The sequence below is a fragment of the Haliotis cracherodii genome, unplaced genomic scaffold, assembly GCF_022045235.1.
Source record: "Haliotis cracherodii isolate W230 unplaced genomic scaffold, xgHalCrac1.p SCAF_17, whole genome shotgun sequence".
NCBI classification, from domain to species: Eukaryota; Metazoa; Mollusca; class Gastropoda; order Lepetellida; family Haliotidae; genus Haliotis; species Haliotis cracherodii.
In genome coordinates, this window is record NW_027266272.1 from 16,739,517 (window position 1) to 17,027,874 (window position 288,358).

Sequence of the window (288,358 nt, forward strand, 5' to 3'; positions counted from 1 at the left end):
ATCTATTGATTGTCTGGTCCATACTCGCCTATTTACAACCCGCCGTCATATAGCTGAAGTATTGCTTAGTGCGGCGTTAATCAACAAACAAACCACTTAAGACTATATTCGTTTGGACGCCCTGATAATACTGACATTGTGGATCCTTGCCTTATCTTGTAATCAATTATTTGATTCAGAAATAACGGGGAGAACATATTTGCCTAAGGGTTTAAAAAAAGCAAATTATTCTCTTGACATGCAGAGGTTCTTAATAAAATTTATTTTTCAAAAAACATTCGGCTCCTCGTATACTACTCAGAAGACGTTAAGGATCACATGATTCATTTATATTACTGTAGTTAATCTGTCAAGCCATATGGGGTATGTACATGCATTCATTATGAATATATTTGTATTGTGGTGTCTCGTGGGTCATATTTGGCCGGACAATGTACATTGATGAATGATTTGTATTATCTTATATCTACCCATCGACAACAGTCTAAAACTATGTCTTTTGAAATTAACATTTGGTATTCTTACTAGAAGATATTCCTTAACATTTAAAACTTGCACGTAGGTATTAATCAAATGGTTCAACCATACTGGTGTTAACATACACATAAATAGGTGTTTTGATGGTTATTTTTCCTATTATTTTGTACTAAAAATAGTCAGCCATTTGGTAACTTACGATCTTAATAAGCACATATAACGTTAAAATATGGTGTCCAACAAAATTGACAGTTCCTTGGCTGCTGGAATAAGAAAGGATGATGTTACAATGTTTTACTTGGATACTTTTATACATGTTTTAATGTACATACGATGTCTCATAAGCCTGTAAAGGCTGGGTGCAATAATGTTGATAATTGTTTATATTGTATATGTTATTTGCACGTGACATCTTAATAAAAAAAAAAATTTTCTCTCTCTCTCTCTCTCTCTCTCTCTCTCTCTCTCTCTCTCTCTCTCTCTCTCTCTCTCTCTCTCTCTCTCTCTCTCTCTCTCTCTCTCTCTCTCTCTTATACGTATGTACATTGTGTGACAATTTAATAAACATGAATGGTCCCTACCTAAACGTATATTGTGGCCCTGAAATCGCCATTCACAAAACAGTTTTAACACACACCCACAGTTATCAGGAATAAAACTACCTTGTGTGGTAGACGCTATGTGTCACTGGCTATACATTCATACAAAAGACCCGTGAAGATTCCGGGGTAGACTAGGTCTTCAGCAACCCATGCTTGCCGTAAAAGGTGACTATGCTTGTCGTAAAAGGCGACTAACGGATCGGGTGGTCAGGCTCGCTGACCTGGTTGGTGCATGTGATCGATCCCAATTGCTTGGATCGATGCACATGATGTCAATCACTGGATTGTCTGGTCCAGAATCGATTATTTACAGACCGCCGTCATTTAGCTGGAATTTTGCTGAGTGCGGCGTAAACAACAAACCAACCAACCAATTCATACAAAATCCTAAAGATGAATATACAAAAGGAGAGTATACACTTCAAATTGGGTTTGCACAAAACATTACAAACGTCATGAAAACGTTACAAAGCTGAGAACAGTCGCCGAAAACATAAGATCCAAAACACAACATTGATATCCGTTTCAAATATAACCATTTTTTGTCAGCGGATAATCAGTATCCAGTCAGCTTGTTCCTTAATCCTCATCCTTTATGTACATCTGGCTTCATTGTCTATGTGCATCTGGCTTGATTATCTGTTTGTTATTCCTACTGTACATCTGGCTTTGATGATTGTGTATGGAGACTAGCTAGTATTTCAATACCCACACAAAAACATTTTGTCATTTAAACCATGAGCCGAAATATTTGTTTAAGAAAAACACTTAGTAACTATGTATTTTTGTGGCAGACATTTTTTTCAACAGTCTGAAGCATAATTATTTTCTTCTAGCATTTTCTGAGACAATTTCTTTTTTTTACGGCCACCATCAAACATGGGTGTATACTTTCTAAGCCGGTAGTTTATTAAGTGGCATTGTTAAATAACAAACATTTCTACAACTTAACTCCAACTAATCTGGTAAATGTGTTACATATGTTTAAAGATTGATTCGTTTACTTAAGGTATAAAATGGCTATTATGTTTCCCCACCTCCACTGTTGTGTTTGCAAGTCAACAAATGGTTTGTTAATTAACCGCAGTAACGGTGCTACTTAAAGAGAAATCCTATTGTTTCAGGAACTACCGTGCACAATGTGCAGAGCGTGTTTTCACACGCACTTCAGCACTTTGTTTCACTTCATTCAAAACTGCGAAAATTAAGCCTCTCTCTCTGTTAATAGCCATGGGCGTCCCGGCTTGTCGGTATCGGGGCTGGGACTTTGTTTTTACCATTACGTCACTGTTCTGATCGCAGTCAATCATCTGGCCCTTACACAATCAGTCAGACTCACTGCAGGCCACATTCAGCGACCATATGCGAATGATGATGTAACCGGCGAACGATATTTATCACTATCGCGATTTGATATGGATGGCACGTGAGAAATGATCTTTGTTTACGTAATAAATGATTTTTTATTGATGTTAAGAATGATGATTGATGATCAGCAATGGTGAAACCTTTATTTTCTCGGTTGAGCTATTTTAGTTCGACTTACAAAACGGAACAAAGATTATAATAACTGTTGCTACAACAATACAATCATGACGTATATGATAGGAAATATAATGCTAGGAATGATGTTAATAATAATTAATGAAGATAGCGGCGACTGCGACGACGACGACGACGACGATGATGATGATGATGATGATGATATTTATTTCCACATAGGTGCAATGTAAGACCATTGATTAACAGGTGACAAGCCTGTATCTAAATAAATTGTATACCCCCATGCTTGATTGTGGCTAAAAATGAAACAAACAAGAACGGTTATTGGATGATGAGGTCTTTGACACGGATGTCCTAGTTGTGTTTTGCACCATATTAAGTTTGCAGCGTTTCGATTCGGCGACTGTTTTCAGCCCAGTAATCTTTTCATAGCGTCTGTACTGTTTTGTCAAATCCAATTTCCAAGTACGTTGTAGATACTTTCTATTTTCCCGGCAGGTTATGACTTTCCATTGAGATTGAACAACATGTTGAAACAGACATGTTTGATTTATAGCATCACAAACACAACACAGTATGTACTGGGAGAGTACATACTCTCAACAAAGGAGAGTACACACAACGGTGGCAACAGGTGTATGCATATCCATTTACGTGTGGTCTAATAAGTATGTTATAAAACTATCAGATTGTGTTGCAGATAAACCGCGAGGAATATTTATTATTATCTTTTTATACCAAAAAGGAGTAATTAATAGTTCGTGGCGCCTGGCTCCATTCTAAGGACGTTTCTAGCATGTGTTAGGGGCGGTCGGGTAGCCTAGTGGTTAAAGCGTTGGCTCGTCATGCCGAAGACCCGGGTTCGATTCCCCACATGGGTGCAATATGTGAAGCCCTTTTCTTGTGTCCCCCGTCGTGATATTGCTGGAATATAGCTAAAAGCGGCGTAAAACAATACTCACTCTACCATATGTATAGGTCAAACAAGTCGGTCCCAGAGTGGGAGTGGCTACTCCTTCCTCGACAGAAGAAAGCCGGTTTAGTACTTTATATCACAGGTGTGATGAATACCTTGACGGGCTGTATTAATCTATTGACATTGTGTACCTCATTTTTCCCCGCGGACCATCACGTGCACGACAGGAATTGCGCCTAATGAAGTTTTCAAGACAATTATATTGGTAATGGTAATAACATGATGACAATAGAGTCACGGCAATGATAACGACATTAATATTGACGATGATGGTGAAGGTGTTAAAAATGATGATTGTGATTTGTTGATGACGATGAAAGTAATTCTATTCTCTCCCATCAAATTTCGTGATCGCCTTTTTTTAAAGCAAATATCACCTCTGTATGTCTATGTACCCATACAATATTGCTATATTTTTGGCATCATATGATGATGATGATGATGATGAATGATGATGAATGCTGAGTGCGGCGTCAAACAACAAACAAACAAATCTTAATTCCCAAGTCATTTATCATCATTATCATTTATTTGGTGTTATTTGGTGATTAACACTAACGACGCTTGTGGCAATTAAATAAACATAAGAATAATTATAAATTTATTTTCAACACAATACCACAACACAGTGTGATCAGACATTCCGTCTTTACACATGACTGTGACGTATGTTGACAAAATTAATGTTAGTGTAAACATAAGCCTACCAAAACAGTAAAATCTGCTGACAAATCGCAAATATCAATGGGGTTCATTAAAATCTGGATTTCACAAAGGTAGCGTAATACCAGTGGAATTACCCGTTAAGTGTGTTATCCGCCCAGTGATTACGTACCGGCAATGTGATGAGACACCAGCCTGGTCTGTGATTGGCCATGAGGTGACCCCCAATGGCGAAACGTGCTTAGTGTCTGGGTCACAACTGTTCCGGGTTTTACTTCGGTACCGGCCCGGTATAGGAGACAGCCAAGCCAGCTGTTACGGGCGAGGGTGGTACGAGAAAATGTCTGTTCAGCAAAACCTCGCATTTAATGAATCAAAAGGTAAGTTAACTTCAAGTTTTGATGAATTTTTTCGGTTTGAATCTGTTATATCTTTAACAACCTTCAGTATTTCATTTACTGTCCGTGATATCATTTGCTTGTTGACAATATTGTTCGTGCCGAGTCGCTAGTGTAGACTTGCTCAGGCCTCTCTACAATATTTTGTCTGTCAGACGGGACTGCATTCGAGCGGTTTAAAAAGGGCCATGATCTAATGACAGGGCCCTTTTGGAGACATTTCGTCATTTACTGTGTACAATTATATTCGTTTTCATGTGCATTGACAACTGCAGTAGACTGGATTTTTTTAAGTCAATATTGAATTTTGTCATTTGTCTTCTAGTTTCCCAAGTCAACTTGCAAATGAAATAGAAATCAAAGTAATTCTATCCTTTCCCATCTAATTTTGTGATCTGCTTTTTTTAGCCGATGTTATCTCTGAATGTTATGAAACAATATGAAATACACATACACATACAATATGAAATACACATACAATGTTGCAATATGTTTACACAATATTTCAGTCTGTGAGACATAATGTTCCATTATTGAACTTGTAGTGTGTCTGAGCTTTCAGTATTCTTCCAGTTCTATGTTATGGGTTGTAAACTCAGCCAGTGTTTAAATTTCAAACTCAAGAAATAAAACAATTTCCTTTTATACACACATTCATATCATTCTGTTTTTTAAATTCATATAAAAAAATCATAATCTTGATAAAATGACCAAAACTTTTAATTGACAACCCTTATTTAATGTACACATGTGAAATTCAGCTACCCTCATAAATTCTCCATCATCATCATCATCATCATCATCATCATCATCATCATCGTCGTCATCATCATCATCACCCACACCCTGCACATAGGTGCATGGTGCACCTGGCGTACACCTGCAGTGCGTCTTGTTCATTTCCTGGCTCAACACACAAGCAATTATCTTGTGTAACTGACTGGGCAATAAAATTTCAAAGGGAACATCAAACTGTCCAATAATTGTTAAATTACCCAATAATTAGAATACAATAAATTGAACGTGAGCCCCATTAATGATCCGCTAATGGTTGTCAGAGTTGGGTGGGATGTTTAGTAGGTCTAGGATGATACACCAACTGTGCGGTCCGATACGTATCACGATACGTGTATGTGCTCTTATCTGTGGTGCGTAAGCCATCTTATTCATTGGCAGGATGGCCAAATACTTGGCACACTGACAATTTACAGTTGGCAGTGTCAAGTATGGTGCAATGTATGAAAATATTTACTTTTTCACTACTATTTTACTACTAATTAGTGTTTGGTGTAACAGCCATTAAAGTAAACATTTAAGGTATGAATCGATATTTTTTACTTTGCGTGCGACTATGTATCGGGAAGTAAAATATCGCGATCCATTGATGCATCGGTGTATCGTCTCACCACTAATGTTTAGAATCATTAACTCATTATGTCTGTAGACTGCTATGTAGAAGGGCCGACATCCTCCCAAACATAAACAACATTTACTGATAATGTTTATATTTACAAGGTAACATTGTTACCCTCCCTAGCACTTAAGGGGCTAAAAGAAGGACCAGTTGGCATGGAGTCAGTATACTGTGTCTGAGTACGATATCCTTCTACAACCAGCGACCCATGTGCCTGAGTTCAATAATCTTGAATGCTAAATGAATTCCCATGTAACCTCGCCTTGAGTTCACAATGTATTGATAAGTACATACACAGCACATCATCATCATCATCATCATCATCATCATCATCATCATCATCATCAGCGCAAGATTACTGTGCCTAATGACAGAAGATGTATTTTGTAGGACTGGGACGGGTAACTTGGGTACTCGGGACGGGTGGGTCCTGAGTAGGACTCTGGTACCCACAGGACTACCCAGACCCGTGGTTATTCATGTGATATATTGTTTAATGACAAAAATTATCTAAAGCTCCATGGTTACACTACAAGTCACTAATGTTTCCATTCCCTTCTGACAATGCACCCATTCATTCTGACTTTTATATGTTTGAATAAAGATAAAACTTCATGCAGTAAACTTCAGGGTATGCATGACCGGTTTGTTTAAACATGTGTATCTAAATGCATTTTGCCAGGGCTACGGTTAAACATTTCCAAAACGGACAGTTTGTACCTATCTCTAAACATCTACGGCACGTACCCGGGTAGGGTCAGGTAATAGGGTGGTGGGTACCCGGGCAGTAAATTTGGACTGGTCCCAGCCCTAGTATTTTGTAGTGGCCAGACAGACAGACAGACAGACAGATATTCTAATTATGTCTCACTGAGTGTGCAGCATTATTTACAACAATAATCAAGGTACATATATAATAGTGCACACACCATTCCTTATGGAATTATGAGAGACTAAAACAATTTTAAAGACATTTATCATGTTTATACAAGGTGGAGAAGATGAAATATAACATGTAATACTTAGGATTTATACACAAGGTTTCGACGACAAGTAAGTATGAAATAAGCGTTTAGGGAAACGTGTTTGACAATATTATCGGTGGAGAATATAAAGTATAATAATCCTTACATCATTCAGATAATCACAATCTTCTTTAACATCTCAAACTATATTTTCAAGAGAATCTCGTAGATCATCATACAAAAGGCATTTCAAAACACGTGTGTTTCATTTTCTACGTCATTACAATAGAGGACATATTCGCTGTTCCAACGGCAGGTTTCATAACGCCCAGTCTCCAGTCTTATGGGGGCAACTCCGCATCTGAATTTAGCTGACGCACTGGGATGAGACTTGGGTAAGGCTCTGGTTAAATGAGATCCTGTGCCCCGTTCCACAAAGCGATCTTAGCACTAAAGTGATCGTAAGTCCCATACTCTAACATAGGTTTACGATCATCGTAGCGCTAAGATCGCTTTGAGGAACGGGCCCTGCTCAATAAGGCTGGGACGGGTAACTCGGGTTCCCGGGTTGCGTGGGTACTGAGTAGGACCCGGGTACTCACAGAACAACCCGGACTCATGGTTAGTCAAGTGATATATTGTTTAATGACAAAAACTATCTAGAACTCTATGGCTACACTACAAGTCACAAATGTTCGCTTTTCTTTCTGACTATGCACCCATTCCTTCTGGCATTTCAAATCTTTGAATAAAGATAAAACTTGAGTCAACTTCAGTGTATGCATGACCAGATTATTTAATACATGTATGTTAATACTTTTTGCCAGTGCTATGGTAAAAAAATACCCAATCGGACATTTTGTACCTATCTCTTGAGACCGACAGTGGGTACCAGGGTAGGGGTGGGTAATAGGGGGTGGGTACCCAGGTAGTAAATTCGGACTCGTCCCAGCCCTCCTGCAAGATATCCATTTTTAAAAATGTTATGTTTAAACTAACTTCACCAGCATATTTCAATAGTATAATTATTTTGTGTTTCTTGTCATGGTTATACAAACATTTTTTTATTTGTTTCTACTTTAGTTTCTTAACACATGCATTTGATGCCAAAATAGATAAAATAGATAAAATATAAATCCCGGCTTTGCAAAATTGCACAGATAAGTATCCTTCCACAACTGCATTGCACTGACATATCGAATCAACCCTTAATGTAGACTGCAGAGCAGAACTTGAAATCTGAATATATTGATCTGCTTGCATCTTCTTGGTATTAAAAAATGTCCTGTGAAGCAAGTTCACAGTGACCCTTTGATGCTAGTGATGTGAGTTAAATATTTGTCTTGTGAAATGCGTGTCAAGAGTCGTTCTCGTTTATTGGAGAGTGAGTCAACACGGTCAAGTAGAACACGCATTGATGAAAATAACTCTTCAGGAAAGATATTATGAAATGTCATAATAGAACATTGCAGATTATACCTTTGCTGTGTTTGAATATGGCTGTTGCCACAGAGATGACAACACACATGAACGTGACAACACACATGAACGTGGCAACACACTTGAACATGACAACACACATGAACATGACAACACACAAGAACATGACAACACGCACGAACATGACAACACACAAGAACATGACAACACACATGAACATGGCAACACACAAGAACATTACAACACGCACGAAAATGACAACACACATGATCATGACAACACGCACGAACATGACAACACACATGAACATGACAATACACATGAACATGACAACACACTTGAACATGACAACACACATGATCATGACAACACACTTGAACATGACAACACACATGATCATGACAACACACATGATCATGACAATACACATGAACATGACAACACACATGAACATGACAACACACATGAACATGACAATACACATGAACATGACAACACACAAGAACATGACAACACACATGAACACGACAACACACATGAACATGACAATACACATGAACATGACAACACACATGAACGTGACAACACACTTGAACATGACAACACACATAAACATGACAACACACATGAACATGGCAACACACAAGAACATGACAACACGCACGAACATGACAACACACATGATCATGACAACACACACGAACATGACAATACACATAAACCTGACAACACACATAAACCTGACAACACACATGAACATGACAACACACAGCATGTTTATGACAGCAATGGGTCCGTAGACAGAAGCTTTTTATGTTTTGATTCACACTGCTAAGGTACAATATGTAAAAAAGAGTAGAAACAAGCTGTTGTGTCTGAATACTGACTTCAACTCAATACCCTCCTGGCTCAATCTTACATCAACTCAATACCTTCCTGGCTCAATCTTACATTAACAAATACCTTCCTGGCTTTATCTTAATTTATGTAAATACTAGTATATCAAATTACAAATAACTAATCTTCACAGCTTTGTACAGATAGCAAGAGCTTTGCTGAAAACAGGATACAAAATATTCTTATTATTGAAGGCAATTACAAAATCAGCCTACCTCTGAATTAAGAAAATAAAAACTCTTTAAAAACCCAATTTTAAACCAAAGAACTATTTGTTTCCCAATGTGTCTGCCATGGGCATGATGGGCACTTTGTTCATAATCCCAGATAAATCCTGTTGTGTGTGGCATACAAACATCCCAATTACATACAGCAATATCCATATACAGGATAAACAGGTAGCGCCTCTTTGTGTGGAGTTATGAGAGACTATAAGGGTATAAATGTACTCACAATGAATATTTTTATTGTGTTACGGTGTAGTGTTTAGCCAAGCAAGACTTAAAGCCTGTTTAGAACGTGAACAATGAGGCCAACGGATAACAACCTCTTTATTGGGGACCACTTTATCCGTGGCCCTGTGGTAGAGTGTTGGCCCAGACAGCGGAAGGTCAGGGGTTCAATCCCCGGCCGCGTCATACCAAAAGATGTTGGAAGATGGTACTTGTTGTTACTCTGTCTGGCACTCGGCATTAAGGGGCTAAAACAAGGACTGATTGGCTTGGAGTCAGTATACTGTGCCTGAGTGGGGTATTCATGTTAAACTGCAGCATGGTATCTCAGTGGGCTAGCACTGTAAATTGGCATTAGTCTGGACTAGTACAAGCAGCCACACACACATGCATGCATGTTGCTACATAAGTGAATAATCGTGGACGCAACATTAAACCCCATTTCACCTCACCTCACCATTTCACCTCACTGTCTCACCTCACCTCACCATTTCACCTCACCTCATCATTTTAACTCACCTCTCCTCACCTGACACTTTCACCTCACCTCACCATTTCACCTCACCACACCATTTCACCCCACCTCACCTCACACTTTCACCTCACCTCACCATTTCAACTCACTGTTTCACCTCACCTCACACTTTCGCCTCACCTTAGTTTCACACATCTCACCTCACCATTTCACCACACCTCACCATTTCACCTCACCTCACCTCACCATTTCACCTCACTGTTTCACCACACCTCACCATTTCACCTCACCGTCTCACCACACCTCACTGTTTCACCACACCTCACCGTTTCACCACACCTCACCATTTCACCTCACCTCATCGTTTCACCTCACCTCACCATTTCACCTCTGGTGACTGTTGGAAAATCCAAAATGGCTGTTACTGACGGTATACGGTCTCATGTTAAGTCATTAACAACCATCTTGGAGATTTTTATTGATGGGATCATATGGGGTGAGTAGTTCTGCTCTCTGATTGATCAATCTCACTTTGAGGCATAATAAATGCTGATATGTTTACACACGATAGGATTAATGTAGAAAACTAACAAAAAGAAGGAAGCCAATGTGATCATCAGGCGAAAGGCCAATTAAGTACAGTGATAGTAGACTAATCTTTCCTTGTGAAAACATATCAGACCCGTGAATATCCTGGGTAGAATAGGTCTTCACCAACACATGCTTGCCGTAACAGGCGACTATGCTTATCGTAAGCGGCGACTAACGGGATCGGGTGGTCCGGCTCGCTGACTTGGTTGATGCATGTCATCAATCCCTATTGCGTGGATCGATGCTCATGATGTCCATCACTGGATCTAAAGATCTAAAGACATCTCATTGCCGGTAATGTCAGAACAACCTTTCATCTGACCAATCAGAGCATCACTTATCAGATCAAGAAAGTGACAGTTGAAATGTGATTTTTGATCATGACAACCTCAAAAAAACACACACAGGGCGAATGGTAGTTATGGGCTTTATGTCTGTATTCATACAATCTAGACCATCTATTAGCCATTCCAGAATGTTCTTTCGTTCAGATTTTAATTGAATATATGTCAAAATATGTTTCGAAGCGTAGTCGTCAGTTTGAAACTCGTGCTGCAAAGCTTGTTTAAGCTGCCTTCTGATTGGCTATTGTCGACTTCTTGTTTGTCATTTCTTTGGTTGGTCAAAGTTCGCTAAGGTCTGTCTGACATGACCTGTATGTCTTCAGATCTTTGTTGAGCGGTAGCGAGAACTAAGGCCTGATTTTAATGAGATTGCAAGCAATACAATGTTCTGATGTCAAAGATACTTCAGTGGCCCATCCTTAGTCTGTCACCCAGACCCTGAAACAAATATATCCAATACAGCCAATGCAAGTCTATAATGTTTGGCAAGTCTAGATTACTACAGTATCAGGAATGAAGAAAGTTATGGGCTCCTTTTTATTATATTTTATAACTCTAATTAATTTTTTTTTTTCTGGACAAAATGTTCATTCAGAGACTAGATGTCAGTCTAGCCCATCCTATATGCCCAGTCATTGTGATTCATGTCTGCTGCTGGCAACTGTCCCATAGGTTTGATGTAATCTGAGCTGATTTTGAAATGTTCACAACTCACAGCACAAAACCAGGATTGTAAACAGGGGTGTGAAGTACACATGATACTCGTCTAGATCTGCCAGTGCAACATGTGATAGGGATGAGACCAATCTCATCCAATCGCAAGAGGTGACCATGCTTGTCGTAAGAGGCGACTAATTGGATCGGGTGGTCAGGCTCGCTGACTTGGTTGATGCACGTCATCGATCTCAATTGTTTGGATCATTGCTCATGATGTTAATCACTGGATTGTCTGGTCCAGACTCGATTATTAAAAGACCCCATCATATAGCTGGAATATTGCTGAGTGCGGTGTTAAACAACAAAAGACGAAGAAGAGACGAATCTAATAAAAGGGTAAAAATCTCAAAACCGACAAATTTTCTGATCATCAACAAGCCGAAATATGTGTCCTCACTATAATTTTTCTCTTTTTATTAGAGTATATCATACTTGAGAAGTACTTTGTAGATCACTGCAGTGCATTGATGTGTTTAATTTATTAGAAAATAATTCGCAAATTAGCCTTATCAGCTGGGACATGTGAACTCTGTTTCGGATCACAAAATGGAAAGTGATTTTAATAGTGCTAGGCTACTAGCTGTGATGTATAAAATCCTATTCAACAATTACCTTTTAGTGGGACTACAATTAAATGTTAATACAAATGGAAACTGGGTAAATAAAATGTAAGATTAGATAATTGTAAGTGTTCTTTACATATTTCAGAAGTTTCCCCAAATAGCTAAGTCAAATACATGAAAGGTGGTGTCCAAAATATGGTATTTTTCATTTTTTGTCTCAACAAATATTATCATTAATCCTAATCTAAAATTAAAACTCATAAAAACGACAAAGTTATTGGACAGAAGTCATCATCAATCAAAACATCCTGACGTAACAGAGTTCAGTTTGTTTTAACGGAGTTGTAACTTATATATTTTGTTATTGCTATGTAGGTAAAATAACAACCTTTTCATCCCTTTTGTGATGAAATGTGAAAATACATGAACTGTATTGTGTTACTTGTTAGGACTTTGGTGCTCCTGGTTTATAAGCCAATTACTGCAGTAATGGCATACAAAAGTAGGCCTACTTATGTTCAACCCTATGTATAGACATTGAAATAAATAAGCACTAAACTGCTGATATTGCCATTTAGATCGCTATTTCGTAGTTACAAAACTCATAATAGTAATGATTAAATTCCAGATCAATCATAACATCAACACCTTCATAAAATATGTTGTTTATACATGCATAATGCTTTCTACAGCCAAATCATACGATCAATGTCGAAAACAACAGTTCTGACTTCAATCAATCTCATTAAAATCAGACCTCAGTTCTCGCTACCGCTAAACAAAGATCTGAGGACATCCCATTAGAAGTAGTGATTAGGGCTGGGATGAGTCCAAAATTACTACTCGGGTATTACTATCCCCCTATTACTCCGACCCTACCCGGGTACCCACTGTAGGTCTCAGGAGATACAAAATTTCTGATTGGGAACATTTTTAGCATAACCCTGGCAAAATGTATTTAGATACTGGTCATTCATACAATGAATTTGAATTAAGTTATGTCTTTATTCAACCATATGAAAAATCAGAAGGAATGGCTGCACAGTCAGAAAGAAATACGAACATTAGTGACTTGTAGTGTAACCATAGAGTTCTAGATAATTTGTGTCATTAAACAATGTATCACGGGACAAACCACGGATCTGGGTAGTCCTGTGGGTAGCCGGGTCCTACTCAGTACCCACCCGATCCGGGTACCTAAGTTACCCATCCAAGCCCCAGTAGTGATACACATAAGGAAGAGAATTTATTAATTCTTTGACAGGCATTACTTGATAGAGAATTGATGGATGTCAACTTACTGATGCTAATAACCCCGGCCTCCCATCTGTCCATTGCCTATAACCATCAGTGCTAATTTAACTCCTAGCTTCTGGTTGTCCAACGTTATCAACTATCAGCGCTAATTTACTGTTAAGTGGTTGCTTCCATTTGTACCTTGCTATTTCCATGCTGTTACCTATCAGTGCCAATTACCCCCGTGCCCCCATTTCCCATCGTCCATTGTCTGTTACCATCAGTGCTAATTACCCACCCTCCTGTTTGCCCAATGTCCATTGCCTAATACAAATCAGTGATAATTTAAGTCCTGGCTTCTAGTTGTCCAACGTTATCAACTCAGCGCTAATTTACTGTTAAGTGTTGGCTTCCATTTGTCCATTGCTCATCACCTATCAGCGCCAATTATCTGTTGGCTTCTTCCCTTGTTAAGTTTCCACCTTTGTTATCTGATTACTTTGGTTGTTCTGACATGTACATATATATGTTCTCTGCTTCATGCATTAATTCACCTGATGAAGGGGTAAGTACATACAAGGTTGTGTTCCTCATGATAAAGAAGTTGACATCCATAAATTCTTCCTTTACTGACAACGTCCAAATGTTGATAAAGATGGCATTTGTGTTGCTGTAGATATTGTATACACATTGTTGTTTGTAGAGGGCATCCACATGAAAGGGGAATACGAAAGGAATATTTGTGTTCTTTGAGGGTTCTCATTTGTACAAATCAGAATTTCCAAATGTTTTTAAAAAAAAATAAAAAAAATATTTGTTGTTGGATTAAAAAAATACATTAATGATATTTATAGAATACATTTAGATTGACATGAATCAGTCTTGTGAACGTTTAAATACATGACCTTCTTTCCATGTTGGCAAGGAAAATTAGTAATAAATTGGTTGATCTTATGACTGCTATAAATAGTTTATATTCTAAATTAACAGTGATTTACCTAATTACCATGTTTAATTAGCCACAAAAGGGACAAAAAGTATCTTGACTTCCAAATAGTATTTGTCCATATGATGTGTATATAATCCTTGGACACTACAAGCATCTTCAAAGAGCAGTAAGCCTTCTCTAAAATATGTAAACACAAATTCATGTGCTAAATTTCAGTTAACATGCTGCACATGACACTAAAAACAAATAACTTTGATGTTTTTCCCCCAACGCAAAAACACTACCATGAGCACATAACACTGGAAATACCATGTCAACAAATCCATACTGAAGTACTTATATTAATCATGTAATTACACTGTCTGGTTATAAAAAGTGTTCATTGTATATCTGGACTCATGTTTGTAACTTATTTCATTAATTTTAATAAAAATTCCTTTTAATATTGTTTTACCTAATTTCGTAGAAATCATGTGTGAAACGATCGTAAGATCACACAAGTCACCGTTATTAACAGCAACCACGGTCAGATTACCGCTATTGATGCCTTGAAACGTCGTTTGTTTACCGGAATTCACTGAAGGGGTACGGTGTAATTTTTTTCTGAGTATTATATTTGAAGAAAAAAATTCCAAAATACTAAATCCGTTAGAGGGGGGTGCACATTATACATGGGTGCGCACTATCTAAAAAAAAATACAGTACTATTTTAACCGATGTCAAAAGTACAAGATGTGGCGGAGACAATGCTGTCCCAGGTGCCAGAAAACAGAGATAACAGTGACATTTATTAAAGACTGTGAGAAATCAGTGTGTGATTATAACACACATAAAATAATAAAACAAGTCTAATTGTCAATGATCTGTGATGATAGGAACACATTGGACAACAAGCTGGAGGTGTTGACCTGCGGCTCCATCATCAATGGTTGATGGAGGAGATACTGCTAGCCTCTGTTGGTTGTTGATGACACCAAGTGCTCATTTAACACAGGTGGTCACTGTGGTGGCCAGTTATCATTGTTGCACTTTGTGTTGATCACAATACAGTCTGTGACAGCTGCCATGGTAGTGGGACTCTCACCAGGTCCATCAGTGGCAGTGAGGCACCTGATGTTTTACTGTACAATACTGAATCAGTTGGTGAGCATCTCAAGGACTGGACTGTTCTGAGATATCAACATTCTACTGAAACATGGGTAGGTTGTTTCAGTATTCCTTGAGTGCGTTGGGTTTAGCGCTGCTTTAAACAGTATTCCAATTATATCGCGGTATGTCAGCTTAATGTGGGAGGAAAGCCCCAAGTGATGCAGGTCTCAGACGTTTACCACTTCGGTGAAACCCACGGGTATGGTGCTGACAAACCTAGAGACATAATCAGGGCGAACCGGGATTCGAACCCACAATCATAGGTTTCTGGCGTGCCCAAGGGACGCAACTTTGCACAGCGAATCGCGGCGCTTTAGACGACTGGGCCACCCGTGATCCTGACACATGAAAGAACATGCTATAAGCGACCTATAGAATAATGACAGACATTAGCATAACTGTACGTTAACTGAGGACGAAATCTACATGACATATTGTCTAAAATATAGACCTTGGGCACGCAACTCTGTTCAGCGAACCGCAGCGTCTTAGACAACTGGGCCACCCGTGACGCCCACCCCACCCCACCCCAGCACCCCAGTATCCCTTGAACAAAGGGAAGGATATACTTGTTTCAAGTGCAATGTTTAAAAGTGCCCTGGGAATTTAAGTATGCCATCAAGAACAATATCAATCTGCCGTCTGTGAATGTCTTCACCATGTGCTGGATAATAGAACAGCTGTCCCCTTTTCCCTGAGATTCACATACTCATTTCAGGTTCTGTTTCCCAAGGATTATTTTGTGAATCAATATTCATAATGTTCATTAAGTATGTTCATATGTTTCTTCCCATGAGGGGCAGTGGGGTAGCCTAGTGGTGAAAGCGTTTGCCAGTCACACCGAAGGCCTGGGTTTGAATTCCTATGTGTACAATCTGTGAAGCCAATTTCTGGTGTCCCATGCTGTGTTATTGCTGGAATATTGCAACAAGTGGTGTTAAACCATACCCACTCACTCACTCACTATTGCAGATATCCAGACAATGATGTGATGTTACCGTATTCGACGGAATAAGCACACTGCTCTGATAAGCGCCCATGGCGATATTTGCTAATATATTGGCTACTGAACAATTCCAATCAGCACCCCTTCCAATTGATCAATGTACACAAGACTTATTTATTTGTGTATAATACGCACTCATATGTTTATGCACCCTTAATCATGGGCGATTAAATTCTGGAAAAATATATCTGTCTTATATAAACATTTCAGGCTGTCAGCATAAACCACGAAATTTACAATCTTTCAACACTGTTTTTATTTCACCAAAATATTATTCTAAGAGCCCCCTATTTCTAATTTTGAGAGCACCCTGGGCGCTTATCATGTCGAATACTGTAATGGTTTCTCAAATTTTAACTTGAGTATTGCCAAATTTATTTATTAAGTTTGTATTTCTGATGTTCACTCACTCATTTTTCCATTTTGTTTCCAGTTTGTTCGTGCCAAAGCATAATTTAGCGCTGTACGATGATGTCACAAATGTCAACACAAAAATATTTTATGAAAACTAATTGTTTATGTGTAGGTGGTGGGTGCACCGGTAGAGCAGGACATGCTTACCCTGTTCGTGAACATGTTTCATCACTGATTTTCAGTGATGCATTCATATAATTTTCATGACTATTTTGCGTTTTATGCCCAGTGTAATCTGTTTCGGCAGATAGTCGAGACTACTGTAAATCTTGAAATTAACGCGAGCGTGAATTAAATGCGAAAAATGCGAGTGGTCTTTGCTCGCATTATTAAACATCGCATTTATATCAACAATAATACATTTTGGATAGCAGAAATACCAACTTAGACATACAAACAACTATGTATTCCACATCAATGTTTATAGAGCAGCACTTGTAACAAGTATATAAACAATTAAATCCTGTGAATTGTCACTGCTGGGGCCAAGACAAGCGTTCTACTCACTTATGTCATCACTGACCACACCTACAAGTCGATACAGACGCCACCCACCCAACACAGTGTCTTTGTTCTTTGCGACTGCATCAAAGGCCGACACGAGCCAGCACGCACGTATTGTTTTAGCTGAAGTACTCTACTCAGCGCTTAGAAACGGTGCTATTTGGTGTGTGATTGGATTAATGTAAGGTTGGATTCAGGTGAGGATTCTCCTGTAAACCTGACAGAGGACATTTTGTTTAGATATAAATCCACTGATGCTTGAGAGGAGGAACGAAATACGCTACAGTCGGAAAGCGCACGTTAAATCTTCTGTATCAGTCAGTCAGAGGAGGGGGTGTCGCATTCATATTGAGTCGCATTTTTGGCCCTCCCCTATCCCATCCCCTGTGAAAGGATGCATATCCTTACCTTAATCCAGCCTTACTTTAATCCAATCAAACAACAAATAGCTCCACTTTTTAACACTGAGTAGAGCACTTCCGTAAAAAAACAATAAACAGTGTTTTCCTAAAAACAACACACAGTTTATGTTTACTCTGTTGACTGGTATTAAGGAAGTTCAATAAAATAAGATAATTGAAACAACAACAGTTTACTGATTGGTATGCGGAGAAGGTGTCAACAAGCTTCACACAAGTGGGTAGAACTCTTGACCCCAGCAGTGATAACTCATGATTGTGTGATTCCTATCTTTAAATGACGTTGTGATATACCAGTGCTGCTCGATAACCGTGTTGATAGACATTGATGTTATGTTGATAGACATCGGGAGACATAAATGCGTTAATTAATGCGAGCAGAGACCACTCGCGTTAATTTCAAGATTTACAGTATTTTCTGGAGTTGACATTAGTTTTTAACTATACTATTCTGTAAAATACATGATTTGCTGAATAAAAAATTATGTCAAATAACATTCATCTTTTCATCTGATTACAGAACAATTCACCTGCTCCAAGATGCACAAGCGTGTACGGAAGTTCTTCTCTAAGATCGACAACAGCGGCCAGATGGATCCCCTCATCCGGCGAGCTGTGAAGCTCCAGCATCTCCATATCCCTGGACCGTCGCGGTTCCACCTCCGCTCCGCCCGCGACATCCACCGCGTCAAGCTCCTCGAGCACTACGACGCAGACTCCTACTTCAGCTCGCAACTCATCAAACGACTCCGATTGATGCCAAGCAGGTTGCCAAGCAATGCTTTCCTGAAGTTGATGGAAATCTTGGTGGCAATATTTGATGTTTATCTTAAGACAAAAGGTAAAGAATATCTGTCTTTTGTTTGAATTTATTTGTATATATTTCTTTTAGGAGCAATGCCTTGTTATCTAATTAGGCCCCAATTCGCTGATTCATGATGAGATTAATGTACCCGGCAAAATGAGTTATTTTGATCCATTTCGTCAACACACATACACACAATACCAGGCGATCAGGTAGCCTAGTGGTTAAAGCGTTCGCTCATCACGCCGAAAACTCAGGTTCCCTTAGGACACAACATATTTTTTCTTCGTCATTCTTTACTTTTGTGCATATTGGATGCACATTACTGTGTCGTGTAAAACCCTGTATGCTTAATGCTGATGTCTTATGTTAATTATTCTTTAAGCCCATGAAGATTCGGGGTAGAATAGGTCTTCAACAACCCATGCTTGTGTAAAAGGCAACTATGCTTGTCGTAAGAGGTGACTAACGGGATCGGGTGGTCAGTCTTGCTGACTTGGTTGGTGCATGTCATCGTATCCCAATTACGTGGGTCGATGCTTATGTTGTCAATCACTGGATTGTCTGGTCCAGACTCGATTATTTACAAACCGTCAGAAGAAAGCTGTAATATTGCTGAGTGTGGCGTTAAACATTTTTTAGAATTTGACAGATGACAAAGTAGACACAGTTTATTGATCACTGCTTCTTGTATATGATATGTTATTATAGTAGATTCTTAAATGTCAATTTGAGTTCAGAGTTGCCAAATCATTTCTCAACTTTGTATTTCTGACTTTTCAGAAGCCAAACATGGGAAGGCATTTACCAAGAGCAGTACTGACAGACTGAAGACAATTAAGATGGATGCCCTGAGGTGTGATGACAATAACAGAGCCATTGAATCTTACACCAGCTGCAGCCGAACCCAACCTTTGGAGAAGGATGGAAGTCTCTGTTCTAATCACATCTTGAAGAAAACCAGCTCCTTTGGTTTGCTTAAGTTCAAATCCAGTTCTGAAAATATTGAGTGTTGTCAGCCCAGCCTTAAGAATATTAAAAACAAGCGTGTTCAAGTTGTGTCCAAGGCAGATAAATCTCATAATAATCCGAAATCAAGGAAAGACAACTATGTACTGACAAAACAAGAAGGCAAAGATGATGAGGCTGTAATTCGAGAAAACCCAGATGGAGAAACTGTAGATATTATTAAAAGTAAAGAACATTCAAGAGGACGTAAAAGGCATTTACCTTCAACCAACGGAGACCACTCTCATAGAAGCAAGAGAGCCAACACTGAGAGTTCCCGAGACAAAAGTGATTGTGCAAGAGCACGCGCTTGGAGAAAAAAGAAGTGATTGTCATAATTGGGATCATATGATCCTGTATGATTTGTGATATGTTCATAAACAAAGAGGACGTGCATTTATGTGTGTGGCAGCAATAGGAGGTTACAGAAATGATTTCATGAAAATCAGATCTAAGTTCTCGCTGCCGCAAAACAAAGATCTGAGGACATCCCATTACGGGTCACATCACAACGACCTTTCATCAGACCAATCAAAGCGTTGCTTACCAGATCATGAAAGTGACAGTCGGAATGTGTTTTCTAATCATGCAACCTCGAAAATGTTAACATGGGGTATTTCGAACGACAGTTACACCACGTACGACTGATTCCATCAAAATTATCGTCTATCTCTCGCTTCCGTGGGATATACATTTGAATGGAGGACGCATTGCACAGTACGTGGAAAGCACTGCCATACAGTCGCAACCATTTTTAGACATTCCGGAATGTTCTTTTGTTCAGTTTTCAAAATTTTAATTGAGAACTGTGGCAACATATTTTTCAAGCGCAGTCTGAAATGGAAGTTGCCAGGTTGAAACGAATGCCTTAAAGCTCAAAAAAGCTGCTTTCTAATTGGGTGATGTCGACTTCTTGTAAATCGTTTCTATGGTCGGTCAAAGTTCGCGAAAGGTCGTTCTGACGTGACCCGTAATGAGAGGTCCTCAGATCTTTGTTTAGCGGCAGCAAGAACTTAGATCTGTTTTTAATGAGATTGGCAATTTGGTGCCATGTTTACATGTGATATATGTGATATGATACCTCTTTAAGGAAGACTGATCATATGTGATCTTACCTGCATTTCGGAATAAAAGGTGTTTGTGAATGAGTGAGTATGGTTTCACACCGTTTATAGCAATATGCCAGCAATATCACGGCGGGGCACACCGGAAATGGGCTTCACACAATGTACCCTGCAGGAATCGAACCCGGGTCTTCGGTGTGACGAGCAAACACTTAACCACAAGGCCACCCGACCGCCCCAAAAAGGTGTTTGTAATGCCATGTGACAATTATTGCCTTTGTGATGTCTACATATCAGATGTTCTCACAAGTTGTTATTTATTATAAATGTAGGAATCCCCAAGCCATCTTTCCACAAACGTGGAATAAGATTGATATTATGATATTACACTTTGTTCCTTTCCAGTCTTATGAAAAAAATGTTTGATTTTAATGTTACATTATATCATCCTATATTCTATTTAAACCACAGATTATGATTTGGACAAAAATATTAATACCAAGTATCCGTAATATTAAAAGAGTATAAGTACTTATAATTAAGTATATAATTATCAGTATTTCACAAGCATTGCATGGAGTATAATTATGTGTTATTGTTAATGGATGGATCATGTTTGTTCAGCCACAGAGGCAGGTTTTAACCAGTGTTATAACCTGTGTTATATGGGGGCATGACACTTGCCGTGACAACTACTGATGGAATTACAGCAAAAACGGTGAAAACAAATCTGCACTGTGTCATTGCTGTGTCATTGGGATGATTATGAAATTCCTGGATGAACGACTCATTAGTGTGATTGTATTGTTGAATGATATCTCTGAGCAGATATATTTAGCAGTGATACCGCGTATGTGTTTCTGAAGTAACAGGGTTTTCACTGTGTACAACTGCAAGAACACAATTTGACATTTGAAATTTATTTATTTTTATATCTACTGTGTAGGATTTTCAGTCTCACTCTTCAAGTGTTTAAAACTAAAAGCAACACCATGGAAACAATAAATAAACCTTTTTGAGAAATGATGGGCCAATTTTTTTTTCTCAGGTTTGAACATGTTTGGTCTTAAAATCAGTGTGGGGTTTTGAAAAACATTTTTATAAGTCAACTCTAAAATTGAATTACCAGTAATGAATGAAAAACAAACAAGTTATAACATAGCAAGAAATTTAGTGTGGCCGATGTTTGGACTTGTCTGACTTGACATTTTCATATTTATCCTCTCACAAATATTTACAGTGAAATTTGTGGAGAATCGGGGTTTAGGCTGCCACTCCTAAAATAATTTCAGGAGCTGTCCGGTTGTAAATACTTCTTGCAAACATTGCTTTATATTGTGGACAAGACCCATAGACAAAACCTAATTGTGAAACACTCTGACATTTAACATTTTAATTTAATTCTTTTTATAAACTCAAACAGCCTATGTAAATGATGTATCGCTTTATGAAGTCTTGCTGTGATACAGTTAAACCCTGTTAATCAGGACACCCTGGTTAGAACAAGTACCACTGTAAATTGTATGCGGATTTTGCTACCATAATAATTCGAATGATATATACAGGAAATTATCTTTGTATTCTGTATATTGTCATAGCTGTTTGATATTTATCTATTGAGATTTAAAGCTAACTGAACTTATTTATTTGTTAATTTCCATTTACATTCTCTATATTTTATTAAAACAGGCACACTGACAAATGGCTGCAACTGTGTTAATTACGTTGATTCAGAGTTTCTGAATTTATAGGTACCGTATTCGACGTAATAAGCACCCAGGGCGCTCTCAAAATTAGAAATAGGGGGCTCTTATAAGAATAGAATTTTGGTGAGAAAAAACAGAGTTGAAAAATCGTAAATCTTTTGGTTAATGCTGACAGCATGGGGTGCTAATTGAGATTGTTCACTAGCCAATATATCAGCAAATATTGCAGTGGGTGCTTATTAGAGCAGGGCGCTTATTACGTCAAATACAGTAACAATGGCAACCTATATTCAGTGAGACTGAGCTAAAGATAAACATCTGAATATATGTATCAAAGGTTGTGAGATCAGTGACATCATGCTTCCGTTATCGTGATGAAAGTCTCTTGATAAAGACAGAAATAAGTGACCTACACGGGTTACTCAGTGTACAGCCCCAGCACTACCTACAGATCTAGGTCAGCACCATGCCTGTGCTGGTGGGCTGTACTGACGGGTAGATGTAATCACCCTGTGTGACTGAACCTTTACCTTCTTCCACTTCACATACTGTAAGCCGACCCACCGTGATATACCGTATTCGACGTAATAGGTGCCCTGCTCTAATAAGCGCCCACAGCGACATTTGCTAATATATTGGCTTGTGAACAATCCCGATTAGCACCCCTTCCAATTTATCAATGTACAAGACTTATTTGTTCACATATAATACACACTCGTGTGTTATATGCACCCTTAGTTATGGGCAATTAAATCCTTGAAAAATATATCTGTCTTATATAAACATTTCAGGCTGTCACCCAGAATTTATCTTTTAACTCTGTTTTTTTCACCAAAATGATATTCTAATAAGAGCCCCCTATTTCTAATTTTGAGAGCGCCCTGGGCGCTTATTAAGTCAAATACGGTAACTGAAATACTGTTCAACCTGGTGTAAACCCAGATCTTAAATGTGGTCACATAACAAATGGGAGTTCCCTTACTACACTTTGAAGATGGTGTTCGAGATATCACTGTTTTGTTATATATTCTAATCCAGGACAATTATTGGATTATTTTTCATTTACAAATTGATCTTTTATTTCAATGTTCTAATCTTTTGTTGTGCATTGCACTGATTGTTTCAAGGTTTCCACAAGTTTAGCACCATGCTATATTATTTTTGCAACTTTTTGTATGTATTTATTAATTATTCTCTACCCTAATACGGTGTATTATATACTTTTTGTAAAAATAATACTTCTTGAAAACAGTTCAAGGGCCACAAAAGTTTAGCTACTCCTACGGATGTTTTTTACACAGTAGGAAGACAAGCATTTGTATTTTCCTTTGGTGTAAAAACATTTGTTAACCTTTTGGCAAAAGTAGAACTTTAAACTGAAAAAATGGCAATAATAAGGTAATGATTTGTCGTGACAGTAATATTGTTCAAATGTTAGGACAATGATTTATTAAATGTGAGGTATATTATTTGCAGGAAAATTATTTAATTACTATCTAAATTCTCCCAGGGCAAGTTGGTTGGTTTGTTGTTTAGTGCCGCACTCAGCAATATTCCAGCTATATGACGGTGGTCTGTAAATAATCGAGTCATGATATCTCCAGTGATTAATATCATGAGCATCGATCCATGCAATTGTGATCGATGACATGCTTCAACCAAGTCAGCAAGTCTGATCACCAGATCCCGCAAAGAGTGCTACTTGCAAGTGATGTTATGTATACTGTGTATATAACTAATAGCCAAGTGCTGATATAAGATGCCTTTTTGAATACAATATCAAAATCAGATATTTTCTCCGATACAATATCTCTTGGTAAAGATGTTTGAATAACATATACCAGCATTTAACCCCATATAGTTGTGTTATTCAATGTAAGCATATTAGTGCTATGTTAGTGATTGTAAGCAGCTTAAGGTTGAAAAAAGTATTTTATCAAGATCATGTGGACCAATCAGATTTTATCATTCTGACATGGAGGTATGATAATACCATTTGATCCTTTTTTTTGTGCCATTTTACTCCAAAACATCAAAACAAAACACCCCCCACCCCACCCCCAAAGCCACTAATCCACCGCCACACCACCACACCACCACCACCATCCCACCCCATTCAGCAATGAGACCTTAGAGAGTATTGTATCTCCCACACATTAACACTAACATAGACCTATAATGGTTTTAGCTCTAAGACCACTTTGTGCACATGGACCCTGGTATTATTTCTGGATATCTACAAACTTTTTAAGCTCCCTTCTTGAGAACTGCATTTATGTGTCAACACATCTTTCTCTATGTGGCAGTTTACAAGACAAATGTAGAAATTGGGCTTAGTCATCAAGTCTGTAAAGCCAGAAATCCAGAAAAAAAAATACTTTTAAGGACCACCGATGTTCATGTATCCTCAGATCTGTTTTCATTTTTCAAAAATTGGTCACAACTAGTCATGAGGTTACTATGCCAACCAGAGTTATTGGTAGGTATATATAACCTGGTTATTATACATGCTCTTATACAAAGATTCACTGAAACTACAGTGGGAAAGCACAAATACTTAATAACCATGTTTGTTTTGGGTTGTTTTTTCTCAAATGTCTCTCAAATTTCCATTCAGCACAGATTGAGTTGTGCACACAGAACTACCCCACCTGACTACCCTATGTTTATAATGGACTGTACTTTTGGTCTATATTTGTTGCTATATCTCCACAGGTCATGTTGACTTCGTTTGAATATTGGAGAAAAATAAAATATATATTTTGCAGATTTCTGTTTGTTTTCAAACTTTGTTTCACATCACCTCAAAAGAGGCAATGTGGTGACAGTTGAGCAGAAGGCTACACTTTCCTTTTACGTACGCTTCAATTATTCGTTATTTCACAGCTGTAGGAAGAGGATTAAAATGAAAAGAGACCATACGAATTCCCATTCGTTACCACACCACTCGGAGTCCTGTTCGTGGATCGGGTGGTCAAACTCGTCGGGGAACTGGTTGATGGCGTGTCATCGTACCCCAACTGGATTGTCTGGTCCAGATATTACTTACAGACCGCCGTCATATAACTGGAATATTGCTGAGTGCGGAGTAAAACAACAAACAAGCAAACAAATTCCTTTATTTTGATTTTGCCAAGCCGAGCAGAGATTCCGATTCATATGCATGAAGAAACAGTTAAGCCAGAATGAGAATGCCAAAATTTTGCCAAAAAACCCATTTCTTAAATGATTGATATCGTGAGCATCGATCCACGCAATTGGGAGGCAACTCTCCAAACGCCTAAAGAACGCAACTCTGCAAATCGAATTGTGGAGCATTTAGGGGCTCTCACACTTTGCCGAGTTGCGTCCCGAGGATGGACCCGAGCTGACTCGGGGGTACTCGTATGAAGCTCGTAGCGAGGTCGTACTAAACTCGGGGTAACTCGGGATACCTCGTACTGATCTACCAGAGTTTGGGAACTGCTCAAAACAGTCGGACCGCCAGCCAACCCCTAACAAACTCGTAACTCACTCGTAACACACTCGCCCTACTCGTACTGCCCTCGTGGTGACCTCGAGGTGCTCGTACAGAACTCGTATGAGGATCGTCTGCAAAATTTATTGCCAAGTTGACCGAGTCTAATACGAGCTATATAATTCCCGCCGAATTATTTAGCAGCTCGTACCAAACTCGTACAGCTCGTATCGAGATCGTTGTGCTCGTATGCAACTCTTAATAGACTCCTAGTAGACTCCTATTGGACACCTATTGGACTCCTATGCGCACTCGTATATATGTAGTCTCTTCCCGAGTCCTAACCCGGTTAAACTGAGTTAGGCTCGGGAGAGCTCGGCAACCACCTCGGCAAAGTGTGAGAGCTGCTTCAGACGAATGGGCCCTGTATTGTATTATTAATGTGGATGGCCACTTAACGTATGCTTCTGTCAAGTTCCAGGAAGTTCAGTTTCCTGTTTTCTCTATGTTGTGTGGCCTTCAGGGGAAATATATGTGGGATTAAATAGTCGGTGTATTGGTATGCAAACGAGGCTGGCAAGTTCATTTTACATGAGGACCGATGGATGAAATGCGCAGAAAAACATTTGCGCATGCCACGGTTTGTTCATTGTCTAATATTTTGTTTTTGTTTGTCTGTTGTTTAACGCCGCACTCAGCAATATTTCAGCTATATGACGACGATCTGTAAGTTATCGAGTCTGGACCAGACAATCCAGTGAATGACATCATAAGTATCGATCCACGCAATTGGTATACGATGACATGCATCAACCAAGTCAGCGAGCCTGACCACCCGATCCCGTTAGTCGCCTCTTACAACAAGTATAGTCGCCTTTTACGGCAAGCATAGGTAGGTGAAGACCTATTCTACCCCGGATCTTGACGGGTCCCTCTTCATTGTGATATGGCCTGATACTGACTTTTACTGGTAACTTCCGTCGGTAAAATTGACGGGCACTAACTATTAATTTAACTATTTAATGCAATAATATTAACAGTTTAATATGTAATATTTCTACATTAAAGAATTATTGTTTACTTTATGATCTGGATACATTCGTCTTGTGGCATGTTTGATACTGACACTCCTAAAATTCCCTTTTTTTTATTCCAAATCGGACTGTGGAATATTGCGATTTCTTACAAGGATACACCCAATAGGATAAGCATGTTTCAACTGTTCGTCTAGGTTCGTGTGCGCGTGCGTGCGTGCGTAAGTATTTGTGTGTCCTATGTTTTCTTCAGACGGTGTGCGATGTGTTGGGGTAGCCAAGTTTTTACAGCGTTCACTCGTCACGCCGAAGTCGGGGGTTCGATTCCCGTGATGAATACAAAGTGTGAAGTTCATTTCTGGTGTCCCCCGCCGTGATATTGCTGGATAATTGCTAAAAGCGGCGTAAAACCATATTCACTCACTCTTAGCGGTGTGCGCATGCATATTCTGTTGTAGAAATTAACATTAACACAAGTTAGGTTTTGATTTGATTTTATTGACAATGTCATCATTAAATGAAACAGATTGGTCCCCAACTATCTATCAATACCAAGATTCTTGTCAACATGACATTTTAAACAAGTACTCACGGATCTTTCATACAAGGCACAAGACATGACGAACTCAAACACAACAGTTCAATTGAGATAAAAACATCGGAGCACCCGTCAGCAACACTAATAATCAGAGATAAGATACGTTTCTTGTGTAATATGTGTTTTGTTTGTTTGTTGTTTTACACCGCACTCAGCAATATTACAGCTATATGACGGCGGTCTGTAATTATTCGAGTCTGGACCAGACAATCCAGGGATTGACATCATGAGCATCGATCCACGCGATTGGGATCGATGACATGCATCAACCAAGTCAGCGAGACTGACCACCCGATCCCGTTAGTCGCCACTTCCGACAAGCATAGTCGCCTGTTACGACGAGCATGGGTTGCTGAGGACCTGTTCTATCCCGGATCACGGGTGTATCTAGTGTAAAACGCAGTGATATAAGCACCTTGAACAATGTTTCTTAGACTGATGGAATGAATACATTTATACCACTTCCATCCTATGTGAGTGCGTTAATGATGTTTAATGCCACACTCAATATTCCATGACAATATAATCGAACCTGCACCAGGCAAACCAATGATTGATAGCATGAACAACGAATAATGTCAAGGGGGTTAATAGTCATTACACAGTCAGCTAAGCCATCCACATACACGGCCAACCGATCCTTATCTCAGACTCTGGCGACAAGTATGAACGAGTTTCGGGGACCTATCCTGAATCATCAAGAGGAACAGCCTTTCAGTCGACATCGAACTAACGAGAATACACTGTATGTTACGTCTACAGATGTAGAGTTAGTGAGTTACAAGGTCGCATGGTTAATGTCAGCCATCTTGAGAGCATCATATATTATCGGTACCGTATTTCCTCTATTAGACGCCAGGACTTCTATTTATTTCGGACAAGCCTTTGACCCGGCGTCAATTAGAGGCCCGGCTTCTATTAATACCCCCATACCCCCATACCCAGGGATCATTAATTGTATCAATTGATCGACCCGGCGTCTATTAGAGGACCGGCTTCTATTTTTTCCACTTAACAATATGTATCTACTTCCTTAGCCTGGTGGTTAAAGCGTTCACCTGTCACGCCAGACACCTGGGTTCGATCCCCAACAATGCTAAGAGTGTAAAGTTCAGTCTTCTTGTCCCTCTCGGTGATAATAATAAAATATTGCTAAAAACTGCTTAAAAACATACTCACTCTGTGACATACTTGGCTTTGAAACATGCTCTTTGTACGTTCAAGAATACTTGCCCAAATTATGCATGGGCCTTTTAATTTGATCAAATCACACGTATGCATGCACACATACACACACTATACACAAATTCCAAAGAATGCCCTTTGTATGTTCAGGAGTACTTGCCCAAATAATTGTTGGATCTTATAATTCGATCAAATCACAAATTCTGAATACGAGCTAAATAAAAAAGAATTGTAGAAAAGTGTTCAATAGGTAAACATTACAAAATATTCTCTGGCGTAATAAATTCAGTTTTATTCGATAACCTGTAGGAATTCCTGTTCTCGTGTAGTTGCATGTGCATCTGTTAGCTATTGTTTCTCTTTCCTTCAGTTCGCACTAAACAGTGTATCTGAACTTCATGTCACAACCAGCCATTTTCTCTTTGTATGTTCTGTCAAATAGCTCGTTCTGGGCCACGGTGAAATGATTCTTCCAGTCGCCAACTTCCCCTGAAACACGGAAAAGAGTTTCTCAAGGCTTCCAGAACGTTCTTTCTTCAACTCTATTCTAGCAATATACCAGCTATAATGACGACTCGGGTCTTTGAATGGCATTTACAAGTGATACACATAGCAGAGAAAATGTATGGATGTCAACTTCAGAGTATATGCTTACCCGATGAAAGAGTAAGCATATACCCCGAAACGTTGTGTTCCTCGTAATAAAGAGTGAGTGAGTGAGTTGGGTTTAACGCCGCTTTTAACAGTATTCCAGTTATATCAAGGCGTGTCAGCTTAATGTGGGAGGAAAGCCCGAAGTGATGCAGGTCTCAGACGTTTACTACTTCGGGTATGGTGCTGACAAACCTAGAAACATAATCGGGGCGAACCGGAATTCGAACCCACAATCATAGGTTTCTGGCGTGCCCAAGGGACGCAACTCTGCACAGCGAATCGCGGCGCCTCGGACGACTGGGCCACCCGTGCCCCCTGATGCTCTTTGAAATCCTGGAAGACAGAGTTGCTCAGTTGCTTGACATTGAGAATTTGTGATTGGAAAGTTGGACTTACTAAATAATGTCTATGGTGAGGTCGGGATTTTGTGTAACCTCTGATGAAGGTCAAGGTTTTTGGGAAGTTAGCATTTTTAAACATAAGCATATTCGTAATAAAGAAGTTGGCATTCATAAATCATCTCTCCTACATGACGGCTGCCTGGACATATGGCCACAAACATGTTTCATGGACCCGACACACCCAATGTTTAACATGTGTCACATTTATTTTTTTTACAGATGGAAACAGTCGTCAGGAAATGTAATATTCCGAAAAACAAATCGAATGTTTTCGTATAGTATCGGTGCTGTAGATATCATGACCTATACAAACTAGAGGAACGTTGCAGTCAGTCCTAAACAAGCAATCTGTAATGCGCATTGTAAAACAAATGGATAAATCGAAGAACCCTACCTACCGACCCATAATTGTTGGGGCCAGTTTACCCGAAACACAAGTCTGTCCACCCCAACCAATGATTCCTGTTTTGAGCAAGGCATCCTCCCATTCGTCACCACTCGCCCCTTTCCGTAACCTGCAAGAAGACTCGTCCCCCTATCGATGAATGTTATGTGCGAAAATACGACAAACCATTCAGAATGCGCGTATGATTTCAAGTTCTTCGTCAAAGAATCCCTCAGAAATAATTTTTGATTTTACATGTCTTGCATCTATAAATATACCCAAGACACAGTTAAATGTGTTCAATCATACTGTATAATTCCGCATGTCCAGCTCAGCTTTAAATTGCATCTGAAATATGTATGATATATGGGGAAATAAACGTGAATGATTACGCAACGAGTTGACAATTCTTTCAACTATGCCCGTTTGCGCTTAGGCGGAACCCAGTCGCAAAAATGGCCACGAGATGGGCACGGGACGGTATTCGGCTTGTCGCGGGATAACACGAGTTGGTCACGAATGCGCATCCACCGTTCCTTATGTTTTAGATAGTTCCTGGGAAAATTCTATCAATGATGAAAATCATCAACATTTGGACGTCTGTTTCACTGTGCAAATTTTAATTTCATATTGATAAGGGAATTAGGAAATATCTTCTAAGCACATTAGACTATAACATATACCTTCATTTTAGCGATAACTAAAATCATGGTTTATATACATGAAAAATGACATGATAGTTTCCTGATTATTCTGAACTAAAACATGAAACATGGTATGGAATATACCACGTACAACGTGCAGGGTGGGAGAATGACACAACGGAAAATGCATGTCAACAATAATATACGATAATTGCGTTCACATCCATTATCCATGACAGGCTGGAAATGTCATCTTCCCGAGGCAAGAGCGTCCACTAGCTTATATCAAAGCCTAGTTTGTACCCTTGCCATTTTAAGCCCGATCGTGGTGGGTTTTCCTTTGTTGAACTAGACGTGTTTGTAAGAGCTCGTTCACTTTCATTTCGTCAAGTCCGCAAATCATTACATACCAGGTGAGGTGAGGTGAAATTGGGTTTAACGTCGCGTCCAAGATTATAGCACTTATATAGCGACGTGCATGCACGTGTGTGTGGCTGCTTGTACTAGTCCGGACTGATGCCGATTTATAGTGCTAGACCACTGAGATACCATGCCGCAGTTTAACATGAATGCCCCACTCAGACACAGTATACTGACTCCGAGCCAGGGTAACAACAAGTACCGTCTTTTAACGTATTTTGGTATGACGCAGCCGGGGATCGAACCCCGGACCTTCCGCTCTCCAGGCGGACGCTCTATCACAAGACCACGGAGGCGGTCCCGTAACATACCAGGGGTGGTGGGGGGTAGCCTAGTGGTTAAAGCGAGGACCCAGGTTCGATTCCCCGCATAGGTACAATGGATGAAACCCATTTCTGGTGTGATATTGCTGGGATATTGCTAAAAGCGGCGTAAAACCATACTTACTCGTTACATAGCCCTTTCATAGCCCTTGACCTCAAGGCAACTTTCCGAGATGCAAAACTAACTGGCAATGAATGACCTTCGACTGATATGCCATGGTCATTTGAAGTGGTAGGATTTGATTTGATTTGGATACCTTCAGAGAGTGTAACTACAAACTCCCACAGAATCCCCAAAGAGACCCTTGTAAAATTTCCATTCAATAGTAATCTCTGATGTAAAAAATATTTAATATTTGAATATTTAAAAATTCAAATGCTGATGCGGATGTGGTGGAATTCCCAAAACGCTCAAAGGAGTCCCGTTTAAGGGGGCCTCTAAAACGATAATTAAATTTTTTAGATGTCCTAGTGCCACTGAACCAACCTTTTCTGTACATAACCGATGCACCGTCAGTTGCTTGTATGATAGTGCCTTTCGCTGCCTTCATTTTCTTGAAACTCGTCAATTCTTTTACTTTCAGGTAGTACTCCTCTGATTTCTCACAATTCAGAAACTTAGCTAACTTTCTAATACCAGGAAGGGGGTCCTGAAAAAGATGAAATGTTGCCTGACATAGGATCAATAATTATAATATGTACGTACTTCCTAACGTGTTGGGTATAGTCGATGATCTCCCACAGACGCAGTCTCTATTACAGAATACTTAATCAATTCTATCCCATTCCCACCCCATTCTCGACTCTAGCCTTCCATTCCCACCCCATTCTCGGCTCTAGCGTCCTATTCCCACCCCATCTCGGCTCTAGCGTCCTATTCCCACCCCATCTCGGCTCTAGCGTCCTATTCCCACCCCATCTCGGCTCTAGCGTCCTATTCCCACCCCATCTCGGCTCTAGCGTCCTATTCCCACCCCATTCTCGACTCTAGCGTCCTATTCCCACCCCATCTCGGCTCTAGCGTCCTATTCCCATCCCATTCACGGCTCTAGCGTCCTATTCCCACCCCATCTCGGCTCTAGCGTCCTATTCCCACCCCATTCTCGACTCTAGCGTCCTATTCCCACCCCATCTCGGCTCTAGCGTCCTATTCCCATCCCATTCACGGCTCTAGCGTCCTATTCCCACCCCATCTCGGCTCTAGCGTCCTATTCCCACCTCATTCTCGGCTCTAGCGTCCTATTCTCACCCCATTCTCGGCTCTAGCGTCCTATTCCCCATTCTCGGCTCTAGCGTCCATTCCCACCCCATTCACGGCTCTAGCGTCCTATTCCCCATTCTCGGCTCTAGCGTCCTATTCCCACCCCATTCACGGCTCTAGCGTCTATTCCCACCCCATTCTCGGCTCTAGCGTCCTATTCCCCATTCTCGGCTCTAGCGTCCTATTCCCACCCCATTCTCGGCTCTAGCGTCCTATTCCTCATTCTCGGCTCTAGCTTTCCATTCCCACCCCATCTCGGCTCTAGCGTCCTATTCCCCATTCTCGGCTCTAGCGTCCTATTCCCACCTCATTCTCGGCCCTAGCGTCCCATCCCCAGCCCATTCTCGGCCCTAGCGTCCCATTCCCACCCCATCTCGGCTCTAGCGTCCTATTCCCACCTCATTCTCGGCCCTAGCGTCCCATCCCCAGCCCATTCTCGGCCCTAGCGTCCTATTCCCACCCCATTCTCGGCTCTAGCGTCCTATTCCTCATTCTCGGCTCTAGCCTTCCATTCCCACCCCATTTCGGCTCTAGCGTCCTATTCCCCATTCTCGGCTCTAGCGTCCTATTCCCACCTCATTCTCGGCCCTAGCGTCCCATCCCCAGCCCATTCTCGGCCCTAGCGTCCCATTCCCACCCCATCTCGGCTCTAGCGTCCTATTCCCACCTCATTCTCGGCCCTAGCGTCCCATCCCCAGCCCATTCTCGGCCCTAGCGTCCTATTCCCACCCCATTCTCGGCTCTAGCGTCCTATTCCTCATTCTCGGCTCTAGCCTTCCATTCCCACCCCATTTCGGCTCTAGCGTCCTATTCCCACCTCATTCTCGGCTCTAGCGTCCTATTCCCAGCCCATTCTCGGCTCTAGAGTCCTATCCCCCCCCATTCACGGCTCTAGCGTCCTATTCCCACCCCATCTCGGCTATAGCTTCCTATTCCCCATTCTCGGCTCTAGAGTCCTATTCCCAGCCCATTCTCGGCTCTAGCGTCCTATTCCCCCCCCCATTCTCGACTCTAGCGTCCCATCCCCAGCCCATTCTCGGCCCTAGCGTCCCATTCTCAGCTTTAGCGTCCCATTTTCACCCCTTTACATCTCGAACAGCAAATACTAACACCCTTCTCGGCTCTAACGTCCCATTCTCACCCCTTTCAGCTCGAACATTCTACAGAATGTGCAGTTTAATGTTACCTCTTTCAGATCTTCATACACCAAGGTCAAGGTCGGCAACTCGGGATGCGTTGTGCCAACAGCAGCCCAGTCTTTGAGGTAGGTGAAGAACGACCCGAAGTCAACTGAATAGCAGAGACTGTATTATCAGGGATTTATTCTCTATTATCCAGTGTATTATAGCTCCATTATGTTATTATAAATACACCTGGTCCCATATCTCCATTCTGTTATAATAAATAACCCGAACTCATTCGTTTTTAATGCGAATCGAATGACAGGACGCTTACAAATAGCCGTTCACAAGCTTCGCCAGAGTGCAAAGTACAGAATATCGCGGAGATTTGTGTACCCCTTTGAACATAATGACGATCTAAACATCAAGGAAGATATGGCAAATATTCATCGGGTCACAAGACTTGGGCCAGATTACAGTATGCCAGACACCTTCCGCTAGTTTGGTAAGGGATGTGCCCGAGCTCATTCCATAGTAACGAAGTTTTTCAAACACCATTTTCAAATGTGGCTCCGACGGATGTCACTGATGAGGTTGGCGCACGCCACGATCGAGTTTTAATCATATCAAACCATACAAATGCAAGCGGTGTCAATGTCTGCTTATTTTGAGCTTTATCGCACTATTTTTCGCGTGCGGCTTTTAAGTAGCATCAAACAAACATGGCAGATAGGGGTCTGGTGTAATGCATGTATGCTCACAGTTACATTTTCTGTTGGTATGACTGGCCGTTTAGCCACTCTGTTGTAGATGAGTGAGTGAGTGAGTGAGTGAGTGAGTGAGTGAGTGAGTTGGGTTTATCGCCGCTTTTAACAGTATTCCAGTTATATCACGGCGTGTCAGCTTGATGTGGGTGGAAAGCCCGAAATGATACAGGTCTCAGACGTTTTCCACTTTGGTGAAACCCATGAGCACGGGTATGGTGCTGACAAACCTAGAAACATAATCGGGGCGAACCGGGATTCGAACCCACAATCATAGGTTTCTGGCGCTGTTGTAGATGGTCATGCCAAAAGATCAAAACTTAAAATTGCATGAAAGAAGGCTACGAGAATAGCTGATAATGTTCACAATATTTGTACCTAACTTTCAAATTTGCCATTTCCAGTGGGCCAAAAAGTGCCCTTATCGTATCTCGTCGTTTGCTTATTGCGACATAAAACAGTTCATCCATTCACTCAAATAGCTCTCACCTTTCCCATCCATAAGTAAAGGGAAATAATTTTCCCATTTCCCATTATATTCATAAAATGGAAGTTTCTTGTGGTGGTGGTAGAAAGACACTGCCATGTCCTTGGGATTTCGAATAATGTATATTATTTTGCACTTCTTCTCAAACACACCACGTGGTAGCTGCTCAACAAGGCAATGTGTATTTAAAATTCGCGGGGACGGGAACTTTTCGATGACGTCATTTCCGATGAACTCTAACATCAATTCATCCTTCTCTATAACAGCCTCTATGTCGCTCGACAGAAGAAGACGGGCCATTTCCCACACCCAGTGAGTGCCTGAAATTTTACCATCAAGATAATATGCTACTAAAAAAATGTTGGAATAACTATTGAATATGATATGTTGTTGTGAGTGAGTGAGTTGGGTTTAACGCCGCTTTTAACAGTATTTCAGTTATATCACGGCGTGTCAGCTTAATGTCGAAGGAAAGCCCGAAGTGATGCAGGTCTCAGACGTTTACCACTTCGGTGAAACCCACGAGCAAGGGTATGGTGCTGACAAACCCTAGAAACATAATCGGGGCGAACCGGGATTCGAACCCACAATCATAGGTTTCTGGCATGTCCAAGGGACGCAACTCTGCACAGTTGACTGGGCTATCCGTGCCCCTTATATAGTGTACAATGGGTACAACGTGTGAAGCCCGTTTCCCCCGCCGTAATATTGCTGGAATATTGCTAAAAGTGGCGTAAAACCACACTCACTCGCTCAATCACTTCTTCGAGACAGTCACATCATAATATTATGAACCATAAAGTCAAATTCAAGGACAGAAATCCCCCAGGTTTTACACACGCACACGCACACGCACACGCACACGCACACGCACGCACTCGCGCGCACACCCACATTCACTGTTCACTGGTCTTACTGGATATCCTGAAAAAAGGACTTCCCAAAAATGTGTCCGGCTCCTCCTATCAGTAGAAACTTGTCTTGAAGGAGTGAACAAATATTTTCCCACTAAACGACATCTTAGAGCTTATTCTTCATTGCTCACCGCATTTAGGATACGCGCAGACGAAGACGTCATCGTCTCTGATGGGGAGGTCGCGGATGCCCCTGATGACGTCAACGGAGGAGGGAGGATACAAATGGCCGTCAACCTCCAGGAGCTTGAGCTCATCTCCGCCAGCATCCGGGACTTTTACTACAGACATCCTCAACTGTCACAAGAGGAGGTTATTAATGCACGGTAGTGTAGTTTGTCAGACGTCAAACGACGCCTCATGAAACACAACGGCATATATAAAGCAAAAGAGAGGAGGTTATTAATGCACGGTAGTGTAGTTTGTCAGGCGTCAGGCGACGCCTCATGAAACAATACAATACAATATGGTTATTAAAATCTCACCATTTGTACAGCAGGGGTTTAAATAAAGCATTTTAAATATCTAAAAACTTAAACGTACAAATGCCACCCAAGGGGGTTACGAGAGACTATATCTTACACAAATATAAGTGCTTTATAAAATAATGTAAAATGAGATAAAGTTATACATAATATTATAATCATAGTCATAACAGCATATATAAGGCAAAAGAGAGGAGGTGATTTATGTACAGTAGTGTAGTTTGTCAGATGTCAAGCGACGTCTCATGCAACACTTCAACATATAAGGTTTGATGAAGAAATGTTTGAGAGTTTATGAGTTGTGACCTACAAATGAACCCCTAACCATAAGTGTGCAGTACGGTGGATGCTATTACATATTTATCTGGTATGAGGATGCTAATATTTCAATGCTGAAATAAATTTTTCGCAATCTCATTATAATCAGTGCTTCGCTCTTGCTACCGCAAAACAAAGATCCGATGACACCCCATTATAAGGTCACACGTCACAACGACCTTTCGCAAATTTGACCGATAAATCAAATGACTAACATGAAGCAGCTGTTTCGTGGTATACGGCGCAAGATTCAAACTGGCAACTTCGCTTTGAAAAGCATTTTGACAAATTCTCCATTCAAAATTTGTCGACTGACCAAAAGAACATTCTTGAAAGTGTAATAATAAATGTCCTAGATTGTATGGTTGTGCTTCCCGCGGGTAATGCAAGTCTCTTCCTTTTAAATGTCTATCCCACTGAAGCAAGAGCTAAACGATAATTTTGACAGATTCAGTCGTAAAGCCCGTAACTGAATACACTGTGTTAAATATTTCGAGGATGGGTGATAAGAAAACACGACTGTCTATTTCCTGATCTGGTAATCGACCTCTGACTGGTCGGTCGTTCTGACGTGACCCGTAATGGGATGACTCGTGAAGATTCCGGGGTAGAATAGGTCTTCAGCAACCCATGCTTGCTGTAAAAGGTGACTATGCTTGTCGTAAAAGGTGACTAACGGGGTCGGGTGGTCAGTCTCGCTGACTTGGTTGAAGCATGTCATGGTTCCCAACTGCGTGGATCGATGCTCATGATATCAATCACTGGATTGTCTGGTCCAGACTCGATTATTTACAGACCGCCGTCATATAGTTGGAATATTGCTGAGTGCGGCGTTAAACAACAAACAAACCAACCAACCGTAATGGGATGTCCTCACGTCCCCAGAGCTTTTGCGGCAGCGAGAACTAATGATGAAAGTCCAATTGGCCAAGTCACAGAGAAGTTGAGCATTGTTGTGTCGAATTCCAAGGACCTGAGCATGAATTCGACTTATCCGAGTGTTCGATACATCCGCTTGTTTGTGTTGTTTAACGCTGTACTCAGCTTTATGCCGGCAATATGACGGCGACATGTACATAATCGAGTCTGGACCAGACAAACCAGTGATTTATATTGAAAACAAAGACCCAGGCTGTCGGGATTCTGTGACACGCCATCAACAATCCCGACGACTCGATCCATTAAACTGCCATGGTCGATTTGGGCAAATTCGAAAACAGCCATTCACAACTCCAAATGTAGGATATTGTACAGTACAGTAGAAATAGTTCAGGTTAAATTTATAAGTTAACTATTAATAAACGGATAAAATTATTCCAATATCTTCAGTTCCGACAAATCAGGGCATTTGTGTATTTGTATTTGTCACTTGGTATTACAAAATAAGTTCGAGTCCCCAAATTCCACACTATCGATTCGACGTAAAACAGATCAAATAAGACCCGCGAAGATCCGGGGTAGAATAGGTCTTCAGCAACCCATGCTTGCCGTAACAGGCGACTATGCTTGTCGTAGAAGGCGACTAACGGGATCGGGCGATCAGGCTCGTTGAAATGGTTGACTTAAGTCATCGATCCCAATTGCATGGATCGATGCTCATAATGTCAATCACTGGATTGTCTGGTCCAGACTCGATTATTTACAGACCGCCGTCATAGAGCTGAAATATTGCTGTGTGCGGCGTTAAACAACAAACAGATCAAATAATGACACCAGTTGAAGGAAATCTCCTGCACCGGACAATAAGTTCGTAACTACCGAGATTTCGTAACATCGGACTTCGACACAACGATGTTGACCGTATATAAATTTACAGTTGATCCCCAGTAATGTAAAATATATCTGTGATAGACAATGCTGTTTTCTGGGTACAATTAAATATTTTTTTATATAAAGCTCGTGCTTGATAACATATATCTATAAGTGACAAGAAATCCTCTTTTTTTTGCTATTAAATAAGTTGACAAATGCATACAGGCTGACATACATAATGGTGTAATATTATCACTTACTAAACGTTTAACAGTCACACTGTACTTACGACCCATGAAGAGTCCGGGGTAGAATAGGTCTTCAGCAACCCATGCTTGCCGTAAAAGGTGACTATGCTTGTCGTAAAAGGCGACTAACGGGATCGGGTGGTCAGGCTCGCTGACTTGGTTGATGCATGTCATCGATCCCAATTGCGTGGATCGATGCTCATGATGTTAATCACTGGATTGTCTGGTCCAGTCTCGATTATTTACAGACCGCCGTCATATAGCTGGAATATTGCTGAGTGCGGCGTAAAACAACCAACCAACCAACGACACAGTACTTACAGTCACTTACAGTAAACCAAAGTAGAATATATTCACCACTTGACGTCTAATGAGTGTACGTTGACAGATATGATTTATGATATTGGCAATTGATTATAATAATTTCAAAAAAAAAAATGTTTAAAGAAAAAAAGAAATATTTAAAATTAAACGAAAATAGCAATACAGACTAACTATTCAATATATCCCCGAAATATTCGAATCAGTTAACGCTGTTCCCAAACAAGAGTTAAATATATGATAAGACGCGTGTCACAATGTCTAAAGTCTGAAGGGTAAATATATTATTGATACACGTTTAGGTACTCGACACTCAACAAGGTCAGGTCAACAGGAGGTTATTCCGCCGTGGCATACAAGAGCTGTGTGTGTGTGTATGTGTGTGTGTGTGGGGGGGGGGGGGGGGGGGGGGGGGGAGGAGGTATGGTAGCAGCTGACGGAAGAACGCACAGACCCAACATCACCACGTATTAGATTTCTAACTGGGTCACTGTCCCACGGGCCAATATGCAGTTGAGAAAGATCTATACATAGAACGTACGCATTCAGGAACACGCATGCTCGCGTCGGCGGAGCAAGGGGTAAATGTTTGTGTTATATATGCCGCGTGTATACATTTCACGACCCCTTGACTGACTGTTCAAAAGTTTTGATCGCGCCCATAAGGTCAATTCGACGCCCTCACATCAAAGACATCTGTTTAATGGTCTCTAATGTTTTGTCGGGTGTGGAACATCATCGGTGACATGATGTCACGTGTATATATATATAATTGCCACTTACCTGAGATCAATGTATGTGATAACACCACAGTCAATGTGGCAATAGCACCTATGTTACAACTTCGCTTGTGGGGGCGTACCGGTGTTCGCTCGTTTTGTTCCCTGTGAAAAACAATAACCGTAGTTCGTCGTTTTATGCCACACTTATCAACATTCCATTCCAGCTGTATGACGGTGGCCTGTAAATAATCATTTTGAACCAGACAATCAAGTGATTGATATCATGAGCATCGATCTAAACAAATGGGATACAATGACATGCATCAACCAAGTCAGAGCATGATCCGTTTTTCGCCTCTTACGTCAAGCAAAGTCGCCTGTTACGGCAAGTATGGGATGCTGAAGACCTACTCTAACTCGGATCATCACGAGTCCCACTGATAGTGAATATGAGTGAATTGACAAACCTCTAAAACGATAAGTTGCTGATGGCTAATTTGAATATAATGTTGATCTCACTCGGATCATATATGTTGAATCTTCTTTTGGGATGTAAACGCGTGTATCAGACAGACCATAATACATAACTACACATAACAATCAGAAAGAAAAGAGATTATCCATATGGATGGATCCGATATTTGCATTATGGCCATGTTCAGTTAAGAATTGTTTTTCACTTTGTGTGAGTTTATTGGAGCATGAACCTTCATAGAGTGAGGGCCAAACTCTATGAACGTCGGTGTGGAAGTCAATTAGAAAATTGGCGATCTGTTTACGATGCTGATCTTATAAAGATAGCTGTGATCGTTAATATTAAGGTCTTACGTATATTTATGTGAAGGAAGTTCATGATCAACACGTAAACATTGAATGAGTGAGTGAGTAATGTTTTACGCCACTTTTAGCAATATTCCAGCAATATCACGGCGGGGGACACCAGAAATGGGCTTCACACATTGTACCCATGACGGGAATCGAACCCGGGTCTTCGGCGTGACAAGCGAACGCTTTAACCACTAGGCTACCCGACCGCCCCTAAACATTGAATGGCCAAGCCCGAAGTGATCGACAGGGCACGATCGCATCATATCATAGCTGTGCCGCGATTTCTTGTCTCCCAGGTGTCCTACATGCTCCCCCGATTTGACAAAAAATGCTGCTTTTTTCCTATAAAAAGACTAAGAGTCACGTGTGATTGATCAAATTACCTGATCATGCATGTGAATGAATTACCCTAACCGTTTCACATTTTGTCAAAAAAAGGAGATTTCAAAAGTGTGGCCAGACATCTAAACGTGAGTTGACGCCATATTGTAAACAAACTGTGTGTCAAGGTCGCTTTCAAATTTGGAACCCCTTTTTCTGTCGATGGCACACGCGATACAAACATAATACAATTACTGAAAACGTTAACATGACTTCTTAATGAAGACAGAAGTACTTTTTAGTATTTGAGTCAACTGCTTATGGGTACGATATGCTGTAAAGTTCGGTTTTCATTGAAACTGTGATGAAACTGGCGCTGTGATTGGCTTGCTGGAATAGTATTTTGCATGTGTCTAATTTAAATGGAACATGCTGTGATGGTACAAGATAACTGATAACCATGTATCTACAATATGTATGTAGATATTATCAAAAACACATGGTAAATCTTCTCAGAAAGTGGAATATATATGTAGGAAGTGGAATATATTATCATAACACGTCTTATGAGTGAGTTGGGTTTAACGCCGCTTTTAACATTATTCCAGTTATATCACGGCGTGTCAGCTTAATGTTGGGGGAAAGCCCCAAGTGATGCAGGTCTCAGACGTTTACCGCTTCGGTGAAACCCACGAGCACGGATATGGTGCTGACAAACCTAGAAACATAATCGGGGCGAACTAGGATTCGAACCCACAATCATAGGGCCCAAGGAACGCAACTCTGTAACACTGTCGATACAATGTATACGTGTTTGAAACTGCGACGTCACCAACGTGGTCACCCTGAGCGATATGCAAAGTCAGTTGACGGCCAGGCACCATGAAGGTTAAATGTTGTTGTTTGTTATTTGTTGTTTAACGCCGCACTCCAGCTATATGAAGGCGGTCTGGACCAGACAATCCAGTGATTGACATCATGAGCATCGATCCACGCAATCGGGATCGATGGCATGCATCAACCAAGTCAGCGAGCCTGACAACCCAATCCTGTTAGTCGCCTTTTACGACAAGCATAGTCGCCTTTTACGGCAAGCATGGGTTGCTGAAGACCTATTCATCCCCGGATCTTCACGGGTAGAAAGTTAGATATATATGATAAAATTAGCAACATTAGCAACCATTATTGAATTGACAGTTATCTAACACAAGTTTTTATTGTGTTAAACATTAGTAACATATCATTTGGGATAATACTTTCTTAGTAGAGTACAGATTCTCGTACTTTTTGGGGGTGAGTCCCGTCCGGGATTCGAACCCACACTTGCCAGAGTGAGGCACCTAATCGCCAGCACACAAAGTCAGCGATCTAACCCACTCAGCCACCGAGGCTTCCACAAACTGGTAGTCTAGATCACGTACTTTGAGTACCCCTCTGAGAAGTGTAAATTGGCACGGCTCCCATGGCCGAAAGCTATGAATACACATTCTTTTCTTGCTGCTAGTCTTCAGGTGTTTGAAGACTGAAAGTCATCCTCAGGGGCACTGATCTACAGCAATTCCCCCAGACTGATTGTTGCCTTTGTTATTGTTTTTTCCCTGAGTACCCGGATGATATAGCAGACATCAGTGCGAGTTCGGGACCTGTGCAGCGCCATTCGTAAGCGCATTTGTCGCTTTTATTGATAGTGTTGGGGCGTATGGTTCCTTTGATCAACTAACTGAAACACGGTTTAGTCTTCAAAATAATAAGGAACTCTATGTATCTTTGCATCGGTTATGGTGACGAAGTTTTGATAAGCCACTTGCTTGGTATTGTGCGATTTCCGTTTACACTGTTTTGACTTGCAACACAAAGTAAAGATTTCACCTGAGCATTGCTTATCTTATCATGTGTATATATTTTATAGTCAAATGTGTAACATTTTCACTCTATTATTAAACGTCTTAATATTCAGTTATGTTCCAAATTGACTGAAAAATCGGTTCATTTATGTTATTATGATAACGAATTCCAAACATGATTATGCTTTAATTTCATCACCCAGTGACTGAAAATGATAGGATTAAAAGAAAACGAAATTCAAAGTACATTTCTATAGTTTTGGCTTCTAATCCTAGCACAATTAGTCTATTGTGATGTTTTAAGCCCTTTTGAACCTCTTAATATTTGTAAGTGAATCTGATAAATAAATAGACAGATGTTTCAGTCAGTTTGTAAATTACGGAAATATTAAGACATTGTTTTAAATTGCATGAGTGAATCACATTTTACACATTAAATGTAACATATACACGCCTACAAACGAAAAGGCTTGTGAAAACAACGTCTGTCTCGCACCGAAGAACTTCCCAACGAAAACGTGGAGGAACATGAAAGATTCTATTCAATGCAACAGCAAATGAATGAAAACAATATGCAAATATCAAGATTACAACTTACCAAAGTTATATGTATAAATTTAGGCAGCTACCTTGTTCGAGGAATGTATCCGTGATTATCCACATACAGGAACAAAATATCATACGTCTGCAGCTGTACAAATAAACATTCGATGTCACGTGTCTCTGTAACAATCACATATTTTAAAAATATAGCGTTTCGGAATTTATAACCCGTGTTCGCTTCAAAGGTCAGCTGAGAAAGCCCGCGTGACAACTATTTTCATAATGTCCACGGTTCTTTAAAAAACCCATAGAGTTAGATAACATTGAACAATCAATCAACGTATTATCGGCTAATCCTTAGAACAAAGTATGTTGTTTTCACATCGGCACTTCACGCCCAGATATTGGTGTATTCCGTCTGCATTAGTAAACCTACACATGTAAACACTTACCTGCCACGTGCATATTACATAACATACATTTCACCCCAATTCAAACCTGGATTCAGATTAAATAATTACCCCAGACACAAGAAATGCCACCTTTGTTCAGGTAATCTGAGTGGTTCTACCACTAATTAAACCTGCAATAAATTCAACCTTCAAGTGACTGACAACCAATACACAGATGTAGGGTTATACCAGGAAACATGGATGACAACAAGAGACAGAAATCGTATTATCCACGCAACCCGAAATTCAAAAATGCTTTCACTTTTTTTTATTTTTAAACTATAACCATCAGGATTATTTCCAAATAACGACATCCGATGAGCTTCCTATGGAAGCCTTTTAGGGCCATGTGGTTTGTTTTTTAAAAATTCGATACTATGAATCGAATCGATGAATCGCTCATGTAGCCACCCATTCTTGCCTGAAATTTCAAGATAATAAGTTGAAAGAATTTCAACTTCTGTTTAAGTTGAAATTCTTTCAACTTATTATATTGAAATTTCAACTTACTATCTTGAAATTTCATGATAGTATCGAAAAAAATTTTAAAAACACATGGCCCTAAAAAGGCTTCCGTAGCTTCCACCGTTTTTTTTTGTCTGTTTTTTTTAAGCTGAAGAAATGAATTAACATGCGCCTTTGGTCGAAATCTTCGTAGATCACGGGTAACCAATCAGTGATCAAAAATGCGTAAAAACAGATATTGCCTCAAAGTTTATTTAGCTGTCCTTAGAGACGGTAGCCCAGTCTTATAATATTATCAGTCAGTAATCCTAGTCTGTGCTCATTATTTTTCACCAAGCCAAGAATTTATTTTGGAAACTTTGAATTCGTTGCTATTGTGGGGTAAATCAGACCAAATATACTATTTGACCGCACACTCTCCCCAATCGTTGAATGAACTCTTCCGTAACACTACTTACTAACTTTACTGTTTCCTATGGATTAGTCTATTCGCTGAAAAGAGGGGCAATGGGTCAATTATTTCATCAAATGTATAACGTGGGTCTCTCATGTAGAAAACGTGATGTATCAAGAAACATACGTGACAAAAGGTGTGTCGTTTAAATATTTCTTAATAAATTAAGATCACGAGTGTCTGAATTCACTATCATGTAAATTTTCTGACCCTCATGATTTCAATTGATCAAGAAATATCTAAGCAACGACACAAGGGCATGTGGTCTTGGCATGATCGAGAAAGGTCCCGAGGAAAGACGATTGCAAGTATCTGTTGAAACTGCCGTAAAATCGTATCGCGTACGGCTTTACACGACACGGCGATGGAAGGTCTGGTAGCGCTTCTGACAGTTAGCAGCTTGTCATACAAAATCAAATCTCCTTGCTTACATTCCGCCCCTTTAACACGGACAGTTGAATAGACTCGGGTCTATAGCCACTTACATTCATAACTTTAGGCTTTCTTCTCCTTCTGGTTCTTGAGAGAATGATTTGGAAAGGCGTTGGTGCGTGTGTGTGGTCAGAGGGTACTAGGCGAGTATCATGCAAACTTGTGTCAGACACTAGGGGTGGGGTGGGGTGGGGTGGGGTGGGGTGGGGGGTTAGGGAGGGTAATTATTTTCGGTACATGAGTCCATCAAATATAGCACGTGACCCGTGAAGATCCAGGATAGAATAGGTTTTCAGCCACCCATTCTTGCCTAAGAGGCAACTATGCCTGTCTGTCGTAAGAGGCGACTAACGGAATCGGATGGTCAGACTGGCTGACTTGGTTGATGCATGTCATCAATCCCAATTTTGTGGATCGATGCTCATGATTTCAATCACTCGATTGTCTGGCCCATACTCGATTATTTACAGAACGCCGTCACATAGCTGGAGTATTGCTGAGTGCGGCGTTAAACAACAAACAAATAAACACATGTTTCAGCATCATTGGTCCAGTGGTTTCAGAGGAGATGTTTACAGACCATGCCAACAACGATGGACAAACATTCCATGTGAAGTTCCAGCGTCATTGGTCCAGTTGTGTCAGACTTGAAGATGTTAACAGACGAGGACAATGGACAAAACAGGCCATCACATAGGTCGGGTGAGCTGAAAACTAATTAAAAAGAAATGAGAACTGACTACGTCTAATTTTCCTGTTATCTCAAACCCTACAGTTACATTTGACAGATTGTCTGTATTTCTTTGTCTTGTTACAGGGAGAGAATACATTTAATTCTCCAATACAATATGCAGACAATTAATTACAATCTGCACATGAGTAGGAAGTCAGTACATGAACCAGATAGCAACCATTTGTCTATATTTCATGGACACCATTCTAAGAAGGGTTTTCTTCACAAGGAAGAAAACAGGGTTTAGGGGACAAGTTCTTCAAACTGAACTGAACTGAACTGAACTGAACTCTGAACTGAACTCTGAACTGAACTGAACTGAACTGAACACCTAGACAGCTATGAGTGGCATCAGAGATTCAAAATTATTTCAACAACACAATACATATCATTACAAAAACATCTTTGCAGAGAATGCATGCATATTTATACATATTCACTAGGGTAGCAATATGTGTGCAATCCAATGATGGAATTTTGAATGATTACTTGATAGGCTTAAACCAAGACATGATGATTTTACAGAATTTGGACAATTTTCTCAATGTTCCTAATGAATTATTGAAAAGTAAATTCATTTTATACATATTGGGTTGATAGTTCAATATATATCATATATTAGATATATATATCATAAATATATTGAATTTTGAAATGTGTCATACCAGGGAGGGGTAAATCTAAGTTGAAAGAACTTGTATAGGCTAAAAAATAATAGTCTTGGTTCACCAGCACCTTCCACATCATCAGAAAGTCTGCCGCACGTTTTATTTTTATTTCCATTTTAATTTTTTTTTTTAAATTCTTATACTTAAAAACATTACGATCCAATATAGCACACAGTTACTTCTCCTTAAGTGCCCACTGCTTTACTGCGCATGTTGTGTTATGGCCAGTTTGTCTGCTTGTTTATGTAGGGAGGCCCTTTCCCAAGTTGATGGTACACAACTGTTTTTTGGGTTACATACTAGTTTGAACAAGAAAAAAAAAACATTAAAAAAACACCAGCCAACTGCACTAAAAAAAGTCATTGCCTGAGAACAGCAAATAGCACTGAGTAAAGCAGTTCCTTACTGACTATAAAAAGTGTTTTTTGTTTTCCCAAAAACAACACACAGTGTATATGTTTACTCTGTTGACTGGCATAAAGGATGTTCAAAGGCAATAAAATAATTGAACTAACAACAGTTAACTTATTGTAGTGGTCAATGATGCCTAGTTTGACACGAGTGGGAAGAACTCTTGACCTCAACTGTGATAACTCACCGGATGCCTATTGTGTAATTTTTGACCTTCAGATGTCATTGTTATGTTGTTGTTACAGCTGCTAATCAAAAAACCGTGTTTATGTTTATAATCAAGTTGGTATTTCAGCTCTCCAAAGTGTGCAGATTGTTTATAGTCATTTTGAGGCATAAATGCGAGGTTTTTTAATGTGAACGAAGACCACTCATATTTTCGCATTTAATTCACGCTCACATTAATTTCAAGATTTACAGTACATATAGTGTTGAAATGCTTTTTAATAGCTTCATTATCTGTAATATGATATGCATTGTCCTGTAACAGTAAACTGACATCAACTGAAATGTAATTAACAATATTTATATTTGTTGGTAAACAGGTTTCATGAGGTCATTCCATGAAGAATATTGAGCAATGGAGGTAAGCCCTAAAAAATAGTAATAACTTCATATTCATCATAATACCCTAGTCCTACAAACATGTCATTATCCATTCTCTTACCATCTTGGTTTAAACATATTTATTTTCACAAAAGTGAGAATATGGATTGATAAACAAGCGAAGCGCTTATGTTAATATTACACATAGCTCTTACACTCTTACACTCTCACCATCTTCCTGAGGCAAGGTCATTAACTGACTTTAAAAGTCCAGTTTCCACCCTTGCCGAACTAGGCTGGAATTTCTGGGCTCGAATAGCGGCACCACTGGCTATTACTGGTTATTCCCTTCTATGCCTCTCCTATTGACCAGTCAGATTCCACCTCTCATATCACTTGCATTTGCTTCAAACAAAATGGCGGCGCTGAGTCAAGACGATCTGATGGATAATCAAGATATTTTATTGTGATAAAACTGGTCTTACATAGCGAAGTGCATCCAATCAGATGAGCACCTTGATTAAAAACATGAAAAGATTTGGAAAATATCTGTTGACACGGAGTTGGCAGTGCAAATGCTTGGCAAATCCTCAATCGTCTGAAATCTGCACAACAGTTTATGAACCAGTTTTTTATTTTGATTGGACTGTGTATAGACTTGTTAGTCCAGCCAAAATATAACTCCATAATACCAGCCTTGTTCGGCAAGGGTGGAAACTGGACTTTTATAGTCAGTTAATTCCCTTGCCTAGGGAGGATGTACTCTCTCACAGTGATATGAATAAGTTATTTCTGCTCGTCAGGTTCAAAGACAAGGTAATCATGAGTAATTTAGCCATATTGAAATTCTGCTGTCTGCATAGGTATACAGACAGAATGTCACAAAGCTTGAAATAGCATGAAAGTGTGCAGGTCATTCTTATCTGTGCTCCTTGTCAGTAAATATGTATAGCTATCCTCGTATTCATTCGTAGTTTTCTCATTAATCACATCGACATATGTAAAACATCTCACTCACTTATAAAAAAACGACTTTATCTTACAATCCAGCCACCATCAGAATTTATACAAAGTCGGTGATGTCACACCCATCCTTAAAGTGCTAGTAATCACAATAAACATGGCCATGTTGGAAAACATATAATCCAACGATACTTTAAGGAAATTGTGTGGTCAGAAGTTGCTTTTTTCATTAAATGTTCATCAGTATTGGTCTTTCTACACTTGACTTTTTGGACCGCCTCTGTGGTCTAGTGGTAGAGCTGAAGGTCCAGGGTTCGATCCCCGGCTGCGTCATACCAAAAGACGTAAAAAGATGGTACTTGTTGTTTCCTTGCCTGGCGCTCGACATTAAGGGGCTAAAACAAGGACTGGTTGGCTCGGAATCAGTATACTGTGTCTGAGTGGGATATTAATGTTAAACTACGGCATAGTATCTCAGTGGCTAGCACTATAAATCGGCATCAGTCCGGACTAGTATACAAGCAGCCACACTCACACACATGACCATGCACCACACTATATAAGTGCAATAATCTTGGACGCCTCATCTCACCCTGACTTTTTGTGACCACACCTTGGGTCAGTGCGACACAGTTGCACATGTTCTTATTAGAAGCTGTATCATATTAAAATATGTAAAGACAAAGTAATAAACATGTGCTCACATAAATACGAACACTAGACCCTGCACAGATTTCTAGGAGTGTTTGTTTATCTTGAAATGAATCTTCTAGCTCCAAACTAGTATTTTTAATGCAACTCCTGTGTGGGAAGACCTGTGATTTATTACAGAATAAATGTTGCAGAGCTCCAGATAAGCTTTTGATGTGTGTATTTTACCCATGCATTTTATAATCATTGGGTATCAGTAATTCTATCTGGGTATTCAAATTTCTGTTACCCACTAGTTTCTACACATGTGGGTATTTAAGTTAGATATTTAAAAACACTATTCATCTAGTCCCTGCAAACTGTTGTCGTGTAGGCCGAGAGCTTTATAGGACTCAAAAATACCGAGATACTGCCACAAGAAAGTGTGATGGCAAATGATCATGATGTAACTGTCATCGTGGAGTTTGGCAAGGTTGACGGAATGTCCGTTTATAATTTCAAAATAAGTTTGATTTGCTAATCGAATACGCAGGGTTACTTCACAATATTTTGGTGATACGCACTAGTTTTATTTTTGTACCGTATCTGTAATGTTCGTTGCGTATTTGATATGCTTGAATTTTATTTCACTGCATATTTCTGCATTTCTGATGCGTATTTTACGCAGATACGCAGCTTATCTGGAGCTCTGTGTTGAATCTGTGTGTGGAAAGATGGAAACATATCAACTGGTAGGCATGTCCAAAAGGGAGAGACTGTTACCCCAAACCTGAAGTCAACATGGTTTCCATGGCGATAATAACAGAGTGAGTGAGTTTGGTTTTACGCCGCCCCTAGCAATATTCCAGCAATATCATGGCAGGGGACACTGGAAAATGGGCTTCACATATTGTACCCATGTGGGGAATCGAACCCAGTTCTTCGGTGTGAAGAGCCAACGCTTTAACCACTAGGCTACCCCACCACCCCCATAATCACTGAATACAAACTGTATTGGATGACAATGTGCAGTTTGGCAGTTATTGCAGGTCTTTTTTACATTAATTATTTTATGAATATCTGCTGTTATTTTGCCAATTGGACCCCTGGAAATTGAACAGTTTTCAAACACAAGAACCAAATCTAACCACTGGTTATTTTATTATTGAAGACAGAATACCTGGTGGAATATTAATAGCTTTACTATTTCAAATGATTGCAAAAGAGAGCTTAAGTCACTCTAGCTTAATGACTCAACAATGAAATGGCTTGTATCCCAAATATTAGTGACGATAAGTAAGGAGTAAGTAATACATATGATGACGACTAGGGTCCTTAGCCATTCTTTAAACTTCATAATTACAAGTGGGGTCTTAGCAGTTGGTTTCATCAACCATGTGGTTCGAAACGTCATGACTACAAAATCTCCAATATGCATTCAGAAAAGCTTACATACAATATTAATAAAAACAACAAAACCCTTTCCATATTCATAAGCAATCTCGAGCGTCGATTGTACGATTTCGACCATATCATGATCATGTGTTTATGAATCAGCATCAAATAGTGATGATACGTGTTCACGAAAAGGTTAGCGTATCCTACCCCGCTGTTATAATGTCACAAACACATGCAAAGGCAAGTCAATTGTTCACCTGAAAAAACACGGGAACGTATGGTACAAGTCAAAATAGGAAATTGCATCAGACATCATTCTTGTCACTAATGTGCCAAATTTGGAAATGTCCTCAAGATGTCTTTTTGAAGCTTTGCCTTGTTTACTGAGTCCTTGAATGTTGTAACCTTGATGAAACAACTTCTGAGCAAGAGTTGTATGACACTCTCTGAGTGAGTGAGTGAGTTTGGATTAAGGCCGCTTTTAACAGTATTTCAGTTATATCGCGGCATGTCAGCTTAATGAGGGAGGAAAACCCAAAGTAATGCAGGTCTCAAACGTTTACCGCTTCGGTGAAACCCACGAGCATGGATATGGCGCTGACAAACCTAGAAACATAATCGGGGCAAACCGGGATTCGAACCCACAAAAATAGGTTTCTGGCGTGCCAAATGGACGCAACTCTGCACAGCCAATCACGGCGCCTTAGACGACTGGGCCACCCGTGCCCCCTGATGCTCTTTGAAATCCTGGAAGACAGAGTTGCTCAGTTGCTTGACATTGAGAATTTGTGATTGGAAAGTTGGACTTACTAAATAATGTCTATGGTGAGGTCTAGATTTTGTGTAACCTCTGATGAAGGTCAAGGTTTTGGGAAGTTTGTATTTTAAACATGATGGAGGTACATCAGCACATTTGGTTGTCGTCCTGAGAACTATTTTTAAAAAGAAGATGTCAGTCAATGAATGAAAATTTGTCAACATGTCATGGTTGTATCAAATATGAAGGTTTGTTTGTTTGTTTGTTTGTCGCCCTCAGCAATATTCCAGCTATATGATGGCGGTCTGTAAATAATCAAGTCTGGACCAGACAATCCAGTTACTGACATCGTGAGCATTGTTCTACGCAATTGGGATACAAAGACATGCATCAGCCAAGTCAGCGAGCCTGGCCACCCGATCCCATTAGTCACCTCTTACGACAAGCATAGTTGCCTTTTACGGCAAGTATGGGTTGCTGAAGACCTATTCTACCCTGGATGTTCACGGGTGGGTCATCTTAGAGTGTAAACTTGTAAACAGTTTAATTTAGTATTGGCAGTATGATATGGAGACTTCATATTTGCAACACCATGCAACACTGCAGTTACAAATGTTCTCACCTGTGATTAGTGAAAAATAAAGGTCAAGACTGGTAACTCATTTTGCTTCCAAAATCCTTGAAACCATGCAGACAATTAAGTTTTTAGGTTTGTCAGCACCATACCTGTGCTCGTGGGTTTCACTAAAGTGGTAAACGTCTAAGACCTGCATCACTTCGGGCTTTCCTCCCACATTAAGCTGACATGCCGTGATATAACTGAATACTGTTCGTTCGTTCACTCACTCACTCACTCACTCACTCACGATAACAATGAATAAGTGATTGCAAATGACTCCACAGCATTTGATTGGCTTCTATGTGTCCATCAATCAAAATAAATTAGGCTACGCCCACTAACGAACTGCTTGTTCCTGATTGCCTGGTAATAGATTGGGTGGGGCTTGTGTATTGTACAACCACTTTGACTTTTTTAACACCGCAAAAAAATATTGAAGTCAATTTTTATTTAGATCTTTTTGTAAGACATAGTGCTTAACCAATATAATTTGGCTTTTGTTCGCGAGAAAAAAACATTTTTCCGGACATACCATGTCATGAGGTTGGTCCTCACACATAGAAAGACTTCATTTGTTAACAGTAAGATTGACACTGTATGAGGAGGATGTTATTGACGCTTGACATTTCTATATTTTAGATGGGCAGGGCATTTTAAGGTGGCTATGACGTGGGATTTCCTGTCGAAAAGTCATTATTGTTCACAAAGTGAATTAAAGTGATGACATTAGACTAGAGGCACATATCAGATTCCGGTTATTAAAGTAATTGGATGTTTTATTTCAAAATTGCACTTCGGTGTCATTAGACATGTGTTTTTCCATTCTAGAAGTGGGGAGTATGGTTTTATTCCGCTTTTAGAAATATTCCAGCAATATCACAACGGGGACACCAGTAATGGGCTTCACACATTGTACATTGTCGGGAATCAAACTCAGGTCTTCAGCGTGACAAGCGAACGCTTTAACCACTAGGCTACCCAACTGCGTCCCAGTCCAATAGTAATGACATTAGAATGAAAGTGGATACTACATTCCTATTGAGGTAGCTAGAGGTTGGTCTGTTTTAATAGTTGCACTACATAAGACCAGAGATCCAACAGTTGATGGTCTGTTTTAATAGTTGCACTACATAAGACCAGAGATCCAACAGTTGATGGTCTGTTTTAATAGTTGCACTACATAAGACCAGAGATCCAACAGTTGATGGTCTGTTTTAATAGTTGCACTACATAAGACCAGAGATCCATCAGTGGATGGTCTGTTTTGATAGTTGCACTACATAAGACCAGAGATCCAACAGTTGATGGTCTGTTTTAATAGTTGCACTACATAAGACCAGAGATCCATCAGTGGATGGTCTGTTTTGATAGTTGCACTACATAAGACCAGAGATCCATCAGTGGATGGTCTGTTTTAATAGTTGCACTGCATTAGACCAGAGATGCACACAACAGACTGTGGATGGTCTGTTTTGATAGTTGTAATGCATTAGACCAGAGATGCACACAACAGACATTGAATGGTCTGTTTGAATAGTTGTACTGCATTAGACCAGGGATGCACACAACAGGCATTGGATGGTCTGTTTAAATAGTGGTAATGCATTAGACCAGAGATACACACAACAGGCATTGGATGGTCTGTTTTAATAGTTGTACTGCATTAGACCAGAGATGCACACAACAGGCATTGGTTGGTCTGTTTTAATAGTGGTACTGCATTAGACCAGAGATGCACACAGCAGACCGTTGATGGTCTGTTTTAATAGTAGTACTGCATTAGACCAGAGATGCACACAACAGGCACTGGATGGTCTGTTTTAATAGTAATACTGCATTAGACCAGAGATACACACAACAGGCATTGGATGGTCTGTTTTAATAGTGGTACTGCATTAGACCAGAGATACACAGAACAGGCATTGGTTGGTCTGTTTTAATAGTGGTACTGCATTAGACCAGAGATGCACACAACAGGCATTGGTTGATCTGTGTTAATAGTGGTACTGCATTAGACCAGAGATGCACACAACAGACTGTGGATGGTCTGTTTTAATAGTAGTACTGCATTAGACCAGAGATGCACACAACAGGCACTGGATGGTCTGTTTTAATAGTAATACTGCATTAGACCAGAGATACACACAACAGGCATTGGATGGTCTGTTTAAATAGTGGTACTGCATTAGACCAGAGATACACACAACAGACAGTGGATGGTCTGTTTTAATAGTTGTACTGCATTAGACCAGAGATGCACACAACAGGCATTGGATGGTCTGTTTTAATAGTGGTACTGCATTAGACCAGAGATGCACACAACAGGCATTGGATGGTCTGTTTTAATAGTTGTACTGCATTAGACCAGAGATGCACACACCAGACATTGGAGGGTCTGTTTTAATAGCTGTACTGCATTAAACCAGAGATGCACACAACAGACATTGAATGGTCTGTTTTAATAGTTGTACTACAATAGGCCAGAGATCCATCAGTGGATGGTCTGTTTTAATAGTTGCACTGCAGAAGACCAGAGATGCACACAACAGACATTGGATGGTCTGTTTAAATAGTTGTACTGCATTGGACCAGTTTGTTTAGTGATCCATAAACACATGCTTATGATATAGTCTGAATTGTACAATCGACTCAGCTTTATGCAGAGATTTCTATGGAAAGGGTTTTGTCACTTTATTTAATAGTGACCCATGAAGATTCGGGTTAGAATAGGTCTTCAGCAACCCATAATTGCCATAAAAGGTGACTATGCTTGTTGCAAGGGATCGGGTGGTCAGGCTCATTGACTTGGTAATGGTATCCCAATTGCGTGGAGCGATGCTCATGATGTCAATCACTGGATTGTCTTGTCTAGATTGATTATGTACAGACTGCTGCCATGTAGCTGGAATATTGCTGAGTGTTGCGTTAAACAACAAACAAACAAACAAACCAAATAATTTAATAGTTGTACTGCATTAGACCAGAGATGCACACAACAGACAGTGGATGGTCTGTTTTAATAGTTGTACTCCAGTTGAGATGCACACAACTCTATTATCTAGTTGGCTAGAGACATCACTCTTTTCGGTTTCCAGTGGTATTTCATTAAACAAGTGTTTTGTTGAATGTTAGTGACATGCTATGTGATCAGCTGAACATCTTGTGTAATGCTTTGAATGTCAAGGAGAGATGACATGCAGAGGTATGCGAAGGTGTAACAGCAGGCCTGTAGGAAGGTATTTCACAGTCGGCTTGCTAATCCTGGGCCAATACATAAATTAATCGGTTGGGGGGCTGTTTTTCATCGGCACATGTTATTTCATTTCGAATGTCTGTCCTAAACCATCACAGGGATTTCTTTAGATTGTAAATTGAAATGCATGGTCAGACAATAAACTTACATCAGAGCCTTCTTTTTGTGAATTTTTGTAAATATGCAATCATGCCAAGAATAGTTAGGATGAAAAACTGACAAAAAAATCTCATCTTTGATACGAAGACGGCCTTCTTACTCCAGCAACATTTACGTCTCTGCTAATACACCAGCATCATTTACGTCTCTGCTAATACACCAGCATCATTTATGTCTCTTCTAATACAACAGCAACATTTACGTCTCTGCTAATACACCAGCAACATTTACGTCTCTGCTAATACACCAGCAACATTTACGTCTCTGCTGATACACCAGCAACATTTACGTATTTGCTAATACCCCAGCAACATTTACATCTCTGCTAATACACCAGCAACATTTACATCTCTGCTAATACATCAGCAACATTTACATCTCTGCTAATACACCAGCAACATTTACGTCTCTGCTAATACACCAGCAACATTTACATCTCTGCTAATACACCAGCAACATTACGTCTCTGCTAATACATCAGCAACATTTACATCTCTGCTAATACACCAGCAACATTTACGTCTCTGCTAATACACCAGCAACATTTACGTCTTTGCTAATACACCAGCAACAGTTATGTGTCTGTTTACACCAGCAACATTAACATCTCTGCTAATACACCAGCATCAGTTATGTGTCTGTTTACACCAGCATCAGTTATGTGTCTGTTTACATCAGCAACATTTATGTGTCTGTTTACACCAGCATCAGTAATGTGTCTGTTTACACCAGCATCAGTTATGTGTCTGTTTACACCAGCAACATTTATGTGTCTGTTTACACCAGCATCAGTTATGTGTCTGTTTACACCAGCATCAGTTATGTGTCTGTTTACCCCAGCATCAGTTATGTGTCTGTTTACACCAGCATCAGTTATGTGTCTGTCTACACCAGCATCAGTTAAATCAGCTGCAGAGTAATGAGGTTGTATGTTTGACCTCTCCCCGTGTTGCTGTAGATATCGTGGTGATTTAATGGAAGTGAGCCAGACAGGCACGGCTGCTTCATTTAACATGAGTATTAGGTCATGGATGCAAGGTATAGAATGTGGCATGTACAGCTAACATCCTCTTGAATAGGGGCAAGGTATGCATGTCTGTTTACGGTCCTGGTTAGAAAGGGTGTGACTCACATCCAAGATTGTGTCAGTCTCTTTACAGACAGTTGATGTAATGCAGTGCACCTGGTCCACTTCACAAACTTGACGTACTAACTTAACACACAACTGATTCAAAACTTATATCAGAGCTCCAGATAAGCTGCGTATCTGCGTGAAATACGCATCAGAAATGCAGAAATATGCAGTAAAATATAATCCAAGCGTATCAAATACGCAATGAGCAACACAGATACGCTACAAAAATGAAACTTGTGCGTATCATCAACATATTGTGAAGTAACCCTGCGTATTCGATTAGCAAATCAGCAACTTATTTTGAAATTATAAACGGGCATTCTGTCAACCTTGCCAAACTCCACGATGACAGTCACATCATGATCATTTGTCATCACACTTTCTTGGTATTTTTGAGTCCTATAAAGCTCTCGAACTCACACGACACCAGTTTGCAGGGACTAGATGCAGAGTGGTTTTTTTTAATATTTAACTTAAATACCCACATGTGTAAAAACTAGTGGGTAACAGAAATTTGAATACGCAGATAGAATTACTAATACCCAATGATTTTAAAATGCATGGGTAAAATAGCCACAACACCAAAAGCTTATCTGGAGCTCTGTATATAATGTACGTGAAGTGGTATTATCTACTTCTGTTATAAAAGGTCCCACTTGACTTACGCAATGCTTGATGTAGATTCAAGACTTATATAATGTCAGTGTAGTGGTATTGTCTACTTCTGTTATAAAAGGTTCCACTTGACTTACGCAATGCTTGATGTAGATAAAGATGTTCAGGACCCTGTTCCACAAAGCGATCTTATCTCTAAGATGATTGGAGCTCCCCTTTGTTAACGGGTAACGCATTAGGGGTGGGGTGTCTGTAAATAATTGAGTCTGGACCAGATATTCCAGCGATTGACATCACAAGCATCAATCCATGCCATTGGGATACGATGACATGCATCAAACCAAGTCAGCGAGCCTGACCACCCGATCCCATTAGTCACCTCTTTCGACAAGCTTAGTTGCCTTTTATGACAAGCATGGGTTGCTGAAGATCTATTCTACCCAGGATCTTCATGGGTGGTATTCACTTATACATATACACATACACATATACAGATGTAATACAAGATTAGATACATTGCAAGAACATTATTAAGATACATATTCTGTTAAAATGAGTAATATGAATATTATTATTGATTTAATAAACATATTTAATTATTAACGTCTACATACATCTTCAAACAATGAAAAGGGGAGAGGGGTAGCCTAGTGGTTAAAGCGTTCACACATCACGCTAAAGACCCAGGTTCAATTCCCCACATGGATACAATATGTGAAGCCAATTTCTGGTGTCCCTTTGACAGTCGTGATATTGCTGGAATATTGCTAAAAGCTGTGTAAAACCGTATTCACTCAAACATTGTATGATGCATATTCTAAAAAAGTGATTGGTGCTCCTGCTCTTGATACAAATAATGTATGCACATGGCAACACTGACACCTATCACTTATGAATAATTACTTATCAACATATTAATCATTGCGTGGATTGATGCTGTTGATATTATTCACTGGGTTATCTGGTGCAGACTCGATCATTTACAGACTGCCGTCATATAGCTGGAGTGCTGTGTTAAACAACAAACCAACCAACCAACATATACCAACAGTTCCCACAAGATCATCCACTAACTGAACAGGATTCACCCTGAGACGAGTTGGCCAGCACATGTCCCCTATGATCAGACAGATTATAACCAAAAATGCAGTGAGCTGTAGCCCTCAATCCCATTAAACACCAGGTTGAGGGCACTGTGAGGTTAAAGGTTAAATGAGGTGAATGTCAGGGCTGGGTTTGATCTAGACCCTAGTTACATGACATTTAATTATGGTTGTGGGGACAAAGATCACGTACAGACAATGGAATGAGGATAAGCCAGTGTGGAAGTGGGATAGCCAGGGCATTTGGCACGTAACACTGTTTTCAACATTGACGTGACTGCAGCGCCTTTGCTGGTTCTGATCAGTTGTGAACATAAGATACAACAACTTTTGTTTTTGTTTGTTAAACGAGGCACTCAGCAATATTCCATCTATTTAACTGTGGAGTGTAAATAATCGAGTCTGGACCCGACAATCCAGTGGTTGACACAATGAGCAGTAGTCTGTGACTTAAGAGGACATGTGCATGTGAACTCATCTCAGGGTGAGTGAGTGAGTGAGTAGGGTTTTACGACACTTTTAGCAATATTCCAGCAATATCACGGCGGGGGGACACCAGACATGGGCTTCACACATTGTACCCATGTTGGGAAACGACAGCCGTCATATAGCTTGAATTTTGCTGAGTACGCGTTAAACAGCAAACAAACAACAGACAGACTATAACCAACAAAGCATGGAGCTCTCAATCCCATATGACACCCAGGGTGAGGTCACTGCAAGGTTAACCAAATGCGTCCAGCAATACACAATTGAAAGACTGTCTCTCTCTGTTCAGCAGATTCAGTGATATCAATAACTCGAAACATGTCTATTTATTGCAGGGTCACTTGTTGGGACAGATAGCCAAACTAGAAACTTTGCATTAATGCCACAATGATCTTTCTAAAGTTTCTTCAAATAATCTCAGTCCATAATTTAGTGGAGTTTGGTTTGCAACTGAAAACATTGATTTTGGATATTGGTACTCTGAGTTTGTAGATGTAAAATTACGTGTCACTGTCACAATTAGTGTTTAAAGCTGAAATTTTGGTGGGATATTTCCATTGGGTGAATGCAAATATTCCTTAAATTGAATTAGTCTGCATGTCCTTATATGTCTCCATTCATTCACCTGATGGAAAAGACCCATAGGTCTTCAGCAACCTATGCTTGCTGTAAAAGGCGACTATGCTTCTCGTAAGAGGAGACTAACGGGATCGGGTGGTCAGGCTCGCTGACTTGGTTGACACCTGTCATTGTATCACAATTCTGTGGATCGATTTTTCATGATGTCAATCAATGGATTGTCTGGTCCAAACTCGATTATTTACAGACACCATCATATAGCTGGAATATTTGCTAAGAAAAAATATTTACACAACAAACAAACAAATCACCTGATGAAAGGTCAAGAAGTAGCCCTGTATAATAATGTTGTTATCCATAAACCTCCTTGTCCTGATTATGTCTAAATGTCCATGAAGACATTTTGCTCATATACTTATTGGGGTGGTGGGGTAGGCTGGTGGTTAAAGTGTTCACTTGTCACGCTAGAGGCCCGGGTTTGATTCCCCACATGGGTAAAATGTGTGAAGCCTATTTCTGGTGCCCCCCATCATGATATTGAGGGATTGTTGCTAAAAGCGACTAAATACCATACTCACTCCCTCACTCCTATACTTATTTACTACTTAAAACAAGTTAAAGTACACCCACAGTTGGAAGGCCATGTGGCAGTGCCAACCAGCCATGACAGATTATCTGTATTAGACGGTCTATAACAAAGGCAAATATTGGATGTTCCTTATCTGTTTTTAGTAGTATAGGTTGTTTTTTATCGCCATGATGGAAATGACAGATTGACAATGGTATTATAACTTTTTATAGTAGTATATGTTGTTTTTTATCACCTTCATGAAAATGACAGATTGACTACAGTCATATAACTTTTTTTAGTAGTATATATTGTTTTTTATCACCTACATGAAAATGACAGATTGACAATGGTATTACAGCGTATACCTTTTTTAGTAGTATATGTTGTTTTTTATCACCTTCATGAAAATGACAGATTGACAATGGTATTATAACCTTTTTTAGTAATATATTTTGTTTTTTATCACCTTCATGAAAATGACAGATTGACAATGGTATTATAACTTTTTTTAGTAGTATATGTTGTTTTTTATCACCTTCATGAAAATGACAGATTGACAATGGTATTACAGTGTATACCTTTTTTAGTAGTATATGTTGTTTTTTATCACCTTCATGAAAATGACAGATTGACAATGGTATTATAACTTTTTTCAGTAGTATATGTTGTTTTTTATCACCTTCATGAAAATGATAGATTGACAATGGTATTATACCTTTTTTAGTAGTATGTGCTGGTTTTTATCACCTTCATTAAAATGATAGATTGACTACAGTCACATAACTTGTTTTTAGTAGTATATGTTGTTTTTTATCACCATCATGAAATTGACAGATTTACTATTCATATAACTTCTTTTGATTAGTATATGTTGATTTTTATCACCATCATGATATTGACAGATTAACTATAGCCATATAACTTCTTTTGAGTAGTATATGTTTTATCATCACCATGAAATGAAAACTAAACTCCACTGAGGTCGTCTTGTTCTTTACAAATGTGAAGAGGCATCTTCATTGTCTGGGCTGTGTGGTATGTACAGTTGCCGTGAACTAGATAGAAACAAGGTCAGTGTGAATACCCCTTGAAATGTTTTTAACTTGAAATATTGGACGAGTTCATGTAAATACAGTGTGTGTGCGGCCAAGCTTGTTCCCTGCTGCGGTCCTTTCATTGAGCTGTGGGTAATGTAAGCCAGTGTCTGCATAGCGTCCCTAGTAATCATTCAGTCGGAGTGTACCCAAAGCAGTCTGATCGCTCCTCATTCCACGATTGCTTGTGATCACACTAGTTAGACCTGTTTGCTTTGCAGTTGGAGAAGTGTCCTTCCTTGACACAGTCTTCACTATAACTCTGATACAAGGGGAACCAGAGCGTTTTAATTAATTTCCACAAGGTAAGTTTTTCCTGCATGTGTTGTGTAATGTTTTGATAGTAATTCTGCATGGTATTACTTTCCTGATTTGTTTGGGAAGGTGTCTGACATTCCACAAGGTTTTCACTTGCCCTGTGATGTCAGTGAAAATGTGTCTAATTTAATTATTGTTTTCATTTCATAACCAAAGCTAACTGACCCTGGCTAGTCACCTTTTAACAGGTGGGGTGAAAAGGGGTTTAACCACGTGGGGTAAAAAGGGTGTAACCAGATTGGGTGAAAAGGGGTTTAGCCACGTGGGGTTAAAAGGGGTGTAACCAGATTGGGTGAAAAGAGGTTTAGCCACGTGGGGTAAAAAGGGGTGTAACCAGGTGGGGTGAAAAGGGGTGTAACCATGTGGGGTAAAAAGGGGTGTAACCACATGGGGTAAAAAGGGGTGTAACTACGTGGGGTATAAAGGGATCTAACCAGGTGGGGTGAAAAGGGGTGTAACCACGTGGGGTAAAAAGGGGTGTAACCAGATGGTGTGAAAAGGGGTGTAACCAGATTGGGGGAAAGGGTGTTTAACCACGTGGAGTAAAAAGGGGTGTAACCATGTGGGGTAAAAAGGGGTGTAACCACGTGGGGTAAAAAGGGGTGTAACCATGTGGGGTAAAAAGGGGTGTAACCAGATGGTGTGAAAAGGGGTGTAACCAGATTGGGGGAAAGGGTGTTTAACCACGTGGGGTAAAAAGGGGTGTAACCACGTGGGGTAAAAAGGGGTGTAACCACGTGGGGTAAAAAGGGGTGTAACCATGTGGGGTAAAAAGGGGTGTAACCAGATGGTGTGAAAAGGGGTGTAACCAGATTGGGGGAAAGGGTGTTTAACCACGTGGGGTAAAAAGGGGTGTAACCACGTGGGGTAAAAAGGGGTGTAACCACGTGGGGTAAAAAGGGGTGTAACCACGTGGGGTAAAAAGGGGTTTAACCACGTGGGGCAAAAAGGGGTGTAACCAGGTGGGGTGAAAAGGGGTGTAACCAGATTGGGTGAAAAGGTGTTTAACCACGTGGGGTAAAAAGGGGTGTAACCACGTGGGGTAAAAAGGGGTGTTACCGTGTGGGGTAAAAAGGGGTTTAACCACGTGGGGTGAAAAGGGGTGTAACCAGGTGGGGTGAAAAGGGGTGTAACCAGGTGGGGTGAAAAGGGGTGTAACCAGGTGGGGTGAAAAGGGGTTTAACATTGGGCTCAAGATTAATGGAGTGCATGCGTGTCTATTTGCCTGCTTGTACTACTCCGGTCTTACGCCCGTTTTATTAGGCTCGCCCACTGAAATACCATGTCCCACGTAAACATGGACATCCCACTGAGACACGTTATTCTGACTTTCAGCCGAAACAGTCCCTGCTTTGTCCTCTAATGCCGAGCAACAGGCAGGCTAACAGCAAGACCTATCTCTTAATGTCTTGGTATGACATGGCCAGGGGTTCAGTCCATTGACCATGTAGACATTCTATCCACTACGCCACGGAGGCAGTCTCCTAAAAAACAGTACCTGTCAGTTCTATTGTTTATGCTTGTCCACATGGACACAGATGTTGCATATCATTGACTACTTGTCAAATGCAGGGTATTGTTATTTATGTTTTAATATCAATAACCAGTGACAAAGCCGTAGTATCATGTGACCGCTTTTGCTCAACATTGACACAGTTTACTCTTTTTGTATAATGACTAGAATTCAGAAAGTTTGGGTTTTGTGTGTTTATTTGTTTAACGCTGCACTCAGCAATATTCCAACTATATGATCGAGTCTATAGATAATTGAGTCTGGACCAGACTATCCAGTGATTGATATAATGAGCATCGATCCACACAATTGGGATCGATGACATGCATCAGCCTAGTCAGCGGGCCTGACCACCCGATCCTGTTAGTCGCCCCTTACGACAAACACAGTCGTCTTTAACGGCAAGCATGGGTTGCTGAAGACCTATTCTACACCAGATCTTCATGGGTCTTCTGAAAGTATTTTCCAGTAGAGTATTTCACATCCTCGTAAAGCAAGCATCATTAGTGATATAAAAGTCTCTTTATGTAAGGCATATGTCATCTTCTCGAGGCAAGAGAGTTAACTGACTTTAAAAGTCCAGTTTCCACCCTTGCCGAACTTGGCTGGAATTCCTGGCCTCCTGGTAGCGCCACCAGTGGCTATTACGAGTTATGTCCTTTCTATGCCTCTGCTATTGACCAATCAGATTTAACCTCTCGTATCACTTACATTTGCTTCAAACAAAACGGTGGCCCCCAGTCAAGACGATCTGATAGATAATCAAGATCTATATTGTGATAAAACGAGTCTTACATCGCGAAGTGCATCAAATCACGTGAGCACCTTGATTAAAAACATGACAAGATTTAGAAAATATCTGTTGACAACGAGTTAGCGGTGCACGTGCTTTGCAAATCCTGCAGTCGACCGAAATCTGCATGACACTTTACAAACCGGATTTCAATTTCGGTGCACAATTTTTATTGGACTATGCAGAGACTTGTTAGTCCAGTCAAAATGTAACTCCATAATACCAGCTTAGTTCCGCAAGGGTGGAAACTGGACTTTTATAGTCAGTTAACTCACTTGCCTCAGGAAGTTGGTCATATGTTTTCTGACTGCTGAAACTGTCTTGCTTCCAAAATCTGATGTGGTCATGTGACTTTTTATTAACGTCTAGATCTATAATTAGTAGTGTGCTGTCAACAAGTCACCTCAGAGTGTCTGCGCGAACTGTCAGAGTTGTAACTGAAACAGAACAATATCAGCGATTTTGTATTGATCAGTCCCAGTTGGAAAAGGTTAGCAAAGCTTTTGGCATCCATAAAGAATATTGTTTTCTGCATGATGTCAATAAGCTGCGATGACATTTGTGCCATTCGCAGTCAGAAAACAAAGAAATTATCCAAGTGAAACAAGATATTATTTTGACTGCACAGTCTTCAGGACAACCAAAGACGTGACCCTTAGTGTCGCAACTCTAGTGTGACAACTGCAAGACAAGGGAAGACGTGTCCCTTAGCGTGACAACTCCAAGACAAGCAAAGACATGTTCCTTAGCGTGTCAACTCCAAGACAAGTGAAGACGTGTCCCTGAGTGTGTCAACTCCAAGACAAGCAAAGACGTGTCCTTTTGTGTGTCAACTCCAAGACAAGCAAAGACATGTCCCTTAGTGTGACAACTCCAAGACAAGCAAAGACATGTCCCTTAGTGTGACAACTCCAAGACAAGCAAAGACGTGTCCCTTAGCGTGTCAACTCCAAGACAAGTGAAGACGTGTCCCTTAGTGTGACAACTCCAAGACAAGGAAAGACATGTCCCATAGTGTGACAACTCCAAGACAAGCAAAGACATGTCCCATAGTGTGACAACTCCAAGACAAGCAAAGACGTGTCCCTTAGTGTGACAACTCCAAGACAAGGAAAGACATGTCCCATAGTGTGACAACTCCCAAGACAAGCAAAGACGTGTCCCTTAGTGTGACAACTCCAAGACAAGCAAAGACATGTCCCATAGTGTGACAACACCAAGACAAGCAATGATATGATGCTTAGTGTGAAAAAACGAAGACAAGGGAAGATGTGACAACTCCAAGACAAGCAAAGATGTGTCCCTTAGCGTGTCAACTCCAAGACAAGTGAAGACGTGTCCCTTAGTGTGTCAACTCCAAGACAAGCAAAGACGTGTCCCTTAGTGTGACAACTCCAAGACAAGCAAAGACGTGTCCCTTAGTGTGACAACTCCAAGACAAGCAAAGACATGTCCCTTAGTGTGACAACTCCAAGACAAGGAAAGACATGTCCCTTAGTGTGACAACTCCAAGACAAGCAATGATATGATGCTTAGTGTGAAAAAACGAAGACAAGGGAAGATGTGACAACTCCAAGACAAGCAAAGATGTGTCCCTTAGCGTGTCAACTCCAAGACAAGTGAAGACGTGTCCCTTAGTGTGTCAACTCCAAGACAAGCAAAGACGTGTCCCTTAGTGTGACAACTCCAAGACAAGCAAAGACGTGTCCCTTAGTGTGACAACTCCAAGACAAGCAAAGACATGTCCCTTAGTGTGTCAACTCCAAGACAAGCAAAGACATGTCCCTTAGTGTGACAACTCCAAGACAAGGGAAGATGTGTCCCCTAGTGTGTCAACTCCAAGACAAGCAAAGACATGTCCCTTAGTGTGACAACACCAAGACAAGGGAAAATGTGACAGCTTCAGGACAAGCAAAGACGTATCCCAAAGGGTGACAACAACAAGACAAGCGAAAACGTGTCCTTTAGTGTGACAACTTCAAAACAAGTTAAGACATGTTAAGACAAAATTCATATCAAGGCACGTTTACCCTTTTCATGAATACCTGGTGTCATCACTGATTTTCAGTGATCTATTCATATAATTTTCACTGCTATTTTGCCTGTTAAGCCCAATGGAATCTGTTTCAGCAGATAATCCAGACTGGTTATGCACTGTAAACATCTTCCATTCAGAATCAACCTGGCCAATGATACTGAAACATCACAAGCTTGTTCCCACTAATGGTGACACCCCATTTAGTGCATGAGGATGAAATGCAAATTTCAATAAGGAATCATATTTTGTCTAAGCCATTAGGGGCCATCCATTTGATATTCTGGGGGGTGCCTGGGATTTTGTACCGAGATTAGATATTTGTTCCGGTACAGCAACAAAAACTTATATATATTTTTTATTTAACACTATGAGCCTGTTTTTGTTTTAAGAAAAACACCTTGCAATAACGACATTTTGGTTGCAGGCCACTTTATATTTTTTCAAAAGTCTAAAGCACATAGTTTTTTTTCAAGAATTTTGGGAACAGCATATTTTTTTCCCTGTGAGTGTTCTCTAACTTCTTTTGAGTAGCTTATTATGGAAACATGTTTTGTTTTGTTCATTTACTATGTTTAATCGAATGTGTTATGTAAACTCATTTATCTTTGAAATTGTCCAATTTAAAGAAAGCTTTCACTGTGTCCAAACTTTCTTTTCTTGAGAGGGACAGTGTTACGTGACTGTAGATGTAAATAAAAGCAACAAAAATCATTTCCATATTCAAAAGAAATCTCTGTTAAAAGCAGTGTCATTGTACAATCCCAACTATATAATAAGCATGTGTTTATAAATCACTATCAAATAGTAATGACACCAGATGTTCGCGAAAAGGTGAGTGTATCCTGACCGACTGGTGGCATCCATCACAAACACATGCAAAGGCAAGTCAATTGTTCACCTGCCAAATGCACAGAAACATAAGGTACAAGTCAAATAGGGAATTGCCACATTTTTGACCCGATGCATCCAATATGGATATGTTTTCCACGTCTACCATAAAGTGTTTTGAAACCTTTGCTGAGGCCTTGAATGTTGTAGTGCTGGTCAAACAACTTAACAGCAAGAGTTGTTTGATGCTCTTTGAAATCTTCAAGGGTGGAGACTCCAAACAGTGGAGTTGCTTGACAAGACAAGGTTAACTAAGAAATAAACCGCAAGTAGGAGTTCTTTATCATACATAAAACCAGCCCCGAGTGGTTTATTATCCCTGCAGTGTTTTATTGTACGAGTCATTTATTTCTTATATGAGATATCAACATTATGAACTGCCCCATTAAAGATGATAAAATGTACTGCGCATGAAGATCCAGGGAAGAATAGGTCTTCAGCAACCCATGCTTGCCGTAAAAGGCGAGTATGCTTGTAGTAAAAGGCGACTAACGTGATCGGGTGGTCAGGCTGGCTGAGTTGGTTGATGCGTGTCATCGTATCCCAATTTCATAGACCGATGCTCATGATGTCAATCACTGGATTGTCTGGTCCAGACTCGACTATTTACATACCGCTGTCATATAGCTGGAATATTGCTGAGTGTGGCATTAAACAACAAACCAACCAACCAACCAAAAGATAAAATGTACAAGCGGTAAAAATATTCACCCGCATTTTAATTATGATGAAACCCTCAATAGAATCAGACCTTGGCAATGTCGGACAAGTCCATTTTATGCATAGGTGGGTATTTCCCACATATTCTCACAATCCTCACGTAGATAACCTGTACACTTTCTCCCAATACCTATTGTCATATCTCTCCTGCTTTTGGATACAGTTGTTCGGCCATCATGTTTATCTGCATTACCAAGCTACATCTTTGGGGTACAACTCACAAGACACTCCCCTCTAACAAATAACATTGTCCAATATACGACCTCGAATCTTCAGAAATGACGTCATGAGAGAACAATGTTATATCGTGAAATAAACCACACTTCGTTCTTTATTGTTCTTTGCGATTTTTCGCATAGTGATCTTATATTAGATACATGAGTGAGTGAATATTGCTTAACGCAGCATCAGCAATTTTGCAGCTATTCGCGGCGATATATTAGATACATAGGGAAGTAGATAAACGATGACCAGATCAAAGGTCACATTATAGTTAGTTTCTGGTACTAAGGCATAGATTGCTCGTTTTTACCATAAATGAGTTCTTCTCTATCACTATTTTTTATCTATACGTCCAGGATGCCTAGGCACACGACTCGCTATACATGGAGCCCTGGGAGGACCGTACGAAGCACCAGGGAGACGCTAGAACGGCAAAATCAGCCTGGCTATTTCTCCAGATCTTTTTCACGTATTCGTGATTACGACTACAATGATGTTGTTCGACGCCTGACAAACATGTTTGAATATGGTCATCCTCAACCCCATGACAAACCTGCACCTGAAACCAGTGAGTATACTAGCAGTGAATGGGTACCCGGTAGGATGAGATGGTAATGTGACTGTTAACCTTCTAGTGCCGCACAGGCAGCTTGGTTGTATGCTTCCCAGGGAGATAATAACGAAAATCGGGTGAATAATGTTTTCTTTGACAGGGGTAATAACAATGTAGCGCCTTGAGCCTTCATTTGTGTGGGATTGGCAGATTATAAATAGACGCACGATTTTCCTCTGACTTATGCTCTATGTAAGTTTTACTTCTGGTGGACCGTAATGATAATCTATTGTTTGTTATTCCCTCAAATGTTTATGTTGACTGTGCATGTCAATGAACAATAGAGGTGTAACGATACAGAGGGGTCGTGATACGATTCGATCCCGATACTATGGGTGCGATACAGTTTTTATCCTGATACAGTACATTTATTTCAAAAGTTGATATATATTTTTTTTTTGCTTGTGAATCACAACCATGAATCATTTGTCTCCCGCCATGATTTTGCTTTAATATTGCTAAAAGCCTCATAAAACTCTCTCACTCCATATGAAGATGAAACCATATAATCCTCAAGTGAGTGAGTGAGTGAGTATGGTTTTCCGCAGATGTTAGTAATATTCCAGCAATATCACGGCGGGGAACACCTGAAATGGGCTTTACACATGTACCCATGTCGGGAATCGAACAATCTTCTTCGCTTCATCTTCACTTCTTCATCTTCTCTTCATATTCTCTTCATATTCTCTTCTTTATCTTCTCTTCTTCAACATCTTCTTCATCATCTTCTCTTCTTCATCTTCTTCATCTTCTCTTCTCCTTTTTATACAGATTATTACTATTATAGAGATTACAATTTTTATCATTATTAAAATATACTAAAACATTTTTGGTTATGAAATTATTAATTTTTATGTAATACTACCAGTATGTTATTATATTATTTTTATATTTTCTGGGTAAATTTGATAGTGATTCATAAACACAGGCTTATGATACAGTCACAATCATACAGTAGACTCCGGTTTTAACAGAGATTTCTTATGATTTTAGTTAGGTTTTGAAACATACATAATCTATTTGTGACGGAAGACGGTACGTTAACATCCCTGCATATATCAAATATATCAGATGTTCCACGCAATTAAGTTATCACTAGCGCCCTGATTTCAGATACAAGTAAAAACCACAACACCAGATTGTGGAGCACATCTGTTACTCATAATATTCATATTCAAAACACTGCATCTGCAACCAACATTTCCCAAAATTATTTCCAGTGTGTTCTGCTGCAAAACATCTTAAACTATAATGATTGAGTAGAAATCCCTGTTAGGAAATCTCATGGCCCTCAAAATTATTCAAGAATATCTTCTACAAAATCTGGTTCGTTCTGACATTGAGATGTCATACCATCATTATGTGGACTTCTTCACCATTAGAGAGACCGTGAAGATCCGGGGAAGAATAGGTCTTCTGCAACCCATAAAACCCAGTAAAAGGTGACTATGTTAGTCGTAAGAAGCTACCAAGGGGATCAGTTGATCAGGCTTGCTGACTTGGTTGATGCATGTCATCGTATACCAATTGCGTATATTATTACTCATGATGGGAATCACAGGATTGTCAAGACTTGATTATTTACAGACTGCCTGACAAACCTACCCTTAGAATATTGGTGATGCCTTCTCATACCGCCTGAAAGTCGACTAGAATTAGATATTTTCTACCTTTCTTGTCCATGTATTAAAATCTTGAACAGTTTAATATCTTTCATCCATATTTGTCCCATTATATCAAAAGAGGTAATCACGTTAATAAAATCCAAATCAAGCAGTTTGGATTTCAGAATGGGGATATTCCAGAATATTAACTGTAATATAATGAGTGAGTTAGGTTTTACGCCTCTTTTAGCAATATTCCAGCAATATCATGGCGGGGGACACCAGAAATGGGCTTCACACATTGTACCCATGTCAAGAATCGAACCCGGGTCTTCAGCGTGATGAGTGAACGCTTTAACCACTGGGCTACCCGATCGCCCCTATAATAAAATGACATAGTGGTTAATGACGAGTCCATCAGGACCTGGGCACACTGATCCTTATTAATATTGGATCCTCAGACTTAAGTCCTGAAGGCCTCTTCTCTGGGTGTCACTAATCTTCCCAAGGCAAGGCCATATATAGCTGGAATATTGCTGAGTGCGGCGTTAAACAACAATCCAAACCCAAGTCAAGGGAATTAACTGACTTTTAAAGTACATTTTCCACCCTTGTCGAACTAGGCTGGAATTAGACTAATGTGTCTATGCATAGTCCAAGGTAGACACAATTTTATGGATATGCATAGTACAATCAAAATCGCGTAGCGAATTCAATGTCCGGTTTGGAAACTGCCGTGCACATGTTGGTCGATTGCAGGTTTTGCCATACATGTGTACCATCAACTTAGCATCAACAGATACTTTCCAAATCTTTTCATGTTTTTGATCAAGGTGCTCATGTGATTGGATGCACTTCGTGAAGTAAGTATTTTATTACAAATGGATCTTCATCATCGATCAAATCGCCTTCACTGGGCGCTACCATTTTGTAGGAAGCAAATCCAAGTGATATCAGAGGTGGCATCTGATTGGTCAATAAGAAGAATGTAGAAGGGACATAACTCATAATAGCCACTGGTGGCGCTAAGATTGAGCCCAGAAATTCCAGCGTAGTTCGTCAAGGGTGGAAACTGGACTTTTTCTGTCAGTTAACTCCCCTGCCTCGGGAAGATGGTGTCAGCCTGTTCTGTATCTCTATTACCTCCTTCCTCTATCCATCATGTCTGCTCCCTGTATCCCCGTCTGACCCGTCTGAACTGTCACTGTTGTCTATATCATGTAAGGATAGTTGCGGTACCAAGCTCTCAAGGTCACTCTCATTGCAGCTGGGGGCCCGGGTGGCCCAGTCATCTCGCTGTGCAGAGTTGCATCCCTTGGCAAGCTAGAAACCTGTGATCATAGTTTCAAATCCTGGTTAACCTAGATCATGTTTAAAGTTTGTCAGCACCAAACCCGTGCTACAGTCCTTGTAGCTACCTATCTGTCTCTTCAACTCTGTAAGTCTCTAAATCAAGCCTCAGCCTGTTCTTGTATCTTCAGTGACCACCTCCGTGGTCTAGTGGTAGAGCGTCCGCCTGGAGAGCGGAAGGTCCGGGGTTCGATCCCCTGCCACGTCATACCAAAAGACGTTAAAAGATGGTACTTGTTGTTACCCTGTCTGGCGCTCGGCATTAAGGGGCTAAAACAAGGACTGGTTGGTTCGGAGTCAGAAAACTGTGTCTGAGTGGGATATTCATGTTAAACTGCGGCATGGTATCTCAGTGAGCTAGCACTATAAATCGGCATCAGTCCAGACTAGTACAAGCAGCCACACAAACACACACACATACATGCACGTCGCTATGTAACTGCAATAATCTTGGACACGACGTTAAACCCAATTTCACCTCACCTCTTGTATCCCCATCTTCAGTTCACAGAAATAAAAGCGACAAAATTCATCCCATCATTTTTCAGTTCAACATTTTTAGTAAAATGCTACCAAGTTAGTGATATATCTCAGGGTCAAAATGACACCAACAGACACCTAGGCTTGATAGAACACATAGACCTCATGCTAGGTAGACAGTAACTCAATCGTGACAGAATTTATATGTCTTTATATTTTTGCGCTGACTCCTCTGTTGAATTGTTGCTGACGATGCTGTCATCTGATAGGTGTGGCATGAGTTCTTTGTCTGGGTGCAGTGAGAACACAAAGGGTAACTCCTTGTTTCCTGTGTATTGTTCAGATTTCATCATGTAAACATCAGGTTATCACGTGTGTGTACTTTGGGATGGTAAACATTCTGCTTGAGGATTTATAATAATTTTATTTCGTGAATGTTGGCAAGATATAAATACTCAGTGTTTATTACAAATACTGGCTATTTACCCTCCCAAAACACCCAAGCCTGACAACTTGTTTATGATATAATGTCATTCTTAAATTCTATCATCGAAAAAATTTCTCTCACAAACAGAACCTAAACAACGCAATTCAGCCTGGAATGTGCACATTAATAAAAAAATATTCTCTTGACAGCCCACTTTAAAGCTGTGCATTGTTATGAGAAATACACAACATTATATAAATGGTTTAAACCCTATTTCTGCTCCCGTTGCTGTGTGTTAATGTGTTTCAGTCATAAATAAGGCAGTGTTGTTTACATGAAAGGAACGCAGTACTAATATAAACCTTGTTTTGCTCGTGGGGAAATATGAAAATGTAAACCTAGGATGACCCATTTCACACATAATTGACTGTGTTCAGTGTTCCAGGAAAACAGTATGAATATCACACATGTTAGTCAAGGTGTGTGGAAAATCAATGCCTGACTTACCCAACTCGTTAAATGAGATTGCTCGATAAACAATAAAATTAGCTTCAGTTATATGGGACGCCTTACAATATGTAGTGAATTTTAATATGATATTTATAACAAGTACTAAATACACCCTAACCCAAAAACTTCGAAAAAGTGTAAATATCGCCATCATGACGATGGCAGTGTTTTTTTCACTTATCTGATTTTGATTGTGCTTCAAGACATGCTCTCTGTGATTGGTTGATATACCATGTGGTCATATTATACAAAGTCATGTACCGTCACACTGGTTGTTAAAAACATGTGGTTTTTGTTTGATTTCGGTTTAGCAATGGATTAATTCTGTATTTGTGGTGTAAAGGCACAGATATAAAATAACTAATTCAAAACATATATCTGATGGCGAAAAAGATCGATTTTGTGATGAAACACTTTTTTTTATGAATAATCAGAACCAGTTGAATTTGTCTCCACAAAAAAAATGAGATTTTACTGTTTATTTGTCCAGGAATAAGTTCACAATTCCTGCATTTCCACACCTCTGTTTGTTTATTTGTTAATCATTTACTTTTGTTGCCATGTGCCTGTACAAAGCAACGATTCAGTAGTGTCAAACTCTTGAAACTGTAGTTTCTGTAACCAAATGCTGACACAACAAAATAATAGCTTTGAGGAGTTCATTATATTCAGGATATACTCCCACAGCTGTGAGGTGCTCATTACATTCAGTATATACTCCCACAGCTGTGAGGTGCTCATTATATTCAGGATATACTCCCACAGCTGTGAGGTGCTCATTACATTCAGTATATACTCCCACAGCTGTGAGGAGCTCATTACATTCAGTATGTACTCCCACAGCTGTGAGGTGCTCATTACATTCAGTATATACTCCCACAGCTGCGAGGAGCTCATTACATTCAGTATATACTCCAACAGCTGTGAGGAGCTCATTACATTCAGTATATACTCCCACAGCTGTGAGGAACTCATCACATTCAGTATATACTCCCACAGCTGTGAGGAGCTCATTACATTCAGTATATACTCCCACAGCTGTGAGGAACTCATCACATTCAGTATATACTCCCACAGCTGCGAGGAGCTCATTACATTCAGGATATACTCCCACAGCTGTGAGGTGCACATTACATTCAGTATATACTCCCTCAGCTGCGAGGAGCTCATTACATTCAGTATATACTCCCTCAGCTGTGAGGTGCACATTACATTCAGTATATACTCCCACAGCTGTGAGGAGCTCATTACATTCAGTATATACTCCCACAGCTGTGAGGAACTCATCACATTCAGTATATACTCCCACAGCTGTGAGGAGCTCATTACATTCAGGATATACTCCCACAGCTGTGAGGAACTCATCACATTCAGTATATACTCCCACAGCTGTGAGGAGCTCATTACATTCAGTATATACTCCCACAGCTGTGAGGAGCTCATTACATTCAGTATGTACTCCCACAGCTGTGAGGAGCTCATCACATTCAGTATATACTCCCACAGCTGTGAGGAGCTCATTACATTCAGTATGTACTCCCACAGCTGTGAGGAGCTCATCACATTCAGTATATACACCCACAGCTGTGAGGAGCTCATTACATTCAGTATGTACTCCCACAACTGTGAGGAGCTCATTACATTCAGTATATACTCCCTCAGCTGTGATGAGCTCATTACATTCAGTATATACTCCTGCAGCTGTGAGGAGCTCATTACATTCAGTATGTACTCCCACAGCTGTGAGGAGCTCATTACATTCAGTATGTACTCCCACAGCTGTGAGGAGCTCATCACATTCAGTATATACTCCCACAGCTGTGAGGAGCTCATTACATTCAGTATGTACTCCCACAGCTGTGAGGAGCTCATCACATTCAGTATATACACCCACAGCTGTGAGGAGCTCATTACATTCAGTATATACTCCCACAGCTGTTAGGAGCTCATTACATTCAGTATATACTCCAACAGCTGTGAGGAGCTCATTACATTCAGTATATACTCCCACAGCTGTGAGCTGGATCTTATTACATGCAGTATATACCAATGTTCATTAAACATCATTTTGAGTTTGTTTTTATTAGTTTGAGATAAATGTGCAAACAAGCAAAAGACAAATTGATACAAATACAACAAAAATCTGTGAGGATTATTACTGGTTGAACAATCTATTTCATAAGATAAAACATTTCAATTTTGATAGATTCTCATGTCAGTCATTGGATTGTCTTGCCCAGACTCTTTTAATTACAGTCCGCCGTCATATAGCTGGAATACTTGCTAAGAGCAGCGTTAAACAACAAACAAACAAATCACCTGATGAAAGGTCAAGAAGTAGCCCTGAAACGTTATGTATGTATAATAATGTTGTTATCCATAAACCTCCTTGTCCTGATTATGTCTAAATGTCCATGAAGACATTTTCCTCATATACTTATTGGGGCAGTGGGGTAGACTGGTGGTTAAAGTGTTCACTTGTCATGCTAGAGGCCCGGGCTCGATCCGATTCCCCACATGGGTAAAATGTGTGAAGCCCATTTCTGGTGTCCCCCGTCGTGATATTGCTGGAATATTGCTTAAAAAAGGCGTTAAACCATATTCACTCACTCAGCAAGATCATGTCAGCGAGACACTCTACAGTCCACTGTTTGGGCAGCATTGCCCTACAGTCTTAGAAAGTCAGGATCTGTTTCATCACCTCCAACCTACACACAATATTTACGTCAGTCTTTCAATATTGTCATCACCAATAAAGACATAGACTTATACAACAACGTGGAGTAAGATAACAGTGAGTGAGTGAGTGAGTTTGGTTTTACGCCACTTTTAGCAGTATTCCAGCAATATCATGGCGGGGGACACCAGAAATGGGCTTCACACATTGTACCCATGTCGGGAATCGAACCTGGGTCTTCGGCGTGACGAGCAAACGCTTTAACCACTAAGCTACCCAACCGCCCCGAGTAAGGTAACAATTAGTTTAAATGAAATGAAAACTTTACAGTAAAATACTGTCATAACCAACTCAAAAGGAACACTGATTTTCCTTTGTTATACACGTAGTTTGTTACACGCATTTCTATTGTCAGGCATCTTGGATCAAGTCATGTGACTCGATAAATAACAAAAGTGTGCACTGCATCATGGATACTTTGTTTTTTCATCTCATACATCCATAAGTATATAAATCTACATTCTACAGCCCCAGAACATTTTGTAATTATTGTTATAATTATTGTTTTAGACAAATATTTTCTCTTTGAAGAAGAAACTGGAAATGCTTTTTAATTTTTTTTCTACATTTTTGTCAAGACATCATGTCCAGCAAATATATATATTCATTTTGTTAAAACCTGAATAAAAAATGAATTCTGTAAATTCCAGGTCTCCACAGGATATTTGTTTAAGTGCAGGAGTTTATAGTGCACCCGTGATGTTCCCATGTACCTAGGCAGATGTATGTTAAACAATTACTGGAATGTCGGAAGTTCGGATGAGATAAGGTCATGCTAAAGGATTGAGTGTAGGCTGTTGGTGGCTTAATGTCACTCAGTGGGAGACAGACACAGAGGGGATAGATGAAACAGCTTGTTCTAAATTTGGTGTGCAAATAACAACCTGATTTGAATGGTGAGAGGATGGTGTGATGTGTTGGGAGAGGCAAGTTGTGGTGCTAGGACGAGGCAAAGGGATGGAGACGGAATACACCAAGTTGCAGGTATCTATCGTCTTATCCTGAGGATACAAAACCCGAGGAACTAATGTGTGTGTGTGTTCTATATATAGGATTCATAGATTCAGAAACAGGGTTGGTGTGTGCGAAGCATTGCCGGATGTAGATAAATGCTGCATGTGCACATTTCACCTGTCAACGTGAAGCTCAGAGCAAACGGTGGTGGTTATCAAAATTGACCTTCTGTGTCACAGGGACAACTCGTGACCTTTAGACGTTGTCACTGACCAAAATCAGGAAAAATACCAAAATCCATGTGAAAAAAGAGCCAAAATTAAAACACAGAGAAAAGATGTTTCTTTGTGTAAATTTAATTCCGGTTCAGTTGACATGTCTCTGTGAGAACCTAGGAGGTTGTAATGGAATTCTTCAACAAGAAATGCAGCATTGAATGTATAGAAGTTATATATTGGTCCTGATCTAACCTGGTGACTACAAGTGACTATAATGGGGTGTACAAAGAGTCAGCCTGCTCATACGGAAGTGTCACCGCATGGCCGCACTGCTGTGGATCGCACGTCCTACGCTAGCAGCCATGTGGGTGTACGCAAAAATCTCGATAGAGATAGAACCCTGGTATCTGTGGAAGGCTGGAAAATCACAGGTAAGCAGCAACCAGCATCTTTAACCATCACTAGCATCAGGTTTCAATAATTTTTTACACTCTAAGAATATATACAACTTTGTGGATAACATCTTCTGGTTTCAAGTCATTTGGAAGTGATACACATACAGAAGAAAATTTATGGATGTCAACTTTATTGTGAGGAACACAACGTTTCGGAGTATATACTTACTCCTTCATCAGGTGAATGAATGCGGTGAGGCATATATAAGTACCTGTAAGACCAACAAAAGTAATCAGATAACAAAGGTGAAAGGCATGCAAACAGATAACTAGCTCTGATAGTCGATTAGCAATCCACAAATGGAAGCCACAATCTCATTAAAATCATATCCTAGTTGTCGCTACTGCTAAACAAAGATCCGAGGACATCCCATTATGGGTCATGTCAGACCGACCTTGCGCGTTCGTTGATCAACCAATTGAATGACTGACGAGAAGTCGACATTAGCCAATCAGAAGGCAGCTTACTCGTGCTTTACGGCACTAATTTCAAATTGGCGAAACGCGTCGAAACATATTTTGACAAATTCTCGATTAAAGATTTAAAACCTGAACAAATGAACATTCTGAAATGGCTAATAGATGGTCTAGATTGTATGAATTTAGTCGTTAACCCCGTAACTATCGTTAGGAATAACGCGTGTAAAAAGTTTTCGGGTTTGCATGATAAGAAATAACATAGATAATTAGCACAGACACTGATGTCATGATTTTCTTCGAAGATTAGTGAGTGAGTTGGGTTTAACGCCGCTTTTAACATAATTCCAGTTATATCACAGCGGGTCAGATTCATGTGGGAGGAAAGCCCGAAGTGATGCTGGTCTCAGTAGTTTACCACTTCAGTGAAACCCACAAGCACGGGTATGGTGCTGACAAACCTAGAAACATAATCGGGACAAACTGGGATTTGAACCCACAATCATAGGTTTCTGGCTTGCCAAAGGGACGCAACTCTGCACTGTGAATCGCAGCGCCTTAGACGACTGGGCCACCCTACTGCGAAGATTAATTAACAAAGATAGCTGCATGTGTGATGATACTCATGTCAACACAAGCCATTCTGCCGATAAGAACTATTATTTATTACCGGATAAAATTTGGCAGTCAGATGACAGCGAGCAGTTATATTTAGCAGTGAACTTTGTCAATATTGCTTTAAGTTCTACATCTGCATGTTTTTTTCTTTCGGTTCATGCTGCAGGCGCTGCTAAATATAGCCTAACTATAGTCACCTGACTGCCAATGCTTACCCGGATTTTAGCCACGTGATCAAAACCCAATGATAATGCTTATCGCTATCAAAATGCACATTTCTTTAAAAGAGCACTCTGCAAAGTTTGTCTTTTCTGTAAGTAATATTTCCTATCTGCGGAATGGCTTATTTTCACTTGATAAGTATCAGCACACATGCAGCTCTCTTCTTTAATTAATCGGAGCAAAATATTTCGTGATTTGGTTTCAAGTTGGAAGGACTTCAGATTCTTACAGTTATCAAGCTGGAGTAACGGTGTAAGTCTCTACATCAAAACGTCACTATATGCTCTGAACCAAAAGTTGTTATCCATAAAGTTGTACGTTTTTCTTATTTACTCACCCACTTCTAGAATGCCAATCAAACAGTTTTCACACTCTGTTCCTCCTACCCTTGAGCCAAGTCTGTTGTGAACAAAAAGTCCATGGATGTATAATAATTCTATCCTTATAATCGGCAAGTCTAGATAAGCCAACAGTTCAAGGGATAGTGGTCTTTTATAGGGACAGCTTGCTCATTTTATATGTACAGTCTCGGAATTATGATTTAAACTTATAATCATTTCCTTAGAGAGTATATGTCCTCACCCTTTTACTAACAGGGAGGTCAATGGCTCGTTCCCCTGGTCACCTCTGTGGTGTAGTGGATAGAGTGTGTGTCTGGAGCGCAGAAGGTCGGGGGTTTGATCCCCTGGTCACTACTGTGGTGTAGTGGATAGAGTGTCTGTCTGGAGAGTGGAAGGTCGATGGTTCGATCCCCTGGTCACCACTGTGGTGTAGTGGATAGAGTGTCTGTCTGGAGAGCGGAAGGTTGGGGGTTCAATCCCCTGGTCACCACTGTGGTGTAGTGGACAGAGTGTCTGTCTGGAGAGGCGAGGGTTGGGGGTTCGATCCCCTGGTCACCTCTGTGGTGTAGTGGATAGAGTGTCTGTCTGGAGAGTGGAAGGTCGATGGTTCGATCCCCTGGTCACCTCTGTGGTGTAGTGGATAGAGTGTCTGTCTAGAGAGCGGAAGGTCGATGGTTCGATCCCCTGGTCACCACTGTGGTGTAGTGGATAGAGTGTCTGTCTGGAGAGCGGAAGGTTGGGGGTTCAATCCCCTGGTCACCTCTGTGGCATAGTGGATAGAGTGTCTGTCTGGAGAGAGGAAGGTTGGGGGTTCAATCCCCTGGTCACCTCTGTGGTGTAGTGGATAGAGTGTCTGTCTGGAGAGTGGAAGGTCGATGGTTCTATCTCCTGGTCACCTCTGTGGTGTAGTGGATAGAGTGTCTGTCTGGAGAGTGGAAGGTCGATGGTTCGATCCCCTGGCCACCTTTGTGATGTAGTGGATAGAGTGTCTGTCTGGAGAGTGGAAGGTCGATGGTTCTATCTCCTGGTCACCTCTGTGGTGTAGTGGATAGAGTGTCTGTCTGGAGAGCGGAAGGTTGGGGGTTCAATCCCCTGGTCACCTCTGTGGCATAGTGGATAGAGTGTCTGTCTGGAGAGCGGAAGGTTGGGGGTTCAATCCCCTGGTCACCTCTGTGGTGTAGTGGATAGAGTGTCTGTCTGGAGAGTGGAAGGTCGATGGTTCTATCTCCTGGTCACCTCTGTGGTGTAGTGGATAGAGTGTCTGTCTGGAGAGTGGAAGGTCGATGGTTCGATCCCCTGGCCACCTTTGTGATGTAGTGGATAGAGTGTCTGTCTGGAGAGTGGAAGGTCGATGGTTCTATCTCCTGGTCACCTCTGTGGTGTAGTGGATAGAGTGTCTGTCTGGAGAGCGGAAGGTCGATGATTCGATCCCCTGGTCACCACTGTGGCATAGTGGATAGAGCGTCTGTCTGGAGCGTGGAAGGTTGGGGGTTCGATCCCCGTCTGCATCATACCAGAAGACGTTAAATGATGGTACTTATAATACTTGTAGCGCTCATCATTAAGGGGATAAAACATTGTCTTAAAACCGTTCAGCCTAGGAATATTGTGTCTGAATGAGGTATCCATGTTGAACCATAAAACTGACATAGTCCTTACTCGTAAACACAAGTGTAACACGCATGTTTAAGAGTGAATATTATCCTACCCTATTTTTTATCACGGGGATGAAATTCTCTAGTATCAGGATGATTCTCCCGAGTGAATTTGAACCCATACCAGTGTGTTTAATCCTATCAACATATATTTACCCCCACATTTCCCCCCTAATTTCTCAACCCACACCCCAACTAAATAATACAAGTATCAACATAGATAACACTAGAATATTTTAACCTATTGCTAGTTTTATTTATCCTAGGATCGGATACACAAGTGAATTTTTACATTTGAACAATCAATTCAAATTCATAGGATAATATACACTGATTCAAGTTAGTGTTAATTATCCCAGGATACATTTTCCTATTTCCACTTAGGTAGGTTTCACTGGGATGAATTACCCTAAATTTTTGGACATAACCTATCCCAGATTTCCCACACTAAGGTAGGATACTATACTCCAGAGTAAAACTTCCCCCGGGATAGTATTTAGGTACAATTACAGCTGCAATGTGTTGTGTTTACAGAACCTGACCCCAAGGAGGAGGTGCTCGGAGTGGAGAGCATTAACTTCAACATTGCAGAGAATACTGGTGCTCATCACACCTCTGAGTATGACATCACTGACCCAGAGGAGACTGAGGAGCCCAAGCTGGTCGTCAGACGTGGACAACCGTTCGACATCTCAATCACCTTCAACAAACCATACGACAAGGCCAATGATGAACTGAAGCTAGTCTTCCAAGCAGGTAAGTTTGTCTTCTAAACAGACCATATGACAAGATCAATTGTGATTATGTCTTTAAAAGTCCAGTACAAGATATGTATGTAGATACAAAAGGAAACAACACTCCAATTCTCAGTGGTCTAGTTGGTTCCTTTTCAATTAGTCCACATAATCACCAGATGTTGATTAGTGTCATCAACCCAACAAACTGGCCCCAGTGAGGGGGCAGTTGGAGGGGTGTCTTCCCATTATGCCTACTGTCCAATTCAGCGTACGGTAAAATGATACGGTCTGATGCTCAGAAACTGATGCATGAGTGAACGTGACTGACACCTGTTTCACCTGTGATAGGAGATTGACTGGTCCATACTGAGACAACAAAACTGCAGGAGGATCTCGTTGAGGGGGATCCCCCTAGAATCCTCGCATTTGATTGCATGATGCCGACCTTAACCTTTCACCTTGCAAAATCATCTGATGCCGACCTTAACCTTTCACCTTGCAAAATCATCTGTGTGTTAATGTGTTTGTACAATTTTGAGTTTAGCATACAGCAAATTTGTGTACATATTATAATTGCACAAAAACATTTAGGTCTTTGAATGGTATTTGGAAGTGATACACATATGGAAAAGAATATATGGATGTCTGCTTCTTTATAATGAGGAACACAATTTTTCGGAGTTCCTCATGACAAAGAAGTTGACATCCATGAATACTCTTCTTTAATAAAATTTAGTTTCTATACTCACAACAGCAACGGCCCTTATTTTTCAGGGAAATAGCATGCAATACATCAAATACTACTCCCTTCTTGTCGTCCAGGTGTTATGCTAAAACCATACACCTGTGTATTTGTCGTCATTCACTTGATGCTCAGTTAATGACAATTACAGGTATAATTAGTGGTGGAACCACTCACATGACACTACAAAGACCATGCAAAATGACTCAATAACGTTCACCCCTGTCAAGGATATATAGCAGTTTCTGGTTCGCATATGGCATTTCTTGTGTCGGGGGTAAATATTTAACTTTTAAGGTTGGTTCTAAATCCAGGTCTGATGTTGTGAATGCATTACATGTTATGTAAAATGGATGTGGCAACGCAACAAGAGAGGAGTGGTCAGTTGAGTTGCTGAAAATAGTGATCAAAGGATTAACTGATAATACATCAGTTGATTAGACATCTGGTGCGTTAATCAACAAAAATACACAGTTTGGCTGCAGCCCTTTTTTATATGCTGTTAGGATATACGGCTTCTCACTCTTCAGTCCTCTGATTGGAGTAGCATCGTGCAGCGCAGGGAAAATAGCGCTGAACATAAGTCAAACCAATGGCCGATAAGATGGGATTAATGTATGAAGCTAACAATATAATGACAAAGCCTGTGGGATAATGTACTAAGATAACTATATTGGCTTTGTCATTATATTCTAATCTTTGTACATACATCCCACCCTGGGGCGGTCGGATAGCCTAGTGGTTAAAGCGTTCGCTCGTCATGCTGAAAACCTAGGTTCAATTCCCAACATGGGTACATGGGCACCATTTCTGGTGTCCCTGACGTAATATTGCTGGAATATTGCAAAAAGCGGCATAAAACCATACTCACTCACTGAAATGTCATGACAAAGAATAAAGAAAGTTGCTCTCAATGATAAGTGTCCTGTATTCCTCTTGTGTTCAGGGGCAGTCGGGTAGCCTAGAGGTTAAAGCGTTTGCTCGCCACGCCGAAGACCTGGTTTGATTCCCGCCATGAGTACAATGTGTGAAGCCCATTTCTGGTGTCCCCCTGCCGTGATATTGCTGGAATATTGCTAAAAGCGGCAGTCGGGTAGCCTACAGGTTAAAGCGTTCGCTCGTCACGCCGAAGACTTGGTATGATTCCCGACATGGGTACAATGTGTGAAGCCCATTTCTGGTGTCCCCCTGCCGTGATATTGCTGGAATATTGCTAAAAGCGGCGTAAAACTGTACTCACTCATTCACCCAGCCACCCACCCACCCACTCACTCACTCACTCACTCACTCACTCACTCATCCACGCACCCACCCACCCACTCACTCACTCACTCACTCACTCACTCACTCACTCACTCACTCACTCACTCTTGTGTTTAGGGGAAAAGCCGGCACCCAGCAAGGGGACACACGTGGAGCTGATCCTCTCAGACAAGGATGAACCCAAGCAGTGGGGAGCGAAGATCAAGAGGCAGAGTGACAAGGTTCTCACGGTGACCGTGTTCACCCCACCCACCTGCTATGTGGCCAAGTGGAACTTCAAGCTGGATGTGTTGAAGAAGAAGGATGACAAGAAACTCATTTTTCGCTATAATCACAAAGACCAAATCTACATCCTCTTCAACCCATGGTGCCCAGGTGAGGTGTTGTTTGTGAGGTGTTGTTGTTTGTAAGGTATAGTGGTTTGTAAGGTGTTGTTGTTTGTGAGGTGTTGTGAGGTGTTGTTGTTTGTAAGGTATAGTGGTTTGTAAGGTGTTGTTGTTTGTAAGGTGTTGTTTGTGAGGTGTTGTTGTTTGTAAGGTGTTGTTGTTTGTGAGGTGTTGTTTGTGAGGTGTTGTTGTTTGTAAGGTGTTGTTGTTTGTGAGGTGTTGTTTGTGAGGTGTTGTTGTTTGTAAGGTGTTGTTGTTTGTGAGGTGTTGTTTGTGAGGTGTTGTTGTTTGTAAGGTGTTGTTTGTAAGGTGTTGTTTGTGAGGTGTTGTTGTTTGTAAGGTGTTGTTGTTTGTGAGGTGTTGTTTGTAAGGTGTTGTTGTTTGTAAGGTGTTGTTGTTTGTAAGGTGTTGTTTGTGAGGTGTTTGTGAGGTGTTGTTGTTTGTGAGGTGTTGTTGTTTGTAAGGTGTTGTTTGTAAGGTGTTGTTGTTTGTGAGGTGTTGTTGTTTGTGAGGTGTTGTTTGTGAGGTGTTGTTGTTTGTAAGGTGTTGTTGTTTGTAAGGTGTTGTTTGTGAGGTGTTTGTGAGGTGTTGTTGTTTGTAAGGTGTTGTTGTTTGTAAGGTGTTGTTTCTGTGGTGTTGTTGTTTGTAAGGTGTTGTTTGTAAGGTGTTGTTTGTAAGGTGTTGTTGTTTGTAAGGTGTTGTTGTTTGTAAGGTGTTGTTTGTAAGATGTTGTTGTTTGTGAGGTGTTGTTGTTTGTAAAGTGTTGTTGTTTGTAAGGTGTTGTTTGTACGATGTTTGTAAGCTGTTATTGCTTGTATGATGTTGTTGTTTGTAAGGTGTTTGTACAATGTTTGTAAGTTGTTGTTGTTTGTAAGATATTGTTTTAACACCCTTGTGTCATAGTAAACACAATATATGGATAAAACTTCTTTAATATACAATTATAGCGATATTTCAGTAAAGATTCTTATACCACTCTCAAAGCAAGCATGTTGAAAAGGCTTGTCCAAAATGTTCATTTTTATCATTTTATTTTCCCATTTTTACACCAAAATGTATTCAGTAACAAATATAGATGCATATTATATTGTTAAATGGTTAGAAAAGGATTAAGATTTTCCTCTTAAGTCTTGTCTGTATTTCGATCCGGGATGTACCCAGGTATGCTGCCCAAAAGAAGATAAAGAACACCTGATTTTCCATATGACAAAAGTTAATCTGTCATATTGGGCGTTCTTTAACTTCTTTTGAGTGGTATATTTCTACCAAGACCATGTACTTCAGTCCAGACATTTGGGATGAGTGAGTGAGAAGTATGATGTCACATTTCAAGCATGTGAGGGGCGGTCGGGTAGCCTAGTGGTTAAAGCGCCGAAGACCCGAGTCAGATTCCCGACATGGGTACAATGTGTGAACCCCATTTCTGATGTCCCCCGCTGTGATATTGCTGGAATATTGCTAAAAGTGCCGTAAAACCATACTCACTCACTCACTCACTCAAGCATGTGAGAGACAAGATCTGGAAGGCTGTTAACTGGGTGTGTTCTTTTCCAGATGACATGGTGTATTTGGAAGGGGCCCAGGAGAAGGAAGAGTATGTGCTCAATGAAACTGGAAGGATATATTGTGGCACCTCTAAGAATGTCACCAACAAGCCCTGGATCTTTGGTCAGGTAAGCAGTTCGTAGATTCCTCAGTTGACAAATGTCTTTTATTCCCTACCAAAACAATCAGTCTTCATGTTCTGAGGGTTGGGGGGGGGGGAGGGCGGTCAGGTAGCCTAGTGGTTAAAGTGTTCGCTCGTCACGCCGAAGACCCGGGTTCGATTACCGACATGGGTACATTGTGTGAAGCCCATTTCTGGTGTCCCCCGCCATGATATTGCTGGAATATTGCTAAAAGCGTCGTAAAACCGTACTCCCTCACTCACGGAGGGTGGGTATGGGTGGCCAGTTGTCTGAGGTGCCGCAATTCGCTGTGCAGAGCTGCATCCCTTGGGCACACCAGAAACCTATGATTGTTGCTTCAAATCCTGGTTTGTACTAATTAATTATGTTTCTAGGTTGGTTAGCACCATACCCGTGCTCGTGGGTTTCACCGAAGTGGTAAACATTTGTGACCTGCTTCACTTCAAGCTTTCCTCCCACATTAAGCTGAACCGCCTTGATATACCTGGAATACTGTTAAAAGAGGCACCCAACTCAATCACTCACTCATTTACTTAGCAGAACTCAAAACAGACTCTTTCCTATAAAGGGAAGGTACAAAACTATGACCAGTATGAAGCACTGAGCCAGTGTTATTACTAACTGACTTTTACATCATCAAAGTGAGCTTAAGGCATGGGTCTTTGTTTGGGCCCGGATGTGTAACTCGGGTACTCGGGTCGGGTAGGTACACGGGTACCCTCAAGATTATCAGGACCCATGACTATATTGTTTAAAAGCAAAAATTATCTAGAACTCCATGGCTACACTATAAGTGACAAATGTTCACATTTCTTTCTGACTATGCACACATTCCTTCTGACATTATATGTTTGCATAAAGATAAAACTTCAGTCAACTTCGGTCAACTCTAGTGTAGGCACGACCAGATCATTTTATTACATTTGGCCAGGGCTACGGTCAAACTATTCCCAATCAGACATTTTGTACCCATCTCTTGAGACCTACAGCACGTACCTTGGTAGGGTTGAGTAATAGGGGGGTGGGTACCCGGGTAGTAAATTTGGACTCGTCCCAGCCCTAGTCTTTATCCATCGTCCATCTATCAATCTGTTCATTTATGTGCCTTGTGAAACTGATTTCAAAAATTCCTCCTCTCAAAAATATTCAACATATCAGAAGCATATTTATTCTGCTTGTCTCTCTCCACAACAGTTGGGTGGCTGTGGAAGACCTTAAACACATGAAGCAATCATTTACAGAGGGGTACTTAATAACTTATAATATAAAATTTCAAAACTTGCTCAACCAGCAAATACTGTTGAATGGTTAAGGCATCACCATCATCATGAAGATGGCCCAATTTGAAGCTTCAGTCATATGATATAAGTCCATTGCAGATTTCCATGCATCTTAGTTATGCTGATACACATATAAACAAAGAAGTTATCAAACATGTAGCAAAAATACCCTTTCCATATTCATATAAAATCTCAGCTTGGACGCGACGTTCAACCCCATTTCACCTCACCTCACCTCTGCTAAAAGCTGAGTTGGTTCTGACTATACCCTTTCCATATTCATATAACATCTCTGCTAAAAGCATGGACGGGACATTAAACCCCATTTCACCTCACCTCACCTCTGCTAAAAGCTGAGTTGATTCTGACTGCATGTATATCACGAGCATGTGTTTATGAATCACGATCAAATAGTAATGATACCAGGTGTTCGTGAAAAGGTGAGCATATCCGGCTCCACCGGTGGCTCCCATTACAAACACATGCAAAGGCAAGTCAATTGTTCACCTGGGGCGGTCGGGAAGCCTAGTGGTTAAAGCGTTCGCTCGTCACGCCGAAGACCCGGGTTCGATTCCCGAAATGGGTACAATGTGTGAAGCCCATTTCTGGTTTCCCCCGCCGTGATATTGCTGGAATATCGCTAAAAGCGGCGTAAAACCACACTCACTCACTCACTCACTCACTCACTCACTCACTCACAATTGTTCACCTGAAAATACACAGGGACCAATGGTACAAGTCAAAATAGGGAATTGCATCTGGATCTGATGTTGGAAATTTTGTGTAGTTCCTTGAGTGGTTACAAATCTGTTCACGATTTCTGTTTTCACTGAATGTCTGACTGTCTGTTTCAGTTCCAAGGAAACGTCCTTGACTGCTGCATGTACATCCTGGACGAGACGAGGATGAGTTGGGCTGTACGGGGGAATCCCATCCCAGTTGTGAGGAAGATCACTGCTGCTGTAAACGCGCCTGATGATTACGGTATTTTGGTGGGCAACTGGTCTGGCGACTATTCCGATGGGACATCGCCTCTTGCGTGGACAGGCAGTGTCAAGATATTGGAACAGTACTACGATACAAAGAATCCAGTCCAATATGGACAGTGCTGGGTGTTCTCCGGTGTCACGACAACAGGTTGGTTCCATTTTTTTCTGATTTTTTTCAGATTGTTGCATGTCCATTCTCAAATAGAAACAATATATTTATCCGAAAATGTGTACGTAAAAATGTCAATATACCTCAGATACGCAACTACTAGTATCACAAGTTGCGAAAACTAACTTTGTATGTTGGTTGGTTGGTTTGTTGTTTTACGCCGCACTCAGCAATATTCCAGCTATATGACGGCGGTCTGTAAATAATCGAGTCTTGACCAGACAATCCAGTGATTAATATCATGAGTGTCAATCCACACAATTGGGATCGATGACATGCATCAACCAGGTCAGCGAGCCTGACCACCCGATCCCATTAGTCGCCTTTTACGACAAGCATAGTCACCTTTTACAGCAAGCATGGGTTGCTGAAGACCTATTCTACCCCAGATCTTCACTTTGTATGTGACGTAGCGAGTCTGTCTGTGTGTCCCCCTCGCAGAGTCGACAAGCACACATGGCTATGTAATGTCATGTTAAGTGGTGTACAATGTATATTAAATGCTAAAGAAGTCAGGAGTTCAGAGTTAAACAATGGTACTTGTTGTTACCCTGCCTGGCACTCGGCATTTAGGGGCTAAAACAAGGACTTGTCGGCTTGGAGTCAGAATACTGTATCTGAGTGGGGTATTCATGTTAAACTGCGGCATGGTATCTCCATGAGCTAGCACTTTAAATCAGCATCGGTCCAGACTAGTACAAGCAGCCACACACACACACATACACATGCATTCATGTCGCTATATAAGCGCAATAATCTTGGACGCAACGTTAAGCCCCATTATCACCATCACCTTTATAGCCTGGGGAAATGTTTTTGACGCATTGACCAGTCATGTCAAAGGTCAAGGTCACCCTCAAGATCACAGCCAGAAAGTTTGCCAACTCAAGAAGCATTTAATGTTCTTCATTGAAACGTGGTAGATGTCATCCTTTGTGCAGGGACATAACCTGCAGACAATGTTTGAATAGCAATGCCGACAACAACTTTTGTAAAGTGGCTGTTGACAATATATCCAGGTGAGCTACGGTGCTGTTACTATATTTACGTTTAGTCTGTCAAGTCCCTATCCAGGTGAGCTACAGTGCTGTCACGCTATATGTTTTTGTTATTGTTTAGTTCAGATTTGTGTGGGATGCTCATGGGTAGCTTTCAGTGTCCGTCATTGACACCCTTCTGGTCTCAATTTAACAATTCAAGATCTGTTGACTGAATGTTTTTGAAAATATAAAACACTTTGACTTCAACAGTATCTCAATAAATGCAAAAAATATGGAAGTCAATTTTGAAGTGAATCCAATTTTTGAACTTGTAAGTCTTTTCTTCCTATTAGGCTTAAAAAAATAAAAGAAATGGTTCTCAGGCAATTGTTTTTTTTTAAATATTGTGCGGGTGGGCGGTGATCTTTTTGGTTTTGGTTGTTCAAATGAATATGTAACCAAATAAACAGTTGTGTAACCAAATAAACAGTTGTGAAACCAAATAAACAATTGTGTACAATCAATCTGGGAAAAGGCCTCTCTACATAAATGTATTCCTTGATGAATAAATACTGGAATACAGTGTTTGACTACCACTGGACTTGGAATATTTAAGGATTTGTTTGTTTTTTAAAATGGAAATAAAAATGAATGTGTGGTAAACTTCATGATGATTTTGGCGGTGCCTGAGAACCAAGACTATTATTATATCCCCAACCTTTGAGGTCGGGGGTATATCGTTATACCAAGGTTCCGTCCGTCCGTCTGTCCGTCCGTCCGAAAACTTTGTCCGCGTGATTTCACTTAAACTATTCAGTGGATTCATCTCAAACTTAGTACATATAATCTGTGTCATATGGAGGGGTGCAGTCAAAAGAAAAAAATAGTTTTTATTGATTTTCCATTTTTTTATGAATTTTTCAAACCCAAACCCTATCCATTATTTAATTTGAAACTACTGACACACTAGGCGGGACGGGGGTATTAGTGAGCCACGCTCACTTTTGCCCTTGTTTTTTTTAGCCTTACTGTCATATTTTTGCAACAGTTCCAAGCAATCTTTGTTTTCTATTGATATATCAGTTAATGCTGGTAATATTAGTATCAAGTGTGTAAAACAGTGAATCCAATATGTTACAGTGTGCCGCGCTCTGGGTATTCCTGCTCGGAGTGTCACCAACTTCGCATCTGCCCATGACACGGATGGCTCGATAACAATCGACATCCACTTTGACGAAAGTGGGGATGCAGCTGAAGATATGAATGCTGACTCAGTTTGGTAAGTTTCCTACATCTGCCATAGTTTGTTTGTTTGTTTGTTTGTTTGTTATTAAAGCCACACTCAGCGATATTCCAGCTATATGACAGCGGTCTAAATAAGCTAGTCTGGACAAGATGATCCTGTGATTCACATCACGATTAACGATCTATACAGTTGGGATACGATGACATGTTTCAACTTAGTCGGTGAGCCTGACCACCCGATCCTATTAGCCGCCTCTTACAGAAAGTATGAGTTGCTGAAGACCTATTCTAACATGGATCTTCACAGGCCGTTTAGTAATAACTAGGATTGCTTGCATGGAGATAATCAGTGGGGATGAATCTGAAGAATATCGAGGCCTGAGAAACCTCTGTTTGTCAAAAACAGGTCACAAATTAAACGGGGTGGTCTGTCACACAGACTTTGTTTGTTTGTTTGTCTAACGCCGCACTCAGCAATATTTCAGCTTTATGACTGTGGTCTGTAAATAATTGAGTCTCGACCAGACAATCCAGTGATTGACATCATGAGCATCGATCTATGAAAGTGGGATGCAATGACGTGCATGAACCAAGTCAGTGAGTCTGACCACCAGATGCTTTAGTAGCCTGTTATGGTAAGCACGGGTTGCTGAAGACCTATTCTACTACGGATCTTTAGGGGTGCTGTTGTTTTATGGGTAAATCATGTACACAGTGTAATCTGTTGCCTGCGTGTATTTCCATGATCATGACATGATACTCTCATTATGTAACATTGTATCACTTATGTGCTCAAGAGTTTTGTAAAGAAGTAACTTTACCTTGTGTCTGTGTAATGTTTCATAATTTGACCTCAAGTGACCTTGACCTTATACAGAGTCACACAAAAGTTGAACTGATCGAGATCCCAACTTAGAGATCATGTATAAGTTACCATGTACACAGTTTATTTGACACCTAGTTCATACTGAGTGACCTTGACCTCCAGTGTTGTCCAATCATATGTCAGAGACATTCCCAAAGGTTATGTAGGATGAAGGGGACACGGATGGCCCAGCTGCGATTCGCTGTGCAGTGTTGCGTCGTTTGGGCACGCCAGAAACCTATGATTGTGGGTTCGAATCCCAGTTCGCCCCGATTATGTTAGTAGGTTTGTCAGTACCATACCCGTGCTCGTGTGTTTCACCGAACTGGTAAACGTCTGAGACCTGCATCGCTTCGGGCTTTCCTCCCACATTAAGCTGACACTCCGTGATATACCTGGAATACAATGAAAAAGCGGCGTTAAACCCAACTCACTCACACTATGGAGGATGTATATAAGGTATGAAGTCTCTGACATCTGTCATGAATGTTTGGTCGAAGAAATGAGTTGTGCCGGCAGCCCCTCTCCCCTACCCTCTCCCCTCCCCTACCAAGCCTATGATTGGTTTGAATTGATGGTCAAGGTCAAGGTCAAGGTCAATATACTGGGACCATAACTTTCTTGAGGCGGTCATTGTAAGGCACATGTACACATATGTAAGAGAATATATGGATGTCAACTTCTTTATTATGAGGAACACAACGTTTTGGAGTATATGCTTACTCCTCCATCAGGTGATTGTGTTCCTCATGATAAAGAAGTTGACATCCATATATTCTCTTCCTTTCTTGAGTTGGCTTCACACAAACTTAAGTTTGTCAATATACAATGTATGTTTATGAATATAAGTTTGTGTGTGTGAAAGCTGCCAAAAACATTTGACAAAGTGTTAGCAGGAAATAGAATCGCTCTCAATTCTCACCAATAATTTGGCCAACATGTTAGTGTTTCCAAACTCAATTTTGACTCGAGTGAGTGAGTGAGTATGGTTTTAGGCCGCTTTTAGCAATATTCCAGCAATATCACGGCGGGGGACACCAGAAATGGGCTTCACACATTGTACCCATGTCAGGAATCGAACCCGGGTCTTTGGCGTGACGAGCGAACGCTTTAACCACTAGGCTACCCGACTGCCCCAATTTTGACACGAGAAGCGTTTTGAAACAAATGTTGGTCAAGCACAACCCATCAGATGCTGAGTAGATATCACCTGATTTTGACTTACATCTGCTGTAACATGGCATTGGCACTGACAGAAGTGAAGAGGGACTATGCAGCAACACAATTTGTCGTATTGTAAAGAACAAGTTGGAAAACCCTTTTGGAGATTGCCAACCTGTGCTTGTAAATTTCTATTGCTGGTGTGAAGCCAGATTTGTTAATGGGACTTTCCGCTGTAGAGCTGTGCTTCATTAGACATGTGTTTTCCCAAACTACAAGTTGAACCGGATGTGTGTGTAACTTTCTTATCAAGGTAGCCAGAGGCTCTGGCCTTTTTGTTTGGAGTGGAGCTTCATCAGACATGTGTTTTCAATTCATCAATCACTTTAGACAAGAAGTGCCTTTTGCTTCAGTGTAGCTAGACGTCTGGGATGTTCTGGTGTATGGTTGTACTGTGTGGTAAATGTACTTTCCCAAACTAAAACTGATGTAATTAGACTTGAAATGGGGTTTCATAATACTTTCATAATAAGGTATTGAGTGGAATTCGACCTTCTGGTTTAAGGTTGTGTTTCTCAGATAACACTTCCTAAGGCTAGTAAAACATTTGGGCTCCTCACTATTATTAGATTATTCTCTAATCGTGTACTCTAAACTTGAACTCTAATCCTGTACTCTAATCCTGTACTCCAAACTTGTACTCTAATCCTGTTTTTTAATCCTGTACTCTAAACTTGTACTCTAATCCTGTACACTATTCTTGTACTCTAATCTTGTACTCTAATCTTGTACTCTAATCCTGTACTCTAATATTGTAGTCTAATCTTGTTCTCTAATCCTGTACTCTAAACTTGAACTATAATCTTGTATCTTGTACTCTAATCTTGATCCATAATCTTGTACTCTAATCTTGTACTCTAATCTTGTACCCTAACCCTGTACTCTAAACTTGTACTCTAATCGTGTATCTTGTACTCTAATCTTGTACTCTAATCTTGTACTCTAATCTTGTTCTCTAACCCTGTACTCTAAACTTGTACTCTAATCGTGTATCTTGTACTCTAATCTTGTACTCTAATCTTGTTCTCTAACCCTGTACTCTAAACTTGAACTATAATCCTGTATCTTGTACTCTAATCTTTATCCATAATCTTGTACTCTAATCTTGTACCCTAACCCTGTACTCTAAACTTGTACTCTAATCGTGTATCTTGTACTCTAATCTTGTACTCTAATCTTGTACTCTAATCTTGTACTCTAGTATGGTCTGAGGTTGTGGTAGAATGTATTCACCAAGCTGAAGGTAATGGAAATACAGGATGTAATGATCCTATGGAGTCTTCTGGAAATGCCACACCAAGCCGGATGTAGCTTCACATGTTATTACCTGCTGGATATAACCAGTGTTTCACAGCTAATAAATACATTTTCTGCATAACATCTTGTAGTTTTTGTGATCCATTCGGATAATTTTTATCACTGTTTTGCCGTTTACACCCCATGGAATCAGTTTTGGCAGTTTATTCTGTGGTATTGATGTTTTTAATTCTACAGGGAGATCCATGCTGAGGTTTGCACCTTGGTTCTTCTTGTTATAGGAACAAAATTGGATGTTCTCTTTTCCAGCTGATAGCTATGTTTACTTGACCCTCAATGTCTTTCAGCTTGGCTGATCAGTGCATGCCTCATCACTGCTAAACAACATATTGTTGTGTGTGAAAAAATGCCCTTAAGCTTCGTGTCTTCCCCATTCATGTGATGTTCTCTACCATTCTCCCAGCAAACCAGGAGCAGGGGTAGCCTAGTGGTGAAAGCGTTTGCTCGTCGCACTGAAAACTGGGTTTGATTCCCCACATTGGTGCAATGTGGTAATGTGCAATGTGGTAAGCAAGATATTGCAGGAATATTGCTAAAACCTCACTCACTCACTCACTCACTCACTCACTCACTCACTCACTCACTCACTCACTCACTCACTCACTCACTCACTCACTCACTCACTCACTCACTCCAGGAAACAGAAATAAGCCCAGAGAATTGGTGTGCTTTGGACAACTGGCGTTTCTCATGTAGGGAGAAAATTAACTAATTAACAGTGTTTCAGTTTTATCTAGTGACAATTTGATTTTTTCCCTCCAACACCATAGGAATTTCCATGTGTGGAATGAGGCCTGGATGGCACGGCCTGATCTGCCAACTGGATACGGTGGCTGGCAGGCAGTCGATGCAACACCACAAGAGACAAGTGATGGTTAGTAAACATACACTACTCACAAGAAGTTACTGTTTACCTTATTTCACATTTCCAAAGTACTTCTCTCATTTGTGCGAAGACAGGGGCGGTCGCTAGCCTAGTTGTTAAAGCGTTCGCTCGTCATGCCGAAGATTTGGGTTCAATTCCCGACATGGGTACAATGTGTGAAGCCCATGTCTGGTGTCCCCAGCCGTGATATTGCTGGAATATTGCTAAAAGCGACGTTAAACCATACTCAGTCACTCACTGACTCTTGGGTGTTTGTGTGTTGTAAGGTCTCCGACATTTACTCTTCTACACAAAAGGTTTATATTTGATGTGACAGGCAGACTTGGGCTGTGGTTTAACCAGGGCAACAGAAGATTTATTCAATGATTGTCCTTCCAGGAATCTATTGCTGTGGTCCTGCCCCTGTGCTTGCCATTAAACGGGGAGAGGTCAACCTTCCATATGATGGTCAATTCATCTTTGCTGAAGTGAATGCTGACAAGGTGTATTGGTCCATCAATAAAGATGGTACTTTTGAGAATGTCTACGTTGAAAAAAAAGGGTAAGGATTTCTTCGTTTGATCGCTGAAAGAATCAGCCAGTATTGAAGAGGTCAAAGGTCACAGGACCAGTCTGGAAGTGGCTAGACAATAACTGGGGGCTTTACATCAGGGGATCTTACATCAGGGGACTTTACATCCCTTACATCAGGGGACTTTACATCAGGGTACTTTACATCAAGGGACCTTACATCAGGGGACTTTACATCCCTTACATCAGGGGCCTTTGCATCAGGGGACTTTACATCAGGGGACTTTACATCAGGGGCCTTTACATCAGGGGGCTTTACATCACGGGGCTTTACATCAGGGGACCTTACATCAGGGGACTTTACATCCCTTACATCAGGGGACTTTACATCAGTGTACTTTACATCAAGGGACCTTACATCAGGGGACTTTACATCCCTTACATCAGGGGCCTTTGCATCAGGGGACTTTACATCAGGGGACTTTACATCAGGGGCCTTTGCATCAGGGGACTTTACATCAGGGGACTTTACATCAGGGTACTTTACATCAAGGGACTTTACATCAGGGGGCTTTACATTGGGGGAATTTACATCAGGGCACCTTACATCAGGGTGCTTTACATCGGGGGACTTTACATAGTGGTGAAAAAAACAACTACATGTATACTCAATCACTTGTTCTGTGTCAAATCAGCTTGGGTACAGTGTTGCAAGATTCCTGTTCTATATTTGGCTGACTCGGTGTTTCAGTATTGGAGAAAACATGCTCACGAGGTTTTGGTAGACAGAGCAGGCCCTGGGGAGAGGGAAAAACCAAGGGGGCGAAGCCCCCGCGGTTTTTCCCGACCTCCAGGGCCTGCTCTGTCTACCAAAACCGAGGGAAAGTGTTTTTCCATGCTTATAAACCGAAAAAAAGAAACTTAAAACAACATTTATCAACATTTTTATGTTTCGAACATACTTTCCATGAACCTTAGGAAACGCTCGTAAAATATCTGTTGCTGGCGTACGGATCTTGAAAAAGACATTCTAAAAACCAGTGAGGCTTATCAACACCTCTGTAGCCTCGTGGTACACTCACTGGGCTACAGATATGAAAAATACCCCCAGAAATATTCAAAACCCAATTACTTTCAATAAACTTGCGTACAGAAATGCTTGCATTAAATGAAAAACTCAAATGTATGAAATCAGCTCGCGTAAATACCCAATGAGACTTTTTCAGCATGCGTCGAAAAGGCGTTAATTTCCGAAACACAATCACGAGCTGATTTACTTTCAGAGTCAAGCCTATATATTTAGAACAGTTATATACATCTAAAACATTATTTCATTTTAAAAAAAATCTTAAATGTTCACTAATTTTCGGAAAATCCCAATAGAGTGGTGAATAGATGAGAGAAAAAATATTGGTTACCCAATGAAAAATGTCTTAAACCAATTAAAATAGAAACCCTAGAGTAAAAACTCGATTGCTCAAAAAGTTATCTGGAGCTCTGTGTCATATGATTGTGATGTCATGGTATAGCATGATGTCACAATGGAATAACTGGACTACTGATCAAAGTGGCATTGAACTGAACTCACTCACTCACTCACTCATTCACTATTTCTAGTGTTGGCAAGAATATCAGCACAAAGAGTATGTTGGACAGCCAGAGAGAGGTCGTCACTAATGCTTACAAATTTTTGGAAGGTATGTAATTTGATGTGTAATAAACTGAAAGGATATAGAAATGGACTCCATCCGTCTGTCTGTGCGTGCGTGTATGCGTGCGTGCATGTATGCGTGCGTGTGTGTGCATGTGTGTGCGTGTGTGTGCGTGTGTGCGTCCCAAAATCGTTTCCGGAGCATAACTCAGAAACTGTTAAATATTTCTCTACGAAACTTTCCATGTCTATCAGACTCATGCTGAACTGGTGCCTTTTGCTACTTAGGAATTTTAGAAAATTTTATTTTTTACGTTTCCATGGCAACAAGCTGGACTTAGGTTCTGTTGGTAGAGTTCGTTTCCGGAGCATAACTCAAAACCCATGCAATACTTTCTAACAATACTTTGCATGTTAACCAGACACATACTGAACTGGTGCCTTTTGCGATTTAGGAATTTTAGAATTTTTTATTTTTTTTATGTTTCCATGGCAACAAGTTCGACTTAGGTTCTATAAGGGTGGTGTTCGTTTCCGGAGTGTACCTCAAACAACGTTATATACTTTCTTACAAAACTTTGCATGTCTACCAGGCACATACTGATTTGGTGCCTTTTGATATAAAGCACTTTTAGAAAGTTTTATTTTTTACGTTTCCATGGCAACAAGTTGGACTTAGAAAACAATAAGGGTAGGGTTCAATTCCGGACGAAATTTTCCACATCTATCAGACACATGCTGAATTGTTGCCTTTTGATATTTATGAATTTTAGAAATTTGTATTTACTAGGCATTATTTCCAGTAATATTTCCTTGCCAAACATTGCATGTCTATATATAAAGCACATACTGAACTGGTGCCATTTGATATTAAAGAGTTTTAGAAATGTTTATTTTACAATTTCCATTGCAGCTATTTTGACATGGGCTAAGACAAATGTTGGTTGAGTTACCTGGTTTGGGACCATAATGTGTTAAAATGGGCGGGGGATATAGATGACCTTGTCGACTACCGTATATTACAGCGTATAAGCCGAATTTTGAGGACCAGAAAAAAGATTCTGTAGCTTCCCACATTATGAAAGTTTGTTAAATCTTTATTAGAAATAATAATGACTTTTTCAATATAATTACAACATTTTTCATCTTATATTTTTTAATATCTGCGAGTACCAGCACATGTCTTGCAGTCCGACTTCGCAGTGTTTTTTGTCTTTCAATTCCTGATTCGGCTTATCTGCGGGTCATATCATTTTCTTTCGTATTTCAATGGTCAAGTTAACACCTCGGCTTATCTACGGGGTCGGCTTATCCGCGGTCATATACAGTATACGCTTGTTCTTTGTACAGGCAGTGATGAGGAGAGGGTGGCAGTGTTGAAAGCCAACCAGGTCGGGTCCTGCCGCCAGGACATCTATGCAAAAGGAACTGAGGTAAAGTCATTTAAACTTACTTATGCAAAATGTCTGTCATTGTGGTGAGGTGAAGGGGGGTTTAATGGTGTTTAGTGGGTGGGTGCGTGCGTGCATGCGTGCGTGCGTGTGTGTGTGCGTGTGTGCCTGCGTGGCTGCGTGCCTGCCTGCCTGTGTGCCTGCCTGCGTGCCTGTGTGCGTGCGTGTGTGCCTGCCTGCCTGTGTGCCTGCCTGCCTGTGTGCCTGCCTGCCTGTCTGTGTGCGTGCGTGTGTGCCTGCGTGGCTGCGTGCCTGCCTGCCTGTGTGCCTGCCTGCGTGCATGCCTGCGTGCATGCCTGCGTGCCTGTCTGCGTGCGTGCGTGCCCACTAAGATACTATGTCAAGTTCAGCATGGATACCCCGCTCAAACACACAGTATCCTGACTCCGAGCTGACCAATCCTTGTTTTAGCCCCTTAATGAGGAGTGTCGGGCAGGGTAACAAGTACCATGTTTTAACATATGATGTGGCTGGCGATCAAACCATCGACTCAAAGGAAGGAGTCTTCTATTATAAGCAGCCCCTTTAATTGGGTTGCTTTAAAGATTGGTCTGAATTTTATTGCTGTCACAGATTCTCAGAGAAATGATGTCATTTATTTTTTCTTTATCATGTTTTTAGCACTGAGAAATACTTTTGAGACATTGATAATGCATGTCAAGGGTCAAGGGTCAAGGTCATCCTCAAAGTCATAGACTGTGGAAGGTTTATTTTGAGAAGGATTTACTCGGGGCAATTAAATTTGGTACATGTCTTCATTAAGGCAGCACCCAGATCTGAAAAGGTCTTTAGTGACCTTCATATAAGGTCAAGGTCACAGTCAAGGTCATTGGTACAGTATGTTTGTCATTTTCATTAAAACACCTTTTTCTGCAGATATTTATGGAAGTCATGTTGTTATTTTTTTTATGACATGTGGATCCCAATGGGTACTTATTATGCACCTTCCTTACAAGAACGACCGCCTCTGTGGTCCAGTGGTAGAGCAGAAGGTCCGGGGTTCGATCCCCGGCCGCGTCATACTAAACAGCGTTAAAAGATGGTACTTGTTGTTACCCTGTCTGGCGGTTGGCATTAAAGGGCTAAAACAAGGACTGGTCGGCTCGGAGTCAGTATACTGTGTCTGAGTGGGGTACTCATGTCTAACTGCGGCATGGTATTTCAGTGTGCTAGCACTATCAATCAGCATCAGTCCAGACCAGTACAAGACACACACACACACACAAACACACACACACACACACACACACACACACACACACACACACACACACACACACACACACACACACACACACACACACGTGTCACTATATAAGTGCAATTGTCTTAATAACACTGTCACTACAAATGTGGCTATATAAGTGCAATTATCTTAATAACACTGTCACTTCACCTCACCTTACTAAAGCAGTTTTGCTATTAATTTGACATGAGAAAATGCAAACAATATGTGCTTTGCTTTTGTATGTGTGTTTTTCTTTGCCTGAGAGACAAACACAAGTATCAAAGGATGCAGTATTAAGCTTACATTTCCACTGAAACTATAAAGTGGTGTTGGCATTAGGAAGGAAAGAAAAAGGAATATGTATATTTTCCCAGAATCATTGTCAAAACAGCAAAGTATTTTATTCTTTTTGCAGGTGGGGTTTGAAACTAATCTGGCTCATAAATGTGTTTGTTATTTGGCATGTTGACTTGCCCATTGTATAAACAGGACTTATCTCCAGTCGCAGTTCCCCAGATAACAATAGTATCACTTTCTCAGTCAACAACCTGAAGGTCATAAATGCACATATTTACTTTGAACGCTTTATCGTATATCCTCATTATTGCAAAGTTTTATTTCTCTACATTCCTAAACACAGTTGATGTGGTTTAATGTCAAAGAATGTTGGGGTGTAGTTAAATAATTGTAAGGATTTTTTTGGACAAGACACTAATATGTGTACATCAGCAAATATGATGTTTGTTCATTGTTGCAATCAGCCAAGTCATCCAGGTGGTTTGAGTGTTTTTGATAACATTTCATGCATCTATTAGCCTTGCTCCAAGGCTGTACTGAAAGAAAAGTCCATGGATGTGTAGTAATTCTATTCTCCTAATAGGCAAGTCTAGAAGGACTCCAGTCTCTTATAGGGACAACTAATTCTTATTAGTTACATAATCAAGTAATTATGATTTAAACTAATAATTATTGCCTTGGAAACATGTGCAAGTCTAGGCATCTATCAGGGATAGAGGCTACACCCAAAACACTCTGTACCCTGGGCCACTGTATTTGTTCTGTAAGTAACACCTGTTGCAGTTAGACTTTTGGCATATAGAGAAGATTAAGCTGATAAATATTCCAGCTCTCCCTAATCATTGAATGAACTCTCACATTGTGAACATAATACTATCTTTTCTTTTATCAATGGATTAGGCTATTCACTAAAAAGGGAGTAAGGAACCCATTACGGCGTCGAGGCAAGATAGACCAGAGCCTGTGTAAAGACGACTGTTTGATTAACAAATGTCAATCTGACCTGAAAGTATGTGTGTTTGAGCCAATCAGAGGCGCTGTATTTCTAATGTGACCTTGACCGAGGTTACTTCCTCAGACATTCAATGCATGGTAAGGGCAGACATATAGATGTATGCAAGGTTTTAGGTCACTGGACGATTACTTCTATATATTAATGTTTTTATAATTTCCACAACAACTTAATTTCCAAAGCTTCTCAGTAAAATGCTTCGATTCAGCCATTTTGACATCTAGCAGACGACTCAAACCAAATTACTTCCCTTTACCAAAACATTTGGATAAACATCGGTTTGTTTTAGCTTAACGATACTTATCTGAGATAAGCATGTTATATAGCATGTGTTCCGATTGATTTCTCATCGGGCAACATGAGCAGGCTACACAAAAATAATTGCGGGCTCTTTAACCAATCAGAAGCTAGTATTTTAATGTCAGGTGAGATTAAGCTATACATACCGCATTGTAGAGAGGGAGGGAAAAAAAATATCATTTTTACCAATGGCTCTCAGTTGCTAGGCTCAACAATCGCTACATGTATCATTATAAATATCATATTCCAGACATGTTAAGGTGAGCTATTCCAGAAATGTTAAGGTGAGCTATGGAGTCTTATGGCACAATTTATGTTGGATTTAATGCCCAAATTAATTCTCATCTTATTGAAACTGAATCCCTGAAGATCCTGGGGTAGAATAGGTCTTTAGCAACCCATGCTTGCCTTAAAAGGTAACGATGCTTGTCGTAAAAGGCAACTAACGGTATCGGGTGGTCAGACTAGCTGACTTGGTTGATGCATGTCATCCAATTGCATGGACCGATGCTGATGATATTAATCACTGGATTGTCTGGTCCAGACTCGATTATTTACAGACCGCCATCATATTTATAACTGTAATATTGCTGAGTGCGGCGTTAAACAAGCAAAACAACAAGCCAACCAACCAACTTATTGAAACTTTCTTTTTTTATCACAGGATGTGCAATTTGAATTTGATCATAGTGAGGATGCCTTTGTTGGCCAAGGATTTGATGTCATCCTTAGAATCAAGAACAACAGCAAGTCGGAAAGAACTCTTAAGATATTTATGGCAGCACGGACAATGTACTACACCGGTGTGTCTGCACATCGCATCAAGTCACAGAAATTTGATGAAGTCCTCAAACCTGAGAGCTGTAAGTATGCTTTTTCTAAAATGTTTGTTGTTTTGTTTTAATCTTTGTAATATGTCAGTGGTGTCTTTAGACATCATCTATTCTGAAAGTGAAATAATGTCACAAGGAAAGATTAAAAATGTCGATGTTCAATTGTTTGATACATTTATATTTTTAGTTACGACAAAGGGCTACTGTTTTTGCATCAAATTTAATTGTTGCGATTATGGAATTTGTTCAGCCCCCCGGCCCAATAGCATCATAAAATCTAGATACTGTAAATCTTGAAATTAGCATGAATTAAATGCGAAAAATGAGTGTGGTCCTTGTTCGCATTAATGAATCTTTGCATTTATGTCTCCAAAATGACTATCAACAATAGGACGGCCTCACTGCACATTTTGGATAGCGGAAATGCCAACTTGAATATAAAAACAGACACGGTTTATTGAGCAGCAGTTGTAACAAGTTACGATTAGGTGCCTGACTCTGGCTGTGTGGGTTCGAATCTCTCCCTCCCCTCTCAAACCCACGAGCATGGGTATGCTGCTGACAAACCTAGAAACATAATCGGGGTGAACCTGGATTCGAACCCACAGGCAACTCTGCACAGCGAATCACAGCTCCTCAGACGACTGGGCCACCTGTGCCCCCCACTTTACTAAGAAAGTGTTATCCCAAATATAACACTTGTAAAATATATTTGACCGCTTTCTAAATGGCATTGTGTGTTCATTGTTATCCAGTGCTGAGCATTGAAAGGTTGTTTCTTCTACATCGGGATTCAGCATTGTCGATTGTGTTTCTGCCATCTTATTTTTTTCTTGAAGTTCCGATCTCAAATTTAGGATCTCCTCACTTTCATGAACTGCCATGTTGTCAACGCTTGTGTTGAGTTGAGGAAATCTGTCTTTCACTGTTTTGATATCTGCCTTCACTATTGTTTTCATCAAATCGTCATTACTGCACTTAGATTGTGGTTCCGTTATATCCACATTTTTCTGAGAGATTTGCTGATGAGTGATAGGTTCTGTTCTTCAAGAATGTGCTGATGCACACACAGGACCATGTAACAATAAAAATAAAAAAAGTCGCCAAAAAATTATAGACAAGGCCATGGTCCTGTGGCTGATGGTATTCCTTAAGGCTGGGCATATACTAGGGCTGCGACGAATCCACTGCGATTAGTATCATGAATATAGAGTAACGAATACGAATATTAATTCACAAATAAAAAAAAAAATCAGCTGTTGATGTATTACTTGTTATATTCAGTGAAACAATAACACAAATTATTTGACATGGTTTGTTAAATATCAACATATCATACATTTATATACTGCACTTATCCAGGTACTAGTATCTGCTCAAATGCAACAATGAACGGTGACCACGTTACTGTCAAATTAAATGTTATAAGAGTGTTGTCTTTCAAGAAATCTGTGGATATAATATGTTTTTATGGATATTTTTAGATACAAGGTATGTAAATGAACATGACTGCAAATTCATGAATATTCGATTCTATTGGTCACGAATAACGAATTCAATTCATGAATGGATATGGTTCGATTCACTGAATACGCGAGTGAATCGTAACCGCCCTAGCATGTACCACTGCCACAACTTCACAGTGAGGGTGGGGTGGGGTGGTGGGATAGCCTCATGGTTAAAGCGTTCGCTCATCACACTGAGGACACAGGTTTGATTCGCCACATGGGTACAATGTGTGAAGCCCACTTCTGGTGCCCCTCGACACGATTATTGCTGGAATCTTGCCAAAAACAATAAAACCATACTCACTCACTCCAAGTAATGCCTATCAAACAATTTGTATTGAGACCAGGGGCATGGTGGCCCAGTTGTCTAAGGCACCATGATTTGCTGTGCAGAGTTGCGTCCCTTGGGCACGCCAGAAACCTATGATTGTGGGTTCGAATCCCGGTTCGCTCCGATTATGTTTCTAGGTTTGTCAGCACCATACCCGTGCTCGTGGGTTTCACCGAAGTGCTTAACCTCTGAAACCTGCATCACTTCAGGTTTTCCTCCCACACTAAACTGACACGCCGTGATATAACTGGAATACTGTTAACAGCAGTCGCTCGTATTGTGACCAATTGCAGGTACTGAGATGAAGATGACCGTGCAAGTTGAGGACTACCAAGACAAGCTGAAGGACATGTGCATGCTCCAGCTGACTTGTATGGCCCGTGTGCTGGAGACGGGGCAGGCCTTTACCAACATGTGTGACTTCAGACTCCGTAAACCCCACCTGGAAATCAAGGTAGTCTGTCCTTTGCATGCTATACTCAATGTGTTTGTTTCTCTGTTTTTGTTTGTTTCTCTGTTTGTCGCTGCACTCAGAAATATTTCAGCTGTATGATGGAAGTAGGTGAATAATCAAGTCTGGACCAGACAATCCAGTGATTGACATCATGAGCATCCATCTACACATTTGGGATATGATGACATACATCAACCAAGTCAGCGACCCTGGCCCCCAATCCTGTCAGTCGCCTCTCACGACAAGCATAGTCGCCTTTTACGGCAAGCATGGGTTGCTGAAGACCCATTCTACCTCGGATCTTCACGGGTGACACACAATGTGATGATGATCTAATGATATAAGTTATGGGTCACTGTGCCCTACTTTCAGTGAGTAGCATATGCTATTTTTCTGTCATTATATTTATTCCCAGCAAGGGACATCATATCTGGTTTGTATTCTGGATTGTCCTTTGGAATGTTAAGTAGGTCAATAAAACTTTGTACATGGCATCTACAGGCCAGGGCCCAGGTCTGAAAAAAATGTGAGTGACCTATGTATAAGGTCAAGGTTACAGTGAAGGTCATTCAAAACATATGGTTGCCATTTTCATTAAGATGCCTTTTTTCACAGATACCTACCTCATGCATGGATTGGTTATGTCATTTGAATACATCTATGACAAATGGTTGAGTGCAATGTCAGTGTACCGACATGCATGGATCATCTTGTCCAGACTTGATTATTAACTGTCTGCCATCGTATGGCACTGATATTGCCTAGAGCCACATTAAACAACAAACAAATATTACTTGTGTTAATGAACTTCACAGCGTCCCCTTAACTTTGTGCTTTACGATTGCCCAGACAGGTAATTATTTGTGGTATATAGTCTGTAGTTTGTTGTTGTTGTTGCACAAAATGTGAATGTTTGATACTTAAAATATTAAAGTCAACAACAGATGTCTAAAGTTATTACTTATCCAATTGGAGTGTATGCAATACTATATGTGCCCAGGGGTGGGTGGGTGGGGGGTGGGGGGGGTGGGGGGGGGGGGGGGCTACACAGTGGCATTATTTTTTATTTTGTCTTCTGGTTTTATACCCGACCTTAGGGGTTTCACCAAAGTGGTAAACATCTGAGACCCTGCATCACTTCGGACTTTCCTACAACATCAAGCTGACACTCCATGATATAACTGGAATACTGTTATCAGGCATTAAACCGGCTCAGTCACTCACTCATTCAATTATATTTGTTCCATCAGGTTTTTAAATTAACAACTTGGTTCTTTGTAGGCCCCTAAACAGGGGAAGGTAGGGACGAAGATGGCTGTGGAGATTTCCTTCACCAACCCTTTGGCGCAGACACTGACAGGATGTGCGATCCAGATAGATGGCCCTGGCCTCCAGAAACCTCTCAAAATCAAACAAGAGTAAGTTGTTCATAGAAAAACTTTGTTCAGGATACGTTTGCTTCACAAATACTTACAACACTAGGCACCTTCCTCTCTTCAATGTTGGATTGAGCACGGACGTATATACATCTTTGGATTGAGGGAGATGGACATGTTTTGCTTTGTCTTACTCCTCTAAAAGGTTTCTGCCTCTGTGGCCTAATGTTGGTAAGACTGCCTCCTCGGTCTAATGGATAGAGCATTTGCCTTGAGTGCAGAGGGTTCGCTCACCAGGCGCATCATTCCAAATAGCATTGAAAGATGGTACTTGTTGTTACCCTGTGTGCGGCTCAGCACACACACACATAAACACATGCACACAGACACCAACACATGCACACGGACACTCACCACCAACACACGCACTTTGACGCACACACACACACCAACACATGCAGACACAGAGAGACACACACACAGACACACACACATGCACAGAAAGAGAGACACACACAGACAGCACACACACACCAACACATACACACAGAGAGAGATACACACACACGCACACACAGTCACACACACATGTATGTCCCTATATAAGTGCAATAATCTTGAATGCGATGTTCAACCCCACCTCACCTTGTGTTGGTCAGGTTCACAGCTGCAGGTGGAAACAGCTGGGTTAGAGCATAATACTCAGGTGACCTCACCTTGTGTTGGTCAGGTTCACAGCTGCAGCTGGGAACAGCTGGGTTAGAGCATAATGCTCAGGTGACCTCACCTTGTGTTGGTCAGGTTCATAGCTGCAGCTGGGAACAGCTGGGTTAGAGCATAATGCTCAGGTGACCTCACCTTGTGTTGGTCAGGTTCACAGCTGGGTTAGAGCATAATGCTCAGGTGACCTCACCTTGTGTTGGTCAGGTTCACAGCTGGGTTAGAGCATAATGCTCAGGTGACAAGCACATAGAACAACAGCGTCTACGCCGGTTGAGAGGAAGGCGTCAAGGCACAAACACTCCTCTTCTCTCAGTGATTCCATCACCTCTTTTTCCACAAGTGTTCCACTTCGGGGTTGTCTCCCCTGTCAGAATCTAGGAAACTACAGTCAATGTTAATATTTAATATCTTTTTCTTTCAGTACCGTTGGTCCGAAGCAGACATTTATGACGTCAGTGGATCTGACTCCAAGGAAGAAAGGAAAACGAGAGATTGCCATTGTCTTCAGCTCAAAACAGTTGGAAGATGTGAATGGATGTCATGTGATAGACGTCAAAGCAAAGTAATAACTATATGCCTTCGGCGTATGCCTTCGTGTGTGCCTTCGGTATATGCCTTCGGTGTTTGCCATACAGCTGCACAGGCATAATGCATGGATCAGTTCTTGTCAGTGTTGCATCTTTATGTTAGTATTATGTTCCAAGGGGTTTTGAGGAGTGATTCACAACATGTCATTATAATGCCAGTCATATGCATAACAGGGCCTTGTTCCAGTAAACAATCTTAATGCACAAATATTCTCTACTGCCTTATTAACAATATTGTTGTCAACGAGGTTTGTTTGTTTGTTGTTTAACGCCGCACTCAGCAATATTCCAGCTATATGACGGCAGTCTGTAAATAATCGAATCTGGACCGGACAGTCCAGTGATTGACATCATGAGCATCGATCCACAAAATTGGGGTACGATAACATGTATCAACCAAGTCAGCGAGTCTGACCACCCGATCCTGTTAGTCGCCTCTTACGACATGCATAGTCGCCTTTTAGGCAAGCATGGGTTGCTGAAGACCTATTCTAACCCGGATCTTCAGGGGTCTGTCAACAACGTATTTTCACTTTGTCAAAAGACAGCATTCATCTTTTCTTGTCATATATTTGTCAATATAATCTCTTTATGTTGTTAAAAGATATCAATTCTTGTCATGTGTATGCCAATAAAGTGTTTTCACCTTTTCAAAGGTAAATTGACCAATTATTCTCAATTTTTTGTTGATAAACTGTTGACACCTTATCATTTTCTTATTTTCTTATATATATATTGGTCAATTTGAATATCAAATTTCAGAAATATTTTATACATCTTGATCGCATCACCTTTTGGGTGAAGGTCAAGGTCACTAGGGGTCAGTCACATTGTTGGGCAGGATACGCCAACCTTTTTGCGAACACCTTGTATCGTCACTATTTGATAGTGATTCATAAACACATGCTCATGATGTGGTCGGAATCGTACAAAAGACTCTGGTTTTGTCATCGTCACCATTTGATAGTGATTCATAAACACTTGCTCATGAAGTGGTCGGAATCGTACAAAAGACTCTGGATTTGTCACTTTTATTATTGTGAATCATGGCACACATTTCAGGATTTTATTACAAAGGACAACAGCATATATTGAGTGCCCCCATTAGCGTCAAGTGCTTCCTGCAGCCTCCTGTAGTGTCTGGGGTTCAGAATGACACTGTAGTACTTAGAAATCCGACTAATCCCATGCGTGTTCTGATTGGTGTTAGCATGATTCAAATGTGTCACCACAGAGACGGGCTGTTGACTTGTCATGCACCAGTGTGGGAGATTTCTGACCACATAACGTACACAAGACCAGGGGGTATTAAAAATGAATACGAGCAATATACACCGGTAGACCAATGAAATAAACTACCCTCCTTAATATCCATTGTTTTCCATTATAGTTTGGAACAATATTAACTGTTCCTTACATGGTTACCCTTTTTGCAAACACTGGTTTTGGGTGGTTTTCACCGTTATATTGGCTTTTTGGCCCAGTGGAGTCGTTTTGGCAGATAATGGAGACTGGTTATTGTCTTGCATTGATGTTTTATGTTTACATTGTTTATGCTGAAGATATAACAAGTGCTGATAAGCTCCTTACCAAAGACTATTTATTCTGAACTGCCGTCAATATGCTTCCAGTTGATAACAATACCACCAACCTCTGTTTTACAAAAATGATATTTGCAATTTCTTGAGGTAATTTTACAAATTTTGGCTCTTAGACCTGTATGCTATCACTGATCTTTACCTATTGAAATATAAAATAAACCATGAAAAATTTGTGTCACTGACCTTGAGATGTCCTTGCCTGGAGTTGTAATGTGGTTGAATCATGACCAAATCGGCAAACAAGTCCTACTGGTTTAAAACAAATGCTTATAATCAAATACATTCATTTTATTTTTAATATATACATGTGATAAATGTTACATTGATGCATAATTAATTAAGTTTGACTGCATTTAGAAAACTACAGCTGAATCAAAAGTACTGGTAACAATGTCCAATTTGACATATTCTAGATCTGATGTTCAGGTCAAATTTTAACATAGTGACATTTTTGGGTTTAATAAATATTTGAATTCTTTGACGGTATTCAGATTGATGAATTCCTCTTGGTTTTTGCAAAGTTTGACCGTTTTCAAAAAAGGAGTTTAGGTAAGAGTTTGTAGTGCATCGAATTGTTTGTAGTTCATCTTGATTTCTTAGACTATATACTTGCTTGTATTAATAAAAACATAGATGGTTAACCATTTCATAGAAGAGGACAAATTTAGACTTTTCTCTTTCTTTACCTGATGATTTAAAAATTTTCATTGTTTGTTTCTTTTGTTATTAACAAATATGTGTATTTCATGAATATGTCATAATATATATGTGCTGTTTATCATTGCAGTATAGAACAATAAATAATCTCTCTGAATTTATGTGTTTTTCCTTTCTGTAACTGTAACGGGGAATGCTGTCCTACTATGTAAACTACTCAAAAGAAACTAAAGATTACCAAACTTCTCCCCATGATTTTTTTCAAATAACTGTATACTGTAAATATTGAAATTACCGCTAACGTGAATTAAATTCGAAAAATGCGAGGGGTCTTTTTTCGCATTTATGAAACTTCACATTTATGTCTCCAAAATGACTCTCAACAATAAGACGGCCTCACTGCACACTTTGGATAGCAGAAATACCAACTTGAAGATAAAAACAAACAGCAGCAGTTGTAACAAGTGTTACAAAAAAAAAACAATAGACATCCAGTGAGTTATCACTGTTTGGGTCAAGAGTTCTACCCACTGATGTCAAACAAGTCATCATTGACCACTCCAGCAGTCCAGACAGACGCAGACCACACAACACTTCGAAAAGGCCGATACGACCCAAAGCGCACCGATAGGCTTCACCACACTCCTGAGATCTACAGCCGTTGTCTTGTCATCTGCCTTCAAGTTTGTTGACACCTTCCCCGCATTTCAATCTTTGAACTTCCTAAATTTCAGTCAAAAGAATAAGCATATAAACTGTGTGTTGTTTTTAGGAAAACACTGTTTATTGTTTTCACGGAAGTGATCTACTGAGCGCCAATAAGCTGTGCTATTGGTTGTGTGATTGGATTCAGGTAAGGGTCTGTATCAGTCCACTGGGTTGTGGTTGGGGAAGTCGCATTGATATTGAGTCACATTTTTGGCTAGGGGTCAGCAGTCGTATCGATTTGGAGACATTAATTTCAAGATTTACAGTATATATATATATGTGACTTTATTATGCCTCAAAGTGAGATTGATCAATCAGAGAGCAGGACTACTAACAATGTCCAGCAGTGTTCAACTTTTCAACAACTGTATCCTTTACTAACCAGTATACTTTGGTTATAATCCAACTGGGCGGTCAGGTAACCCAGTGGTTAAAGTGTTCGCTCGTCACGCCGAAGATCCGGGTTCGATTCCTGACAGGGGTACAAAGTGTGAAGCCCATTTCTTGTGTCCCCCGCCGTGATATTGCTGGAATATTGCTAATAGCAGCGTAAAACAATACTCACTCACTAATAATCCAACTGGTTGTAATGCCATGTCTTTGAACCGATTTATGCATTATGCAATTACTTTTTAAAAACCTGGTTATAATGCCAACGCCCAATTCCCTGTCTAATGCCAATTTTGGAGGGTTGCACTGAAACTGCTCTGTGAAATGGGTGTGGTTTCTCCTGGGGGTATTGTCAAAGATATCACATTACATGTACCTGTGGATAGATTTTTCAGTATTGCATGGCTTTCGATCTAGTCAAATTGCACATGTGTCAGATGTTGTTTATTTATGTTGCCAAGACAGTAAAGCTGATATTTCATATGGCAGCCATATTAAAAACAACTATGATATTTATTCATCCTTCAAATTTCAAAATGCTATGAAATCTCATATTTGTGTGTTTGTAGTTGGTCTGCTTTCATGTATGTAGCTCACCAGACAGAAAGCCAAATGAGCTAACTGACAGTCATTCAATTACCGTATTCGACGTAATAAGCACCCAGGGTGCTCTCAAAATTAGAAATAGGGGGCTCTTATTAGAATATTATTTTGGTGAAAAAAAACGGAGCTGAAAGATAAATTTCATGGTTTATGCTGACAGCCTGAAATGTTTATGTACGACAGATATATTTTTCAAGAATTTAATTGCCAATAATTAAGGGTGCATATAACACACCAGTACGTATTATACACGAATAAATGAGTATTGTGTACATTGATCAATCCTAAGGGGTACTGATTGGGATTGTTCACTTGCCAATATATTAGCAAATATCGCCGTGGGCGCTTATAAGAGCGGGGTGCTTATACCGTCAAATACGGTAAGCTATATTTCGGCCTTTAGTACACATCGTTGTGGATAGTGGATGGACATACTGATTTCTACTTATTTAAGTCACTCCGCTTATCATTTCTAAAATTAATTGCATGGAATATATACGCAATCAAAGGCTTCAATACATTGATATTTGTAGAAGACATTAATTCCTTAAATTTAGATATATTTGGAAATTGGTACATTGATGGGTGTAGATATACAATTGTAAATTCTGATGGACAAATGAGAGCAAAATGATACGAGCTGTAGCTGTAGCTCATAGCTGTATTAGCTGTAGATAACACATTTTACATGACCTAATTTCCTTTGGGATTTTGGAATATCTTCCCATTTCAATAAATAATTCATTTGGTGAGCATCTGAATCTAGAAAATGCAATTCTATATTTGTACAAGAGTGGTTTCAAAAGATTCTGTAGTTATAAAATGTGCTTTAAACAAACTAAAGTACTGACATCTTGACGATAAAGCTAACAAACAATACCACTGTTGTATGTACATATCTATCTATGAGCCTTTGTGTACACAATTTCACAAAATGTTCAAAACAATCTACATTTTGACTTTGCCAAACATAGCCAAAGCCTAAATCATTAATGAGCTTTTGAACTGAAGAAACCCAGATTTGCTTTCTAATTTTGTCATACAATACCATCGTGTCATAACTTTCTGAAAGTCAAGTTAGCCTATGTCATGGCTTGCTTGTCCGTTGTCCGTTATCAGAAACCGCTGGACCAATGAAGCTGAAACTTCACATACTTGTACCCACCAATGATGATGCCGGAATATGTTTTAGAGGTTTAGATGCCATTTTCACACCTGAATTTGTTCGAATGTGGCAGCCATGTTGGAAAAGCTATTTATGGCTCTTTCTGTCATTTTTGTTTAAAAATGTAAAGAAATTTGGTAAGATGCTGGTGACAGTACTGGGGCTACATTTTTATGTGATATTTAAAATTTTGACCTTGTTTTCACAATGCTCTTACGTTCACTCCAAATATATATATGGCTCTGAGGGAGCTGAACATCACATGTAAGATTCGGGGTAGAATAGGTCTTCAGCAACCCATTCTTGCCAAAAAAGGCGACTGTGCTTGTCGTAAGAGGCGACTAACAGGATCGGGTGGTCAGATTCGCTGAATTGGTTGATACCTCTCATCGTATCCCAATTGGTTGGTTGGTTTGTTGATTTACGCCGCTTTTAACAGTATTCCCGTCACACCACGGCGTATCAGCTTAATGTGGGCGGAAAGCCTGAAGTGATGCAGGTCTTAGACCTTTAACCACTTCGGTGAAACGCACGTGCACGGGTATGGTGCTGACAAACCTAGAAACATTATCGGGGCGAACCAGGATTCCAACACACAACCATGGGTTTCTGGCGTGCCAAAGGGACGCAACACTTCATGGAGGATCTCGGTGCCTTAGGCGACTGGGCCACCTATGCCCCCCTATGTTCTCAGTGTGTTGTGGGTTCAGAGTACATGTTCTGCTCCCACAAGCCAGGTCTGTACAAGGACAACATGACCCTCACCACACTGACAAGGCCTCTCCTAGTCCATCAAGGTCAGGTGGAGCTTAACATCAAGTTCAGGATTATTTCACTTATACAGTGACTCTTTGTCTGTGTGTGTGTGTGCGTGCATGCTTGGCTGGGCTTGTACTAGTGTGGACTTTCATGCTAGCCCACTGAGACACACCATGCTGTAGCGGGTGGTGGGTTAGCCTATTGATTAAAGCATTTGCTGGTCATGCCGAAGGCCCGGGTTCAATTCCCCACATGGGTACAATGTGTGAAGCCCATTTCTGGTGTCCCCAAGATGATATTGCTGGAATATTTCTAAAAGCAGCATAACACAATAGTCAATCACAAATCATGCTGCAGTTTAATATCAATACCCCACTCAGACACATTATACTGACATCAAGTCAGCCAATATGGATTTTTTTATCCCCATAATGCTAATCGCCAGGCAGAGTAAGTGAGTGAGTGAGTATGGTTTTACGCCGCTTTTAGCAATATTTCAGCAATATCACGGCGGGGGACACCAGAAATGGGCTTCACACATTGTACCCATGTCGGGAATCGAACCCGGGTCTTTGGCGTGTCGAGCTAACGCTTTAACCACAAGGCTACCCGACCGCACCCCAGGCAGAGTAAGAACAACTTCTTAACTTCTTTTGGTATGATGTGGCCATCGAATCGAACTACCCACCTTCTGCTCTCTGGGCAGGTCATGAACACATTCACCAGGATATCAATGTGTGAATATTTCAATGAGAAAGGAAAAAGCAACATATTTATTTTGAGAATTTATTAAATAATGACTGTACAATTGTAGAAGTATAATATATAACAATAAATGTAAGTCAATAGATATGGACAAAGTTCAAGGACACTGTCTCGGCACTGGGTATATGTAAAGCATGGTATAGAAACAGTTGGTCGTCACATGTCATGTGTACCACCTAGTACCACATGTACCACCTTGTATCACCAAGTACACGACACTACGGCACATTCTGCTGCTATGATCACACTGGTTAATGTTTTTCTGGGAGTGATATATGTTATACGACCATATGTTAAATAAGCCCTGATATCTACATACTCCAGTATAATGATATGATGTGAATATAGTCACCATGCAGACTGACATGCAACTTGTGAACACATCACAAGAAAACTACTCGACCATCAATTAAAAGGTACGCCATTTGTTCAAAACCCAAAAGAATCAGCCCTCAAAATTAATAATTCATATGGTGTGATTTCAGAAAAGACGTCAGGTGAACTCAAAAAATATATTCTTTTGTTCGAAACAAAATAGTTTCTTTTATCAAAATCAGTTAAATTCATCATGGTTAAAGAGAAAACGTCTCAAAATGTTTATTTTATGTAATTTTTTGTTTGGGTGATTTTTAAATCGAGTTTATAAAATACACCTCATTGTTACCTTACATTACATGGCAAATCACTTCACACAATACATTGTTCCCTACCACCTTGGCTCTCCCAGGCCCCTCTAGTGGACATGACGTTCAACTGGGATCAAACAGCAGGATGATCCCCTTCTTGTGACAGCAACGCATGGCAGAAAACTGCACCACTCTAATAATTGATGACAGTGTTTACTCAGAGAAAGAATTCCTGAGGAATATCCCTGCATTAATATTGTGCTTCCTGAACCCAAATACCACCTCCATTATACGTAAAACAGATGAGGATTTCTTTTGACTTTTCATGTAAGTTTGGAAGTCAAAGCATAATGATAGAAAAAAATATTAATTTAAACCACACCTGATAAACATCAATATTTTTCAAATTTTTACATGCATCTTTATCATTTGGTGGTCTGTTTTGCTATGTGAGAGAGTTGTGTTTAACACTGCTTTGAACAGAATTTCAATTATACCACAGCTTGTCAACAAAACGTGGGAGATTGTTTTCACAATGCTCTTACGTTCACTCCAAATATATATATGGCTCTGAGGGAGCTGAACATCACATGTAAGACCCGGGGTAGAATAGGTCTTCAGCAACCCATTCTTGCCCCAAAAGGCGACTTACAGGAACGGGTGGTCAGATTCGCTGACTTGGTTGATGCCTCTCATCGTATCCCAATTGGTTGGTTGGTTTGTTGTTTAACGCCGCTTTTAACAGTATTCCCGTCACACCACGGCGTATCAGCTTAATGTGGGCGGAAAGCCCGAAGTGATGCAGATCTCAGACCTTTTACCACTTTGGTGAAACGCACGTGCACGGATATGGTGCTGACAAACCTAGAAACATTATCGGGGCGAACCTGGATTCGAACCCACAACCATAGGTTTCTGGTGTGCCCAAGGGACGCAACTCTTCACAGAGGATCTCGGTGCCTTAGGCGACTGGGCCACCTATGCCCCCCTATGTTCTCAGTGTGTTGTGGGTTCAGAGTACATGTTCTGTTCCCACAAGCCAGGTCTGTACAAGGACAACATGACCCTCACCACACTGACAAGGCGTCTCCCAGTCCATCAAGGTCAGGTGGAGCTTAACATCAAGTTCAGGATTATTTCACTTATACAGTGACTCTTTGTCTGTGTGTGTGCGTGCATGCTTGGCTGGGCTTGTACTAGTGTGGACTTTCATGCTAGCCCACTGAGACACACCATGCTGTAGCGGGTTAGCCTATTGATTAAAGCATTTGCTGGTCATGCCGAAGGCCCGGGTTCAATTCCCCACATGGGTACAATGTGTGAAGCCCATTTCTGGTGTCCCCAAGATGATATTGCTGGAATATTTCTAAAAGCAGCATAACACAATAGTCAATCACAAATCATGCTGCAGTTTAATATCAATACCCCACTCAGACACATTATACTGACATCAAGTCAGCCAGTATGGATTTTTTTATCCCCATAATGCTAATCGCCAGGCAGAGTAAGTGAGTGAGTGAGTATGGTTTTACGCCGCTTTTAGCAATATTTCAGCAATATCACGGCGGGGGACACCAGAAATGGGCTTCACACATTGTACCCATGTCGGGAATCGAACCCGGGTCTTTGGCGTGTCGAGCTAACGCTTTAACCACAAGGCTACCCGACCGCACCCCAGGCAGAGTAAGAACAACTTCTTAACTTCTTTTGGTATGATGTGGCCATCGAATCGAACTACCCACCTTCTGCTCTCTGGGCAGGTCATGAACACATTCACCAGGATATCAATGTGTGAATATTTCAATGAGAAAGGAAAAAGCAACATATTTATTTTGAGAATTTATTAAATAATGACTGTACAATTGTAGAAGTATAATATATAACAATAAATGTAAGTCAATAGATATGGACAAAGTTCAAGGACACTGTCTCGGCACTGGGTATATGTAAAGCATGGTATAGAAACAGTTGGTCGTCACATGTCATGTGTACCACCTAGTACCACATGTACCACCTTGTATCACCAAGTACACGACACTACGGCACATTCTGCTGCTATGATCACACTGGTTAATGTTTTTCTGGGAGTGATATATGTTATACGACCATATGTTAAATAAGCCCTGATATCTACATACTCCAGTATAATGATATGATGTGAATATAGTCACCATGCAGACTGACATGCAACTTGTGAACACATCACAAGAAAACTACTCAACCATCAATTAAAAGGTACGCCATTTGTTCAAAACCCAAAAGAATCAGCCCTCAAAATTAATAATTCATATGGTGTGATTTCAGAAAAGACATGTCAGGTGAACTCAAAAAATATATTCTTTTGTTCGAAACAAAATAGTTTCTTTTATCAAAATCAGTTAAATTCATCATGGTTAAAGAGAAAACGTCTCAAAATGTTTATTTTATGTAATTTTTTGTTTGGGTGATTTTTAAATCGAGTTTATAAAATACACCTCATTGTTACCTTACATTACATGGCAAATCACTTCACACAATACATTGTTCCCTACCACCTTGGCTCTCCCACGCCCCTCTAGTGGACATGACGTTCAACTGGGATCAAACAGCAGGATGATCCCGTTCTTGTGACAGCAACGCATGGCAGAAAACGGCACCACTCTAATAATTGATGACAGTGTTTACTCAGAGAAAGAATTCCTGAGGAATATCCCTGCATTAATATTGTGCTTCCTGAACCCAAATACCACCTCCATTATACGTAAAACAGATGAGGATTTCTTTTGACTTTTCATGTAAGTTTGGAAGTCAAAGCATAAGGATAGAAAAAATATTAATTTATACCACACCTGATAAACATCAATATTTTTCAAATTTTTACATGCATCTTTATCATTTGGTGGTCTGTTTTGCTATGTGAGAGAGTTGTGTTTAACGCTGCTTTGAACAGAATTTCAATTATACCACAGCTTGTCAACAAAACGTGGGAGATGTAATACTACTTTGAAGAGAATTTCAGTCATATCACAGCTTGAAGTGACAATGGATACCCACAAGCATAGTGCTGACAGACCAAGAATCATAAGTAGGGACAATTTGAAATTTAATTCATAATCACTGGATCCTTAGACAACTAAGGGAGACAACTCTGCACAGTGAATTTTGGTGCCTAAGACGAGTTCTCCACCCATGCTTTTTGTAATCAGAATGAGAATGTGACACAATATTAAGGTGATTACATGATATGATCAATACAGACCTAGAAATATAAGTAAACTGGTACAATATATAAAAGACATATCTGGTAACATGATATGAATAGACTTGTGTAACAGCTGATAAGTGTGCTGTCAAAAGCTCCAGCACACAAGCATAAGTTGGTTAGACATGTATAACACTGAGTGTTGATCAGCAGATGTCAGGGGAACAAATTCAACACGTGATAGAAGGCACATCTGTAAATTAGGACAACATGACACGGATGAGTGTAGAACCAGTGACAAGGCTAGCAATCACAGACCAGCCGACATCAGAAGTACAGGTTAAATACACATATAGTACACTAGCATTGGGGATCAGGGTGCCGTTGTACAAAGCGATCTTAGCGCTAAGGTGATTGTATACCCAGGTTTACAGCAAGTATCTCTCCTAATGTGGTGGCACGTGCTGTGTACTTCACACAGGTCATTAATCAGACGAAGTTAAGCAACACTGGTGGCGGAGAGTAGGTGGATGGGTGTCGTGTTCAGCAGCTCCACTTCTGAGTTTCTTGGGCTTTAGTCCCGCCTCACACCAAGTGGTTGAAATATATCTCTGTTCACCACCAGAGAATGAATTACAGAAGGATGAAACGGAAATGTAAACCTTCTAGCCCCTCATACAGCACTAGGGGTTGTATACTCCCCAGGGAGTGGAGAATGAATTTAAGTGCACATTGCTCCAAAGACTAGGGTATATTAATGACATAGCTCCATGAGCATTTACTTGATAAAAGCGATCTGGCACATTCATAAATGGAATTATTATCATAATAATTATCATTATTGGATAAATACATATATACACTGGCATAGGGTAACAGGTGTGCAGCATGTCCTCTGATGGTACTGTGTGAGGTACAAAGGGTGTGGCATTATGTAGTGCACTCATACTGGCTGGCTAGTGACTATTTTAACATATTCTATATTGATATAGCTTGGCAGTTGAATATTCTTACATATTCTTTCTAAATATCGCCTGGCTGGTACATATTCTAACAGAATCGATCTTGATACTGGTTTTCTCTTGAACATTTCGCATCTCTCGTAATTGGATATGGTTGTCTGGTGAATATTCTGACTGTTCTTAAACTTGGCAAAGACTGACTTCAATTAATTATTTGTATTAATTGAGAGGAGAAAACTTTCTAAAGATTTGATGCTATAAGCATTCTACCATTCATATCATCAAACTCCATCAGATCTTAGACAAACTTACACATCAAGTTTTACTTCCGCCAAAATATATTTTTTTACATGTTCGCCTTTATGTGCTTTACACAATATTAGTTTGGTTTTTTTTACCAAAGGGAATGATTTTTTTATTCGCATCGAAATGTCATCATATTTTCTGCATTTGACACATACGAAAACTTGTTTGTTTCTGACATTTGTTTGAATAAACAGAATCAACCTTTCAAGTATTATCATTTTACAAAATAATCTAGCGATGGTGATTAGAACACATAATTGTGAATGTGATATGTAATTTAACATTTTGCTTCTAAATTTATGCATAAAAGGTTGGTATTGCTGTATAAAGATACGTATCGTATCTTGTCCTCAAAATTGAGATATGTATCGTATCATGAGGTACCTGTATCGTGACACCCCTAATTGTTTAGCCAAATAAATTACTGAGTCATACTATTATCAAATCAACAAATACAATGTCAAAGTCAGGTACAAATGCACATCTCTAGTGAAGAGCCACAACGCTCACATCGACAGGTATCTTACATAGCAATTAACGTTTCACAAATATTGACCGACATCTTTGGAATATAAATCAATTTAACACAAATCATACACTTCTCATGGTTCTATCAGATCTTATTACACAATCCATATTGTTGAAATCTTACAAGTATGTACACTAGTCACACACATGAGCACATGGTACAGACACTTTGTACAATGACAGACATGACATCTACATGTATTACTATAGCAAGTAGAAGAAGTGCTGGCTAGGTTAAAAGTGTGTTGGAGATGGGGAGCGGTTGGGTAGCCTAGTGGTTAAAGCGCTCGATCATCACGCCGAAGACCCGGGTTCGATTCCCGACATGGGTACAATATGTGAAGCCCATTTCTGGTGCCCCCACCATGATATTGCTGGAATATGGCTAAAAGCGGCGTAAAACCTCACTCACTCACTCACTATTGTAGATGGGTTCATGCAGCTACCTATACTTGAACATAACACAGCAATGAATGTAGGATTCTAAACTATCACGGCAAGTGCCTTTGGCAGGCAAATGGGAAAAAAATTGTCATTTGGTTCAAAATTGGGGATTTTATTCCTCTTCTTAAGTTCAGATGTTTTGAAATGTGGCATTGAAGGCAATAATGTAACTTCAAGCTCTTCCTTTGTATTGCACCCTAAACACAACAGCCTATAAATAATTACCATATTTATTTGTGTATAATATGCACCCCTAATTATGGGCAATTAAATCCTGAAAAGAAATATCTGTTGTGTATAATATGCACAGACTTTTCTTTAGTATCATTTCATTTCTTTAGTATCATGATCTGTCATAGGAAATAGCCTATCAACAAATCCTGAATTTATGCAAGTTAATCCTGTTGTTACGCTATCTGGTAATCAAAACGTGTTCACGGTATATCTGACCTTATGTTTGTCATCTATTTTATTAATTTTATACAAAATTTCATTCAAACATGTTCACCTAAATTTTGGCGAAATTGTGTCCCTCCGATACTTACAACTTATGCTTAACAACTTCGTGACAGGGCCAAATCACATTATTCACAGCAACAATGACAATATTTTCTTGTTTCATTTTTTACGAGGCTACACATCAAGATAAACATATGTCATGGTTAACTTTCAATAAGATAATAAGACATCACGAAAACCTATTTGCGTAGTTTTCCATTGTTTACATCACATGCTGTCAAAGAAGCCAAACGGAGGGCTAGAGTTATGGTCACTTTGATGTATGATATATTTTCTCGTGCACCTCACAGTCGCACAGTTTAAGTAGCATATCTATATAATGGAAAGCAATATGTAAGTCCGGATGAGGGAAATCATGAAACCATCACATCACGGTGTCACTCAGCAAAGATCGATACCACCTGCTCCATCTTCATCAGCTGTGACAACAAACACAGCTCACTGGGGGCCATTTCTACCACATAATCCACACACAGATTAAAAACCCTCTACTTTATTTGGAAACTGACTTTACATAATCCTAATACATAATCCAACACACAAACACAGCAGCACTTCAGTCAAGTCCATCCTCCACAGCACAATCAAACCTAAAGTTGTAACCCCTGCTACCTGATTGCTAGGGTATCACCTACTTCTAAACCTCATCAATTCTAAATACCGTTTTCGACGTAATAAGCGCTCAGGGCACTCTCAAAATTAGAATATTAAAGGATCAATTCATGGTTTATCCTGACAGCCTGAAATGTTTATATACGACATATATATGTTCCCAGAATTTAATTGTCCATAATTAAGGATGCATATAACACACGAGTGTGTATTATACGCGAATAAATAAGTCTTGTGTACATTGATCAATCGGAGGGGATGCTAATTGGGATTGTTCACTAGCCAATATATTAGCAAATATCGCCCTTGGGCGCTTGTTAGAGCAGGGCGCTTATTACGTCAAATACGGTATTTCTACAACTAGCGGTCATAACTTCTGGTTTTAGGTCAAACAATGTTAAACCATCAGCATAATTTTAACTGGGAAACATTCTGTTTTCTGTCTACCAGGCTGCTACATAAATGGTTATGATATTGAATGTGGCTATCAAGTGGCTACCATAACTATACCGATAAGTTGACATTTCGTAAGCATCGTAAGCACATCCTCGTAAGCATGCAGAGCTTTGCAACAACTAAAACTTCAGGGTCTCATTCCTCAAAGTGATCTTAGCGCTATGATGTTGGTAAGCCTATGTTAAAATACAGGACTAATGATCACCTTAGCGCTAAGATCGCTTCAAAGCACGGGGCCCAGGGGTCCATTTCACAAAGCGATCATAGTGGTAATGTGATCATAACTGTCGTAGCACAACAATGGCTTTGAAGAAAGGAGTCTAGGCTTATTCAGGACTATAAGTTACCCAATATTTACATAAACTAAATCACACCAAATTTGATTCTTGCACAACAACTGACTTGGCAATTATTTTGGACACAATGGTACGCAAGCTGATACAATTTGACCATAAATCAAGTGCATTTTTTAAATATGAACAACTCAGCATGTCACTGCATGGTGCAATAAAAAAGATTTCGTTTCACTTTTATTTTCAACTACTTCCTCAAATTGACATACAGGTACAAATAATCTTGTAAAATATCAAAGATTATGGGAACTGATTTGACCGGTCAGTTGACTCCTCCTTGACATTTCAAGACAACCGTTCATTGAAAACATAGTCTTGAACATACAAAATGGAGTAAGGCATTACTGAATATCAAAGAAGACTTCTTCTAAGGCATTATCCAGGTTCCAAAATGGGGTAAGGCTTTTCTGAACATCAAAGAAGACTTCTTCTTAGGCGTTATCCACGTTTCAAAATGGGAAAAGACATTATCCAACGTCAGCCTCCAGTTTGTGACCTGAGTAAGGCACTATTGAACGCCAGAGAGAACTTCTTGTAAGACGTTATTCAGGTTTCCAAATGCGGCAAGGCATTACTGATTGTCAGAGAAGACTTCCTCTAAGGCGCTAAACAGGGTAAGGCATTAATAAACATCAAAGAACACTTCTAAGGCTGTAAGGTCAACAATTAATAATTTCCATCACGAATGTACAAACTTCTTGAAGGACTCGGATGACACTGATGAACTGAGTTGGCCGATGATATTTTATGCTCAGGTCCCAGCATGCAGTAGTGATATGACAAACATGTTCTCTCCTGCTTTGCTGACATAAAATTAGTATGGAAAATGCACCCGGTGACTTTATGTACAATATGAATAAAATAACAAATATATTCCACTGTAAAAATAATGTTGATACATTGTCAGTGTTATCAGGATACGTTGATATATCACAATATGTCAGTCATGGTATGATGTCCCTTGCAGTACGCAAACATGGATATCTATACTGCAAACATGGATATCTATACCGCAAACATGGATATCTATACCGCAAACATGGATATCTATACCGCAAAAATGGATATCAATATTGCAAACATGGATATCGATACCACAAACATGGATATTGATACTGCAAACATGGATATCAATACCGCAAACATGGATATCGATACTGCAAACATGGATATCGATACCGCAAACATGCACATAGATACCACAAGCATGGATATCGATACCACAAATATCTGAAATCAATCATCATCATCATTTATCATGACATGATTAAATGTCAACATGAAATATTATACTGACAAATTGAGTGAATAGTGATATTTTGAATCATTCTTCTCCACCACAAGATGAATCACCGAAGACATCCATGTGTAAATCTATTACTCTCTATATCGGCAAATATGAAAGAAATGAAAATAAAAGTTGATACATATCATTCGGTCAAGTACAGTAGAGGACAAAAATAACTGGGTATATATTTTTAGTTGTCGCTTTTATAGATAAGTTTTTGGTGAGTTGGGTTTCACACCATTTTCAACAATACTTCAGCATCATCACAGTGATAACACCAGAATCGTACCACAGGGGAATAAAACCCAAGCCTTCGGTGTGACGAGCAAACACTTTAACCACTGGGCTACCCAACCACCTTTTAGTTTAAACAAGTTTTTAACACACAAATTGCACTAGTGATAAACTGGCATGAATATGCGCATTATGATCTTTAAACAAAAATTTGATACAGTTTAAAGATATGATCTGAAACAATCAAATCTTGAATTCCAACACTTCTAATGATACTTCAACACTTGAGCAAATGGTTACATAATTAGACATGCTTAACCCATTTGTCAGTGTGTAAATTCACAGTTACTTGAGTCCAATAGTGGAGATTTTTGTCTTGTCTTGTCTGAGAGCTGTAGTCACGCTCTGCTGTCAGTGCGAGTGTCAACTAGATGTTACTAATCTGTGCCACGGCTTCGCTACGTTGACGGCCACATCAGTGCCAGATCCTGTCCTTCCTTCTTGAACACAGGCCCACCATTCACTGCTGTAGATCGGATAAAAATATTTCGTTGTTTGTTCCCAAGCATGCAGGACACATTCTTGGCTACAGTGACCTTCAGCTCTTTTTTGTATGTTCTGAAAATTTAAAAAAAAATTCAGCAGGGGTTAGAGGATAAATGAAATGAAATTAAAATTTAGTACATCTCCACATTGAGTTCAAACACAATAAGCGTTGGTCCAAATTCTTGGTTTTCTGTACCAGTAAACACAAAAATAACACATGCTGGCATTCATCTACGATCTTACACGAAGTGCCTGTGCTGACAAATTTAGAACAAAACATTTTGTTTCACTCGAAAATTAAAATATTTGAAAACTTAACAAAGTCTTAAGTATTCTGACATTTGCATTGACTGCATTACATTATTTATTTATTTGTTTGTTTGTTTGTTATTTAGTGCTGCACTCATCAATAGCCAGTTATATGACGGTGGCTTTTAAATGATCAAGTCTGGTCTATGCAAACCACTGACTTTACAACTACTGTTAAAGTATGTTGTTAACAAATCATGAATACTTATCAGGAAAATTGGGATTTGAAAACCATGATCATGACCTACCTGCGCCAGAAGGAGGCAAGAGCCCCGACCATCTCCCCGACTCTCTCCTCATTGACCTTGCTCTGTAGACAGAGGACCAGATCATTGCCGCTGTTCAGGTGGACCACAATCAGCTGGTCACGCTCCGGAGACACCGCCAGACCCGTCACCTGGGCATAGATACAGCAAGTTGTTAAATGAAGTCTTAAAACAATTTTTAAAAATTTGATAAAGATATCAGATGATGTCAATTCAACAAAGCGCCTTTGACGCATAAATGAAGATAAGTACATCGGCACATTTAGATATCTTGTTCAAGTGGACATACTTTCCTCCACCTTTTACAATTCCAATTCCTGAATGTTTCCATGGAATAACTGTTTCGTTTTTCTTTGTTTGTTTGTTGTTTAACGCCGCACTCAGCAATATTCCAGCTATATGACAGCGGTCTGTAAATAATTGAGCCTGGACCAGACAATCCAGTGATTGACAGCATGAGCATCGATCCACGCATTTGGGATCGATGACATGTATCAACCAAGTCAGCAAGCCTGACCACCTGATCCCGTTAGTCGCCTCTTACGACAAGCATAGTCGCCTTTTAAGGCAAGTATGGGTTGCTGAAGACCTATTCTACCCCGGAACCTTCACGGGTCCCATGGAATAACTGAAATTACACCTGTCACTTGTGTGGGAACAATACAAACATTTCAACTCTCTAATAAACATATTTTCATACGCGAATCAAAAACCTTCTTGAAATGGACTTATGAATTGTGTAATTAAAAAACATATATATTGATTAATGTTACATATGATTATCAATTTATTCTCTTTTATGCATAATTTTGTTCTTCACTGAAATTCTAGGCGAAATGAGCCATAAATTTGAAGAACAATTTCAGCTTTCAGTCTGGTACACGTAAACCATGGGTGAGAGGGTGTAGATTGTGATGAGGTGTGTGTGGTGCAGGTTTTAGATGTTTACCACTTTGGTGAAACCCATCAGCATGGGTATGGTGCTGACAAACCTAGGAACACAATCTAGGCGAACCAGGATTCGAACCCACAATCATAGGTTTCTGGCATGCCCAACTCTGCACAGTGAATTGCAGCACCTCAGACAACTGACACCTCTGTTTGACGCAGATGATACTCACATCTGAAATAGGTGTCCCCTTCCTCATCGCTTTGAACTTTTTCTTGGGGTCAAGCTTGTAGATGTATTTGTCTGTGATGACCACACCCCTGTCAGCAGTTTTGTTGAATTTGTTGGCCTGAATAAATAAGTCTTATGTTACCTTGTGGCAAAGAGGAACTGGACAAAGAAATCTTTAAAACATTGATTTTAACATTTCTGGTTGTCGTCATAGTCGGCCTCAACATCAACACAGTCGGAAGAAGATGATACTTGTTGTTGTTGTTGTTGTTGTTGTTGTTGTTGTAATTATAGATGTTGTAATCATTATCATTATTAATATATGAAATCCCATAACACTTCTTGTCTCTTTTATGCCAGACAATCAGGTCATTGATTTCATGTGCAACAATCCATCTATCACAGCAACACGTATCTATCATGGCAACACGTATCTATATATCACGACAACACGTATCTATCACACCAACACGTATCTATCATGGCAACACGTATCTATCATGGCAACACGTATCTATCACAGCAACACGTATCTATCATGGCAACACGTATCTATCACACCAACACGTATCTATCATGGCAACACGTATCTATCACAGCAACACGTATCTATCACAGCAACACGTATCTATCATGGCAACACATATCTATCATGGCAACATGTATCTATCATGGCAACAGGTATCTATCATGGCAACACATATCTATCATGGCAACACGTATCTAGCATGGCAACACGTATCTATCACAGCAACACGTATCTATCACACCAACACGTATCTATCACACCAACACGTATCTATCATGGCAACACGTATCTCTCACGGCAACACGTATCTATCATGGCAACATGTATCTATCATTGCAACATGTATCTATCATGGCAACATGTATCTTTCATGTCAACACATATCTATCGCACCAACACGTATCTATCACACCAACACGTATCTATCATGGCAACACATATCTATCACAGCAACACATATCTATCACAGCAACACGTATCTATCACAGCAACACGTATCTATCATGGCAACACATATCTATCACAGCAACACGTATCTATCATGGCAACACATATCTATCACAGCAACACGTATCTATCATAGCAACACATATCTATCACTGCAACTCATATCTATCATGGTGACACATATCTATCATGGCAACACATATCTATCAGGGCAACAGTGTTTCATCCCTCCTGCACTGCCATTCCCTCCACTCTTACCTTCTTGACAAAGGATGAGAAGAGGACGCAGCTGTAGTGGTCCTGACTCTTGAGGACACTCATCTGGGACACAAAGTCATGGGTGGAGCTGTTGTCTCTGGTCTGACACAGAAACAAGTCATTGGTATCCGGGAACCACAACAACCAACAGAGTACACGATATGGTGTTATCCAGACCCATACATAAACAAAACTATACTCTACCTGCTCAGAGGCCGATATTCAGTCCATGTCTGCCCATACATAAACCAAAATACTCTACCTGCTCAGAGGCCTGCTCAGTCAGACTATGATCCAACTGTTAGCAACAATACTCAAATTGTAATCAATTTGTTTTTCCAAATCATGTTATTGCTTTGTCAAGTTGATTTTCATTTCCCTGTACGACCAATAACAAGAATAAGCAAGAGGATTCAAAGCTTAGGTTTACATTATTAAATTTATTGCAATCTTGAAGTACCTCTGAATGAAGAAACAAACAAACGTTGTCAAAATCCCAATTTTAAACAAAGTATTGTTTTTTTCCAAGTTAGGCTGCCAAGGGCACATAGTTTGTAATCTTAGATATATTCCTGTATTGGAATTGCAGATGGAACTGTCTCCCCTTGATCCTCACCGAAGACAGGTAGTTGCTCTCCCACTTTCGCTTCAGGCCATAATCTATCCTCTGGCCCTTGAGAGCATCGGACGCTGCACATTTGAGGCGGAGAGCTGGCCGATCCTCCTTGGGTATGTTGCGTAGTATCATGTTTGCTCTCCATCTGAGGTAAGAAAACCAAGTTGGTTGGTGTGTTGTTTAGCAATATTCCAGAGGTATGACGGCTGTCTGTAAATAATCGAGTCTGGATCAGACAATCCAGTGATTGACTTCATGAACATCGATCCATGCAATTGGGATATGATGACAAATGTCAGTGATCAATATGATTAAGGAATTCAACATGGATGGTTTGTTTGTTTGTGTTTTAACGCTGCACTCAGCAATATTCTAACTAGATGATTTCGGTCTGTAAAAATCGAGTCTGGACCAGACAATATAGTGATTGATATCATGAGCATTGATCTACATAATTGGGATCGATGACATACATCAACCAAGCCAGCAAGCCAGACCACCCGATCCCGTTAGTCACCTTTTATGACAAGCAGTCACCTTTTACGGCAAGCATGGACTACTGAAGAGCTATTCTACCCCGGATCTTCATGGATCAAGAACACCAGGAGTGAGTGTTACACCAGGGGTTATGATTGTCTCAGCTCTAAGATTGCCACATGGAACAGGGTCAGGTCTTCAACCACCAGACTTCTCCACGTGTGGACTGTCCTTGTGTGACTGTCGGTGGACTATCCCTGTAGAGGACCGTCCGTGTGGAGGACCGTTCGTGTGGAAGACTGTCTGTGTGGAGGACTGTCCGTGTGGACCGTCCGTGTGGACCGTCCGTGTGGAGGACTGTCCGTGTGGACCGTCCGTGTGGAGGACTGTCCGTGTGGACCGTCTGTGTGGACCGTCTGTGTGGACCGTCCGTGTGGAGGACTGACTGTGTGGAGGACTGTCCGTGAGGACCGTCTGTGTGGAGGACTGTCCGTGTGGAGGACTATCCGTGTGGAGGACTATCCATGTGGAGGACTGTCTGAGTGGAGGACTGTCTGTGTGAAGGACTGTCCGTGTGGAGGACTGTCCCTGTAGAGGACTGACTGTGTGGACTGTCCATGTGGAGGACTGTCCCTGTAGAGGACTGACTGAGGATCTTCACGGGTCAAGAACACCAGGAGTGAGTGTTACACCAGGGGTTATGATTGTCTCAGCTCTAAGATTGCCACATGGAACAGGGTCAGGTCTTCAACCACCAGACCTCTCCACGTGTGGACTGTCCTTGTGTGACTGTCGGTGGACTGTCCCTGTAGAGGACCGTCCGTGTGGACCGTCCGTGTGGAGGACTGTCCGTGTGGACCGTCCGTGTGGAGGACTGACTGTGTGGAGGACTGTCCGTGAGGACCGTCTGTGTGGAGGACTGTCCGTGTGGAGGACTATCTGTGTGGAGGACTGTCCGTGTGGAGGACTGTCCGTGTGGAGGACTGACTGTGTGGAGGACTGTCCGTGTGAAGGACTGTCCGTGTGGACTATCCGTGTGGAGGACTGTCCCTGTAGAGGACTGACTGTGTGGACTGTCCGTGTTGAGGACTGTCCCTGTAGAGGACTGACTGTGTGGACTGTCCATGTGGAGGACTGACTGTGTGGACTGTCCCTGTAGAGGACTGACTGTGTGGACTGTCCGTGTGGAGGACCGTCTGTGTGGAGGACCGTCTGTGTGGAGGACCGTCCGTGTGGAGGACTGTCTGTGTGGAGGACTGTCCGTGTGGACCGTCCGTGTGGAGGACTGTCCGTGTGGACCGTCCGTGTGGAGGACTGTCCGTGTGGACCGTCCGTGTGGAGGACTGTCCGTGTGAACCGTCCGTGTGGAGGACTGTCCGTGTGGACCGTCCGTGTGGAGGACTGTCCGTGTGGACCGTCCGTGTGGAGGACTGTCCGTGTGGACCGTCCGTGTGGAGGACTGTCCATGTGAACCGTCCGTGTGGAGGACTGACTGTGTGGAGGACTGTCCGTGAGGACCGTCTGTGTGGAGGACTGTCCGTGTGGAGGACTATCCGTGTGGAGGACTATCCGTGTGGAGGACTATCCATGTGGAGGACTGTCCGTGTGGAGGACCCTCCGTGTGGACTGTCCGTGTGAAGGACTGTCCGTGTGGAGGACTGTCCCTGTAGAGGACTGACTGTGTGGACTGTCCATGTGGAGGACTGTCCCTGTAGAGGACTGACTGAGGATCTTCACGGGTCAAGAACACCAGGAGTGAGTGTTACACCAGGGGTTATGATTGTCTCAGCTCTAAGATTGCCACATGGAACAGGGTCAGGTCTTCAACCACCAGACCTTTCCACGTCTGGACTGTCCTTGTGTGACTGTCGGTGGACTGTCCCTGTAGAGGACCGTCCGTGTGGACCGTCCATGTGGAGGACTGTCCGTGTGGACCGTCCTTGTGGAGGACTGACTGTGTGGAGGACTGTCCGTGAGGACCGTCTGTGTGGAGGACTGTCCATGTGGAGGACTATCCGTGTGGAAGACTATCCGTGTGGAGGACTATCTGTGTGGAGGACTATCCGTGTGGAGGACTGTCCGTGTGGAGGACTGTCCGTGTGGAGGACTGTCCGTGTGGACCATCCGTGTGGACTGTCCGTGTGGAGGACTGACTGTGTGGAGGACTGTCTGTGTGAAGGACTGTCCGTGTGGACTGTCCGTGTGGAGGACTGTCCCTGTAGAGGACTGACTGTGTGGACTGTCCGTGTGGAGGACCGTCCGTGTGGGGGACTGACAATGGACTGACCTGTTGTGTATTCTCTGCAGCATGCTGACCAGTCCCTCCAGGACAGACGGAGGTCGCGGCCACTGGATATTCTTGCCATAGTCCTTCTTGTTCCTCACATTCCTGAAACAAACACATACCTGCTAATTCTAAGAGTGTCCAGGTCAAGAATACTTCTAGACCTTATATCAAAGCCATAAAACATTTCCATATTTATGCAAATCAACACTGGAAAATGAATGTGTATAACTTAAGTATTGTCAAGTTGACAACAGGAATGACATAATTATCATATCATATTTTTGGTGTTTTTTTTCAAATCTGAAGGCCTTTTAAAGCTTTTTGATATACTCATATTCCTTCAACTTCCTCCTCTTGTGTCTTTCTAGTATAATTTAAATCGCACCGAACGAAACTTTTTCTTGAATCGGTATAACACGGACAGCTGTCTAAAACAAACTAAAATTTCAGTTACAAATGACCAAAAATTTCAACAGGCTACAAAATGACAATCCTTGACCATCAAGCCTTAACAACATCTATTTTGAACTAATCTTCTCAGCAGCCTGTTTGTAGAATCCCGAGAGGGATGGCCTCATAAGTAGTGTTCCCTCCTGCGCTTAATCCGGCCTTCTACCATGTCTACAGGTTTACCTGAAGCGCTCGACAAGACTCATGATGTACGATCTCATCTTGTATTTCCTGTAGCGTCCCATGATCAGGTAGATGGCTCTTATCTTCTTCACCCGGGATCGAGCCAATCCTCCCCGCCAATGCTGAAACAACGACACAGTGTTGCTGATCAGTGTTCAAGAATCCATCCTTCACTAAGAGACGGCCTCTGTGGTCTAGTGGTAGAGCGTCTGCCCGGAGAGCAGAAGGTCCGGGGTGAGGTCCCCACAGCGTCATACCAAAAGATGTTAAAAGATGGTACTTGTTGTTACCATGTCTGGCGCTCGGCATTCAGGGGCTCGGAGTCAGTATACTGTGTCTGAGTGGGATCTTCATGTTAAACTACTGCATGGTATCTCTGTGGGCTAGCACTATAAAAGCATGCATGCACGAACACACAAATGCTATCACTCTATCAAGCTATCCATTACAACTCTATATAAGTGCAATAATCTTGCACGCGACGAAAAAACCCATTTCACCTAACCTCCTTTATTAAGATCAGGGCCCCCTTGCACAAAGCGATCTTAGCACTAAGACTATCGTAAGCCTATGTTAAAGTATGGGAGTTACGATCATCTTAGCGCTAAGATCACTTTGTGCAAGTGGGCCCAGGTGATCAAAGTTCCCTCAGTGTTTACTTCCCATGAAGATCTACGGAGGTGTTGTCAGATCTTAAAACAGTGAGTGTGAGTGAGTATGCTTTTACGCCGCCTTTAGCAATATTCCAGCAATATGACGGCGGGGGACACCAGAAATGGGCTTCACACATTGTACCCATGTCGGGAATCTAACCCGGGTCTTCGGCATGACGAGCGAACGCTTTAACCACCAGGATACCCGACCGCCCCAGATCTCAACACAGGAGGTATCATATTGGAGTAGAAGATTGACTTAATGACATGGTGTGCAAATCCTTACCGTTTGCAGGAAGAGCACTATTGTTGGTATCTTGGAGTCACGGGTTTCTTCCAGTGAGAACAGGGTCTGAGGGGATCGGATGAACAGTTTGGAGCGTCCGTATTTGACATCACTGTCAAAGTTCAGCTCCTGTATAATACTCTTGACGCCATCAAAATCAGATCCCCGGAACTTGGGCCATGTCTTCGACGTGATACACTTGTACCTGAAACACAACAGATGCTTGATGACTGAACTTTGTTTGCTCTAGTCGCAAATTGATACGATACAGATAAATCTATGTTTTACAGTTGTCACATGTAGATTTGATACCTGCAAAGTTTCCAAATTGGAAACCTAACTGCAGAATTTTTGAAAACATAGCTCGTTCACATCATTCTACTGCACTAATAACAAGAAGAATTTGAACTCATCGTAACAGACCCATGAAGATCTGGGTTATATAATTAGCACTGGTATTCAGCAGACTATGTTGTCGCAAGAGGCGACTAACGGGATCGGAAGGTCAGGCTTGCTGACTTGGTTGACACATGTCAACGTATCCAAATCACGTGGATCGTGTTCATGATGTCAGTCACTGGATTGTCTGGTCCACACTTGATTATTTACATACCGCCGTCATATAGCTGGAATATTGCTGAGTGCAGCTTTTAACATCAGAAAACAAACGATTATTTGTAACAGTGTAAGATGTGGCGCTTACAGTAGAGTATTCTGGGATTCGTACCCACAATCATATGTTTATGGCATACCTAAGAGACGCTACTCCCCTACTTTCACCGTGTCAATCTCACCTCTGTAGGAACCTGGTGTAGCCCATCCTGTAGGCAAACCCTGCCCTCCTCACTCGGACGTTCTCCATCAGGCCCAGGTACATCACCTGGTGCTTCACCCTCGTGTCGTCGAACACCACCGGCGACTTGATCTCATTCGGCTTGACACAACGCACATAGTGGGGCTCCTGAAGTGAAGGTCACGCAGCTTGTTTAGTGAACTGCTTACTGTACTTATTCCACTTCATACAAGGAGGGAAGGTAAAATGGGGTTTAACGTCACGTCCAAGATTATTGCACTTATATAGTAACGTGCATGTATGTCTGTGTGTTTGTGTGGCTGCTTGTACTAGTCTTGACTGATGCCGATTTAGTGCTAGCTCACTGAGATACCATGCTGCAGTTTAACATGAACATGATGAATACCCCACTCAGACACAGTATACTGACTCCGAGCTGACCAGTCCTTGTTTTAGCCCCTTAAAGCCGAGTGCCAGACAGGGTAACAACAAGTACCATCTTTTAACGTCTTTTGGTATGACGCTGTCGGGGATCGAACTCCGGACCTTCCACTCTCCGGGCGGGCGCTCTACCACAAGACCACAGAGGTAGTCCTTCATACAAGGAATAAAGTGTTCAAAGTCATCTGCGCTAGACTAAACGGCCACATATTTATCATTTTGAAAGAGATATTTCACTTGCTATGTACAAGGTTCATAGCTAGAAAAACATTACCCTTAAGCAGGAATACTGAATATATACTGTTCAAAATCATATACTGTTCAAAAGAAATTAAGCAAATATATTAGCAAATATCGCCATGGGCGCTTATTAGAGCGAAGCGCTTATAACGTCGAATACGGTATTATTTTTTTTTGCAATGACTTGCACAGGAGAACCTGAGCACCTTGACACAGCTATACCTGCTCTGAAGGACAATGTTGTACAAGTTGATTTACGTAACATATAAATACAAAATTCTTGGTTCAACTTGAACAAAAACTTGACTGCCACCATCATGCCTCCCCAAAACATTCTTGTACACAGTATACTTGGTGAGAAGCCACGTTTGGTTTCATACCGATTCTAGCAATATTCTTTAAAGCTTTAAGCACCTGGCTACCCACTGCCCCCTTGAAGCCTGTTTCTGATGTTGTTGGATTTTGATTAATTGTTTGGGTTAATTTTATATTTAGTGGGCTTCATTTAAGTTGTAAAGTGAAGTAACTGTTTTCTGTTGTTAGTATCACTATGTGCAAGAGACTGTTCTGTGCACAATCGGTAGTTATTCAATTAAATACAAAACTTCAGTAACCGAAGGGAGGACATTATTAATGTGACCATTTATCTATTTGAGTCTTAATATCAGTATATTCTGATATTTCTGCATTGTATTGAAGTCAATCAAGCCACCAGCACTACTTCAGTATTTGCCCTATCTGTTAGAACATGTGATGATGAACTAGAATAAACTGGATGAAGCTTAAGAGTAATTTGGCATCCTCAATCCTCGAACCCCACAGAATTGACTGAATGACAGTATCTCCCGTAGGGCTAGCACAGGTAACTCAGGTACTTGGGATGGGCGGGTCCTGAGTAGGATCTGGGTACCCACAGGACTACCCAGGCCTGTGGTTAGTCACATGATATATTGTTAAAAGACAATAACAATAAAATTCCATGGTTACACTTCAAGTTGCAAAAGTTTAAATTTCTTTCTGACTATGCACACATTCCTTCTGACTTTTATACATTTAAGTGAAGTCAACTTCAGTGTTTGCATGATCAGAACATTTAATACCATATTTAAGTACTTTTTGCTCCTGTAAAACAATTCCCAATTGAACATTTTGTAACTAACTTGAGACCTACAGCGGGTACCCGGGTAGGGTCAGGTAATAGGGGGGTCGGACACCCGGGTAGGGTCAGGTAATAGGGGGGTCAGGTACCCGGGTGGGGTCAGGTAATAGGGGGGTGGGTACCCGGGTGGGGTCAGGTAATAGGGGGGTCGGGTAATAGAGGGGGTCGGGTACCTGGGTAGTAAATTTGGACTCATCCCAGCCCTAATCTCCCGTTACCTTGGAGGCCAGGTTCTGCACCAGAGAGATGATGGAGCTCTTGAAGCTGGTGCCAGCTGTGATGGGGCGCTTGGTGGTCTGGAGTGAGATGACGGAAATAGTCTAGTAACCTTTATCTCAAAATATACAGTGGACATTTTGAACATGCTTGTTCTCTCCTGAGCGCTAGAAAAAAATTCAATTCATGCAAAGGGATAGCAATTATTCCCCAGAACAATGAACCAATTATTATATTGTGTAATATACACAGTGATATATGGTAATCAATGGTAATCAGCGGGAATTCATTACGTCAATTATCTTAAAATACTGATTTTGATTTAAATTTGCTATCAGGTTACATGAGATCAATATCGGTGAACAAGTAATGAAATTGCCCCAGACTAAACACATTTAAAAGGCTGTCAGAGTAAAAGTCCCTCAACTCTAAACACAACAAACCTCAGTCACGGACAGCTTCCCTTCTGGCCACATACACTTGAGCAGCTCGTTGTCACTGTAACAATCACATGACACTGTCACTGTAACAATCACGGCATGACACTGTCACTGTAACAATCACGACATGACACTGTCACTGTAACAATGACGACATGACACTGTCACTGTAACAATGACGACATGACACTGTCACTGTAACAATGACGACATGACACTGTCACTGTAACAATCACATGACACTGTCACTGTAACAATCACGACATGACACTGTCACTGTAACAATGACGACATGACACTGTCACTGTAACAATGACAACATGACACTGTCACTGTAACAATCACGACATGACACTGTCACTGTAACAATCACGACATGACACTGTCACTGTAACAATCACGACATGACACTCTCACTGTAACAATCACATGACACTGTCACTGTAACAATCACGACATGACACTGTCACTGTAACAATCACGACATGACATTGTCACTGTAACAATCACGACATGACATAGTCACTGTAACAATCATGACATGACACTGTCACTGTAACAATCACAACATGACACTGTCACTGTAACAATCACGACATGACACTGTCACTGTAACAATCATGACATGACACTGTCACTGTAACAATCACGACATGACACTTTCACTTTAACAATCATGACATGACACTGTCACTGTAACAATCACAACATGATACTGTCACTGTAACAATCATGATATGACACTGTGGCTGTAACAATCACAACATGACACTGTGGCTGTAACAATCACAACATGACACTGTCACTGTAACAATCACAACATGACACTGTCACTGTAACAATCACAACATGACACTGTCACTGTAACAATCATGACATGACACTGTCACTGTAACAATCACGACATGACACTGTCACTGTAACAATCATGACATGACACTGTCACTGTAACAATCACGACATGACACTTTCACTGTAACAATCATGACATGACACTGTCACTGTAACAATCACGACATGACACTGTCACTGTAACAATCATGACATGACACTGTCACTGTAACAATCACGACATGACACTTTCACTGTAACAATCATGACATGACACTTTCACTGTAACAATCATGACATGACACTGTCACTGTAACAATCACAACATGACATTGTCACTGTAACAATCACAACATGACACTGTGGCTGTAACAATCACAACATGACACTGTCGCTGTAACAATCACAACATGACACTGTCACTGTAACAATCACAACATGACACTGTCACTGTAACAATCACAACATGACACTGTCACTGTAACAAACACAACATGACACTGTCACTGTAACAATCACAACATGACACTGTCACTGTTACAATCAGGTACATGTCATTGTAACTGTAACATTTACAACATGACACTGTGAATGTAACAATCAAGTACATGACATTGTCACTGTAACAAATAGAACATGACATTGTCACTGTAACAATCACAATATGACATTGTCACTGAAACAATAAAACATGACATTGTCACTGTAACAATAAAACATGACATTGTTCCTGTAACAATAAAACATGACATTGTTACTGTAACAATAAAAACATGACATTGTCACTGTAACAGTCATGACATTGTTTATGTAACAATCAGGTACATGACATCATTGTCACCGTAACAATAAAACATGACATTGTCACTGTAACAATAAAACATGACATTGTTACTGTAACAGTCATGACATTGTTTACGTAACAATCAGGTACATGACATCATTGTCACTGTAACAATAAAACATGACATTGTCACTGTAACAGTCATGACATTGTTTACGTAACAATCAGGTACATGACATCATCGTCACTGTTTATTTACATGGCTAAAATTGAACTTTACAATTACAATCTGCTATTAATTCCACATCAATTTACCATATTTAACAATATTTACATCCTGAGAGAAAACCGAAAATAAATGTCATTTAATTTGTAGATAAAAGTTCATGAAAGCTCCCCACAAAACTGAGCCATTAATAAGAATCCCACCTGTTGAACAGAAGTCGCTTGCAGTCCTGGAAGAGAGTGTCCCGGTTCTTGTCGATGAAGCCCTCCACGGAGTAGGTCACATCGCCAGCGTAATGCTTGATACGGAAGTCCTTGTCATGGTCCAGGGTCTTGTCAGACGGCACAAGCTGAACATATATGTGTAGTGAATGAGTGAGGGGTTAAATGTCAATTTTAGAAATATTCCAGCAATATCACGGCAGTGGAAACCAGACATGGGCTTCACACATTCTACCCACATGGGGAATCGAATGTAAACAGTATTCCCGTCATACTAGAGTGTCTGATGGGAGGAAGGCATGTTTTGGAAGTTTACCACTGGTGACTATGGGCTTGATTCTAACTCACAATCGGGATTCTGGCATGCCTAAGGGAGGCAACTCTGCACATCAAATTAGAGTGCATAGAGAGTAGTTGTAGTATCCAGCAATGTACATTTCATACATGATCTGTACATGAATCTTGTAATTCTTACATGTTTCTTAACCCATTCCTGGCATTCTTCATATTTTTCAATCCGATTAGCCACGAAAGTTTGCATTATTGGCAAATTTTGGAGTGATTTTGGATATTCGTGGTCGTAGTGAAAGGGGGGCACAACCAGTGAATCATCTCTGTCTAACCAGGGAATTGTCTCTGTCTAACCAGGGAATTGTCTCTGTCTAACCAGGGAATTGTCTCTGTCTAACCAGGGAATTGTCTCTGTCTAACCAGTAAATCATCTCTGTCTAACCAGGGAATTGTCCCTGTCTAACCAGTAAATCATCTCTGTCTAACCAGTAAATCATCTCTGTCTAACCAGGGAATTGTCTCTGTCTAACCAGTATATCATCTCTGTCTAACCAGGGAATTGTCTCTGTCTAACCAGTAAATCATCTCTGTCTAACCAGGGAATTGTCTCTGTCTAACCAGTAAATCATCTCTGTCTAACCAGTAAATCATCTCTGTCTAACCAGTAAATCATCTCTGTCTAACCAGGGAATTGTCTCTGTCTAAGCAGTGAATTGTCTCTGTCTAACCAGTGAATCATCTCTGTCTAACCAGTAAATCATCTCTGTCTAACCAGGGAATTGTCTCTGTCTAACCAGTAAATCATCTCTGTCTAAGCAGTGAATCATCTCTGTCTAAGCAGTGAATCATCTCTGTCTAAGCAGTGAATCATCTCCGTCTAAGCAGTGAATCATATCTCTCCAGTCAGTGAAGGCCGATGACTTACCGATCTGCAGGTGAACCTGTCATGGTGGTTCAGCTTCTGGGACATGGCCTGCAGGAACATCTGCAACACAGGGGTGGAGGGAATAAAGTGCTTGCTACTGACATGTGCATGGTGGATGAGTTGAAAATCTAGCCTGAAACGTCTTCAAGTGGGAACTGAAATATTATTCCATTCCTAACCCCTCTATGGGTATTTTGATTTTGAACTTTGGTAATATTTGTTACATAAAAACTACCTGTGACCATTTTTCGGAATGTTCTAAGATTGCGGACCTTTGTACGCTATGTTGTTACACAATGCAAGTGAGCACCGTATTCATAGAGTTGTTGCCGTCATGGTAGAATGGAGATAAACCTACTGTGTTTTGAAATTTGACGTAGTTCCATCTCGCTCAGCTCCAAATCAAAAAACCCTCTACAGTGGGACCACAAGAAATTTCAAAACACAGAAGGTTTATCTCCTAATTAAATCACTGGTTCCTTAACGGATATGTGTACATGTGTTTTACTTCAAATGGAACATCTCAAAAAGTATGTCATATACCTCAAATGTATTGATGGTTGATGGAAGAGCGCAATGTATTCAAATCCCCTGATAATTACATGTACTTCATCATACATTTAGGAGATAAACATACTGTGTTTCCAATGTAGGGCTTGGTTACCTGAAGATGTGACCGCGCTAAATTGAATTTGGAACCGAACACGCAGCTTGAGGTTTCAAATGTTAAATTTGGCGGGGTTAAATCTACAGGTAACCTAGCTCTACATTGAAAACAGAGTTTGTTTATCTCCATTCTGCTATGACTAAATAAAACGCAAACTCTTTGGCAGTGTTTGGTGTTAGCAAATATAATGAGTGATTCAGAGTGAAGCAGCAAGGGTTGAGTCCAGTGTTTTCAGTTGGTTATCGATCTGAATTACGGAATCACAGGACAAAATATGTGTATACTCCAGCAGTTTGTTTACATGGTAATACTTCACTTGAACATATGACAGGCATTGAAAGCATATAAGCACGGCAACTTGGTAAGCTAACATGAGGTGGGCATCCCTAAAGAAAACAAAGCAAGTTTTGCAAGGTTTTCGCTCTACATCACACGTCACCATTATGACGTCATATCACTCACTGTGACGCAAAAGATATGACGTCACAGTCCTATATAGAAAAGCGCCAAAATTCCAAGCTCTCTGTTGTCTCCAAAACGTAAATACATTCCCTTTGTAGATTTCTATCGTGTTTTCTGCACGAAATGTATTGCCACACATCCTTTGAATATTGTAGTAACCACATCTGTGCATTTTGTAACCTGTAATTGTAGATATAATTATTTAAATATGCCTACCAACAATGACTGAAAAAAGTACTATTCTATGAATATCACCTTCCGCGGTGATGCGCCCGTCAAACCAGCTGTTTCAATCAGAGGGGGTTTATTGTGATTTAATAGCCTCTGATTGACCAATCAGTATTGAGTAAATTCCAAATTCATGGTAGAATGTACATTTCAAGGAACTGAACATGTTCCAGATCCATGATACCATAAAATACTGTGTCTCACTCAGTCCCACCCTGGACACTCAGAGTGAGTGAGTGAGTTGGGGTTAACGCCGCTTTTAACAGTATTCCAGTTATTACACTGTGTGTCAGCTTAATGTGGGAGGAAAGCCCAAGTGATGCAGGTCTCAGACATTTACCACTTCGGTGAAACCCACCAGCACTGGTATGGTGCTGACAAACCTAGAAACATAATCGGGGTGAACCGGGATTTGCACCCACAATCATAGGTTTCTGGCGTGCAAGGGACACAACTCTGCACAGTGAATCGCGGCGCCGTAGACGACTGGGCCACCCATGCCCCCCTGGACAATCAGAATACTCCTATCAACTACTGAAGGTCTCTACAGGGAATGTGTCGGCGGTACCATACTTACTTTGTCCGTGACCTTGCCCACGCTGAGACAGGCCTCGTCCAGGATGGCCAGGACCCCCTTGTGGGGCTGCTCCACCAGGTCACAGATCACCTTGTTGTTGAAGTAGTCCACCTGTAAGGATGCATACACAATTTCACTCACAATATTCAAGCCCTTTGCAAGGCACCCTCCACACAGCGTTAGCCTGGTTGCAGAGTTCTCTATACTGTTGCTGCCACCAGTCACAGCTCCCCCACTGAGCTAGGCAGCCACAACTATGAATGGTGAGTGAGTGAGTTGGGGTTAACGCCACTTTTAACAGTATTCCAGTTATATCACGGCGTGTCAACTTAATGTGGGAGGAAAGCCCAAAGTGTTGCAGGTCTTAGACGTTTTCCACTTCGGTGAAACCCACGAGCACGGGTATGGTGCTGACAAACATAATCGGGCAAAATGGGATTCGAACTCACAATCATAGGTTTCTGGCGTGCCGAAGGAACGCAACTCTGGCACAGCGAATTGCGGCGCCTTAGACAACTGGGCCACCCGTGCCACCCAACTATGCATGGAGTTAAACTTTGACTGGCCGTCATGTTTACAAACAAGTGATGACTATCGTTAATCTGAATACTCTTTCCTCAGCTCAGTTATTTGTTTGTCAATACTAACTTCAATTTCATTTCAGCTATCATATACTTAGTATAGTGAGAATGTAAGGCAACAGTTGGGTGCGTTGCCGTTAATCTGCATTCTCAAACCATCCTGATTAAACAAACCAACTGGGAAATATAGTAAATCAGTCGCAAACGTTTTCCCAATTGACCAGAATGGCATTCCCTACCCTAGACCTACACTAAAATATATATGAGACTATATTTGAGGTTAGAAAGAAAATGTTCAAGATTCTTGCAATGGGCCAGACAATGCAGTGATTGACATCATGAACATTGATCTATGCAATCATGGCAATGGGATACAATGACATGCATCAACCAAGTCAACGAGCCTGACCACCAGATCCTGTTAGTCGCCTCTTACGACAAGCATAGTCCTCTTTGCAGCAAGCATGGGTTGCTGAAGACCTATTCTACCCCGGGTCTTTATGGGTCTTACCACTTTGGTGAACCCCACAGGAATGGATCTGACAAATCAAGCAACATGACCAGAGTGGATCTGGGATTATAACACTTGATCATAGGTTCCTGGACTGCCTAAGGGACACAACAATTACGGCGACTACCGGGTGACTTCTGGGCCACCGGTCTCCCTAGTGAATAGAGAGATACGGATGGCGATGTCACGAGAAAAGTATTGTAGTGATAGGGTCAAGAGCATCTATCTATAGAACGGAGATAGAATGCACTGGGTAGTTGGGGATGTGAACACTGTGGGAATAACTGACACACATTTCCGTCACAAAATAAATTGATCAAATCCGCCAGAGCAGGGGAGACAACTCACATGCTGCCACTCGATGCCCTCCCGCATGTACTCTTCCTGTTCCTGCTTCAGCACCAACTCTATGAACAGCTGCTGGAGTTTCTCGTTGCAGTAGTTGATGCAGAACTGCTCAAAGCTGAACCACAAACAATATCATTTCACATCACACAATCATTTCACATCACATCACACAATCATTACGTAACTTTTTCAACTTTATAAGAAGTCATCATAGAGGCATTTGCTAAAATACTAAATATCCTTTCCTTTTGCATCTTTTGAAACAATGTTGAGTTTTTTTCAATTCCATAATAGTATGATATATGATTTGTTTATTTGTTGTTTAACACTGCACTCAGCAATATTACAGCTATATCACAGCAGTCTGTAAATAATCAAGTTTGGACCAAACAATCCAGTGATTGACATCATGAACATCAATCCACACAATTGGGATGCGATAATATGTATCAACCAAGTCAGCGAGTCTGACCACTCTATCCCGTTTGTCGCCTTTTACTACAAGCATAGTCGCCTTTTACAGCAACCATGGGTTGCTGAAGACCTATTCTACCCCGGATCTTCACGGGTCTCTGACATATGAACACTATTTGAGATAAAATGGATTTGACTACAGTGGCTACTGAAGCTGATATATTTTCATTTCTTTCCTCCAGTTGAATGTACTAATTAATTTTACAGAATGCTAAGTACGAGCAATTACATAACTATTTTTAACCATAGCCAGATACTGCCTCTGTGGTCATGTGGATAAAGCATCTGCCTGGAGAGCAGAACAGTCGTGGTACGATCCTCGGGCACATCATACCAAAAGATGGTACTTGTTGTTACCCTGCCTGCCGCTCAGCATTACAGGGCTTAAACAAGGACTGGTTGGCATGGAGTCAGTATACTGCATATCCATGTTGCATTTTTCACTCTCAGCCTCAATAATGACTTCATCTTTGATGGATACCATTTAAATTGGACATATACCTAATTTCAAATATACAATTTGATACTATGATATAACCCAAACAAAAGATTTACTTATTTATTAGATATACCTGTTGTTGTCAAAGATCTCAAAGCCGTAGATGTCGAGGACACCGATGACGGTACCCTTGCTGGTGTATCGGACGCCACTGGCCTTTGGGTCGATTGCCTCATTGATGCGGCCCACTATCCAGCTGAACATGCGGTCATAGATTGCCTGCAGACATGACACATACAGTTAGTCACGTGGTTGTTTCTTTGTTGTTTAACACCACACTCAGCAATATTCCAGCTACATGATGGCGGTCTGTAAATAATAGAGTCAGGACCAGACAATCCAGTGATTGATGTCATTAGGATCGATCCACACTATTGGAATATGATGACACATGTATTTAGAATCCTGACCACCCGATTTTGTTAGTCTCCTCTTACGACAAGCATAGTCACCCTTTACGGCAAGCATGGGTTGCTGAAGGCTTATTCCATTCCGGATCTTCACGGGTCACATGTCACCCATTGTCCCTCTCACATCAAGGGGGCGGTCAGGAAGCCTATTGGTTAAAGCGTTTGCTCGTCACGCTGAAGACCCGGGTTCGATTGCGACATGGGTACAATATGTGACCCCCATTTCTGGTGTCCCCCGCCGTGATATTGCTGGAATATTGCTAAAAGCAAGGTAAAACCATACCCACTCACTCACTCTCACATCAAGTGCAAACCTATTAATATGTGTCTGAATTTCATTTTCTTTCTTTCTTTTTTTCTTGTAAATATTCTTCCATTTGGCGCCACATTTATTTTTTTGTGGAATCAGAATCACTATATATATAAATTGTTACCAATTATCTTTGATCACCAGGCTTTGATGGATAAAACAATAAACCTGTTGCAGCCATTTAAATCTAACAAAAAATAATTGTTCTTATGGGCTGCATTAACATGTTAATCTATTTTCTCTAACTTCTTAATCTCTGGTTATACTCCATCTTCCACCTCGTATTTCCCTCTCCTAAGCTCCCTTCTGCTTCCATCACCAATATTAAATCATTTTCAATCTAAAACCGAGCTTACGTATGCTTTTCCTACCACACTTTCCACTTTCAACACCAGTAAAATTCTTTCACTTTCACTTCCATTGTTATCCAAGTCATGTTTTTTTTCAGCCCATGTCAATCTCATTAAAATCAGATCTTAGTCTTCACTACCGCTAAATAAAGATCTGAGGACATCCCATTACGGGTCATGTCAGAACAACCTTTCGCGAATTTTCACCGACCAATGAAATGACTGACAAGAAATTGACATTGGCCAATCAGAAAGCAGTTTTAGCGAGCTTTACGACACTAGTATCAAACTGGCGACTACGCTTCGAAACATAATTTTGACGTATTCACGATTAAAAAATTTAAACTGATAAGAACATTCTGGAATGGCTTATAGATGGCCTAGATTGTATGGATATAATCATAAAACCCGTAACTGTCGTTTGGAATATCCCCTTTTAAATATATCGTGGTTGCATGATTAGAAAACACATTCCGACTGTCACTTTCATGATTTGATAAGTGACGCTCTGATTGGTTGGATGAAAGGTCGTTCTGACGTGTCCCGTAATGGGATGTCCTAAGATCTTTGTTTAGCGATCTGATTTGAATGAGATTGAGCCCATGTTCATAGGCATAAAAAGACTTTACAGTTAGTTTATGGTGCATTACATCACAACGTTCCCAACCTTAGCAAAGGCATCCCTGGCGAAGTAGGCGTCCTTCTTGGTGAGTCCCTTTTCCACAACGTTGCCTCCAGCAGCGATGGTACGCGAGCACAGCGCCTTCTCCAGTTGGTCCGGCCGCACCCCCAGCAGCCCGGCGATGATGTTGCTGACTGACTGGTTCCCTACACACGCGATGTCTTCCTCCTCTGCCACACCAAACTCCACATTGCCCTGTCAAACAGTGCACAGCAATGACACAATTTGTACAGTCAACTCTTTTGCTAACTTCTAGACACAGACTGAAAATGCCACTAGGTGAAGAAAACGTGCATATTTAAATGCACCAAATCCACATCCAAAAGCATACTGAAAGCTCTACATAAAACCCCAGTCAATGGATCAGGGCACACTAGATTTTCATTCTCAGCTCCATGGGGAGTATACAACCCAACTGCCTGTGAGGCGCTAGAAGGTTAGCAGCCAAATTACCATCTCTTTCTACCGGGTACCCAGTCACTGCTGGGTGAGCAGCGGCATGTTTCGTAAAAAGTCTCTTGCCTAAGGAGGCACCACATGTGCTTCAGGATGGGGCAAGGTCAAAGCCAAAGAAACTCTCAGGAGTCAAAGTGCCGTACTCTCCACGGCTATTGTTGCTTAACTTCACCTGATTTGTGGACAGTTGGTGGAGCATGGTCCACCTTTAACACTAAGGAGATGTAGGGGTGACTATTGGTTTGGAAAACACTATTGCTATAACCATTGATATTGAAAGAAACTATTGCGATAACTATTGATATTGCAAGCAATTATTGCGATAAATATTGATAGTTTTCAGTGTATCATTCTAGACGGATTTTAGAGCTGAATTAAACCTTGGAACTGAAGTTTCCTTTGAATGTGATAACCATAACAACAAATAAAAAGTATAGTTTGAGATATGACTGATTTGTTTTTTCTTTACCCTAATAATTTAAGACAAAGAAACTTCCACATTACCATGTGTACATTACTACCACTCATGATCAAAAGAAAAACAAATTTGAACAGCATTGCGTGTATTTTATTGATATGGTAAATACAATCGAAATTTTCGGTATTCCTAACTGAAATACATACTATTGATCAGAAACTGATTTAACAATCAATTTATTGACTTTAAGGGCTTTCCAATAGCAATATTTCGATATTTCGATTTATCATGCCATCCCTTACAGAGATGTTCCCATCAATAACGGTCCAGGGGTTGGGTTTCCAGTATGACAGAGTCCAGGCCATTATTTCACGAATCAAAGTTAAACAATCTCAAATCAATCTCAGCAAAAACTCGATCAGCTGTTATATGTGACACTGCGTATAGAATCGTTTCCACCAGAAAACTAAATGTAAGGAACAAACCTTCGTCCGATATGTATTCCCACGGGATTTCATGATCGGTAAGCTTAACTATTAACTATCGCTATTTTGTCTGTATTAAAAACTTAAGTTACCACATAGGCTAACTTAAGCTTTAAACCTAAATGTAAGGAACAAATCTTCGTCCGATATGTATTCCCATGGGATTTCATGATCGGTAAGCTTAACTATTAACTATCGCTATTTTGTCTGTATTAAAATTTAAGTTACCACAAAGGCTAACTTAAGCTTTACATGTTTTCTAACTCAGTTTGATAAAAAAGTTGACTTACTTTTTAAATTTTTTTTAAAAATTCAGACTGGAAGTTTTTTAACTTGGTTTGTTTCGGGAAATCGGGGCCTGACTGATGAGGTTTGACTGTGTTACCTTGACGACACCCTTTAGTACTCACCAGGTGTATGACGGCTGCAACAATGCTCCATAACGTCTCCACATGCATGAAGGCGAACCCAGTGGCTTTCATGGCATCCATCACAGACTTGAAGTCCCGCCGATCATTGATGGAATCAACCTGGGGCAGAAGTCAGGCACATTAATGTCAAAAGGCTAGAAAACTGGGGTAACCTTGTTTGTTGTTTAATTGTGCACCCAGCAATAGTCCAGCTATGGCTGCCTAAAAATGTTTGAGTCTGGATCTGGAAAACCAGTGAGTGATATTATGAGCAACAATTCATCGGAACAAACAAGTACCCAGGGCTCTCTTGCACAAAGCGATCTTATCGCTACGATTATCCACTGTGTCTCACGTAATGACACTGGGTGGAGTCTGGTTTCCTTGGCACTCCCTCCCTGTATCATGTAATGACCCTGTGTGGAGTAGAGCTTACCTTGGCGCTCCCTCCCTGTCTCATGTAATGATACTGTGTGGAGTAGAGCTTACCTTGGCGCTCCCTCCCTGTCTCATGTAATGAACCTGTGTGGAGTAGAGCTTACCTTGGCGCTCCCTCCCTGTCTCATGTAATGATACTGTGTGGAGTAGAGCTTACCTTGGCACTCCCGCCCTGTCTCATGTAATGATACTGTGTGGAGTCAGGCCTACCTTGGCACTGCCTCCCTGTCTCACGTAAAGATACTGTGTGGAGTAGAGCTTACCTTGGCACTCCCTCCCTGACTCATGTAATGACACTGTGTGGAGTAGAGCTTACCTTGGCACTCCCTCCTTGTCTCATGTAATGACAATGTGTGGAGTAGAGCTTACCTTGGCACTCCCTCCCTGTCTCATGTAATGACACTGTGTGGAGTAGAGCTTACCTTGGCACTCCCTCCCTGTCTCATGTAATGACACTGTGTGGAGTAGGGCCTACCTTGGCACTCCCTCCCTGTCTCACGTAATGACACTGTGTGGAGTAGAGCTTACCTTGGCACTCCCTCGCTGTCTCATGTAATGATACTGTGTGGAGTAGGGCCTACCTTGGCACTCCCTCCCTGTCTCACATAATGATACTGTGTGGAGTAGGGCTTACCTTGGCACTCCCACCCTGTCTCACGTAATGACACTGTGTGGAGTAGGGCCTACCTTGGCACTCCCTCCCTGTCTCACGTAATGACACTGTGTGGAGTAGGGCTTACCTTGGCACTCCCTCCCTGTCTCATGTAATGATACTGTTTGGAGTATGGCTTACCTTGACACTCCCTCCCTGTCTCAGGTAATGATACTGTTTGGAGTAGGGCTTACCTTGACATACCCTCCTTGTCTCACGTAATGACCCTGTGTGGAGTATGGCTTACCTTGGTACTCCCGCCTGTCTCATGTAATGATACTGTGTGGAGTCGGGCTTACCTTGGCACTGCCTCCCTGTCTCATGTAATGATACTGTGTGGAGTAGGGCTTACCTTGACACTCCCTCCCTGTCTCACGTAATGATACTGTGTGGAGTAGGGCTTACCTTGACACTCCCTCCCTGTCTCACGTAATGATACTGTGTGGAGTAGGGCTTACCTTGGCACTCCCGCCTGTCTCATGTAATGATACTGTGTGGAGTCGGGCTTACCTTGGCACTGCCTCCCTGTCTCACGTAATGATACTGTGTGGAGTCTCTAGTCAGCTTCAACTTGCTCAGCCGGTCATCTTGTGCTCCCGACAGAAGCTGTAGGATACAGACAATACCACATGAAAGTGTGCATGGACTTTCTTAAACTCTAAAGTGTTTATGTTTTTCAATCCAGTAGTAACTGAGGTCATTTATGTACATTAGTTATTTAGCCTTTTTCTTCTTTAACATAGAACAATGAAACTGGTCTCAATAATTGATCAAAAGAGTGAACAAAAAGCTGTTTTCTGCAAAGTTTGTTTGTTTGTTGTTTAACATCGCATTCAGCAATATTACAGCCACATGACGGCAGCCTGTAAAATAATCGAGTCTGGGCTAGACAATCCAGTGATATTGTGAACAGCCGCCATGCCTTCTTGGTGGCCATGATGCTACCAAACAAGTTACCGCGTCTTATTTCTCCATCCATTTAGTCGCTTCATATGACCAGCATAGATTGATTGGGACCTATTCTAACCTGAACCCCCACAGAGGGAGACAAGTACTCACCTGATAGAAGGAGTGGAAGTTCCGCTCGCCATCCTGCTGGTACACAACCCGACTCTGGAACACAATTACAGGCACTGTCATGAAGATCAATAATACCATGCATTGTACCTGTTGCTTAACGACAACTTCTCTGAATATCCTCATTGTTGGCTTTCTTGATACTTTTGTAGACTTTTGGTAGAGGTGAGGGGGGCTTTATGTCGCGTTCAAGATTATAAAGCGAGTGCATGCATGTGTGGGTGTGTGTGTGTTTCTGCTTGTACTAGTCTGGGCTAATGCCAGTTTGGTAGCCCACTGAGATACTATGGCTTTGAGTTTTACATGAAGACCCCATTCAGAGACAGTACACTCTGACTCTGACTGATTCTGACCCAACCAGTGTTTTTTTTATCCCCTTAGTGCTGAATGCCAGGCAGGGTAACAACAAGTACCATCTCTTAACGTCTCGGGGCAGATGCTCTATCCACTAGACCATGAAGGCTGTCCGTATTGTTGGTAGAGATCACAAAGTGTTCATGTCTTAGTATACTGTGATAATGATTGCCTAAATAAAAACTTACTCATTTTAAAACACATCACTGAAATTTTAGTGGTTGGTAGAAACACTTACCTTTTCCAGCAAGTAGTTGTTAATGTGACCTCCGACTGGATCCCCCTTGAAGTCAAAGTTGATGTCCATGTATTTGCCGAAGCGACTTGAGTTATCATTCCTATTGGTCTTGGCATTTCCAAATGCCTCAAGAATATTGTTGGACTTGATGAGGACATCCTTTACCCTGAAACATGATTTCATAATGATAACCTGCTGAAGTGAACAATAAAATAATATCAAATGAGTGCAAGACCAGTTAAAAACAAAGGTTTGTATAATGGAGTTTGAATTCCAATCACTGGTGTTCCAGGCATCAAGTCGTTTTTCCACCATTCAAAAGCACCATCTGCCATGCTGGATAACAAACACGGATATGACCGGCCTTATGTTTGTGTTTGTTACATCACAGTTTATGAGTTCTTGAAAATATTTCATGAGTGGCGAGTTCATGAGTGGCGAGTTCATGGGTGGCGAGTTCATGAGTGGCGAGTTCATGGGTGGCGAGTTTATGAGTGGCAAGTTCATGGGTGGCGAGTTCATAGGTGGTGAGTTCATGGGTGGTGAGTTCATGGGTGGTGAGTTCATGGGTGGCGAGTTCATGAGTGGCGAGTTCATGAGTGATGAGTTCATGGGTGGCAGGTTCATGAGTGGCGAGTTCATGAGTGGCGAGTTCAGAAGTGATGAGTTCATGGGTGGCGAGTTCATGGGTGGTGAGTTCATGGGTGGCGAGTTCATGGGTGGCGAGTTCATGGGTGTCGAGTTCATGAGTGATGAGTTCATGGGTGGCGAGTTCATGGGTGGCGAGTTCATGGGTGGTGAGTACATGGGTGGCGAGTTCATGGCTGGCGAGTTCATGGGTTGTGAGTTCATGGGTGGCAAGTTCATGAGTGGCAGGTTCATGAGTGGCTAGTGCATGAGCGGTTAGTTCATGACAGACTTGTACAAGTATCTAAGGCAATAATTATTAGTGTAAATCATAATTCCTATATTATATAAATAATAAGAAAAAGTCCCTATAACAGACTGGCATCCTCAGTACTGTCCGCTCATCCAGACTTGCCTATTATAAGGATAGAATTACAATACACCAATGTACTTCTCATTCAGTACAGCCTTGGAGCAAGCTAAGTTCATGAATGAGTTCCAGAGTGAGTGAGTGGATCTAACAGTACTTGACTTATGTCACAGTGTGGGTGGAAAGCCTGTAGTGATGCAGCGTGTTATCACGTCAGGGGGTTGGTTGGTTGTTTAACGCTGCAGTCAGCAATATTCCAGCTATATGACGGTGGTCTGTAAATAATCAAGTCTGGACCGGACAATCCAGTGATTGACATCATGAGCATCGATCCACGCAATTGGGATATGATGACATGCATCAACCAAGTCAACGAGCCTGACCACTCAATCCCGTTAGTCGCCTCTTTCAACAAGCAGTCCCCTTTCACGGCAAGCATGGGTTGCTGAAGACCTATTCTAACCCGGATCTTCACGGGTCTGTGGTCATGTGACATACATGTGATCATTTCTCCTTACCTTTCTACTTCCTTCTGTCCGCTTACATTTGTGACTGCAGCAATGTATCGCATAATAATCTTGGATGCTTCTGTCTTGCCTGCCCCGCTCTCACCTGAAACAAGAGCCAATTACTTTGTTAACCTCTCCTTTACTATTTCTGTTTTCAGACATAATGACGAATACAGGAGCCATGATGATACTGCTGAATGTATGTAGTGTGTACACCAAATCAACAGTGAATGACGTGGAAAGGGAGACAACTCTACAGGGCATGTACACCTAGGCCTGCTCCATATTTACTAGGTCCTCTAAGCATGATACTGTGTATATGTTGAGCATTCATCACTTTAATGTTTTGATTAAGATATTCATAACAATTTGGTTGCTCTATGAGTAATCATGTTCATTACATTTCTAGCGAACATATGGTATATATTGCTGTTGTTTTGACGATGAGCATACCATACTTGTGTCATCTGTAAACAATAATGAGTGAGTGAATCCTCATGGGAGGGGGAGGGTATCCTGATTGGAGGGAGAGGGTATGAGCGTATCCTGATGTGAGGGGAGGGTATGAGCGTATCCTGATGTGAGGGGAGGGTATGAGGGTATCCTGATGTGAGGGGAGGGTATGAGCGTATCCTGATGTGAGGGGAGGGTATCCTCATGGGAAGGGAGAGTATCCTGATTGGAGGGAGAGGGTATAAGCGTATCCTGATGGGAAGGGGAGGGTATCCTCATGGGAGGGTATCCTCATGGTATCCTCATTAGAGGGTGAGGGTATCCTGATGGGAGGGGAGGGTATCTTGATGGGAGGGGAGGGTATCCTCATTAGAGGGGGAGGGTATCCTGATGGGAGGCAAGGGTATCCCGATGGGATGGGAGGGTATCCTGATGAGAGGGGGAGGGTATCCTGATGGGAGGGGAGGTATCCTGATGGGAGGGGGCAGGGGTACCTTGATGAGAGGAGAGGGTATCCAGATGAGAGGGGAGGGTATCCTGATCAGAAGGAGAAAGTATCCTGATCGGAGGGGTTGGTATCTTGATGGGAGGGGAAGGTATCTTGATGGGAGGGGAAGGTATCATCATGACAGAGAGGTATCCTCATTAGAGGGAGAGGGTATCCTCATGGGAGGGTACTCAAATTGGGGGTATCCTAATTGGAGATGGGAAGATATTCATCACAAAAAACTTAACCCTACTGCTCAGGTTGGTGATTGAGCTGTTGGGTGGTTGAGTTTGCAGTGATTCAGCCTCACCAGCCACAGGTTCATAACAACATTGCACTTAAAACCCTCACATCATGGCCCATATCAAAAGGATATCAAATCTTTTCAGAAAAACAATTTCTGCAAGCAAACCCTATCTAAACTCATTCACAAAAAATGCTCTTCCCAGTCCTGCTGACTTATCTCCAGCCATGCCGCTCAATCATGTAGCATCCCCCATCTTCAGGAAATGTGTACTCCACATCACCCCATCATGCACACTCATGTGACTGTACACTCCATGCCTCATTTAACAACATCAGCCACATCAGTTCACTCATGTAGCATGGAAGCATGGCAAGTCATGGGGACAGACACATGCGGAACCCATCAAATCAAGTCAGTGTGAGCCAGCCAGTCAGTTGGTTTAAGGCTGCTTTTAACAGTATTCCAGTTATATCACGGCGTGTCAGCTTAATGTGGGAGGAAAGCCCCAAGTGATGCAGGTCTCAGACGTTATTCCACTTCGGTGAAACCCAAGCGCACGGGTATGGTGCTGACAAACCTTGAAACATAATCAGGGCGAACCGGGATTCGAACCACAATCATAGGTTTCTGGTGTGCCCAAGGGACACAACTCTGCACAGCAAATCGAGGCGCCTTAGACGACTGAGCCAGCCATCAAATCAAGGATATAACTAAATAGCTTAGCTGGTCTGGAATTTGTGCGACTTGAATATGATAATGAGTGAGTGAGTGAGTATGGTTTTACGCCGCTTTTAGCAATATTCCAGCAATATCACGGCGGGGGACACCAGAAATGGGCTTCACACATTGTACCCATGTCGCGAATCGAACCCGGGTCTTTGGCGTGACGAGTGTGTGAGTGAGTGAGTATGGTTTTACACGGCTTTTAGCAATATTCCAGCAATATGACGGCGGGGGACACCAGAAATGGGCTTCACACATTGTACCCATGTTGGGAATCGAACCTGGGTCTTTGCCGTGACGAGCGAACGCTTAACCACTAGGCTACCCGACCGCCCCGAATATGATAATGAAAATAGTCACCGATACACTTATTGATACATAATCACATGACGACAGGTTGTCTGTAAATTCACAGAGAGATCCAATATTATGACGTCGTTGAAAGTGTTTGCTGATGCTGAGAAAAAAAAGGGACCGGAATTCATTCATCATGTTCATACCAGCTAATACCAGGTTTTATACCACGTTTTGTGAAAAAAGATTGTTGAGCATTTATTCACTAGTGCCAAATTTTATGTTAATTACGTTTGTGGTGTTCTTATTTCTTCATACATATGTTAAGCTGAGACCTTGTGCTGATGCAACCTAAATTTCCATCGGGATAATAAAATATTAAATAATATTATCTTATTTATCTCAAAGGACAGTAAGCTGTGTGGAAGAACTCTAACAAAGTCAGAGTGAGTGAAAGTTGTTTTATGCCCCAGCAACATATAAGCAATATTCTTGCAATAGAATATCAGTGTGTTAATAAAGTCTTATCCAGGCAGCAGTGGTCAGTGGCAGTGATCCGATTCGGGAGGTCAAACATCTTTACAAGCTGTTTTTCCCTTGTAATTTATCTCAGGCATAGTGGAAGAAGTCTTGGGGACCTATTCTGACCCAAAACTTCATAAATCATTAATATCTGCATAGGGTGGGTTGGTGAGTGAGTGGGGTGTTATGCTGCTTTTAGAAACTTTCCAGCAATATCAGGGTAGGGACATCAGGAAAGGGCTTTACACACTGTACCCATGTAGGAAATCAAACCCAGGTCTCCGGCGTGACGAGCAAATGCTTCAACCACAAGGCTACAATAAAACAATCCATCTATTCTCATTGTTGAAATGTTGAACTTCAAAGCAATCCAGACTTCAGTTGTATTCATTTTTATAACTTTTTGTTGCGGTCTGGGAGCCTGAAACTATTCTCAGCTCTGAACTTCAAATTAACAGACCTGAAGATTCCTTTAAAACCTGTGAGTTCTGTGTGAGTTCCGAGTGAGGTTCCGTGTGAGTTTCCTGTGTTTCCTGTGAGTTCCGTGTGAGTTTCCTGTGAGTTCCGTGTGAGTTTCCTGTGAGCTTTGTGTGAGTTCCGTGTGAGTTTCCTGTGAGTTCCGTGTGAGTTTCCTGTGAGCTGTGTGTGAGTTCCCTGTTAATTTTCTATGAGTTCCCTGAGAGTTCCATGTGAGTTCCCTTGTACAATGATTTATATGTAACCTATTACATCTTTTTATCAAGGGGGGGCAGTCGGGTAACCTAGTGGTCAAAGCATTCGCTCGTCATGCCGAAGATCCAGGTTTGATTCCTGACATGGGTACAATGTGTGAAGCCCATTTCTGGTGTGCCCAGAACAATACTCACTCACTCACTTTCTTTCAGGAGCTAGTCTTGGTTCTGACATGCCTTATGCTCGTTCATACACATTCTCAAAGGTAAATTAACATGCTTAAAGTGTTTTAATTTGTCATTTACAATTTGTACTATTAGCCTAGGTAAATGTATGTCCTGTGTAATATGGTGAGATCTCGTAAAGCCCGACCCCATAATAATCTGATCACACGTTCTGCATGAAAAGGTTATATCACAGCAGTATGTTGACAATGAATCCCAGACATTGTGTCTGTGCTTTCTGAACACAACGATGCTTTCAAATCCATTACCATAACATAATACACGCTTTCAAAGGAATGTAGAAACCCTCTTTCAAAAGGAGCATGAAAAACATACAAACTTGAGCCATGAAAATATTACAGATAAAATCCCTCTAAAAGGTATGCTATTGACTTTTGCAGTTACTATGACCTGATACGTAATCTGCACCAGACAAGCAGACACTATTTCATTCAATACTATGGTAACATGAGCAAGTCATGTATTATACATGCTGCACTAGTTTATGCAAGTAGTGTAAGTCATATTGATCTGGCTTATCTGAATGAATCAATACTACATTGAGTTTACACAACAGCAGGAGTCACCCCATGAAACCATGGCCTAGGGCGGGGCCTTAACATGACCGCACATCTGTCCCGTTAGTAAGGTAAGGTGAAATGGGGTTTAACGTTGTGTCCAAGATTATTGCACTTAGCGACGTGCAAGCATGTGTGCTTGTGTGTCTGCTTGTACTAGTCCGGACTGATGGCGATTTATAGTGGTAGCACATTAAGATACCATGCCACAGTTTAACATGAATACCCCACTCAGACAGAGTATACTGACTCCGAGCCGACCAGTCCTTGTTTTATCCCCTTGATTCCGAGTGCTAGACAGGGTAACAAGAAGTACCATCTTATAACGTCTTTTGGTATGACGTGGCCGTAGATCAAACCCCAGACCTTCCGCTTAGAGGCTGCCGCTCTACCTCTGGACCAGGGAGGCGCTCTTGTCCTAAGAGTGAGTGAGTGATGGAGTGAGTGAGTGAGTGAGTCAGTGATGGATTTTACACAGCTTTTCGCAATATTCCAGGAAAATTACAGCGGGAAACTCCAGAAATGGTCATTTGAACCTGGGCCTTCAGCGTGACGAGTGAATGTTTTATCCACTAAGCTACCCCACCACTCTATCCTAAGAGAGAGTGAGAGAGTGAGAGTGTGAAAGAGAGAAAAGGGGAGAGATTCCATATTACTATAGTTAATCGGCCATGCCATGATTTCTTCAGAGCAGTATACTTTTGAGGATAATTGGATTTCTTATATTATGCCCAAAAGAGCTATATTACAGCAATATCCCAATTTGCAGACACCGGTTTGTGAAATCAAACTCTGGCACGACCAGCTGACACTTAACCATGAGGCCATCGTCATGATATGGCTGAAATACTGCCGATGTGACGTTGAATATTAACTCACTCACTCACCATGAGGCCAACAATCAGCTCTCAGTGATATGACTGTATGTGGAATGAATCACCTGACATTGTGATAGTATTGATTAAGTAAGAGTTTTTTGTGTATATTCAGTCTATATTAATGTGTCGTGTTCCTAGCATCTGTCACATTGATCACTGGTGTGTTAAACATTGTGACGGTTAAATGAGGCCAATACTTTGGCTGATATACTTCAGGAGACCTCTAAACAACATTTGTCTGACCACTAAGATGCTAAAGGTGAAGATTTGAGAGAGAGAGAGAGAGAGAGAGAGAGAGAGAGAGAGAGAGAGAGAGAGAGAGAGAAAGAGAGAGAGAAAGAGAGAGAGAGAGAGAGAGAGACAGCCATTGGGACCCACCATTTAATAGGGAACATGCAAATCGTTTTTGTATTATTTCTTATAAATTGACATGCCTTTGCATGTGTTTGTGATGGGTGCCAGCGGTGGGGCAGGATACATGCATCTTTTCATGAACACCTTGTATCGGGACTATATGGTGTGTGTGTGGGATATAGGGTGTGGGGTGTGGTTAACATTTTTGTAAGAGACAGAGAGAGACACCATTGCCCTCTATCCACTGTGATAAAACCTTGTGACAAAGTCACGTGATCACAACATACCAGGTGGGAATAGGTCTCAGGTTTTCTGTTGACTGGCTGGCCAGACTGGATGGACGGGCTTGGTTACTTCGCTGATTGCGTGTCATCGTATCCTGACAACTTAGGACAATGCTCATAATATCAACCACTAGTTTGTCGGGTCAAACTGAATTATTAATCTACAGCTGGAATATTGCTGACTGTGGTGCAGCAAAAAAATTCCACATATTCACAATGATCACATGGCTAAATCATTATGATGGTTACGAAAACTACTTTGTCAGCTTCTTGGTTTGATAGAGCACTGATGACAAGCCACATCATACATAAACTCAGAATCATCCTGCCTATCTGGGATGCCTGAAGCAAAGCCAGCACTGGGTGGGCCCATGACTCAATACCAAATCGTGGTGAACACTTCACAATGCTGATTCAACATCCTTGACACCCAGCGACATTAGGCCATTAACAGAAAGGCCACCCTTTGACCTAGTGGTATTCCTGGGGAATTACTTAGTAAAGGGAACCTTCTCCCTAGACTAACATTTGGTCTCTGAAATTAACTATTTTACAGAAAAAAACAGTTGTTAAATAATAGTTAGAAAGTAGGGATGGGTATTGGAGGTTTAAAGTGTATCACAATATTTGTGATGCACAAGGCCTTTTTGCGATATATATGTATCATGATATACTGTATAATTCTAAATTTTGAATTCTGAAGCAATATTGATTGAGTGAGTGAGTTGGGTTTAACGCCGCTTTTAACAGTATTCCAATCATATCACAGCGCATCATCAGCTTAATGTGGGTCCTACAGAAAGCCTGAAGTGATGCAGGTCTCAGACATTTACCGGTTCGGTGAAACCCACGTGCATGGTTATGGTGCTGACAAACCTACAAGCATAATAGGGGCGAACCAAGATTTGAACCCAAAATCATAGGTTTCTGGTGTGCCCAAGGGATGCAACTCTGCACAGCGAATTGCGGCGCCTTAGACGACTGGGCCACCCGTGCCCCCCTAAAGCAATATAACACATTAAGGTATGAATTGAAGTTAAAAAATGGAACAAAACAAGATGCTGTTACAACATAATGTTTACTCAGTCAATAAATTATTCAGCCTCAATTACTTCAATTTACAGATGTACCAATAATTAACGCACCCCCTTATTATAAAGTATAACAAAGAGAGGATCCCAGAGACTTTCTTCATCTTCAGACCCGTTACTGCAGTAATCTAGACTTGCCAAATATTATAGACTTACATGGGCTGTTTTGGATATATTTGTTTCAGGGTCTGTATAACAGTGAGTGAGTGAGTGAGTGAGTATGGTTTTACGCCGCTTTTAGCAATATTCCAGCAATAAGACTGCGGGAGACACCAGAAATGGGCTTCACACATTGTACCCATGTCAGGAATTGAACCTGGGTCTTCGGCGTGACGAGCGAACGCTTTAACCACTAGGCTACCCGACTGCCCCCCTGTATAACAGACTACCTTCTCCCCAAAACATGGAAATGACTGAGGTCTACTCTTCATCAGATGCTGTGTCTACTTTCTGTTGTGATGAATACCATGGATCTATTCGCTAGATTAGCTTTGTTTTTAGTCTGATTTGAATATGTTGAATGGCACCATGCTACATTAGCCATCTGACCCGTGAAGATCCGGGGTAGAATAGGTCTTCACCAACCCATGCTTGCCATAAAAGGTGACTATGCTTGTCGTAAGAGGCGACTAACGGGATCGGGTGGTCAGGCTCGCTGACTTGGTGGATGCATGTCATCGATCCCAATTGTGTGGATCAATGCTACCCCGGAATCTTCACGGGTCAGATAACTTTGAAGATGGGCAGGCAACATTTATTGGGTACCTGTCAGACTGTCTTGTTGGGTTACGAATTATTTCAAAGACTGTCATATATACCACCTTTGTCCACAACCAAGATATATATCCAAAATAACCTCAGTATTTCACTGTATATATATTTATATGTAAACACATGACAAAGAACATCATCTTTGTCATGTAAGTTGTATTTGTGTTGTGGGATATACACCAACAGGCTGATGAACTGATGATGTAGATACAGAGTGTGTCCAACATCAACATTGTTACAAGCCCCAGGCACATTGAGGCTAAGCTCCTAGAGCAGGGCAGTATTGACACTTATTACCTGCTGCCTAGCACAGTTGATGGTGTAGTGAGCAACCGCTTAACCCCTCACAGCCAAACACACATGATGGTCACACTATAGGAATGTACATATCTTTAACCCCTAACAACCTAACATATGTGATGATGGTTAAACCCTCAGTAGCTATGCCTTAATTATGGTTGCAAACTAAAATGGAGATATTCTACACCTCAAAAGTTTGTTTGGGCCGTTAACATTATACATCCATTTTGGTGGTAGCAATATTACTTCTCAAACAAACTCCACTGTTTGTTTTTATTTGTTATCGAGGACAAATGAACGCCATGTTAGTGCCATCCAATCACAGCCTACGCGAAGTCAGGAGCCCAGTCAACGCTTTTCCTCAGGAATTACATAATGTTAGACCATTAGAATAAGTCTTCAGCAACCCATGCTTGTCGTAAAATGCGACTATGCTTGTCGTAAGAGGTGACTAACGGGATCAGGTGGCCAGGTTCGCTGATTTGGTTGAAGCATGTCATTGTATCCCCTTGGCGTGGATCGATGCTCATGATCTCAATCACTGGATTGTCTGGTCCAGACTCGATTATTTACAGATCGCCGTCATATAGCTTGAATATTGCTGAGTGCGGCTTTAAACAACAAACCAACCAACCAACTGAACCGTACCATGGTAATAGGTCCATTAAGTCATGCCAATGAGGTCAAATAACATGAAGAAAAATAATCCTTTCAATTCAACGCCTGTAGATCATGGACACATCACATCAAGCACACAACTCTCTCTGTAAGCGTGAGTAAATGGGGGCGTAGTCGTAATGCTGCACACTGACAGAGGGAACATTCAGAGCAATGACAAAATACAAAATACTCATGGTATATCCTACTTAGATTGTATATGGAATTCTTTCAAAGGACAAGAACCAAGCCGGGTTCATTCATCAGGTAGATGACTGTTTTCTATGGCTGAAATTATTTTTAGGAATGCAATATTGCCTCAGGTCTATATTAACTGAAAGTTAGCTTTCGCTTTTTATCATTATAATTGTATCTGGATGTTATCCTTTCACAGTACAAGATAGGTGCTTGCGGCATACACATCCCTCATAATACCGCCCCGATTTCCTCCTACAAATATGAGATCGGTGCTTCAAATGCATCTCAAACCAGGAAGTAAAGGGGAGTGGATGAATATATTGCATCCTTTTGGCAATTCTTTTGTAGAAACAATGCAAAGGGTTTCCCTATATCCTACAGGATGTGAACAAAGAGTTCTGTTGAATCATCAAAACCAATTTGCTTTTAGCCATGATCATGACCACAGCCTGCTCAGAAATTTGGATTATGTCCTTCACTCAGTCATTATTTTGTACTAAACAAGGAAAATCCCATGCATAGTTCATGTAAGCTAGGATTCACAAAGACTTTTTATTCAGGGGTTTATCTAGACCTGCTGCGAGGTTGATATTCGGCATAAGTCTGAAGCTAATGACAGTAAAAATCCCAAGTTGATTTACAATTTTTCCCAATTCCTCAGATTTTACGGGGGGAAAAAAAATTCAATTTTGTGCCAAGGGAACTTAGTTTGGAAGCTTAGATCAGCGGTAGAAATGAACATCCACTAGTCCTTATAATGATAACAAATAGCAAATCTCCAAAACATGGCATATTTCTACTAGTCCTTATGATACCTTAACTATTGGGCAATTTGGCAAGGACTATAGGACAAGCACAGATTTCTATAACTGTAGATATATGCCTGATATTTTATTTGTTGTTGGTACAGTTGTCCCCTAGGGACCCCCATTTTGATGCCTCAGTGATCCTTCACAAGAATGATGGCCGTGGGGTAGCCTTGTGGTTGAAGCGTTCACTCATCACACAGAGGCCCGGGTTCGATTCCCGACATGGGTGCAATGTGTGAAACCCATTTCTGGAGTCTTCCGCCGTGATGTTGCTGGAATATTGCTAAAAGTGGCGTAAAAACAAACTCACTCACTACAAAATCATGACAGAGAGTACCAAAGAAGGAGTGAGTGAGTATGGTTTTACACCACTTTTAGCAATATTCCAGCAATATCACAGTGGGGGACACCAGAAATGGGCTTCACATATTGTACCCATGTCGGGAATCGAATCCGGGTCTTCGGTGTGACGAGCGAATGCTTTAACCACTAGGCTACCCGACCGCCCCTTCAAAGAAGGAAGTAAATAAGTCAGCCTCATATTCCATCATTGACAACGTCAACATATACCGGGTCAGGAAGGAGAGACTTTATAGCGGATGACAGTCAATAGAAGGTCCTGGGGCCAGAAGGGCATGCTAAGTAATAGACATTATTTTTGTTTGTGAAGATGTATATTTAGACTAACATATAGTCCATGAACATTTTTATGACAATACGTTTCTCTCCTCTGAAAAACATTTATCCCTGATGAGGATTTCATAGCCTAGAGCTGGCTAGACTTGCTTTTCTAATCTGGATCAGCTAATGCTTCATAAAGTACATATATATTTATAATTGGTGCAGAGTTGATGTATATTGTACAAACATGAACAGTAATAAATGTTGACATACTTGGATAAACACATAAAATGTGAGTGAGTGAGTGAGTGAGTGAGTGAGTGAGTGAGTTGGGTTTAATGCCGCTTTGAACAGTATTCCAGTTATATCACGGTGTGTCACCTTAATGTGGGAGGAAAGCCCAAAGTGATGCAGGTCTCAGATGTTTACCACTTCAGTGAAGCCCACAAGCAATTTTTCTTGATTATGGTGCTGACAAACCTAGAAACATAATCAGGGCAAACCAGGATTCAAACCCACAGGTTTCTGGTGTGCCCAAGGGACATAACTCTGCACAGTGAATTGAGGCACTTTAGATGAACATACGAACAGTATAAACCATTAAATAAACCGGGAATTCAGAAATTGAATACAATGTCATCAATCTCAATTAAAAGGAGCGGGCAAACCTGTTGGATTACAATTGCTTTTTATCCAGCTCTTGGTGAAATTAGTAGCCTACAGTTTGTTACTTACTAAACGAACAGTATGTGAAGTTACTATGTTTGACTAATATATTTATAAGATTAACTTTAATATATTTTTGCATTTATGAGGGTATTGACCTAAAAACCAGTCTGCACCAGCTTTTGAAATATTGAAATAACCAACACTGAAAAAGACAAAAACTAGTTTTGATACCATCCCTGGAGTTATGGCCATTAATTCTCCTGTGCAGAGAGCGTGGAGGTCACCACACTGCTGTGATAGAGACATAGGGAGTAAATAAAGAATGTCCCAGTCAGCTGGTCACAGATGAGATATAGTCCACAGCGTGACACTATGATCACACTATTTACACAGGGCAAGAGGTCGCATTCCTCTCATGCATCTCATAGAACCAATACCACACAGCCTCTTTGCGTTCAGATATTGAACCACCCTCCTGTTCTCCTGGACAACAATTCTCGACTTAACCCACTTGTCCAAAGACCAAGAATATTCAAATTTCTTCAGTCTAATAAGCTCAAAAACTAGAATCCATATACATACAACTCAAAAGAGTGAAGTGAAATGAAATGGGGTTTAACATCGCATCCAAGATTATTGCACTTATTCAGTGAGTGAGTGAGTGAGTTGGGTTTAAAGCCGCTTTTAACAGTATTCCAGTTATATCACGGCGTGTCAGCTTAATGTGGGAGGAAAGCCCGAAGTGATGCAGGTCTCAGACGTTTACCACTTCCGTGAAAACCACGAGCACGGGTATGGTGCTGACAAACCTAGAAACATAATCGGGGCGAACCAGGATTCGAACCCACAATCATAGGTTTCTGGCGTGCCCAAGGGACGCAACTCTGCACAGCGAACCGCGGTGCCTTAGACGACTGTGTGTGTGTGTGTGTGTGGCTGCTTGTAGTAGTCCGGACTGATGCTGATATATAGTGCTAGCCCACTGAGATACCATGCCGCAGTTTAACATGAATACCAGACACAGTATACTGACTCCGAGCCGACCAGTCCTTGTTTTAGACCCTTAATGCCGAGTGCCAGACAGGGTAACAACAAGTACCATCTTTTAACATCTTTTGGAATGACGCAGCAGGGATAAACCCTGGACCTTCTGCTTAGAGGCGGATGCTCTACCACTGGACCAGGGAGGCGCTCTTGTCCTTATCGAACCCAGGCCTTAGGGATGAAGAGCAAACACTTTAACCACTGGGCAACCCCTCCGCCCCTCACAAACTTGAACATCCAATCCTCTTTTTGAGGCTCATACAGCAAGCATAGGGTATCATATTAATCACAATTCACAGAAAAAGCTTCAGGGCCCCCTTCCACAAAGCGTTCATAGCGTTACGATCATCGTAACTGTATAGTTTGTCATAGGCTTACGAACGTCGTAGCGCTACGAACTCTTTGTGGATCGGGACCCAGAATAATAGAGGTGAGCCACCAACCCACCATAAGTATAGAAATTACATCCTGAGATTGAATATCTGTCATGATCTCTTAAACAGAAGGATGCAAAATCTTCATTGTGAAACTACCTTTTATACATTGTTTGATAGGCATTACTTATAAGTTTACGGATGACAAGGTAGACATAATTTTATGGATAACGACTTTTTACAGTATTAAAGAAGTTATCCATAAAATTGTGTCTCCGTGTCCTTTTATACAACAAGTAAATACACTTTAGTCAATACCTTCAACCTAACCCTCTAAAGTGAGTGAGTGAGTATGGTTTAATGCCGCTTTTAGCAATATTCCAGCAATATCACGGCGGGGAACACCAGAAATGGGCTTCACACATTGTACCCATGTTGGCAAACGAACCTGGGTCTTCGGTGTGACGAGCGAAAGCTTTAACCACTAGGCTACCTGACCGCCCCCTAACCATCTTAAGCCTACCACATGCTTCCCATCAGAAACTATCCAATCATGTTCCAGATTTACCAATTACTTATGTCGAAATGAGTTGACATTTGGACCCAGTTTACAAAGCCTCCCCACTGACACTGTTTCCTCCCATCCCACATCTTCCTGTGGATGCATGGTGCGGAAGGTGTTGTCAAGTGCACCTGGAAGTGACACACCCCAGCCTTGGGGGGGGGGGGGGATCTCGTAGAACCAGTTTCTGCCCCAATCTATGTCACATGTATGTCAGTCACTGTCATCGGGTACGAATGACAAACTCATCTACAGATACAAGAATTGTTAGTTTGATTGTGGTTTGTTCGTTCCTGAGTGAATTCCTGAGTTCCAGAGTGAGGCTAGCAATAAGACAGCTCTAGGGAGAAGACATTAGTTTGTTTGTTTGGTGTTTAACGTCGCACTCAGCAATATTCCACCTATATAACGACAGACTGTAAATACTCGAGTCTGGACCAGACAATCCAGTGATTGGCATCTTGAGCAACAAAGAAAGTTGTGCGTAAACAACTTGAATCAAATTTCCTAGGGCTACTAATGTGCCCAAGGCTTGTTCTGCTTTAACTTGGCTGCAGCAAGTTTGTTTGTTTATTTGTTGTTTAACACCGCACTCGGCAACATATTCCAACTGTATGACGCCAGTCTGTAAATAATCAAGCCTGGACCAGACAATCCAGTGATTGATATCATGTGCATCGATCTGTGTAATTGGGATATGAAAACATGCATCATCCAAGTCAGTGACAGACTACCCGATCCCGTTTGTTGCCTCTTACGACAAGCATAGTCGCCTTTTACATCAAAGATGGGTTGCTGAAAACCTACATAATAGCACCCAGGGTGGTCTCAAAATAAGAAATAGGGGGCTCTTATCATGCTTATTAGAATATAATTTTTATGAAGAAAAGAAAAAGTGTTGAAAGATCGTAAATTTCGTGGTTTATGCTGACAGCCTGAAATGATACCAAAGAAAAGTCTGTGCAAATTATACACGACAGATATAATTTAGTTTCCCGTAATTAAGGGTGCATATAACACACGAGTATGTATTATACACAAATAAATAAGTCTTTTGTACACTGATCAATCGGAATGGGTGGTAATTGGGATGGTTCACTAACCAACATATTAGCAAATATCGCCATGGGCGTTTATTACGTTGAATATGGTATTCTAACCCGGATCTTCACGGCTCAGCTGCAGTTAGTGGGTATGGTGTTATGCTGTCCTCAGCACAATTTTAGCAAGATGATTATGGAGGCAACCAAGCATGGGCCTTACAGACTACAATCTACTCATCTGCGTATGAACCCTGAAACTCGGCCAAACCAGCAACTGCTTCAAACTAGAGGCTACCTGACCACTCCAAACCATAGTGTATTAGACAGAGTAAGGCGATGAAAGATTAACATAACTAAAAACAAATTTAATGATTTGTTTTTTTCAAAACAGGAGTACTGACTGCAAAGAAAACAGTTGCTGTATTACTTAACCAAATGGGTTTTGAAACAACCCCCTGATACTGATAGCATGATTCTGTCCAGTGGTTTGATCTACTGTTGGTGTGACCTGTCCTGACCTCAAAGTACTGGTGTAGTTAAGAAGCTCATCTCAGCAGAATAGATATACTTTACATTCCCTGTAACCTGCACATCAGTAGGGACTGTCTCAAAACGTGTTCACACAGATACCTTACTTCATCATACCTAGAGTAGGGACTGTATCAACACATGCACACACAGATACCTTACTTTATCATACCTAGAGTAGGGACTGTATCAACACATGCACACACAGATACCTTACTTTATCATACCTAGAGTAGGGACTGTCTCAAAACATGTACACACAGATACCTTACTTCACCATACCTAGAGTAGGGACTGACTCAAAACATGTACACTCAGATACCTTACTTCACCATACCTAGAGTAGGGACTGTCTCAAAACATGTACACTCAGATACCATACTTCACCATACCTAGAGTAGGGACTGTCTCAAAACATGTACACACAGATACCTTACTTCACCATACCTAGAGTAGGGACTGTCTCAAAACATGTACACACAGATACCTTGCTTCACGATACCTAGAGTAGGGATTGTCTCAAAATGTGTACATACAGATACCGTACTTGTTCATCATACCTAGAGTAGGGACTGTCTCAAAACATGTACACACAGATACCTTACTTCACCATACCTAGAGTAGGGACTGTCTCAAAACATGTACACACAGATACCTTACTTCACCATACCTAGAGTAGGGACTGTCTCAAAACATGTACACACAGATACCTTACTTCACCATACCTAGAGTAGGGACTGTCTCAAAACATGTACACACAGATACCTTACTTCACCATACCTAGAGTAGGGACTGTCTCAAAACATGTACTCACAGATACCTTACTTCACCATACCTAGAGTAGGGACTGTCTCAAAACATGTACTCACAGATACCTTACTTCACCATACCTAGAGTAGGAACTGTCTCAAAACATGCACACACAGATACCTTACTTCACCATACCTAGAGTAGGGACTGTCTCAAAACATGTACACACAGATACCTTACTTCACCATACCTAGAGTAGGGACTGTCTCAAAACATGTACACACAGATACCTTACTTCACCATACCTAGAGTAGGGACTGTCTCAAAACATGTACTCACAGATACCTTACTTCACCATACCTAGAGTAGGGACTGTCTCAAAACATGTACTCACAGATACCTTACTTCACCATACCTAGAGTAGGAACTGTCTCAAAACATGCATGTACAGTTATCTTATCATAGAGTAAGGAACAGGTCTACTTTGAAGAAGCAAGTCTATGTTAAAGTATGGGAGTGATGATTGTCATAGCCCTAAGATCTCTTGTCACAAATGCACCCTGCCCAAGAAAATCTCTTCTGTCATATGTTTCTATTACATGGACCTAAACATTTATCCATAACAGCTGAAAATTCTTTCCTCCAGAAACATCAAACAGAACCCACAAGCATGGGTATGATGGTGAAAACCCCAGGATCATAATCCCCCTGAACACAGGATTCTGACATGGCTAAGGGACACAACTCTGCGAGCAGTGCCCTATACAATTTGGCCATCAATGCAAACAGAAAGAGTGAGTGAGAGAGTATAGTTTTACGCCGCTTTTAACAATATTTCAGCAATATCACGGCGGGGGACACAATAAATGGGCTTCACACATTGTACCCATGTCAGGAATCGAACCCGGGTCTTCGGCGTGAACGCTTTAACCACTAGGCTACCAGACCACCCCGCAAACAGAAAGAGAGTCAGGAGTTGCTAGGTGTAAAGGATTATCAGTCACCACCAAGATCTGTTTACACAGTGACAACTGCTACATACAACATCATGTCGAAACAGTGACATCATTTGCGTTGGTGGCATACCCATTCCTCGTCTCATACGAGAATAGATCCCAGCACCACATTGCTAGTCTGGTGATGGGTGTGACTGTCAGGTTCTTGGCTGAATTGAGTGTCATGATGCCCCGATGGTGTAATTGTTTGCTGTTCAGTTCATTATGCTGGCTTGTCAAACCGAGAGTTTTTTTCCCAAAGTATTTCATGACCTGCTTTAAGGCTACCAGAGCATGACTGCAGTGTCAACCTAATGTAGCGTCAATGTGGTTGGGCCTTGTTGAATCAATACAACAGAGGGATGTAGATCTTAACTGTGAGCTTTTGGTTTGGTTTGTTGTTTAACGCTGCACTTAGCAATATTCCAGCTTTGTGACGGCGGTCTGTAAATAATCGAGGCTGGACCAGACAATCCAGTGATTGACATCATGAGCATCGATCCACGCAATTTGGATACAATGACATGCATCAACCAAGTCAGCGAGCCTGACCACGCGATCCCGTTAGTTGCCTTTTACGACAAGCATAGTCGCCTTTTACATCCTGGTAACTTCCATATCACACCCAATGGATACCTATTTAACGACTGTGTGAGTGAGTAAGCATTGTTTTACGCAATATGCCAGCAAAATCATAGTAGGGGAAACCAGAAATGGGCTTCACACATTGTACCCATGTCGGGAATCAAAGCTGGCGTGACGAGCGAATGCTTAAACCACGTGGCTCCCCAACCACCCCACCTAGTTCATGACACCCTATAAATGTACATTGTATAATGTTCAGTTTTAAACCCAACCTAATATTTATGTCTACATGCACCAAGTGCAAGTTTGTGACTAACCCTTATATGTCCACACAACATAGATCCTTAAACACAATCAATACCTCTAAGCTTAAATGAAAACTTAACATCACTAACATCGGTTTGAACAGTATCTCAGTCATATAGTGTCAACTACAGTAAAAGGTTATAACAAACTCAAAAGGATCACTAATTTAAGTTTGTTATAACAATAGTTCATTATAAGCATACATACAACATATATATAGCAAATGGCGGGGACCAAAAATTAAGTTCGTAATATCCGTCAGTTCGTAAGCTTGTTAGTTATAAACATATTTTACTGTAGTTGTAGGAGGTAAGCCCTTAGCGTCTATATATTTACCAGGTGGTCAGTGAAAGGATCTGTGGGACGTAAGCCCTTAGCGTCTATATATTTACCAGGTGGTAAGTAAAAGGATCTGTGGGAGGTAAGCCCTTAGTGTCTATATATTTACCAGGTTGTCAGTGAAAGGATCTGTGGGAGGTAAGCCCTTAGTGTCTATATATTTACCAGGTTGTCTGCGAAAGGATCTGTGGGAGGTAAGCCCCTAGTGTCTATATATTTACCAGGTGGTAAGTAAAAGGATCTGTGGGAGGTAAGCCCCTAGTGTCTATATATTTACCAGGTGGTAAGTAAAAGGATCTGTGGGAGGTAAGCCCTTAGTGTCTATATATTTACCAGGTTTTTAGTAAAAGGATCGGGGCAAGTGGTTGATATAATGAGCAACACTGTACGACGTTGATTACAATAACATCAACCAAATCGTCACCTGACCACCTGATACAACAGCATGACAAATAAACTACAGTTTGTTTGTTTGTTGTTTAACGCCGCACTCGGCAATGTTCCAGCTATGTGATGGGGGTCTGTAAATAATCGAGTCTGAACCAGACAATCCAATGATTGCAATTGCAGGGATCAATGACATGCATCAACCATGTCAACGAGCCTGGCCACCCGATCCCGTTAGTCGCCCCTTACGACAAGCATAGTCGCCTTTTACGGAAAGCATGGGTTTTTGAAGACCTATTCCACCCCGGAATCTCCACTGGTCGATTAACTACAGTAATTTGAAAGAACAGGTGATCCTTAACAGTTTTTGAGTAGTATGTTTCTGACACTCACACCCTTCAAGCACTGGTGCTCAGAGACCATGCAGCCACAACCCAGATATGGAAGAAACTGGTTTGATGTTGACTCACATCAGGTGACTCTGAGCTAACTCCTCCCGGGGTGGAGCCACTATTGCACAACACTACCATACACTAGAACACATACACAATATATGCAGCTGATAAAGTACAGCCAGTCATCATGGATGTGTGATCACAATATGTTTGTTCAGTCATTTACAAACAGTTGGTTCAAAATGGCCCAGGTTATGTTAGAGCAGGCGTGGTTCATGTATGTGTGTACGCACTTCCTCACAACATGTGCTTGAGGTGTAATAATAGCTGTTAGTTATCTCTCAAGAACATACCTGAGAACATGACATGCATCTTGATATCACCAAAGTTATCTAGTTAGCCTGAGGCTTGGGAAAAAATAAAGACTGTAAATATGCCCTTGCATACCATCCCTGTTGTCGGGATGAAATTTTCAGTGACTAATATTGATTTTCTGTTTTCATAAAGTATAAACACATTTAGTATCTTGCTTTACACATAGCAAGGCCTGTTGTTATTGTACTATTTAAGGGAAGAGTTTGAAACTCAGACAAGTGTCGGAACACATGATTAAAGAGTGTTGTTATCTATTGTTACTTACATGAGGTGGGGTGAAATGGGGCTCAACATTGCATTCAAGATTATTGTTTGTTTGTTTGTTTGTTTAATGCCGCACTCAGCAATATTCCAGCTATATGACGGCAGTCTGTAAATAATCGAGTCTGGACCAGACAATCCAGTGATTGATATAATGAACATCGATCCACGAAATTGGGATACGATGACATGCATCAACCAAGTCAGCGAGCCTGGTCACCTGATCCCGTTTGTCGCCTCTTACGACAAGCATAGTCACCTGTTATGGTAAGCATGGGTTGCTGGAAACCTGTTCTACCCTGGATCTTCAGGGGTCTCAAGAATATTGAACTTATATATATGTCTACTTGTACTAGTATGGACTAATGCCTGTTTCATAGCCCAAACATGGATACCCCACTCAGACTCAGTGTTCTGACTCCAAGCCAACCAGTCCTTGTTTTAGCCTCTTGATAACGACCGCCAGGCAGAGTGTCAACAACTACCATCTTTTAATGTCTTTTGGTATGGCACTCTATCCATGGAGGTGGTAATTATTTACAGAAGAAATAATGAAATGAGTAGGTGGGTAAGTGAATGGTTCTTTAGGGTTTTTCGTGTGTTTAGTTTTGTGTTTGGAAGTGATTATTATTTCCACTCAGTAGGTATACTACCAGTACTTGAGATGTATAATAGGTGGATTGTATCATCTCATGGAAAAGAATTCATTTAGTGTGACAATGTCATGATTAGCAAATCAGTTTGTGAGTGAATGAGTGAGTTTGGTTTTACGCCGCTTTTAGCAATATTCCAGCAATATCAAGGCGGGGGACACCAGAAATGGGCTTCACACATTGTACCCATGTCGGGAATCGAACCCGGGTCTTCGGCGTGACGAGCGAACGCTTTAACCACTAGGCTACCCGACCACCCCTTAAATCAGTTTGTGGAAATAACAAATGGATCATTCAATGTCCAGCACACCAGGGATCGAAGGTGTCCACATTCTATCACAATGAGACAACGGGTGTTCTACATGTTAAAACTGCAAATATCTACAAATATTCTCCTAAATGCCGTCTTGTGACAGTGTACTGCTTGCGCGATATATCAATAATCATTCCATTGCTATCAAAACTCTTCAAATAATAAACAATTCTCAAAACTGATTCCTTGGTGGGAGGAATGGGCATGCTAACCACCCAACGACCAATGCCCAATACTAGGTCAACTACTAACCAAACAATGCTATCAATGAAAATATATAAGTGCACAGACACTGACCATGCTGACATAGCCTCTTTCTCATAATCATAGGTCCCATGACGTGACTAGACAAATCTATACTACTCAAAAGAAGTTAAGGACCATCCGATTTTTTTCTTATTACTAAAGTTAATCTGTCATGGCAGATTAGACATGATCAGAAGACAGATTTACTTTAATAATATGAAAGAATCAGGTGGTTCTTAACTTCTTTTGAGTAGCACATCTCAAACCAATGGTAACCGTTAACAGAAATGACAGTTGCTACATTTAGGAAAGAAATTCACAACAGGAGCTTGTCCAGATCATGTTTATCTTAGTGTAATTGACATGCATCAGATTCCCAGTTTCCGCCCACATCAAAGAACAACGTGGTTGCTCTACTGGTCTAGGCAGGGACATAAGAACAACATATCAAACTGGGGCGTGAGATTCCAGCGTTTATTGAAGCAGCTGACGTCACGTTAAGACAGTTTCTGGCTTCCGTGAAAAAAGCACGAGCACTATTTCCCAAGTCGTGTTTCACCAGTGTAAACAAGGTTTTAGGTCATTGTTACGTGTTGTCAATGTGCGAGACACTTGTCTCTCACAACAAGGGCTTGATTCGGCCTGCAGATGTATTTTCTTAGCTATTTGAGTTATTTTGACATTGTAAACTTTTCACTATTTGTCTTGATAGTTGAATTACACAGTGACGTAAGGAATCACGAGGGGTATTGTAAGCTGGTATATTATTGGAATTCCTAAAATTCCTGTGAACATTCAGTGTTATATTACATATGTTAATCTAGGTTGGGATTCTCTGAAACTAAATGTCTTGTGATACCATCAAACCTGAGAAAATAATACTAATTCACAAAGCAACAAAATATCAGATTTCATATCCTATATATTTATCTGGGAAAAAATAGATATACTACTCAAAAGACGTTAAACAAAACCCAATTCTTCATATCACAACAATAAATCTCTCATGCCATGACACATTAACTATAGTACCATAAACGACATAATAAGCGCCCAGGGCGCTCTCAAAATTAGAAATAGGGGGCTCTTATTTGAATACCATTTTGGTGAAGAAAAAAACGAGTTGAAAGATAAATTTCATGTATTATTGTTAGCCTGAAATGTTTAAATACGACAGATATATTTTTCCAGAATTTAATTGCCCATAATTAAGGGTGCATATAACACACGAGTGCATATTATACGTGAATAAATAAGTCCTTTTCACATTGATCAATCGGAATGGGTGCTAATTTGGATTGTTCACTAGCCAACACATTAGCAAATATCGCTGTGGGCGCTTATTAGAGCAGAGCGCTTTTTACGTCAAATAGGGTAAGAATCAGTGTTCAATAACATCTTTTGAGTAGTATATATGATATCAAGGACCTAAATTGTTTCATCCAGTCCTGTCAAAAGTTGGGCTACCGCATATCGCCGTCTGTAAAGCAACTCCCTGAAAAAGCCTTCAAAATCGATTCTAATTTAAATACACTGTCTTTGAAGCAAATCGGTATGAAGCACATCACCAGGGCATACACAATCCATTTTTGCAATAAAAACATGTTTATCTTCCGCAGAAAAAATGACATCGTATCCCTTCAGCGAATACAGGTAAACGAACAGGTGATGATGACAATTAAGCTTGGTCAATACAAATTTGAAATTTGAGATAAAACATCACTATACATGATGATTTACGGTTTAAATTGTATTTCATGCACAGCTAGGTATTGTTTTATATCCAGAGACTGAGATTACTGTGTGCATGTTCTCATAAACTAAGCCAGAAGCAGCAATCAGCTGTAAACACCTTTTCTCAGAATCTAAAAATTACACAATAATAAAACTTTGAAGAATTGTATCTGAAACTATTATTTTATCAGGAATAATATATTCCAATATCATATCATTTTGGTTGCAGCTTTACTATACATATTTGAAATACATTAATAACCATAAGCATAGCACATTGGTACAGCTGATCGCTATGGCCGGATATTTTTAAAGTATGGAACAATTTGACCCATTACCGTCAATGTTGACATATAATAGTCAAACCACAAAAAATATTATTTTAATGAGTCAGAGCATGGCATTTATGAAATATATAACCAATCTCTGTCTGTTAAAGTTCATTTGAAGGTGTCAATAGCGGTAATATGACCATGGTTGCTGTAAATAATGGCGGGATGAACAATCTACCGATCACTTCACACACAATTCCACCGAAATGTGTAAAAACAATATTGCAAGAAATTTTGAATAAAATTAATAAAATAGGTTACAAACATAAGTCCAGATATACAATGAACACTTCTTATAATCAGACAGTGTAAATACAAGATTAATTTGCGTACTTCAGGACATATTTTTTGACATGGTACTTCCAGTATTATATGCTCACTGTTGTCATGGTAATGTCTTTGTGTTGGGGAAACAAACAATTAAAACTCTTCCACCCTGTGTATAGCAACCCCCCTTGAAACCCCCATAATTCTAGGCCAGAAAGACTTGCCTCATAAACTTGCGATACATGTTATAAAACTGATATTTTTTAATGCTATTACCTCATGTAACTAGGACATGTATAAATATACAGTATTCGACGTAATAAGCGCCAAGGGCGCTCTCAAAATTAGAAATGGGAGGCTCTTATAAGAATATTATTTTGGTGGAAAAAACAGAGTTGAAAGATAAATTTTGTGGTTCATACTGACGGCCTAAACTGTTTATATACGACAAATATATTTTCCAGAATTTAATTGCCCATAATTAAGGGTACATATAACACACGAGTGCGTTTTATACAGGAATAAATAAGTCTTGTGTACATTGATCAATCGGAAGGGGTGCTAATTGGAATTGTTCATTTGCCAATATATTAGCAAATATCGCTGTGGGTGCTTATTAAGTCGAATACGGTACATGGAAGTGTTTGGTGCTTACATAGCTGAAGTAAGTAGGATCTGACAAGTAGGAAGCTATACCCCCGGCTGGTCCAATCACGGCTAATTCCTCAAACACGATACGTGTGCCTCACCATTACTTTAAAAGTTGGACTTTGTGTAATTCTACAATTCTAGAGTTTTGGAAATATCCAAATAATTGTGAACTTGTCCCTGGACAAGCAAACAGTCAAATTTCTCTTGTCTGGAGACAGGTCAGATTACTGACACAAAATGGTGTTTCCATTACAAAATTGGACTTTGATGAATCATTTTTTGAACATCTCTGTGGATTTTCCCACAACAAATTACGACGTGCTAGTCACATTGAAGAGCCAGGTTCAATTCTCCACATTGGTACAATCTGTGAAGCCCATTTATGTGTCCCCTGCCCTGATATTGCAGGATTATTGCTAAAATCGCACTCATTCACACACTCTTGTATGTATTGGACATTTGAAATCCTGCCTGCATAAAATTAGTTGTATCCAGTAAAATCTGGGTAACTTCCCCTTACTTGAGACTAACATGAGGAAATTAGGAACAAACCATGAAACTAGCAAAAAAGTTACTGTTTCACTACCAGTTTGTGACTACCGGCATGATTGCCGAATTTGCATATCAAGAATCAGAACTCTCAAGACTGACCATGCTGAAGAGAGGTGAATCTCTAAACAACATACAAAGTTCATAGCTTTTGCCCATGGGAGCCGTGCCAATTTACACTTGTGCGAGGGGTACACGCAGTATGTGATCTAGTCTACCAGTAGTCCGACTTTCATTTTTGTGGAAGCCTCGATGGCTGATGGGTTAGGTCGCTGACGTTGTGTGCCCGTGATTAGATGCCTCATTTAGGGTGGGTTCTAATCCCAGATGGGACTCAACCACCCAAAAGTACTAGAATCCATACTTTACTAAGAGAAAGTGTTATCCCACATGTAACATTTGTTACTTCCAAGTTAACACTACTAGATCATCAAAGCATGGCTTTGCACTGACTGGTAGTAGCTAGGAGAGTATGTCCCTGGTGGTACCATGTTCTTCTGTTTCATATCACTTGAGGGGGCACGGGTGTCGTCTAAGGCGCTGCAATTCGCTTGGCAGAGTTGCGTCCCTTTAGCACGCCAGAAACCTATCATTGTGGGTTCGAATCCCGGTTCGCCCCGATTATGTTTCAAGGTTTGCCAGCACCATACCCGTGCTCGTGGGTTTCACCTAAGTGGTAAACGTCTGAGACCTGCATCACTTCGAGCTTTCCTCCACCATTAAGCTGACACGCTGTGATATAACTGTAATACGTTTAAAAGCGGTGTTAAACACAACTCACTCACTCTTTCAAATGAGTCTTTTGTAATATTCCCCTTCTCTCCCCCCCCCCCCCCCCCCCCCCCCCCCCCCCCCCCCCCCCCCCCCCCCCCCCCCCCCCAATTACTGGACATCATTAAAAAGAAATGTACTGTGGTGATTACAGTGGAATACTGTCAAAAGCGGCGTTAAACCCAACTCACTTACTCACATCACCTGAATTTATTTTATCTTGTGACAAAAAGCACCCTTTACACCGTTTCCTTATTGTGGATAAAATCAATCTAGTCTGTGGTAAAACTGTATTTTCTAACATGAACCATGTCCCTATCCACGTTTGTATTAAATAATGCAGGAATAAACACATAAAACAGGAAGTGGTAAGTGCTTGACTGATTATTAATTTCAAGTTCGACCCTTCATGCACCTTTCAGGACTATCAGAGTTTTCTTTACAGTTTAGGGGCGGTCGGGTAGCCTAGTGGTTAAAGCGTTAGCTCGTCACGCCGAGGACCCAGGTTCGATTCCCGACATGGGTACAATGTGTGAAGCCCATTTCTGGTGTCCCCCGCTGTGTTATTGCTGGAATATTGCTAAAAGCAGCGTAAAACCTCACTCACTCACTCTTTACAGCTTACATTGATAAATCGTTCACCAAATGGATTTAATTACCAGTTAATTACTAGACAAAGGACCATTTGGGTTTAACAACCATGGGGGGTGACCTGGACTGTTTAGGAGGGGTCACATGTACGACTTCAAGCTTCATACAAGGTATTATTCATCTTTAATTTCTCCAAATCAAGTTGACACACTCACTCCTTCACAGACTTCACATGATCACTCAGCAGGCTCTATGGCAGAATCAGGGCATACTATCCTGCATATGGCCTGCCCAACAACGGAGGAGGACAAATATGACCTTATCACCATGTCTCTTATCAGTGCTACTTAACACAGGGCTAGGTCTGTGTGATTGACAGACTCTATGACGTACGTTTTATATATAATTCTTATCACCACCCTACAGCTCTGCTTCCTTGTACGTTTATTGTGAATGGTTGGTATGTTTACCTGCTGACTAATATTTGCACAAGAGCCGTGTTATCAACTGCAGAAAAAATTCAACCAATTCCATGATCAATGTCTTTAATTCTAAAGGGCACACTTTAACTCAATTCTGCCTGTCCCCTTTGCACACTTGAAAAAACATACATTTCTGTTCCAGGCAAAGTGGGTTTATTTGGGATCAACCTGAAATGTCCCATGCTATTTTGTAGGGATGTCACAATTCACCTGTTTGTACCGATGCATCGGTAGATAATTCTCACGATACGTTATGTGAGTTATGGTTTACGCCGCTTTTAGCAATATTCCAGCAATATCACGGCGGGGGACACCAGAAATGGGCTTCACACATTGTACCCCTGTCGGGAAATGAACCCGGGTTTTCAGCGTGATGAGCGAACGCTTTAACCACTAGGCTACCCGACCTCCCCTCACGATACGTTATGAGATACATGTAAATTTATATTGATACAAAATTTTATTGAAATCGGTATTCATTTGTTCGTGTATCGATTGATTTTTCTTTTTGAATCGAAATGTCATATTTTCTAAATTTGACACACAAGGAAAACTTGTTAGTTTCTGACACTTGTTTGAATAAACAGAATCAACCTTTTCGAAGTATTATTATTTTACAAAATAATCTACAGATAGTGATTAGAACACATAATTATGAATGTGATATGTAATTAAAAAGTTTGTTTCTAAATTTACGCTTTAAAGGTCGGTATTGCTGTATCATTTTAGATTAGTTTGACTGTAGCCCTGGCCAAATGCACTCAGATACAGTGAGTGAGTGAGTGAGTGAGTGAGTGAGTGAGTGAGTGAGTGAGTGAGTGAGTGAGTGAGTGAGTGAGTGAGTGAGTTGGGTTTAACGCCGCTGTTAACAGTATTACAGTTATATCACGGCATGTCAGCTTAATGTGGGAGGAAAGCCGGAAGTGATGCAGGTCTCAGACGTTCACCACTTCGATGAAACCCATGAGCACGGGCATGGTGCTGACAAACCTAGAAACATTTTCTGGCATGCCAAAGGGAAGCAACTTTGCACAGCAAATCGCAGCGCCTTAGACGACTGGGCCACCTGTGACCCTAATAATAACTGAAAACATAAAACTGTATAAAAATTAATCGGGAAAGTGTAAGTATTGCAGGACAAGTACAAAATATTATCAACTAGCCCTGCAGGACAAGTTGGGTTTAAGACATTATTCGAGCCCTGATGCAGTTTCCCCCTTTCATTCAATGGAGAATAATGACATCCTATTCATTGTCTTAATCCACATGATTATACTGTATGTGGTTGAATGTTCATTTCATATGTTTTTCCAGATAACTTTTGCGAAAAGAACATTTACCACAGTGTCTGGGTACTATTTACCACTGTGTCTGGGTACTATTTACCACTGTCTCTGGGTACTATTTACCACTGTCTCTGGGTACTATTTACCACTGTCTCTGGGTACTATTTACCACAGTGTCTGGGTACTATTTACCACAGTGTCTGGGTACTATTTACCACAGTGTCTGGGTACTATTTACCACTGTCTCTTGGTACTATTTACCACAGTGTCTGGGTACTATTTACCACTGTCTCTGGGTACTATTTACCACAGTGTCTGGGTACTATTTACCACAGTGTCTGGGTACTATTTACCACTGTGTCTGGGTACTATTTACCACAGTGTCTGGGTACTATTTACCACTGTCTCTGGGTACTATTTACCACAGTGTCTGGGTACTATTTACCACAGTGTCTGGGTACTATTTACCACTGTCTCTGGGTACTATTTACCATAGGGTCTGGGTACTATTTACCACAGTGTCTGGGTACTATTTACCACAGTGTCTGGGTACTATTTACCACTGTCTCTGGGTACTATTTACCACAGTGTCTGGGTACTATTTACCACAGTGTCTGGGTACTATTTACCACTGTCTCTGGGTACTATTTACCACTGTCTCTGGGTACTATTTACCACAGTGTCTGGGTGCTAATCTACACATTCCGGGACAAGGACCCAGTTTTATAAATGTTATGTTCACTGCAATGAAAATATCACTTTTCTCAACTTCAGAAAAGTCACACTTTCACACTGAGATATATAATAAATATGGGTATTACAATAAGTATTGTATCATGATCAATATATCGTATCATGACCATGCTGTATTATATACTTCAGTGCGAAATGGTATTATTCCTTTATATTCCTGAAATAATATTCCTGAAATAATATTCCTGTGGTGGTAGCAACATACCCTTCTGGACAGAGGACACTGGCTCTCTACCATGTCAACAGACCTACATCCTTTTCTTCATCAATCTCCCCCTTCCCCCACAAACATGTTTGATATATAAGTTACTGGGCCTTGTAGGTGCTTAATGAAGATATGTTTGTAAGTCAAGCTGTAGCTATCAGTCCCAACCCTCTGTAAACATGCCCAGCCTCTCTCAGCTCACATCACAGGATAAGAACTTTCTTGTATCAGGAAGTCGGCCCATTAATTCACATTCTTCAGGCAACACTTCGTCCAACATAAACAGGATAAAACTTAAGTGAAGTTTTCCTTTCTTAAAGCCATCGTGAAAACTGTTTTGTCGTGTTTTGTGGTGCACTGCAGAATTTTTGATAAACTCCTTATCCTTTAAAGTTTAATTCAGGACTTAACTTTATTGGTTTTGTTTGTTTGTTTGTTTGTTTGTTTGTTTGTTTGTTTGTTTAAAGCTCCTCTCAGCAATATTTCAGCTTAATGTTGGAAGCTAGTCCGTTGCGGAAGCCTGTAAATAATTAAGTCTGGACTAGACCAAGCCAGTGATTGATATTGTGAGCAACAATCCACACAGGCATGGCACAATGACACACAATGAAACAAGTCACTGAGCCTGACAAACTGATCCATTTGGTCGCCTCTACTCTAACGACCAGCAAAAACTTCTAGGGACCTACTATTACCTGGAATCACCACAGTACATTTCTTTTTAATGATGTCCATTAATGGGGGGGGGGGGGGGGGGGGGGGAGAGAGAGAGAGAGAAGGGGAATATTACAAAAGACTCATTTGAAAGAGTGAGTGAGTTGTGTTTAACACCGCTTTTAAACGTATTACAGTTATGTCACAGCGTGTCAGCTTCATGTGGGAGGAAAGCCTCAAGTGATGAAGGTCTCGATGTTTACCACTTTGGTGAAACCCACGAGCACGGGTATGGTACTGACAAACCTAGAAACATAATCGGGGCGAACCGGGATTCGAGCCCACAATCATAGTTTGAAAGAGCGAGTGATTAAATGTTGTTCACATATCAGACCTCTATAAATACTGAACAAAACAGTTAGGAATCATGATTATTTAGGGGGGATATTTTTATGAAATCGTGCGCTCAGTGTTCACTTAAAAAAAATATCCCCCAAAATATTCATGATCTCTTTCATTGTTTGTTCATTATACAAGTACATCACAGTGACCTCTAAATAATCTACACTGTTGTATTTAGAGAGAACACAACACTAACTCTTCATGTCATTACAACAGTAACATTTCAGCCTGGAGTTTAAGAACTTGCTGCTAATAGCAGTGACCTATTATTGGTAAGCCATTATCATAGATAGTCGACCAATTATCAGAAAGGTAACTGGTACCTCTAGGCCAAACTGAGATGTACCACAGAGAGCTATTGACAACATGCCTTGCATGAGATTCCTGACGAGTACCCAAGTAGGCCTCGCCACTGAATAAGTTTGTGTGTTTGTTTGTTGTTGAATACTGCACTCAGTGAAGATTCCGGGGTAGAATAGGTCTTCAGCAACCCATGCTTGTTGTAAAAGGCGACTATGCTTGTCGTAAAAGGCAACTAACGGGATCGGGTGGTCAGGCTTGCTGACATGGTTGATGCATGTCATTGATCCCAATGGATTGATGCTCATGATATTAATCACTGGATTGTCTGGTCCAGACTCGATTATTTACAGACCGCCGTCATATAGCTGGAATATTGCTGAGTGCGGCGTTAAACAACAAACCAACCAATCAAATCCAGCTATATGACAGTGGTCTGTAAACAATCAAGTATGGACAAGACAATCCAGTGACTGACGTCATGAACATCGATCCACCCAATTGGGATACGATGACATGCATCAACCAAGTCATCGAGCCTGACCACCCTATCCGGTTAGTCGCCTCTTACGACAAGCATAGTCACCTTTTACAACAAGCTTTGGTTGCTGAGGACCTATTCTACCCTGGATCTTCACGGGTTCCACTGGAGAAGTAGATTTGGCCATGTGAATCCCCCTGTGGGAGGCCAGGGTTAACCAAGGTGCCCAATAACCCATGCTTGTGGCACAAGGCAACTGAATTGGATCATTGGTTTGGCTGATCCAAACGTAAATTTACACAGGCCAGCGTGACACAGCTCCCATTTCGCAGACTGTGAAGTAATCATGGCAACACAACAAACAAACAAACAAACAAACAAACAAACAAACAAACAAAACAAGCAAAATATGTGACTCTCACAGTCCTGAAAATGGGTGGCAACAAAATGCATGGTCACTGCATACAGCTTATAGCACAGAGAGTTACTACAGCCATAGGGACAACAAACTCTTCCCTTCACATCCAAACACAAGACCAACTAGAAGCCATCTTTACACCATGTTCCCCCTGCCAATCCCCGCATCAGTAACCCTTACCAATGCCAGCTTCGTCATGTCTTGTATGTGTAACATTCCTAGCAACAACACATTAATTTTGATCACACAGCACCAACTGTGTATGAGGTTCCTGCCCCTACCAGTGCCAGGCTCTCCAGCTCTCTGCTAGTGGACTGCCAAAAGTTAGTGAGATAGGCCAGGCTGCAGTATGGCATGAACAGCAAGCTATTTTCTGCTACTTCGACCTCAGAGGAGGGAACCAATTGTCAACACACAGGTTACAAATATTTATTTGGTGGGAAATAACACAGGTTATTGGGGCAAAACTCACAACAAATAGCCTCAGCATGCTAAACAAGCTTAGTTTACGCACACACAAAGAAATTGACACTGTGTCGGTAAAACACAACGCATGGATTATTTGATTTTTTAGCACATACAGTATTTTCAGAAAAAATGCTGACAATAGAGAGATATACCTTAAATCTACCAAATCTATGTTGAAAGAGAAGTATTTACACAGGAAACAGATTTTCTAGAAATAGAAGCATTGACACGTTACAAATTGCATCCAACAAACTAACTAATCCTCAATCACTGTACAAGAGTTAAAAATGACCCCATCAATGTTTTAAATAGTTGTGTGACTCTAACATGTCTGAGAACTGGGTGCTTTAGAATTTGTGGATGAGTTTGCTAGCTGTGCCAGTGGTTCCAATATATTATAGCCATATTGTGTTCATTTATTCAAATACTCTAATAAAATGAAAATAAAAATTTGAGGGTTATATTTACACAAGGGAGCCACCGGTCATTCAGTTAATAGGTAGTATTCTGGGTGGGAAGGCCATCTTCCTGAGGCAAGGGCGTTAACTGACTATATAGTCCAGTTTCCACCCTTGCCAAACAAGGTTGGAATTTTGTGGCACCACAAGTGGCTATTATCAGTTATGTCCCTTTTAAGTCCCTCCTATTGACCAATCCGATTCCACCTCTCATATCACTTGCAATTGCTTCAAACAAAATGGAGGCACCAAGTCAAGAGGATCTGATCGATAATCATAACCTATATTGTGATAAATGGGTCTTACTTCGAGAAGTGCATCAGATCACTTGAGCACCTTCATTAAAAACATGAAAAGATTGGGAAAATATCTGTCAGCAATCAGTTGACAGTATACATGCCTTGCAAATCTTGTTGTCAACAGAAATCAGCATGTTGAAATCCATGTTGTTTATTAACCGGATGTCTAGTTCATTACATCATTTTGATCGGACTATGCATAGACCCGTTAGTCCAACCAAAATAGAACTTCGGAATTCTAGCCTAGTTCGGCAAGGGTGAAAACTGCACTATATAGCCAGCTAACTCCCTTGCCTCTGGAAGATGGGGGAGGCAAGCCTGAGATTTGGGTTCAAGACAGGATATTTTGTCGGTCAGTACTTTTAAACATGCCATGTTTTTCTGTGAAGGGAGGCAAACAAGTTTTTACAATTTCAGAGCATCCAGCATGCCCAGTGGACAATTATTTTTCTGGTAAAAATGACAACAATTTTTTTTTACAGTTTTTTCCAAAAAATCCCAGACCAACCCCAGGCAGTTGCACTTTAAACAAAAGATGCTAGATGGACATGATGAAAGCCAGTAATTCATTCTGGGAACAATTTACATTTGTAAGCCAAGAATTAAATTTAGATTTGAATGACATTTAACGAACGTTTTGACGATAGTGTGATGATATGTGCAGTGTGCAGACACAAGATATCCCTGACTTGTCACAGAATCAGATAAGAAATTAGAGATTTAATGTTCAAATGTTCTTATTTAGTCACAAAATACTTTTGAGACAGACCATATCCACCATCCTATTACATAACAGATGAAACGACAGGCATTGCAAGAGATGGTCGGCTATGATATGGTAGTCTTTAATTATGAACTGTACTTTCGTCCAATTTTAAACTTGGTTCCCAATTTCAGCCTCAGATCTTGGGCTTGCTTACCTGAAATGACTATACAGGTGTCCCTAGCATTCCTCTTCATTGTCTTGTAGGCATTGTCAGCAAGTGCAAAGATGTGCGGAGGCCGCTCATAGATCTCCCGGCCTCGGTACTGCTCAACGTAACTCTGATTGTATAAATCCACTGCCCTGTATGGGTTGACGGACACAACCACCTCCCCGATGTAGGTGTAGATCTTGCCCTTCTCAAACCTGCAACATGGAACAATACATCTGACATACGAACCAGCCAACATGGATAGTTTGTTTGTTTGTTGTTTAATGCTGCACTCAGCAATATTCCATACAACATAAGCTTGTGGGTTCTAATGCTGGTTCGCCCCGATTATGTTTCTAGGTTTGTCAGCACCATACCATGCTTGTGGGTTTCACCAAAGCGGTAAACGTCTAGGACCTGCATCACTTCAGGTTCCGCCCTCATCAAGCTGACTAGTCGTTACATAACTGAAATACTGTTCAAAGCAGCGTTAGATAATTACTCACTGGAAAACGTAATGGAGTCTCCACCAATGATTGACATTATGAGCAACAATCCATGGTGACAGGATACAGTGACACGCTAACAAGCAGGTCACAGAACCAGAACACCCAATCAACAGTTGCCTCTTCCAACCAACCCCATGAAGATCTGATAATTGGTCCTCAGCAAGCCATGCTTGCCATAAGAGGCGACTTATATGATCGGGTGGTCAGGCTCGCTGACTTGACTGATGCATGTCATCTTATCCCAATTGCGTAGATCAATCCTCATGATGTCAATCACTGGATTGTCTGGCCCAGACTCCATTATTTAGAAATTACCGTCGTATAGCTGTCATATTGCTGAGTGTAGAATTAAACAACAAACAAACTCTTACAACCAGCATAGGTTGCTGGGGACCAATTCTAACCCTGAATCCCAAAGGGGGTGGTTGGACCACCCAATGAACATCTCAAACAACAAACAAACAGACAAATATATGGTCATGTTGCATGTTTTATCACTGTCCTCAGATAATATCAGGGTTTTACACGACGCATAAATATGAGACCAGTACGCACAATGTTGAGATTGGCACCGAAAGTAGTCATTGCACCTACAGCTCAAGAGCTGTGTCGGGCGTGCGAGCGTATGGTGTGCGTGTGTGAGTGTGTGCCGATTGGTAATAATTCAAACTGCTTATCATGCTTATGGCTCACTTGAAGAAGGATACAATTCTACACTGTATTCAAATCAATCGGAAAAGTTAAATATACACGGTTAACTTAAAAAATTATTGAAAATCAAGATACCATAAATAAAATTGATTATTATCAAAAAATCACTACGGCTAAGTTTGGGGGAATATTTTGGGAGATACTATCCTCTCATGGGAGTATTCGGTCATGACGTAGAATGAGGTCAAATATTGAGCCTGAGCCTCTTGTAAGCTCCATACAAACACATACAGTAATGATTATTCTAACTCCACCGCATCACCAACAATGCAAGGAGAACAGTGGGGCCACTTCCACCAGTCAAACAGATCAAGTCACATTTGTCAGCTTCTTTTGTGTATCAATTCCCACTTCATATACATCACACGCTCCAACTCAGCCCTGACCATGAATGTATTATAACCAATATTCAACCAAGGGACTGTGATCAAATATCCATATCCATCACATAATCAGCATGTGGTGGCTGCCATGTGTTTGCAGGGACCTTCTGTCACTGTATTGATTCCGACAGTCAACATGCTGTCATTAATCGGTCAGAGATAGAGTTCACTTTATTTGTAAGACATATTGTCCTGGGATAAAGAGTGTTTCAACTCTTTGAGTAAACGGCCTGTATCTACAGTTTCAGCGACGTCCTTCTGACTGACAGTTCGCCAGTACACAACAAAAATGTTTTTTACAAAACATGGAAAAGGAGAGCTAGAGTTCACATCTTTTTTTCTTTTCTTTTTTTAAAAAGAAGTACCTGTTACATAAAATGCGCTTCCGCCCAAGGTAGCAGAAAGCCTATGACATATAGCACAACTTATTAGTACATCTTAGTTTTTTTTACAAAAAATAACATACGTCTCACTCACACATTCACTCTAGTAATACAAACATACTGCATATATCAAGTATGCATAAACTATTAAAGTTTATATATAATATTGCAGTGCAGGAAATTATATGGTCTCAATAGAGTTCACATTTTTGACAAACTTCAGTTTTAAAATTTAGGCCTGTGTCTAACTCTAAGCGTTATATGATTAGACACAGCCACTTGTCCCTTAGTCCATTGTTTTACTGTCAAACAAAAACCACAAACGAAACACATCATTCCTACAGTGAGTGAGTGAGTGAGTGAGTGAATTTGGTTTGACACCGCTTTGAACAGTATTCCAGTTATATCGTGGCAGGTCTCGGACGTTTACCACTTCAGTGAGACCCACGAGCACGGGTTTGGTGCTGACAAACCTAGAAACATAACTGGGGTAAACCGGGATTCGAAACCCACAATCATAGGTTTCTGGCGTGCCCAAGGGACGCCACTCTGCAAAGCGAATTACGGCACCTTAGACGGCTGGGCCACCTGTGCCCCCTTTTCAGTTTATTTCATACTTCTTTTGTTTTTGCAAAATATGTCCAGTTGATTATGTCATTTTTTTAGGCCTGAGGTCTTCCATGTATCCCCAAATATACTACTCCACTCTTGATAGGGATAGTTTATCTTTCCATGATACAGAGAAACGATTCTCATAATATGTCATGTATATATTTAAATATACTCACCGACAAAAGAAATCTAATACCACACACGCTGGTTAATATTTGAAGAATTACTCATATTCAAGAGATATTAGATTGGTTTGATGCACAAACAAACATACTGTTAGGCTGTCTGAACCGATGCTCATGAACGCATCTCATGTGATCCATGACTCGAGATGCACCATTTGTCTTGTGCAGGATTAGCATGTAAAGTTTGGAAATCACATGGATCATATCGTGATAAGAATAAAGACACTGGTAACACTTGACTGATTGTTAGTTCTGTCATTAAGGGGTACACATCAGAAACATCTCTTCTTAACATCCTTGCTTCTCTATATGTTTCTATGGTGGGCATTTCTTTTAGTGGTGAGTATATATCTGACGTAATTATCACGATTATCCCTGTCAAAAATTGGATAGTTTATAATCAAATTTAGACCAGACAACTCAGAGATTTATTGTGGCCAACATAGATGTCACTAGGGCATGAGTGAGTGAGTACTGTTTTACGCCGCTTTTAGCAATATTCCAGCAATATCACAACAGGTACACTAGAAATTAGTCCTGCACAATGACCATGATGACCGTGGAATATAGTTATTTTATGGAGAGAAAAATAATCTAGAAATGCATACAAAATAAAGTCTAGCCAGCTCAAGCTAGCTATGAAATCAGTCAAGAAGAATATTGTGTAATATAAGATTTCAGAGACTAAATGTTAGTCTAACTTGAACATGTAGAAATGGGCTTCACACATTGTACCCATGTGGGGAATTGGCAATCAGCACAGGTTGCTGGGGGGACCTATCCTAACCCAGAACTCCTTGTGTCTTGTAAACATAACAGTATTACTTTTAAAGTAGGATAGCTAGATTTTTTTTATCAAAGACTCTGCCACATTTGCAGTGGGTCGGCCATGAGGTCCGCCTACTGAGTTTGCTGCAAAAGACGTAGTCTGGATTCAGGTTACACATCAAGACAAATTAACCAAATTCCTTTCAAAATATTGTAATGTAATCTTTCAGTGCTGTGTGTTTGCTCAGACTATAATGTATTTATAGTTACTATCAAGACTGATACGGAGTTGTATTGATCCATGGGATACTCTCAATCAATACTGATCAATACATGAGTGCTTCAGTACGCAGTTAATTGTTCTGTATGAACTTTACTGACATTACACAATAAACCAATGTAACAGAGATATCAGATTTCCGAAAGCATGTTTCAACCAGCCATTTTCCTGGGTCTAACTATTTTCGACTCTCGGTAATAATGTTAGGGGTCAAGGCACGAAGATGGGCTCACAGGCTGTCAACATCTGGCGTGCTTCACCAGAAATCCAAGACGTGTACTCAAGTCATATCATGTCACATGCTCGGGAGCCTATTTTAAATGGCGATTTCAATGTTAGAATAAGAAATCAACCTTTGACGCTCTGAACACTGAGTGTTTATCAAACCCTGCTTTTCAGAATAGAAATGTCACTCATAGTCTGGAAGGTAATTTAAGGTACCAACGTTTACTACAATATCTGAAAAACTATCGGACCTACTCCAGTCAAAGTTGGTATGAGATTATTAAACAGTCATACATAATTGGATATTACATTTAAAGACAATCGGTGCATGAATAAAAAATCTGCCTATTTAGCTATCACTATATTTCATCAACAACCAGACCTGTTCGTCACGAAAGGTTGCACGGGAATACGGTGTTAGCGTTTGGCGTCTCAACGTGCGTGATTCCCGTGCACTCTTTCCAGTTGAGTTGATTGGTTCAACTGTGTCATATGGCCCTGTGACGCAGGGGTAGCATTATGCAGATGGCTGTTTCAATGATGCTTGTTCCACCCGTGACGAACAGGTCTGGTTGTTGATGAAATATAGTGATAGCTAAATAGACAGATTTTTTTTATCAATGCTAACGTTTTTATTTGCGGTCATTTCTTCCAAAATGCTTGATGTCTGTGAGAGCATTTAGGAGACAAATCTACCTTATGTGGGATTAAGTCAGGTATAGTGGTTTCTTTCTCTGTTGCACTATGCAATCCCTCCAATGACAGAGGCTTGTAAGTAATACTCTAGACAAGACAATCCAGTGATGGATATGATTTGTTTGTTCTTTAACGCCGCACACAGCAATATTCCAGCTCTATGGCGGTGGTCTGTAAATAATCAAGTCTGGACCAGACAATCCAGTGATTGACATCATGAGCATCGTTCCACGCAATTAGGATACGACATGCATCAACCCGTTCCTTGAACATGATATCATTACAATACTATCCAGTGTCTCAAAAATAACTTGATACTTTCAGTTTTTATTTCTTCATGTACTGTCAATCACATATTTCTAAGTGAAACTGATTATATTTATTCAAACCACTGCAAATACATCCTTCTTTTTGTGATCAAAATATGCTCTATAACACTAATCAAGCCTCTTACGTTGATTTAATCTGAATAAGCCTGTATCATCATGATCACTTATATCCTGTTACCATGGCAACAGTTAGGGGTATTCAGGGTAATATCAGTGATAATATTGTTAAGCAATGTTAAGCAAAAATATCTTTCATCCATAAGTCTTAGGAGTGAGTGAGTGAGTATGGTTTTACACCCCTTTTAGTAATATTCCAGCAATATTGTGACGGGGGATACCAGAAATGGGCTTCACACATTTTACCAATGAGGGGAATTGAACCCGGGCCTTCGGTGTGACAAGCGAACGCTTTAACCACTAGGCTACGATACCGCCTCACCCAGGTCTTAAGATGGTATAGTGGGAAAACTCAGGATATGTCAGGATAACAAAAACGAAAAGAGTTCTATTTTTGGGCAGGGTAGGGTTTATGTAAAATGCTTTCTCAATAAATATTGTTACAATTCTAGGCAGGAATAAACTGTGGACTAGTTGGAGTAAACTCATGGTATCATCCTTGGTTAAACCAAGGAATATTTGTTATATATTTGTTGTTTAACACCGCACTCAGCAATATTCCAGCTATATGACGGCTGTCGGTAAATAATCAAGTCTGGACCAGACAATCCAGTGATTGACATCATGCGCATCGATCAACACAATTGGGATACGATGACATGCATCAACCAAGTCAGCGAGCCTGACTACCCTATCCTGTTAGTCACCTCTTACGACAAGCTTAGTCGCCTCTTACGGCAAGCATGGGTTGCTGAAGACCTATTCTACCCCGGATCTTCACGGGTCTAACCAAGGAATTATAACTCCATTTTATTATGATAAATACTGAATTCAAATGTCACTAAACATAGACATGCAATCAAATTATGTTCATGAGTGAGAAACATTTTGTGCTAAGCGTGTGGTGAGAGACTGAGATGCAGATGTGGCTTCCAAAATAAAGATTATAAAAATGAGTGAGTGAGTATGGTTTTACGCCGCTTTTAGCAATATTCCAGCAATATCACGGCGGGGGACACCAGAAATGGGCTTCACACATTGTACCCATGTCTGGAATCGAACCCGGGTCTTCGGCATGACGAGCGAACGCTTTAACCACAAGGCTACCCGACCGCCCCTTATAAAAATGAACAAGCAGCACAAGGATGAAGAGGCCGGAGATATCATGATTATTATTAACCTTAATTTGGTTAGGAGCACATGTGATCCATAGGTACCAGTTGATTTTTTGGTGTTTTTCAGCCTTATCTGTCCAGGTTTTAATTTAAAAAAAGAATTAAAAAAATATTTTTAACAAGTTTTTAAACAATATTACAATAAGTAAATATAAAGGATGTCCTCAGAAAAAGGATGTTGTGAATAAAAATTAAATTGTTATTCTCCTTTCCAAGAATAAAGTGTGTGTTTTGAAGCAGTGACCTGAAAAGTATCTCTAACAGTCCCCAAGATATTCAACAGTAGATGTCTCAATAATTGTGGAATTAATAGCTTCATATCTAAGCACATGACTATGTAAGACTTGTTGATACTGATTTGTTGATAACACCTGTTGATCCTCATACAGGTCACAGTGACATGGCACACTAAACATCCTTGACCACTCAGCATGGGGGATGATATGGTCAATATCTCCTATGGTCTGATGCTACTTTTCATTAAATTGTTTCACTTTGTAGATTGTTCAACAGTTTTATGGGTCTTTCTTAATGCTGCACAATCTACCTATTATGTACACTATTTTAGTTTTCATCACATTGTTTCACTTTGTTGATTATTAACAGTTTTGTTGATCTTTTGCAATGCTGTATAATAGCATATAATATTGTACTTTCGAAATCACACCATGCCTTAAATGTGCATCCCTTCATGTACACCAGGCATGGCCTTTCTATTTAATCACTTACTCATTATAAAAAAGCATTACACACACACACACACACACACACATTTATATATATATGGCATGGCAGTATATGGCATGGCAGACGAATTAAACAATAATTAAGGTGTTCCCTAACTTATTTTGAGTAGTATACGTTTAACAAGTTACTGTTTTTGTATGTTATAGATCTGATAAATGTTTTATGTCATGTACAACAATAGATAGTATATTCTACAGCGGCTACACACTTTCACAAATCAAAAATGTCATCCTGCCCCTTCAAATTAAACACGACCACTTCACTTCAGGTATGGCTGCTCACCTGTCTGATTGATACGCCAATGCAGACGAGTTAGCAAGAAAACTTTCACCATATTCAGAGCTGGGACCCGCTGTACAAAGTAATTAGCAGTGTTTCCGAGCTCGTCAGTCCATATGAATCTTCCCTTTGGAATGCAATATGCAAGAGCCGGCAAGAGGTGACTCACAATCAATGAAGTTTGTCAGTCAATATGAAGTTAGAGTGTGGTGTGCTGAGTTTTTCTACCTTGTCATACAACGAAATCCATAAATATTCATACTATCACACACAAATACCTACCTGTGTTTAAGATTTTCCATAAAAGCATCGAGAGTAAGATCTCGCAGTAGTACAAAATCCCCGATCCCATATTCGGGACCTTCGTGTATCCCCGCCATAGTTGAAACTCTCAACAGGTGCCTGTAGATGGCGCTATATCCACCGGTGTCGGGTCAAGTCGCTCCCGCTACGGTTCAATGAAGTGGTTATCTATGAAATTGGATCCGGCTATGCATATCTCAACAAGAGAAGACTGAATCGTTCAGTAGCACGTTGCTTCTTTCACATATGCGTGCACGGTTTTACTTCCGTGTCCACGGGCTGTATTGTCAGGTAATCTATTTTTATCATAATACATTCACGGTTAGTAGTTTCTTTACCCCGCCTAGAATCGGGTGCAGAATAGGTCTCAATAAACTGGACTTTTTATCACATCTAGGTAAGAGTGAGTGGGTGAGTGGATGTGGTTTTACGCCGCTTTTAACAGTATTCCAGTCATATCACGGCATTTCAACTTAATGTGGGAGGAAAGCCCGAAGTGATGCAGGTCTCAGACGTTTACCACTTCGGTGAAACCCACGATCACGGGTATGGTGCTGACAAACCTAGAAACATAATCGGGGCGAACCGGGATTCGAACCCACAATCAAAGGTTTCTGGCGTGCCTAAGGGACGCAACTCTGCACCACGAATCGCGGCGCCTTAGACGACTGGGCCACCCGTGCCCCCCATCTAGGTAAGAACTTGAATTAGCTGGTTACATTGTGACTGATTGCGTGTCATCGTACCCTACATGATCGTTGCTACCATGTTCTTTTTAACAATATTCCGTTAAATCACAGCAACTCAGATAATATAACCCATGCAGAATGGGTCAGGAATTCGAACAGTGGATCCTGATACACTAGGGGAGACAACTTAGAAATATTCCAGTAATATCACGGGGGACGCACAAAATGGCCTCACACATTGAACCCATGTTTGGGAGAGTCGAACCCGGGCCTTGAGCGAGACGAGCGAACGCTTTAACCACTTGCCTACCCAACCGCCCCTCGTGCACAACGAATGACACTAGCCATGCTGTAATGCTACCTCCTTAAGTTATATGTACATTATATCAAAATTAATTTTGACAGGTTAATCTGGTTGGTTGGTTGGTTGTTTAACGCCGCACTCGCCAATATTCCAGCTATATGACGGCGGTCAGTAAATAATCGAGTCTGGACCAGACAATCCAGTGATTAATATCATGAGCATCGATCCACCAATTGGGATACGATGACATGCATCAACCAAATCAGCCAGCCTGACCACCCAATCCCGTTAGTCGCTTTTTACGACAAGCATAGTCGCCTTTTACGACAAGCATAGTCGCCTTTTACGACAAGCATGGGTTGATGAAGACCTATTCTAACCCGGATTTCACAAATGTGAAATTCTGTTATAATCACTCTTTTACTGCCGATTATTTAGTGGGTGAGTATGGTTTTACGCCGCGTTTAGCAATATTCCAGCAATCTCATGGCGGGGGACACCAGAAATATCCTGCCCACATTGTATCCATATGGGGAATCGAACCCGGGTCTACGGCGTGACAAGCGAACGCTTTTACCACTAGGCTACCCCACCGCCGGCCCATGTTGGGTTCCTCCTTTTACAGAAAAAATGTATGTTTGAAAGCGCTGACTGAAAAAAAAATTGTGTATCAAACAAAAATCGCGTCCTCCCCCGCTCCCTCCGCTAGAACACTAAATGATCGGTCTCTAACTAAAGAAAATAATTGTCATTGTCATTAAAAAAAAAATTTTGGTTAAATTCTTAATTGTATATTATTAATTTTTCTCAATTATATTTTATCATTATTTTCGCCCAAGTGACAATATTTTAATGTGTTCACTGAAAAGTATGTTTCAAAATTGTATTATTGTTCTAACATAGACCCTATGAAGCGTTAACCAAGTCCTTAAAACAGACGCCTTAAGCCAATATATATATATATATATATATATATATATATATATATATATGTGTGTGTGTATGTATGTATGTGTATGTATGTATGTGTGTGTGTGTGTGTGTGTGTGTGTGTGTGTGTGTGTGTGTGTACAGTATATATATATACATCAATTCGGTAAGAGACAATTTGAGAATTTGAGGTAGCTTCAGCAGACGGTGACCTTGACCCCAGCACCAGTACAGGTCAAGCGTCTGATGTCTTAGGCTTTGTGCTATAAATACTCAAACACGAAAATACAAGAATAAACGTTACAGAAATGTTAAAACCCCCATGCGTGATGCGACGTGTGTCATGGTAGTGTTGCTGTCGACATGCTGTTCATGATATATACTGTTGGCTGTGGCTGCTGTTTGATCTTGAAAGAGATTAGCGACGCTCAGTTGCGGGGCATGTGGTTGTGTCAGAAATGAAATAAAATTAGTTCGGCTTCTTTTGGGATACTGGCGTTAACAGTTCAAATTGTGTAAAATACCTGTTCATAATCAGTCAGTCAACATTGTTTTTGTTATACAAGGGATGCTAAGAGGCCCTATATATGTCGGTCGTAAAGCCCAGGACAAATATTTCGTGTCGTGGTGAAATCGAATACCTCCCTCTTATAATGCTAGTGTCCAGCTGTTGCCAAATGTTCCCTAAACTATTAAACATTACTTACTGTCATGAAGTAATTGAACGACAATAATAATAAGTTTGTTTTGTTTGTTTGTTGTTTAACGCTGCGCTCAGCAATATTCCAGCTACATGTATAAGACGGCAGTCTGTAAAATATTCGAGTCTGGACCAGACAATCCAGTGATTGACATCATGAGCATCGATCCACACAATTGTGGATCGATGACATGCATCAACCAAATCAGCGAGCCTGACCACCCGATCCCGTTCGTCGTCTTTTACGACAAACATAGTCGGCTTTTACAGCAAGCGTGGGTTGCTGAAGACCTATTTTACCCCGGATCCTTCACGGGTTCAATAATAAGAAGAATAGTAAGGCTGTTCGCCTATTGTCGATGCTGTGTATACATGTCATGGGGTGTAATTTCGTTTATCTTCCATTTCGTTGCCGGTTCAAGAATTCGTAGCACCCGATTCGTACTTTTTAGTGTAACCACATATTGTCAGTGTGTTGACATTATGTCATGCCCTGTCTTGCATAACTACGGTGATTTCTTTGTCTTAATTTCACTTACTAAAACAAAGTGTTCCTCAAAACAATAAATTTCATGCATCAGTGGTGCCCCCCTTGTTGGGTTTGTAACTGATACTGAATAATAATAATAATAATAATAATAATAATAATAATAATAATGATGATGATGATGATGATGATGATGATGATGATGATGATGATAATATTTATTTAGTTATTTAGATATTTAACGCCTAGTCACCAACTACTTGCTGTTCAGTGACGCTCAAAACATTCTTCTAAATAGCATATGCTTCCGCCCAAAAATACGTTTTTAAATGTCTGGGAAAATAATGTTTCTGTGTATGCGAGTGTGACGGGGTATTCCACACAAGTAGGGTTACAATAGAGAAAACATATACGATTGATAAGACCCCCGTTTTATTATTTTCCTCACAGTAACACTGTTTTTTTAAGAACACTTTCTTGGTGTATCCTGTTGAATTGTTGAAGAAAGCATTTTCAAATAGACAACAGGCATGCCTTCCAGTTATGAAGAAAGTTGTTTGACTGACTGACTGATATAGAAGATTTAACGTGCGCTTTCCGACTGTAGCGTATTTCGCACACGGGCCTGGCCAGACCATTTAGTGTATTCCGAAAAGGGTAAAAAAGTGCTGTGTGCAACCCAAGAGGGGGCTTTTAGGGATTGCTTAATTATATTGAATTTTTGGAATTTTTAAATTTGGAATAAATGCCGAGGTGGGTGGAGGAGAGAGCTAAGGGAGCCCGGTGAGGTGGGTGTTTGTATGTTTATTGGATTTTGGATTGGTAGATTAATTAGTTTTTAGATGCGCTTGATGAAGTCTGTTTTGATTAGGATTACGGCTAGAGCCTTGAAGTTTTCTAGTTTATTTTGAGTTGTTTGCGAGAGTTTACTTTTTAAACTAAAGAAGGCGTGGCCAAGGGATTATGGGAGATTATCCGGATTACAAAGAAAAACGTGTAAGTGTACATAAGGATGGCTGTTGTTTTACGTGACGCGTGGCCTGTGTCACTTCTTGGCACACATGGCGCCTTCTACCATTAGCCGCACGGTTTTGACACCAGTTTCGGTCGGTCTTTAAAGAGAAAATGCCTCATCTTCAGTAATTCGGCGTCAACTGACACCGCTGTGAGCAGGGATTAACAGATAAACGACAGGCCGGTACCCTATTACATATGGAAGGTCGTTATACAAAAAATGACAATGAGACATTATACGTTGGGGCTTACCACGAGGGAAATGCGGTTTGATGAATCAACTGTGTGGCCGAGTACCACGAATGTCTGATCAATATAATTAAGGAATTCAACATGGATGGTTTGTTTGTTTGTGTTTTGACGCCGCACTCAGCAATATTCTAACTATATGATCGCGGTCTGTAAAAATCGAGTTTGGACCAGACAATATAGTGATTGATATCATGAGTATTGATCTACGTAATTTGGATCGATGACATACATCAACCAAGCCAGCAAGCCAGACCACCCGATCCCGTTAGTCGCCTTTTACTGCAAGCATAGTCGCCTTTTACGGCAAGCATGGGTTGCTGAAGACTAGTTCTGCCCCGGATGGGCGGTAAGATAAGAAATACAATATAATGGACAATGGGGAGTGGGTTAAGTGTCAAGCAGTTTAATAAAACACGAGTATCTGAGCTGTAGGGGGGAAAAAGTATTCACTTGAAATTTGATTTGATTAAAAATTACAAGCGTTATCGAAGCATTAAATTACTATAGGCTGAAAACAGCCGCCTAAACTCAAGGTCCAAAACACAACTGTTATACCCGTATGAAACTATTTCTATACTTTCTTTAGCCCAGCAGTTTATAGTGGTTACATAATATATATTGAATAGACGTATCTTCGTGCCCTTGTTTTATAACCTGGAGGTCTGACTCAAGCTCCCGAACGGTTGGTTCCTATTAAATTTATTTCATTTGGGTGTTTGGTATATTCTGACGATATTAAGACGATATTAAGATATTGCAATATTAACTTTTTAAGTTTACGCATTTTTACATACACGTGAATTTCAGCCGTAATACATGTTATAACTAAACACTGAACACACGAGTACTCAATTCCAGTGATGATTATTTCGTTTCCAGCCGAAATTACATGGAATGACTGCTTCAGGCACAGTGACATGGCCATTTTCACTGAGGATGGTTTAACAGCAGTCTTTGTGCTGCGAGAGACTTATGATGCATACAGAAACCTATTCTTTCAAAGATCTATTCTGATGAATCTATTTTAAACTTTTTTTGTTAAGTCCGGTATTCATACAGTAGGTGCATGTCAAATGTCATATTTTGATACACAATTTAAGATCGAGACAAATCTTAGATTTCACCAAGATGTGAAAAAATAAATAACCATCACAAACTACGAATGAACATGTAAAAACACATAAAAGTAATATTATCGATTCCTTTTAATGTTCAAATTTCATGTGTCATCATAGATGTTTCTTGAATGAAAGTCGAAAAATGTGTTAGAGAACTTGCTTTTTAATGTACAGCCAGTTTAATATGACAGCATCATCTTTTGAAGAGAGAAGAGAAATAAAAGCAGGTACAAGATATTTTTACAGATAACGTTCTGGTAGCGACTAACGGGATCGGGTGGTCAGGCCCGCTGACTTGGTTGGTGTATGTCATCGTATCCCAATTGCGTGGATCGAAGCTCATGATGTCAATCACTGGATTGTCTGGTCCAGACTCGATTATTTACAGACCGCCATCATATAGCTTGAATATTGCTGAGTGCGGCGTTAAACAACAAACAAACAAAACATTTGTGAAAGGTTTGGCAGGCAGATTTGTAAACCAAAGAATGATTTACATATAAATCTACATACCGAGATTAACGATCCAACCATTGAGAAAAACAACAACAACAACAACATGCACAAACAAACAGTTGTAAATCGTGGTGACGCCTTTTTGACATTGACAACACCTTGCTCTCTATAAACCCAGAGAGAAGGCTTTCCCCCCATATAGCTTCCAATATTCATCGTCGGTCTTATCTTGTGAAGATTTCAACAACCAACTACATCTGTAACATAACGTGGCGTGTGATTATTCAGTGTATCATGTTATTATGGGTATTCATATTGTTTTCAGTGTATATGATTTGTTAGAATAATTTATAATCTCAACTTCAATACTGCGTCACAGAGCTGTGTTAATGTCGCCATCATTATTGATACTATACTATACTATACTATACTATACTATACTATACTATACTATACTATACTATACTATACTATACTATACTATACTATACTATACTATACTATACTACATGTATAATCATGGGAGAATGAGCTATATAGAGAATCTCACCCGAGTGTCTTTTGATATCAAATATATCAACACGAGTTGATAAAAGTGGAAAAATCCGAGGCTTGCCGAGGATTTTTGCCACTTTTATCAACGAGTGTTGATATATTTGATATCAAAAGACACGAGGGTGAGATTTTATTTATCATCCAACATCATTCTTTCAACTTTTTCAATTTGTAGACCGTAATTAGCAGTGTCTTCAGTGTAAAAAGTACTGCAAACAGCTTCAGTAGCAGAGCCATTAGTGATGTCATTTGATTGTGACGTCATGGTAACCAGTGATGTCACAATGGTCTGCAAAGCATTGTGATGTAATTTCATTGCAGCGATATCTACAGTGTAGATATCGCTTGATCTCATCCAAGCGATATCTCCTGTGGGAGCCAGTTTTGGATGATAAACTATACTATACTATATGTATAATCATGGGAGAATGAGCTATACTATACTATACTATACTATACTATACTATACTATACTATACTATACTATACTATACTATACTATACTACATGTATAATCATGGGAGAATGTGTTACTATGCTATGCTACACTGCACTGCACTGCACTGCACTGCACTGCACTGCACTGCACTGCACTACACTACACTACACTACACTACACTACACTACACTACACTACACTACACTACACTACACTACACTACACTATATATATAATCATATTAACTATGATGCATACCTATCTCACCATCTCATTGGCTTGATGTCCCTTATACAAGGAACTCCACTACAATACTTTATGTAGTCTGTATCAAGTTGGCGTATAATAGGCCGGGGGCGGTCGGGTAGCCTAGTGGTTAAAGCGTTCGCTCGTCACGCCGAAGACCCGGGTTCGATTCCCCACAAAGGTACAATGTGTGAAGCCCATTTCTGGTATCCCCCGCCGTGATATTGCAGGAATATTGCTAAAAGCGGCGTAAAACCAAACTCACTCACTCATAATAGGCCGCTGGTCCCTTTGTCGAATAAACAACTCGGTGTAACATACTTCGGATACCGTTTCTCTTTAGATTGTGAAAAGCATTTTACGACTACTTCAAATAAAACTGCTTTCACTTTGTGAGATGACTGAATCAAAGAGGCAAGTATCAATGACATTTCTTGAATATATTGATTAGTACAAGTATTTGGTTCATAGAAAAAAACTTAAACAAAATATCAAAGAAGAAAAGTAAAATTATGTGAAATGTGTAATGTCAATAGGTGAATAAGTGCAAACAACATCAGTTATACGTTAACAAAATTAAAACTCAAAACAATCTCCTAAATTTACACTTTTCGTGTCAACTTCTAAATAAATCGACACATCAATAGTCTCACATGTTATTGACAGCAGCCTGTGTGGGATAGTGTGAGATAGTGTCAACTTTTATCACAACAAGATTTAATATATTTATATGTACTGATATTTATATTGTTCTGAGGATGAACGATTGGCAAAATCGGCATCCGATACAACCAGCGCTTGGTGTAATGTGAGACTATGAGATTTCAGACACCGTTTATAGCATATTAAGTGAGGGCTGTTAGCAAGCTTAGGGTCCTCTTGGCTTCTCTTGGAATATGAATTGTAAGCGCTCATAAAATCTAATTTTACGATATAGCGAGAGCAGCAATTTTTACATATAAAATTGTTGCAAACCAGAGAATAACCTGTGAAAAATGAATGGAAAGAGTTTTAAATCATCCGAATTAACACACGCTCCTGAGGGTGGGATAATAGGTATGTAGACAAGTAATCAAACTGAGCATCAGGTACATGAATGAGTGAGTTTGGTTTAACGCCGCTATGAACAATATTCCAGTTATATCACGGCGTGTTAGGTTCAAGTGGGAGGAAAGCCAGAAGTGATGCAGGTGTCAGACGTTTACCACTTTGGTGAAACGCACGAGCACAGGTATGGTTCTGACAAACCTAGAAACATAATCGAGGCAAATCGGGATTCGAACCCGCAATCACATGGCGCAAGTCTGCACAGCGAATGGGAGCGCATAAGACGACTGGGTCACCCGTGCCCCCTCATTTAGAGGACACATACACATCCGTAGGTTAATACTTTGGAGTATGGATGACAACAACGACGTAGTGATTGTTAAATACTATATGTAATTTAGTTGCTTGAAACATATATAAGTGTCATTTCTATTTTGTGTATATGACCTTCATACTGGCAAATATGACGCATTAGCTGTATCTTAGAGTAGACAATTATTTCTACAAATTTACTTTAATGTTTTGTTGTTTTCATTTTGCGTCCGATATTTACAATAATCAATGGGAAAATAGGTTTCGTTTACGGATTGAAAGCTGTCGAATGTTATGTTTATTTAAATATTAAGGGCCTACAGATCGATGTAAGTGCTATGAAATAAAAGAAAGAAAGAGATACACCCCAGCCACAATAACAGGTGGAAAATGAATGGAAATATTTTATTAACTAATGTCAACTTAAAGCACGGGTGTGTTATAGTGATCTCACTTTCTTTCAGACTTTCAAGCATTTAAAGTTAAACCAGAATCGACCGTAGATCTAAAATCAGAAAAAACAAGAACATATGTCGATGGCATTTAACATGTTTTTTTCATTTATTTTATCTACGAATGTTATTCATCAACGATAACAATCATTTGTACGTTTTTCAATCACAGATTATTCTTAATAATGTTATTGGAAAACTGTTTGGAAAAAAGCAGTAAGTGAGGAGTTATCTCCCTTCTTGTCTTCGTTGTACACAAAGTTGAAAAAGTACTGACTTCCGGAGTGGAGGAAAACCTCTTTCTACAGATCAAAATGGACAACAGTGAGCCCAATGCGAAGATGGACGTTGAACAAGATGAAGCCTTAGGATCTAAAAGACCCCCTACTGTTGTAGAAAGATATTTCGAACAACGTTTTAAAATCAGTACGTAGTGAAAAGCTGGTGAATGTGTCCAATGACTATACTTGGTGAGGGAAGGGAGATAACTTACATCAACCCAATGATTACTTTAAAATTGTATTCAATGATTACACTTTACCATCAACATATAATCTGGAAATAAAATATTTCTGGGCACAATCTATTGTGTATAATTTAATGGTGAAGCTCCGAATTGTCATGTATTGGCCGACCCAGGAATGATTTCTTTTAGTTTATGTATCTTTTAGAAATCTGCAACTCATTCATTTATTCATTTACACATTTTATTTGTGATTAATTTAAATGGTTTGACATTACCATAGGTATTTTAATTTTACCTTGGCATTGGCTGCATACTAACACAAGTCTGTGATATTGTTGGTGGTGTAAATAATGTCAGCACAGATGCTACAGAAATATAGCCTACCCAAAGACGTATATAGAATGTATATATTGTATATACGTGCGTGGCCTACCCAAGATACATATAAAAAGATCTTGTCGGGATAACCACTAGGCTACCCAACCACCCCTTATAAAAACAGAACAGAATATATGTTTTGTGGTGGCATGTGGTCCTGTGCACAGATCACAAATCAGGTGAAGTTAAGCAACGTCGGTCTCGGAGAGTAGTTGAATGGGTGACCACCTTCAGCAGCTTGACTCCGGAGAGTTTCTAGGGCTTCGGTCCTGCCCCACACTGAAGCACATGTACCACGTGTGGTGTCTCCTTAGGCAAGTGACTTTGTTCAAAATGTGCCTCTGTTCACCCAGCAGTGAGTGGGTACCCAGTAGGATGAGATGGTAATGGTTGCTGTTGACCTTCTAGCGCCTTACAGGCAGCTTGGGTTGTATACTCCCCAGGGAGCTGAGAATGAAAATCGAGTGCTCACTGATCCATTGACTGGGGTAATAATAGTGTAGCGCTATGAGCATCCACTTGGTGAATGGAATCTGGCGCATTGTAAATGCACTTATTATTATTATTATTATTATTATTATTATTATTATTATTATTATCATTATTATTATTTAAATAATGTGGGATGGGTTGACCCCAGCCAAGTACTGCTTTTTCATTGCCCGATGTCATGTATTCACCTGTGTGTTGCTGCCTCTATTCCAGATGTGAAAGGGCAGCAGAGGGAGGACCACTGTGTATTGTCCCATTCCAACAGGTACGCTCCACAGGGGATCAGTTTGGAACATCATCTACAAATCTACAAACTGTCAGGTTTTGATGTTGGCGAGACCAGTGAACATCCAGGGTAGAATAGTTCTTCAGCAACCCATGCTAGTCATAAGAGGCGATTAATGGAATCGGGTGGTCAGGCTCGCTGACTTGGTTGATGCATGTCATTGTATCCCAAATGCGTGGATCGATGCTTATGATGTTGATCACTTGATTGTCTGGTCCAGACTCGATTGTTTTACAGACCGCTGTCATAAAGCTGGAATGTTGCTGAGTGCGGCTTTAAACAATAAATAAATAAACAAACAATTAATGCTGGCGAGAGTGGCCCAGTCGTCTGAGGACCAGCAATTTGCTGTGCAGAGTTGCGTCCCTTAGGCGTGTCAGACACCTGTGATTATGGGTTTGAATCTTGGTTTACAGTGATTATGTTTCTTGGCTTGTCTGCATCCTACTCAAGCTGTTAGTTTTCACCAGTGTGGTAAACATCTGAGACCTACATCACTTCGGGCTTTCCTCCCACATTATGTACTGTGATAGAAGGCACGCACGCTCCCATGCACCCACGCCACGCTACGCTAGCCACGCCACGCCAGGCCATGCTACGCCACGACACGCCATACCACACAATAATCTTCATCTCATTATGCTGAAGTGTGCATTATGTCGAAGTGTGCACTATGCTGAAGTGTGCATTATGCCGAAGCATGCATTATGCAGAAGTGTGCATTATGTTGAAGTGTGCATTATGCCGAAGCGTGCATTATGCTGAAGTGTGCATTATGTTGGAGTGTGCATTATGCTGAAGTGTGCATTATGTTGAAGTGTGCACTATGCTGAAGTGTGCATTATGTTGGAGTGTGCATTATGTTGAAGTGTGCACTATGCTGAAGTTTGCACTATGCTGAAGTGTGCATCATGCTGAAGTGTGCAGTATGCTGAAGTGTGCACTATGCTGAAGTGTGCACTATGCTGAAGTGTGCATTATGCTGAAGTGTGCATTATGTTGAAGGGTGCATTATGCCGAAGTGTGCATTATGCCGAAGTGTGCATTATGCCGAAGTGTGCATTATGTTGAAGTGTGCATTATGCTGAAGTGTGCACTATGCTGAAGTGTGCACTATGCTGAAGTGTGCATTATGCTGAAGTGTGCATTATGTTGAAGGGTGCATTATGCTGAAGTGTGCATTATGCCGAAGCGTGCATTATGCTGAAGTGTGCATTATGTTGAAGTGTGCATTATGCCGAAGCGTGCATTATGCTGAAGTGTGCATTATGTTGAAGTGTGCATTATGCCGAAGCGTGCATTATGCTGAAGTGTGCATTATGTTGAAGTGTGCATTATGCTGAAGTGCACATTATGCACAAGAACCTACACTGATACAGTGTACAGTATACGTTCACCTTTCTGTTTCAGAATCTGCATTGTAACATTGGCACAATCTCATCCTGTTGTTGCCCAAAAGAAAACGGTCACATCTGTCAACTTTAAAGTTAAGGACAACATCGACAGACTTGACAATAAAGTTACTGGAAAATCAAAAAGAGTGAGTCTTCTTTTAATTACCAATTTAAACATCACCGTCAAGCCCATCTATCAATAATTAGCGATGTGTATAGCAAACTGAGAAATCTTACTCAGTGTCAAGTGTCACTGACAATTAGCTGTACGCAATCAGCGGTGAATCAACACAATTGTGGCGGATCAACACAATCAGCGGTGACGGGTCAACCTTGTTATACCTAAATGAATATTATGAAATGTTATCAAGTGAATGCTATGAAGTGATCACTGCTAATACAAGTCAATGCTGCAGTTACTTACATTGTGTTTTGTTTTATCCAAGATGGCGGACGTTTCCGAGCGAACAACGGATATATAACGAACTGATTTCTCCGGTCCCTTGTAGTTCATTATATCCATGTTTTACGGTTGTATATTGCCATACACTTTTGATTTTGATGATTGATGTGCTAGACTAGGAATAGTCTAAAGGGGAGAAGGTTAGCAATCTTGTGTTTCTGTCAATCCCTACACTTGTAAGCTGATTGATCACCTGAGGTTATGTAATCTGCAGTGAAGAGTTGTGCCCCCTGGGCATGCCAGCATATCATGAGGTGACATCATTTATGTTAAACATGTTTTCTCACTTCATTACCTGCACATGCATTTGACTAGTATCAAGTTAACAGTGATTGTAACATGTTCAAGACAGGTGTGAATAGAGCGAAGCTGTGATATTGGACATGGAGGTCATGTAAAACCACAAGTAGTGTCAGTGCTGTCACAAGTATGATGAATGCATGAGACAGGATTGTCCAGCTTATTGTTCCCAGAACAGCCAAAATGTACTACAACAGAGAATTCCAGAAAGTCAGAACTGTTCTCTGGAACATCCATATGAGATCAGGAATAGGGAACCTCAAAACTCTTGTTTCTGGCAGCTTGTTTTTTTGTTTTTTGCTTTGTTGTATAATGCCGCAATCAGCAATATTCCAGCTAAATGATGGCGATCTGTAAATAATCAAGTCTGGACCAGACAATCCAGTGATGATCATGAGCATCGATCCACGCAATTGGGATACGATGACATGCATCAACCAAGTCAGCGAGCCTGACCACCCGATCCCGTTAGTCACCTCTTACATTCTTCGTATGTTCTTGGGCATAAATCTAATAATTTATTATGGCCTTAATTAAGGTTGGTTGGTTGGTTTGTTGTTTAACGCCGTACTCAGCAATATTCCACCTATATGACGGCAGTCTGTAAATAATCAAGTCTGGACCAGACAATCCGGTGATTGATATCAGGAGCATCGATCCACACAATTGGGATCGATGACATGTATCAACCAAGTCAGCGAGTCTGACCACCCGATCCCGTTAGTCGCCTCTTACGACAAGCATAGTCGCCTTTTACGGCAAGCATGGGTTGCTGAAGACCTATTCTACCCCAGATCTTCACGAGCCGGCCTTAATTAACAACTTGTTCATCTTTTTATAAACCGCAAACAAAAATCAGTCCATGTGTTAAAATACATGAAGATTTTTCACTTCGTCATGTACATTCAATATTAATAATGAGTATATAGAGGAACATTATGACAAAGGCTTGATGATGAGACTCCATTTCAGGGTGCCCAGATTCTGAAAGCCAACTCGCCACTGTGTATAATTACATGTGACGATGGGTCGGAGTTCACCGTGTACAGCTGCATCAGAGGGATGCTGGTCGAGGTCAACGAACATTTGTCAGAAAAACCAAATCTTGTTGTCGATAAAGTAAGTGGTTTACGTCATCTCCCCTCCTTGTATATCTGTGTAGGCATGACTGAGTAGAGCTGATCCCACAGGAGGTGAAATAGAAATGTATGTGTGTGTGTGTGTGTGTCCGTCCGTCCGTCCGTCCGTCCGTCCGTCCGTCTGTCATGCCACAATTTTACATGAATATCCCATACAGACACAGTATACTGACTCCAAGATGACAAGTCCTTGTTTTAACCCCTTAATGCTGAGTGCCAGGCAGGGTAACAAGTACCATCTTCTAACGTCTTTTGGTATGTTACGGCTGGGGATCGAACCCTGGACCTTCCACTCTCCAGGCAGACACTCTATCTACTAGACCATGGAGGCAGTCTCCTGGTGCTCATCATGAGAAGACATTCAGTCATGTGATGTACTGTTTGTTTTCTTCAGCAATAATTATATACTCAATACAGATAGGTTTGCAGTCAAGTTAAAGACTCAATGGTCTATCATGGTTAACATTTATACTAAGTTATCTTATAATAATTAGATCTACATCAAGTGCTTTTATGAGTTATCATGGTGTAATATTATCATGGTTAACATTTATACTAAGTTATCTTATAATAGTTAGATCTACATCAAGTGCTTTTATGAGTTATCATGGTGTAATATTTATACATCATTTCATATAATTATAGTTTAGCAAGTAATAATTATCATTAGGTAAAATGCATATATAAATATTACACCATGATAACTCATAAAAGCACTTGATGTAGATCTAATTATTATAAGATAACTTAGTATAAATGTTAACCATGATAGGTCTACGAAGTGCGAGTAACTTTTCCAAGATCCAATAAAGTCTTTTCACATCATGTACGTTGCAGATTACAAGGAGATAAACATATTGTGTCTTCAGTGTAGAACATGGTCACCTGTAAATTTAACAACACTAAATTGAAGTAGGAACCAAATACCGTATTGGACGTAATCAATGCCAAGGGTGCTCTCAAAATTACAAATAGGGGGCTCTTATTAGAATATAATTTTGGTGAGAAAGAAAACAGAGTTGAAAGATTGTAAATTTTGTGGTTTATGCTGACAATCTATTATACACGACAGATATATTTTTCCAGAATTTTATTGTCCATAATTGAGGATGCATATAACACACCAGTGCATATTATACACGAATAAATAAGTCTTGTGTACATTGATCAATTGTGAGGGGCGCTAATTGAGATTGTTCACTAACCGTGGGCGCTTATTAGAGCAGGGCGCTTACTACATCGAATATGGTACATATGGTTACAAATGTTAAATTTATAGTGGTTACTTCTTCCAGTAACCGAGCTCAAAGTTGAAAATATAGTATGTTTATCACCATTCCATGTATATATTTATATATTGTTTGTTTGTTGTTTAACGCCCATTCGCGGTCTAAAAAATCCAGTGATTGACATCATGAGCATCCATGCGATGATCTGCATCAACCACGTCAGCGAGCCTGACCATCTGATCCCGTTAGTCACATCTTACGACAAACATAGTCGTCTTTTATGGCAAGCATGGGTTGCTGAAGACCTATTTGACCCGGATCTTCATGGGTCTTATATATATAAGTTAAAGAACGCACAATTCTTTCATGTTACTTTAGTTAATAATCCACCATGACAGATTAAGTGCAGTACTATTAAAAAATCAGTTGTTCTTTAACTTCTTTTGAGTAGTATATTACAGGCACTGAATGTGTGCAGCACAGCCACTTCATCTGTCAACATGAAGTGGGCGCCTCTTAAAAGATGAAGCAATCCTTGCGAGGTCTTCTTCTTCACTGTACATCTTTTTGATGGCGTGACATCGCTCGTTGTGATGGAGTGAGTGAGTTGGGTTTATCACCGCTTTTAACAGTATTCCAGTTATATCACAGCGTGTCAGCTTAATGTTGGAGGAAAGCACGAAGTGATGCAGGTCTCGGACGTTTACCACTTTGGTGAAACCCACGAGCATGGGTATGGTGCTGACAAACCTAGAAACATAATCAGGGTGAGACCTGCATCACTTCGGGCTTTCCTCCCACATTAAGCTGACACACCACGATTTAACTGGAATACTGTTAAAAGCGGCGTTAAACCAAACTCACCTACTCACTCACTGATAATGTTTTAAAAAAAAGTATTTTTTTAATAACTAGGAACTTCTGCTGTTGTGTGGCCATCAAACTGGCTGTTTCAATCAGAGGTAGTTATCATGATTTGAAACCTCAGGTTGAATAATCAGAATCAACTATTTTCCAAATTCATTATTGAATTTGAGTTCTGTCTGGTTTGTCTTATTGAAAATACTGCATCACAATGGATATCTGATATACACATACAGGTGGGTGAGTGAGTGAGTGAGTTCAAATTCAACATCCCACTGGCAATATCGAAGATATATAATGACGCTATATATACATATAGATACTGGTAACAACTATCTTAGGAGTCTTCTTTTGTTTGACAGGGCACATTTTGAGCACCAGAATTCACTGTGTTGTGTTGTGCCAGAAACCTATTATGCGTTAAATTCCCAGAATAGGTCTGAGCTGAGTCTTAGTTTGTCAGTGCACATCTTCCCGACACAAAGGAGTTAACTGACATGTAAAAGTCCAGTTTCAACCTTGCTGAACTAGGCGTCAATTATGGAGTTATGTTTCGGCTGGACTAACGAGCCTGTGCATAGTCCAATCAAAATCGCGTTACGAAATTGTTGTCGACATTTGGTTCATAAACAACATGGCGACTGCTGTGCAGATTTTGGTCGACTTCAGAATTTGCATGTGTGCTGTCAGTTGGGTGTTGACAGATATTTTCAAAATCTGTTCATATTTTTAACGAAGGTGCTCAAGTGATTTGATGCACTTTGCGAGATAAGACCCATTTTATATCAATAAAAGTCTTTATTATCGATCGTATTGACTTGGCGCCGCCATTTAGTTTGAAGAAAATGCAAGTCATATGAGAGATGTAATCTGATTGGTCAATAGGAGGGATATAGAAGGGACATAACTTGTAATCGCCCTTGGTGGCGCTACGATTGAGTCCAGAAATTCCAGCCTAGTTTGGTAAGGGTGGAAACTGGACTTATAAAGTCAGTTAACTCCCTTGCCTCGGGAAGATGGTCAGCGCCATACCTGTGTTTGTGGGTCTCACTCAAGTCTTATCATCTGGAACCTGGAATGCTACTTCCGAGACTAACTTGACACGCTGGGATATTACTGAAATAATGTTCTCAGTGGAGGTGAACTCAATCCCAGCTCTATTGTTGACAATGATTCTATGGAAAATGACATATTTACAATGTCAATGAATATCATGTGTTTTCAGTTTGGCTGAATATTAATGCCTCAAAAATATCAATACTTGAAACCCTTGCCAACTTCATGGACAGGTGGCTCATTTGTCCAAGGCACCAGAAGTTTCCTTCACCTGCACCAGGATCTGCTGATCATGGGTTTTAACCCCAGATATGCCCTTGTTATGATTCTTAATTTGTCAGCACAATACCCATGCTTATGGATTTAAAAAAAATGGTAAATTTCGGAGACCGTCGGACATTTCAGGGTTTTATCCCACATAAATTTACACTTGCGATAAAACTAAAAATAATTTCAAAGTGGTATTAAAGGAACTCACACTATTGTTGACATTTTCACTGAAGAATAAACTCTTTGAACTGTTGCTGAAGCAGTGTTTAGAGCTCTTTCAAGTTGAGCAAGGTGAAATACCAGAATACCATATTTTACATAATCAGCGCCCGCTCTAATAAGCCCCCACTGCGATATTTGCTTATATTTTGGCTAGTGAACAATCCCAATTAGCACCCTTCCAATTGATCAATGTACACAAGACTTATTTAATCGTGTATAATACACACTCATGTGTCATATGCATCCTTAATTACAGGCAATTAAATTCTGGAAAAATATCTGTGTCGTGTATAATATGCACAGACTTTTCTTTTGTATCATTTCACGCTGTCAGTAGTAACCACAAAATTTACGATCTTTCAACTCTTTCACCAAAGTTATATTCTTATTAGAGCCCCTATTTCTAATTTTGAGAGCACCCTGGGCGCTTATTACGTTGAATATGGTATACATATGGAATAACTGCAGTTGTTGAACATATGTCGCCATGGTAAACACAGGGTGACATGGACTATGTGTAAAATGCAGTTAGTCAGTCAGATGTCTGATTTGTTTGTTTACATACCATGGGAAAGAAAACATCAGATGTTGAAAATAACTTAGATAGTTCAGGCCTCAGCCAGTGCTGGGATGAGGATATGCTGGGATGAGGATATGCTGGGATGAGGATATGCTGATGATAGTTTCCAAGACATTTTAAGGAGACAACTGGAATTGGTAAGTTTTATGGTTGGCAGGCAAAATTCCTTCTGTTAAGTGCTTGTGCATTGGTTAGAATCAAAATGGCATAGTTAAGATAAGTTTCTTGTGACTTAAGGGAACGCTTAGAAATCACATTTCTAGAAAGCTCCCTGTGACAATTTGTATTATGTAAAACAAGTGAGAAATTTGCTTTGCACACGAATCATGTGGAAATCCTGGTTGGAATTGGTGTTGACCTACCCATGCTTGCGGTAAAGTGACAAACAGGATGGGATCGAGTCGTCAGGCTCATGGACTTGGTTGATGTATGTAATCATATCCCCATTGCGTAGATCGATGCTCATGACATCAGTCACCGGATTGTCTGGTCAAGACTCGATTATTTTTAGACCGCTGTTATATATCTGGAATATTAATGAGTGAGGCATTAAACAACAAACAAACAAACAACTTTGCACAAGTAACAAACAAACAAGCAGACAAACTTTGCACAAGTAACAAACAAACAAACTTGGCACAAGTAACGAACAAACAATCACACAAGCAGACAAACTTTGTACAAGTAACAAACAAACAAATTATCATACAAGCAGACAAACTTTGCACAAGTAACAAACAAACAAATTATCATACAAGCAGACAAACTTTGCACAAGTAACAAACAAAGAGAAACTTGGCACAAGTAACAAACAAACTTGGCACAAGTAACGAACAAACAATCATACAAGCAGACAAACTTTGCACAAGTAACAAACAAACAAACTTGGCACAAGTAACAAACAAACAATCACACAAGCAGACAAACTTGGCATGAGTAACAAACAAACAAACTTGGCACAAGTAACAAACAAACAATCATACAAGCAGACAAACTTTGCAGAAGTAACAAACAAACAAACTTGGCACAAGTAACAAACAAACAATCACACAAGCAGACAAACTTTGCAGAAGTAACAAACAAACAAACTTTGCACAAGTAACAAACAAACAATCACACAAGCAGACAAACTTTGCAGAAGTAACAAACAAACAAACTTGGCACAAGTAACAAACAAACAAACTTGGCACAAGTAACAAACAAACAATCACACAAGCAGACAAACTTTGCAGAAGTAACAAACAAACAAACTTGGCACAAGTAACAAACAAACAATCACACAAGCAGACAAACTTTGCACAAGTAACAAACAAACAAACTTGGCACAAGTAACAAACAAACAATCACACAAGCAGACAAACTTTGCAGAAGTAACAAACAAACAAATTTGGCACAAGTAACAAACAAACAATCACACAAGCAGACAAACTTTGCACAAGTAACAAACAAACAATCATACAAACTTTGCAGAAGTAACAAACAAACAAGCAATCAAACAAACTTAGCAGAAGTATACTGGACAAACACATGGAAAATGATAAGTATATGAACAAGCTGAATGAACAGCTGTTAATGTTTTTTCATGAAATGTTTTCATCCAGTTCATACACTTAAATTCCAAAGGGCACATATACTGATGGAAACAAATAAAGGATCATTGAACCTTTTAGGGAAATAAGCTTTAATCTCTGTACCATTAAAACAGGGCTCATACATATTCAGCACATGTTTAGATGTGTTTGTGTGCATTGTTTCAAACGCATATTTTGGAACCCATGATATCATTTTACTGTTACCAAAACTAGGTGTTCCCTTATTCATTTAGGCCCGTGGGGATTCCGGGGAAGAATAGGTCTTCAGCAACCCATGCTTGCCGTAAAATGCGACTATGCTTGTCGTAAAAGGCGACTAACGTTATCGGGTGGTCAGACTCGCTGACTTGGGTGATGCTTGACATCGATCCCAATTGCATGGATCGATGCTCATGATGTCAATCACTGGATTGTCTGGTCCAGACTCGATTATTTTACAGACCGCCGTCATATAGGTCAGGCTTACTGGCTTTTTTAATTGTGTGTCATCATGTCGGGCAGCAAGGATGATTGCTACAATATCAGTCACTGGTATATCTAGCCCAGTCTCAATTTGTATGGGTATAGATACTCTCTCTCTCTCTCTCTCTCTCTCTCTCTCTCTCTCTCTCTCTCTCTCTCTCTCTCTCTCTCGAGCGCCTCCATGGTCTAGTGGCAGAGCGTCCGCCCGGAGAGTGGAAGTTTGATCCCCGACCGCGTCATACCAAAAGACGTTAAAAGATGGTACTTGTTGTTACCCTGTCTGGCGCTCGGCAGGGGCTAAAACAAGGACTAGTCGGCTCGGAGTCAGTATACTGTGTCTGAATGGGGTATTCATGTTAAACTGCGGCATGGTATCTCAGTGAGCTAGCACTATAAATCGGCATCAGTCCGGACTAGTACAAGCAGCCACACAAACACACACACCTACATGTACGTCGCTATATAAGTGCAATAATCTTGGACGCGACGTTAAACCCCATTTCACCTCACCTTGCCTAATCATTTTTAAGTTATATATAATGATACATTCACCGATATATATTTACTACCTTAAAATATACCCTGAAATGTGAAGAATGCTCTTCAACTCCCCGCACTGCATGTATAGTGTCAGTCGCACCACACAGTCTGTACCTGTTGATCAAATGTAACAGGAACAGTGTTAGGAGTTATCTGCCATCACATCAGTGTTTTTTCAGTCTTGGTGTAGTGCAAGAGCACTGTCAGAAGAGTGTCGTAATTTGTCTTCACTTCCTATGTTTTATCTCATTCCTGGACATAATTGAGATTCTCTGCCTCTCTGAATTATCTGAAAGGGGTGAGGACTCCTACTGTGGACCCCTTCCGTGCCAACATTGTTGCCGGGTTTCTCATCCATGGAAGCACCTGCTAGTTCACCTTGCCTTTTCAAGTGATTGTAACACATATGTTTGGCCCCCTCTTCAATCCTTGTGTTGGCCCGTGAAGATCCGGGGTAGAATAGGTCTTCAGCAACTCATGCTTGCTGTAAAAGGCGACTATGCTTGTCGTAAAAGGCGACTAACGGGATCGGGTGGTCAGGCTCGCTGACTTGGTTGATGCATGTCATTGATTTGATTTGGTGTCACAATCTTGGTATGGATTTGAAAACCTTGTTTAGTGGGATTTATGTCCTGTAGACAGATTCTTCATGTAGGAACTTCACGGCAATGATTTTAATTGTTGTACTAATTTGATTTGGTGCCACAATCTTGGTATGGGTTTGAAAACCTTGTTTCGTGGGATTTATGTCCTGTAGACAGATTCTTCATGTAGGAACATCACGGCAATATTCTACCCCGGATCTTCACGGGTCGAAACTCACAGAATAAACAATGATGAGAATGCCAACCCACGCTCGCCTGAAAAACCTTATTTTCCCCTCTGAGATTAAAAATTGCTGCTCACCCCTGAATACCAAGTGCTACTTAACACGATCTCAGAAGCACTGAGAAAAGGGTGCTATTTTAAATATTATTAAAGTACTGAAAAAATATCGAAAATAAATATGTATAAAGGAGAGTTTTAGTACACCATTAGTTTTTTAAATGTTGAATCTGCGTACCAAATACGATTTTATTCGCGTCCCCAGTACCACACTGCTGAGTCCCGAATACTCTCTAAATAACAGTGCCGTAGCCAGCCGGGGGGCAGGGACGTCAGTGCCCCCCTAGATTTTTTTTTATATAGAAAACAGTTTTATTTGAATCAAGTTGGGGACAAGTGATACAAATATTTGCCCCCCCTGTCAAAAAAAAGTTAACTGTGGCCCTGAAATAGACCCTAAATCCTGCGTATCAAAAGGGATGTGGCTGCCTTAATAATGTCTTCTAGAATGTCGCCATCCTTGGAAAAATGCTATCTCTCAGCTCTTAACAATAGGTAAATAAATGTGTCTTGAAGTTTACAAGGAATGTCAGCGAATAAATATTGTGTGGACTTGTCCAGTACTTCGCCGATCAGTCAAGGCAGTTAAATTATAGGTTAAAGTCTTTATTAGAAAAGCACTTGTGGAACCCCGATTGATCTCTCAGGCGTGGTTCGTACTTATAAATATGTTGAGATTGTCTCTTTTATGATCTGTATCTTATAAATCGTTTCCAAGGACAACGCATTTTGTTTTGTCGGTAATTTTGCAAATAGTTCTTCTACCATACTAGTGTGTATGGTAAGTGGGCATACTTCAGCGAATCTCCATTTTACAAGCCGTGCTTTTGCGGGAATATTGCTAAAAGCGGCGTCTAACCATACTCTCATTCACGCTTGACAAGTCTGATTTAGACACCCCGCAAGCATTCTTTAGCGCATCGCACGCGCAATAGAAGGGAGATAACTCATGTCGGCTTATGTCCCTGTCCATTTCATCTTTAGTGCTTTCATCACCAGCCTGTGTGTATAATCAGCAATATCACAGCTACATGATGGCGGCCTGTCCCCAACTCGTAAACTCAATGACAATGACCATACTTTATCGCCATTAACCTTTCGAGGTTCCCACAGCATGAAAAGCTTGCTGAGACAATGGGAAACTCTAATGGTTAAAGTGTTTGCTCGTCATTACGTTGACCGGGGTTGAGTTAGGTACACTGTATAAAGCGCACTACTGATGTCCCCCCGCTCTTGTATGGCTGAGACCCGTGAAGATCCGGGGTAGAATAGGTCTTCAGGAACCCATGACGTAAAAGGCGACCGTGCTTGTCGTAAGAGGTGACTAACGGGATCGGGTGGTCAGGCTCGCTGACTTGGTTGATGCATGTTATCGATCCCAATTTACGACCGCCGACATATAGCTGGAATATTGCTGAGTGCGGCGTTAAACAAAAACAATCATTATATGGCTGAAATATTGTTAAAGCTGCGTAAAACCCTACTCACCAAGACATACATTTCGTAAGAATGGATCTATGTGGAGATTTGACAGTTACATCATGGGTCAACCTGTGAAGATCCGGGGTAGAAGAGGTCTTCAGCAACACCCTTTGCCGTAAAATGCGACGCTTGTCGTAAGAGGCGACTAAGGGGATCGGGTGGTCAGACTGGAATCAGAGTGCGGCGTTAAACAACAAACAAGCAAGCAAGCTGGAATATTGATGAGCGCGGCGTAAAACAACAAACAAACAAAGTGGTTAAAGTGTTTGCTCGTCACTACGATGACCCTGGTTCGAGTCCACACACAGGCACACTGTATAAAGCAGACCGGCTCTGGGAATGAGTGAGTGAGTGAGTCTGGTTTAACGCCGCTTTCAACAGTATTCCTGTTAGATCACGGTGTGTCAGCTTAATGTGGGAGGAAAGCCCGAAGTGATGCAGGTCTCAGACGTTTACCACTTCGGTGAAACCCACAAGCACGGGTATGGTGCTGACAAACCTAGAAAAATAATCGGGGCGACCCGGGATTCGAACCCACAATCATAGGTTTTTGGCGTGCCCAAGAGACGCAACTGCACAGCGAATCGCGGCGCCTTAGACGACTGGGCCACCCGTGCCCCCTCCACCGACTCTGATATGGCTGAACTATTGTGAAAGCGGCGTAAAACCCTACTCAAGCGTTTCGTAAGAATTGATCTATATGGAAATTTGGCAGTTACAACATGGGTCATTGTGTCATTATCCCAAGGGATCGTAGCTCACCTTTCAAAATACCATTGTGTCCAGGCGAATACTGATGTAGCTAAAATAATCGAGTGTCCTTTGATAACACTTGGCTCACACATTCGCTGTAACAGAAGCAGCCAGACAAACCCATGGTCTCCAGCATTTATTTTTGTAGTTTCTGAGTATATTTTTTGTAAAATAATGTCTGTGAGGTAATACATTTCTTAAATCCAAGGGGGTCCCGGTTTAGAATGGTCCCCCAGCAATCTTTGCTGGTCGTAACAGTCGATGTTGTGGATTGAGTTATCTGGTTCGGCTGATCGCATGTCAACGTACTCAAACAGTGTGGATCGTTGCTCATAATATCTGGATTGTCTGGTCACGTTTTGTTTATTTCAGAGCTTTAAAATTGCAGAGAGCGGCATTAAACAATAACAAAAATATTGTGCTAACTCAGTCAAGAATAAAACCGTGAAGATACCGTGTAGAATAGGTCTTCAGCTACCCATGCCGTAAAAGGCGACTATGCTTGTCGTAAAAGGCCACTAACGGGATCAGGTGGCCAGGCTAGCTGACTTGGTTGATGCATGTCATCGATCCCAATTGCATGGATCGATGCTCATGATGTCATTCACTGGATTGTCTGGTCCAGACTCGATTATTTACAGACCGCCGTCATATAGCTGGAATATTGCTAAGTGCGGCGTTAAACAACAAACAAACAAACAAACAAACAAAACAGTCAATAATATAGGTTAGAGCTAGTTCCCAACAACCAATGATAGTCGTAAGCGATGATGTACTCGCGACAATGAGCCTGATGGTACCTCTCTCCCCTTTAATACAACTTCTGATGGTCGTAAAAGGCGATTTGGTGGAACGGTGGTCAGGTTCAGTGACTGAGCTGAAGCGTGTAAACGTGTCCCAATTGTGTTGATCAATGCTCAAAATATCAATCATTGGATTCTGTGGGGCGTACTCGATTACTTACAGGCGCAGTCAAATGGCTGGAATATTGCGTTCAGCTTTAAACAACAAACAAACATGACAAACATGATACTGGTCGTCCTTTAGAATCCCATAAATATCCAGTTATGAGTCTTCATTTGTCAGTATCTCGCTCATCTCCCTCGTTTAGACACTCCTCAGCCGCACACGATTGTGTCGAAAGAGGATAGTCAGTCATGTTTGTACGAAAAACGAAAAAAACCCTGTATATTTCGTGCGCAAATAGCACTTAAATGTCATTTAAACTGGTTCTTTTTGAAACTTTAAATGGAATAAATTACAGGAAATGTCGCCTCATATTTAATTCCAGATCGCCTACTTTTTCCCTACATCCGCCTGTCTGTTGAAATATCTCTGTGATGACATCGTCGAGTGACCCAAACAGGCAGAATATTTACCTCCGTTGTGGGTACGCTCCCTCGCGTCATTCACTATATACGTGAATACGGTCACAAATAATGGAGATAATTTAGTAAAATTTCCTAAGCTACGAAAACTCGAGTTTGGGGGAAACCCGATGACTGCTGCGGAAACCTTTCATGTTTGGGTGCTGCGTTTGGTTTCCAGCTTGGAGTGAGTGAGTTAGTGAGTGAGTGAGTTGGGTTTAGTGCCGCTTTTAATAGTATTCCAGTTATATCGCGGCGTGTCAGCTTAATATGGGAGGAAAGCCGGAAGTGATGTAGGTCTCAGACGTTTACCGCTTCGGTGAAACCCACGAGCACGGGTTTGGTGCTGACAAACCAAGAAACAATCGGGACGAACCGGGATTCGAACCCACAATCATAGGTTCCTGGCGTGCCAAAGGGACACAACTCTGCACAGCGATTCGCGGCGCCTTAGACGACTGGGCCACCCGTGCCCCCTTTCCAGCTTGGATGCTGCCTTTGATTTCCAACTTGGAAGCTGTGCTCAAAACCGCATCCAAGAAGCTCTGATGTGTTACGCCCCAGCGTGGCTGCTATTTTAGAAACTTTTTGGAACTGATGATCAGGCTCGCTGACTTGGTTGATGGGTGTCACAGTACATCGTGGAGTACGTTGCTCTTGATATCCATCACTGGGTTATTTACATGCCGACGTCGTTTGGCTTGAAGATTATAGCGTTAAACAACAACCAACCAAATGACATCCAAATGTATCATGTGAAACCGCAACGAAGAAGCTAGGCTTACACAGGTGTTCAGTTCCTACCTTGGTTGCAATATGTGAAACAGTACCCAAGACACTTTGCTTATACAGGCGTCTCATTCCGTCTCAGTTGCAATATGTGAAACAGTACCCAAGACACATTGCTTATACAGGCGTCTCATTCCATCTCAGTTGCAATATGTGAAACCGTACCAAAGACACTTTGCTTATACAGACGTCTCATTCTGTCTCAGTTTCAATATGTGAAACCGTACCCAAGACACTTTGCTTATACAGACGTCTCATTCCATCTCAGTTGCAATATGTGAAACCGTACCAACGACACTTTGCTTATACAGACGTCTCATTCCATCTCAGTTGCAATATGTGATACAGATCCCAAGACACATTGCTTCTACAGACGTCTCATTCCATCTCTGTTGCAATATGTGAAACCGTACCCAAGACACTTTGCTTATACAGGCGTCTCATTCTGTCTCAGTTGCAACATGTGAAACCGTACCCAAGTCACTTTGGTTATACAGGCGTCTCTTTCCGTCTCAGTTGCAATGTGTGAAACAGAACCCAAGACACTTTGCTTATACAGGCGTCTCATTCTGTCTCAGTTGCTATATGTGAAACCGTACCCAAGACACTTTGCTTATACAGGCGTCTCATTCTGTCTCAGTTGCAACATGTGAAACCGTACCCAAGTCACTTTGGTTATACAGGCGTCTCTTTCCGTCTCAGTTGCAATGTGTGAAACAGAACCCAAGACACTTTGCTTATACAGGCGTCTCATTCCGTCTCAGTTGCTATATGTGAAACCGTACCCAAGACACTTTGCTTAAACAGGCGTCTCTATCCATCTCAGTTGCTATATGTGAAACAGTACCCAAGACACTTAGCTTAAACAGGCGTCTCATTCCGTCTCAGTTGCAATATGTGAAACCGTACCCAAGACACTTTGCTTATACAGGCGTCTCATTCTGTCTCAGTTGCAATATGTGAAACAGAACCCAAGACACTTTGCTTATACAGGCGTCTCATTCTGTCTCAGTTGCTATATGTGAAACCGTACCCAAGGCACTTTGTTTATACATGCGTCTCATTCCGTCTCAGTTGCAATATGTGAAACAGATCCCAAGACACATTGCTTCTACAGACGTCTCATTCCATCTCTGTTGCAATATGTGAAACCGTACCCAAGACACTTTGCTTATACAGGCGTCTCATTCTGTCTCAGTTGCAACATGTGAAACCGTACCCAAGTCACTTTGGTTATACAGGCGTCTCTTTCCGTCTCAGTTGCAATGTGTGAAACAGAACCCAAGACACTTTGCTTATACAGGCGTCTCATTCTGTCTCAGTTGCAATATGTGAAACAGAACCCAAGACACTTTGCTTATACAGGCGTCTCATTCTGTCTCAGTTGCAACATGTGAAACCGTACCCAAGGCACTTTGCTTATGCAGGCGTATCATTCCGTCTCAGTTGCTATATGTGAAACCGTACCCAAGACACTTTGCTTAAACAGGCGTCTCTATCCATCTCAGTTGCAATATGTGAAACCGTACCCAAGGCACTTTGCTTAAACAGGCGTCTCTATCCATCTCAGTTGCTAAATGTGAAACCGTACCCAAGACACTTTGCTTAAACAGGCGTCTCATTCCGTCTCAGTTGCAATATGTGAAACCGTACCCAAGATACTTTGCTTATACAGGCGTCTCATTCTGTCTCAGTTGCAATATGTGAAACCGTACCCAAGACACTTTGCTTATACAGACGTCTCATTCCGTCTTAGTTGCAATATGTGACACCGTACCAAAGACACATTGCTTATAGAGTGGTATCTTGTGGTTATGATATAGAAACGTTACCGTATTCAAATGTCTGTGCTGTGCGCACGTGTATTGGTGATTATCGTTGATGGTCATGATAGGCACTTTATATATATATACATGTTGAGATCGCAGTGTGGCATATAGGCCCACTGATGGCTGTAACGCAAAACTGGCAGTACAAGACCGATTTTAGATCATTTGGGCATAATCGTCGTAGCTTGAGATAAGTTTAACGTCGCTTTGAACAGTAGTTCGGGAACAGCACAGCGTATCAGCTACGACGACTAGGTTCGGTGTTTTGTCAGTCCCGACACATTTGTTCAAGTCTCTTAAAGGGGAAGTGTAAACGCAAACATCATTTTCTTTCTTTCTTTAAACAAAACGAAATTTTAGAATTAGTTAGTATCCTTGTTTGAAAATATCCACTCATTTTTCTCACACTGAAAGTAGAAAGCTCACAATAAGCGTGAAAATATCATGCCGTTATGAGGCCTTCGTTTTCCGAGCAAAACAGACCTGAGTTGCCCCCCATAGATTATGACCTAATTGGTGCCAATTTGACTGGGACCCTGTCTAGTCTCAAAGCAAAAGGTATCAAGTACCAGTTTATTGTGAGACGACATGGCATCCGATACATTGATTCCGAAGATCGAAGTTCCCTTGACCCATCATGAAATCGTAAAACCATACGCTTATGAGGTGAGGTGGTTTAACGTCGCGTCCAAGATTATACTTATATAGCGACGTGCATGTACGTGTGTGTGTTTGTGTGGCTGCTTGTACTAGTCCTGACTGATGCCGATTTATAGTGCTAACTCACTGAGATACCATGCCGCAGTTTAACATGAATAGCCCACTCAGACACAGTATACTAACTCCGAGCCGACCAGTCCTTGTTTTAGCCCCTTAATGCCGAGGTAACAACAAGTACCATCTTTTAACGTCTTTTGGTATGACGCGGTCGGGGATCGAGCCCCGGACCTTCCGCTCTCCGGGCAGACGCTCTACCACTAGACCACGGAGGCGGTCATACGCTTATGAACCAACAAGAGGCAGTTTCGCGGTATGGAAACGATGAACATGAAGTGGAGACAAGAGAAGACCCGTTTTGTCTCTGGTTCAAATATATGAAAAATAAATTATGTGTATCATTCGATCAATCAGTTGGAATGAACACCTCATCGATACAGAGACCGTCTTAGTTTCCCACAAGGTATAAGTGAATGGGGTTTGTCGTCGAAGTCATGATCATTGCACTTACACAGCGACTTGCATGTCCAGAGTAATATCGGTCTTATAGTGCTAGCCAACTGACATACCATATTTTAACATGGATAGCGCACACAGACACTAACTCCGAGCCGACCAAACACTGTTTTAAGTCCATTATGCCGAACGCCAGCCAGGGTAACAACAAGCACCATCTTTAGGTATGACGCGGCCGGGTAATACAACCACTGACCTTCCGCCCTCAGGATAGACGATCTATCCACGTTTACCACTGATGACAGGGGCGTAACTTGGCTATTTTTAACTATAAGCACAGCTAAATTTACGAGGGCCCTCTAGGCAGAATTTAAAAAAAAAGATGCTCTTAAACGTTATTCCCTGCAATTTGGGACCATTTAAGTTAGATTTTATTTGTAACAAATATTGGTGATTTATTTATTATACTGTTTTAATTTATATATATATATATAAAGTCGAAATATGATATATCATATTTCGACTTTCATTCAAGAAACATCAATACTGACATATTAAATTGGAACGTTAAAAAGATTCAGTAATACTTTTGTGTGTTCATTCGTGAGCGTAAAGATTCCGATTTTCAAGTTTGACAATAAATATCATGTTCCACCGTGTAGAGTTTAAATCAATACTTTGCCGCATAGATGATTAATTGAGGTTTGCTTATAAAACAAATGTGCATTTTTTAGGTCTAAAAAAAATCTTTGTGTTTTAGCAATTGCTTCTCTGCTACAATGGTAGCTTCGTCCCCGGATGAAACTAGTACGGGTATGGAGCTGATGAAATGTCATTATCAGGCCGAATGTTTATCGAGCATGTATGAACAGGCATGCACCAACGTGTACGTGAATCCTTGGCGTCCATAACAAGACCCACGCAGGTCTTCATTCGTGTTTGTTTTTGTTTAACGCCGCACTCAGCAATATTCCAGCTATATGACACAATCCAGTAATTGACATCATGAGCATCGATCCACAGAATTGGGATACGATGACATGCATCAACCAAGTCAGCGAACCTGACCACCCGATCCCGTTACTCGCCTCTTACGACAAGCATAGTCGCCTTTTACGGCAAACATGGGTTGCTGAAGACCTTTTCTACCCGGATATTCACGGGTTGACCATGCTGAAACTGTCGTATCTCCACATAGATCAATTCTTACAGAACGTAGACAGACAGACAGACAGACAGACAGATAATTTATTTAAGTCTCACCTCACAAGTACAGGGTAAAAATATGCTATACAAAATACAATAAAAAGTGAGCCACCCTTTAAGGGTTACGAGAGACTATATATGAACTAAAACTGCACAAAACATAAAACTATATACACATGATAGGTTATCACTACAGAGCTAAGAACATGGAGAATATACCATTGAAATGTCATAAAATATACACAAAATAAAACCTTTACCGATTACTGTATTACGCATGGAGGGCGGTCGGTCGGCCTAGTGGTTAAAGCGTTCGCTCGTCACTCCGAAGACCCGGGTTCGATTCCCGAGATGGGTACAATGTGTGAAGCCCATTTCTGGTGTCTCCCGCCGTGATATTGCTGGAATATTGCTAAAAGCGACGTAAAACCAAACTCACTCACTCACTCACTACAGAACGCATGACTAGATGAGTGGGGTTTTACGTTTTCATAGTTACTTCATATTGCAATGATATTTGCAGGAAACCATGCCAATGAAATGTTGTTCCTATTGCCATTGATAGTGTCGGTGACTTAACGCAATTCCATCACGTAATGGCACGAACCCCAGAAGATATGCAATTACTGGGTGAAAAATATAAACGGGTTTTCTTCAAATGCGTATACAATCAGCTCATCGCAACTTTCCTGGCAGGATGTTGACGGGGAGGTTTATACTGGGGAGATAGCGTGATGGTTATCTGAGAAACTCGAGCGGTCAACGTGGACGGCAAACACCGTTTATGTGCTCATCAATTTGAAACTCTGCACTGGATTCTTGTTTTCAAGCATGACGTTTTTTTAGGAAACAGTGATTTGCACAAATCCTGTTTCTTTTTCTACCGATTCCCGAAGTGGGTGATTGGTGTTAATGGCAAATTATACTTTCATTGTGTTCAGTGTAATTCCTGCATTCTGATTAGCTGAACTGGTCTCACGTTGAATTCATTTCCCAATCAATGTAAAAATGAAGCCACGCCCACCGACGCGGACAACTTGCGCCACTACGGAACGCCAGGGGATCACATATTATCCCAAATTACAGTCGAGGGAATGCCCTTTCTGGTAACCTGTATTATCTTGCACAGGACTTTTTAGCGTAATTCATAGCCCAAACAACCCTTCGAGTCCGAAGGCCGAGAATGAATGAAACAGTAAGCGCGCAGGCTGGCTCGCCTGTTGTTTGTTTTCGCTCGCCCCGGTTCCGCAAATTTCACGTCTTCGGGTTGCATTTTTTAATCCGCAGTTTCCAACTGTCCATTCCCGTTCCTAATGAATCTGGCGGATACTGACCATGTGATCTAAAACAGCCGCCTTCTCCCTGACATATTTGTTCCGGTTCTTTTCAGTCTACGAAACATACGTCTCCAGAACATACACTATGTACAAAACATACGTCTCCAGAACATACGCTATGTACAAAACATGTCTCCAGAACATACACTATGTACAAAACATACGTCTCCAGAACATACGCTATGTACAAAACATACGTCTCCAGAACATAAGCTATGTACAAAACATACGTCTCCGGAACATACGCTATGTACAAAACATACGTCTCCAGAACATACACTATATACAAAACATACGCTATGTACAAAACATACGTCTCCAGAACATACGCTATGTACAAAACATACGTCTCCGGAACATACGCTATGTACAAAACATACGTCACCAGAACATACGCTATGTACAAACCATACGTCTCCAGAACACACACTATGTACAAAACATACGTCTCCAGAACATACACTATGTACAAAACATACGCTATGTACAAAACATACGTCTCCAGAACATACGCTATGTACAAAACATACGTCTCCAGAACATACGCTATGTACAAAACATACGTCTCCAGAACACACTCTATGTACAAAACATACGTCTCCAGAACATACGCTATGTACAAAACATACGTCTCCAGAACATACGCTATGTACAAAACATACGCTATCTACAAAACATACGTCTCCAGAACATACACTATGTACAAAACAAACGCTGTATCCAAAACAAACACTATCTACAAAACAACCGCTATCTGCAAAACAACCGCTATCTGCAAAACAAACGCTATCTGCAAAACAAACGCTATCTGCAAAACAAACGCTATCTACAAAACAAACGCTATCTGCAAAACAAACGCTACCTGCAAAACAAACGCTATCCACAAAACAACCGCTATCTACAAAACACACGCTATCTGCAAAACAAACGCTATCTACAAAACAAACGATATCTGCAAAACAAACGATATCTGCAAAACAAACGCTATCTGCAAAACAAACGCTATCTGCAAAACAAACGCTATCTGCAAAACAAACACTATCTGCAAAACATACGCTATCTACAAAACAAACGCTATCTACAAAACAAACGCTATCTGCAAAACAAACGCTATGTACAAAACAAGCGCTATCCACAAAACAACCGCTATCTACAAAACACACGCTATCTGCAAAACAAACGCTATCTACAAAACAAACGATATCTGCAAAACAAACGATATCTGCAAAACAAACGCTATCTGCAAAACAAACGCTATCTGCAAAACAAACGCTATCTGCAAAACAAACCCTATCTGCAAAACATACGCTATCTACAAAACAAGCGCTATCTACAAAACAAACGCTATGTACAAAACAATCAATATCTGCAAAACAAGCTCTTTATCCATAACAAACTCTATGTACAAAACAAACACTATTTACAAAACAAACACTATCTACAAAACAAACACTATCTACAAAACAAACGCTATGTACAAAACAATCAATATCTACAAAACAAGCTCTTTATCCATAACAAACTCTATGTACAAAACAAACACTATTTACAAGGCAAACGCTATCTACAAAACAAACGCTATGTACAAAACAATCAATATCTACAAAACAAGCTCTTTATCCATAACAAACTCTATGTACAAAACAAACACTATTTACAAAACAAACACTAGTTACAAAACAAACGCTATGTACAAAACAACACTATATACAAAACAAACACCATCTACAAACTGTTGAGGGTGATGACATGTGTAGTGTATATTATCTGCTTTTGTGGACGTGACTGTATACGCTGCCAATAAACGAACTTTTCCCCTCTCTGGCGATCCCTCACTGAGTGACAAACCCTAAAAGAAATAATAACCAGGTGAGCGGACCCAAAATAAACCAGTGACGAATATAGCATCTGCGGCGCTAACCGTTATATCACAAAGGTAATTAATCATATACCAGCGAGTAAATTATAGTAGTTGCTGTAAATTCATGGTTGCATAGAGTCTTATTAGTAATTATATCTTGATAAGGAAACAAACAATACGTGATCGACCCTGTCCAAATCATTGACGCCCTCAACTGTTGTCGGGGCCTTTTGAAGCGAACTAACAAGATGTCAATTAATGAGTATCTTCTGGCATGACGTCAAGCTGATCTGAATAGGGGAATCAATAATGACGTGGTAACTCGCTGTTAAGATCTTGCAATTTTCTCCTTAATTTTACAGAACTGCTGATCTCCGAGACCTGTAAGCCGCTCCTTTGTTCCAGGACGATATTGATTTAGAATAAATAGGTCATTTCTGTTCAAAGAAAAGATGAGATAATTCAGTAGATTTCATTATCGAAAAATGTAACTTTCAAAGCGTAAAAAATGCAAGTTTCTAATGAGAAAGCTTTATCGATTTCTGCAAGTTTTCAGCGTTTTGCTTGTTAAATGTGTTTAATCCGGAATAATATCTGCAGTGATAACTCTCCAAACATGACATCATTCCGCATGGTTAGGTGAGATAAGGTGGGGTTTAACATCGCGTTCAAGGTTATTGCACTTTTATAGCGGCGTGGTGTTGTGGTGGTGTGTGCGTGCGTGCGTGCGTGCGTGCGTGCGCGCTTGCTTGCTTCCTTTGTACTAGTCCGGACTGATGCCGATTTTATAGAGCTAGCCCACTGAGATACCATTCCGCACTTTAACATGAATACTGCATTTAGACACTATCCCCATCATGCTGAGCGCCGGCAGGGTATTAACAAGTACCATCTTTTAACATCTCTTGGTATGATGCGCCAGGGGATCGAACCAGCAACCTTACGCTCTCTGGGCAGACGCTCTTACCAATGGAGCAGTGCGGCGGTCTATGGCATTATAACAACGTGCAGCCGTCAGTACATGTGCGCATTATTACACGTACAAGGTTATCTGAAGAGAATACGGTCCCAGCGGTTGCTGTCTGAGTGTGTGAGGGGCAGGGGAGGGGTGGGGTTAGGGCGGTGTGAGGGGATGGAAACCTGCCCGTCGAGTGTCGCGGCGACTCTGTCCATTGCTAAATAAGAGAAAATGTTTTGTGGGGAATGTGTTACAGCATAGCGTATGATGTCCAGGCATGATTTAGTGTAGCACAGCATGATAAAACATCCTTAGTATAGTCAAACTGTCGCTTCCATCTGTCCATGTACTTGTCGGTCTCTTGTGACCGCCGTCATAGAGCTGGGATATTGCTGAGTCCGGCGTTAAACTTCAAACAAACAAATCGGTCAAATAACAACGTCAAAGCTGTTAGTAACGTCAGCCGTCAGATTGTTGGTAACATCACAGCTGTGATGTTACCAACAGTCTGACAGCTGTGATGTTACCAACAGTCTGGCAGCCATGATGTTACCAACAGTCTGGAAGCTGTGATGTTACCAACAGTCTGGAAGCTGTGATGTTACCAACAGTCTGACAGCTGTGATGTTACCAACAGTGTGCCAGCCATGATGTTAACAACAGTCTGGCAGCTGTGATGTTACGAATATTCTGGCAACTGTTGTGTTACCAATAGTCTGGCAGTTGTGGTGTTACCAACAGTCTGGCAGCTGTGATGTTACCAATAGTCTGTCAGCTGTGGTGTTACCAACAGTCTGACAGCCATGATGTTACCAACAGTCTGGAAGCTGTGATGTTACCAACAGTCTGGAAGCTGTGGTGTTACCAACAGTCTGACAGCTGTGATGTTACCAACAGTCTGACAGCTGTGATGTTACCAACAGTCTGCCAGCCATGATGTTAACAACAGTCTGGCAGCTGTGATGTTACGAATATTCTGGCAACTGTTGTGTTACCAATAGTCTGGCAGTTGCGGTGTTACCAACAGTCTGGCAGCTGTGATGTTACCAATAGTCTGTCAGCTGTGGTGTTACCAACAGTCTGGCAGTTGTGATGTTACCAACAGTCTGACAGTTGTGATGTTACCAACAGTCTGGCAGCTGTGGTGTTACCAACAGTCTGGCAGCCGTGATGCCTTTAACTCTTTGCCTACTTTGGTTGTTGTGATGTCAAATGCTTCCGCTATTTTGATTATTGTTTAGAAGTGGCGAACCCATGTTTTATCCATAGTCATAGATCTGTGCAGGAACCTTTCTGGATCAGCTTCAAACAGAGCTAGATTAGCAGGAGTCAGGTTGTGCCTGATACGTTTTGGATCTGATGTCAGAAGCTTTGTAACCCAAGGAACTGATACTTTCTTCTTTGCCAAAGTTTCTGTGATAATGTGCTCTTTCAGGGGAAATACCTTCTGAACAAGCAATATGACGCTGTCATCCACCGGTCAGTCATCACCATATCGTAGATTGTCTGGATCTATGTTGGTGTTGCTGGTGTGACAGGCCTTCCAGGACTTGGGTCGTCTTCAAGGCTGTCCCTGCCACGCTTGATTTAACTACTGCCCACCTCTTTACGGTGGCAATGGAAGGGGCATCCATTCTAAGTGTTGTACAGTTACTCATATCTCCATGGACGGTGTTTGGTGTTAAGCCATCTTTCCGAAACAAGTGACTTATCTGACTATAAAAGTCCAGTTTGGGCCCTTGCCGAACAAGGCTTGTATTATGGAGTTATATTGTAGCTGGACTAACGGGTCTATGCATAGTTCAATCAAAATAGCGCAACGAAATCGAAATCCGGTTCGTAAACTGTCATGCAGATTTCGGTCGATTGCAGGGTTCGCAAAGCATGTGCACCACCAAGTCTTTGTCAACAGATATTTTCTAAATCTTTTCATGTTTTTAATCATCACCTATGCCTCACGTGATTTGATGTACTTTGCGATGTAAGTCTCGTTTTATCACAATATAGATCTTGATTATCGATCAGATCGTCTTGACTTGGCGCCGCCATTTTGTTTGAAGCAAATGCAAGCGATACTAGAATTGGAATCTGATTGGTCCATAGGACAGACATAGAAGGGACATAACTCGTAATAGCCACATGTGGCGCTACGACCGAGCCCGAGAATTCCAGCCTAGTTCAGCAAGGGTCGAAACTGGACTTTTATAGTCAGTCAACTCCCTTGCCTCGGGAAGATGCTGTTAAGCAGGACCAACAAGTTTGTCCATTTTCCAAAGGTCACAGACCCCTGCTTTGATTTGCTGACTTTGTGGACATACCTCTATGGCATCATGTAATGACAAACAAGTTCACTATTACGCAATCCTTTCCATCTGGACCGCCTCCGTGGTCTAATGGTAGTGCGTCCGCCCGGAGAGCGGAAGGCCCGGGGTTCGATCCCCAGCCGCGTCATACCAAAAGACGTTAAAAGATGGTACTTATTGTTACCCTGTCTGGCGCTCGGCATTAAGGGGCACTATAAATCGGCATCAGTCCGGACTAGTACAGGCAGCCACACACACACACACACACACACACACACACACACACACACGTGCATGCACGTCGCTATATAAGTGCAATAATCTTGGACGCGACGTTAAACCCCATTTCACCTCACCTCACCATCTGTAGCTCAGAACTTCCTCGTAACTCGTAACTAACTAAAATACAATTATGTCCGTGTGGTGGCACGTGGTCCCGTGCACAGCGCACAGATCAGGTGAAGTTAAGCAACGTCGGTCTCGGAAACTAGTTGGATGGGTAACTCCTGAGAGTTTCTAGGGCTTCGGTCCTGCCCCACACTGAAGCACATGTACCACATGTGGTGTCTCCTTAGGCAAGTGACTTCGTTCGCATTGTGCCTCTGTTCACCCAGCAGTGAGTGGGTACCCTGCAGGATGAGATGGAAATGTGGCTGTTAACCTTCTAGCGCCTCACAGGCAGCTTGGGTTGTATACTCTCCAGGGAGCTGAGAATGGAAATCGAGTGCATAGTGTAGCGCTATGAGCATCCACTTGGTGAATGGAATCTGGCGCATTATAAATGCACTTATTGTTATTATTATTATAAAATAATACAGGACTTGATTACTAGATCCATCGATAGTATGCTACCTGGTTGCTGCCCATCTGACCCCGTTCGCCAGCACATGTTTCCAAAACTGTAGTTTTGTTTTCTGTTTTGACATCCATTTTTATGGATATCAATAGTCTCGTTCATATACACCAATGCTCCAAACTTTTATAATGAAACCCTATTAATCCGGACCGTACTGATTCAAAGGGAATCCTCCAGATTAACATTTTTCTAGACTAACGATTCACGCTCTGGATCTGTAATAGATTGGACATCTTTCTGTTTGTTTGTGTGTTTGTTTGATGTTCAACAATAGTCCAGCTATATGACGGTGACGTCGTTCTGAACAAAAAACATCCCAAATGAGAAGTTTCCGGACAAAGTGGGTTTCCGGACTAACGAGGTTTCCGGACTAACGGCGTTTCCGGACCAATGAAGTTTCCGGACTATAGAGGTGTCATGACTTAGGGGTTTTCGGACTAACGAGGTCCGGTATACAGGGGTATTCACTGTACGCCTTGAAGAATCATTACAATACATTTCCTGACATATTTCGGTCGCTTTCATGACGCCATATTCGCGAAATTGACATCAAGACAACGTCAGTTTATTTTTGGTGATCGATCGATTAAGTGTTTGCAATTATACCCAATACTCCAGTACTTGTTTTAAAAAAATATAAATAGCCATATTTTAACCTTAGAAAAGAGCTCGCCTGGTGAGCGGATGACCCTCCCCGACTGTGAATGTACCTTTCACTACTGACACAGATGTACATAAACTTATAAAGAGCCAACAGGTTATATTGGGATGGGTTCAATGTCCCTTCTCATTGCAACCGGAGATGCTTTAAATACTGTCAAGTCAGCGATGTTAACTAATAGCATCGCGCGAACGAACATCCTTCGTTAGCCTAATTAAGACTACAGAAATTCTTACATCGTTTTGGTTCTCCACAAAAACCGTGTACGTTTGCCATGGTAGCAACACAAGAGGTGATTTGTTAACTCAACTCATTGCCCTTGCCAGTTTCAAATTTGTGCTTGTCATTTTTCTAAGAGAAAGCGCGCAATGGCTTTGCGCGAAGCGGGAGTTATTTATCACTGGAGCGATGTGCGTTCGGCTGTTTGATGTATATCCTCGAAGCCTCCAGTCGATAAGAACCTTAAATAAATTGATGTTATGACCCTCGTATGGAAAGCCAGTTCTCGTCTAGTTAGTGATATCATGTTCGTCGTCAATTTCAGTCAGCTCTCCTGTTTTTGTTTCTTCAGATATCCATCATCATTAATAAGACTTTAATTGGAAACCCAGAATTGCGATAAGAGAGGAGATTAGTTTTTTTTCTTGTAGCGAGATTTCTAATGCAACATTCACGTGTTTTATCTTTCAATTGCTTTTTCGGTTTCATTTCCCCAAATGATTTATGTGAAGTCAAATTTCCCTGGTCCGCATGTTTATTTTGTAACTGATAGTATTCTATTAACGACTTCAGGTTTGTTTTTCTAATGATTTAGGACGGAACGTGTATATATTGTATTGCTGAAGGAAACATAGTGATAATTTAAGCTGCCGCGAAGGCTTGTTGAATAAAACATTTATTGGTTGACATTTGAAACATATGCAACCAATGAGCTCCAAGATACCCATTGGAAGAAGCTTTTTTAAAACCGATTTTGTTGTTGACATAAGACGTTCACCGCCACAGCATGGAACATGGCATTAGCATACAATGTACGCTGAAGCAGTCAGCGACAACTAATATTTGATTCCACGGTTCGACCCTTGAAGAGGCGGGTAAGAATTGGTCTAAAGTAGGTCATGCTTGTCGTAAGAGACGACTAACGGGATCGGATGGTCAGGCTCGCTGACTTTGTTGATGCATGTCATCGATCTCAATTGCGTGGATCGATGCTCATGATATCAAATCACTGGCTTGTCTGGTCCAGACTCGATTATTTACAGACCGCCGTCATATAGCTGGAATATTGCTGAGTTTGGCGTTAAAGAAAAAGCAAAAAAACAAAGACTCAACGGTTCTGAAAAATAGCGATGAAAATATAACGGTATACCTTGACGGCCATCGAGAAGACGTCACAATCAAGCTGGGAGTTGAGTATAGAGTAGGTCCCTTGCTTTTGTATGAAGCGGCTGAATGAATTGGGAAGCTTGGTTCAAGTCGTGTCCTTGTCCTCCGTGGTAATATAAGTCATTGGTTTGTCTGTGATTAATAGTAACGCGATTATATACAGGCAACCGTCATGACAATGGAATTCAACGATAAACAAAAAAGAAACCAACACCTGTTACAGCACCCTAATAGATATCGGATGCTTAAAATTGTGATTTCGATGAATATGTCTCATCTTATTGGTTGCGTGGATCGTTTCTATGGCGTCAGCCAATTGTTTGCCAGGTTCAAACTCAGTTTTTTAGAGGCCATCTTGATATGGCTGGGACCCCCTCCGTGGTCTAGTGGATAGAGCGTCTACCCGAAGAGCGGAAGGTCGGGGTTCGATCCCCGGCTAGGTCATACCAAAGACTGTATTTGTTGTACCCTGCGTTGCGCTCAGCATTACGAGGTGAGGTGAGGGGGTGGGGGGAAATTGGGTTTAACGTCGCGTCCAAGACTATTGCACTTATATAGCGACGTGCATGCACGTGTGTTTGTGGCTGCTTGTACTAGTCCGGACTGATGCCGATTTATAGTGCTAGCTCACTGAGATACTATGCCGCAGTTTAACACAGTATACTAACTCCGAGCCGACCAGTCCTTGTTTTAGCCCCTTAATGCCGAGCGCCAGACAGGGTCACAACAAGTACCATCTTTTAACGTGTTTTGGTATGACGCGGCCGGGGATTGAATCGACTGGGAGTCAATACTAGTATACGTTTTCTGAGTTGGCACACTGAGGCATGGTAGTCCAGATTATAGTTCCTGAGCACGCACGCAGGCACGCACAATTATCTTGAACGCAACGTTAAACCCCATTTCACCTCACACGACACAGCTGGACTATTGCTGGGCGTTAAACAACAAAGATTGTTTGAAATACATAATTTCCCAAATTTACTGATTTCGACAGAAAACACCCTTCACCGAGTACTATTGGTGTCCAATATTGACAGTGCTATTCATCGTAACAAAGTGCGTGACATTCATTGAGTGGGAGGGAGGAAGGACACAACCCCCTGGTCCATGCAGGGATGAAGATCAATACCGACGCACACTGCGCAACATCAAGTCGAATTAATAGGAATATATGACTACTGTATGCCAAGAAAATGTTACACAGAATAATGGGCGCAATAATGTGACAGAATCGAAACTACTGTCGACCAGCATGGTTTCTTGTAATGTGTCTCTGCATCCCATTCGTGACCAACTCGTGTTATTCCGGGAAACGCCGAATAGCGACTCGTGCCCCTCTCGTGGCCATCTTTGCGACCGGGTTCCGTCTTAGTGCAAAAGGGCATACCCAAAACAACTGTCAACTCGTTGCGTAATGGTTCACATATATTTCCTCTTATATTATATATATTTCAGATGCAATTTAAAGCACACCGGGACATGCCGAATTATACAGTATGATTGAGCACATTTAACTGTGACTTTGGGTATATTTTTAGATGCAAGACATATGTAAAATCAGAATCATTCACGCATTCTGATTGGTTTGTCATATTTTCGCACATAACATTCATCGATAGGAGGACGAGTTTTCTTGCAGGTTACGGAAAGGGGCGAGTGGTGACGAATGCAATGTAACATCTGTTGACATTTGACATTTGTGGTGTTTCCTTGCAAATTGGCGTTTCTTAAATTCCCTCGGCATTGTTTCCACTGGTTTGAGAAAATGATAAAGGTTTTTTTCATAGGGAAAGTGTTTTTGAAACGAAACCAGTATTGATGACTGGTGGGACCCGTGAAGATCCGAGGTAGAATAGGTCTCGCTGATTTGGTTGATCCATGTCATCGTATCCTAATTGCGATCGATGCTCATGATATCAAATCTCTGGGTTGTCTGGTCCAGACTCGATTACGTACAGACCGCCGTCATACAGCTGGAATATTGCTTTGTTAAACAACGAACAAACAACAACTGATGATTGGTGGTATGGCCAACGACAGCTTGTTGTTGTTGCTGCCTGGTCAAGAAGCCCGTCAGTGTCATGAATGAGTTTGTCCTTCCTAGTGACATTACGCATGGTAGTGGCTTGCCTCTTAGGCAGCTGATCGATAGGCCATATCTCCCCCAGGACGTCAGCCTGTTGTCCTTCTTGCTTCATCCTTGAGGGAAGGTGGTTCAGTCCAGAAGCAAACGACCTTTCGCTGGTAGATGGGTTGCATACATTGTATATTTAGATTGTTGTATTTTTATTGACATTAAAAAAGTCACGATAATGTTTGTTTTTACATATGTTAAAAGTGACATGCATCGAAGTGTATCTAGACAGCACAAGCCCAGTGTTTCCGTGACGTGAATTATTAGGGAGACAATTCATGCTAGCTTTTGGCTCACGACGCGGAAATACACTAGGGTATTATTAAACTCTATATCATGTGATGTCGGTGATTAAATAGTCAATTTTGAAAACAATGCTTGCGTTAAGCGCCAAATTTACGCTATTGTCCTGACTGATTTTCACCCATGTTTGACAGAACACACACACACACACACACACACACACACACACACACACACACACACACACACACACACACACACACACACACACACACACAATCTTTTATAACAATATTGTTTCTGTATTCATTGATGCATATGAATTGGAATTTCTGTTCGGATTGGCAAAGTCAAACAAGGTAATTAATGGCCAAGAAGTTAAACTTCAGCTTCAGGTATATGGATGATCTGATATAGTTTAATAACAATTAAATAGCCAATTCCCTCAGTAAAGCTTTCAAAAAGTTTTATGGAAGACATGTGGAGGACATTTCCAAATTTGACGCATCAGGGACAAAAATTATGTCAGATCATTTCCCTATTTTGACTTGTTCCATATGTTCCCGTGTGTTTTTAGGTGAACAATTGACTTGCCTTTGCATGTTTTTGTGACGGATGCCACCAGCTGGGCAGGATACTCTCACCTTTTCACGAACAACTTGCGCCATCACCATTAGATAGTCATTTATAACCACGTGCTCATGATATGCAGTAAACTACGGTTATAACGAACACGCTTATAACGAACTGACGGATATAACGAACTTACTTTTTTGGTCCCGACTATTTGATGTAGTTATGCTCTATATATGCTTTTGACGAACTACGGTTATAACGAACTAAAATTAGTAGTCCCTTTGATTTCGTTATAACCGTACTATACTGAAGTCCGAATCGTACAATGGGTTCGCCTTTTAGTAGTAATTTCTTTTATTACACTATTCTTAAGTATTTTTCCTTTTTAGTTTCAGACAGAAGGATACATTGCCGTCGTTCTGCCCCGTCTGTATGAGTTCGAGAGGGAGATGAAGTCGTTGTTGTCACATGAAGTTTACAAATCCAAGATGGCCGAGCGCGACCTAGAAGCTCCCGGTGGTACCTGAATGTGATCCGTGTGTTATTTAGGACCGGGGTACCGCGGACCACTTATGTTTCAACCTGTGTTACAAAAAAAGAAAGCAACTTATTTTCTGTATTGCAAAAAGTAAAGAGATTGAGATCATTTTTTTTCTGCTTGTTTGTTATAGTATTGATAATGCCTCCTTTGTTAGATATGAGTCGAGTTGTGCAATATGTTCCAGTGAAAGAGGTCGATTGCGCGCCTTTTTAGCAATATTCCAGTAAAATCTCGCCCCCCATACCTTTATTTAGTTTCCATGGCTACCATACTTATATGTCAGCATATCTTCTAATGTACTTATGTAATTACAGGTGTGTATCCCACGTGAGGATTCCGAGTTAGAATATAGGTCCCCAGCGTTTGTAGTAAGAGGCGACCAAATGGATCGGTGGTCAGGCTCGGTGTCTTGGTTGATAGCCTGTCGTCGTACCCTGACCGAGGAAGGATGCTATTGCATCTTCTTTCTTTTGGGGACATTTTGGTGGCACTGGTGGTCCAGTCGCCTAAGGCACCGCGATTCGCTGTGCAGAGTTGCGTCCCTTGGGCATGCCAGAAACCTATGATTGTGGGTTCGAATCCCGGTCCACCCCGATTATGTTTCTAGGTTTGTCAGCACCATACCCGTGTTCGTGGGTTTCATCGAAGTGGTAAACGTCTGAGAACTGCATCACGTCGGGCTTTCCTCCCACATTAAGCTGACACGCCGTGTTATAACTGGAATACTGTTAAGAGCGGCGTTAAACCCAACTCACTCACTCTTTGACATTTTACTATTCTTTCATATTTAAATCTTATCATTTAGTTTAACGGGTTCGCAAGTAAAGTAGAACTTTCTTTCACCTCCCTACAGTAGCTGCAACCAACTAAGGCAAGCAAAGCCACGTACAAATTACAGATTCAGCCTACACATTAAATAATCTCCAGAGGCATATGTAGGTGAGTTTCAGTTATCCGGTGACCGGTGAGTTTCAGTTATCCGGTGACCATCTCCTGCCGCATCGACCGCCTCCGTGGTCTAATGGTAGAGCGTCCGCCTGGAGAGCGGAAAGTCCGGGGTTCGATTCCCGCGTCATACCAAAAGACGTTAAAAGATGGTACTTGTTGTTACCCTGTCTGGCGTTCGGCATTAAGGGGCTAAAACAAGGACTGGTCGGCTCGGAGTCAGTATACTGTGTCTGAGAGGGGTATTCATGTTAAACTTCGGCATGGTATCTCAATGTGCTAGCACTATAAATCGGCATCAGTCCAGACTAGTACAAGCAGCTACACACACACACATACACGTACATGCACGTCGCTATATAAGTGCAATAATCTTGGACGTTAAACCCCATTACACCCCACCTCCTGCCACTTCAGTGACAAAAATGATGCCCGATGCAATTCCCTATTTAGACTTGTACCATATGTCCCCGTGTCTTTTTCAGGTGAACAAATGACTTGCCTTTGCATGTGTTTTTGACGGGTGCCACCTGTGGGGCAGGATACGCTCACCTTTTCGCGAACACCTTGTATCATCACTTTGTGATAGTGTGTGAGTGAGTATGTGTTCACGCCACTTTTAGCAATATTCCAGCAATATCACAAATGGGCTTCAGACACTGTACCCATGTCGGTAATCGAACCCGGTCTTCGGCGTGACGAGCGAAAGCTTTAACCACTAGGCTACCCGACCGCCCCCTATTTGATAGTAATTCATAAACACATACTCATGATAAAGTCGGAATCGGACAGTCGACTCTGCTTTATAGGGAGATTTCTGCTGTACATGGAAATATTGTGTGGCTCTACTTACTATCATCCCGGTGCGTGGAGGATGGGATAGGTCCTTCATTCCCTGATATCAAAACGTTTCCAGGAAACACATGACAATAAAGTCCACTTTAGCAGATTGCATAAGCTGATTGCACCATATGTCTTTTGTGGAAATTCAGCTAAAACGTTGTGTAATTTGAAGTAAAAACATTTCCGCGCGTAAGATTTCACATTATTCAAGTCATTGTGTCAGGTAGTGACATATATTTTGAGTGTATATTTGATTCTTTGCTAAAATAGGACTTTGGTTCTTAGACATAGAAAAATGCTTTTGAAGACTGGGTTGGATTCAGCTGCCATTTTTTGGTCAAAACATTGAAGTCAGAGCTGACTTATTAGAACAGGTCTTCAGCAACCCATGCTTGCCGTAACAGGCGACTATGCTTGCCGTAAAAGGCGACTATGCTTGCGTAAAAGGCGACTATGCTTGTCGTAAGAGGCGACTAACGGGATCGGGTGGTCAGGCTCGCTGACTTGGTTGATGTGTGTCATCGATCCCAATTGCGTTGATTGAAGCTTATGATGTCAATCACTGGATTCTCTGGTCCAGGCACGATTATTTACAGACCGCCGTCATATAGCTAGAGTATTGCTGAGTGCGGCGTAAAACAACAAACAAACAACACATCCAGAAGAGTGCCCTCTGTGCTTGACGGGTCACCATGGATATCTATACTTTGAAAACACAATAAACACAAATAAATACTTTTTTCCAGCATTTATTACGATATTCGTCGACATTTGCAGCCTTTACACGTATATGTACATTATTTTATCACATTGTCAGCAATAACGAGATTCCCAATGAGGATGAGCCCCACCATAATCTCACCAACCAGACACGGGGTACAGACCACTACCACCAAACATTGTCCCAACCACTGATCCTCATCCTGGGCGGCATCATGTCACGTGACACAGTTGCTATAGTTTCAAGATCATGTTGCAGTTTGCCACACTGACGCCGAGTGTCCAATGTTTACCTATATGCGAAGTTAGAATAAATTTGATTGTGACAATTCTCTTGGAACAGGTAAGGAGTGATGTGTCAGCGTTGCTTGTGAGCATCTAAACGCTCCAATATTCCGCCATTTAACAAATACTTTTTGTAGTACACATGTTCGCATTCACGTCCATTAAAAGTAAACGCTTGATAATTGGTATGATATTACTGCTCAAAATAAGTAAAGAACATCCGATTTATTCATATGACTATAGTTAATATTATCATGGCCATGACAGGTTTACTATAGTAATAGTAAAGGCCAGGTGTTCTTTACTTATGATGAATAGTAAATATCCGATATCAGACCAATACAAGTAATAGACACAGCACATACCATTTAGAATGTTCAGTGTTCTTGGTAGGCAAGGATCAATCAAAACATTAACACACTTACGACACAAAATCAGCAACTGTAAAATATCTTATTAGGTTTAACCTTTGTTGATGGTATTTTACACGGGAGACTTCCGCAAGTGAAGAAGTCGACAACGTAACGAAACATTAACTGAATAAAAGCAGTGTTCTGCTAAAAAAGCATATTTGATCATCTTTGCGGTCAACATATGTTATCTATTGAACGAGAAAATGCTTTATAATATTATGGAAGCAAATATGAAAATAGAATGAGTGTCACCTCATTGAGCAATTTTGTACGGAAGCGTAGTAGGGCCACGGTGATTTTGTTGTTGTCTAAGTGTCTCCTACGTAGGATATTATCTCCTACGTAGGACTTAGTATCTTCTACGTAGGACATAGTATCATCTACGTAGGACTTAGTATCTTCTACGTAGGACTTAGTATCTCCTACGTAGGACTTAGTATCTTCTACGTAGGAGTTATTATCTCCTTCGTAGGACTTATTATCTCCTACGGGGCCCTTCGCATCTGTTTCCTTGTTATCATCAGTATTTGAAACCTATTTATAAGCATCAGACAACGGATTATCAATGACACGGTCCACAATTTAGAAACTTCAGCTGCATACCTCTTCCACAAAGGACCAAGCAATGTTGTATTCATTTTGAAGATAATTTTCACACGAAACACGTTTAATACTTTGTATTTAAGTGTTTCACCAGGGTTGACTTCAAAGACGCGACGTTCTTGAAAATTGTGAATCCTTATACGGAATGAAAAAATTCAATTTTCACAGACCAAAATATGTCCCTGACAATATTTCCATACATTCATGTCACACTTCAAACCCTGCATCATGCACTTGTCCCCGTTCACCTGTCCCATTCACTGATTATAGAGCTCATGTGTGATAATTCCTCATCCACTCAAATACATTATGGCTGCGATATCTCGTTATTTCTTCTCCAGTCGTTGACATATTTCTGTTCATATATACACATCATCGGACGTATCTAGGCGAGTCTAGTTAGTCTAGCAGCACATGGGCGGACTGGTAAGTCTTTGTTGGGTCCAGTAAAACTCCACTATTTACAACTTGGCTGGGGGCCTCGTTCTGTATTAACTTACATGACATCTGATTAAACGCGGTTAACTCATTTGGCGTTTCTACTGAATTATGTGTCAAAATCACAAGCATAACATTATTCACTAAACTAAATCACAAATAGGTCGTATTTACAGATACTAGCCGGTTTGAGAAATATTCTGAAATAAAAAGAGTTTTTATTTTAAGGGGCCGACAATTGATATAGAGACTATGTATTTTTTCAGCAAAAGCTATACAATTAAAAGTATGAGACAAAATATATGTGTTTAAACGTCTCTTGCAACAATGTATTTTTGTGGCAGACATTGTATTCAACAGTTTGAAACATAAATATTTCTTTCAAGTATTTTGTGGGACAATATATTTTTTTCGATAAAATCCCAAAATGTACAAAAGATATCCGAATCTCATTAAAATCAGATCTTAGTTCTCGCTACCGCTAACAAAGATCTGAGAATATCCCATTATGGGTCACGTCAGAACGACCTTTCACATGACCAATCAGCGACGCTTACCAGATCAGGAAAGTGAAAGTCAGAATGTGTGTTTTTGATGATGCAACCTCGAAAAGATTAATACGGGGTATTCCAAATGTCAGTTACTGACTGTACGACCGATTCGTCGTCTGTATCTCGCTTCAAAGGGATAAACTTTGAAACGGAAGAGACTTTCCATAGCCCCTGGGAAGTACCGCCATACAAACTCGACCGTCTTTTAGACATTCCAGAATTTTCTTCTCTTCAGTTTTCAAATTATGAATTGAGAACTTTGTCAAAATATTGTTAGAAGCGAGTCAAGAATGCAAGTCTCTACTTTGAAGCTAGTGTCGTAAAGTTAGAGAAAGCTGCTTTCTGATTGGCTAATGTCGATTCCTTGCTGGTCATTTCAATGGTTGGTCAAAGTTCGCGAAAGGTCCTTCTGACGTGACCTGTAATCGGATGTCTCCACATCTTTGTTTAGCGGTAGCGAGAACTAAGATCTGATTGTAACGAGAGTGGAGATATCCCATCTCGCACTGGATCTGGTTTTGTAGATGATCACACGGGTTTAATCAAATGTCATGTCAGAAACTGAACTGCCGTACGAGGTCTTCTAAAAGTTTATTTTCTGGGTAGGTACCCTAATATACCTGTATTGAAACGCTTTGTACTTGACATCGTTTTAACTGTGAGCGTATCGAGAATTTCAATCGTATGTATTTCGCATTATGTTGTGGTAAGTCCTCCAAACATACTTTGCATAATTTCAACAATTTAAGAGAAAGGCCTATATACGCAGAACAGTGTTATCACAGGTAAAGATCACAAACACAAACACACAATATCTATCAAAATAAAGCTAAGAACTTCAACATTGTGCGGCGTATTCTTGCCCTATATTCAAACAAAAACCAGCAAACTCGTGGCATGTGTTCTATCTCGTGGTGTGTATCGCGAACACCTGGTGTCATCAATGAATTTCAGCGATCCCTTCATATAATTTTCACCGCTATTTTGCCTGTTACGGCCAATGGAATCAGCGGATAATCAAGACTGGTTAATCTCCGGCGTTGATGTTGTCTGTAATATTGTGGAGCCTATACGTTGGCTGAACGTCAGACAACGGCGTTGTTACTAAACCAAGACTCTGGTGAAGGACAGTGATTGTGTAACCTACATAATTTAACACGCCTCCTACTGAAAATTTGGGTAAAAAACATTCAGAATTTATTTATGAGTCAGTTCGATTAACGCCGATTTGAACATTATCATTACGTGTTGAAGCGAAACCAAGATCTTTAACGAGTAAACTTGTCATAAATTGGGCAAATCTTGCATTCGACCCCACTTTCAGCGGATCCTGGCACATCTAAGGCCCGCGATTCGAATTGCGTCGCCTAAAACTTATTGTAGAAGACGGTGTCTCCGCGTTGGCGTTGTCAGAAGTGAGCGAGTGAGTATCGTTTAACGCCGCTTTTAAGATTATTCCTGCAATGTGACGACGGCCTTTAACAGAGTGAGTGAGTGAGTGAGTATGGTTTTACGCCGCTTTTAGCAATATTCCAGCAATATCACGGCGGGGGACACCAGAAATGGGCTTCACACATTGTACCCATGTCGGGAATCGAACCCGGGTCTTCGGCGTGACGAGCGAACGCTTTAACCACTAGGCTACCCGACCGCCCCTCTTTAACAGACATAGTCTTCATACATTGGACCCATGTGGGAATCGAACCCGGCCTTCGGGGTGACGAACGAACCCATTTTCAGTAATGTATTAGTATAAATTAAGAGTACAGTGTAGTTGACAAAAATTTTCTCGAAAAGAACTAATTGATCTTTCTTAGATTGTTTGGTCTGAACGTACGCGTGGAGGGTATAAAGAAACCTAATCAGGCCCAACTGGAAAATTAATCCTTCTATATACGAGCCTTCTTATTGCACAACCGCGATAGCAGTTACAAGAATATTAACATAGAGTGACATACACACACGCATAGATACCACGAGTTACAGCCGACGGTTACATGTAACGGTAAAAACCAGCTGATACAAGACGCAGTGCTGTGTAACATTGTCTGACACTGTTGGGTTACCTACATCATCACTCATACATAATACATAATCAAACAAAGAATTTTCTAAAGGACAACCTGTATAATGACATCCTTGTATCACGCATAACTCAACAAATATTTTCTTACCTGTAAAGATTCCTAAATTGAGAAGCATGGTCATTTTCAACAGAACTCACAAGACACATTGTAAAAAAACAGCCAAACAAACACCTCCTTCACTCAAAGCATGTCTTTAGAACCAAAGTGCCAGGATGTTACGTCAATAAAGGTCAAGGTCAAGGTCAAGGGCACAGTGTCATTAGCAAATATAGTACATGGACATGCAAATACCGTTGACAATAATTCAGAATATCCATTCATTACGAAAATGTTCTATGGAGTCATTTAACTAAACAAAAAGCTATTACAAATTACTCCAGTATTTTCACACTGCATAAGATCAAGCATGTATTTCATTTAGTCAGATGTTAAAGGCATGTTTCATTGGCGTAGGATATAATGCCACAAGCTGAAAGACAAGGTCGTTATCTTGGTCATACTCTGAACGTTAGCTTGTCACAAATTATACCGTTATAACTGTTTGATTGGCAGTCTAGAAATTGGTGAGAATGTAAGAAAACGTAAACTTTATGGAAAACAATTTCTTGTTTATGGCATACAGCGACGTTTAGACGTAGATTCTTACACCTTTATCCAGCTGGACTGACAACCACCAAGTAAAGTGCGTGAATATTGTTTTACGCCACTTTTACCAATATTCCAGCAATATCACGGCGGGAGACACCAGAAATGTTCTTCACACATTGTACCCATGTCGGGAATCGAACCCGGGTCTTCGGCGTGACGAGCGAACGCTTTAACCACTAGGCTACCCCACCGCCCCACAACCAAGTAGAGAGAGGTATATGCATGACATGTTGTGTTAAACAGCGGAATAACATTGACAACAACCAGTGTTATCTGAATGCTACTTGTTATCTATGACCATTGTTGTCAGTGTTTATCTGCTGCTTATCACATCAAGCCATGCATAGATACCTCTCATCACATGGTTATAGTCACTCCAGCTTGATAACGGTATGACCCGTGAAGATCCGGGGTAGAATAGGTCTTCAGCAACCCATGCTTGCTGTAAAAGGCGACTATGCTTGTCGTAAGAGGCGACTAATGGGATCGGGTGGTCAGGCTCGCTGACTTGGTTGATGCATGTCATCGATCCCAATTGCGTGGATCGATGTTCATGATATAAATCACTGGATTGTCTGGTCCAGACTCGATTATTTACAGACCGCCGTCATATAGCTGGAATATTGCTGAGTGCGGCGTTAAACAACAAACCAACCAACCAACCAACCAATGACAACGGTGTAAATATCTACATCGGAACGTCGCTATATGCAATAAACAAGTAGTTGTTCCATAAAGCTGTACGTTTTCTTACTTACACCGTCATAGTTCTTATGTATTCCTACTGGGGGAACTTTTCGTTGTTTTGTTTTGTTTTTTTCGTTGCATTGTTAGGCAAATATATGAAATATATTTAGATGTAAGTCAATTTACAAGATACAGAATATATACTGGAAAATTATATCATTAAACAATAGGAAACATAGATAAAATAGTTTCATTTGATCATTATATATTTCGTCTTTACGTCCAAACATATTCTAATCGCAAACATATATACAGTTTTGTCGTTTGGAATTGTACATTCTCATATGAAATAAACAATTCTTAATCAACACATATTCACCGCTTCTAGCAACATGTGTATGCTAATATCATTGCATTCCTTTCTTAAGGCTTCATATTTAATGTCACGACGATCTTTACAGACGAAGATACACAATACATTTATATATTTGCAGCTTGCTCCTCAAGGGATGTTTAACTACATTTTTTTAGTTTTTTAGACTTTTAGTTTATCTCAATACATATTTGTATAGGTTTTCCAAGTTAAAGAGTGTCCAAAACCTCTACAACTGTACTATATGAATACATCTTTTTTTTGTAACAATCGTTGTTTCAAAGATACAAATTTAAATACAAGTTATGGTTCTGCTAATACAGACATGACTCAAACAGGAGTTATGTATCTTGCGCAGATTACGGGAATCCCTATCATGAGAACTCTAGTTGAAAATCACGTATCACATATTGTTACTAAAACGCACTCACATAAGTGCGGTCATTAGTTCGAACTGGCCGAGAGGAATAGAAGACGGACGTGTGATTAACCCACAATTATGTGTGCACAAGGTCGATGGATAATAGCCTTATCAGATTACAGCGGTGCCACGACCACCAGGAAAGGCTTCTAATCCACTCATAAACGTATGGTAATAGCTTCAGAAGCAATGGTATTCAGACCGAGCAATGGTGGGCTGCTTCGATCATTAATAACAAGCTTTTCTCTATTGCTTCCTAAACTAAGCCTCAGAAAAGGAGTTTTCACAGCTATGGTAATTGTGCAAAAGCACAGTCAGTTTTATTAAGGGCAGATGGATAGTCATCCATCAAATGGCGCCTAATATCTCCGCTCAGTAACCTTCTCCTCATCATTTTCTTGCGCCGTATTGGGATTGCAAAACCGATGGCGAAAGACGAGGACTTCGGTAGACCTTTAATCATGCAATGCCACACCTGTTCTCTTTGTCGGCAATACAGTCCGAATCAAGCACAACCGCACCTTTCCACTTTCATTTCTTGGAGATTTGTGAACAGAATATTGTGGTCGTGGTCGAAGTATAGCATGGAGAGGGGCGACATCATGGTCGGCGTGCAACATGGGCCGGTGGAACCCGCTTGCTGCTGCAGGTAACTGTGATGGTTCTCGTCCTGCATCACATAACGGCACTCTCCTGAGCAGTAATCCGCGGCATAATCCCGGGGGGCGATTACCCAGTCCCACCCAAAGTCGACGAAGTTGACGCGGAGAGGGTAGCGGCAGCAACGAGGTTCGGTGGAGTTGGCGGAACAGCGGATGGCGCTTCTTCTCACTCGTTTATAATTCCGTTTTACCGTCTTCAGTTCAATCATGGGTTCCTGGAAGTAGAAGAACAAGATTTAGAGGTGGGCGCAATAGAAAAGTAACAAACGGCTATGCGAGTTAACTACTGATGATGCATTAAGAAAAATATGTAAAGTGCTCGAAGAGGAAAACAACATTTTTCTATAACAGTGTTTTATAACAGCATGAAGGATGTGCTACTCCTACAGAGGAGGCACACCATGTACCGCAGCATAAGATGTATCTATTCAGTCTCTGATTCAGATTCTTTTATTAAATCCTGCCAAATATAGCATATGCATATTTAAAATACGTTCAAAATTCTAAACTCTTTGTTAGTCTCACACATAGTCTCTTGCTACGCATTTGTAACTATAAGTGCTATGGGTTTTGAGTGGGTGAGTTGGGTTTAACACCGCTTTTAACAGTATTCCAGTTATATCACGGCATGTCAGCTTAATGTGGGAGGAAAGCCCGAAGTGATGCAGGTCTCAGACGTTTACCACCTCGGTGAAACCAACGAGCACGGGCATGGTGCTGACAAACCTAGAAACATAATCGGGGCGAACCGGGATTCGAACCCACAATCATGGGTTTCTGGCATGTCCAAGGGACGCAACTCTGCACAGTGAATCGCGGCGCCTTAGACGACTGGGCCACCCGTGCCCCCCTATGGGTTTTGAGGCCTGAACTACGAACAAAACTTATCTGACTGTAAAAAATCACAGAGATTGTTTAGATGAACATGTGGGTTTTGTTGTCTGTTTTGTTTCGTCAAATAATATGAAATTTCATCATAATGATTATGGTAGTTTATGTTGATATGGCAATAAATATGATTTCACATAAATACCGCTTAGATGATTTATAATGTGTTTGATTTGCAATTGAAAATATCTCTAATTTGGCGATGTTGTATCCACAAAATATCCCGCACTGGCGTTTAGTCAGCACTCAAAGAATACTTCTACATGGTTTGGTTTTAAAAATATAATTTGATTTACAAATTTTAAAACTTTAATTATTTTTTCAAATAGCACACAACTGCTGATGGATATCTTAAACTTGCTATCTTTGAAAATTAATAAAGTTTCTTTTTTTCGGCACAAATTTACAACATTTCAAACATGGTAGGGGTCATGTTGGTGCAAATTCTTTTCTTAACCCAATCTTCACAGAACCAATTTCATTTTACACAAAATTACCCAGCTAAGGGTTACTTTTTACAAACTGTTGCAGAACGAGTGATGGCTAAATGGACATAATCAAATTTTACAACAGTTCTTCCAAGAGAGAAGCAGAGTTAATCCAATTAAGCCTTAACCCTGGACCGATCTAATGAAGGCCGGTGGATTGTCAGAGAGTTAACATCTAAGGGTTCTGAGAATTTCGAACAATGTTGTCAAATAAGGCATATTGACAGAACACAATACTGAATGTGGTAACCCGTGAAGATACAGGGAAGGATAGGTCTTCAGCAACCCAACTATGCTTGTCGTAAGAGGCGACTAACGGGATCGGGTGGTCAGGCTCGCTGACTTGGTTGATGCATGTCATCGATCCCAATTGCGTGGATCCATGCTCATGATATCAATAACTGGATTGTCTTGTCCAGTCTCGATTATGTACAGACCGCCGTCATATAGCTAGAATATTAAACAACAAACCAACAAACCAACCAACTGAATGTGGTTCCGACGTGCAAGTATCTGAGCATGTGTTCGCGAACAGCCTGTGTGATCCATTCATAGACTAGTCAGGACTAGCTTGCCTTTTACGGCAATTGCAATCCCTTTTCGGCGGATAATCTAGAGTGACTATTCTCTGGGATCGCGATTTATATTTACGCCAATGGTTTGAAGTTGAACAGCGGAAATGAAAGTTGATAAGGGTTTCATCAATGAAAGATGAGAGAAATCTCGCAAACATTTTTTTGAGTAAAATGTGATGAAACTGTTTGTGATGCTTGTGGACATGTTTCATTAACCATCAAATAGCCAACTCTCTTCCCCTGATTTACCAACCTTAACTAGACATAAAGGACACCCGTGAGACCGCCTCGTCTGTTTCATATTTGGATCTATGATATAGATTCATAGTGACCAAAAAAAACCTCTCCACAAGACTGTATGAAAAGGGGGATGACTTCCAATTGTCAACTTTAAGCAGCTTTAGCCTTAAGTGTCTACGTTTCACACTTCATGACGTACAATCGAGTGTGCTCTTTCTGCGCAGACTTCAAAGAGCGAATACGACTCTTGCGCAAAAGTTGTTTGATCAAGGTTACAACAGTCATGGCCTCAGAAAAGCGTTCAAAAAGTTTTAGTACATACAAGGAGGTCATTTCCAAATTCGATGTATCAGTAACCAAAATGATCTCCGATGTAATTTCCTATTTTAAATGTACCATATGTTCCCGTTAATTTTCAGGTGAACAATTGACATGCCTTTGCATGTGTTTGTGACAGGTGCAACTGGTGGGACAAGAAACCTTTTCGCGGTTGCATCACTATTTGATAGTGATTCAAAAGACCATGCTCATGATACAGTCGGAATCTTACAATGAACAATTATTTCTGGCTTATATTTATTAGCTACTACCTTTAACTATAAATCACATCTGACTAATAACCATTTTTATTATTCATTTCATTTTAAATCATGAAAGTGGCCTTCCATATTTATGAAGCGTACGTTTGCAATCCCTTAAACGTGGCATATGCGGCTCCAAAATGGTGACCAGCTCTTATACCTCATTTGGTTTGGAAATAGCAGATATTTATCTTTAAACCACGTCGCAACTGCAGGCATATGCATCGTTTATATTCCTTTACTTTCTATATTGTAGCGCGTATCCCTTGTTCAGCTCAATACCAAGGCCAATCGTTTCATACTTTCCTCATCAGAGTCTAAAATAGGCACTCTGTAGAACAGGAACCAATTGCCTTTGACAGATGTGTAATTAAAAGTACTAACAGTGAATGCTCAGCCACAGAATACGTGCTCTTGAGCGAATGAATGTCATGATCAATAAAGTCTAAAAACAGCTGAGCTGGCATCTTTGAACTTGTAGCTTCAGAGAGGTTTTCTTTGCGAAATGAAGGCATTTCCGGTTATCCATGCTGTGTTGTGGGCGTTTGAAGCGGAGGATACTTGACATATTACTTGACAGTGCACGGAAAAAATATGAATTGATGAATATGTCTTGTTTGATATTAGCGCGATGAAAAAGGAAGTTCTTGGAAGTTTCGGAATCTTTACAAAAGACACACGTTGCCGACATTTTGAATTTGGTGAGCAGAGTTGACTCAAAACCTTGAACGTTTTTATTGAACTGTTTAAAAAAATGGAAGGGGATGTGAGAGAGATAGAGAGAGGGAGAGAGAGTTTATTCATATTTGCCCTAAAAGTACATCATGTTCAAGGCGTACATTTTTCAATGACCGCACCTTAAAAAATGCTGTATAAGTAACAAAACCATAATATTAGTTCACAAAAAACTGTTCTCTTGCCAAATATATAATACAATAATCGTGATAGCCCAAATAGCAGAATTATTATGATCAGTTTGTATACTAGTACACCTTTTCTAAATGGGCCTAATTATAAAGAACTGGGGTAAAAAGTTCATGTGGTAGATTGGATAAGAGACCAATTATGGACAAACTATGATACTGTGGCTCACGTACCTTTGTGACATCATCACCAAACCAGGAAGCCTAGTCGAATCACCTGAATTTGTCTCCACTGCCCGTATGTTCGCAGTAAGTCAACCACTGTCAGGGAGTTTAAGATTAAACTTGTTTGTTTGTTGTTTAATTTTGCACTCAGCAATACTCACGCTATGTGACGGCGGGCTGTAAATAATCGAATCTGGACCAGAAAATCCAGTGATTGACGTCGTGAGCATCGATCGACGCATGGGATACAATGCCATCCATCAACCAAGTCAGTGAGCCTGACCGCCCGATCCCGCTAGTCGCCTCTTACGACAAGTTGGGTTGCTGAAGACCAATTCTAACCTGACGTCTTCATGGGACTAACGGGTAAGTGTTTACTGAAGGTGCATTGTGTTTCCTCTTACCCTGCATCCGATTATATTCACTGAAAAACGTTTTAGGGCCACTGATATTTCCTTGGAACTGATATGGACATGGTATGCTTAATATATATTTGGAACGAATTCTGAACCAGTTTGTCGTATATTAATTTTGGTATATAGTCACGAGGGGTGACAGTTTGGTAAAACACCGTTTGAACCATATTTCAGTTATATCACGGCGTGTCAGCTTGATGCTGGAGAAAGCCTAAAGTAATGCACGTCTTTGACGTTTACCAATTTGGTGAGACCAAAGAACAAGTGTAAGGTGCTGCCAAACCAAGAAGCATAATCAAGGCGAACGGTTTCGAGCCCTCGATCACAGGTTTCTGGCGAAACCTCTGTTGGTTAAACTCATGTGGTTTCGAATGTGTTATTTTTTTTGCCTTTGTGGAAGAAAAGACGTGAAAACCGATGTGCCTGCTGCGTGCATCCGCGAAGTTGATTTACACAAAATGTGACTCCGGCTTTTACGTTTATAAATCTATAAATGTAAACACTTATTGAATTCAATTCTTACAAATACCAATCAACAAACAATTAACACACAATACGAAATCAGTAACATCGTTAAGCCCAACAATGCAAGCCACGCCCATTCTATTCCCAGCCAATCACGAAACAGTAGTCCGTCAGTGGGCGTATAAACGAAAAAGAAAACGTGCCTGGTTCGCCAATCAAATGACACTGAATCATTTGTAATTTCTTTATTCATAAATGTACTTTACAAGATAAATACTTCAAGAGATTTTCAAATGTAGATTTAAAAACTTCTCAAGACAGAGGCTGACTGTAATCATATCTTGGTATATATTAAATGATTTAATCAACAAAGCCTTTTTGTTAAATATGGTATCTCGTACTCAAATTAGCGTAATCAAGACTTTTTAAAAATTATTGTAGCGTGTATTGTGAAGACTGGTGGAAGTTCCCTTAATCCTTGGCTCGTATGATAACCCTTTAAAGGTTAATCTGTAAGGAAGCTAAAATAAATCACTTACCTCCCTACGGGGTTGGTTATATATAGAACTCGTTGTCTAGAAATAATTTCCTCTCTAGGTCACATGAAGCGAAGGTCTAGTTCATGTTTAAAGCTTTTAAGAGTACTTTTACTAATAACAGCACGTATTTATCCTTCATGCTTTGAGTCGTGTCTATCTATAAACACAGGAAAAGAAGTCAGGAGGCCAATGTTCCACATACACACGTTGCCAGTGTTTGGGAAACGTATACAATTTGGAACGGTTTCGTTTCTTTCTGAAGAAGGTTTAGCCAAGTCATTTCTCAAATTTCTACATATAAAATGCGTGTGAATGAGAAAAGCGACAAAACCCTTTTCACAATAAGAAATTTCTACTTAAAGCAGAATTCATTGTACGACTCCGATTATATCATAAGCATGCGATTATGAATCACTGTCAATTAGTGACGATAGCAGGTTTCCGTGAAAAACGGTTAGCGTATCCTGAATCACCAGCCGCACCCTTACAAACACATGCAAAGGCAAGTCAGTCGTTCACGTGAAACTACACTGTGTAAGATTGTGTGAAATCTGTTCACACTCCCGATTTAATGTATAGCAAACGCTGATTTAAATGGAAAGCGTCAGTGATATATTAATCAACCGTTTACTATTTATCAAGTATCATATTACCGACACCAATAATAATAATAATAATAATAATAATAATAATAAATTTAAAAAAATCCAGGCCAACAAACCCGATCTTGTCCATTTTGATGAATGCAATGAGGTCATTTATATTATTGAATTTTCATTCCCTTTTGACACCAATGTTATTGACAAGATTCAGGAAAAACATGGACAATATGCGGACCTCGCTTTCGAAATGTCACACTTGCATCCCAAGTACCAAGTTGTCCGACTCCCCATTGTTATGTTGGGTACCTCCCAATCTATTGACTGATATGGGGAGAGTACCCGTGTTTGCTACCAGGAATACAGCCACTCTGACAATCTGGGTAAAGCAGAAGGCAGCAGTGTTGGGGACTCTTCACATTCCCCGAAAAGTTCTGGGTGGGTTTGCCTAGGCAGCGCTTCCTGGGAGAAGTCCCATTCGCTGTGTGGGCTGCGTGATGAGCCTAACCAGTCTGACTGTGCCAGGATCACCCAAACCCTTTTTACTGCATTTAAAAAACCACCCCAATAATCTGTTAATAATAATAATAATAATAATAATAATAATAATAATAATGATAATAATAATTATAATAATAACAATTATAAAAAAAAAGATAAAAAAAGTGTTTAACGCTTCTCTTAACAATAATGTGATGGCGTTTCAGCCTATTGCAATGGTAGTAAATTCTCCATGTCGGTTCATAGACGTTTAACACTTTGGGAAAATCCACGAACTCGAGTATAGTGCTGACAGACGTAGGATTATAATCAGGGCGAACCTGGATCGTTGCACTCAGTTTATTGCATATAATAGGGATAAGCAAAGTATTTCAGGTTTTGATACTATCTAACTTTTGATATGGATACATATATGTTTACACTGTTTATACAGCATATAAAAAATCATCAGTGGAGTAAAAGGAATGTCTACTCCAAGAGTTGCATAGCACGTACTGTGTCATTTTAAATAATAATTAAAATAACATTTGTAATGGAACACTCTTCGCCTTTCTCTCCATGACCTGAAGACGGATGTTTGTTTGTTGTTTAGCGCCGCACACAGCAATATTCCAGCTATATGACGGCAGTCTGTAGATAATCGAGTCTGGACCAGACAATCCGGTGATTGATATCATGAGGCTCGATCCACGGAATTTGGATTGGTGACATGCATCAACCAAGTCAGCGAGCCTGACCACCCGATCCAGTTAGTCGCCTTTTACGACAAGCATAGTCGCCTTTAACGGCAAGCATGGGTTGCTGAAGACCTATTCAACCCCGGATCTCTGAAGACGGATGTACGGGTATGGGGCCGCCAAACTAAGAATCACGATCGGGGAAATCTAGGATTCGAACCCATACCATGACCGAACATAAGGTAGTAACTGTCCCGACACACCGACGTGGGGGAGGGTAATGGAGACAGACATTGCTTCGATTCTGGAAACCCACGTGGCTGGGGGTTATTGTGGCCACGTAGCTGGGGTTATTGTGACCACGTGGCTGGGGTTATTGTTACCACTTGGCTGGGGATTATTGAGACTCACGTGGCTGGGTTTATTGAGACTCACGTGGCTGGGGGTTATTGAAACGCACGTGGCTGGGGGTAATAGAGACTCAAGCGGCTGGGGGTTATGGAGACTCACTTGGCTGGGGTTATTATGACCACGTGACTGGGGATTATGGAGATTAATGTGGCTGGGGGTTATAGAGACTCAAGTGGCTGGGGTTATTGAACCACACATGGCTAGGGGTTATAGAGACTCACGTGGCAGGGGGTTATAGAGATTCATGTGTCTCGGGGTTATAGAGACTTGCGTGTCTGGGGGTTATAACGACTGACGTGGCTGGGGGTTATAGAGACTCACAAGGCTGGGGGTTATAGAGATTCGCGTGGCTGGGGGTATAGAGATTCACGTGTCTCGGGGTTATAGAGACCTACGTGGCTGGGGGTTATAACGACTGACGTGGCTGGGGGTTATAGAGACTCACAAGGCTGGGGGTTATTGAGACTCACGTGGCTGGGGGTTATAGAGATTCACGTGGCTGGGGGTTTTGGGACTCACAAGGCGGGGGGTTATAGAGACTCACGTGGCTGGGGGTATTGAGATTCACGTGGCTGGGAGTTATTGAGATTCACGTGGCTAGGGGTTATAGAGACTCACGTGGCTGGGAGTTATAGAGACTCGCATGGCTAGGTTTTTTAAGAGACTCACGTGGCTTGGTGTTATAGAGACTCACGTGGCTGGGGGATATAAAGACGCGTGGCTTGGGGTTATAAAGACTCACGTAACTGGGGGATAATGGTCATGTGGCTGGGGGTTATTGTAGCATGAATGGAGTTTATGGAGACTCACTTGGCTGGGAGTTTATTAGGCCACGTGTCTGGAAGTTTTTGAGAACACGGAGCTTGAGATTATTTATATGGCATTGCAGATTAACAGTAGTAATTTAAAAGACTCGGGTGGTCCTTAACTTCTTTTGAGTAGTATAAATGGTTGTCAACTCACATAGCCGGCGTCATCCTCGGACGTCGGGGGCGTAACGATTAGGTTCCTCATGCTATGGTCAAATGCTGTCATCTGTAATCCATAGTTGAGGGACGGTCTGTCCACCCAGTCCTGCACAGTCTTTCTAATGTCCAACTGATGCCAGTTCCGAGCCCTCTTAGGGAACAGCTTCTTGTATCGTAGATATATTTTCCGGGGCGGGTTGCCCTCCTGGGGCTTAAATGTACGGATGTGCAGCTCAACCGCCGTTTTCTGCTGCCTTGATGGTCTCACGTAGTACCACAGCACAGCCTTTTTGATATAGGAGTCTCTTGTCTCATCGGGAAGGTTGAAGTAAGCCACATAACTCTCATTCAAATTACGATCCGGAGGAGCTGAAAGAATGCAAATACATACAGTAAACTACGGTTATAACGAACACAAAGGGATCACTAACTAGTTAGTTAGCGAACGCTTTAACCACTGGGCTACCCGACCGCCCTCTATCCATTAAAAACCTAAATTATGCTTTATATAAGAGAATGTAAATCATACTATTATTTATACAGTAAACTACGGTTATAACGAACACAAAGGGACCACTAACTTTAGTTCGTAATAACAATAGTTCGTTATAAGCATATACATGTGTGCAAAATACATACAACAAACGGCTGGGACTAAAATTAAGTTCGTTATATCAATCAGTTCGTAATAAGCGTGTTCGTTATACACGTAGTTTACTGTACTAAAGAATCATAGAAGGATGATGGACCATGAATAAAATGTTTAAAACCATCTAACCTACTCAGAACTACATGAGCGGGTTATAGGCTTCAGGTGAACACTTGACTTGGCATTGTATGTGTTTGTGAAGGGTGTCACGTGTTGTTGCAGGTCACATTCACCTTTTCTAGAACACCTGGTATCACAGTTTGATAGTGATTCATAGACACATGCTTGTGATATAGTCAGAATCCTACAATGGATGTCTTATGATAATGGAAATGACTTGGGGTTCGAACCCTGGACCTTCCGCTCTCCGGGCGGACGCTCTACCATTAGACCACGGAGGCTGTCTGTGTGCCAGTGGAATAGCACCCGGCAACCTCTTAGCTCCTTAGTTTAAGGAGGGATTATGCTCCACTGTTGAGGAGCTAGGCCGACATTTCTGAACGTTGTTATAAGTGCGCTGCGTTGTTTTTTAGCATGCAGGGTAATTGTTTACGTTACTGATCGATATGCGTCTTTCGATTTGAGTTATCAAAGAGGATTGTGAAGGCCATGAATGTCATTTGCTGAGGCTGCAATTTGATGAAGATAAGAGCCCAATAGTTGTTTACAATTATCGCCACTTACGTCCATTGTTCAAGACAGCGTCAACACTCACGTCAACATTCAACGTCACACATGATTCAGCTGTGGAATATGGGGAGTGGGCTCAACCACGGGCGCACCCAGCGTTACTGTTGACGTAAATGGCCAGGCGAATGTGATGACTTAAGCTGGGATCAGGACAAGGACCAACTTTGGCTATGTTAGTCAAGAGATACGCCAGCGATGTCCTTCTTTTGGTCTCAGTTATTTATTTGCAATGACTCCTTACCAGTATTACCCGTTTTTAAATTTCAATACAGTAAGCTTCAGTTATAACGAACTCAAATAGACCACTAATTTTAGTTCGTTATAACCGTAGTTCGTTATAAGCATATATAAAAATCTATACAGCAAATGGCCGGGACCAAAAATAAAGTTCGTTATATCCGTCAGTTCGTTATAAGCGTTACTTAATATATTTATCACTACTGTGTTTTATCACCATATGATTTATTACTTATTATATTTATCACTACTGTGTTTTATCACCATATGATTTATTAGTTAATATATTTATCACTACTGTCTTTTATCACCATATGATTTATTACTTAATATATTTATCACTACTGTGTTTTATCACCATATGATTTATTACTTATTGTATTTATCACAACTGTGTTTTATCACCATATGATTGTTTACTTAATATATTAATCTCAACTGTGTCTTATCACATATGATTTATTAGTTATTGTATTTATCACAACTGTGTTTTATCACCATATGATTTATTACTTATTATATTTATCACAACTGTGTTCTATCACCATATGATTTATTACATATTATATTTATTACTTCTGTATTCTATCACCATATGATTTATTAGTTATTATATTTATCACAACTGTGTTTTATCACCATATGATTTATTACATATAATATTTTTCACTACGGTGTTTTATCACCATATGATTTATTACTTATTATATTTATCACAACTGTGTTCTATCACCATATGATTTATTACATATTATATTAATTACTTCTGTATTCTATCACCATATGATTTATTAGTTATTATATTTATCACAACTGTGTTTTATCACCAAATGATTTATTACTTATTATATTTATCCCAACTGTGTTTTATCACCATATGATTTATTACATATAATATTTTTCACTACGGTGTTTTATCACCATATGATTTATTACTTATTATATTTATCACAACTGTGTTCTATCACCATATGATTTATTACATATTATATTTATTACTACTGTATTTTATCACCATATGATTTATTAGTTATTATATTTATCACAGCTGTGTTTTATCACCAAATGATTTATTACTTATTACATTTATCACAACTGTGTTTTATCACCATATGATTTATTACATATAATATTTTTCACTACGGTGTTTTATCACCATATGATTTATTAGTTATTATATTGATCACAACTGTGTTTTATCACCAAATTATTTATTACTTATTATATCAATCACAACTGTGTTCTATCACCATATGATGTATTACTTATTATATTTATCACAACTGTGTTTTATCACCATATGAATTATTAGTTATTATATCAATCACAACTGTATTTTATCACCATATGATTTATTACTTATTATATTGATCACAACTGTGTTTTATCACCAAATTATTTATTACTTAATATATTTATCACTACTGTGTTTTATCACCATATGATTTATTACTTATTGTATTTATCACAACTGTGTTTTATCACCATATGATTTATTAGTTATTATATCAATCACAACTGTGTTCTATCGCCATATGATGTATTACTTATTATATTTATCACTGCTGTGTTTTATCACCATTATTCATACTTATTGTATTTATCACAACTGTGTTTTATCACCATATGATTTGTTACTTATTATATTTATCACTACTGTATTGTATCGCCATATGATGTACTACTTATTATATTTATCTCAACTGTGTCTTATCACATATGATTAATTACTTATTGTATTTATCACAACTGTGTTTTATCACCATATGATTTATTACATATTATATTTATCTCTACTGTGTTTTATCACCATATGATTTATTACATATTATATTTATCACTACTGTGTTTTATCACCATATGATTTATTAGTTATTATATTTATCACAGCTGTGTTTCATCACCATGTGATTTATTACTTAATATATTTATCACTACTGTATTGTATCACCATATGATGTATTACTTATTGTATTTATCACCACTGTTTTGTATCGCCATGTGATGTATTACTTATTGTATTTATCACCACTGTATTGTATCGCCATATGATGTATTACTTATTGTATTTATCACTACTGTATTGTATCGCCATATGATGTACTACTTATTGTATTTATCACTACTGTATTGGATCACCATATGATTTATTACCCATTATAATAATCACTACAGTATTGTATCGCCATATGATGTATTACTTATTGTATTTATCACTACTGTATTGTATCGCCATATGATGTATTACTTATTGTATTTATCACTACTGTATTGTATCGCCATATGATGTATTACTTATTGTATTTATCACTACTGTATTGTATCGCCATATGATGTACTACTTATTGTATTTATCACTACTGTATTGGATCACCATATGATGTATTACTTATTGTATTTATAACTACTGTATTGTATGGCCACATTCGATTTTTCGACAAATCATGAAGGCTGTTGTTAAATCATTACTGAATATGTTACTGAAACAAGATGGCATATTGTATCACATCAGTATTTATTTGTGGTAATTAATCATGTTATGGTTATTTTTACAAGTTGTTTTTGATTGTTCGACAAAACATCAAAGCATGTAGTGGATCGTATGATATAATATAATATAATATAATATAATATAATATAATATAATATAATATAATATAATATAATATAATATAATATAATATAATATAATATAATATAATATAATATAATATAATATGTCAAGAACCTCGTATATTCTAGAATTCCCTAAGCATATCATCTGCAATCTGTATAACTTAGATTTGCTACTAGCTTTCTTTCATCAACTGATATGAAAATTTGTTAGGAAACGCCTCGATAGATAATTCAAAAACACCGACCCCATGGCCCTAATTTACAAGAGGTCAAAGTTGAAGCCTGAGAAGCCTTATCAAGCCAAGATACCCCTTAAAGCTGTCGGTTGTCATCACACTGGTCACGTGCTGCTGTTAAACGTACCCCAGCTGGTTTGGTTTCCGGGTTTTTATCATGTAAGCTGCACCTTACATCGTGGTAATACTTCGGAAGGTCAGGCGTTAATATCAAATATCTCATATAATTATGGATGTTTAATAATGGCATGTTCCTCATTAGCTGAGGTCTAAGAAGAAGAACAGTGACATCTTGGAACATTAAATACATAGGTTAGGCGAGACATTGTATCAATACGGCTATTTTTCATGGATCGTTTTTGAAACATTTAAACATAAGCAAGCTTTTGACCCACGCTGATTTTCTAAGATGTAGATAAAAACCGAACAAAATAATTTATTTTTTATTTTGAAGATTGACATTTTTCACTCGAACCTATTTTAATTATTCCTATGGATGTATTTGACCATATCACAATTCCAAATCTAAGAACGAAAAAGGTTAGTTGTCAACCATTTGAACATGTCCGTTATTCCAATATTTCAAAGTTTTCGGCGCTTTTCCCATGGGTTCTTCATTTACCTTGTATACAGGTATACTGATTAATCTTCATGTATAGTTTCTCGTGTGTTTTGTATCACCGTGATCAGCAAACATTTAAGAATTCACACAGTCTCCAAACTGGATTTTATATACTTTTGTAAAAACATTTTTTTTAAAATTCTGTTCAGAGGGTACATAGCATTGTGTTCATAGTCATATCATGAGAGGTATCAAATTACATGGTAAAAGTCATGAGAAAAATGAAGGATATGTAACATGACAGTAGGCGTTTATATACTTCATAAGAGACATGAGCCAGTCCTTTCAATAGAATAGCCCATGCCCCATGCGCCAGGGAAGCCTTTACCATATATTCTTACATCGTCAACAAGTGTATGTCTTTCGTAATTATGATTGACAGATTAACACGCTGTTGTATTGATTTTTGCTGTCTACAATCACCCGAGAATTAAACCAGAGCGGTAACTGTCCTTTAATAGTAAAGACGTCTTCATCTAATCGCTCTATCTTTACGTGTACCATATAGAGAATCTCACCCGAGTGTCTTTTGATATCAAATATATCAACACGAGTTGATAAAAGTGGAAATAATCCGAGGCTTGCAGAGGATTTTTGTCACTTTTATCAACGAGTGTCTTCCAACTTTTTTCCAACTTTTTTAATTTGTAGACCGAAATTAGCAGTGTCCTCAGTGTAAGAAGTACTGCTAACAGCTTCAGTAGCAGAGCCATTATTGATGTCATTTGATTGAGATGTCATGGTAACCAGTGACGTCACAATGGCATTGTGATGTAATTTCATTGCAGCGATATCTACAGTGTAAATATCGCTTGATCTAATCCAAGCGATATCTCCTGTGGGAGCTAGTTTTGGATGATAAATGTTGAATGTCTTTACAGGTGAACAAATGACTTGCCTTTGATTGTCTTTGTGATTATGGAAAGGGTTTTATATTTATGTCATTGCTCTAATTACAGGTCACTACACAATGTAATCGATAATTTACTGTGTACCATGTACAGTTTGTGAGGTATCTTTTTCTAAGAAATCCGAAAACCTGCATAATACAATGAAATGTATTGTGATGCAAAAGAATGCACTTGGCATTTTGTGAAGATTATCGTTATTTGATCAATATAAACTGCCTGGGAAAAGAAAGTATACACCCATGTTTGATGGTGGCTAAAATTGAAACAAACAAGAAATTGCTATTCGATGGTGATGTACAGTAAACTACGTTTATAACGAACACGCTTATAACGAACTGACGGATATAACGAACTTAATTTTTTGGTCCCGACTATTTGCTATAGCTATGCCGTATATATGCATATAACGAACTACCGCTACAACGAACTAAAATGAGCGGTCCCTTTGAGTTCGTTATAACCGTAGTTTACTGTATTTGATATGGCCATCACAGTTTTGGACCTTACATTTGTTTTGTTTCGGCGACTGTTTTCAGCCTAGTAAGGTTTTGATAACGTTTGTAATGTTTTGATCAAATCAAGATTTTAAGTGTATACTTTTTTTGCCCAGCTGTTTAGTATTTTCAATCATTTTCATTTTAAAACTTTTATAAGTCGAAATTAAATATTAAGTATCTGAAATGAATATATCTTAAAATTTCGTGTTGAATTGTACTTTAAGACATACTACATTGAGCACTGAGAATCAAAAGAAATATTTTATAGAATTATTCGGATATTTGTATATAGGACTGTATGATAAACTATTCCTGTCTGAACATTTCTGTCAGTATATAATGTCATCTCAAGAGAATATACAGTCTCGATTGTCCGCCGAAACAGATTCCAGTATATGTACGTATGGAAATTCTATGAATGGATGACTGAAAATCAGTGATGACACCAGGTGTTCGCGAATAAAACATGAAACGTAGAAACGTCAATGCGAGTATATTACGCCAACAGGGGAAACATGCAGGAAAACAATGTTGATCAAGTCTGCTGTGTTATTGTTAATACAGTTATCTAATCTCTTGCTCTACTGTCATACATTTCGTACAAACGTGGACATGGCTACTGCTGTGGAAGCAAATACCACAGTCTGGACAAAAAACTTTTAAACACTCATTGGACCCAAAGTGCTCAAAACCAGACCTGTCGTTTCCGTAGCTGTTAATCAAGGTCCCTTGTTCTAAGGTCCTTTGGGTTTTGTCAATTCGTAATTTCGAGGCAAATTGTATGTGGATTTTGTTCAATTTCAATTCCAATGGGTAGTTCGGGTCGTTGACCTAGCATGAAATAGATATGACACTTAAGTGCAATGTTCCCCTATTGCTATAGTTATTCTAGATTTGTAAACATTTGTTTACCATGGAAACATGACAAAGCGTGTCATGATGACAGCTACACATTCCAATGTCACACACACGCACGCACGCATGCACGCCCGCATGCACGCCCGCATGCCCGCACTGGCATATTCGGACGGACGTACACACCTTACACAACACTAATACATATTAACGGAGGAGGATATATTAACAATGCTATATTTACACAATGAACATGATGAAGTAAGACCTTTGTTTGAAGACCTTTTGTGTTTCCTCGTCAATGCTCTTGAGTTGAAAGAATGCAAGAAAGCATCCAACAGCGAGTGCATTTGAGAAGCAATGAGACATTGAACTGCGGAGAAATGACGTTGGTTCTTTGTACTCAGCTGAAAGCTATGTACTTCAAGGTGTCAGAGAAGTACTTGGACTGACAAATGTAACTCCGTTCCCGGCATTCCTCACAAGCACTGGATACCGCGATGCCGAGCCCAAGGTTTATGTCAGGCGGCAAGGTTACTAGGCGAACATACGTAAGCCGGCACATATGTTACTATGCGGGATATATATTATATTGTGATAACAAACTGTGAAGGGAAGAGTTCATGAGGTCAGCAGTTAATCTGAAAGCGGAGCACTTTCTTTTTAAAACAAGCGATGTTTTGTTCATTCCTACAACGTACATGTGACATTTATTATCTGACACTGGAGTATATATGTGTTTGTATCAGCAAATCATTGTTGTGCGAAACAAAGAGCAACTGTTTGTCAGTTATTAATCATCTTTTTTGAAAGAATATTCATCATAGTTACGTTTTTCTTTAAAAAAACATTGAAATGGCCCTTTTCAGTACATTTTGGCATATTTATGTTCTGCGAAACGATGTATGTTGTTGAGGAAATGTCATACAAGTCTGTTCGTGTCATTAACAAGTGTTTCATGATTTAGTAGGTCAAATGAAACCCTTGCCATGTCTTGTCATTGACAGTGAAAGTGTCCTATCTGACAATGTACGTATGTTTCACTTACTCTTTCATAAAAGACCGCCTCTGTGATCTAGTGGTGGAGCGTCCGCCAGTAGAGCGAGAGGTCCGGGGTTCGATCCCCGGCCGCGTCATACCAAAAGACGTTAAAAGATGGTACTTGTTGTTACCCTGTCTGGCGCTCGGCATTAAGGGGCTAAAACAAGGACTGGTCGGTTCGGAGTCAGTATACTGTGTCTGAGTGGAATATTCATGTTAAACTGCGGCATGGTATCTCAGTGAGCTAGCACTATAATTCGGCATCAGTCCGGACTAGTACAAGCAGCCACACACACACACACACGCACGCACGCACGCACGCACGCACGCACGCACGCACGCACACACACACACATGCACGTCGCTATATAAGTGCAATAATCTTGGACACACACACACACATATACACACACACATGTATGCAGGTCGCTATATAACTGCAATAATCTTGGACACGACGTTAAACCTTGAGCGACGGGTTCTATTGGTAGGGCAGGACATGCTTACCCTTTTCGCGAATACCTAGTGTCATCATTGATGTTTAGTGATCCATTCATATAATTTACCCCGCCCTTTTCCTGTCACACCAAATGGATACTGGTTATACTCTGGTGTTGACGTTTTATATCATTACTACCATAATATTACTATAGTTATACCAGCGCTACAATTTACATCGACAGCACTGATGAGAAGAGCATTAAGCTCACTGCCAGAGAATCGAGGGCTTTCCAGAAGCATAATGCACAATGCCCGACACGTGGGTCTAGCCGGGGCATGAAGAATACAGTTGTATCAAAATTTCTGCAATATCAAAACGGGAGAAACAAACAATGCCTCGTATACTGTACTTATGTGTTGAGAGAGTGAGTATGGTTTTACGCCGCTTTTAGCAATATTCCAGCAATATCACGGCGGGGGACACCAGAAATGGGCTTCACACATTGTACCCATGTCGGGAATCGAACCCGGGTCTTCGGCGTGACGAGCGAACGCTTTAACCACTAGGCTACCCGACCGCCCCACTTATGTGTTGAACACAACTCAAGTCTCCCCGCTTGACGGGCGAACGCATTGACGACTAGGCTACCTAGACTACTGATGATTTGATCAAACCATGTATCGTGGATGTCTATCCATTTAAAGTGAATGAGTGCGTGAGTATGGTTTTACGCCGCTTTTAGCAATATTCCAGCAATATCACGGCGGGGACACCAGAAATGGGCTTCACACATTGTACCCATGTCGGGAATCGAACCCGGGTCGTCAGCGTGACGAGCGAACGCTTTAACCACTAGGCTACCCGACAGCCCCCTATCCATTAAAAAATTAAATTATGCTTTATATAAGAGCGCTGTAAATCATACTATTATTTATACAGTTAACTACGGTTATAACGAACACAAAGATACCACTAACTTTAGTTCGTAATAACAGTAGTTCGTACAACAAACGGGCGGGACTAAAATAAAGTTCGTTATATCAATCACTTCGTAATAAGCGTGTTCGTTATAAACGTAGTTTACCGTATAGACATATAATGATGTATTATTCTCCACGCACGGTTGTTATGGAACCGATTACAAATCTAATGAGAAGCTTGTGTTGTTGATATAAATGCTGCACGTCTTCCACATAAACAGATTAACAATTATGGACAAGGCGCCAACGTGGTCAATATTACTCTGATTAACAAGCAAAGGTAGGGCCGCGATGGAGATGTTATGGTAACGTACATGGATAGTAGTGCTTGCACGTACTTGACATTACAAATCCATGGATAATGGTATGGTGAGGGCTTCTGATGCTACAGTTTAATGGTTATAATGATATAGACTAACATGTAGTCTCTGAAATAAAAAAATTATAATGTCTGCATTTGTCTTAAAACACATACTAGTAAGGGGCTAGGTATCTGTTAATTTCTTGAAACTGAAGAAATCTTGACTTGTCAAAGTATTGCAGACTATGAGAGAAAATTAGGAACTGAAATGGTAGATACCGGTTCGCGAACACGTGGTATCATCACTATTTTTTGGTTTATACATACATGCTTATGATATCGTTGGATTCATACAATGGACTCGGCTTTTAGTCGAGATGTCTTATGATTATGGAAATGTTTTTTGTCGCTTCAGTTTAGTATCAGTGTCTGCCAAAAAATGTCATCAACATGATTTGAAGGCGATACTAGCTGAGATGAGGTGAAATGGGGTTAAATGTTGCGTCCAAGATTATTGCACTTATATAGCGACGTGCATGCACGTGTGTGTGTGTGTGGCTGCTTGTACTAGTCCGGACTGATGCCGATTTTTTGTGCTCCCCATTGTAATACCATTCGGCAGTTTAACATGAATACTCCTCTCAGACACAGTATACTCCGGGCCGACCAGTCCTTGTTTTAGCCCCTTAATGCCGAGCGTCAGACAGGGTAACAACAAGTACCATCTTTTAACGTCTATGACGCGGCCGGGGATCGAACCCGGGACCTACCACCAGACCACGGAGGCGGTCTAAGGCGATATTAACATGACACATGGAAATGATTTACATGACGATAATTACAGAATATAAATATGAATACATTTTTACTTGAGCTTTTAAAATTTACAACTTTTCCTGAATAAATTTACAATGCTTGGCAGAAGTCTTCTACAGCGTATTTCCTGGACAGTTGACACGATGAATAACAAGGACGACATGACTCGTGTTTACCTCGGGTCTCACACTCCCATAAATAGGCAAACAAGGACTAGATCAACGGTGCCGGTAGGGAAGTTTCAGTAATTGTTGCTAGAAACTAGTCGCGGCAATACTCGACCTTTTCTCTGTAATATAAGTAGCTAGTATGGTATAGCTGACCATGATAACGTCGTTAGCGTTGGAGTAGATACAGCTACCTTGAGTGAGTTGGGTTTTCATGCCGTTTTGAACGTTATTTCAGTTATATAACTTCATGTGGAAAGAAAGACGCAGGAATGACATGCTGGCGATACATGTTCAACATTTTGGTGACAGCTTTGAGCACTGTTTTGGTGCTGATAAATCAATGATGATAATAAGGGTGAATATAGGCTCGAACCCATCAAGGTACATCTGTACCCGTGAAGATCCGGGGTTGACTAGGTCTTCGGCAACCCATGCTTGCCGTAAAAGGCGACTATGCTTGTCGTAAGAGGCGACTAACGGTCAGGCTTGCTGACATGGTTGATGCATGTCATAATATCCTAATTGCGTGGATCGATACTCATAATGTCAATCAGCGGATTGTCTGGCCCAGACTCGATTATATACAGACCGCCGTCATATAGCTGGAATATTGCTGAGTGCGACAACAAACAAACAAAAACAAACAAACAAACAAACAAACAAGGTACGTCTGATATAATTGCAGCATCTTAGATTACAGCGCTACTAGCGACCCACGAGGAAAATACAGCTGGTAAAGACATATGTTCGGCTACATCTTAACAACTGACTACCTGGATCAATACTCGTATGTACGACATGACATATTACAAGATATTGCTCAGCGTTCTGGACGTAAAGATGCCCTTATGTACAAGACGTCATATTGCAAGCTATCACACGGATTAGGTGTGCTGCACGTGGAGATCCTTGTTTGTGTAAAATGTCAGCTTACAAGCTATAGCACGGATTAGGTGTGCTGCACGTGGAGATCCATGTTTATATAATATGTCAGCTTACAAGCTATGGCACGGATCAGGTGTGCTGCACGTGGAGATTCTTGTTTGTGTAAAATGTCAGCTTACAAGCTATGGCACGGATCAGGTGTGCTGCACGTGGAGATCCTTGTTTGTGTAAAATGTCAGCTTACAAGCTACAGCACGGATTAGGTGTGCTGCACGTGGAGATCCTTGTTTGTGTAAAATGTCTGCTTACAAGCTATAGCACGGATTAGGTGTGCTGCACGTGGAGATCCTTGTTTGTGTAATATGTCAGCTTACAAGCTATAGCACGGATTAGGTGTGCTGCACGCGGAGATCCTTGCTTGTGTAAAATGTCAGCTTACAAGCTATGGCACGGATTAGGTGTGCTGCACGTGGAGATCCTTGTTTGTGTAAAATGTCAGCTTACAAGCTATGGCACGGATTAGGTGTGCTGCACGTGGAGATCCTTGTTTATATAATATGTCAGCTTACAAGCTATAGCACGGATTAGGTGTGCTGCACGTGGAGATCCTTGTTTATATAATATGTCAGCTTACAAGCTATGGCACGGATTAGGTGTGCTGCACGTGGAGATCCTTGTTTGTGTAAAATGTCAGCTTACAAGCTATAGCACGGATTAGGTGTGCTGCACGTGGAGATCCTTGTTTATATAATATGTCAGCTTAAAAGCTATGGCACGGATTAGGTGTGCTGCACGTGGAGATCCTTGTTTATATAATATGTCAGCTTACAAGCTATGGCACGGATTAGGTGTGCTGCACGTGGAGATCCTTGTTTGTGTAATATGTCAGCTTACAAGCTATAGCACGGATTAGGTGTGCTGCACGTGGAGATCCTTGTTTGTGAATAATATGTCAGCTTACAACCTATAGTACAGATTGGGTGTGCTGCACGTGGAGATCCTTGTTTGTATAAAATGTCAGCTTACAAGCTATTGCACGGACTAGGTGTGCTGCACGCGAAGCTACTGGTTTGTACAATTGAAGGTGCCAGTTTGCATAATATGTCAGCTTACAAGCTCTAGCAAGCTATATATACCAGTGTGTACAATATGTCAACTTACAAGCTATAGCACGTGAAGGAAACCGTAGTATATCATGACATTTTAAAGGGTGCATGTTAGCAGTAATCAGCGCATAGTCAAAACTCCGCAAGTGTGTATTTGTTTGTTTAACACCGCACTCAGCAACATTCCAGCTATATGACGGTGGTTTGTAAATAATCAAGTCTGTACCAGACAATCAAGTGATTGACATCACGAGCATCGATCTACGCAATTGGGATCGATGACGTGCATCAACCAAGCCAGCGAGCCTGACCACGCGATCCCGTTAGTCCCCTCTTACGACAAGCATAGTCACCTTTTACGGCAAGCATGGGTTGCTGAAGACCCCGGGTCTTCACGGGTCCAAAGCAAGTGGATAACCCCCAGACAGATTACTTGAATGTCATAACCATCATAAATCATCGTACCACTGTTTTGAAAGGACATTTACCGGTATACAACATCTACAGTATCTTTCCATCATGTTGCAAGCATAAATCTGACTATAACATCGCGGCATATGTATTTCGTAAAAGTAAAAAAATAACGTGATATCCACTTATGTGATGCAGTTCAAGGATATACCGTCATTCTGGACCGAGGTCGGAGGAAATGTCAAGGACTTATAACACCTTCACCAAGACCTAGTTCGATTGCCAACGTGACACAGTTTTTCTCTAATTGCCTGATTTCTAATAGCTCTGTCCCCGTTGAATGTTGCCCTACCAGTGGGTCAGGACACACTCACCTCTTCGCTGACACTTGCTATCATCACTATTTCACAGTGTTCCATAAACATGTCCTGATGATATAGTCGGAATCGTATAATTATATAAAGGGTTTTGTCGCTCTTATCCATTTGAAGACCTTTCCAATTACTCTTACAAATGTCAATGGTGGAGACACGCAATACCGACCTTGTATCTTAATTAAGTTTCCTTCTCAATAAATATATCTTCAGTTTAGTTAAACGCCAGTGTTTACATGTCATTGTTTGCTTGGAAGGCGGTAATTGTGACAGTAATTTAAACTAATGCCAACTTTATTGAAATAGTTGAAATATGATAATAAGGCGACAAACTTTCAAAATCTCTCTCAGACAACCAGTCTCAACCCCACACGGAAATGAGAGCTAAAAGGGCCAAAATCTGGCAAAATAACTTTGGCCCTTTTGAAACTTGACTTTGGCCCTCTTATAGAATTTTAAGTACCTATATTTCAAAAACGCATCAATGAAAACATACAATATTTTTTCTACATGTAGACAAGAACTTATAGATGCTATTTATGCAATAATATGCAAAAAAGGCCAAAGTGCATTTTGGCCCCTTTTCATTCTAAGCTCTTCAGTTGTGTTCCGAGTGTACATGTATTAATCTCTACAGTTATCAGCTGACTGAGAAATATATGACATTGGTTATTCATTTAGAGACAAAACACCCTCATGACATGTACGAGTAGGTCGAACTCATCTGTGATATATCTGTTTCAGTAGTTAAAGTGAGTGAGTGATTGTTAAAAGCTATAGCAGCAATTTCTTTCAGTCAGTCGAAGGAAGAACGGTGGGGTAGCCAAGTGGTTAAAGCGTTCTCTGGTCACGTGGGAAGCATGGGTTCTATTCCCCACATGGGTACTAAGTGTGAAGCCCATTTCTGATGATCTCCGCGCTGACATTCCTGGAATGTTGCTAAAAGAGGCGTAAAATCCGACTTACACAATCAATCGTAGAAGACATATATCGTAATGAATATATGTCACCTTGATATCATTCTTCAAGAAATAATATGTTTGTATTTTGCAAACAATGACAGATTGCAAATCATGGCAAGAAAATTTAATATTGACAAAATGCAAAGACACTACATCTTGATTGGAATCCATTCTCTAACGGTGGTATGGTATTCCAACCAGATTATCCCACTGCGCGTGTGAACTGAGCTACGAGGAAAGCACCGCTTTTCAGCTTGGAAGTGCTGTTTCAGTACAAAGATCGATAATAAGGTTTTAGGTGACCTCACGTGGGACCACTCACGTTTACATCACAACAATTGCCAAACATTGAAAATGACGTAACAGTTGAACAGAAGTCGCCTCACTATCAAAATAGTTTTTCCTAACATATTATTGACTATTCTGTGCAGTACTTATCAATTTTTCTTAACAAATCGATTAAAACAGTAAACAATCTATTTGAACTAGTTTCAGAGCAAGTTCAGCCGTGGGGCAGGACACTCTCTCCTTTTCGCGAACACCTGGTATCTTCACTATTTGAGAGTCATTCGTAAACAATGCAATTGTTGTTACTGTTAATCCTCAACCTACTATATATATTCCGTACCATACTCATTACTGAGCCTTGTTTCCAATACCGAAACGTCGCCTTGACAGAAAATAAAGAATTTGTTATCCATAAATTATCTCCACTTTGTCATTCGTAAATACATGCTTATGATATCGTCAGAATCGTACAAAGGACCGTGCTTTTAGCAGAAATTTAGTATGACTATTTAAAGGGTTTTGTCTCTTTTATTGCCATTATATCAATGAATCTAGAGCCATGCACACTTAAGACAGGTATATGCAGTGACCCTTTACGGAACATATAAATGATTGCATGTCATTAATGACTTTCAGTATAATACTTACGTGTTTTAGCAATGGTGAAGATGCGTTCTGTATGGCCGTAGAGACGATCATCAAAAACATATTTGTCATGGTAACCGTAGTTATCTGGTGAATCCCCCTGTATTCCTGACCTCTCGAGCAGCTGAGAGATCTTAGGCGCTTTGGGCAGCGTTCTGCCGGTCATGTTTGGAGGACTGTGGAAGTGCAGTTTTTCAAGAATCTGATTCTTAATAACCGCGATTCTATACTTACGATCATCTTCTCTCATAGCACACGCAACACATTTGTTAACCGGCGCTGATGTGGCGAAACCAGCTAAACTACTGTTCCCATACAGACTATCTTCTGTCTCGTTTACACTCGTAGCATTCATACTGTCATTAAACTTCCAAACACTGGTGCTGTTCTCATTGACCCCATATGGCACGTACGTTGTACTTAAGTTGACGTGAACGTCTTCGCCATCATCATAGGTATCCTCCTCATCAACATAGCTGCTATTAGATTCTCCTAGTTGTGTTAAAGTGTCGTTCCTCTCTACGGCATCAGTCAGGGAATATTTTCCAAGCATGCCTAGTATAGCGACAATGACAAGGGCAAGAACGGTAACATGGTCAAAGTGCGTAACCATTCTGCCGGAGAGAAATCAGCTGATCAGCTCCTTACGAACGCCACTGCGGCACTAGCGATCAGCTGTTCACTCGGCCTTTCCAGCAGTCACTGTGTTATCGCTGACAGGGTCTATGTTTTATACAGCAGCGACGCTTCCACTACTTATAACACCATTTCTCGTGTTGACGGACAGCTTGAGTGGGCAGACGTGCGGCATGATGGACACATTCTCCGCCCAAAGGGATTCTCACATCGATGGAGATTGGCACAAACATTTGATCCTTTAACTACTGGTAACAGATGACACTCGCTGATACAACGGCCAGTGTGACTTCATCGGCAGATCAATATCGAGTGCCATAAACCATGCGAAATGAGCATATTTCGTTGACTCTTGATTAATCCACCCCTGGGTTATTGATTTTATAACTATGATTTTGTTACAAGTACACAAAGCGGTTGCAACGCGAAAGATTTAATTCACGTTTGATCGTAGTAGAGAATGGTTTTAATACATTGATGTATATGTATTTCGCATGCAATGTTTATGAATCAAGAATCAAGAATTTTATTGTACAGAACACTCTCGTAGGGCAGGGTACAAAATATCTAAATTATGAGAATAAATATGATTATTGACATGAAAAGTAGATATACGTCGTACATCATATATAGACATATTACAATTTATTTTCATTCACGGTACGTAAAGATTTATATGCATCACAAGGTGCCCGGCAGCGTAACCTTAGTGTACGTGTGTATGTGTATATTACTGTATATGTGCTATAATTTGATGCTACAATTAGATTGATGCTCTTGTGTTTGTGGTTCTAACGTCAGGGTATACATTGAAACATGTAACTCCTAAATATTATGCCGCTACTCGTTAAGACATATAGCCCCATATCTTATGATGCTGTTTCCCATTGCAATGTGGCACCCACATCCCATGTCACTGAACACGTTAAGACCTGAAGCCTCGTATCTTATGTCAGGGTATATGGAGACTCATGAAACTCCTTAAAAGATCAGATATATTATTTATTCTATGATCACTAATGGGTATTTATTTAATTGCGATACCACTATACAATCTTTGCTGTAAGCCCCAACTATCTGAAGTAGTGTCCATTCACACTGGACGAATAGTTTGATCCGCTTCACTAAGACATGGGTAGGTTTGATTTGGTTGTAAATTCCCAAGTTTGTTTGTTTTGTTTCACTATTTTTTAACACCACAATATTCCAGCTATAGGACGGCGGTTCGAAATAATCCAGTCTGGACCAGACAATCCATTTAATGGGCATCGATCTTTACAATTGCGATACAATGTCGTGCATCAACCAGGTCAGCGAGCCTGACCACCCTATCCCGTTAGTCGTCTCTTACGACAAGCATAGTCGTCTTTTACGGCAAGTATGGGTTGTTGAGGACCTTTTCTAACCCGAATCTTCAGGTGTAAATTCCCAAGTAGAAAATATCTCATGTACCCTTTCTTTGTCGTGAAAGCCGTCGATAAACGCGAGCACAACCATCAATATGGACCAAGCAGAATCAGCTCATCAGGAAGCAGCACTCTCTGACAGTCACGGATCTGCGTTGTCCAATCTTGCAAACCAACGTTTGGAACCTTACATTTCTCCTTTCTTGGAGTGTTTCGGCGACGTGTTTCAGCCTAGTAACATTTTGAGAACGTTTGGTTTTGGTCAAATCCAATTTTCAAGTGTATACTATATTTTTCCCGGCAGTTTATATCCCGGCAGAGTACAAAATTGGTTTTAGTTAGCTGGGCATACTTTTTACCGGTTTTATTCGTTGGATCATGCAACTTTCTTTGTTGATTAACGCCGCACTCAGCAACATCACCGCTATATGAAGGCGGTCCGTAAATAATCAACTTTGGACCAGACAATCAAGTGATTGATATCATGAGCATCGATCCATGCAATTGGGATACGACGACATGCACTAACCAAGTCAGCGAGCCTGACCACCCGATCCCGTTAGTCGCCTCTTACGACAAGCATAGTCACCTTTTACGGCAAGCATGGTTGCTGAAGACTTATTCTACCCCGGAATCTTCACGGGTCATGGGTTCAAGTATGTTTTGAAAGGAGAATGTTTTCGTTTAGTTTGATAATCAGTTTCCTTTGTTATTAACAAGCATACTCTCTTCTTACGACAAGCATAGGTTGTTGAAGAGCTATTCTGACCCGGATCTTCACGGGTTGGATCATGAACTAAATGCATAGGGTGATCAGGCTCGCTGACTTGGTTCATTGCACGTCGTCGTACCCCGACGGCGTGGAACGTTGCTAATGATGTCACTCACAGGATTATCTGGTTCATAGTAACTTTACTGGACGCTCTCATACAGTGTATTAATTCCGACCGTGGCATAAAACAACAAACGAATACGTATTTTGTGACAGGAAAAAATTGCTTTTAGAGGAGTTACTGTTGATGTATTCCAGAGGAAGTACCCTCCACTTAGACAATGCGAATAGAAATGATTCGAGTGATTGAGTGAGTATTGTTTTACGCCGCTTTTTTTGCAATATTCCAGCAATATCAAAGCGGGGGACACCAGCAATGGGTTTCACACATTGTACCCATGTGGGGAATCAAACTCGGGTCTTAGGCGTGACGAGCGAACACTTTAACCACAAGACTTCCCCACCGCCCTAATATGACTCGAAACGAGAATACAATAAAGGCAGTAGTGTGAGTGGTCTGGAATTTAAATAAATGAAACCATCGAAAAAAACATACATTCTTGTCCAGTTGGGTGAGTTTGGTTTAGAGATGAACAGCTGCCGATTTCCAGACGAGGGGACACCGGGTACCCATGTGGTGAATCGAACCCGGGTTTACAGCTTTGAGAGTCAACACCTTACTACTAGGCTACCCTGCCACACCAATTACGTCTCTTGAACTTTGACGACTGCAGTTGTAAGGTCAACTGCAAAGTGATCTCTGCATTGATGTCCCACAGGTAATGTAGGCTATGTATTCCATTCCTTCAGTGAACACATGGTGTCATCACCACTGTATGTTTTTATTGGTCGAAAAATGCAGAATGTATGATGTCGCAAATCATGAGCCTCGTGGTTAAGCATTCGTTTGAATTGCTGAAGACTCGTGTTCGAATTCCCACAGGGAACATAACATGTTGATCTGCCAGTTATCTGCCGTCCAGAGTATTTGTTCTATTGGAATTCATATGGAAGCTGCGTATAAAGACTTATTCAACCATTTATATTGTAGGTGTGTCGTGAACAAAAATAAAACATCAGACAGAGTTTGCCAAAGATGAACCACGAATACATGCCATTATCTCATGCCATTTCAGTAAAGTGCGAACCTGTGAAGATCCGGATTAGAATTGGTCTGCAGCAGCCTACGAATGTTCAGGCTCGCTGCCTGGTTAATGCATGTCATCGCACCCCGGTTGCGCAGATTGATAGAAGTAAGGGTTTATACCAATGCCTCAAAATAATCTATGGATATTATTCGTTTGGATTCGAACACAGGCGTACTGCTTGTAAACCAACACGCTATCTACTTGGCTACTCCCATTGCCCCTCACGCAATTGTGCCAGAGAAACTGAAGTATACACATTTCTTACACTTTCAAGAAGAATACTCCCACTCAAATATTGTAACTTCTCGAAGCAAACGAACTCGTTTGCCAGTATATCTGCATCTTAATAGTTACGTTATGCGTCTTTGCTAGCACTGAGAAACTGTGGCTTGAAGCACGTAGACTTTTAATGCTGCCTTTTTAATGCTTTGTTTGGCAGATAATATGCAGTAAGCTCATTTTACTCGAGCTATTTGTGCGGGATGTATGGACTAGAAACCTGCTAACTCAACAGTTTTTGTCGTACGTTCAACGCCCTTTGATGTTCTGGAGAGAGAGTCATTGGGTCGATGTGCCATACGGAACGGGCTCAATCTGCTCTCTGTACGCCTGTCATTCAGATGGTCGTGGACTGAATTACAATGTGTTGAATCACAACTCGTAAGTGTCAAGTGCAGCAGTACGCGTTAAACCAAAGGGTGCGGGCTACGGGCAGGGCAAGACTTACTGGCCCTTTTCGCGAACACCCGGTGTTATGACAGATTTTCAGTGATCCATTCATAGTGAGTGAGTGAGTTTGGTTTTACGCCGCTTTTTGCAATATTCCAGCAATATCACGGCGGGGACACCAGAAATGGGCTCCACACATTGTACCTATGTCGAGATTCGAACCCGGGTCTTCGGCGTGACGAGCGAACGCTTTAACCACTGGGCTACCCGACCGCCCCGATCCATTCATAGAGAGAGAGAGAGTGTGTGTGTGAGAGAGAGAGTGTGTGTGTGTGTGAGAGAGAGAGAGAGAGAGAGAGAGAGAGAGAGAGAGAGAGAGAGAGAGAGAGAGAGAGAGAGAGAGAGAGAGAGAGAGAGAGAGTGTGTGTGTGTGTGTATGTGTGTGTGTGTGTGTGTGTTCGTATGTGTATGTGAGTGGATGCTGGGAGGAACGCGTGTGTGATTTTCCTTTTCCAGACACGATTATTTACAGGCTTTCGTGAGATCGCTTGGATATTATTGACTTTGGCCTTGAAAGATTTACTGTGGTGAGAAAAACACAAAATGATTCAGCAACCAATGCTTGCAGTAAAAGACAACTGTGCTTGTCGTAAAAGGCGACTATGCTTGTCGTAAAAGGCGACTATGCTTGTCGTAAAAGGCGACTATGCTTGTCGTAGAAGGTGACTAAGCTTGTCGTAAGAGGCGACTAACGGGATCGGGTTGTCAGGCTCGCTGACTTGGTTGATGCGTATAATCGTATCCCAACTGCGTGGATTGATGCTCATGGTGTCAGTGATTGGATTGTTTGGTTCAGACTCGATTATTTACAGACAGCCGTCATATAGCTGGAATATTGCTAAGTGCGACGTTAAACAACAAACAAATAAAAACAAACAAACACCAAAATGATGCAGATAGACTTTCATGAATTTATTGAGGCCCACGTTATGGTGCTGACGAACCAAAGACTATAATAAACTTGGAATCGAACCACGTGTCCAGTGCTTGTAAAATGTCTTGTTTGTAACCGCAGTTTGAACTGTTGGACAAAAATTGAACATTCCTTTTGGAAACAAAACCAAATATGGGAAGCGTGTTTTCGCGAACACCTGGTATCATCTCAGTTCTCGAGTGATTTATAAACACATGCGCATGATGTAGTCGGAATTGTACAGTGGACTCTGCTTTAGGCAATGATTTCTTATAAATATGGAGGGGGCGGTCGGGTAGCCTAGTGGTTAAAGCGTTCGCTCGTCACGCCGAAGACCCGGGTTCGATTCCCGGCATGAGTTCAATGTGTGAAGCCCATTTCTGGTGTCCCACCGCCGTGATATTGCTGGAATGTTGCTAAAAGCGGCGTAAAACCATACTCACTCACTCACTATACATATGGAGAGGGTTGTGTCGCTTATGTTCTTATCTGAACATCACAGGTATGATGATAGAATCACTTACGAATTCGTGTTTAAACAGGTTCCAGCATCTTTTATGCTTGGAAAGGGTGGTTAGGCTGGGTGACCTGGTTGATGTCATCGTACCCCGACTGTTGTGATCGTTGTTCATAATAGCTATCTCCGGACGATTATTTACAGGCCGACATCATCTAGTTGGTTGGTTGGTTGGTTGGTTGGTTGGTATTCTACGTTTTCTACGTCATTTTCAAAGTCCAACACTTGCACTGAGTGGAACGGAGAACGCTTCCGGTACTCGCTTCTGATAAAAGAGGCCATGCTTTGTGCATCTGAGTCCTAATGCTAAGTACCAGAATACCCCAAGAGCGCTTCTTTTGGCTTTGTGTTAAGATCACGTTTTGATAGTGATCTATTTACAGTGTGCATGCCTTTTTCCTGAAGAGCCACTTGTTTCTGTAGATACAAAGTGATAACCTTTATATTTCGCTATTTGTAACAGAGTGTACCCATACATCAAGCATCGGCCACTTGTTGCGGCTATAAAAGAGAGTTGGTAGGCGGGAAGGAATTCCGCGCTTAAAGACATAATTAACTTTTACCATGTAGTATTTATTTCGCAGTGCGTAAGTTTAATGCTATGTTAGGCTGGTCGTTGTGTCGTGTGATAACACCCCTTGGGGCCTTTAAATACTATTGAGCAGCGTTAAACCCAACTCCCTCATCAGGTTACTGTTATGGTAGACATGTGGAGGACATTTCCCAATTTGACGCAAGTGACAAAAATGTTGTCCGATCCAATTCCTTGGTTTGACTTGTTCCATATGTTTCTGTGTTTTAAGGTGAACACTTGCGTTGCCTTTGCATGTGTTGGTGACTGGTGCCACCGGTGGGCAGGATAAGCTCACACTTTTGCGAACATCTGGTATCATCACCATTTGATGGTGCTGCATAAATATATGCCCATGATATAGTCTAGTCGGAATCTTATTTTTTATTTTATTTTATTTATTTTATTTTATTTTTTTTTTTGGGGGGGGGGGGGGGAGAGAGAGGGCGTATAGGCGGGGGAAGTGGGAACTGGGGGCAGTCGTCAAAGAGTCTCTTTGTGTCTCTTTGGCTCGCCAGAAACCTATGATGCTGGGTTTGAATCCCGGTTCGCCCCGATTGTTTCTAGGTTTTTCGGCACCATACCCGTGCTCGTGGGTTTAACCGAAGTGGTAAACCTCTGAGACCTGCATCACTTCGGGCTTTCCTCCCACATAAAGCTGACACGTCGTGATATAACTGGAATACTGTTAAAAGCAGCGTTAAACCCAATTCAATCACTCCATTTAATAGACCTTCCTTTAGAAAAGATTTCGTATGATAATGAAAAACTTTTATTTATTATCACATAAAACACGGTTCCGTCAGAAGCGATTAGTTTACAGAATACCGCTGCTTGACAAATAACAATCCCGGAAATAACCAGAATACCTGACAAAAAACTGTTTATCAGATGCAAGTGTTTGTAACATCTTGAATTATTTACACACGTTACATCCAGCATCAAGTATCCCCATCATCATCACTACACTTAAATACCAAGATTAACAAATCATTCAAATTATCTTCAGAGAGAGCCAAGTGCAAACGACGACACGATAACACTGAAACGAGAGTTTGATTTGCTTTTCTTGCCTGCGATGGCATCGTCGCTTGTCTTGTATTCCGCTAAACATACGACTCATTGGCTTCCCGTGGACTCGGCTCTAAATTGCTGAGATGAATGAGGAGCAGCAGTTTACATGGATGTTGAAACATACCAGATAACAGCTATTCGCACACCTGTAGATGCCAGGCGAGCCTTGTACTCATCAATGTCGAATGTTTTTAAAGAAAACATTCAAGGAATTCCGATATAATGCCAAAGACTTTTTAAGTGAGTTGTTCTTTAAAAGTGCGCTATAGGAAATGAAAACGTGTTTCTTATAGCACACAGGATCAACTCCTTCAAAATACTTAATATACAATTTCCTATTCCGTCCATTTTCAAATTATATTACAGTAAACTACGTTTATAACGAACACGCTTTTAACGAACTGACGGATGTAACGAACTTATCTGTTTAGTCCCGGCCATTTGATGTATATATGCTGAATATATGCTTATAACGAACTACGGTTATTACGAACTAAAATTAGTGGTCTCTTTGAGTTCGTTTTAACCGTAGTTTACTGTATTTAAGATTCGTTCGGTTTTGATTAGTCCATGCCTATGTGTAGTTCGGTGCGTTTTTAATTAAAATAAAACAGTTCCTGAGATTTATTTAATAAATGAAGACGGCAAATCCCTATTCATAATCATAATCAAGCAAACCATTGGTAGTATTGCTTTTGTTAACAGTTTCTACAGATGATGTCCCAGGTTTATGTCCGTTAATTCTGACGTCTTTTGATCATGCTTCATGTGCCTCACCTGTTGAAACTGCAGTCCTCGACACTTGAAATAGCTGCATGTGTGCTAATACCTATACAATGAAAACAAGCTATTCCACCGAAAAGGAATTATTATTAGACCCGTGAAAATTCCGGGGTAGACTAGGTCTTCAGCAACCCATGCTTGCCGTAAAAGGTGACTATGCTTGTCGTAAAAGGCGACTAACGGGATCGGGTGGTCAGGCTCGCTGACTTGGTTGATACATGTCATCGTATCCCAATTGCGTGGATCGATGCTCATGAAATTAATCACTGGATCGTCTGGTCCAGACTCGATTATCTAGAGACCGCCGTCATATAGCTGGAATATTGCTGAGTGCGGCGTTAAACAACAAACCAACTTACCAATATGAATTACAGTAATGGCAAAAATTGCAAAGTGTGCCTTTTAAGAAATGTCCATTTTCTAAGCGATAAACTTCATTTGAGTTTTGATCCCTACCCCCGCGCTCGACGTAAAAAGGATGAAGGAAGACTGTCGCCTCGGAGTCACTGAGTGGTGTATTCATGTTTAAACTGAGGCATGGTGTCTCAGTGGGCTGGTCACAGGCCCATGTTCTTTGGTTGGTTTGTTGTTTATCGCCGCACTCAGCAATAGTCCAGCTATATGACGGCGGTCTGTAAGTAATCGAGTCTGGACCAGACAATCCAGTGATTGATATCATGTGCATCGATCCACGCAATTGGGATCGATGACATGCATCAACCAAGTCAGCGAGCCTGACCACCCGATCCCGTTGGTCGCCTTTTACGACAAGCATAGTCGCCTTTTACGGCAAGCATGGGTTGCTGAAGACTTATCCTACCCTGGATCTTAACGAGTCCAAAAAACTTGGTATAAATGACATATGAAATAATGCCTAATATAAATCCAGTATGGTAAATGAGGAAGAAATCTGCCCAAACCATGCATAAGTACTATTAACATGTACATTCCTCTTTTGTACTGGATTCCAAAGCTCCATAAATATCAATACAAATATATATTGTTGGCTACAGCTAAAGAACTACCAAATTCTTGTCTCAAAGATTAACCATAACCCTTGATACAATCAACGAAGGTCTGAAGACCAATTTACCTCGGAATCTCCACGGGTCCATGCTTGCCGTAAAAGGTGACGATGCTTGTCGTAAGAGGCGACTAACGGGATCGGGTGGTCATGCTCGCTGACTTGGTTGATACATATCATCGATCCCAATTGCGTGGATCGATGGTCATGCTGTTAATCACTGGATTGTCTGGTCCAGACTCGATTATTTACAGACCGCCGTCATATAGCTGGAATACTGCTGAGTGCGGCGTTAAACAACAGACAAACAAGCAAAAACAAAAGGAAGGTATTTCTCTATATTCACAAATACTATTTGCGACACGTGAAATTAATACCATGTTGATTCTCAAAATCTCAAAAGATTTGCTCGAATTTTTACAATCACAGAAAAGACTTAAGTTCAGTTCTGTCCAAACAATTCATTTTCAACGGTCTACACCTCTTTGATATCAAGCGCCATTTGTTTCAAAGAGTGGTGTCCATATATATAGTTACATATCTATTTTCACAGGTTCAGGACAGTTTGTCAAAAATGAGTTAAAAGGAAAATGGCACCTGAAGTTTACTGAGAAAACTGTGAAATACTTGAAAACCTCATTGATAACATCTTTGGGGTGAGGTATTTAGGCAAGAAGTGGGCATCCCCATGGATACTAACTGCGTTCCCCTTCTTGATGATCTGTTTCTCCATGCACGTAAATCGGAGCTTCTGCTTGGATTGGCAAAGTCAAAACAAGGGAATTTGACCTAGATATTTCTTATGAAAATTGAAAGTGTTTTGCCGCTATTTATTTTATGTAAAACATTTTTCGTTAATCCGGCAATATGATTTTTCTGGATGGTTACGCTTGAAAGAGTAGCACCCGGATTAGGAAGTTTTCGTTATATAATGCGCTTGTATTTAGACGTGAACATACAAATGATGGACGGAACCATATGGTTCTCATTATGAATTCTTCAAATATAGTTCTTAAGTATTAATGCATCTGGAAATATACTAAGAATAGGCAATATTTATAGTTTCTTCCGACTGTTCCAACATGTTGATGACGACTTCATTATCCCAATAATGAATGAGTGTTTATATTTGGTAACGCTTCATCCCCATCTTCATCTTCAGTTATTGCTTAATGCATTTTTGGGTGAGCGCGGTCTACTTTCCTTGCTCGCACCTGTCGTTGAAAGATCTCCTTCTTAATGAGTTAATGCCCTGCTCCGCCGTCAGCGACTTAAACTATGTTTGTAATAAGAAGATATGATTAGTTAAATGTTTAAACAAAGGAGAAGTAATAATTATACAAACTAAAGTTACATATATGTTCTACTGAAATGCGTTCTATGTCATGAATACTTATTGCTGTGTAAATCACGTACCAAAAGTATTAGCGTTCTTAAACTAATAACGAAAAAATCCTTAACGTAAGGGTTTGTTTATACAAATGTGGATTTGAAAGGTAATATTTTCTTGTTTTTATTCATAAATATATTCAGTTCCTTTTAAGGGTATTTAAGGACCTTATTTCTTCAGCAACACGGGTTCCTGAAATAAGTGTTATTGTCTCAAGGGGCGGTGGGGTAGCCTTGCTGTTTAACTCTAACCAAACTCACACAACTAGACAAGAGTGCATGTTTCCATGATCTAGAGAGGGAATGACCATCCAGCAACTGATAAAAACATCAGCCACTTAAATCTGAAGTTACCACTGTACTGTACACCACTTCCTAAAAACAACAATAACAATGCGATGCAAGGCGAATTATGAACCAACCTGAAGCCTTCGGTGAAGATCCGGGGTAGAATAGGTCTTCAGCAACCCATGCTTGCCGTAAAAGGTGACTATGCTTGTCGTAAGAGGCGACTAACGGGATCGGATGGTCATTCTCGCTGACTTGGTTGATGCATGTCATCATATCCCAATTGCGTGGGACCCGTGAAGATTCCGGATTAGAATAGGTCTTCAGCAACCCATGCTTGCCTAAAAGGCGACTATGCTTGTCGTATGAGGCGACTAACGGGATCGGATGGTCATTCTCGCTGACTTGGTTGATACATGTCATCATATCCCAATTGCGTGGATCGATGCTCATGATATCAATGACTGGATTGTCTGGTTCAGACTCGATTATTTACAGACCGCCGTAATATAGCTGGAATATTGTTGAGTGTGGCTTTAAACAACAAATAAACAGAAGACTGCATTCTCCGAAAAGTTCTGAGTGGGTTCGACGAGGCTGGCCCATACGCTGCCTTGGCTGCGTGTGGAGGGGCCATGGGCCCGGAGCTGATGATGAGCCAAACCATCCTGATTGTGCCAGGATCACCCAAACCCTCTTTGCTGTATTTTTTTATTTTAATGTGTAATAATGATAATAATAGTTGGCAAAAACACAGTATCTAAAGCCTAAGCAGCCCGACTGTGCCAGGATGGCCAAAACACTGCTGCATTTATTTATTTTGCGTGGATCGATGCTCATGATATTACTCACTGGATTGTCTGGTCCAGACTCGATTATATACAAACCGCCGTCATATAGCTGGAATATTGCTGAGTGCGACGTTAAACAACCAACCAACCAACCAACCAACCAACCAACCAACCAAGTTCTTTGAGCAAACAATTAATGTAATGATGCTAACATATAATGATTATGTTATTTAAGGCCTTGTCAGTTGGAACAACAACAACTTTTGATGTAGGGCAGCCAGACTTTGGATGACAGCTGATTAGCAGAACGGGTTTATTCCAATCTGTTTCATCTTTTTTAGTTCAATGTCCCTTTCATGTCCCTTTTTATTATGAGACCCGTGAATATCCGGGGTAGAATAGGTCTTCAGCAACACATGCTTGCCGTAAAAGGTGACTATGCTTGTCGTAAAAGGCGATTAACGGGATCGGGTGGTCAGGCTCGCTGACTTGGTTGATACATGTCATCGACCCCAATTGCGTGGATCGATGCTCATGATGTCAATCACTGGATTGTCTGGTCCAGACTCGATTATTTACAGACCGCCATCATATAGCTGGAATATTGCTGAGTGCGGCGTTCAACAACCAACCAACCAACCTTTTTTATTATGGCGTTCCCATTAAGGTGGTGTGGTATGAGTAGTTTCCTGATTAATGGGGTCCGTATTTACGAGGTTTCACTGTATACGAACTTGAATTCATAGAAAGTACAACTCGAAATCCCTCGTGGCGCCCTCGTTAGAATAGGTCCAGCACTATATGGCTGGTCATAGGAAGGGATTAAACTGGATTGGGTGTTCCGACTGGGTGATGTGTGGGCGTCATCGAACTTCCATCGCGTGGATCGTTGAGTAAGCCTTCAATCTCCTGTTTGCCTGGATCAATTTCTATTATTTACAGACCGCTGTGAAAAGGCTGAAGCATTGCTATCTGCGGCGTTAAATGACATTCACTCACTCGAATCCATGGGAGCACAACAATATATTGAACTTGTCAAGCGGTGTGTTCAACTAGACAATTAGCTGAGCGGGATGTTCAGATAAAACACACTGCTGATAAAGATCTTGCAATCAAAACGTTCAGGGAGATAGACTAAACCCGACCCGTGAATATCCGGGGTAGAATAGGTCTACAGCAACCCATGCTTGCCCTAAAGGCGAATATGCTTGTCGTAAAAGGCGACTAACGGGATCCGGTGGTCAGGCTCGCTGACTTGGTTGATGCATGTCATCGATCCCAATTGCGTGGATCGATGTTCGTGATGTCAGTCACTGGATTTTCTGGTCCAGACTCGATTATGTACAGACCGCCGTCATATAGCTGGACTATTGCTGGGTGCGGCGTTACATAACAAACAAACAAACAAACTAAACCCAGTGTGTCGACATGAAGTATTTGTGTGTTACATGAAGTAACATAAAATTAGTAACCTTTTTGCACTTGGAAATTTGCAACTTTGAGTTTGGTGTTGAATCTATTTTGTTGATTGAAATTCTCAATCATCATGATACAAGCATTATACATTTGTTAAAGTCCTGAAAGTGGAACTGGTGGTATGGCTGCTATCTGTAATGCAGCATGGGTTTTCCTCATGACACAAATGCATAAACTCTCGATATATTGGGAATATATGTGCATGTTCCATCTTTAACGATTCGACCCGTGAAGATCCGGGGTAGAATAGGTCTACAGCAACCCATGCTTGCCGTAAAAGGCGACCCACTACGGTGGATCTCAGATTTGTAGAAATCAACGGTTTTCAAGCACGACGCTATGCCCCAGTACGATAATGGGGCAACAAACTGTTCAGAGGTATCATCACTACGATCCTAGCCTGTAGGTCAAGGTCACCACTTGACATGTTCTATATTCAGTTGAAATATCACATCCGAACCATAAAGAAAACAGAGGATGAAAAAACTCCCCCAAACAAGCAGTGAAACTGTCAAGTGCATATGTCCGAAACATATGTGCATCTTGTTAAGTTATCTGACGCTCTATCAGCCAAGGTACTACAAGTGGTACTTGGCAGAACGTAGCAGTTCAAGTGAAACCATCTTGAAACATATCAACGTTTCATTGCAACAAGACAAATGAGTTAGGGTAGTAAGAAATAGCACGAATGTATGCTAATTATACTGACATGCGTAATAGATCTAACGATCCTGTTCTGCTGTGACATCTACAGGCAAAACCAACTGTTGTGAAACAAGCACCTGTCATGTGCCACTTTTCGCCGAGTTCTACCAGTGAAATAATTAAGCTACACATGGCACTCGCTGTAGGGGACACATGCTAGGCATCATTGAGACTCCAGGAGGGGTTAGCATACCTGCAGTAATTGAAACCATGGTTCCCATGACCCTCACAGCCTTCCATACGAATATCTTGTGCCAACTTCTTGAAAGGTAAACACAAAGATTTCAAACTGCATTTAACATTTAATGTTAACTGATGACGTCATTCCTAAGAATGTTTTTGAGGTTAGCGATAACCTTGCGATGAGGTAACTGCGCATGTTGTAACCAAATACAATATACAGAATGTACAGAACCCGACATACCTCTGATGACATTGATCCTGGTGACATGAGACCCGTGAAGATCCGGGGTAGAATAGGTCTTCAGCAACCCAAACTTGCCGTAAAAGGCGACTATGCTTGTCGTAAGAGGCGACTAATGGGATCGGGTGGTCAGGTTCGCTGACTTGGTTGATGCATGTCATCATATCCCAATTGCGTGGATCGATGCTCATGATGTCAATCAGTTGATTGTCTTGTCCAGACTAGATTTTAACAGACCGCCGTCATATAGCTGGACTATTGCTGAGTGCGGTGTTAAACAACCAACCAACCAACCAACAACCATCCAACCAACCAACCAACCAAGTCATACGGCAACTGAAAGTGTACTCTTGAAAATTGAATCACGAACGCTATCAAAACGCTACCAGGTTGTAAACAGTCCCCGAAACACTGCTAACGTAACATAGCTATGACATCCTAATGAACTACATCACCATCGAATATCCATTTCTTGTTGGCTACTTTCTTAACCACCATCAAACATGAGTGGACACTTTCAGTTGCCCGGCAGTTTAGATTGGTGATGACCAATTCGAACCCCGAATTCTGGGATAATGCGGAGTGCGGCGTTAAACTACAAACAAGGAACAAAACGAAAGTAAGTCTTTGAAAGGCATTTTGAAGTCATTCACCTGACGAAGGAGAAAGCATATACTCCGAAACGTTGTGTTCCTCATAATAAAGAAGTTGACATCCTTAAATTATTTTTCTTAAACCCAAAGTAGTGCTTACGTATATCCCGAGTCGCGGTATATAATTGTTGACGTCATATTGACACTGTCTGTTTTCACTATTTTCACTATGGAAGACACTAGACAGAATTCAGCTTGCATCTCGTACATTCACTGGCTGCCGCAGAACGAACATGTAAAGACAACTTGGTCATAAATATAACATGTCTAAATAGTCAAATACGTGTTTTCCGTTTATGCAGCGTTAACGCGCAAACAGCACAAACGAATTACTTGTATATGACGCAGCACAAACAAATTACTAGTATATGACGCAACACAAACGAATTACTTCTATATGACGCAGCACAAACGAATTACTTGTATATAACGCAGCACAAAAGAATTACTTGTATATGACGCAGCACAAAGGAATTACTTGTATATGACGCAGCACAAAGAATAACTTGTATATGACGCAGCACAAAGGAATTACTTGTATATGAAGCAGCACAAACGAATTATTTGTATATGACGCAGCACAAACGAATTACTTGTATATGACGCAGCACAAACAAATTCCTAGTATATGACGCAACACAAACGAATTACTTCTATATGACGCAGCACAAACGAATTACTTGTATATGACGCAGCACAAACGAATTACCTGTATATGACGCAGCACAAACGAATTACTTGTATATGACGCAGCACAAACGAATTATTTGTATATGACGCAGCACAAACGAATTACTATTATATAACGCAGCACAAACGAATTACTAGTATATGACGCAGCACATACGAATTACTTCTATATGACGCAGCACAGACGAATTATTTGTATATGACGCAGCACAAACGAATTACTTGTATATAACGCAGCACAAACGAATTACTTGTATATGAAGCAGCACAAACAAATTACTAGTATATGACGCAGCACAGACAAATTACTTGTATATGACGCAGCACAGACGAATTATTTGTATATGACGCAGCACAAACGAATTACTTGTATATAACGCAGCACAAACGAATTACTAGTATATGACGCAGCCCAAACGAATTACCTGTATATGACGCAGCACAAACGAATTACTTGTATATGACGCAGCACAAACGAATTATATGTATATGACGCAGCACAAACGAATTACTAGTATATAACGCAGCACAAACGAATTACTAGTATATGACGCAGCACAAACGAATTACTTGTATATGACGCGGCACAAACGAATTACTAGTATATGACGCAGCACAAACGAATTACCTGTATATGACGCAGCACAAACGAATTACTAGTATATGACGCAGCACAAACGAATTACTTGTATATGACGCGGCACAAACGAATTACTAGTATATGACGCAACACAAACGAATTACTTGAATGTATATAACACAGCACAAACGAATTACTTGTATATGACGCAGCACAAACGAATTACTAGTACATGACGCCGCACAAACGAATTGTATGACACTATATTTGTACAAGATGTAAGATCGGATTATGTGGCTCGTCACAATATGACAGGAATACTGCCGATGTGATGTTAAATTAAGACTCACACAGTTGGATTAAATGGTAATTTATTTTTATTTTTTGTGAAATGAAGATTTATGTAACCAGTTAGTGTATCCGCCTACTTGATGTAAACTTTGTGTTAAACACGGTGCGTGAGTTATACCGTCAAAGTGTATAAGCCGCGGTAATTTACATAGCTTCCTCCTCGGAATGAGAAAGAAGAAACGGACTTGACACTGAGTTCCGCATTACAGCTTTTAGAGAACGGTGTCAGGAAACATCCTTTCTAACGCAACTGATAGCATTTCGCGTTCTGTAATGACTCACTTGATTCACGAACGCAGCAGCATCAGCGACGCCAACCGACGGCAACAAATAATTACATCTCAAGTATCCCTGAACAGCGCGCTGCAAACACACCGACATCTTTCAAACAAAACCCGTGCAATTTTTACATAAAAAAATCTCGTTTGCGTCTTTTTTCCTCGAGCTAGCCTACTTAGGGTGGCAATTCATTCTGATGATTTATGGCCCTGTGGTGTGCTTTTGTTCATGAGGATCTTCATTAAAAGCGTGGTTAAGAGGCCACGTGGGCTCTCAGCTGATCGTCAGCTGTTTTGCTTTAGCTATGCATCAACGACCGAGCTGTCAAAGACGCAATTTGAAATGTGTTGAATCACAGCCAAATATCAACACACACCATTTCAACGTCAAATTTATGACTTACTTATCGTGAAGGATCGGTTTCCGAAACCCATCTGCGAGTTTTTTCCTCCTCGTGTATAAGTGAATGATTATGCCTTACATCTCCAGCACGTTATTAAAGTCATAAGATCTAATCAATGAAATCTGACCCACGTGAAATGGCTTATACCTACATATATCATTTATGTTTCCTATTTAACCATTACGAGTGTATATATGTAACTGGCTTTTAGGAGGAAGAAGCTAAGGATGCTAATCGTATATGAACTATGTGAACGTCCCTGTTTCAGACCACATAATTCTAGGAAATGTTTCTTTGAGAATGGTTCTGTTTTAGATGAAAGGTCAGAAAGGGCAGGTGTATGAGTGTATATTACAGGGTTTACTGCGGCTATTGTTCTGCTGATTTCAAATAAACTGCCAGGCAAAAGAAAGTATATGCTAGATAGTGGTTATAATGAAACAAACACAAAATAGATAGTAGTTAAAATGAAACAAACACAAAATGGATATTCGATGGTGATGTATATATATCATTTGATACGGGTATCATAGTTGTGTTTTGGACCTAATGTTTTCATTATTTAGCGACTGCTTTCAGCCAAGCAACGTTTTTTGTAGGTACATTTTTGGACTCCAATTTTCAAATATTTGCTTTAATTTCATTTGGCGTTTTGAATCTTACATGTGCGCTGTTTCAGCGACTGTTTCCAGCCTAATAACGTTTTTGATAACTTTGTAATTTTTTGGACAAATCCAATTTTCCAGTGTTGTTTTAATTATGTTTGCCCGGCATTTACTGTAGATGCAGCTAATACTAGTAGTACTACAACTACTGTAGTTTTGCTCACATATTATAAAACGAAATCCATTCTTAGCCCTTTCTCAGGACTAGCGGCTTATACATGACATCTCCTTGTCAGTTCCAAATAGTAAGGGGGCGGTGGGGTAGCCTAGTGGTTAAAGCGTTCGCTCGTCACGCCGAAGACCCGGGCTCGATTTCCACATGGGTACAATGTGTGAAGCCCATTTCGGGTGTACACCGCCGTGATATTGTTGGAATATTGTTGCGAAAAGCGGTCTAAAAACAATCACTGCAGATAGCAAGGAGTCTGAAACTTCCTTAATACAAAAAGGTTCCTGCATTGAATCATACAACCTGTGCAGACCCGGGGTAGAATAGGTCTTCAGCAACCAATGCTTTCCGTAAAAGGTGACTATGCTTGTCGTAAAAGGCGACTAACGGGATCGGGTGGCCAGGATCGCTGACTTGGTTGATGTATGTAATCGTATCCCAATTGCGTGCATCGATGCTCATGATGGCCGTCACTGGATTGTCTGTTCCAGACTCGATTATTTACAGACCGCCGTCATATAGCTGGAATATTGCTGAGTGCGGCGTTAAACAACAAACCAAACCAAAACCAAAACCAAAAACTCACTCACTCACGCACTCTTGTATGGTGCCACGTCGAAATTCCCGTTATGTTGAGCAGTGTTGGTGCCAGTACAGAGAAATGTAAGTTTTCTGCAACCGATGCCAAGTAGGACATTGAAGTTACTTACAAGCTGAAAAAAACCTCGTTCTAGGTTTCTGGAACGTTCCAAAATAGTTTTCTGTAGTGTCATATGACTTTGTTGTACATCCAGTAATAAGCATTGAATTCTCCGCATTGTTAACCACTGAGTCAAATTACTTTTCAAATACGTAATTAGAAATTCCATTCAAATGATCTTGTTTCATTATTTTTGTTTGGTAAACAAGTGTTATTTTGGTACGAAAGCCTATTCATAGAGCCCTTCTTCAACACGTGTAAATATGTTTTTAAACTCCATAAACAAATTCATTATTCCACTGTATAACAAATCCATTATACAGGTGTAACTGTATATATCTTTCAGATTGACAGCTAGATAGGAATAGATTCCCGAACAAATGTCATATTTATTTGTTAAGTGAAAAAACATAGAACCACAGTATCATTCGTATAAAAATGGTTCTTGTGACATTGCGCAGATTACGCCGTATCAGAAGATTCCTATATATGAAAACAGTTCTATGATGATCTATTTTTATACGACAATTAACATTCTCTAGAATATAGAATATTTAAGGATGTAGTATCTCGACTTGGATAGCGCTACAGATACTGTAAATAACAGCGAGGAACCCTTTCCATGATTATAAGAAATCACAGATGTTGATGGCGATACTTGATGGCATGATGCAAAGCGGGTAAAGAACTGAAGAAGATACAAACACTTGCATCTGATAAACGTTGGTTTTTGTCAGGCATTCTGCTTTTTTTCCGGGATTGGCATTTGTCAAGCAGCGGTATTCTGTGAACTGTCTTTTAAACGGTAATAAATAAAAGCAATAAAACCCTTTCCATAATCATAAGCAATATCTGCCAAAGCAGATTTAATTCTGCGTTTCCGACTACATCATGAGCATAGGTTTATGAATCACTCTCAAATAGTGTTCGGGAAAAGGTGGGCGTATACTGCCCCACCGGTGGCACCCGTCACAAACACATGCAAAGGCAAGTCAAAAACAAGGGAACGTATGGCACACGTTAAAATAGAGAATTGTTTGATTCACTATTAAATAGTGATGATTCCAATCACTGATGACTGAAAATCACTGATCATGAATAAGCAGTTTCAAGAGAACAGATCAAAAGCTCAATTAATCAATAACCAACCCCCCCCCCCCCCCCCCCCCCCCCCCCCCCACACACACACAAACACTAAATTGTACTGTAATAATAAATACTATACAGAAACAACATGTTAAACATGTTAAACGACCCCCCGATCCCGTTAGTCGCCTATTACGACAAGCATTGTCTGGTCCAGACTCGATTATTTACAGACCGCCGTCATATAGCTGGAATATTGCTGAGTGCGGCGTTAAACAACAAACAAACAAACAAACAAACAAACACAAGAGGGTGCAGAGAAGTGGCACAGCTTTTTGAACGTGCTACAAATCTTTATAAACACGTTTAAATTAATTTCGGAAACGTCCAAAAAAAGTCAGAAGCTAGAGGAAAGTTCATAAAAAGGGACCCTGTCTTAGCTCAGATGTTGGATGATGCGTGGCCTAGGATGATGGTCTTGAGTTGCTGCAGCTCATTGAGCGATAACCCCAACTGCTGACAACTGTAACGGCCTAGAGCAATAGTACTGTAAGGTCATTACAATAAGACCTCAGTGGGGAGACCATGTTGGAAATGGTATCCAGTAACTTTGACCATTCGTCACCACTCGCCCCTTTCCGTAACCTGGAAGAAGACTCGTCCCCCTATTGATGAATGTTATGAGCGAAAATACGACAAACCAATAAGAATGCGCGTATGATTTCAAGTTCTTCGGTCAAAGAATTCCTCAGAAATAAGTTTTGATTTTAGGTATGTGTTGCATCTAAAAATATACCCAAGACACAGTTAAATATGTTCAATCATACTGTATAATTCCGCTTGTCCAGCTGTGCTTTAAATTGCATCTGAAATATATAAAATGTATGGGAAAATATATGTGAACCACCTTAGTTGTTATTCAAAGTGACACTGCATCGTCAGAGGAGAACAGCACTGGGCGTCGACATGTCGAAATGCCCGACACGTTCGACGTGACGGAGGAGATTACGTAGGTTGTCGGTTAATCTGTGGCGATTTATATTGATCAACTGGCCGATCATTGAAAGGTGATTATAAGTGAGTGAGTTGGGTTTAACGCCGCTTTTAACAGTATTACAGTTATATCACGGCGTGCTAGCTTAATGTGGGAGGAAAGCCCGAAGTGATGCAGGTCTCAGACGTTTACCACCTCGCTGAAACCCACGAGCACGGGTATGATGCCGACAAACCGAGAAACATAATCGGGGCGAACCGGGATTCGAACCCATAATCATAGGTTTCTGGCGTGCCGAAGGGACGCAACTCTGCACAGCGAATCGCGGCACCTTTGACGACTGGGCCACCTGTGCCCCCAGGTGATTATAAAGATGTGTTGAACAGATACTGGGGTAACCTTATAGATTACTGTAGACTGTAACTGTCAGTCAAAGCACATGTACAGATCGAATTCATAGTTTGGGCGTCCCTTTCATCCGTTTGTTAACTGGGACCATTCGTCACCACTCGCCCCTTTCCGTTACCTGCAAGAAGACTCGTCCCCCTATCGTTGAAGTTATGTGCGAAAATACGACAAACCAATCAAAATGCGCGTATGACTTCAAGTTCTTCGGTCAAAGAATCCCTCAAGATTATTTTTTATACTTACAAACGCCTTGCATCTTAAAATATACCCAAGATACAGTTAAATGTGTTCAGTCATACTGTATAGTTCCGCATGTCCCGATGTGCTTTAAATTGCATCTGAAATATATATATAATATATGGGAAATATATGTGAATCATTACACAACGAGTTAACAATTATTTTAG

The 288,358-nt window shown here is 40.7% G+C and overlaps 6 protein-coding genes across 7 annotated transcripts; 3 read left to right on the plus strand and 3 right to left on the minus strand.

Moving 5' to 3' along the window:
- The first annotated feature begins 4,547 nt into the window (after positions 1–4,547).
- On the plus strand, positions 4,548–21,171 carry LOC139464452 (uncharacterized). The gene is made up of 3 exons (XM_071245980.1): positions 4,548–4,601; positions 18,675–18,995; positions 19,743–21,171. Exons 1-3 carry the CDS (start codon positions 4,562–4,564, stop codon positions 20,294–20,296), a joined length of 915 nt encoding a protein of 304 aa, XP_071102081.1. The 5' UTR covers positions 4,548–4,561; the 3' UTR covers positions 20,297–21,171.
- Positions 21,172–27,865: 6,694 nt separating this feature from the next.
- LOC139464454 (sulfotransferase 1C2-like) lies at positions 27,866–40,366 on the minus strand. The gene is made up of 6 exons (XM_071245981.1): positions 40,293–40,366; positions 36,517–36,682; positions 35,474–35,791; positions 34,286–34,389; positions 32,326–32,488; positions 27,866–29,500 (listed from the first exon to the last, which is right to left on the minus strand). Exons 2-6 carry the CDS (start codon positions 36,674–36,676, stop codon positions 29,388–29,390), a joined length of 858 nt encoding a protein of 285 aa, XP_071102082.1. The 5' UTR covers positions 36,677–36,682; positions 40,293–40,366; the 3' UTR covers positions 27,866–29,387.
- A 21,019-nt stretch (positions 40,367–61,385) lies between these two features.
- Positions 61,386–107,614, plus strand: LOC139464920 (annulin-like). 2 transcript variants are annotated; one of them, XM_071246520.1, is made up of 15 exons: positions 61,386–61,598; positions 68,142–68,353; positions 80,921–81,142; positions 83,246–83,503; positions 85,069–85,187; positions 87,337–87,619; positions 89,761–89,899; positions 94,039–94,142; positions 94,533–94,695; positions 96,282–96,361; positions 97,666–97,748; positions 101,268–101,466; positions 103,569–103,729; positions 105,011–105,147; positions 106,250–107,614. In XM_071246520.1, exons 2-15 carry the CDS (start codon positions 68,143–68,145, stop codon positions 106,392–106,394), a joined length of 2,304 nt encoding a protein of 767 aa, XP_071102621.1. In that variant the 5' UTR covers positions 61,386–61,598; position 68,142; the 3' UTR covers positions 106,395–107,614. The 2 variants fall into 2 exon arrangements, with proteins under 2 accessions (XP_071102621.1, XP_071102622.1); XM_071246521.1 differs by lacking the exons at positions 61,386–61,598; positions 68,142–68,353 and adding an exon at positions 76,253–77,109.
- Positions 107,615–121,966: 14,352 nt separating this feature from the next.
- LOC139464921 (unconventional myosin-Id-like) lies at positions 121,967–189,563 on the minus strand. The gene is made up of 24 exons (XM_071246522.1): positions 189,384–189,563; positions 181,709–181,917; positions 149,709–149,802; positions 148,194–148,359; positions 147,584–147,637; positions 147,035–147,130; positions 145,435–145,554; positions 143,651–143,860; positions 141,987–142,132; positions 140,941–141,055; positions 139,501–139,611; positions 137,567–137,626; positions 136,333–136,478; positions 134,292–134,346; positions 133,851–133,928; positions 131,794–131,960; positions 131,000–131,204; positions 130,061–130,182; positions 129,428–129,529; positions 126,664–126,808; positions 126,048–126,149; positions 124,815–124,931; positions 123,676–123,824; positions 121,967–123,190 (listed from the first exon to the last, which is right to left on the minus strand). Exons 1-24 carry the CDS (start codon positions 189,479–189,481, stop codon positions 123,031–123,033), a joined length of 3,027 nt encoding a protein of 1,008 aa, XP_071102623.1. The 5' UTR covers positions 189,482–189,563; the 3' UTR covers positions 121,967–123,030.
- Positions 189,564–198,670: 9,107 nt separating this feature from the next.
- LOC139464455 (protein Abitram-like) lies at positions 198,671–232,541 on the plus strand. The gene is made up of 5 exons (XM_071245982.1): positions 198,671–198,831; positions 199,955–200,006; positions 201,438–201,567; positions 203,157–203,303; positions 232,330–232,541. The coding sequence occupies exons 1-5, from the start codon at positions 198,720–198,722 to the stop codon at positions 232,465–232,467; spliced, it is 579 nt and encodes a 192-aa protein (XP_071102083.1). The 5' UTR covers positions 198,671–198,719; the 3' UTR covers positions 232,468–232,541.
- A 7,831-nt stretch (positions 232,542–240,372) lies between these two features.
- On the minus strand, positions 240,373–267,037 carry LOC139464922 (growth/differentiation factor 8-like). The gene is made up of 3 exons (XM_071246523.1): positions 266,331–267,037; positions 250,589–250,962; positions 240,373–242,372 (listed from the first exon to the last, which is right to left on the minus strand). The coding sequence occupies exons 1-3, from the start codon at positions 266,938–266,940 to the stop codon at positions 242,001–242,003; spliced, it is 1,356 nt and encodes a 451-aa protein (XP_071102624.1). The 5' UTR covers positions 266,941–267,037; the 3' UTR covers positions 240,373–242,000.
- Between the last annotated feature and the right edge of the window lie 21,321 nt (positions 267,038–288,358).

Bases quoted from the DNA above. Each gene is read 5' to 3' on its own strand.
- LOC139464452 (XM_071245980.1), top strand. From the start codon at position 4,562: ATGTCTGTTCAGCAAAACCTCGCATTTAATGAATCAAAAG. The intron at 4,602-18,674 runs GTAAGTTAACTT...ATCTGATTACAG, and splicing joins CGCATTTAATGAATCAAAAG to AACAATTCACCTGCTCCAAG. The intron at 18,996-19,742 runs GTAAAGAATATC...CTGACTTTTCAG, and splicing joins TGTTTATCTTAAGACAAAAG to AAGCCAAACATGGGAAGGCA.
- LOC139464921 (XM_071246522.1), bottom strand. From the start codon at position 189,481: ATGGCGGGGATACACGAAGGTCCCGAATATGGGATCGGGGATTTTGTA. The intron at 147,131-147,583 runs GTGAGTACTTGT...TGTATCCTACAG, and splicing joins ACTTCCACTCCTTCTATCAG to CTTCTGTCGGGAGCACAAGA. The intron at 126,809-129,427 runs GTCAGTCCATTG...TTCTTACCTCAG, and splicing joins CTGCAGAGAATACACAACAG to ATGGAGAGCAAACATGATAC.
- LOC139464455 (XM_071245982.1), top strand. From the start codon at position 198,720: ATGGACAACAGTGAGCCCAATGCGAAGATGGACGTTGAACAAGATGAA. The intron at 201,568-203,156 runs GTGAGTCTTCTT...ACTCCATTTCAG, and splicing joins TTACTGGAAAATCAAAAAGA to GGTGCCCAGATTCTGAAAGC. The intron at 203,304-232,329 runs GTAAGTGGTTTA...TTTCCTTTTTAG, and splicing joins CAAATCTTGTTGTCGATAAA to TTTCAGACAGAAGGATACAT.
- LOC139464920 (XM_071246520.1), top strand. From the start codon at position 68,143: ATGCCTAGGCACACGACTCGCTATACATGGAGCCCTGGGAGGACCGTA. The intron at 68,354-80,920 runs GTGAGTATACTA...TTGTGTTTACAG, and splicing joins CAAACCTGCACCTGAAACCA to AACCTGACCCCAAGGAGGAG. The intron at 89,900-94,038 runs GTAAGTTTCCTA...CCAACACCATAG, and splicing joins ATGAATGCTGACTCAGTTTG to GAATTTCCATGTGTGGAATG.
- LOC139464922 (XM_071246523.1), bottom strand. From the start codon at position 266,940: ATGGTTACGCACTTTGACCATGTTACCGTTCTTGCCCTTGTCATTGTC. The intron at 250,963-266,330 runs GTAAGTATTATA...GCATTCTTTCAG, and splicing joins CTTCACCATTGCTAAAACAC to CTCCTCCGGATCGTAATTTG. The intron at 242,373-250,588 runs GTGAGTTGACAA...TTCTACTTCCAG, and splicing joins CCGAGGATGACGCCGGCTAT to GAACCCATGATTGAACTGAA.
- LOC139464454 (XM_071245981.1), bottom strand. From the start codon at position 36,676: ATGTCTGTAGTAAAAGTCCCGGATGCTGGCGGAGATGAGCTCAAGCTC. The intron at 35,792-36,516 runs GTGAGCAATGAA...GTAAAATTTCAG, and splicing joins CTGCGCGTATCCTAAATGCG to GCACTCACTGGGTGTGGGAA. The intron at 34,390-35,473 runs GTGAGAGCTATT...TCTGCTATTCAG, and splicing joins TTTACTTATGGATGGGAAAG to TTGACTTCGGGTCGTTCTTC.